This window comes from Nymphaea colorata, chromosome 2, assembly GCF_008831285.2.
Source record: "Nymphaea colorata isolate Beijing-Zhang1983 chromosome 2, ASM883128v2, whole genome shotgun sequence".
NCBI lineage: Eukaryota > Viridiplantae > Streptophyta > Magnoliopsida > Nymphaeales > Nymphaeaceae > Nymphaea > Nymphaea colorata.
Genome location: NC_045139.1, coordinates 17340095 through 17592424, shown reverse-complemented (window position 1 = coordinate 17592424; position 252330 = coordinate 17340095). Strand labels below are relative to the sequence as shown.

General features: G+C 38.6%; 24 protein-coding genes and 1 pseudogene across 39 annotated transcripts; 13 read left to right on the top strand and 12 right to left on the bottom strand.

The window, feature by feature from the left end:
- Positions 1 to 4478: 4478 nt before the first annotated feature.
- LOC116247473 (4-hydroxybenzoate polyprenyltransferase, mitochondrial-like) lies at positions 4479 to 7995 on the bottom strand. Its single transcript, XM_031619650.1, has 8 exons — positions 7826 to 7995; positions 6918 to 7053; positions 6467 to 6588; positions 6169 to 6238; positions 5935 to 6084; positions 4862 to 4997; positions 4683 to 4779; positions 4479 to 4548 (listed from the first exon to the last, which is right to left on the bottom strand). The coding sequence occupies exons 1-8, from the start codon at positions 7993 to 7995 to the stop codon at positions 4479 to 4481; spliced, it is 951 nt and encodes a 316-aa protein (XP_031475510.1).
- Positions 7996 to 10778: 2783 nt separating this feature from the next.
- LOC116248565 (4-hydroxybenzoate polyprenyltransferase, mitochondrial-like) lies at positions 10779 to 13850 on the bottom strand. Of its 2 annotated transcripts, none has more exons than XM_031621437.1 (8): positions 13588 to 13850; positions 13240 to 13375; positions 12786 to 12907; positions 12298 to 12367; positions 12064 to 12213; positions 11416 to 11551; positions 11239 to 11338; positions 10779 to 11103 (listed from the first exon to the last, which is right to left on the bottom strand). In XM_031621437.1, the coding sequence occupies exons 1-8, from the start codon at positions 13815 to 13817 to the stop codon at positions 11034 to 11036; spliced, it is 1014 nt and encodes a 337-aa protein (XP_031477297.1). In that variant the 5' UTR covers positions 13818 to 13850; the 3' UTR covers positions 10779 to 11033. The 2 variants fall into 2 exon arrangements, with proteins under 2 accessions (XP_031477297.1, XP_031477298.1); XM_031621438.1 differs by having other exon boundaries at positions 11239 to 11335.
- A 3747-nt stretch (positions 13851 to 17597) lies between these two features.
- LOC116248772 (suppressor of mec-8 and unc-52 protein homolog 2) lies at positions 17598 to 26733 on the bottom strand. The gene is made up of 12 exons (XM_031621737.2): positions 26576 to 26733; positions 26002 to 26067; positions 22811 to 22951; positions 22662 to 22711; positions 22054 to 22168; positions 21521 to 21569; positions 21326 to 21415; positions 20820 to 20888; positions 20605 to 20737; positions 19435 to 19787; positions 18561 to 18944; positions 17598 to 17994 (listed from the first exon to the last, which is right to left on the bottom strand). The coding sequence occupies exons 2-12, from the start codon at positions 26046 to 26048 to the stop codon at positions 17716 to 17718; spliced, it is 1710 nt and encodes a 569-aa protein (XP_031477597.1). The 5' UTR covers positions 26049 to 26067; positions 26576 to 26733; the 3' UTR covers positions 17598 to 17715.
- Positions 26734 to 27612: 879 nt separating this feature from the next.
- LOC116249121 (4-hydroxybenzoate polyprenyltransferase, mitochondrial) lies at positions 27613 to 32329 on the bottom strand. Its single transcript, XM_031622263.2, has 8 exons — positions 31705 to 32329; positions 31442 to 31577; positions 30495 to 30616; positions 29355 to 29424; positions 29082 to 29231; positions 28829 to 28964; positions 28603 to 28699; positions 27613 to 28164 (listed from the first exon to the last, which is right to left on the bottom strand). The coding sequence occupies exons 1-8, from the start codon at positions 32151 to 32153 to the stop codon at positions 28083 to 28085; spliced, it is 1242 nt and encodes a 413-aa protein (XP_031478123.1). The 5' UTR covers positions 32154 to 32329; the 3' UTR covers positions 27613 to 28082.
- A 5431-nt stretch (positions 32330 to 37760) lies between these two features.
- On the bottom strand, positions 37761 to 43759 carry LOC116247334 (uncharacterized). The gene is made up of 13 exons (XM_031619466.2): positions 43648 to 43759; positions 43129 to 43354; positions 42162 to 42880; positions 41962 to 42051; positions 41630 to 41872; positions 41301 to 41522; positions 39475 to 39589; positions 39229 to 39378; positions 38837 to 39072; positions 38667 to 38757; positions 38492 to 38544; positions 38221 to 38296; positions 37761 to 38083 (listed from the first exon to the last, which is right to left on the bottom strand). The coding sequence occupies exons 2-12, from the start codon at positions 43343 to 43345 to the stop codon at positions 38231 to 38233; spliced, it is 2202 nt and encodes a 733-aa protein (XP_031475326.1). The 5' UTR covers positions 43346 to 43354; positions 43648 to 43759; the 3' UTR covers positions 37761 to 38083; positions 38221 to 38230.
- Positions 43760 to 45296: 1537 nt separating this feature from the next.
- Positions 45297 to 53300, top strand: LOC116248834 (tRNA-dihydrouridine(47) synthase [NAD(P)(+)]-like). The gene is made up of 11 exons (XM_031621827.2): positions 45297 to 45706; positions 48181 to 48297; positions 48389 to 48625; positions 49163 to 49418; positions 49539 to 49804; positions 50433 to 50705; positions 51081 to 51362; positions 51539 to 51659; positions 52205 to 52374; positions 52695 to 52820; positions 52896 to 53300. Exons 1-10 carry the CDS (start codon positions 45443 to 45445, stop codon positions 52791 to 52793), a joined length of 2085 nt encoding a protein of 694 aa, XP_031477687.1. The 5' UTR covers positions 45297 to 45442; the 3' UTR covers positions 52794 to 52820; positions 52896 to 53300.
- Positions 53301 to 55317: 2017 nt separating this feature from the next.
- LOC116248671 (uncharacterized) lies at positions 55318 to 67548 on the top strand. 2 transcript variants are annotated; one of them, XM_031621596.2, is made up of 16 exons: positions 55318 to 55853; positions 57342 to 57403; positions 57468 to 57535; positions 58240 to 58361; positions 59561 to 59666; positions 59813 to 59864; positions 59952 to 60069; positions 60249 to 60279; positions 62081 to 62104; positions 62250 to 62374; positions 63724 to 63805; positions 64488 to 64610; positions 64737 to 64790; positions 64895 to 64964; positions 66305 to 66338; positions 66513 to 66873. In XM_031621596.2, exons 1-16 carry the CDS (start codon positions 55664 to 55666, stop codon positions 66554 to 66556), a joined length of 1305 nt encoding a protein of 434 aa, XP_031477456.1. In that variant the 5' UTR covers positions 55318 to 55663; the 3' UTR covers positions 66557 to 66873. The 2 variants fall into 2 exon arrangements, with proteins under 2 accessions (XP_031477456.1, XP_031477455.1); XM_031621595.2 differs by lacking the exon at positions 66513 to 66873 and adding an exon at positions 67062 to 67548 and having other exon boundaries at positions 55319 to 55853.
- Positions 67549 to 71829: 4281 nt separating this feature from the next.
- On the top strand, positions 71830 to 77126 carry LOC116247779 (protein IQ-DOMAIN 32-like). Of its 3 annotated transcripts, none has more exons than XM_031620091.2 (7): positions 71830 to 72059; positions 73802 to 73931; positions 74022 to 74137; positions 74228 to 74455; positions 74758 to 74838; positions 74933 to 76625; positions 76801 to 77126. In XM_031620091.2, exons 1-7 carry the CDS (start codon positions 71970 to 71972, stop codon positions 76818 to 76820), a joined length of 2358 nt encoding a protein of 785 aa, XP_031475951.1. In that variant the 5' UTR covers positions 71830 to 71969; the 3' UTR covers positions 76821 to 77126. The 3 variants fall into 3 exon arrangements, with proteins under 3 accessions (XP_031475951.1, XP_031475950.1, XP_031475953.1); XM_031620093.2 differs by having other exon boundaries at positions 71831 to 72059; positions 74061 to 74137; XM_031620090.2 differs by having other exon boundaries at positions 73802 to 74137.
- Positions 77127 to 77915: 789 nt separating this feature from the next.
- On the bottom strand, positions 77916 to 81878 carry LOC116247781 (pentatricopeptide repeat-containing protein At4g26680, mitochondrial). Its single transcript, XM_031620094.2, has one exon. It carries the CDS (start codon positions 81512 to 81514, stop codon positions 79643 to 79645), a length of 1872 nt encoding a protein of 623 aa, XP_031475954.1. The 5' UTR covers positions 81515 to 81878; the 3' UTR covers positions 77916 to 79642.
- Positions 81879 to 83706: 1828 nt separating this feature from the next.
- Positions 83707 to 88993, top strand: LOC116249306 (uncharacterized). Its single transcript, XM_031622539.2, has 6 exons — positions 83707 to 84046; positions 84156 to 84236; positions 84362 to 84446; positions 84733 to 84821; positions 88299 to 88410; positions 88663 to 88993. Exons 1-6 carry the CDS (start codon positions 84011 to 84013, stop codon positions 88860 to 88862), a joined length of 603 nt encoding a protein of 200 aa, XP_031478399.1. The 5' UTR covers positions 83707 to 84010; the 3' UTR covers positions 88863 to 88993.
- A 2918-nt stretch (positions 88994 to 91911) lies between these two features.
- Positions 91912 to 94217, top strand: LOC116248721 (zinc finger protein STOP1 homolog). Its single transcript, XM_031621671.2, has one exon. The coding sequence runs from the start codon at positions 92254 to 92256 to the stop codon at positions 93958 to 93960; it is 1707 nt and encodes a 568-aa protein (XP_031477531.1). The 5' UTR covers positions 91912 to 92253; the 3' UTR covers positions 93961 to 94217.
- An 8118-nt stretch (positions 94218 to 102335) lies between these two features.
- On the bottom strand, positions 102336 to 104244 carry LOC116249204 (GDP-mannose 4,6 dehydratase 1). The gene has a single exon (XM_031622408.2). The coding sequence runs from the start codon at positions 104115 to 104117 to the stop codon at positions 102996 to 102998; it is 1122 nt and encodes a 373-aa protein (XP_031478268.1). The 5' UTR covers positions 104118 to 104244; the 3' UTR covers positions 102336 to 102995.
- A 3057-nt stretch (positions 104245 to 107301) lies between these two features.
- On the bottom strand, positions 107302 to 111106 carry LOC116246671 (40S ribosomal protein S20-2-like). Its single transcript, XM_031618489.2, has 4 exons — positions 110969 to 111106; positions 109862 to 109994; positions 109661 to 109774; positions 107302 to 107699 (listed from the first exon to the last, which is right to left on the bottom strand). Exons 2-4 carry the CDS (start codon positions 109971 to 109973, stop codon positions 107557 to 107559), a joined length of 369 nt encoding a protein of 122 aa, XP_031474349.1. The 5' UTR covers positions 109974 to 109994; positions 110969 to 111106; the 3' UTR covers positions 107302 to 107556.
- A 3218-nt stretch (positions 111107 to 114324) lies between these two features.
- Positions 114325 to 130135, top strand: LOC116246722 (zinc finger CCCH domain-containing protein 6-like). Its single transcript, XM_031618551.2, has 4 exons — positions 114325 to 114951; positions 128451 to 128663; positions 128778 to 128902; positions 128995 to 130135. Exons 1-4 carry the CDS (start codon positions 114838 to 114840, stop codon positions 130022 to 130024), a joined length of 1482 nt encoding a protein of 493 aa, XP_031474411.1. The 5' UTR covers positions 114325 to 114837; the 3' UTR covers positions 130025 to 130135.
- Positions 130136 to 132220: 2085 nt separating this feature from the next.
- LOC116246634 (peptidyl-prolyl cis-trans isomerase Pin1) lies at positions 132221 to 136722 on the top strand. Its single transcript, XM_031618429.2, has 2 exons — positions 132221 to 132496; positions 136354 to 136722. The coding sequence occupies exons 1-2, from the start codon at positions 132265 to 132267 to the stop codon at positions 136476 to 136478; spliced, it is 357 nt and encodes a 118-aa protein (XP_031474289.1). The 5' UTR covers positions 132221 to 132264; the 3' UTR covers positions 136479 to 136722.
- A 937-nt stretch (positions 136723 to 137659) lies between these two features.
- Positions 137660 to 141468, bottom strand: LOC116246750 (uncharacterized). The gene is made up of 5 exons (XM_031618609.2): positions 141255 to 141468; positions 140715 to 140867; positions 139193 to 139250; positions 139048 to 139100; positions 137660 to 138131 (listed from the first exon to the last, which is right to left on the bottom strand). Exons 1-5 carry the CDS (start codon positions 141312 to 141314, stop codon positions 138051 to 138053), a joined length of 405 nt encoding a protein of 134 aa, XP_031474469.1. The 5' UTR covers positions 141315 to 141468; the 3' UTR covers positions 137660 to 138050.
- A 1426-nt stretch (positions 141469 to 142894) lies between these two features.
- LOC116246740 (probable diphthine methyl ester synthase) lies at positions 142895 to 147178 on the top strand. Of its 6 annotated transcripts, XR_007572586.1 has the most exons (5): positions 142895 to 143825; positions 144029 to 144153; positions 144914 to 145143; positions 146296 to 146653; positions 146758 to 147178. XR_007572586.1 is itself a non-coding variant. In XM_050076240.1 (4 exons), the coding sequence occupies exons 1-4, from the start codon at positions 143676 to 143678 to the stop codon at positions 146784 to 146786; spliced, it is 534 nt and encodes a 177-aa protein (XP_049932197.1). In that variant the 5' UTR covers positions 142895 to 143675; the 3' UTR covers positions 146787 to 147170. The 6 variants fall into 6 exon arrangements, 5 of the variants coding, with proteins under 5 accessions (XP_049932197.1, XP_049932198.1, XP_031474449.1 ...); XM_050076240.1 differs by lacking the exon at positions 146296 to 146653 and having other exon boundaries at positions 146758 to 147170; XM_050076241.1 differs by lacking the exon at positions 146758 to 147178 and having other exon boundaries at positions 146296 to 146751.
- A 1701-nt stretch (positions 147179 to 148879) lies between these two features.
- LOC116247472 (protein WUSCHEL-like) lies at positions 148880 to 150546 on the top strand (annotated as a pseudogene).
- A 12269-nt stretch (positions 150547 to 162815) lies between these two features.
- On the bottom strand, positions 162816 to 176973 carry LOC116247294 (uncharacterized). Of its 2 annotated transcripts, none has more exons than XM_050076239.1 (17): positions 176732 to 176973; positions 176501 to 176603; positions 175615 to 175660; positions 175365 to 175534; positions 175109 to 175226; positions 174855 to 174937; positions 174704 to 174763; positions 174083 to 174340; positions 172822 to 172918; positions 171834 to 171884; positions 171598 to 171678; positions 171154 to 171225; positions 169873 to 169935; positions 166041 to 166193; positions 164539 to 164596; positions 164377 to 164447; positions 162816 to 163304 (listed from the first exon to the last, which is right to left on the bottom strand). In XM_050076239.1, the coding sequence occupies exons 2-16, from the start codon at positions 176599 to 176601 to the stop codon at positions 164386 to 164388; spliced, it is 1473 nt and encodes a 490-aa protein (XP_049932196.1). In that variant the 5' UTR covers positions 176602 to 176603; positions 176732 to 176973; the 3' UTR covers positions 162816 to 163304; positions 164377 to 164385. The 2 variants fall into 2 exon arrangements, with proteins under 2 accessions (XP_049932196.1, XP_031475244.1); XM_031619384.2 differs by having other exon boundaries at positions 164395 to 164447; positions 176732 to 176972.
- A 15491-nt stretch (positions 176974 to 192464) lies between these two features.
- LOC116248377 (peptide methionine sulfoxide reductase A5) lies at positions 192465 to 195735 on the top strand. The gene is made up of 4 exons (XM_031621130.2): positions 192465 to 192797; positions 194173 to 194285; positions 194366 to 194510; positions 195388 to 195735. Exons 1-4 carry the CDS (start codon positions 192528 to 192530, stop codon positions 195580 to 195582), a joined length of 723 nt encoding a protein of 240 aa, XP_031476990.1. The 5' UTR covers positions 192465 to 192527; the 3' UTR covers positions 195583 to 195735.
- Positions 195736 to 202296: 6561 nt separating this feature from the next.
- Positions 202297 to 210021, bottom strand: LOC116249272 (auxin response factor 5). 4 transcript variants are annotated; one of them, XM_050076423.1, is made up of 15 exons: positions 209416 to 210021; positions 208682 to 208794; positions 208226 to 208324; positions 208083 to 208139; positions 207617 to 207769; positions 207443 to 207527; positions 206763 to 206853; positions 205963 to 206127; positions 205723 to 205845; positions 205225 to 205300; positions 204985 to 205123; positions 203116 to 204770; positions 202832 to 203022; positions 202573 to 202692; positions 202297 to 202472 (listed from the first exon to the last, which is right to left on the bottom strand). In XM_050076423.1, coding segments are annotated over exons 1-15 (3171 nt in total). In that variant the 5' UTR covers positions 209519 to 210021; the 3' UTR covers positions 202297 to 202471. The 4 variants fall into 4 exon arrangements, with proteins under 4 accessions (XP_049932380.1, XP_049932379.1, XP_031478353.1 ...); XM_050076422.1 differs by having other exon boundaries at positions 202297 to 202692; positions 209416 to 209696; positions 209793 to 210021; XM_031622493.2 differs by having other exon boundaries at positions 202297 to 202692; positions 209416 to 209696; positions 209825 to 210021.
- A 9215-nt stretch (positions 210022 to 219236) lies between these two features.
- Positions 219237 to 225961, bottom strand: LOC116246960 (probable ribosome-binding factor A, chloroplastic). 3 transcript variants are annotated; one of them, XM_031618883.2, is made up of 4 exons: positions 225482 to 225961; positions 225213 to 225386; positions 219847 to 219993; positions 219237 to 219620 (listed from the first exon to the last, which is right to left on the bottom strand). In XM_031618883.2, the coding sequence occupies exons 1-4, from the start codon at positions 225842 to 225844 to the stop codon at positions 219480 to 219482; spliced, it is 825 nt and encodes a 274-aa protein (XP_031474743.1). In that variant the 5' UTR covers positions 225845 to 225961; the 3' UTR covers positions 219237 to 219479. The 3 variants fall into 3 exon arrangements, 1 of the variants encoding a protein (XP_031474743.1); XR_004170770.2 differs by having other exon boundaries at positions 219481 to 219620; positions 219778 to 219993; positions 225482 to 225959; XR_004170771.2 differs by having other exon boundaries at positions 219483 to 219623; positions 219778 to 219993; positions 225482 to 225959.
- A 773-nt stretch (positions 225962 to 226734) lies between these two features.
- On the top strand, positions 226735 to 231359 carry LOC116246981 (uncharacterized). Its single transcript, XM_031618919.2, has 6 exons — positions 226735 to 227235; positions 227452 to 227606; positions 228966 to 229078; positions 229180 to 229262; positions 230704 to 230790; positions 230884 to 231359. Exons 1-6 carry the CDS (start codon positions 227126 to 227128, stop codon positions 231008 to 231010), a joined length of 675 nt encoding a protein of 224 aa, XP_031474779.1. The 5' UTR covers positions 226735 to 227125; the 3' UTR covers positions 231011 to 231359.
- A 10428-nt stretch (positions 231360 to 241787) lies between these two features.
- LOC116248426 (protein SMALL AUXIN UP-REGULATED RNA 12-like) lies at positions 241788 to 242799 on the top strand. The gene has a single exon (XM_031621208.2). It carries the CDS (start codon positions 241867 to 241869, stop codon positions 242344 to 242346), a length of 480 nt encoding a protein of 159 aa, XP_031477068.1. The 5' UTR covers positions 241788 to 241866; the 3' UTR covers positions 242347 to 242799.
- A 5771-nt stretch (positions 242800 to 248570) lies between these two features.
- Positions 248571 to 251636, top strand: LOC116247255 (uncharacterized). The gene has a single exon (XM_031619305.2). It carries the CDS (start codon positions 248746 to 248748, stop codon positions 251473 to 251475), a length of 2730 nt encoding a protein of 909 aa, XP_031475165.1. The 5' UTR covers positions 248571 to 248745; the 3' UTR covers positions 251476 to 251636.
- The last annotated feature ends 694 nt before the right edge of the window (positions 251637 to 252330 follow it).

Genomic DNA, 252330 nt, shown 5'->3' with positions numbered 1-252330 from the left:
ACAAATTCAGCATGCACATAAACGAAAGGCAAGTTAACAGAGGGGGAAATTATACCTTGGCTTCAAAATCCCGATCTAATACGTTATTGATGGCGCAGCCTAACCCTCTCGCCAAGAACGAAACCCAAGCCAGCGCCGACACCAGGCTCAGATCCGGAAGCTTACCAGGCGGCACAGCCAAAGCAATTCCCCTGCACCAAACTCACATCATAAACGCATCACCCTTCCCCATTTTGCCATAACATTCGGACAACAAAAATTACAAATCTATATATATATATATATATATATATATATAAAAATAAAGAGCTGGACCATACATTATAAATTCAAAATGTCCAAAATACCCTTTTTGTCGTATGGGTTAGAAATGCCCTACCAAAAGTATCCATCAAATTTAAACTGCATGTAGGAACACGGAAACCATTCTCCTTCTTTTTTACCATATGGCCGCCTTATTCTTTTCTATGGTGAGTTTTGCCCTAAATCACCCGGACTCGTTTATTTTATTGTTGCACTTGAGTCACATCAAGTGGGGTGTGCACTAGACGTGGGTGCGGCTTCGACTTACATCTAAGTCCAGTTAAAATGTCATATTACTAAAATACTTATATAATATAGGTTGTTATGATATTTTTCTATGCAATACAATTATTTAATTATGATATATATATTAATAACTAAATTGTAATAATAATATATACATGCTTATTTTGTTATCTATATAATAAATTAATAATAATAATAATAATAAAATACCCTCACCGCACTTAAATTTTTTAAGATGTGCCGCTCCGGCACCTTCATCCCGCACTAAGTGACATAGGTTTTGCCTCAAGATATGGAATTTTTGACCTCCTTAGAATTCAAAGTGTTAGGACGCCAGTTTTGGCGCCTTGACATAACTCATTTTGGAAAGACGCTCAATAGCCTTGCTTCCTTCCCCTCGTTTTCCATAGAAAACCTTTAATAATATCAATAAATTTACTATACCAACTCATTTTTGTTCTCTAAACAGAAACCCAGATTTGAAAAAGTGAAAGTATGCAGGGGCAGAGACAGGTTAGGGCCCGCAAGAGCCACCACCCCACCTAAAAAAAATAAAGAATTTGCATGTAAAATTTAAAAAAATCATTTGTCTTATCTAAAATTTTTGAAAAATGATATTCCTTGAGGTTTAAATTTAGAAACTTCAATTCGACCTTTTTCATGCAAAATTTCTGTCTCCATATCTGAAAGTATGGTTCTTTTGTTGTCACCCAAACACATAAGCAAGTCAAAAAACATGAATTTCACAAATCGCCATTTTTGAAGCCAGACGCAACCTTGAGTAAAATTCCTAACAAAGTTGTGGATAGATCTCAAGAAAAGTGCTAAAACATGTGGGGCAAATGCCCACACACACGTCTCATCGACTCTTGGCGGCAGCGGCGGAAGACTTGACACAGCTGAGGTGATCGAAGGCCGAAAAGGTGTCTTTGTTCCATGTTTTCAAAGTAAAGGAAATCCCAAGCTTTTGGTCGCCTTACGCTTTTGGACCTAAAAGATTAGCTTAAAATCTTGGGATCTAGGAGTCATTGGTTTCGAAGAAAAGGTCATTAACCATGGGAAAGATTGGAAGCAAAACGTTCATTCCTTGGATGTTTAAACTCAGTCCCTCTCCACTACAGTAGTAAGATGGGATGTTTGCGGTGAACAACTAAAGATGGTGATCAATTTCTTGGTGCGGTTCCAAGAAACAACGGCAGAACTAGAAGTGCATCAAGTTCTAAAGGCATTGGTAAAAAACAGAGTGATTTGAGGTTTATAAGTCCGCCCCAACACACTTTATGCAAACCTAGAAACTGCAGCTTGAACTGTAAAATTCCGTTACATATGTTTTCACCACTTTTTTTTTTTAATCTTCTTAACAAGAGAAGTACAAAAGAAATCAAAACACTACCAAAGATTACACCGTTATTAGTTTCTAATGTTACTCATATTACTATGTGAAGTGAGACATAACCCTTGCCAGCCTCCTCTTTAAGGGTGGGGGTCGGGATGGGCCTGGATACAATTTTTTTTTAAAAAAATATTTTTAATATAATTATATATATATATTATTTTAAAAAAATAAATCAGTTGCAAAAATGAGGTCCAAGCTTGAGCCAGACTTAAAATAGGGGCAGCCCAGTGTTGTATGCTGATACCATGAGAATAGTAATAGTGCCCTTTTATATATATGCTAGGCCTTTTGGATGGTGGACAGACTTCGAGTTTTTTTGACGTTGGCGGTTAAGAGAAAAAAGAAAGAGAAAAGATGTGACATTTTTATTAACCGGTGTCAATTCACAATTTTTCTCAATTTTTTCTATCAATTGTCAATAGAAAAAAAAAAGGTAAAACGATGATAAAGTTATTTACATATCTATTTTTTCTATATATATATATATATATATATCTTTGGCCCTTGTAGGCCCCACTAAATCCAATTCAGTTTGATAAGATATTTTTAATATTATTTTTATTAATTTATTATGATTAATTTTATTTATATATTATTTTATATTTAAAATATACAAATTTTAATTTTAACTGGGCCGGCCTGAGCGGCAGGTAGGAGCTGCGGCCCAGCCAGAGCCCAACTCCTAATTAAGCTGAACTCCTAATTAAGCTGAGCTGCAGGCTTAGAGTTGAGCTTCCTTCCTTACCACAGGGAGATGAGGAACTTAGCTTTTCCATTGGAATTCTAGAGACCTTATATTTGAAGCCTTGGGAGAGTGTGGATCAGCTTTGCCTTCAGACTAATATTCAGATATGAATCAGTTACGCTTTTTTTTTTTTTTTTTTTGGATGTTCACATATTCAGATATGATAACAATTCACCTAAATCCAAATTGAAATCCGATTTGGTGTCATTTTTAACTATGAATCTGTCCCGATTTCTTAATGAAACATTGTCATTTATAAAGCGGTTCGGTCGGGTATTAGATTTATATTGGATTTATTATCAGTGAAAACTGGCACGCACCAGCCCATTGACAATAGAATCGGTGGCAAATTAATTCAAAAACTCGTTTGGAGATGCAGGGGTGTACACATCTCTCATTTTCTGCTGCCTTTTTTATGTTTATGAAAAATATAATTAATGTTTGCTTTAAAAATTGTAGCAGTATATATAGCTGGGGCCATTGGATTGACCCCAGCTAGTTATAGAAACAACGCGGCGTCCAAATTGCCTTACTTGCAGAGCACCAGAGACAGCGGAAGCCTCAGCATTACCAGGATGGAAGAAGGACGTCGGCTCCCTTTCACGATGAAGAGGGCGGCCGGAATAAGCTTAAACCTGGGACAAATTCCGTCGCCCAGTTGGTTCATTCTTTGGAAAAAAAAAACAGAGACTGCCCTTAATCTTTTAAAACCATAAACAATCAACTTACTTTCATTCGTCCTTAACTCTCGGGCAACTAGAATCCCAGATCAATGATTCAAATCATCACCTACTGATTCATTCTGTGGAATCAACACAACAAATTACTTCTTAGTAACTTTTGAGCAGAGTTGTTCTTTAACTCTTTGGAATAGACATAAATGCTTGTCAAATTGAGGGGAATGATCGACTATTTTATCAATTTTTGGTGATATTTTTCATATGCAGTCACAGTGCTATTGCTTCATGAATATGTTCCAAAGTAGATGTAAATACATAAAACAAGCTATGTTCTAGTTTTAATTTAACATGAATATCTCATTTTCCACCCCTTGTCGCCGTTGCCACTTACTGCCAACAATTGAATAACTTCTTTCATGTATTTATAACTACTTTGGAACATATTCATGAAATATATTCAACTTTCAATCACCAGGAGCTACCTGCACCGTAGTCTCACTCTCACTTCGACTACCTCTATATTTGCTACTACCCTCTTCGCCGCCAACCACTTTACCACCATAGCACCGCCATCGTCACTGCTGCCATTGGCGCCACCAACACTTTCATAGTTATCATTCTATCTTCACCATTTGCCACACACAGTTTGACGTTAATTCCAGTATTGTTCAAAACCAGTTCAAGTGCCATAGGAGGGAAGCCAAGATTGAATATGTGAAACTCAGTTCTTTGGTTTTGTTTAGTGGCCCTACTTAAAACATACTGCCTGTCTTAACAACGAGAGACAACAGCACGCATTGCCCGCCATGTAAAAAAGGTGTTTTCATACAGGACATCATAACTGTTCATCATATACAGTCAACAGAAAGTATATTTTCTCAAGAAAAATTTGTTTCTTCTAATCGCTCTGGAGCATAGTTTTACTATCAAGCGGAGATGTTAAACATTGTATAATGCAAATACATGCTTATTCTATTAAACCCCACACTTGGGTCTCACTTCAACAGGCGGAAGACTTTCGGATGAACCCGAGAGAAGCGATCTTATTCCTCCACTTTTCCATCATAAATGTTGCACGAGGAGTCATGGGCACGGTCACGTATGCCTTTCACTGCATGAGTTTCGCGATCAAAATCCCGAGGAAGACGAGAGCTCCAAAGTACTTGTTTGATTGAAACCTGACACGGGTATTCAAGAAAACAAACAAGGAACATCTTATTTTCTTTCATTACCTGTTCTCTATTCTCTACAACTATAAAAGACACATTATCTGAACAATGATTAATAGATTATAGTTATCAGCAGTACTGACTTTTTTTCGCAGTCTTGAGGTCTTGATATGTCAAGGGTCCAAATCTGCCACAATAGTTGGGCAGCTGAAGCTGCCAAAAATGCATAGTATGGCCAACCTGCTCAAGAAGAAGGACGATTGTTTGATAAAAATAGGGAGAGAGAGAGAGAGAGAGAGAAAGAGAGAGAGGCATCGCGTACCAAAGCTAGCTGTGTATCCAGTGAGGAGGAAGAAAGTAAAGGAGGCAACTCCAAATCCACTTATCCAACTCTTTGTTGATTCTCCAAACCTTAAGGCTGTGGGCTTTACACCAGCTTTCACTTCGTCATTCTTATCCTGATACAATTGGACGGACAGACCACTGGCAGTTACCAAATCTCTCCAAATTATGATCAACCAAGAGAAAAGTACACGCTATCATTCCCCATTCCCCAACAGATGTAGTTACCATGGTCATCCATGTCCCCAGTAAAATCTTAAGGTAGTTTACAAATTTACTGGGCCCTCAAAAAAAAATGTTGGCTTGTCATCCCCAGGATGCATGTAAGTAAGTAAATGGTTCGAACACAGATCGAATCCATTGTTGAGGCGTACTGAGAGGTGAAAACTTGACCCATGTCTAGGAGCGAAGTCATGATTTTTTTTAGGGACGGGCCGACAGTCCAACCTCTGGATCTGGGGTAGGGCCAAATTGAATTCAACTCTAAAAAATATATTGCAAACTTAAAAAATTATATTTTTTTAATGTAATTTTTTTTTTTCATTTGCCAGGGTGGGGCCATGGCCTATGCCCCCCCCCCTCCCATGTCCCCCTGCCCTCAGAGTCCAAAGCTGCTTTGAGAGTCCAAAGCTGCTTTGAGACCTGGGAGATCACATAACCCGAGTACCCGTCAAGTTCAGGTCCAACTTTAAGAGGATACAAACCTGATTAATTCTCTCCTAATCTAACTCAGGCTCTACTAAGACCTAAAGTTGTATTGACAAAGCCGAATTCAACACGGATCGGTAGGATTCGGAACTCTTAATGGAATAAGTCAGGAAACTGCATGGCATTTCCAAGTTTAATTAGATAGTATGTAGATGCGGTTTTCTTCACTGGATCTACCTAAATGGATCCAATCTCAGGTTTATTATCATACGGCTGCAGTACTTTCAGTGATTTTTTTTCATTATCACACTCTTCCAACCGTTGTATCAAATTCATGTAACCTTCAAAAACATGTTGACTGGATTGCAGTGACAAAAAAAAAAAAAACAGAAAAATGTAATGTACCTGATGTGCATATATAGTGTCATATATGATAGTCCAAAATACGCCAGCAGTGTATAATGGGAAGATGTCAACAAGGCTTAAGCTCCCTTTAACCGCTGACCAACCCATTAAGACTCCACAGTTCATGGTCAAGCCCAGATATGCTTGAGGCTGCAATTATGTTTTCCATGATCAAGTAACTGTAATTGAGCAAAAGAAGTTATTCAAAGAAACTATATCAGAAGCAAAGCGTACCCAATATGTCATTCTCTTCATCAATGGGTAAGAGAAAACCAGTAACAGTGCTGCCATTCCAACACCCAAACTGTGGAAAAAGGGGAAGTTAATCCAGAGAATCAAACGCATATTTGCTGAAGAAAAGCATATGAGTCTTACAATAATCTTCCCAAAAGTTTTGTGAGGAGGGAAAAAATATATAATTTGTAGTTGAGGAGAGTTTTTGAAACACACACACACATATATATATATATATATATATATATATATATATATATATATATAGAGAGAGAGAGAGAGAGAGAGAGAGAGATACCAAAATGTGTTTGTTAGTGAGAGAGCACGAATGTAAAGTAAGAGTTGAAAGACAAGAAATAGAGCTGCCTCGAAAGGCGTGAGAAGTCCACTTGCGATTGGCCTTGATTTTGTCCGTTGTACCTGTTGTGCCATACGAGAAGGTTAAATTTGGGGATTTAAAATAGTTATTTGGAGAAACACGATAATAACCTTGAGACAGCAAATATCTTGCCCGTAAAATTAAATGACACAAGCTGTTACTAAGATGAAGAAAATGTAGTCAAATATCGGCAAAAGACCGCCCTTATATTATTTCATTTATTTACAAGGGACTACTTGTTTGTCGAGAAGTTACAAATGGATACATGAATTAATTCTCAAAGAAATATTTTCTCCGTTTTAATGTCTGGTAGTAACAAATTCAGCGTGCACATAAACGAAAGGCAAGTTAAGAGAAGGAGAAATTATACCTTGGAATCAAAATCCCGATCCAATATGTCATTGATGGTGCAGCCCAACCCTTTTGCGAAGAACGAAGCCCAAGCGAGCACCCACATCAGGCTCAGATCCGGAAGCTTACCAGGCGGCGCAGCCAAAGCAATTCCCCTGCACCAAACTCACATCAGAAACTCATAATCCTACCCCATTTTGCCATAACATGCGGACAAAAAAAATTACAAATGAAGATATACATATATATATATATATATAAACAAGGAGCTACCATAAACCAAACTTTGATAGGAATCATTTAGGCCACCGATTCCAAAGAGGTTAGACAATGAAGATTAACTAATTGTAAACGTAGAAGTTAAGCCATTTTTTGAAGTCTTTGAAGTACCCTTGAAAGGAAGAGAGAGAGAGAGAGAGAGAGAGAGAGAGAGAGAGAAAAGCATGAAACACGAGTTTCCTTAAACAAAACTCCTTCTCTCTTTTGAAGGGTTTTTTGGATTTTTGAAAGAACAACTTGACAATAGCAATGGAGAGAGAAAAGAGAGATCTTCAAAAACCAGTCTCTCTCCTTTTCTGTCAATCAAATCCCTACCAGGTTTCTATAATCGACAGATAAGAGGATTCCTAGCAAGCCTCACACATTAGAGCTTGGTGCCTACACACATATACAAATTGGTAAGTATTGGACCCTTAAGTGCTAAACCCATAAAGAATTATCTTGGACTGACATGAAAATAAAAAGAAAATTTTGTTAATTAATATTAGATGAGTAAAATGCTCGATCTCCTTTCACTCTCAACCATCGATCTCGGGACGTCCAAATTATGGGTTTAACACTTAAAATAAGAATCTGGTAGCTACCAATCTCTCACACACATACATACATACATACACACACACACGGGCGTGCAATCGAGCATAATACCACATTTGCGGCCAAGCCACAAGCCAAAATCTTACAGTCCTGTGGACACGAGCCAAGCGAGCATATGTTCGCAATGCTGCAGGAATGAAGTGATGGGGCCATGCGCCTGGCTTGGTGGGTTTGCTAGTTGCAAGGCTCTTCTGTTCAATCAAGAAGGACGCTGATGCCATGCTTGATCATAACATAACAGATACTGCAAGCAACATCTACTACAAGATGAGGCAAGGCAGAGAGTTTGAGTTGAGAGTCTTCGTGCATGGTGTTTTCTTTTATAGTGATATCTAAAACTATAAGGTTTCACTATACCCCCTTTAATTCTTTTCATATTTCCCTTATGCTGCTTGCATTGAAAGCGTTATCCTGTATGGGGCCGTTTGACTGAAGCAAGTCAAATGTTATGGCCCATAACAAGAGACATGCCTCATGATATGGATATTTTGGGTTATTTGGTTTGACATTTTCTCCACAACTTGGTTTTAGGCATACTGACAAAACTCATTTTCAAAGGGCCAAAAAAACCTTGCCCCCCCCCTCTCCACCCTGGTTTTTCATGGAAAACTTCATATTTTAATGATATCAATATATTTACTATATTAACTCATCATTTTTGTTATTTAAACAAAAACCAGGCTTTAAAAAATGAAAATAAGGTTCTTATCGTGTCACCCAAATGCATAAACTTGGTCCCTGAAGCTAGTAAAAAATCCTGAATTTTACAAAATTTCATTTCTTAAGGTGTCCTCCAAACGCATAGCCGGTTTGTGGATAGAGTTCAAGCCTTCAAGGTAGAGAAAAATGCTAAAACATGTGAAAAAAAATAGGCATCTTCGGCAAAAAGGCACATTCTAAAGTTTTTATTATTAATGCAAGGGCAGAGCCAGAAAACTCTAGGGCACTACTTGTGAAATTTTAAATTTTTAGAAAGCACCAATATGTAAACTTATAAAAAACTTACCACGAATTACCAATATGAAAATGAATATTTTTTCCACCTGATGCCCGTGCCTCCACACCCGTATTAACGTGAGATTCAAAGAATGGCTTTTCCTTTCTCATTGATTCATAGCGGCGGAAGACTCGACTCAGCTGAGATGATCGATGGTATACGACCTGACCATTGCGTCAGTTTGATGACGACGGCCGAAATGCTGTTTTTTCTTCCATGTTTTCAAAGGAAACGAAATCCCAAGCTTTTGGTCGCCTTACGCTTAGGGACCTAAAAGATTAGCACAACAGTTAATGGATTCAGTTGACAGTTCATAAGAATTTTTGCGATCTAGGACTCAGCTGCTTCGAAGAAAAAGTCTTCAACCATGGAAAAGATTAGAAGCTCAAAGGAGCAAAACTCACATTTCTTTGATGTTGAAAGTCAGTCCCTCTCGACTAACATACAGTAAGATGGGGATGGGGCGCTTGCAATTCTCATGCACCTACTCGGTGATCAGCAAAAGTTCCAAGAAACAAAAGATGGTCAGTGGCTGGTAAGCGTCATGGGCCCCCGCAATCCTTGTGCAAATTGGAGGAAAGCAATGCACTAGTAGATGTGCACTGCAAGCTCCAACCCCGACCCCAGTGCAGCCCTGGACCTCGGGGTGGAAAAGAAAGACTTGCTTTTGTTAGAGTCGTGAAGTTTTCTCCTGCACACTAAAAAATTGTGCAAAAAGACAGACACAATGTCAAAGTAATATATTTGGTCAAAGAAAATTGTAAAGAAAAGTGGCACAGGCGTTCGCATCTCTAGTGTAAATTGCATGACTATGTGCCCTTTACACCAGACATCAATGCAGTCCTTAACCACGTGATAGGAAAAAAAGACTTTTGCCTTGCTGACATTTCTTCCACACTCATAAACCATATATATATATATATATATATATATATTTGCGTTCATATCTATAAATTAGCTTTTGAATTGCACAAATTCTACGAATGTCATGACGGTAATCAAGTTCTTGGTGATATTCCAATAAACAACGGCTGAACTGAAGTGCATCAAGTTCTGGAGGCTTTGGTCAGAAACAGAGTGATTTGCGATTTCTCAAGTCGGCCCTAACACAATTTATGCAGATCCAATTTGACTAGAAAATGCAGCTTGAACTGTGAAATTCCATTACATAATTTCACTACTTTTTTTTTTACCTTCCTAACCAGAGAAGTGCAAAAAATTCAAAACATTACGGCAGGTTACTCCATTATTAGTTTCTAATATTACCTGCATTACTATGTGATTCCATTTCTCATTTGAATGAGTGGGAGAGATTAAGGATTAGACCATATAATGAGAGAACAGAACCACAGACGAAGTCCCATAATGTGGAATTAGATATTTTTCATTAGAGTTCCAAAGTATAGTTTTAGAATTTTGACAGGGGCTAAAATATAACTTTTTCATAGGCTAAATGAATTTTTTTAATTATATACAAATTTTTCTTTTTGGAAATTTGAGGAGAGGCCATGGCCCCTTCTGGCCCACCTTCCTTTTTTGCATGTGTTGTATACTGGTACAGGAGCAACACCATGAGAAAGCGCGTGAGGAGTAAGATGGTGCGGTTGAGACTTGATCTATAGTCCTGGTCTTAAGATCTTTTAGTAGCACGATTGGGTCATTTAATAGCAGTGTATAAACCATCATGTCCTAAAAAAAGAAAAAGGTTGAGATAGTTTTTTACATCTCTCTCTCTCTCTCTCTCCTTCTCTCTCTCTCTCTCTCTCTCTCTCTCTCTCTCTCTCTCTCTATATATATATATATATATATATATATATGAGCTTGATATCAGCTCATCGTGCCATAGGAGGGAAGCCAAGATCGAATACGTGAAACTCAGTTCTTTAGGCTTGTTTGTTGGCCATACTTTAAAAATATTGCCTGTCATCACAATGAGATGAGAGACAACAGCACATATTTCTCGTCCTGTACCCAAGGTGCATTCGTATAAGATACCATAAACCATTCATCATATATAGTCAACACAAAATATATTTTCCCAGGACGTACATCATATATATGGGATAGTAAAATATATTTTACTACCAACCAATGATAACATTGTACAGTGCAAGTACATGGTTATTCTACTAAATCACACACTTGGGTCTCACTTCAACAGTCAGAAGACTTTGGGATGAACCTGACAGAAGCGATCTTATTACTCCACTTTTCCATCTTAAATGTGGCACGAGGAGTCATGGCCACGGTCACATATGCCTTTCACTGCACGAGTTTTCCGGTCAAAATCCCGAAGAAGACGAGAGCTCCAAAGTATTTGTTTGATTCAAACCTGAAATGCGTATTCAAGAAAACAAACAAGAAACATCTTATTTTCTTTCACTACCCATTCTCTATTCTCTACAAACTATAGAAATCACATAATCTGCATAACGATTAAGACATTATAGTTATCAGTAGTACTGACTTTTTTTCGCATTCTTCAGGTCTTGATATGTCAAGGGTCCAAATCTGCCACACTAGTTGGGTAGCTGAAGCTGCCAAGAATGCATAGTATGGCCAACCTGCTTAAGAAGAACGATGATCGTTTGTTAAGAACAGAGAGAGAGAGAGAGAGAGAGAGAGAGAGAGAGGCATCACGTACCAAGGTTAGCCGTGTATCCAGTGAGGAGGAAGAAAGTAAAGGAGGCAACTCCAAATCCACTTATCCAACTCTTTGTTGATTCTCCAAACCTTAAGGCTGTGGACTTTACACCAGCTTTCACGTCGTCTTTCTTATCCTGATACAATTGGACTTGCAGTTATCAAATCTCCAAATTATGATCGGGTGTGTGAAAGGCTAATCCACCATCCGAGTGAGGCCGAAGCCTCCCCTTTCCCTTCCAAATTATTATTAACCATGGAAGAAAGTACTTAAGTTTTGCACTCACATGCCCACCAGAGATAGTTACCATGGTCATCCATGTCCCCAGTATAATCTTACTATAGTTTTGAAATTTACTGGGTGCTCTAAAAAAAGGTTGGCTTGTTATCCCCATGATGCATGTAAAACAGTAAATGGTTCGCACAGAAGATACAACCTGATTAGTTCTCTCCTAGTCTCATTTGGGCTCTACTAAGACCTACAGTTGTTAAGGTAGAACCGATTCCAACAGGGATCGGTTGGACTCTGAACTCTTAATCGATTCAGACAGTGAAACTGCTTGGTATTTCCAAGTTTGAATTCATGAAACCTTCAAAAGTATGTGGATTTATGATTGCAGTAACAAAGAAGTATAAAAATCTCATGTACCTGATGTGCATATATAGTGTCATATATAATGGTCCAGAATACACCAGAAGAGTATAATGGGAAGATATCAGCAAGAGTTAAGCTCCCTTTAACTGCTGACCAACCCAGTAAGACTCCACAGTTCATGGTCATGCCTAGGTATGCTTGAGGCTGCAATCAAGTTTGCCATGGTTAACAAACTGTAGTTGAGCAAAAGAAGCTACTGATAAAAGCTATATCAAAAGCAAAGCATACCCAATATGTCAATCTTTTCATCAATGGGTAAGAGAAAACCAGCAACAGCGTTGCAATTCCAACACCCAAACTGCCAAAAAACAGGGAGGTTATTCCAAAGAATCAAGCCGCATATTTGCTGAAGAAAAGCATATGAGCCTACAATAATCTTCCTAAATTTTTTGTGAGGTTGAAGAGATTTTTTTGAAACTTATATATACCATATGTTATAATGTGCTGAAGTTCCTCATTATCAATAGTTTTTGTCCACTTGAGTTGATCAAATTTCTCTTTCATAGTGATATATAAACATTTTCAGCATTTAAGAAGCCTTCATTTTTGGGTTTTGCACGTAATGAAAAGGTCTGATCTTGAAGCACAATAAGTTACATATACCTGAACTATCAGGTTTCCTATCAACAGCGTGATTTCGATGTGTGTATATATATATATATATATATATATAGAGAGAGAGAGAGAGAGAGAGTGAGAGAGAGAGAGAGAGATACCAAAATGTGTTTGTTAGTGAGAGAGCACCAATGTAAAGCAAGAGTTGAATGACAAGAAATAGAGTTGCCTCGAAGGGCGTGAGGAGTCCACATGCGATTGGCCTTGATTTTGTACGTTGTACCTGCGATGCCATACGAGAAGGTTAAATTCGGAGCTTTAAAATAGTTACTTTTTTGAGAAACACGATAATAACCTTGAGCCAGCAAATATCATGTCCGTTAAAATTAAATGTCACACAAGCTGTTACAAAGATGAAGAAAATGAACTCAAATATCGGACAAACTACCGCCTATTATTTCATTTATTCACAAGGGACGACTTGATTTTCGAGACGTTACAAATGGATACATGAATTAATTCTCAAGGAAATGTTTTCTCTTTTTTAATCTCTCATAGTAACAAATTCTGCATGAACATGAACGAGAGACAAGTCAAGCGAGGGGGAAATTATACCTTGGCATCAAAATCTCGATCCAATATGTCATTGATAGTGCAGCCCGCCCCTCTCGCGAAGAATGAAGCCCAAGCCAGCACCCACAGCAAGCTCAGATCCGGAAGCCTACCAGGCGTTGCAGCCAAAGCAATTCCCCTGCACCAAACTCACAGCATAAACGTATATCCCTAACCCCATTTGGTGATAATTCACACACACATACACACACTAAAGCACACACACATACACCCACACACACACACAAGCGCACACACACAGCATAAATGCATATCTCTAACCCCATTTGGTGATAATACACACACATACACACACACAAGCTCGCAAAATTGACATAAAAAGCATAATACCACATTTGGGGCCAAGCCACAAGCCAAGTTCCTACGGGCTTGTCGATACGAGCCAAGTATGCATATGGTCGCAATGTTGCGGGAACCAAGTGATCGAGCCACGTGCTTGAGCTCGCCAACTTGGTCCGAAACGTGGCGGCCGCCTTTGGTGGGCTAGTTGCAACTCTCTTCTCCCAAGAGCTAACAGAAGCTGCAGTCTGTTCAAGCAAGAGGGATGCTGCTGATGCCATGCTTGATTAGAACAGATGGTGCAACACCTACAAGAGGAGAGAGCAAGTTTGAGTTGGAGGGCTCCTGCATGGTGCTTCATTTATAAGCATGCCTAAGATATAAGGTTTCAGAATACCCCCTTTCAATTTTTTCATATTTCCGTTATGCTGCTTGGGTTGAAAGTCTTAGCTGGTAGCCCTTGGCTGAAGTAGGTTATATGTTATGGCTGATAATAAGGGACCATGTGTTTGAAATATAAACTAATCTTTGTTGTCTGAACAAAAACCAGATTTTAAAAAGCAAAAACATGGCTCTTGCCTTGCCGCCCTAATAAATAAGCTGGGTTCCCTTTTGATGAATTCACAGTTGAAGCTTTTAATTATTAATGTAAAGGCAGAGCTAGAAAATTCTGGATAAGTGTCACTAGTTATAAAATTTTGAAAGAGGCACCAAGATGTAAACGAAAAAAAAAAATATCCCGAAATATCAATATGAGTATAAGCAATATTTTGTTGGTCTTCATGGGCAGTTGCCCACACAATGCCCCACACTTGCCTTCGCCTTTCAATTAACGTGAGATTCAATTAATGTATTTCCCTCTCTCATTGACTCATGGATGGAGATGACTTTGACTCAGCTGAGATGAACGGTGCATCAGTTTGACGACGAAGGTAGAAGACTTGTTTTTCTTCCAATTCTAGAAAATTATAAAAAAAAAAATATTATGCTTGTCAAAGATATAATTAATGTTTCCTTTGAAAAAAATTGTAAAAGTATGTGAGTCAGTCGGTCTTTGTTGATCTTTCTCTTGGGCTCCGTCATTGGAGTGGCCCATGTAGTTAATGAGTTATAAAAACAATGGCGTCCAGTGAAGGGGGTGGGTGTGGGCCGGGCCGCCGTCGGGTCGGTCTGATTGGGCCCGGGCCTGGGCCAGGCCACCGTCGGGTCGGACCGGACCAAACCGTTTACCCCATTTAAATTTAAAAAATATTTTTTTTTAATTTTTTTGTTTTAATAATGTATATTTATTATTAATCAATATATTTATATTTAAAAATTATTTTATAATTAAAAAATTATTTTAAAACTTTAAATGGGCCGGACTGGGCTCATCGGCCGGACGGGCTGGCCCTTACGTCCAGTTTGTCTAAGTTGCAGGGACCGAACAAGCGTCACCATTACCAGGAGGAAGGGGGACATCGGGTCCCTTTCCCGATGAAGGCTCCGGCCGGACAAAGCTTAAATCTGGGTCAAATTCCGTCTCTCAATTGGTGTATTCATTTAAAAAAAAAACTGAAACTGTCCAAGCCTCAACCCAACCCCTTTTCTTCATAAGGCATGCTTTATGTGTTTTGAAGTGTCATCCTGCCGCTGCTTGAAACTGTCCTTAATCTTTTAAGACCATAAATGATCAGCTTACTTTCATTCGTCGCAAGCTCTTGGGTAGCTTTCGAGCAGAGTTTTTCTTCAACTCTTTAAAATCGACATGAATTCTTGCAACATTAAGAGGAAGGATCGACTATCGGACCCGAGGAGGACCTCCCCTTCCACCATCTTAACAATTTTTGGTGGCATTTTCCATACACCGTTTTAATGTCTTATGATTATGTTCAAAAGTACGTATAAATATATAAAAGAAGCTATTCTTGTTTTAATTTAATATGAATATTTCAGTCCACCTGTTGTTGCCGCTACCACCTTCCAAAATTTCATGCACAGTTAATGACAAAAGTATTTTTTCACAAAAAAAAAAAACAAATTTTTTGATACGATAAAAATGAAAATGAAAATAAAAAAATGAAATGATTAAAAAAAGACATACTTGTTTTTAAATTATAAAAGCAACCCCTTCTTTCACTGCATACTTGCGCGGCGCATTCGTAACAATGCAGCCACCATGTTTTTAACTTGCAACCACCAGGAGCTACCTGCACCATAGTCTCACCCTCACTGCGTCTACCTGCATGTTTGCTACTGCCCTCCTCGCCGCCACCACTTTACCACCATGGCTCCGCCACCATCAATCACTGCTGCCATTAGCGCCACCAATACCGCTATGGCGAGGCAACCACCGGTTCATCACCTTGGCTAGACTGCTCGCCCCACCACCTCCATTAAGGCGACCCTTACTGTTTCATGGCTGTCACTTCATCTTCGCCGTTTGCCACATATGGTTTGACGTTATTTCCAGTATTGTTCCAACAAGTTTTAGTGGGAAATTTGATAGTTCCTATTCGAATCTTGCTTTGTTGTGAATATACGCAATAAATGCAGTTTGAACCTTGAAGCACGAGTCCGAGTCGTTTGACGAATTGTATTCATCGGAAACATTTCTAGACAAAGAAAATTGACGAACTTTCGAACTCTTAGCGACGCGCGAAGGACTTTCACTGCCATGGTTGGAGAGAAGGCTTTCTTTATCGTTGCGGCCATTAATACTTCAAATAAGGCGGCGATTGAGACTGATGGACAGATGCAAGCCACTGTCTTGCCAAAGCTGCCCTGGAACCCAATTCTTCTTGCTTGACCCAATGGGAAGTAGAAGACTTGGGGAGTTCAGTTTCCTCTGTACAGATTGTTGGTGCCGGTCCTTTTGAGGCGAGCTACTTTGGCAGTGTCAACCCAGTTGGGGTTTGGGTTGAGTCTCAAATCAATTATATTATTGGAAAGAAAAAAACTTGCAAAAAAAGGAAATTGTATTGAATGGGCAGGTACAATCATTTTTTTTTTTTTGGGGGTCACTCAAATTCTGGACTTGTGTAACACCTAACTCCCTTGAAAATTCCACTTCCACGAGACAGGTAAGCGGTACTTTATCAATTTATTCTAAACTATAAACCGGGCCACCTACCGGGCCAGCCCGCTTTTAAATGGACCAGGTACCAAGCCCCTTCATGTTGATGGGGTTCCGGCCCGGCCCTTTTGTAAATGGCGTCCGGCGTTCTGCCAAAAAAAATATAAACATCAAAGCTGTATTCTGTAAACAGATTTGGCAAGCAATAACTTGCATCTCATGTCATGGGGTGATGCAGGTTTTCTCATTTCTGTAATTAAACCAACACAATAGTAGCATTACACCTAAGCTTCTACAACTATTAGAAGCAACAAAGTACAAAACCCTCAGATTGCTAGGGCTAGGACTACCAATTGAGAGAGAGAGAGAGATTTAGAAGCAGGTGACTCCCGGAATCCGGCATCGACAGTTCTAGAAAGGGTTGACGGGAACTAAGCAGTCTGAGACTGAGATCAATCTCCAGGGGCGACTGTTGATCCTGGCATCCGGCCACCGACGTCCGTCGTGCAATTGAGGAGCCGCAAATAATCAGAGGATTCAGAGCAGCTGTGAAGCGTGGAGCAATGGCATGGGCGATTGGGCTTCGAGTGTCAGGCGCGAGTCTAAAAACTGAGAGCCGGTTGACGGAAGGACCATCCGAGGGAGTCGGATCACTGGTAGACGGATCAGGCCTCCCAATTGGGTTTGAGTTGGACTTGTAAAGGTAAAATAAGCATCACGTAACGTTTCCCACATCCAACTGAGTTGGACTTTGAACCCTCCGATGGTTGAATGCGGTATTGGGATGCCTGAAGGCCACCTATTGTTGTCAAGTCCATCAACTTTGATCAGTTCGAGCTTTTCTTCAAATACTATTTTTTTTATTCCAAACTATTTTTCAGATAAATTAGGAAATAGGTCGATTAGATGCACGACTTTCAAAAATTGAATGGCAGATGACAGACCTGCTTCAGTTATTAAAATAACTGGCATCTTCAGATAAACAATGAAGAGGATGCGTGAGCAGTGAGCACAATAGAAATGCCATCTTCGCCTATAGACTGAAGGATCAAAGGTGGAATGCAGATTAAACAAGAATACGACTGTGATACACATAGTAACAGACAACCAGCTCCGTTTCCAATTCATATTCGAAGCTTTTTTGACGTTCGTACGTCATCATAATGCTGCTCCCCATCATCATAAGTCCCACCTTTTTCGGCCATCTTTTTTGCTAGTAGTTTGTTAATCTTGTGCAGCTCATTGGTCAGCTTTTGTTCTTTGTTCTGCTTTCTGGTCTTCCGACCATCCTGCATCTTCACCCCAAACTGGAAAGCCGCTTTAGGCATTGCCTCCTTTTGCTCGTTGTAAGTAGCCCACTCTTCCTCCGTCTCAAAATCCCAACGGTGAAGCCGTCCTTTGGCCTGCAACAGGGAAACCACAATGTGATTGGCACGCATGACAGAACCCATAAAAGGAGGAAAAATTTAAGCAGAAGCGAATACAGCTTGTAAAACAAAGCGAACTTTCAGAAGCAAGCAAGTCCATGTGCAAACTTGAGACTGGCCTGGTTCCCTCCCACTAAAAGAAAAACCATGTACAGAAGCAATAAGAAATTTAAGAGACAAAAAAGAAAACCTCGGATAATGCAACAGGGTAACAAAACTCCAAGTCTTCCAAAGGAGTCGACTACATAGGGAGAGCCGCCATTGCAGAAAAAGCAAAAGACATGCAATTTCTCATGATTTAGAGGCGCTACAAGGGTAGACCATGTTGGTTTCAATTATTGACAAGATACTAAGCAACTCGACCTTCACACCACAAAAATTAAGGAAATGGAACAAAACATGTGATCCCTCTGGTAAACTGAACCCTTGTGAAGAAGCACACACCAAATTCTTCTAAAAGAAATTGATAACGAGTGAAATATTCACGCCGTAAGTTTTTATAACAGCAAACAAGCACATGATAGTGACAGGAAGATCCTTACCCTTCCACCCATATCCATTTTAGTTAAATCAGCTTCATCATCACTGTCAACAATTTCATGGTTATACTCTTGATAACCAGGATAGCATTCTGAATAGCTTTCTGATATGAAATTTGGATCCTTCTCTCGAGCATCCTTTTCCCTTAGCTGCTGGAGCCTCCGGTCATCACGTTTAAAGACAGAACCTAGGCCACGATCTTTCTCCTCTTGTGTCATAAATTGAGGATCCTGATTTACAACTGCAGATGCCTGTGTATCATAGCTTGGCAACGGCTGCTGCACATAATGGTCTGGATAAGCCATCTGTTCTGCATACTGATAATCTTGCCACTCACCCTGGTAACCAGAAGCTAGTGCTGGCCCAGAGACAGCACCATAACCATTCTGCAATATGAGGCCAAATTAAGATTGTAAGTCCATGAGAGAGCAGATTTAGAAGCATCAACATATCTACCAACAAAAATGAAGAGAGAAAAAATCAATAATCTGATACAGCTAAAATTCATAGATACTGATACTTTAACTATAAATAGAAATCTTTTCTAAAGGAAAAGATACTGAATAAGAATATATAGCAAGGTTTCATGAAGATAGTGCAAGGTTGAAAATGAACAAACATGAGGTTCCAAAACATGAGCAGTCTGAAGTAGAATCCAAAGGCAACAAAATTACGTATACAAGCATGGAGCAGCTTAATTAAATGAGAAAGATTCAACCCCTAGAATGAGGCAAGTGGGTCAGTACAAAATTTTCTTACACTTTATATACTAACTAGAGCAACAGATTTGACAATTTGCTCAGGAATATATTCAGATTAATAAATCATAGACATAGAAGAACAATGACAAGTGAATTAGTCAGCCTTACTACTCACCATTTGTTGCCAATCTTGGATCGGCTCAGGCGGAACAGGACCATATTCGGGCTGAGAAAAGTAGGATGGCCTTTCCCGATTACGAGGTGACTCTTCCATGTCCTCAGAAATAGGGCTAGCACCAGTGTCTTTTCCAGGTATTGCATAATTGACACCATCCCCCACGAAAATATCATCCTCTTCAACTCTACTAACAACTATAGTTTGTATATCTCCAGAACTTGCATGGTTCTTACGTGGAGGTGGAGGTGGTGGCAACACTTCTCTTTCAGCTTTATGTGCTGAAACCCCATTTTCATGATGCAATGCATTCTCATTTTCTTCATCTTCATTGACAGCAGCACCAATTTTTGCTGGTTGAAATAAACATGTTACCGTAGAAAACATAAAACTTCATAATATTCCAAGGTTTTCATCTACCGAGAAAATCACAACAAAAAGGTGCTATTGTGCGTATTCTAACATCAGTTGATTTCCTCACCAAAAAGAAAAACATTTGGTAGATGTAAGAAATCCTCTGCACTTTTCAAGTAATCAAGAACGCAAGGTTTCATTGAACCAAGACGATATTCATTGTTGGCCCATATGGTACATTCCAAGAACATTATAAGACATCAACTAGGAGAATTCAACAAGTCATGCCAACTCAAGATGCAAAGTAGAAGAACTCACAAAAGATAGCATCCTATACTGCAAAAGTTCTACAACTGCAAGACGCGTGACACTGAGATCTTCTGGCAAAACTGTCACACAAGCATGACTAGAACGGTAATCTTCTGAAAAACTATGTCACACAAGCATGACTAAAGCGGCAGCGTAAGAACGTCAATATGGCTGGGGGCATGGCTTGGACATGACAGACTCATATTTTGATGAATATATGTTTTTGTTTGCTTAAAAAAAAAATTTGCTATATGTGTATGTGTGTGTCTGTAAAATGCTTTGCACCGGTGTCCACACCTGCATCTATAGCCACACCCAATTGACACAAGAAAAAAAAACCCTGCTTCTGATATGTGCCATCAGTCTATTGTCAAATTAAGAATTAACAGGAATTTCAGTAATGAACCTTAAATTACCTTCATACTCATTAAACCTTAACAAGGTGAAATGAAAAAGGAAAGGGAGCACAATATTTTAAAAGGAACAGTTTATTCAGCAGGACCAAACCTTTCAGTTCTGTTCTATCCTTCTCTTTTTTCTTTTTTTTCAGAACCTTTCCAGAAGATCCCAGACGAAGGTAAGACATTATCTTAGCAATACGCTCAAGTACAGAACCATCCACACTCACGGTAACCATTTCCTGCAATCATAAAGATCCATAAGCATGTTGTACCAACAAGCAAAGAGCAACTTTACCTGAGAGTAAAGCAAAAAATACAAACCTGTGGAACTGGACAGTCATCTTTGCTTCGATGCAATGTGGTAGGAATATCAGGAGAAAATTTATCCTCCTAATAAGAATCAGATAGTTCACAATGAGAACTATAAATAGATAGCTCAAGAAAAGTCAACTACTACCCAGAAGAAATTCTAAAAACACAAATCTTGGATGTCTATTTCAGGTTCTAGCAATTAAAAGCCAAAAGGGTAATAAAAAAAAGGCAAAAAGATATCAATAGTATAAATAGAAGAAGTTGACTGTGCCATGACAGAAAAAGCAAATTGGATAAGGAGAACAACACCTCCATGAAGACTAAAGAACAAGAAATAAGCTGATACAAAAGCAGGTTTGGAATCAATTTTCACAAAAAAAAAGGAACAATTCAACTTTTGAAAGAGAAAATGACATTAACCAAAATCAAAGGGCATCCTACAGCAAATAATTTCAAGCTAGCATAGCATTGTAAAAAGAGGGCAAGCTCAACATAATAAGAACCTCAAAACTTACAATGCTGAAGACAAATGACATCCGGCCAGGAAGGAACATTTCATTAGCCTTTATGGCACTTTGCGGTCTGACAATCCATTGATACACTGTCTGAAAGAAGAAAGACGGAAATGTGATTAATGCATTTTCACTAGCAATAGGTCCAAATTTTCCTGATGCAAAAGGCTAACATGCTTGGAGTCTAGAAAAGTGAACCTTTGTTGTAGCACTGCGGAACGACAATGGCTGATCTTCTTTAGAACCTCTGAAAATGACAAAAACCATATATTACTAGATGAAATGGAAAAACCAGCAAAGGAGATAAGAAAAAGGTAATAGTGAGACCTCTCTTTAAAAACAGGGATATGCACCATTGTCATCCAAAGACAACATTCTTATTGGACCAAGAATGGTGCTATCAACACATTAAATCCAATAGCACATGCAAGTGGATTTTGACCAAACAAAAGCTCAGACATAGATATGTTTGGTAGATTATGACATCAATATAAAGGCTCATTGACCATTTAATAAAAGGGTATTATCAAATTTCTCCTTTGATCAGAAAATGAACAGAAAGATTCAGCTCTATCAATAAACATCAACTAGAAACAACAAACTGAGAACTTTCATCACCTTAGTCTTTAAAGCATTCAAGATAATTAGAAAGTCAACTAGTCATACTTATTTGTCACAAGAATCATTCGAAACAGCAAGCTGGAACATCATTTTAGAGCATTTAAACATACCTAGACTTTCCATCTTCTTCACCTGCAACCTCAGGTTTCTTATCAATTTCACTCCTAATCTTGTGAAGTAATGCATAATCCAAGCCTTTAACCAAATGTGTGTGCTCCACATCCCCTGAGAAGTAATGATTCAGCAAATGTTAGGATAATTTACAATAAAATGGAAAATGGAAGCCAACAAGTACATTCTCAAACTGCTTATGTAGAAGGTTATGAAGACACCTTAGTACCCTACGTACCAGTGACACATAAATTTATCAAGAACCCATGCAAATGAAGTCTAAACAAGAAAAGCAAGACCTGAAGATGAAGATAATATTCTATGCTTTATCAAATATCACAAAGATGTTAAGACTTCAGTGACCAAATAACCATAATGAGGCCAGACATTTCAGTAAGCAAATACGCGCAATGGGTCCACGCTAGATAAACTAAAGATATTGGAACATTGGCTGCAAAAGAACACATTAAGCTTGGGATATGGTGACAGAAAACCACCAGTTGTCATTCTGAGTATTAAATTCTATCCACTACTGTTTATTTTAATTTTAGCACTGGAAATGCCAGCTTAAATAATCGTGAATTTAAAATAATGGAACAACACTTACCTCCAAGGTATTTACTGTTCTCAATTGATATCTTATGTGCATCAGCACTCCTGCAGACAACCATATTGTTGAGTAAACATCTGGAGAAGTTTCAGGGAGCATGATTGCAGTCAGTCCATAACAGACAGAAACAAGAGATAAATCTTCACCTAAGGTCAACTGTTCCTGGTGGTGCAACTGCATGAAAAGACCCAAGTTCAGTTGGTTCATAGTCTGGATTCTGGTCTTCTCTGCGCTCCTTTGCACGATCTCGGTATTTTGGTACTTCAGGTTCATCTTGCTTTTCTTCTCTGACCATTTCAAATACAAAAAAGGACAAAAAAAGAAAAGAGTTTGTTAGAAAAATAGGACAGTGATTCTGATAAACGAGAAAGTCCAGTAACACCATCACACAAGTTGAAGACTATGTCACACGGACTCTTCGAAAAAGGAGTAGCACCCATGTCGATGTGATGCGGGTACCGCTCCAACATGCATGCGAGCGTGGTCAACGTGCATTTGGGTTCTGCTGACCGCATCCTCACCATATTCCCTTCTAATTTTTTCCCTTTCTTTTTTTGTCTCTCTTTCTCTCTCTTTCTCACTCTGTCTCTCTATCCTTTTTTTTTGCTCTCCCTCTCTCTCTTTCTATCTTTCCCTCCCATTTTTCCCCTCATGTCTCTCTGCCTATTCAGTTGTTCTAAGTCATGCTTGCTCTCTCTCCCTCTCCTATCCTTTGAAAAGGACTACACCTGGTCAACCTTTTTAAAGGATGACAGGGCTACCAATATTAAAAAGAAGATTTTATTTTATTCAACATAAAATTATAAAAATTACCCATTGACCTTCTTATAAATTATGATTTTCAACCAGAAAGAAAATATATTATTATGCACACACACACACACACAGATATACATATATACACATACATATATATATATACACATAAATATATATATATATATATATATACTCTTGCTGCACCTACACCCAATTTTTTCTTTAAATAATCGCACCCACACGCATGTGATGTGACATAGGTTGAAGGCCATCAGAAAGTAAAGAACTTCACCGTACCATGCTTTAAGGCTCGTGTGAAACCAAACAATTGGTGATTATATCTAATCCATCAACTTTCTCTATGTATGAACATGAACAGCATGCAACTATATAACATAAAACAGCAAAAAATGGCTTACATTTCTCTTAATCCAAACCCCATTGTTAACAATAATCATGAGAGAGAGAGCCTCAAACACATGAGAAAACATCTTTTCATAGAAGAAGATTGTTAAGATGCCAGTGCCACTTCCTAAGTTAGAGGAGTCCGTCTTTTGTCTAGGTCACCTTTATAATTGTCAGTACATAATCTAAGATCCAGAAACTACCAATTTGAAGGTCGTCGAGGCCAAAAAGTAAGAAAAATTATATAAGTGAATGCATGTGGTACATGGTATTTCATAGAAACATCAAAGGAATCCACATATTAATCTATCCGTATGGAAAAGAAGAATTATCATCCATATCTGATAAAGGAGTTCCACAAATAAAGCCACGTCCAGAGAAAGGCCATTGTCCTAAAGATGAAGATGATAAGGACCTGAATTCAAATTTCAGTTTTCACTTTGGAAAAATAATTTGATAGTTAACAGCCAATGTTTGTGACAGTCAAGTCGACAGAACTACCTATAAATGTACAACCAGATCAAGGGAAGGGAAATAGTTTCACATCTTCGAAAGTTAGTTTAAATTTTTTGGATACAAATTATGCTGTTAAAAGCATTAGTGGAGCCGATGCAGTAGGTAAAGTATGCACCTAGGCACACGTAGGCTGGACAAGCCGACAAGGTGCTTCAAGGGTACCCAAAGAAAGGGGACAAAAATGTAGAAGCTAATAAAATGCAACGTTAAATGCTGTTATATATTGTCAAATATGTAAACACAGATGCAGTAACATAAGCCACATAAAAATTGTTAAAATAGTATAAAATAATTCAACTAAGTACACACGCAGTCACATACATACACATAAATATAACAGTCTAGGCAATCAGATACATCCACAGCCTAGGCAAGACTAGGAGCATTGAACCACCACCAAAGAATAAATCCAGTAAACTGCAATACTAATTGTTAGAATAAATAACTAACAAATCCACAGCATTTCCAAACGCAAAATCTACAGGGCTATAATCATCAACTTACAACAATAAAGCAATTAGAATGAACAATAACACAAACACGTTAAGCATTTCATAACATAATAACAAACATAATCAAAGTTTGAAAGATCAAATTTAATGAGGTTGAACAACTAAAATTTAACAGTTAAGTAGCACCCCCCCCCCCCCAAAAAAAAAAAAAACTTGGAAGTAAACACCAATGTTATAGATTGTGCCAAATCTTACCATTTCCTAAACGTTAACTACTAAATGTATATTTCTAATTTCTAAAAGTAAAATCATAAAACAAAAGCTAAAATTATTGAACTAATTTAAAAAAAAAGGAAACATAAATCCTCCATATAATCATAATTCATAAGTATTAAGAAGATAATATGCATACATAAATGTGAGAATTTAAAACTTAAAATACACAAAATATTCAAAGTATAATAGCATAAGAATTATAATCGTAACTATATATATAACTGTGCATATACACATACATGTACTTCTAATGAAAAATCACATGCAACAGGAAAAAAATTCAATAAACTACACAAAAGCAGAAGAAAAAAGTTATGCCTCAAAAGAAGAAAAAAGGAAAAACAAAAAAAAAGAGAAAAAGAGCGACAATTATGTCGCCAATGAGAAAAGCCTAGGCTATTGAACACCTAAGCAAACCTAGCATCCTAGATTATGTTCTAGGCGTTTTCAAATGGTAGGTCACATAAAACCAGCTAGCTTAGACGATCAGCGAAGCCTGATAGCCTAGGAGGGCCTTTGACAACATAGAACAAACACTACGCGAAACAGGATTTCCTTCTCCATTTCAGACTTGGAGATGGTTCTCAATGAATCAAGTCATCTGCAAACAAAAGCAGCTTCACAACTACTTTTCCTCGACCAAGCTGTGACTGAAGTAAACAGCAGCATGTGCACAAACATGCAATAGTTATAGGAAACTATTAGAACATTACATGAATGGAAGAACAAAAACAACCACTAACTAGCCATTAGCATATTCTTCCAGTCAACTTCCCATGACGTGCATAATGGAATACGTTAAGCATCCTAACGTTTGCATTGATAAAATGTCTGAAGAAGATATAGCACTCAACAAATTACTCGATGAACCAAAAAACAGCAGAGAATGGAGGGGGAAATAAGAAACCATGAGGGAACATGGGAATTACTTTCGACGGATGAGCTTCTCCTTATAATTCTTCTTTTTGGATGACATACCTCAACCAAAGTTTCGCCTGAAATAGGAAGAGCTTCGATCTTAGTAATAGATAATAACTAGAGAAGGAGAGAGGGGCGAAGTAATACATCATAACCCACTCGAAGTATAAATTTTAAGACATTTGAAAGGCCCAAACAACGTGACTTCCATGCCCTGGAAAACTCTCTCGCCGGATATACTTCTCCAATAACCAAAATCCACACTTTGTGGCCAAATAACTTTTTAAGAAAGAGTTCAATCTGAGGAAGATTATTAGTTCCAGTAGACCATTAAGCATCCAGAAGCAAGACAACCAAGAAAATCAGAAAAAAAGGGAAAGACCCCCCAAAACCCAAAACTCGCTCACCATATCACACCAACCGACCAAATTCTTGCAACACTAAAGAAGGAAACGAACAATTCCAAAACCCTAAAAAAAGCACCTTCACAGGAGGAAGAAATCGAGAACCAGAAATCAACACACCTTTACATCATCAAAACCTAGAAACTAAAGACATCGACCACGTGGCGAAACCGAAACTTACGATTTGGCTAGCGCTATGGAACTCCTCCCCAATGCTTCGCAGATATGAAAACAAGCGACAGAATTTGATAGTCGACTGAAACCTACGCGTGTGAGAGAGAGACGAAAGAGAAGTTCCGCATGTCAGATGGTAAATGATAAAACAGTTTATGGGGAATATTGATTTGGATCCATGATTCTAAGCATATTTCAAAATCTACCCCATATTTCTGTTATTTCTGATATGGCCGCAGTTATGTCGAGTTAGTCCTGTGTACGCTGTTCGATCGGATTTGAGCTTAAACCCGAAAAAACCGGCCCAGGTACCGGGGCTGAATCGATAACAAATAAAAATTATTTTATTTTATTAAGAAATATATAATATATTATTAAAATATATTTTATATTTAAAAAACATTTTTTTATTGTAACCAGACCGAGCCGGACCCAGCACAGGGCCAGGTTTCCTGAACTTGGCTTTTATCAGGCCAGTTCAAACCCGGCCAGGCTGGCCCGATGCCCAGGCCTATGCGGGAGCATTGTTAAATTGAACCTCATTTTCTCTAAAATAGGTCTGGCCTGTTATCAAGGGCCAGTTTTGTTGCTTGTCTATAAAAAGAGAAGGCTTTCACGCATAAAGACAAAACCTGAACGGGTCTCCTAATTATTGATAACAGTTTATACCTTATGTCATAATAGGGAAGGGCGTCTCCCACACCTTGACAAGCACCCCGAGAATTATTTACTGCTATAATATGATTTATTTACTGCTTAATCTAGTGAATCGAATCTCATATGCTTCTTCAACCATTTTCCCGAGCGCCATAATCGTCAAGAGAGGCACAAAAGGCAATTGAACATATCGAAGTAGAAACCAGATCATCTTGAGGACATCCATAAGTTGGATCAAAAACTTAAGACGAACTTAAAAGGAAAAAGCAACCCACCGCTATATTAATGTAATCATACCAAGCTATCATACATCTCTTTTAGTTTAAGGTGGATTTTTACAACCGGCAATTCGAGTTTATCAGGATATCTTTTTGTTGCACAGACCTCTCTCCAGGGAATGCTTTAGATTAAATATATTCGATACCAGGGAATGCATGTGCTGAATCATTAATGCAGTTATACAGATTTTGCAAGGTTTGTTACAATAGCTCAACAACCTTATGTTTCCATGATACATGAACAAGAGGAGATACATTTTATAGCCATCACAAGCTTTTCAAGAAAGATGATTGTTGCCAGCAAGTGGTCAATGCGAGGGATGACACATTTTCTGATTGTGGCAAGCACATTTGCTTTACTGGACGCTCAGAATCCATAGGAGGCATAGCATTAAATTGTCATCATCGTAGTAGTTTGTTATGACTATATTGCTCAACCGTCCTGCACGCTTTATGCATAATCAAAGATGCATTTGATAGCAAATATGTTGGGACTGCACCAACCATCTAGTGTCTATCTCATCTATATCCAATAACTTTATCATCCACTTTGCTTCAACTAGAAATATCCGCAACCAATTACAAAGACTCACACGATGCAAGCTTCCCAAAAAGAATGCCACCAAAAATCAAGGCTCCAAACCACTTGTTCGATATGAACCTGGCAAATAACACCAATGATCAGTGAAATGTAGTTTTGCCTTTTTTATCACAACAGCTCTTGAAAATAGAAAAATAAGGAACCTGTAACAACCTAAAACTTGTTTATATGCTGTTGTACTGCAAAACCTCCAACAGAAATGCACCATCTAGGCTCATATGTGCATATTCTGGAAGATATTGTTGCAGAAATACATGCATGCATAAGCAAAAGGTGTGTGTATATCACTGAAGGTACTGGTGAGGGTCTAGCCAATTGATGACTAAACACCATAGGTTTGTCTGGCTCATAAAGTTCAAGGAGATAGCATCATGCAATAATCTAGATTGGCCAAAGCAGCCACAAAGCCCAACATCTTGTAACACGATTGGATACTGGGAAAATTTGTACTTTCTTCATATCTGCAAATAGTTGAAGTAAGTACTATATGAGACTCACATTTTGTTGCAATCCAAACGTTTCGACAAGTCAACGGTCCAAATCTGCCAAACTAGTTGTCCAGCGCCAGCCGTCAGAAATGCATAGAATGGCCATCCTTCAGGAGTAAAACTCAACTCAACAGGGAAAAATGTAAGGTATCAACATATCAACCAAATGAACATTGAGAGAAAGCTCAGAAAAGTATGAAACCCAAGAATAAAAGAAAATTCTATCTTTGAAATACCAAGATGTGCATTGTATCCACTAAGGGCAAGACAACTAATAGAGGCAACTCCAAACCCCGAAATCCATTGCTTTGTTAGATCACCAAATCTCAAGGCTGTAGATTTTACACCAACTTTTAGATCATCATCTTTATCCTGATTTTTTAACACCCTCAAACGTCATAAACAAAGCAGAAAAAGCTAACGGACATGGGGAAAAAAGCACAAGCATAAAATTTACAGAGTCAGAGGCTCTAAAACACGAGGAAATACCTGATGAGCATATATAGTATCATATACTAGTGTCCAGCATACACCAGAAGCATACAGCGGCAAGACAACAGCAGGATCTAGGCTACCTTTAACAGCAGCCCAACCCAATAATGCTCCCCAGTTAAAGGTCAAGCCAAGATATGCTTGTGGCTAACATAGAGGATATATAAAATTATTAGAAGACTTACATGTGCGTTCACGTATGGACACACAAACACAGACACACACACGGAGAGAGAAAGAGAGAGAGAGAGAGAGAGAGATGTCAATTACCCAAAATGTCAGTCTCTTCATCAGTGGATAGGAGAAAACCAGCAACAAGGATGATGCACCTAAGATTTGACTAGAAAAAAAAGTGAAACCAATTAAAGAAAAAAACTATTTGTATCCAAAACTATTGCTTTTGCTTCAGAAAGTGACGAGGTCACAAGATAGTGCATATACTTCGGCTGAAAGCATACTCTAAAAAAATGTTGTAAGCACAAGATATGAACTGGAATAGATCACTAATATGTGCCTCATAATTTTCTAATTTTTCTTGAACAGGTCACAGAAAAGAGAGAGGGAAGGAGTGGGGCAGTGCAACCAATATTAATATTTTGCCTCAGTTAGTTCAGAGTAATTATCACTATATGAAGTAAATAGGAACAAGCTGAACTTTCTAAAGGAACAAATAACAGCACATTTTCATATACATCTGCAATATGTGTAGTCATCACCTTGAAGGGGAAAAAAAAAAAACTAGCATCATCCAATAACTCTAACTTTCAGTGGATAGCAATCCTTATAGGACATCCATGAAAAGAAAAAAGTGAAAATCTTAAGCCGTGCAGTATATGAGACTGAACTTGGCAATGAGTGACAGAAGTTTACAAAGAAACAAGCAAAATAAGTGATGCAAGGTCGGTGCATATTTTTGGCTAAACGTGCATTTGACTGGAAAGGCAGCAAAGCAGGTTGAAGCAAATGTGATTGTGTTCTAGTTTAAACAGGTATAAATTGAATGATGTTATATCACAAATGTAGACAATATTAGAGCTGACTAAGCCACCAAGGTGAAGTAATCAATGTACATAATAGCCAGTATATTCAGTAAAACAGATGACAAATACAATTCAGTAGGAAAAGAATCATAGAAAACATCTTGACGAAATAAAGGATAAAACTACACCCAATTAGACAATAAAAATGTGTCAACAGATATATAACATATAACTTGTCCATAAGAAAAGGCAAAAATGGGGACGAAGAAACATAAATGAGCTACAGGACATCAATCAGCAAAGTCTTCAGCTTCAAATAATCCATGAAAAGCATTGTCAAGAAGTACCAAGTCAAATGTAGTCTATTTTCTATAAAACCAACTGATCAAACTTACTACACTAACAGGCAACTTGATTTTAAAAAATCTACCTATAATTGTTAAGTTGTAGAAGAATTCCAAGACCCAATAACAACTGAGTTCCAAGAAAGCACAGTCCCTGAAAAGGAGTCAAAATTCCACTTGCGATTGGCCGTGATTTTGTACGTTCTACCTACATCATCAGCAGAGAAGATCAATAAGCACCATTCATAGTTCACAAGCACCAAAAAACAAAATTAAAACTAGCATGAATAGCTTATCAGCCCAAATAACCAAAGCACTTAAAAATGTTAAAGAAGATAAGTCATTTTGCTACTTAATCACTTCAAATACTGAGAAGCAGGAATGAAATGCAATGGGTCGAAAATTCCTAATATCCACAGCAAAATCAACTGGAGTTAAGGCTACTTTTCAAAATTACGCCAAAAATGTTTATCATGTACATAATTTGGATTATGTTCATGTTCTCCCTAGTCAAACTTGAGTCCTTTATACCATAATATACACACCCAACTAGCAAAAAAAAGGTAAATAAACCTAAGATATAGAAGCATGTTTTCTTCTTTTTTTTTCCCCTTCTGCGTAGAAGTATATAAACAGCCTCTCCTTTAGAACATAGAAATGCACGACCTTTTGTTATCCCAACGGTGATCTATTTGGCAGTGAGCAGTTGCGTCAATTTAAGGGGGGGCGGGTCATAAGAGCACAAAAGGTCTGTATGATGGGTAATTTAAGCTAAGAAGCATAAGGAAACAGTCAGAAGTAATGAACCAACAACTAGATAAGCAGAAGAAGATTTCAACAAAAAATCTAATGGTCCACAGCTCCAGCAAAGATAAATATAACAAATCATAAGGGAGTTCAAAACAATTGAGGTTCCTATACAATTTCACATGGATGAAACCAAATATGCTTACATATTAAAGTTGGATACATGCAGAATATCAATAAGAGCATAAAGAAAGAAAGAAAGAAAAAGAAGAGAAAACAAACATACCAACGTATCAATATCTCGATCAAGAAGATCATTGATGGTGCAACCAGCACCTCGTAAGAGAATAGCGCCACATCCAAATAGTGAAAGAAGCCTAAAATCGGGTAGACTCGCTGGCGGCGCCGCCAATGTGATGGACCTTCACTTAGGAAAGAAGAAGAAGCAGAAGAAAATTAAGACAAGAAATTGAGAAAAAAAACTACCTCGCCCTGAGAGAGAGACAGAGACAGAGACAGAGACAGAGAGAGACACAGAGAGAGCAATACCACATACAGGGCCAAGCCAATAACCAGGTTCCAATGGGTCTGTCAAGCCGGGCGAGGTGGGCGTATGGTCGAACCACCTGCGGCAGGTAGAGATCCACCCAAGACCTCTGACTCGCATCTCCCCTGCCCTTTCCTCTGCCCCCACCATCGTTGCAGCGGCCTCTTCCTTCCTCCGACGACGCCACGCCGGAGGAACCAGAGACAGTGGCGAAGGGCATCCTCTCGACGAAGTTCCCCCCTTCCCATTCTCTCGACCAGGAGGCCCCGAGTAAGAGTTTCGAGTGCCCAAACACGAAGCTGCGCCGGAGCTCGTTTATCGGTGATACCGGAGGAGAAGAGGGACGACCGATCGACGAGAAGGAAGAATCAAATGCGACAGCCGGAGAGAAGAGACGAGAGAAGGCGCGTCTGCGACCAACTCGAGAGAGCAACCAGAAGGCCGTCGCCATCTCTCAAAGACCCGAACTCCTCTCTCTCCGCGCCACTGTCTGCTGTAGTCCCAACCTTCCCTTCATCCCGGGAGAGGACCCGCACGCCGAAGTCTGCACCCGTTACGAAAATTTCCCGCTGGGTCGGGCTCCAGAGTGGATGCCGGTCCGACAGAGTCACAGTCTCGCAGAGGCGCATGTGGATCCAGAGAAAGATTGCCTCACCCTCGACCCGTTTTCTCACAAGATAAACTTTTATGTCGGAACCAGTCTTTTAGCCATAATGCCGATAAAGATCTCATAGTTTGTTATTTATTGCCTCATTCCCGACTTCTCCCTCTCGTGACAAGCTTGGACAGCCATACTTCTCAAGGTTCAGTCCTCTCAAATTTTGGCCGATCTTTTAAGTGTTTGATTTAGAAAACTGAATGCCATACTGTTCAAGCTTGCAATTGATATTGGCTGACGCACCTTTAACTTAGAGTGTTCATGAGGCAAAGAGATGAGGAACTTTGATTCAGTTTCAGTTGTTGCTTTTTCTTGTTGCTCAGAGTTCAACGCCATCATAACCTTCTTATTATTCGCGATTGCTTTTAGAAGAATGTTACAAACCGTCGAATTTCTCCAAGTTCACACAGGCCAATACACCCTTTCTTTTACTCCCGTAACGTGGTTAGCTTTGTTATAATTCTTGCTTAATATGTGATTTCTACATGTTGCTTAAAAAATTATGTAAACAAGACTAATTGAGTAAAACACAGATTTTTATTTTACTCAACTCTTGTGCGGCCCTACCCAAAAAAATGTCTAGATCTTAAGCCATTTGGGGTGCATTTGATGGGCTAGATTTTTTTTTTTTTTTGCAATGAATTATTGTTTGTATTGCATGAAAGGGTTGGCACAACCATTTGACATATAGTTAGGGGCATTAAGATCCTGTATTGGAAAAAACAAAGACACAGATGCACAAATTAAAGCACAGTAAAAACAATATGCCAAAGTGATGAGACAAAAGGTAAAATGAGAGATTTCACTCTGCCAAAAGATAAAACCCCCTCCACTCACCCCAATAACTAAACAATTGTCATGAAAAAAAAAAATCTTGCATCGGATTACCCGAAAAGATGCGAGAACCATTCTAAACTTAAACCTAAAATTTAAGTTCCCAGTTAAAAACCTTGGTAGTGAAAAAAAATTCCTCGTTCATTTATTTCAGTGGATCACGTTATCGGATATCATTTCTTATACAGATCTTGCGAGACCTGGGAAGATCGAGAACCAAACCCGCGCACAATATCTAGTCGACCGTAGTGCCTGTTCTACCAAGAGCCCCTTGCGGCGGGTAGTTCAATTCAAATCTAAATCTCATTAGTCGATTTGAGAGAATCGTACAGAATAGTTTTAAACAATTTCGAGCTAAGACTAAAAATTAGAGACAATTTCTCATTTTGTACATCCAACCCCAACCCAACTCCTCAGTCCCATTAAGCATTACTTATTTTGTCAATTATGATAATAATTACATCAAATCCTAGTCGAATCCGTTCAAAAATCTGTCCTCGAACCAGTCACAATGTTTCAACAAAGAAACTTATCAGCTTATTTGCAACATAGCCATTAATACAAACTTTGGATCATCTAAAATTTGTGCCGAGTTTCGGCCTCGCACTCATTTTCAAGGGCCAACTCATCAGCTTCTTTGCAAAATAACAATTATAATACAAAATTTCCACATTTTATCCGGATATCCTCGCATCTCCGTTGAATTTCGATATCAACTATATATTCAGGTGTGAAAGTCCATACTCAACAGGCAAGTGCAAACAAGCGGATTCTTAGCAGAGAGGGCAGCAATTAAAATGCACAACTTCAGTCTTCAATGCATGTGAAAAAGGGTGACCGTGACAGAGTCGACAACTACTGATATCCACTAATTTCTGATCAGTGCGACGCAACATGGTGTCAGAGACTGTTGGCAGTAACACAATATTGTACACAAGATCTTTGCCTTCGTGCATTCGTGCACACGTATACACACACTTTACCTGACTGTTTTCAAAGAAAAAACAGTGCACTACATATTCATCATCTCACCAGAACAGAAAGTGTTTACGGAGCCCTTCATTTGACGCCATGAACATTCCTTGAACTCCTCGTCATCTGCATGTCATTATTATAGAACTTCCCATACTGAGGGATCATAGTCAAATTGTTCAGGGTGGGCAATGCATAGAAGCATACAGCTCAGACAAAATCTAATCGAAAGAGCACAAACAGGGAAAGAACTGACCTGGCACAGATGGCTAATTCAAAATGTTGTTATCACCCAACAGTATTCGCAAACTAGAAATAGAAGTTAATGCAGAAGGAAAATATGAAGTACAAAATATAATGACTCTCTTTGAACGGCAGAAACATCCAGAGGAACAATTTTTTTAAGCAACAGCATCGCCCAAGAGTTTAAAAACATGGAAAAACCATAGCTCCAAATGAAATTATGCAAGACCAATGTTCCAACAGTTGGAAAAACAGTTGACTGGCTGAAATAGGTCGTATCAATGGTTATTTGTCCATATGCAGACATAACAAGTTCACACCAATAGAGATCAGTTAGTACAACTACAAAGTATTGGCATCTGTGGAAGGGGTGGGGGGATGTGCACATGCACATATACATCTCTACCTGTGTACACATGTGGATCCATGGTTCACAGAGAGAAAGAGAACCTACTAAGTCTCCATCATCAGTGCATTGGAACTGTTAAGCAAAAAACCCAAAAAATAAGGAACTTACTAATCATACCAGCACAAAAAACTGAACCAAGTACTTTGATGCCTTTAGCTGTTTTTTTTTTTTTCCCAAACGACAAAAATTTATCCTAGTCTCAAATATGGTGGAGCTATGACCTGTAAATGCACCAAAGCAAACTGCCAATGATTAAAACACACACACAGCAGAAATGTCTTACATTTAATCATCAACACAATGGATCCATACAGGCAAACAAGGTAACAAGTTCCAGACTTAAGCATAGTGTTTCTCAATGCACAGACAGCTACTTATCTCTCAAGTTGCCAAAGCATGACAAAACTATGTGGACACAGGCTTGCTGATTGGAAGCCCATACCATGGGAACCCCTGTCTGTGCAGTCAAGATTCAGACTGCCTCTTTTGTCAAAGAATGACATGATGATTTCTGATTAGAATGCCAAATGGGAACGGAGTAGACAAACTCATGCCGCAGACTGAGCTTTTGGAGATTGGGCTGAACGAGATGGAGGGGACATTAAGAGTTGTCGCTAATCATGGAGCTTGGAAATAAAGCCTTCGTGCAGTGCATCAGCGTAGTTGCAAGGTTCTTGCTACTTTTATCAATATTAAAAGTATAGGTAAACAGAGTTCAGATTGCAGCAGTTTCTGCAATTGACTTTCAATATGGCTTGCAGACCTGAAATGGAGTGGACAAGCTATCTGCTGGACTAATTGTACCAACTGTGGTCTCTCTACTTTATATACCCCAAAAGGGGGAATTTGTTGTTGCATTTTTTTGCATACAATCCACTTTATCAAACAAAAGGGTGGGGACCCTAATCTAAGCAACTATTCGGGGGAACATACATCGCCCAACAACATGCTTAGAGGATGTTTCCCAAGAGAACATGCATAATGGAGGAAAAAAAGAGAAATACATCATCAGCATGAGATCTAAAAACAACACCAAGAGAGCAAATTTCATCAACTTTTGTAAAAACAGAATGACTTGCAGCAGAATAAAAATAACCACCCCCAAATCAGACCTGGATGGAAGTAAATTATATGGTGAAAGGATCACCATTTCTACCAGACATCAACCTAACAGAGTATAAACCCACCTCAGTACTGCCAACATTTAGACGCAAGCTCCAGCAATGTGATAAAAGTTTAAAATGGTTTAGTAAACAAAAACCAACAAAATAAACATATAAAAGCCTTTAAAGATGAAAACATATTTCAAAAATACCACCTTTTAGGATCCACCTCTAAAAAGACAATAGTGTAAATATTATGATATTTTAAGAATACCACATCATCCAGGAATTTTCCAAGTTATACATACACATGCAACTGTGAACAAGCACAGACACAAAAGAAATAGATACCCAAAAAGGATAAAAAATTAAAAGAGCAAAAAGATAAAAAAATGGCATTACTTCATCCTAAAGGTGCCACAGTTGACAACAGGCACACACAGAGGCTCCATGCTTACTGTCTTTGCTTTCTGTGGAAGCACCATGCACAGCAGAACCGGCAGCATCTTAAAATCTAGTGAATCAAGAATTATACTTAAGGAGAATCAACATATATAACCTAACCATGTGAGAAATGATATCCATGCACTGCCATATGATGTCTCCAGGAAAGTTCCAACTGTGGATAGCATATAAAGAAAGTTCAACATAAGATGGACTTTTTCAAGTACCACAGCAGTCATTGGTCAATCTCACATATATTCCAACACAGGATCGACATTTCTTATGCAGCACTCAATCCCTCATAAAAGTTTCATCAGTATTAACAGTCCCAGTACAATGAAGTCAAACTACTATAATTTTATGGTAGGAACCTTAGTAATGTAGCATCAACCTACACCACCAGAAGACATAACCCAAGATTCTTCACACCACAAACAAAATCTCCCGAACTTATTAACAAACGGATAAAGAATCCAAAGGCAGTCAGAATCAGCAAAATCAACTTACAACTTACAAGGAAATCAAAAGTCAACAAAAGAGATTGCCACCAATATTACCTCACCAAAACAGTTTCTCACCAACAACACCTTCAAGACCAACAATAGTTTGACAAAACTTCAAGGCACTCTTTGCTTATCAAAAAGAATTACAAACAACAAAAGAGTATGCACCAAGAATTCCATTACATTTTTATCTAAAACCTGGACTAACTTCAGACCGACCATGCACTATTAGAAGGCTTCTGTTCATGAATCAAAAGCTAAACGTGCAACCAGTCAGGCCATCATAAATTTTTTTAAATGCACTTCCTTTTCAAGCCATCCTTGTGATAGATCATTGTCCCAATGGTCCCCAAAGAGATGAAATAGAGGCTCTCCATGGTTCTGGACCAAATAATTCAAGCCAGAATTGATTGTCAATCAGTTAGATTATAATAACTCAAGGCGTCACATTTGGAAACTTAAACTCAAGTTCCAAGGAACAGCATGTAGATGCAGATCAGTTAGATCTCCAAACAACAATGCCACTGGACATGATCAAACTATCTTGATAACTGAATTGGTCACATCGCCTTAGATTAAGTAAAGATAAAATAAATCACAGCAAAACCACCCAATCCCATGCTTGAGTTTGCTTGTCCAAGGTGAAATTCACATGCTAAGATATTCTTTATGGTCACAGATCCATCTCCAATCAAGAACACAAACCTATCTAATCCATCCATAGTCGAAGTACTTGATGAAAAAATCCACCGAATCACTCCATCATCTTTGTGAAAGAATTAGGAAAATAACCAAGAAACAGATTCCAAATCAACATGGCCAGTCACATCCACTTTATCTCCCAAATGTTTGCATGAATCAAATTTATACGGTGACCACCACATAGGCCAGATTCTCAAAACCGGTACAGACAATTCACATCTTATACTCATAACTGACCATCGTCTATACAAAATAAAAGTGTATGCCCAAAATCAAGTTTGCCTTTGAAGGTGCAGGCACATAAAATTGTTCAATGCCAATTACTCTCTAACAGTCTTCATCGGTTTCAGGCTTTCCACTCATACATAGTCTATAATAGACAAACTAAAGAACATACAAATGCTTCATATAAAGAAATCAGTTGAAAAGCTATGCCTGCAAGAGCAAATAAAAGAAGTGTGCTTCTTCAACAAGCAAGATCCCGGGGTCCCCCAATAGTAGCATGTGACATATCTGCAAAAATACTTCTCATCAAAAATCAAAAGTAATGTGAGACAATAATCTCAAAATGCAAAGGAGGATACTGGTCATAAGTAATTTCAATGGATTAAACAAGAGCAACAAGATGACAATCAAGTGGGTTGTGTTACCAATATGCTACTAATAGTAATAACCCCTTCCAGATGAGTGTCCGCCATAAAAAGATGAGTATCCACCACCACCAAGCTGCAATTGAAGAGGATGAAAAAGTATGCAATAGAAATATCATCAGGTTATATATTCTAACAGAAGAATATCCACCATACCGTAAGATGGCAACAAGAAGTGGAGAAAGATAGGGAGGGAGCAGAAGTAAATAGAGAAAAGGAACAGGAAAAGTAAAAAACAACATCGCAATCTAGCTAACAAGTTGGTACTTACATCTGAACCATAGTAATCACGTGAATACAGTCCCCTTCCAGCATCCAAAGGATCTAAAATAAATAAATGAATAAAATAAAATCACTACATATTACACATTAGCATGACATGTACATGAAATTGAAACATTACATATCCAAGTCACGGAATAGCTAATTCAAAAGACATTACAAACCTTGAAAATGTGAACCACTATACACCGGATCAGAATGATCATAACGAGAACGTAGCCTGCTTCCAGCATCTATATAACCTGGTTCACGCTCCTGAAATAAAGGGTCTTAAAATATCAAACTCTGCAAATGTATAATTCCACACATTTAAGCTCCATTCAAGTCTACCTACCATTAAAGAAAAAGGTCGCTTTGCACTGCGACCAGTATCGCCATAGTAATATGAATCATCACCATAATATCTACCACTATAGGGTTGTTCAAATTCCTGCTCTGATTGATACGGATACCTCCTAGAATGGAAAGACCTTCCATGGCCTCGTTCAAATGAACCACGCCTGCCATTGTCAAATTCAAACCTATGGCTAGATCCTTCATAAGCACCTCTGAAGGATCCCCTCCTACCTCCTATATGATAGACAAGCATGAAAACAAAAATCAGAAAGGAAAATAACTGCATCTCACTAGAAATTTTAACAATCTAACCTCCTTGTTTGATGAAAATCAATCCAAAACAGTAGCTAAAGCAAATAATATTCACAAAACTTATAAATTCATATAGACCTCGCCCGATGAAAGAATATCTTCCCCGTGAGTCAGCATTTACGCCAGCATGAGGAAACCTGCCACCTCCACGACCACGCGGATGAAATCCTCTGCCACGGTGAAATACACCCCTCTGGAAAGGATGCCTACCCATGCCAAAGCCTCTTCCTGTGTGATACACATTAATGAGATGCAGTATTGAATGTGAAAATTAACTAGCATGACTGCCGTGACAGCTGACAAGGGCTGACGTGCTAAACTTACGAAAGCGAGAGTATGTTCCAATGCCTGAATGACCAATCCTAAACCCACCACGCATGCCACCTTTAACAGCTTGAGTCTTCGGTAAAGGATTTGCAAGCCTAGCTTTTGTTTTCATCTATAAAAACATGATAAACAGCAGTCTTACAATTAACAAGTGTATATCACCAGCATTAGCAGCAGGGAACAGAATATGAATGCTTGGGCATCCTCTGAAGTGACTTTATTCAAGCTTTAACTTAAAAAACGAAATAAATTGGATAATAAAATAAAACTTATTTGAAAGGAATGCACACTCCAGCAATTAATAACTTCAGTTTAAGACAAACATTCTGCAAAACACATGAGGAACAAGCTTCCCTTTAATGTATTTATTTATATTTTTTAAAAAAATACACCACAGCATGCTTTATATGGGAAAAATAGCCATATATCTCAAGAAACCAAAGGTCAGCACCATTGAGGCAACGGCATGTTGAACAAGTGAACTAGCTAACATATATCTCAAGAAACCAAAGGTCAGCACCATTGAGGCAACGGCATGTTGAACAAGTGAACTAGCTAACTGTTGATCCAATCATAGATCAGTGGTACTTCAAATGCAGTTAATTTCATATATCCTATCTTTACTCGCAAACACCACATCTCCATCCATAAAAGACCATGATAGATGTTGGCCTGCTTTTTAAGTTTTACCAGTTGCCAATCAGCAACTAGCTTTTCAGAAATTGGACTAGCCTTCCGGGAAAAATCAAAGCATGACAACAAATTATTTAGAATTATTGTACAGCACAGAGGATTGGATCAGATCCTGCAGTAGGCTTACCATATGAGACTGACTCTAAACACCAGCACACTGCAAGTACAAGAAAGGATAGGACACGAGTTGGCCTAGTTTTTAACGGGCCACCCATTGACCCCTAACTTTTCAGTAACAAGCTAAAGCATAATACATAATTGATATTTTTTATGGCACAGGGCACAGGTTGGGTCCGAGACTCAGAACCACCAATGAGTTTAACCGAAATGAGGCTGACTATATCTTAATTAATTAAAACATAATTTTAATCAAATCTAAGTCACATGGATATTTTAATAAGGCCCCCGTACCCGTGTCACCGTACTGACACAGCAAAAAGGGTGCCTGGACACACCAAGGCACTTTTTGGGTCGAAACTGATCTAAACTGCTTACTTTTACAGTTTTATTTAATTTAGCTTACTTCTAACTCAATTTTGATTCTATTTTTGTGAGTCATTGGTCATTAACATGTACTATTTTTGTTTATATTACTTTTTTATTTAAAATGTTGCTTTCATTCTGAATTTTTTCTGGTATTTTGCATATATCTATATATATACCCTGCCATACCACTGTACCGATATTTTCTAAGGTTATCGTGCCCGTACCCACATCTCCGTACCCGAACCTGCCCCCGTTCCATCACGCATGTGACTTGGGTTCAAATTCGCTGATATAGAGTTCAGCTGCAACATCAGAAATCCGCATGCAACAATAGAGTGATATTGGAATATAGAATCAGCAGGATATAACATTATGGCTTACCATGTAAAAATATATTGCAGAAAATATATGTAGACTGTCAAGTCACTGTTGAAATAGAAATAGATAAACTAACCTATATCAAAAGCTACTTTGCCGAACAAGAAATTAAATAAATGGAGATACTACAAAATTACAAATATACATGGATAAAGTGTAAATGACGTCCCCTTTTTGTTTCACATAAACAGTTTCAATCAACATTGACCATCACATGAAGTTACAAACAAATGACTAAAGCATGTCACTAGGACAAAGTACAGTACCTTTATCTTTCCATCACTAAGTTCACTGTTGTTTAAACCATTAGCACAAGCTACTGCAGCTTCATGAGCAGTGAAGTTAACAAAACCAAAATCCTTCCGCTTGGCAGTTGGCATGTTACGAGCCAAAACCACACGTTCAATTTCTCCATAAGATTTCAATTGCTCCTTCACCCGATCTTCATCCCAATGTGGTGGTAATCCATCCACAAAGACAGACTTGACCTGTACAACAAGAAAACATAGAAACTTACAAGACCACATCAAATGCAAAGCTACGAAGAAGGGTTTCTAGTTTCTGAACTCCAATAAAAAAGGAAGCAGGAAAGAACCTGAGCCATTATTTCCTCATCTGGTTCTCGAATGGGTTCTGCAAAAGCAACTTTTGCGGTTCTTTCAGGATGTCCAAATATGACATCGGGTTTTTGCAAACGTTTGTATGCATGCATTGCATCCAGATGACAAGAGAACTCTAGGAAGGCAAACCCACGGCTTAAACCTTCATTTTGTGTATCTGCAACTAAAGTGATATTGTCAACCCCATCAACTCCATAGTCCCTGAGTTTCCGCTTAATCTGAAATAATGTCCTGATATCAGCTCACAAAGAGAATCATTCCTGAGAGAGACAGTGCATGCTAGATTTAGCAACAATCTTTCACTTACGGCCTCCTTAGTCCATGTATTGCAAATGTTTCCCAAGAAGAGTGTATCATTGTCCTCGCTTGGTGCAATTCCACATCGCTTTCCTTTGATCTGAAATTACAAGTATTTAAAAGATTACCATGACAATCCTAGAGACGAGAAAAAACACATAAATTTTAAAACATCAAAGAAGCAAAACCAGTGGGAAAATGTAAGCAGACCATAGGAAATTTTAATTCAGACAATGCACGATTTGCTTCCTCCTTGGTGGCAAATTGCACAAATGCAAAACCCTTGTTCTTGTTTGTAAGAAAGTCCTTGTGCAAACGAACTTCAACAATCTTTCCTATGCCCTCAAATGCCTTCTTTATATCCTCCTCCACAGCATCTCTATCCAAACCACCAACAAATATCTCCTGCTCTTTCTTTAGCTTCCTCTCCTTCACAATCTCAGTCATCTGAAGTTGCTGCTCTTCTTCCATTTCCTCTTGCTCTTCATCTGCTTCAGAACCTTCTTCCTCCTCATCACTGGGCTCCTCGAAATTTTCTTGTGCATCATAGTCCATCTCCTCGATGTCATCCTCCTCGTTCAACTCTGCATCTTCAGTCTCCTCTTCATCTACTGTGTTGTCCAGTTGTCTATCTCGCTTGAAATCACGTGCCTTGTTTTCTTTCGGTTCATCCTTGGGCACTGGTATGGCAATCTCTTTTTCTGTAGCAACAGCATCACCACGGTTCCCAGCCTCAGCAACTACTGATCCAACCAGCTTTGGTTTTGAAGCTGCAGCCTTAGCTCCGGTGCCAGATTTTGCTTTCCCAACTGCTTTCTTTTCGGGGGTCTTCGTAGAAGGAGTTTTCTTTGTATTCCCAGCTGGAGTTGTTTTGGTATCTCCAGCCACAGGAGTGGTGGCACGAGCAGGTCCACTTGTAGAATCATCGACTGGTAAACAAAGACCGATAATTTATATGCTAATGAATCGACCTCGAAAATACAATATCAAACAACCAGTCGAAACAGGTAAAGTAAACGAATGGTGGCAAGAACCGACTCATACACACGTCTGCTTTTCATAATTTTCCTAAATTCAATCAACGTCCAAAGTAATCCCACTATCCAAAAAACAGTGAGGCAGAGGTTAATGAGTAACAAGGCACAAGAACAATACTGAGACAGATAATAACTCAAACCTTTGGCTTCCTCTACAGCTTTCGGCGTCGCTTGTTTAGCAGCAGCATTGCTCCGCGTGACCTTGCCTCCAGATGCAGGGTTTGGCTTCGTCTCCACCGTCTTCGACGAAGGTTCAATCGCACCGCTGGTCGATGAAGCCTCGGCCTTCAGCGGCGCCTTCTCAGTATCCTTCTTCGCTGCCGTCTTCTTTGCCGAACCCGACTTCGGGGTCCTCATTTCCAACCCCTGCGACCTCAGCAACACCAATGCAACTTTAATCACAAACTACCCTCAAACCCATAATATACAGCAGCCGATAGAAATTATACTACACTTCATTAGTTAAATCCTACAAAAGCTAAACCCATCCTCTCCCGAAGCTCAACCGCATAATCGATCAGACAAAACAATATTTAACTCCAAATAAAACCCCTGACATTCATATACCAAAACAAAGTGTCGAGAGAAACCCATGAATGCACTAAACACTATCCCTGTAAATCCCAAGAAAAAGCGAGACGATGGAAACGATTGCTCGCCTTACTGAAAGGGAACCAAAACTCGAGACGATTTGTATGAAGAGAAATTAAGATGTTACAACCAAGGAAAGAGCGAAGGACGAAACGATCAAATATGAGGGAAGGAGCCAGAGCGATTGCTTACCTCGATGAAATTGAAGACAAGCACCGGATGCTTCTAAGAGAGAGGCTTCGGGGTTCCCTTTTCCGCCGTTCCGCCTCGTCTTTTTCGCTAAACGGAAAGGTAGGGTAGGCCGGAGCTTTCCCCAGAGAACGACTCTGCCGGGAGCAACCTTCACAAAACCAACATGGTTTCTTTTCGGCACCCTGTGCGTTTTATCTGATCCACCTCGCCGCCGAGCGCTCTTCCCTTTCTTGTTTCTTTTCGATATCAGGAAATCTTTCGGAAACACTCTCAAAACGTGACTATAATCTAAAACAAGCCCACATTCTCGTAATTACCAACGGATTCCCTACGCTCTTCGTGCTTAGTGAAAATTAAAAGTAAATTTATTTCTAAGAATGTTTATGTATTAAAATATAAAACCTATAGTATTTTGCCTTTTGGAACGATATTAAAATTATAATTAACTTTGTAAACATGTTCAGTAGTTGTTTGATATAGACCCATATGCTGATGTAAAATTTATATCATATGGCCTTCAAATATATGGAAATTGTAATGAACTTTGTAAACATGTTCCTTAGTGGTTTAAATCTCTATAACTTGATGTGAATCTAAAATGACATGCTTTGGTTGGTGTGGTAATAGAGCTATAGTAAAATTCATAGTTTATTCAACTAAAGATTTTATGTTTAACTTAAGTTTCATACTTAAAATTTTTATTTTACTTTTTTTGCATTGAAGAAATGTTATATTTAATATTTAAAATCAAAAGGTCGGACTTTAAGTCCACGGTTTTTATCGGTTTTCTTTGCATGGCATGCTATAGCATTCATGACAACAAATAGCCAACTAACTTTTACAATTTACTTTGGACATGAAATCCTTTGGAATGGCTCACCAATTGATTGAAGAGAATTTGATTGGTGTAGCTCGTCCTCATGCTATAATTAGTTAATGTGGTTAAAAACAACTCATTTTACAAAAATATATGTATATATATACTCTCAATTAAATTCAATGACACTCATCTAATATAAATTTTTTTATTATTTTTTAAATCTTCAAAAATTAAAAACTAATGAAATGGATTTATCCAAATGACGGGAGTTGTAAACCAATTTAAAGTAGTCAAATTTGAGCCATGACTCTATCTATCATGACAACAAGTTTGAGCAGACATTATACAACTCTAGTCAAGCTTGAGCCGATCAATATATGAGTCAAGCTTGAGCCGATCAATATATGAGTAGAGTCTAATAAAGCTGACCGAGCTCGAGCTCAACTCTCGTGGAAAGCGCGTTAATCCAACTAATGGTAATTAGCCAACATGCTTTTGACGTCCCATGAGTACATATTTTTATTAACTATTTATCTTTGTGATGTTCTTGTTCATTAATTCTTACTCACATAATACGAGAATTATCTATTATTACCAAGTCGACACAGCAGCAAAGGGCGTAACTTTGTATATGGAAACCAATTAAACGAATCGCATCTGTTGTTATAAAAACGCGAAATTGAGCAACCCCAAAATGACGAGAAGGGGCCGTTAGATAGCGCATTTTATCCGTTTAGGCTGGGGGCCCCTCCCGCCCAGTCTGCCGCCACTCCGCTGCTAGTGGTGGAGGACGAACTGCAGCGGTTGAGCAGAGGAAACCCTAGGAGAGGGAAGAAGCGAGGGGGGAGAAGATGGAGGTCGCCGGCGAGAGTTTGGTGGACGGAGAGAAACTTGATGCGATGCATTATCTGCCGGCCGTGCGGGAGGCTCCGACGCCGGAGGAATTGGTTGCGCGGGCCATCGCCCCCGTGAACAGGGAGTTCCTCTGCGCCGCGCCCCAGAGATCGGCTGCCCGCAGGGAGAAGCCAGACGAAGAAGTTCATGAGAAGAACGGAGTCCCTGTTGTCGCGAAGGAAAAGAAGTCGAAGCGGCAGCTCAAGAGGGAGCGTCAACTCGTAAGGCCGCCACCCCTTCACTTTTTCTCATTATCACATTAACGCCGCAAATCTGATCGATCGGTCATGGCGATTCGTCGGTTTGCATTTTTCTCGTGCACATTTCCTTTACGTTTTGTTCATATATCGGTCTTCTTTAATTAACGGAATCACGTGGTTTTGGTGGTTCAGTTGCTTATAACGTTCCATGTTGCTTTAAGAAATTATTGAAGAGAACTGGAAGGGAGGATAAATTGTCACATGAACCACGAGCATTGTATCATGTGAAGGTAACAGAAATTCGTATTGGCTATCTTAACTTTAGATAACAAATGAAAGGGACAAATTATTACAGGAGCAACTGATAATCACAAGAGATAAAGACCGGCATTATGCAAACTAACGAGCAAAAGAACGCTAGATGGAAAGCAAAACGAGGAGTCGACGAAGGAAGGAGATTGATGCTGCAAACGGGAAAGCAGATCCAATGCGAATAAATCCTAGCCAGTTTTTTTTTGTTTTAAATGATCTTTGTCCGTTTTCACTTGTGCATATCCATCACTTCCATTGCACTTTATTTTGCTTTACCTGTCACCACAAGTATCACCTTAGGCTTTTTTTATCCTACGAAGTGAGCGTTAAATAAATCATGAAGGTGGATTTATCCGAGTACCTCTTATAATTGTACTAGTTGCAAGTGTGGGTTGGAAATTTTCAAATGCCACATCAGTCTGCCGAGGTAGATGAGAGAGAGTGTGTGTTTGTGTGAGTGAGTGCACCTAGGCACAGGAATGTATTTCCAGAAGCTTCAGGAAGATGTGTGTGTGTGTGTATGTGTCTATACATGCATGCAGGAACGATGATCCAGAAGCATCAGGAAGGAGAGAATATGGCATTGGCACGCCTGACCTTTGTAACAGTCTCTTAACTTTCTATAAATTTGTCATCCTTGAGAAGGTAAAAAAATAGACTAGCCAAACGTAAATTGCATGGACCTAAATCCAACCAATCGGTCAACAACTATTTAGCCGACCCGTATGCCTAGTCAGTGGACTAGTCCCCCAACTAGGCTCTGGCAACTTTCGGGCCAGGGCCTAGGTGCTGAACCCCTGATTAGGCAGTTGACTAGTCATACAGAGTTACAGACTAGTCAGTGGTCTGTCAACCAAGATAGTCGGATATTAACTAGAGAAAAAATGGAGTGAATCGTGTTTTTAACATTGGTGGCTAATCTCACAGATAATTAAGTGATCTTCTGTATGCTTTAGCCTGTTTTAAGTACTTAGGAAGCTACAAATATCCACAGAAACACGCACGTGAGTGGTAAAAAAAAACCATGTTAGAAACCATCCTGTCCTGAAATAAGTTACAATAATGGGAACATTTAGTGCCACCAAGATCATTGTAATAAGTAGTTATGAAACATGGAAAATGGATTGGCTGCAGTGCTTTAACAAGTTAAACTGATCCTGGCCTTGCCAGTAGATAATTCAGCCCAAACATCTTCGTTTCCATTTTAATAATTATTCTGTACCTTCATGTGAATGAACTTTATTGCTACTTATACAAGAACTAAGATAGTCAGACCTAGTAGGTTAATCAGAGTTAATGGGATTGACATTGACCTTGGTCGGTCTTTAAAGTCCAAACAATGACTGGAATATGTCACTGAGAGAAATTACTGAAATTGCATGCAGACAACGCAGATTTCTTAAACTATGTTACATGCTAGAAATTTCATGGGTGATAATATAGCTTCCGCATAATGGGATTCCTGAGCTGTTCTGGAGCACATTTTGCGGTTGTTTAAATGACATCTTTGTCATCCCCATGAGTTAGTGGTGCTACATAAGTTCTAGAATGTCTTTTCTCAATTAAAAAGAAGAAAGTGGATTGTTCACACCTATCTTGTTAAATAAGTTTCATCTTTGTATTTTGTGGTCTCTCACTTAGCTATGTGCTTGTTTGACTTGGCTTCATATAGCTTTATGATATTCTTTTCTCTCCTCTCCTGTTCCTGCAGGATACTCATAAATTTTGACATGACTATATAGTATGTACTATGTACTTATTATTATTGGAAGTGACTATATGAATGCTAAAGAAAATCTGCTGTCATGCGTGTAACACACATCTTGTATGCTTTCTGAAAAGAATCAAGAACTTGACAAGAGCGTGAATCATCTTTCTTTTTATATGCTTTTCCATGTTACATTCTATTTAGTATTTATTTTGAGGACAAGGAATGACCACTCAAGCAAAAGTTTCAATTAGTTTCATCCATTTAACTTGCTTATCCTGCGCAAAGCAATTGAGCATAAACTGCTTGTTATATTATGTTTGTTGCTTCATGTCTTCTATTTTTCTCCCTCATGAAAATAGTGATTTAGATGGTAATCACAATTCTTCCTGTGTCGCTGCTGACAGATGCAATTTGGAAGTATACTTCTACCAATACTAGAACAACAAACATAAAAACGTGGTTGCTTTTTCAGGAACGGGAATCTGCCTTACACATTTGTTCCGAGGTGGCAAAAACTGGAAATTCTAAAGCATGCAAATATGAAGGCAACTGCCGTTTCAGTCATGACGTGGAAGCATATATGGCGCAGGTACATTGGCAATCATGTAATCTCTACATTTAGAATGAATTTTTTATTTCTTATCTTTTTTGTGTATGTCAGTGTTGCTTTTCATTTTCAGAAACCAAAAGATCTGGCTGGAGATTGTCCTTTCCTTGATTATGAAGAGCCATGTCCTTATGGAATCACTTGCAGATTTGCCGGTAGTCACAAAGATGTTTGTACAACAGAAAGTTTGGGTACACACCAAAGGATGTCTGAAAGAAATGGTTTGAACAAAGATGTGCAGAAGCTCTTGTGGAAGAATAAAGTCAGTTTTCCTAAAGCAGATCTTCAGCTTAAGATGCTTGGCCTTTCGGTACATATTAGTCTTGAACTGGGTTGTTTTCCTGCATCTTTTGCATTTTTAGGTAAACTAACTAATGTTAAGTGTCTGTGTTTTTGCTTGGATGACTGCAACTTTTTTATTTGTCTAATCACACTATCTTTGGCATTTACCATTTGTTTATACATTCATGATTCTGCTTTGGATAAACTGCATTGGTCAATTTTTTTCTGTCATTATCTACTTGTATACGATAATCATCTTCTGAGGAAGGACTCTAAAATTTGAGGGTAAGAAATGGTTAAAGCTTTTGCTTCTTAAGGAATTGAATTGTTGAATTGTGTGGTTTTGATGACTATTTTTCTCTTGCTGAAGCTGCAGCTATAAATGAGCATATGATTTTTTTTTTTCATTTTTATTTGGCCTTACCATCCGTTTTGTTCTCTTCGTAGAGCTTATCTATAGAGCATAGAGAAAATGCTTTATTGGCTGATTGTTCTATTTGGTTTCTTTCAAGTTAAATTATATTGGTTGCTGGACTTAATGGGTCTGTTATGTTCAAAATTTTAGGGTAAGGGTAACTCAAAAACTCGAGGGCTAGAGGAAAAAAAGGTGGATGATACTTCATCAATTTCAGATTGTACATATGTACTAAAAAATGATGAAAGCAGTGATAAAATCAGCAATTCTCTTAATGATGGAGTATCCGAACATGTGCTTGAGAAGGATTATTCAGACGAAATTATTGCAACAGATGAATGCAGACCATCGAAAATGTCTAAGATTCTATTGGATGAAGCTTATTCCGTCAACAATTTAGATAATGGTAATATCAAAGAGAACATACTATATGTCAGATTTTCTAGTTGTGCTGCTTCTGGATCTGTTTCGCATTTGTTCAATAAGTTTATGCACTATTAACAAATTCTCTATCATGGTTGTGCAGGGAGTGCTTCTATACAAAAAGACTCAGAAGACACTTCCACAAATGCTGAGAAATTGAATGTTTCTGGGGCTGATGATCTTCACTTGTTAGAAAATGATGCAGACCTTAAATCAAATCATCGAGAAAAGAAACTTATTGATTTTAGAGAGAAATTATATCTTGCTCCTCTGACAACTGTTGGGAATCTACCGTTCAGAAGGGTTTGTAAGGCCTTGGGAGCTGATATTACTTGTGGTGAAATGGCTATGTGCACAAACCTTTTGCAGGTTTATCCTTTCTTTGTTTGGCTGTCTGCTTCATCACTATTTGCTGATTTCATGCTCTGCGTAGATACATTTTGTCTCTTTTCTTGGACCCATAGAAAGGTTTCCTATGTCATTAATTTTTTAACATTGTTCATTGTAAAATGGCAATGATTGCCATGACATTGTTGAATGTTGTATGCAAACAGAGGTTTAGAACTACTGCAGAACTGTTCTATCTGATATCTTTAACCTTAAAGTTGCATTTCTCAAGACATTATCTCCTTTCTGGGTTGCACCTCCATGCATATCAATGTGCAAAGTATGATGAATTGAAGAAATGCCATTGAAGATCTTCTTTTGATAGCTATGCCATGTTGTATTTATGTAAATCAAATGAAAAGAGTCATAACAATGAAGTGCTAGCTGTCTCTTTGTGCTGCTTTGTTTTCGTAGCTGGTATTTCTGCATTCTTTTGCTGTATGATGATTTTTATATACATAAAGAGGGTTTCTTTTTTTTTTTCAGCATCTCTGTGCATGCCTTGGTGTTTCTGCCGTTAGTGATTCATGCTTCTACAGTTGCTAAGAACATTTCACTCGAGTTGTGGATTAACCACTGAATGATAGTTGAAAACAATTAAATATGACAGGGGCAAGCCTCTGAATGGGCATTAATGAGGCGGCATTCATCTGAGAACCTGTTCGGAGTACAGATTTGTGGTGCTTACCCAGATACTGTTGCAAGAACTGTTGAACTTATTGATCGTGAATGCTCTGTTGATTTCATTGACATAAATATGGGGTGTCCAATTGATATTGTGGTTAGTAAAGGAGCTGGATCTGTGCTTCTTACAAAGCCCATGAGGATGAAGAATATTATAGAAGCAGCCTCGAAGACACTGGATAAACCCATAACAATCAAGGTATGGTTCCTTTAGTTTTCAGTTTTGTCTTAATGTTTAAATAAGTTCAAAAGTCACTAGTGAGTAACAACATCAAAAGTGAGTAATTGTGTTTGTTTTACTAGCTGTGGGGAGACTTTTTCCTCTAAGGTATTGATCTTGGAGCCTAGGTGAAGCAACCACCATTGTGTTGTCATTGATGTGGGCTCATAAGAGTTCAGATAATCATGTTTTGTGCATTTAAACTTTTTAACAACCTTAGTTATCACATGGGGTGGTGTTTAGGTTGGACATAATAACTACCTACTTGTTCAGAGGTTTTTCTGTACTATTCTGCTGCTATGCTTATTTTCTCCAGTATCTATGAACATATTACTGATTTTTCTTGTTCTTTAGGTGCGAACAGGCTATTTTGAAGGGAGGAACCGAATTGATTCTTTGGTTGCAGACCTTAGTCGCTGGGGGGCCAGTGCAGTGACAATACATGGCAGGTCACGACAGCAACGGTACAGCAAACTTGCTGATTGGGATTATATCTATAAATGTGCAGAAAAAACATCAGACCATTTGCAGGTCCTAGGAAATGGGGACGTTTTCTCATACACTGATTGGAATAAGCACCTTTTGGATTGTCGAAAGCTTTCAGCTTGCATGATTGCACGAGGGGCACTAATTAAGGTTATTTCTTCACGCATGCTATGATTGCTATTTGTTGTACCCTTTAATTTCATAAAGAAACAAATAGTTTGAGTGTTATTTAATCAATGTATATTTTTTTCATGTGTATTGTGTAGTTGGTTGCATTAGGTTTCTTAGATCCTTATTTCTGATTAGCAAACTTTTATTGCATGTAGCCTTGGATATTCACAGAAATTAAAGAGCAGAGACATTGGGATATCAGTTCAGGTGAACGGTTTAATATTCTAAAAGATTTTGTACATTTTGGGCTTGAGCATTGGGGTTCCGATTCCAAAGGTATGCTTTAGTACTTTCCCTTTAATGTTCCTTTGTTTGAATTTGATGAACATGAAAACGACTACTTGTTTGATTTCCGTTAAGCTTTTACATGTCCTCGTTGGCTGGAAGATGGTGTGGCATATTTGGAATTCTATGTAGATACATCCGGAGTGATTGGTTATGGCACATGGTTGGCAGTGTGATTAACCTGGTCCAATGCCTGTGATATGAATCAAATCACTATCTTAGTTTATGTGCTTGTTTGCAATTTCTTTTCAAAGCCCTCCCTAGGCTGGCTAGAGTGCATCTTCAATGGTCCAGTAATAGTTGTGCAAACTTGAGAATGTAAAGAGATCTTATTATCTTGATTATGCTCCTCAGATCCAAATTGTCTAACTTGCATGATGCATGTAAGGCATGTAAATGCCGGAGAAACTTGATAGTGCTGTTTTAATAGCATTCTTTGATGTGCATTGTTCCATTACCTTGTCAAAAAGTATTCTTACTGACTGGGTGCAATTTGAATAGTTTGGTGATGTTCGACCTTTTTTATCTTTTGGCAGGTGTGGAGACAACCAGATATTTTTTGTTAGAGTGGCTTAGTTATACTTACAGATACATACCAGTTGCACTCTTGGATGTTGTACCTCAGAAACTAAATTGGCGGCCACCTAGCTATTTTGGGCGCGATGATCTTGAGACACTCTTGTCATCTGATTCTGCGGCAGATTGGGTAGAAATTCACTATTGGTTTTATTCTAGACTGTTGCTTTCATTTCTCGAATACCTCCTTATCTGTTGGTTGATTTGTGATTTGACTTGCACCCATGTATTTGCCACCACTTGATCTCAGCGGTTGTGTCAGCCTATCAACGTATAAAAGGCTTAATCAAGTAAATCTTGTTGACTGCTTGGTCAAAGTCAGTCAACTCACGAGCTTGATCTGTAGTAAATTGCTTTAGCAATACAAACTTTGAACTCCTAGTTTGGAGCATTAGTTTATGCATTTGATCCGTATTTCTGTGCCTGACTGTGCACCTTCTTTGGCTGCAGATTCGCATTTCGGAAATGCTTCTGGGGCCTGTACCTAGTGGCTTTAGTTTCACACCTAAACACAAATCAAATGCCTATGACAAAGCTGAAAATGGTTGATCACAACCTGTAGCAGATATTATGAATGTAAGCAACGCAACTTGTAGTAATTTCTTGTCCAAAGGTTTCATTCTAATGGCATTTCTGTTCATGTAAATTCAGCAATTTGGCAGAAGAGAACATTACAGGGCTGAGTATACATCCACAATTGTCTTGGAGTGTCAAGTAGGCATAGAAGCACCACATAGAGTCGGTTTCTCCTGTCATTTTTTTTTTTAAATGTTTACTTGGGGGAAACCGCCTTCAGCATGAAACCTCCAAGGCCAAACCCTTATGCCTCCAAGGTTCGGTTCCTCCTGTCAATTTAGTGTCTTCATAATGGATTACATTTCATTGCTTTCTTTTTGTGAACTGCCTGTACTTGCAGTATGTCTTATGCATTATAAAAGCACAGCCATAACACATTGTACAAGCAAGAATGTCAATCAGGGCATGAGGCGAAGATGTTTTTGTAGTTAACATTTCTAACATATTGATATTAGTGATATCTTACACTGAGTTATCTTATGTTCGAGTAGCTTCCTGTTTTTTATCTGTGCTTTGTGATGGGAGGCATTCACGCAACTGAAAATTTTCTTGTTATTTAGTGGGCATTAATATGTAAAAGAAATTCTTGGTTTTACAATGCAGCCTTTTGATTTGGTGGCTTGGAATGGGACCTATATTTTGTCACAGAAATCCAAGCGTTGGAATTGATGGTTCTTACATATCTATTCTTTTTTCTTTACACGTCTTTTTTTTACATTCGAATTTTTTTTGTCGGATTTGGATCTGGTGTTTGTATGGGAACATGCAGTTTGATCTGCATTTGAATTGTCTGAAGCCATATCCAATTAAAACCCAGTCTGAGATTTCGACCTGCTGCTTAAAATTCAGTTTGGTTGGGTTTTCAACAGATCAAAATGGTTTGCTAGGTTTGTAAACGATGTAGCGTTTGATTAGCAACATTCATACTCGGTAAGCAGGCCTGTGGTTACAAAATCCAAAGTTAAGACTTTAGAGCATAGTTAGGCCCAATCTTAGCCAAAACCCAAATTGCTAATTGTTGATCGGGTCAGAAATCAAAATGGAACGGATTCTAACTCAGAACTGGAATTTATCATAGGTGACGGCAAATGATAAAGAGGTTTCTCTGAAAACCCGTTGATAACGATGATCCTGGATCAAGCCCTCCTACTTTACTCCACGCGATTTTGCTTGGCCTTGTCCTTGTAGCGTCGTAGTTGAGCCGGGTCCAGGGCCATGTGGACTTGGATTCGGACCTATCTAAATCCATATGATTAGACCCAGATGGTTGCCGACCCGTTCTTTTGGATTCTTCCTCCTCAAGTTCCCTAAGTCAAGCACCTGAGGAAACGGGCGTTGACTCGTAGTGGTCCATATCCGTGGAGTCCGGGAAACTGACAGGGCACCAATCGTCGTCTTCGTGAAGCTGACCCCACCCTTAAGTGGGACCCACAAGACCAAACGGGGGGACGGTTAAAGAGCGCACCGTTACGGACCCAAAGCGAGGTGCGGCCCGCGTGGTTGGCGGGATCCGGCAACACGATTCAAACACCGACGACGGGTGGCCGTCGATGCAGAACCATCCCGCCTCCATCCAACGGCCCTTATGGCTTTGAATTCATGTGTCGCGTAGAGTTACAAAAATAACCTCGCGTCGTATTTTCTTGCGAATAGTACTGCTCGGCGCCACATGGCGAACTCTACGGTTGGTGCAAATGGATCGGATCTCTTCGGTTCTCAGATCTAAACCCGGGACTTTAGTTTCTAATGTTCGTCTTGAAATGGCATAGTGAACGGATACTTTAAAGTCTGTCACGGAGATGCCGGCGGAAGTTATGGATTTGGATTGGCTTGCACTTGAACCTTTATGTGGACCGAAACACTGAAGTAGATTGTCGTTATACCCTTTGGGGAGTCAAATAAAGTCTTCCAAACCTCTTCCCTTGCCCAGATCCGTCACCACAGCACAAAGTTGAAATAGAAGTCTGTCATGCCACAATGGGTCTATATTGGATCCGAATCCTGTTCATGTTTCGATTATGAATCAAGGCACCTGACACCATGTGGTCCGATGATTCAGCAGCTCGTTATGAGGTACAAGAATAAATAATTGAGCAGTTGCAATCTGACATGTATGCAGGATTTTATAACATTTAAAACAAGTGGTCGCTAAGCACCATAAATGTATTGATTTGAAAACACATACTTTTTCATACATCACATTTATGTGGCCAAACAAGATTAAAAGTACCAACTTAGAGACAATAAGATCTAGCTAACAAAGGAGTATTGACGAATAAGTTTTAACTGGATCTGGATCTGGATCCGGGGGAAAAGAAAGGAAGATCTGGTTACCTGGGAGAGTGCGGACCTGAAAATCCATGCAAGCCCGACCCTCGCGCGCAAAGGACGAGGGGCATTCCGGTCAAATCACTCGATTTTAATTTTTCGCCCTCTGAACCGCGGGAACACCAACTCCAATTGTTTTCTTTTTGAGGTGAGGTCGTTTGTGTTGCCCTAAAAAAAGAAAGAAACGAAAAGAAAAGAAAATTCAGGGGGAACTTAATTACGCCGCTCGCTCCAAAAAAGGTGAAGCAACGAAGGGGAAAAAATGAAGAAAAGGCGAATCCCTAAATCCGTTGCTTCCTCATTTACTATTCTCCCTTTTGTTGCCGATTTCCTTTCCCCCTTTATTTTGTCTTCGTTTTGGGGGAAAGGACCTGCCGCCCCTCGGAAATAGTGGGAGCAAGGGGAAGAAAAAGAGGGGAAGAGGGTTTTCGTTTTCTTCGACAGATTTTTAGGTCTAGGGTCTGATCACCGGCCGGCCGGCGGTTTTCCGGCGATAGCAGTCGGATAGGCTCGAAATGGCGGAGGAGGAGGCGAAGCAGCGGGAGGTGGAGGTGGTCAAGAGCGGGGAGCTCCTCTTCTGCGGGGGTACGAATTGGGACGCGATGGGCCGGAAGAAGGACGCCACCAGCTCCGCGAACCTGGTGTCGCCAACGAGGCTCAGGCCGTTGCTCGGGGTCAACATTTGCTTCGTTGCGTCCGGATGCGGTGAGTCTTCCCCGTTTTGAGTTGCTACCATCGCTGCCTTCATCTTCGTACTGCTGATAGAAGAACGTTGGACGAAATGTGGATGAGAGAGAGAGAGAGAGCTACACAGACATATGGTTATGTATATGTCTATTTATATTTATATAAATACACATTTATTTTGTTACATCTTAACCTATTTACATTTATAAAACAGATATATATTTATATTAATTAAATACACATTTATTTGGTTATATATTTATCTATTTACTTTTATAAACACACATATACCCCATTTCTCTGTGTATGTATGTGTAAACATAAATAGATAAGTATGTAAACAAATGAATAAAATAAATGTAAATCCACATATAAATTCAACAAAAAAAAGAAAAGCACCATACACTCATTGACCCTCCGCACCCCACCCACCAACAAACATACACACAGAGGCACGTCCACGACCATGCACTCGTGTCTTTATAAGGAAACGATTTCGTACGGTGTTGTTTTGGTTCATTGAAACATTTAGATGCCATTTAAGAGATGTTCTTTTCCATCTAATCCTTCTTGATGGGAAAACGCAGTCCAGAATTAAGCCTGATGTAGGCTGTGATTTTCCATTCTCCAGCACATGTAAACATGAAAAATGTTTCCAAAATACAATAGGTGCTTCTCCCCAATAGAGTACATTTCCACGTTTGAATCGAGCAGGTCTAAGCTTTACTAACGACTTGAAAATACATATATCGGCCTAGGGTACTGGACGGGACATCCAAGATAGCAGTGAACACGATACCTTATGGCTAATCTTATTAATTATAATACCTCATTAAATGCTTAGATGTTGTCAATTAAATAGTGACTAAAAAGGTTTCTGTTTCTGTCCCTGGTTTTAAGAATGCATGGTTTACATAGTCACATCTCATACTTGTACTGTATTATTTCATGTGAGCTTGCAGATGTACTCTATATAACTCAATTTTCAGAAAGATGTTATATATAACACCCTTTTTATTGGTCGATTTACTTCTATAGTGATCTAAAAATTCATGGAAATTATCACTGTAAAGCTTGATGTTGAAAAAGAATTCTTTTGGTTGAAACGCTTTAGGCCAACACACTAGTTTTAGTAAATGAATGGTGACGTATTTGGTCTAGAAGATTTACTTTTGCTTCTCAAATTTAGATTATCAGAGATTCAGAATGCTTTTCAAAATGTGGTTGACCCTTTTTCCAATCAGAGCAGAAAAATCACCCCTAAATTAACAATGTGCTTTGAATATCTGTAGTGGATATTGGTTGCTGGTTACGGTTTGAGTAGACTATGCCTTTGATCTGCATGTAGATTGTGAAACCAGTATCTCCCTTTCTCTATGCATCTACTTATCTATCTATGTCTCTGACGTGCCATCACTTGTTGGACTATTGATCATGTCACTTTGTGGTACCTAAACAATAAGTTGTCTGATTGTCTTCCTATGTTTTCTTGTTTTTGCTTTTCAGCTTCCTGTCACTGTGTTGCTTTGGATGTCCATGGACGTTGTTACACATGGGGCAGGAATGAGGTACATCCACTACTGTATTTTATTTATTGGTTTCTCTAGAATCCTTAAAGTCTTTGCTTTGCAGAAGGGACAGTTGGGGCATGGGGATCTCATTCAGCGTGATAGGCCCACTGTAGTATCTGAACTTTCTAAGTAAGTTATTTACACTCCTTCATGTGGTCTATCCTGCTGATGTATTGTCTAAAGTTTTTAAGTAATTTTTGGGTTGATATGGTAGACTGTTTTCCACCTTAAGGCAGTACTAGGAGGAAATTTTCTGAACTGATGGGATGTTGAGTTAGAAGGAAATTGGATCCTGTTACTGCAAATATGGCACATCTTTGCTTGGATATCAGTATTTCTCCATTTACTGTTCTCCTCTGCCTATCTCTTTCTTGATTGAATACTCTCTTTAGCATTTAATGAACAAATGGTTAGAAAGAGTAGTCAAGATGTTTCATGTTTGCAGTAGTCAGGACTTGGATATTCAGCAGGTTGGTGTTTGGTTTCTTTGATTGCATTATCCTAATAAAGTTATGTTTTTTCTAAAATTAGATTTCTTTTATATGTAATAACTAAGTTTGCGTAAATTATAGACCAGAGTCAGCAGACAAGCATGGTTTTTATGGTTTTTTTTTGTTTCTGATATTCAACATTCTGAATAGAAGTTGAAGAGTACAAATGTAGGATATCTTCATCGGTGTTGAAGTGGTTTCAAATTCATGTTGATGTATGCCTATGTGGGCACCTTTTGTCAATCTTAAATATTCCAGGCTGCTTTTATACTGAACTTAATTTAACTTCTTATTTTTCCACTAATACCTGAAGATAGTTTGATGAGATTGTTGTTGATGCAGATATAAAATTATTAAAGCTGGTGCTGGGAGGAACCATACTGTGGTGGTCACTGAACATGGCGATTCATTTTCTTTTGGTTGGAATAAGCATGGGCAATTAGGGTCAGGTTCCACAAAAAATGGTTAGTTAAATCCGAAATATTGCTCCCACTTATTGCATTTTTTCACCGATACACAAGATTACATCATTTACTGCAACAAGTTTTCCTTCCAGCCTTCCGTACATGTTATGGAGAACCATGAGAAGTGTTGTTTTATGTTATTATTTTGCTTGAAAATGAACCATTGGAAGTAAAATGTTGCATAATAATTGCGTCATCACTGTCGCATGATTGTTATGTAATGTGTTTTTTATCTGGAAAGCTGGAAAACACAACCTGGAACTTGCCTAATCACTGTCACATGTTCACTATGTAACTTGTTACTGTTATGTGTTCCTCCATTCCTATTCTTGCACTGCCCTTTTTTCTTTTCCATTTTTTTGTTTCAATCTTTGCCCTATTATTTTTATCTGGTTTTTACAAGACTAATCTTATGTATTTTAGTGTCTATCTGTGGTTGCTCATTTTTCTTTCCCAGTAAAATGTAATGAGACATAAAATGTAATGAGGCATGTCCTTTAGTTTAGAATGTCATTTTTAGCTACCCAGATCATCAATGTCTGTAAGATTTGGTTTTCCATATGTATTCTTCCTACTGATATCAACTTTCTTTCCTGTCCAGTGTGATATTTGGTTATACACCCTATGTGGTGGTCCTGTTTCCTCCTTTTCTCCCATTTCATGGCTATATATCTATATTTTTTCTACTTTCTTTATGTGTGTGCTTGTTGCTTCTTGGATTAGCATTTCCTTCTGTTTCTAACTTTATTTTGTTCTAATGCTATGCTGACATTATACCTTCTAAAATGTTCGTGAAGTAGTTTCTACTCTTAGATTCTGCATTTCAAACGTTCAACAGACTTTTTGTGGACATTATTTCGAATGTCCCATCCATTTTCCCCTTAAAATGATTGTTGTATTTTCTGTGTCTGAGGAATAGTACCATATAGAGCCTCTTCTTTTGCTTAATGATGTTATCATGCGTTTTTTTTATCTTTAATATTTGAAGAAGGTGATTTTGCTTATTTAAAGATCCTAATTCATATTTATGTAAATGAATGGTAAGGCTGGGAGTAGTGTTCATGTTTTCTGATTTCAATGGTTGTTCAGAGTTGAAATGATTATTCTTTTTATGAGATAATTGTCTATATACTCTTCTGTTTTTGGTTCATCTGTTTTGTTGTGAAATTGACACTTTTTATGTCTTGATTTATTCCCAGAAATTGAGACGTCTCCTGTTCGCTGTCTTGCTTCTCAAGTGACAAATGCTGTTTGTGGGGCTGACTTCACAGTGTGGCTTTCTTCAATTCAAGGATCAACCATACTGTATGGTTTGCTGATCTGACATCCTGACTTGCTAATTTGTTAGTGTATTATTTAGCTGCTGAATGATATTCATATGATGCAAAGTTCCAGATTCATTTCCAAATTGTTCCTCTTGTTTCTGACGTGGAATTCTTATTTATTTGTAGAACTGCTGGCCTTCCTCAGTATGGACAGCTTGGCCATGGGACTGACAATGAGGTGTGTGAAACATGTGCTTCAATTCTTGAATATGTCTTTCCATGACTTGACTGAATAGTCTGCAGCAAACGTCACACTTGTTTGCAGTACAATTTGAAGGATGCATCAGTTAGACTTGCTTATGAACCACAGCCTCGTCCACGAGCTATAGCTTCACTTGCTCAGAAAACCATTGTAAAAGTTGCATGTGGGACAAATCACACAGGTTGCTATTTAGCAATAAAATGTGGTCTTTTTGCTTGACCTTATCTATTTCGCGTATTTATTTTTGGTACACCATTGTTTCTAGTCCTGATGGTCAGTAGGGCATCTTTTTGTCCTTTTCTGTTTTTCCTTGGTGCCCTTTGCTAACTGTTGTGATGGTACTGCTTGGTGTCTATGCAGTTGCAGTTGATTCAAATGGCTGTGTTTACACGTAAGTACTTCTTGCCTGTATCTTTTCTTTTTCCATTTTATGGAATACAGTTTTGTGCAACTTCTTGGAAATTCTTGTGTTGACATTGATTTGTTGAAAATGTTTGTGGTGTCTGACATTCATGTGGCTTTGCCTGACTTATCATGGGTTAGGTTCTATTTGGATTCTATTATTGCTTGGTTGTCTTGCAACCTTTTTTTTTCTTGTTATTAGTTCTTCTTTTTTGGTGTAAAGATGGAGCTTATCTTCCCAAACTGCATTTCTTTGCTGAACACGTTTTTTCTTGTTTTTCTCAGCCATCACGTTAAGTTGTTAATTCTTGTTTTAATGGCTGTCTATGCTAGATAAACTAACAAAAAAAGCACCCAATTTGGGGATGTCAATCTTTCAAGTTTTTGTCATATATCCAACTGATTCAAACTCAATATGTTGGGCTAATGGGCTTGGTAAGCCAATTGCATATCTGACCGTGATTACTGAAATCACTTAAGACTAAGTACAAACTTTCACTATGTTATGTAGTTGCCACTGGGGAGTGCCTTTGTTGGCACTCATTTTTTGAAGAAATGAAGGGTGCATGTGCATAATCCCCCAAAAGATGCATCGGAAAAAGAACCCTGATTTTTCACCTTTTAAAAAGCAATAGATTTGCATAAAAAGGCTGGCAAGTCTAGTACTTGTTTTCTACTAAATAATCAACAATGCACACAGCTGATGGTATAAGTCCATAAAAAAGTCCATCTATTATTTTTTCAATGGCCTAAAATTTGGTCCAATAGAAGTAAATCCTATGAAATCCACTTTCCTATAAAAATGGATCCTATGCACATATTTGTATCTGTGTCTAATGCTGCATGGGTATGTGAGTGTGGATGCAACATTTTTAGTATCAAAAGTGAAAGAAGAATGAAACAGTTTCTAGGATTGGATGCAGCTTCCTTAAATAGGCCACATCATACATAATCCAAGTTTCCAGGTGGCAAGAACTGAAATTCATCAAGAATATTAATTGCTAAACTTGAAACCAGTTCCTAATCTTTGGAAATCCCAGTTACCCAGTTGTCATGTCATTTTACTTTAAATTGGTCTGGGATATCATTTCTGAAATTTTGCCCTTCGTTGGTTAAAACTTTAAAAGGTTCTCTTATTATATCAATTCTTCACTATTTTACATAATCTAGCATTTTAACCTCACTTCTTGAACTGTTCTCCATGTTGATTTCTAGTTGTTTTCTGCATCCTGGATCATTCAAGATGTTGAGATGACTGCTTCTAGGTTTTGATCCTGTACTAGTTTTGTTTTCTCTTTCCACTCTGGCAATTGTAGGTTCAACTATAAATTGGGAGCAGATTTTGGTTTTTATCCACTTGGATTTGAATCGGATTTGGTTAAGGACTATATTTGATTCCAATGACAGTGATCATGTGAAAAGGATGCTTCCTTAAATTTAAGTAGGAGGTGTAGCATCTTCAGTGTCCTTATACACAAAAAAATACTAGTATTGCTTATTATTTTATGTTGTAAATGTAATGTCTTGGCGTTAGTTCTTTTATGTACTTTGTGCAATGACTTCAAGTCAGGGTAATGCATAATTGGATTTGGGCGCATTTTAGACAGAGAAGGAGTTGAGATTTAAATATTTAATACTACCTGAATTCAAATTTGAAACAATTAATTGAATCTGGTTAAGCCAATTTTCGTAGATTTGGAACTGTCTTGAGTCAGACCTGTTTGCTATCACCAATTTAATGTTTTTCATTCCTCATCCGATTTTCTTAATGTGGTATTTTCCTGTCGCAGGTGGGGATTCGGTGGATATGGAAGGTATGTCTTAAATTGCGGTTTTTCAAAATTTTTCACCATTCATAAGTAGTAGTTTTTTCGTCTGGCAGTTTCGCCCTCAAACTTCTCTTGCTACTTTCCTCTTTGCTCGTTCATTTTTTCCCTTCAACTTTCTTCTTGTTTGCAGGTTGGGACACAGGGAGCCGAAGGATGAATGGATTCCTCGCCTTGTTGAAACTTTTCAAAGACAGAATGTACTACCTCCCAATGCTGTTGTTTCAGCTGGTGCTGCTAATTCTGCATGTACTGCTGGTATGCTTTTACAATGCATATTTTGCCAACATTTGAATCTGTAGCATGTTTCTCAGTTTGTTTCATATTCCATTTTATGTTTCAGTGTTTCTATTTTGCTCTTTATCTGTTGCTTGTATATTTTTGTTATGCTTTCCATGGGACAGACACTACTGATCTCATACAATTATTCATAATGTGCTACTTTGTGCTGAATTGCTGATTCATATGCCATGACATTTCAATTGAGTTGTTATGCTGATTTAGGTTGATTGACTATAAAGGTTTCTAGGTGCAAGCAATTTAATGGCACTATCGTGTTCCATGTGTTCAAATGTCTTTTGTTGTTCATGTTTGACGTGTTGCCAGAACTTGTCAAGTTGAACTTGATGTATAAGGTAAAGGATGATGACATATTTTTGTTAATATAGAGTGTTGAAATGCCTGGGTTTTCTGCATGGTTACTTCTGTCAAACAATATCTATTTTCTGTATATGCTATTTATTTGAGACCTTTTCTCATTTCAAGGTTGTTTCCCTTTTTTATTGAATCCATCAAATCTAGGGCAAAACAAGGTCGAACCTGGCCTGGCCTGGCTTTGTTGGTTCAGTACTCGATCCCAAGCAAATCCTTTATGCTTGTGATCTCCTTGCTTTTATGAAGTTGAACTGCAGTTGGCCTCAAAATGGTCTATGTGAAAGATACTAGTTTCTAATCGACTGAGAAATTTTACTGTTCAAAACTTCAAACTAAATGACGTAAGCATTGATTTGTGTAGCTGAATTCTGATCAACCTCTTAAAAATTAATTTTGCTCGTCACTGAAGTATAATTCATAATTTTGTGGACAGCTATTGTGTGTCGTTCATGAACCTTGCTAGAATGCATTTTATCTATCAAGGTAGTTATTTCTGTAACAAGTGCATTGATGGTTTCTTGTGCTAAGTCACACGTATGCAGTTGAATGGTGTCAAAGATACAAATTTTGGCTGGTTGAGTTATATTGACTATTGAGGGTTTGGGTTTGCTGAACCACTTACATATGTATGCACATTACTGTTGAAAGAACACTACCTATATTGCAGCCCATCTAAAGCGAATAGGAAAAGGAAAATAATAAGAATAGATTAGAAAGTCAACAAGTATGAGAAATGGCCTGCTATTGTTTTTCTTTATTTGCATGGGCACAACCTTCTATCCTGTAATGACCTAGAAACATTTATACTGGTTAGATAGCATCATGAAAGAAGTTTCTTTCTGTTCTATCATAAGGCGAGTGCAAAAAAAAAAAAAACTTATGCATTCCATCACATACTAGTCAAATTTTTTTTTTCTTGCCCCTGATATTTGCTGATAAATATGCACTTTTAGGTGGAGGGCAGTTGTACATGTGGGGCAAGCTGAAGGTTACTGGTGATGAGTGGATGTATCCCAAGCCTCTTATGGACCTGAGGTTATTTCAAACATTTTTTTTGCTATTTACTTTATATAGTTGTACATTTTATGTAGTTGTACAATTTAATGAAAGTTGTAGTTTTGGAGGTTATGCCTTTTGCATACTGTGCTGCTTAGCGGTTTATATTTTTTTCCTCATTGCCCTGCTTTCGTTGGAGTTATATGCTCAATTGCTGTGGACATTCACATTTCTGACTAAGAGAGGCTTATGCCTTTATAATAGGATCAAGCTTGCCTTTGGACTGGTGTTCTCAAGTGTGTCTAGAAAATAACGTGTTATTTCCTTATTCAAAAAGTACTCTCTCTTTCTCTATTTCACACACACACAGACACACACAGAGACGCACAAAGTCACATGTTCAAACGTATAAAATGTTTAAACTTTAAATGTCCATGGACTTTCATTGCTGCCAGCAGAGCCTATGTGGGGAGTTGGTGATCACATCTCATGCTTTCAGTGGCACAATGTCTGTTGAGATTTTGGTTTTTCAGAGGAATTGGTCATATTATAAAAATGAAGAAGTTGATGTCTATTGAATTGATCCTGTCACCTATGTGATGGTGATCAAAGTTTGCTGCTTGAATTTGTTTTGTCTTCATTTCTTCTCTTGCATTTCTTTTATGGAATTCTGTTTTCCATAGATTGTTTATAAAGCCTAATTCATCATCATTTTTTGCAGCGGCTGGAACATTCGCTGCATGGACTCGGGAAACCTGCACCACTTTTGTGGTGCTGATGAATCCTGCATAAGTTGGGGAAATGCCCAATCTGGGGAGCTGGGTTATGGACCAATGGGCCAAAAGTATGGGTTACTGCAAACTCACAATGCATTTCTGTTTTTTTTTTTTCTCTTCTTGAATTCTGCTGAAGCTTTTACATGAGCAGGATTTCCTGAATCTATTTGTAATCGTGTTATTTTTATCTATAGATCCTCTGCAAACCCCAAGAAGGTTGACATTTTAGAGGGAATGCATGTTATTGAGTAAGAATCACTGTTTAATTTCTTCTTTCACCCCTTGCTAGGGCAGCTTGTAGATCAATTTTTTACTACTACACTGTTTCACTCATTTTCGATTTTGGACACAGTGTTGCTTGTGGCATGGGTCATTCTTTGATTGTAGTAGATAGAGAAAATGTTGCAGATCGGTTGGATCAGGTAACTTACAGTTTTCATTTACTTATTTATTTTCTCTGTTATATTGGCCAGTTATGCTGATCATGATTCATGCGTTTTAGATTTTGTCTTCTCCTCCTTGGTCCCAGTTAGTCCTCTAGGTAACATCAAAGAGTTTGCCTTCTTCGTGGACCTCCTTCAACCTTTCATGTGATACATTTGAAAAGTGTTCAATTTCATGGCAAAATCAGAAAGATTATGGAATTTTTCCTTATGTACTTGTGACAGTTTTTGGTTGTCAACATTTTCACTACCTATACATGGACGGGTGAGTTCTGTCCTGTACTTCTATGAGTCATCTTGGTTGCTCTGGTCTTTTTTTTCATTATATATGTTTTTTTTACAAATCTAATCATACAGATGGATGCGGAATGTTGAGAACTATATGTGGTGAAAATCCAATTTGTAGATCAAATTCTGCGAGGATTTTAAGTTGATGGTCTTAGCTTTTTAGGCATGTAAAACCAGGCTAGTGATCCAATTTTACCTTTTGCTTTGTTCCTAGATATTATGATATTCTGCATCCATTTATGTGATTAGATTCTGAAGAGATGGTTAAAGGCACTGGAGTTCTCGTGGACTAAGAGCACTTGAGTACTGAAAGGGGTGATGGTGGATGTTATAACCTATGATGCATCTTGGTCGCTCAGGCCATTTTTTTCCTCTTGTAGTTATTTTTGCAAATCCAACCATACAGATGGATGTGGATTGTAAAAAATGACACATCTAGAAAATTCCGCATGCAGATCAAACTCTATATGGACTTAGATAATAGTTTTAGCTTTTTGGGCCTAGACATCCAATTTCATGTTTTTTTTCCCTAGATATGTTGACAACATCCATTCATGTAATTAGATTTTGAAAAAAATGGTTAACACTTAAAACCACGGAACTGCTGGATGTGTTAAGAGCACTGGAACACTGAAAGGGGTGCAGGCGAACATTGATCTAATAAGTGGCAGGGGCTCAGAGGTGCTTCTTAGAGGCTTACTCCCATGTTTGTGATGTGCATGAATGGAATATGGGGTTCGCAAGAAAATACTTATTTTAATTTTGTGTCAAATTCCCTTTTTACTGTGTCATGCATGCAGCAAATTACTAGTACTCTTCTAGTAGTGTTTCCTAATGAATATCTGGGGTGGTATCGGAAGTGTAAACTGCTGTCTTGAATAATAAATGATTTCTGATACTCGATTTAGAATTCCTTACAATTCTTTTGTGGAATTACCCAATAGATTGTGTTCTTGCTCCTGGTCCCGCTGGCATCTTGAATTTTAGCTAGGTTTTGTGTGTGACTAGTCCTTATGCTTCTGTTGTTGCAGCTGGAAATTTACGATGGTGAGACACCCAGCGAAGGTAAACTACTCTATTGCATCTGCTTTCATCAAAACTTTCTTGTAGATTGTCTCAAAATTGAAAATGTGATTTTATGCACAATACATTCAGCAATTGATTTGAAGTTCTAACTTCTTACACATGGAGAATGTTTCCATTGATTTTAACTGTCAAAAACTCTGTTTAAATATACAGGAGCCCTTGGACATTATAGTCTTTTCGTGGGCTTTTCTGTCTGAAGGCAGCTCGTCCTAAACCATGATTTATCTGGAGCTTGCTAATCAGTATCTCATTTTGGTTATGACAATTGTATTCCACGGGTAGAACCTGAGCCTTATTTCCATGGTTGACTGTGGGAGCTTCAGTTGGTGGTGAGCTCGGGCACCAAATATGGAAAATCAGTCAGTTCAGGTGGAAGTTGTCCATGCTTGGAGCTGGAGGACAGTCTTGATTTTATATGGAAATTACCAAAGCAATGTAATTATTGCTGGATGCCTGGAAATCTTTTGTATTGAACCATATGAGTACAGTAAAATAATAAAATATGTTGTCCTTATTTGCTTTTAACAAGAAAACCTATTCATGCAACCATGAGCGAATGCCTTTTTGTATAAGTGTCAGGAAATAACAATTGTAGTGTTGTGCTGCTCTCTTGAAGCGTGTTGTTTGCTTCCTGGAAATCAAATTAAGATTGAGCTGTTAGCTGACTTCTGTTGGAATGTTGATCTCTTGACTTTTGCGCAGCTGAAGCTGAAACAATTGCAAGCAAAGAACTGTCAACCAAAAAAACTGCTAAAAAGGCTCTTGCAAGCACTGCTGGCAAGTCCAAGAAACGGGAGAAGGCCAAAGATGATTCAGATGCTGAAGATGAGGAAAGTAATGATGGTGCCAGTGATGATGAGAATGGCTCAGTTGATGGCAAGGCAAAGAAGTCACGCCGGGGTAACACTTCAAGTCGAGGGCGTGGAAGGACTCCATCAAAGGCTTCAGTCGAGAAGAAAAGCTCTGGGCGAAGCCAGGGTCATGGTAGATCTGCCAAGAGAGGTAGGGCCAGAAAGTGATGGCCCTGTAAGCCGAATGTAGTTTTTTAATTACTTTGATCTTACTGCTAGCATTCTCTTTTTCTTCATCCTCTTTTTATTTTCTCATTTTGGTTATTTTTGCATCAAGATGCTACTGCATTTGGTCATTTATTGGAATTTATCTAATGTAATTTATTCCTTTGTCTTCACTCGATTTTTCATTTTGTGTTTGCATGTCTTCTTGTGTCTTATTTCACAGTATCTTGTACTTCAATTTGTCCCTACCATTTGTTCCTTGATTGGATTGTGGAAATGTAGCTGTTTTGGTGCTGTTGGTTCTCTTAATCCAGGTTAACCCTGGAACGTATTATGTAGTCTAACCTGTTGACTTCGAGTAATCTTTTAAATGTCTTCTAGACCTGTATTTCCTAGTTGAGTGCAGGGTTGGGCACTGCAAATATCTTGACTTGAGCCTTGGGTAATTGCTACATCAGCTTGCTTTATCTTAGATAATGAATTCCTTCCTCTAGATGGGTTTGCTCTTTGGTGGTCTCATGGCAGATGATGATTATTATGCCATTGGGTACAGGCTATAATCTTAATGGTGTGTTTGCTTATATCTCTTGCTGTGAAACTTTGCAAACCTGTGTTTTTCCTAGATTAGCAAATGGGTTCATGCCTGAATGCCTGTGTTAAACTTGCCTTTGCATAAAATTTTTATCTAGAGCAAATGTGAATATGTCAGCACAGATTATTGCAAGCTCACTTGTTCTCGTATAATTTATTTTTTCTTGATAGTCAAATGCATGAGATTTTGAAGAATGAGAAGTTCACAAATCTGGGTTAAGTGAAAATGCCCTACACAAGGAGTTGGGACCTGATATTGTGAATGAAATTTGAACTGGAATCAGTTGGATGTACTTTTCTTTTAAACTGGTTTAAATAAGCGAGCAGGTTACTGGAGGATTGGACTGGGCTAGATGTGAGTGCTAGCGCAGAAAATCAGGTCAGTTATGAAAAAGAATTAGCCTACATTGGAATGAACCATTTTCGTGGAATCATAATCTTTTCAGGTACCATCTGCACCATACATTTACTGGCAAAATGCGGGTGGAGCCTGCTGTACTGTATCATGGCGAGCTGTCAACATACGTGCTTTGGAAAGCTGTGGACAGCAGTCCACCACTTTGCCAAAACATGTGACTGTAGGTTTGGTTCTGCAGAGGGGCATCACCTGGACGGGTAGGTGACAACCTCTGCAACATCGCCTCTTTCTTTTTTTATTGGCCAGTTGGGATGAGTCCGACCTGCTAAATTATGTTGAGATTGAACTAGAATGTTACTTGAAGGTTTTGAACTCTACTGCTCGGTCAGACCTTAACTCTCGTTGTACGCCCTGAAGAGGGGCTCTTTTGCTGCTCAGAATTGCCCATCTTGCAATGGTGGTGTCAATTGTATTTACAAGTGCCATATTTGAGGTTGAAGCCAATGTTTGTGTCAAGTAACAAAAAGGCCTTGGGGAAGATGAAAGAGGTCTTCTTCATTGCTATGAAGAAACTGCTGTCATATAATCTGAAAGTTGCTTCTGCGATCGCATATCTTTGCTCTAAACTCATCCCATTCAAAGATACCTTTACAAGTGGCGGGGCCCTGCCAAGAACATTATTGATCTTCATTGAGGTGATCGTCTGCCCTTTGTAAAAATGGGTGGCCTGGATTGATGATGACTTTGAGTATGATTTGGGTTTGGTCGCAGCGTTAGCGACCAGAATTGGAAAGGTAAGTTTTCATACCCAAGGCCCATTGGGCTGCAATCTTGGGTGGGAGATGGGGAAAATTCAACTCATAGGAAGCCTGCACTGAGTAGCCCTAAGAAGGAGAGAGCGCGTGGTTGGGCCCTGACAAGTGCTCTTTCCTTTGCAGTCTTTTGCTGTAACTGGAAATCAGCTCGTTGTTTAAAATTTAAAAATACTTGAGGTTTGCCAGATGCGGATTGCTCATTATGCTAATCAATTTGGGTATGAGCATATGTAGCCCAATAAGGATTCTACTTCAAACTAGTGTATGGGCAAAAGAGGTTGCGTAAGATCAATAATTGTACTACTAAGGAAATAATTTAACAAAGGTTAGTTATATTGCTTTAATGCATCTGGTGTCCAGTTCCAGACGATGGGCATCGTACTACTTGCTAAGAAATGTGAGCTGTTTGAGTCCCAAATCCTTTTCCGTATACATGCGTGTCGGTGAAAGAGAGAGAAAGAGAGGGAGAGAGAGAGAGAGCTTGTGTTGTCTTTTCACCCTAGTAGAATGTGCAAGGAAAATGAAATATACTAATCCAAGAGAAGAGAGATGCAAACTCATGTCTAATCAAGATTCATACCCCTGCCCATGTGACAAGACATGTAGATGTTTGGTATAAAAGCAAGAGATATGTTGAGTCGAAACATGGAAATAAAGGGGTGAAAGTAAAAATAAATGATTCTTCATGGGCGGCGACAGCTTAGCAGCTTTTTTTGGGCATGCGTCTCATTGCACATGCTGCTATCTGCGGTGTTGGAGAGATGAACGGGGCGGAACCCACATGAGCAAGATATTCTCAAAAACTTACATTATTGAACGGCACTAAGGGAATTATACAATGGAGCCTACCCAAAAAAAAAGAAAAAGAAAAAAAGGACTTTGATTTTTGTTAGAGCTTGATGCGTTCTCTGATAATTAAAACTTTTTGAATTTTGAAGGGAAGAAGACTTCCAAAAGGGAGTATTTTTTTTTAAAGCCCCATGTGATGTGGGGCTAATAATTGATGTTTTGGTACGACTATGAAGGTAGGAAATTTATTGAACTGTTAAAACTACATGGTCTTACACTTTGCTTTGGTACTTCAAAAAACAAGAGGCATTTCAATTTTTAAATTTTTAGCCATTCGACAATACTCAACACACAACAACGTAGAATTCTCTTATATGTATATACTAGATGTTGCTGGGTTCTTAGAAACTAAAAATTGGTTGTTAGAAGTACTATAAATGGTACCAAAAGCATCATGAATATATCTCACCATGCACGTCTTATAATAACCATTGATAATACTCATATAACGACTATATTTAGTAATTATTTTTAATTTCTAGTTGTGTGGCACATCTAAAAAACACACATACGTACACATATACATATTAACCTGCTATCGGATGTTGTTGAATAACAAAACATTTAAATAACGTTTGTAAAGTACCATGCAACAGAAGTACTAACAATAATTTTTTTTAAGTAACGGTTCCCTTCGTTTCCTGGTAGATTTCAAATTTGCATTTATATACTTTGCATCAAAAAGCAATATTTTAAAAACGGGTGGAGTTACAATAAAGATTAAAAATCCAATGGCGGCTTCTGGATCCATTTTCAAATGAATTTGAATCTGAGCCGTTCACATGGATCTACGAGGCTTGGGACCCGCGAATGGGAGGCCCTGCTGTCCCGCAAGAGACACGAGATAGGGCGGGTGGGCCCACGAGATTGCGACCGCTGACAATGCGCCACGTAAGACCTTCTGGCCGAGGAAGCGTCCGAGGGATGTCGGCGATAGGCGGGCGCTTTGAGTTGGGATGTCTCTCCTTAAATTACGTTAATACCCTTCATCCGTTGAGAAAACAGTTTTCGTTTTTTTTTTCTAAAAAAAGAGGGAATCCCTTTGAAAAAAACAGTTTTATTTTTTACAAAAAAAAATTAAAAAGAGGGAATCCCAACTGAGTGGGAGGCCGAAGCCCCTTTCATCCTTTTTTTTTTTTTTTTGTTCAAAATCAAGATGTGGATGAAATTATGATTCTTCTCCCTACTTTTTAGGTTCAAAATCGTGTCCACATGTGGGTGAACTTAAGAATAGTGCTTTTGCAATATAGAAACATAATGTCCTATTTGCTCTCTCACCAGCGTATCCTTCCAATTAGTTACACTAGGTCTAATGTTTTAAAATATGTATTGTTTATATTAGATTTTTGGAAAATATGTGGACATTGCTTTTTCTATCTCGTTATTAGTCATTTATATTCGACATGCTTTTTAATTTCTAAATGAAATATTTTGTCATATATGCATGCGAATTAGGCTAATCTGCTAAATTATGAAAGATAAAATTATACTACTGCGGGGATGAAATGAGTCTGTTTGTATTGGTGAACATATCGTTAAGGAGAAACAATGGTAGAGTTACATATAAGTCAAAAGGCAAGTGCAAGCCTAATGTGGAAGATCTATTTATAAATTCATAAATAAATAAATAAATAAATAAATTGAATTATTAATTCAGCTATTTTCAGTTTAAAGTTTGGCTTGCCGCTGATAGTATTGCTGCCTTGAGCGATGATCTTTTGCATTAATATTGTGACGGTGACAAAAGAAGGCCGATTTTATAAAGCAACAGGAAACTGAGGGTGTTTTGGGCATTTCGCGAGGAAGTCGACAGGTCGCGTGGAGCCGAGGGGCGGTAAACCGATAGACGCCGGACGTCAGGGGAGGATTCAGTTCGGGTTGAACAGTTGATGCAGTTCCGAGTTCCTTCGGTTTCCCCGTTGCAGCGAGGGAGAGGGAGATAGAACGGAAGAGAAGAAGAAGAAGAAGAAGCGAGAGAGAAATGGGGAGGTCGAGTAGTTCGTCATGCTTGAGTTTCGTTGCGTGCGGGAAGGGATCTCCAGAAAACGATGAAGTGGAAGGGGTTGAGGAGGTGAGTTTCGCCCCGACTCACTACCCTTTTCATTGTTCGATTTTCTTGAATTGCATTCACCAAGCTTTTTTCACTTTTTCCTTCTTTCCCGGCTTATGTCTCGATTGGTAGCTCTTCTTATCAGCTGGTTTTGATGCTGCACATAGCTTGGATTTGGAGTCTGCCTGTCTGTGCTTGTTCCCTGTTGATTGAATAAGTGATTCACTGCCAACGTGACTTCTTCTTCTCCTTCTTCTTATGTGGGTCTCAGACTTTGGACGCACTCATTTGTCCACTAAAGTGGAACAAATTTAGATGCTGCATTATGAAGTACAAACTTTTCATGGCTTATTTCCAATTTTCCGACTAGTGCTTCTTGATATCCTTCACTCTGATTGAATCCAAGCATATAGAAGACAGATATTCCTTGACTTTTTCTGGATCCTCATTGTGGTGATACTCCACCCACAACCTTTTCATAAGAACAAATTCTTCAAATCCCTGTGGAAAACCGTAATAGTACAACCAATTCATGACTCAAAATAATAGTATATAATTTCCTTGTCTTCTTTTAGCAGGAAATGGTGAACAATTGGGCAAACATGAAGCACTTCCATCTGCTAGCACTTTTATGTGCAAAAAGTGCTAGCAACTGTACCAAGGCTAGTTCATGTTTAATATATTTCAGATTTATGTCAGTTATCTACAAGTAATGCAAAATTTGGTCATTGACATTCAAATATTTGTGCTAAGCTAAAAATTGCTTTGTGGAGACGTCCACTTTGCTAAGGATTGGTGGTCATGGATAGTAGTGGAGTTGTTACTGTTACACGATGATATTGAGAATTTGAGATCTTAAATTTTTGGTTTTGGACAGGTCTTTATTTGTATAATTTAGTTGATAGGTTTGAGGAGCTGATGGTAGTCATCTTAGCTATTTAGCTTCTGTATGTCACCACACTTAGCCCCCTAGCTGGTGTACTGGAAGGATGAACAAGCATTCGAAGTTTTGTTCCTGCAAGAAGGAATGTCTAATGCAATGCAACTTGACCAAGTGCCCAGAGTGCATGTATGGGTGTTGGCATGTCTTTTTATGCCACACCCTTCTGGTTCTACTAATAAAAGCTAAACGACATCGGTGTCACCTTCTATATTTGATACTGGGTTGATCTTCCAGTTCTGCATGTTGTTATGATGGTTCAGCCTTGAAATCTTCAGGGCTGGCTGATGAATGCAGCAGCTATTCTAGCAGTAGCTGAGAAGTTTCTGCTATTTTCTCTGAAGGTGTATTCAGAATGAAATATGACCACTGGTGCACCGGAAATTTGTTTTCTAAAGTATTATGAAATCAAATTATTAGAATTCAATACTCACTATTAGTAAATAAGTTGACAAAATTTCATAAATGATCAAAATATGGTTGGTAATATATGTATGTCAAGAACATGACTTGACCAAATGCTCCAGCACAAAGAAGCCATTTTTCAAGGGTTTTTGTGCACATGCACATTTTCACACAGACATATACATGCATACACAGGCCACACTATATGGATAGGCATTAATGATGCTGGTGTAGCATGAAAGGCATGGAACCACGACTTAACCAAATGTTACAGCATCAAGAAGCCACCTTTCATGGTTTCTTACCCTATTATACTCTTTGATTTTATTTCAAAAGGCTCCTGTATAAAAATCACAAGTTTCTTTATTTTATGTTTCTTGTTTTTTACTCATGTATCATGCATTGTTCCCTATTCCAGATGAAAGAACCTCAGGATAAGCGTAGATGGAGTTTCAGGAAGCGATCTCCAAGACATAGGGTGCTTACCAACACTGTTCCCTCAGATTTGCCACCATCTGCTGGCAACAAGGAGAGTCCAGAACCCAGCGGTAATGATTTTGCAGGACAAGCAAATATACCTGGCTTAGCAAAGATATCCATACCTCGGGAGACTGATGATATCTTCCCTTTGTCACCAGTTGCTTTAAGACCAATAGCTGCTTGCTCTGATTCTGCAGGAAATGTTAGCGACATTGCAAGCAGAGTACCAAAATCTGTAGTAATTGTTATACAGACCGCTGTCAGAGGATGCTTGGTATTTTCTAAGTGATACTATTTTTTTGGCAATACCTTATGGTTTTTTTACGTGAACTTCAGTGTGATAGCTTGTGACTGTTCCTTTCAGGCTAGAGGGGAATTGAACAAGCTCAAGAATGTTATTAAGCTGCAGGCTGCTGCCCGTGGCCATCTAGTACGCAGGCAAGCCGCAGGGGCCCTACGGTGTGTTCAGGCCATTATAAGAATGCAGGCTCTTGTACGGGGTCATCATGTGCGTTCATCTGTAGATGGTTTAGCTATTCAACAGAAATTAGATCAGATGCGCAGAACGGATGGCAGAAGGGTCAACAAGCTGGTAAGTTACCATACATTTGATGGTTATGATGGCTGGGAATGGGTTATACTGGGGAACTCCTTAGAGTGAGACTGATGTATCATGATCCTAGCAGCATGTTATCTTCTATGGCTACTCATATTTTTCAAGCTTGCTGTGTGTCAGTTGTCCAGGCCTATGTTGGTACAAATCTGTGAAAAATTATCACCATTGTTCAAATTCACTTTCTTATTTGGTAGTGGATTTACATGTTACATTTATCCAGTCTTACAGAGTTATGCTCTTTGTTTTTATTGTATCTTATTTTTCTCTGTTTGCTTCAGGAGAATCAAGAATATCGTGCGGAATCAAATAGCTTATGTAGGCCTGCTGATAAAGTGTTTGGAAGTGCTTTTGCACGTCAGGTAATGCAGCAAATGCATGCATTCTTGAGCTATGCCTTTTCCTTCCATGGTGAATTTTATCAAATTTGATTGAAAATTAATCTGCTTTTGGAAGATTTTGGAGTCAACATCAATGTCAAAACCTGTAATCTGTGATCCTACGGAACCAAGCTCAGGCTGGAGGTGGTTGGAGAGGTGGATGACATTATCTGCAAAGAGATATCCTGGATCACGGGACACACAGTTCATGCCAGATCATTGGGAAACAACTGAGAAGCTTGATTTTGTGGATGAAGTAGATGTAAGTGATGGAACTGCAATAAGCCATGGGTTGGAATCTTTGAAGGCCAAGGATGAGAAATCAGATGAAGGTTCCATGATCCACCTTGAGGGAGATGAAGATCTAATCACAATTGATGCAAGTGGTTTCACCTTTCACTCTTGCCACTCCGTTGAAGTCTCAGGTGAGTACACCAATACAAGAAGCAGTTCAGAGCATCCTAAAGCTGCAGCAAAAGGTTCTGATTTTAAAGCGACAAGTTCGGAGCATATAAGGACAGCCTTTCAGTCCATGTTGGATTCTCTGTCTAGCCAGCCTCAGTCAGCTCCACATCCTGCAGCTCCTGATCCTGTTTCATCTCCACCTATTATTGGGTCTATCCCGTCTCCACCTAAGACCGAAGTAGATGTGCCAATGCATTCCATGGAAGAATCAGTCCCTCAATATCAGCAAGCTGAGGGAAAGAAAGGCGTATTTGTAGCCAGGAAGTCCATGAATCCGGCATTTGCAGCTGTTCAGTCTAAATTTGAAGAGCTGAGCTCAATGTCAGCTTTGGGTAGGATGAGCACTTCAAATAACTATGGAGTTCCGGTAGGGCCAAGTTTGGGTGCTATCTCTCCCAGAAATTCGTGTGTCAAAACCATCGAGGTTAGCCAAGCAGATGACACAGCATCTTGCAACCAGAGATTTCAGAAGGGGACTTCAGAATGTGGTACTGAAATTTCTATATCTTCAACTCTGGATTCTCCTGATATATCTGAAGCTGAAGGGGGAGAACTGGGACATGTTGTTGGAGCTTTAGATAACAAATGCTCTGAAGAACATGGAACTGCTATGCATGAGTTGAGGAGCAATCACTCAGTTGCAGATTCTCTTACGACTTCTAAGTCACCCAGTGTGCTGGAGGAGGCCAAGGTTGTTGTCATGACTTCTGCTGGTTCACCCATGTCTCAAATGCAAAATGACTCTGCAGAAAGTGGGAATCCTGTTTTCCATAGTGAATTGGGCATGAGGACCATACGGCAGATGGGTGGTTTTTCTCAGGAAGGATCACCAACCAGTCGTGCAACAGTGCAGGAGTCCCAGGGAACACCATCGAGTCAGGTATCTTCAGGCACTCGCAAGAGCAGGGCAGATAGTAATAAGTCAATCAGCAAGAGAATCTCTTCTTCTGTAACCAAGGGATCACCTTGCAGTGAGAATCATAATCCAATGGAGCAAAACACTGTGGGCCCTAAAGCTCAGAGGCGCAGAAACTCACTTGGCTTAGTCAAACCTGGCCACATTGATGTTGAACAGAGGAGCAATTCTCTTCCTAACTACATGCAAGCCACAGAATCTGCTAGGGCGAAAGCCCTTGCAAGCCTCTCTCCCAAATCTAGTCCAGATGCTCTTGATAAGGATGGTTACCTGAATAAGAGACTCTCTCTTCCGATCAGTAATGGGAAGCAGGACTCCCCACGAATTCGACAATCCTTATCACAAGCACAAACTGGTGCAAAGGGAAGCAGTGGCCCTTCATCGAAAGGTATTAGTGCTAAACCTGAAATTGTTCAAACTTCAAAAGTTTTACAAAGTACACATCTCACTGGCATCCCTTGGGATTCCTCTGTAAAAAATATATATTTTGGCCTCGTTGAAGGTTTCTTATTCCTCTTTGACTGTAAACTAGTTTGATCCTTGTGTCTCTTCTCTTCTTCCAGAGAGAGAATGGCGAAGATGACGTTCATCACCATGAGTTTCAGGTTGCATCATGTAACTATTTTTTTATTGTGGTTCACGAGGATAGCTATGATCTGGTTATGTGTACAGAATGTTGGCAGCTGTATCTCTACTTGCTTTGTATTCATTGGTTCCTAATCCGTTCTTTTGTATCTCAATTATGTCATAAACCTTCTACCGTGTTTGGTTTAGGAGTTGCCTGTCATGCGTTGAGGACCATCAATATTTGTCGCTACCTGGCATTTTCCGTTATCAAGTTTTGAGTTTGTGAGAAATAAAAGCATAACTGACTTCTTTGTTTTTCTAATTCTGCATTTCTGTCTTTGCACCGGAGATTGTAACTGAAGCATTATTGTAGACCTGATATGTAATCCATCTTCTTATCACGCACATGCAGGCAAGGTTCCACATGCCTATACAGCTCTGTGTGTGTGTGTAATTTCAGTTTTGTCAAAGCAGGAACCAGGTTGAGCTCGTTCTTATCTTATGCACTGTGATTTGCTTCTGCAATGGGAATCTCGTGTTCTCTAATCCTTCACAGCAGACGTTTGTGTGCCATAGTTTGAATACGTTGAGAGGAGGTTGGTACAAGAGTTCATTCGGATATCGGAATAAGGTTGCAACGCGTTGTGTGCCATTTTTTTAACTGTCCCACATCTGAACTCATCCAATGCTTTCCTGATCCGATTCCTTTTACTTTACGTTGTTGATATTCGTTTCTACTTTTCTGTGAAGAGGCCCACTTCTGAATATCAGCCCATGTGGAGCTCCATTTAATCAATATATTAATAAAATAATTATAGAAATATGTTGTATTAGTTTTAAGTAATGAAACATGATAGTTAAATTGGCCGACATGAACCTAACCCATTGATGAGTTTTGAGTGAAAACATGTCATTAAGGTTTCAGAACTAGATGGAAACTGATAATCTTTTTTTACCATAAAAAATCGGCATGATCTACGTTATGGACACTTAACCCTCTTTATCCACGGCGATGTTTTATTTATATACTTTTAAGTCATATATGATATATATCTTAACTTAATTGTATGTAATTTTGATTTAGGAAAATCTATGCAAGAACAACCTCGTGTACACTAAAAGCATTGTGATCACAAATGCTACCTTTTTAATCAATGATCAGAATGAACAAAATATGGGTTACCGTGAATACAAGGATACAGTTCTAGAAAAAAATCAAATCTCTATATGAAAGCCTAGAAGCATTTGATGAAAGCGGCCTGGGCGTGGCAATCCCGCCCTTGGGGGTGCAGAAATGGCATACACGGCCCTTGGGGGTGCAGAAATGGCATACACGGCCATCCATGGAGCTGCATTCCCACTCACCTGGTCCTGCTCCTCTTCTCGGGAATGATCTCCAGAATGAGGAGGATAAGGGAAATGACCTTCTCAGGACAGTAGTGCCCATCTTGGGGAAGGACACATCCAATACGGGCAGAGCCTGGAAAGCCAGAGCCCCGGTCTCTGAATCCATGGATGCATCCTCATCAGAAGATGCGAGCTCTAGTGTAAAAATGTATCCAAATGGGAAAGCACGTTGATCCAGCTCAGATCTCGCCTGTTGATTGGTGAGTTGCTACAGCTGCTACTAGGCATGAAGAGGAACCGAGTGTCATCCGATCCGCGAGTTTTCTTCATTTTAGTTTTAGTATTGGGTACTTCACTCATATTCTAAGAGACGAAAGGCCAATTAATAATGTGAATTTATGGGCATCTATATCAGATACCTGCTCGAGTTCACATTCTTACTCGAATTTGGCTGCCAGAGTCCTGTCCACATTCATTTCTTTGAGCCCGATCATCTAAAGAGGCATTTGGACCTGTATTATGTGTGCCTTGAGGGTCGATCTATCCGATTGTCCACTTTCGTCGGGAGTCTGGGGACCGGGAATGGCTAGAACTTCTACATAGCAGAACTAGTACAAAAACCCATTGGTTAAGTGCAGGTCCCAACGTATCCAGGTCTAGTGAAGTTATGACCCCTTCTGGACTAGTTCTAAGAAAACTTCATGACTGCACTTTTCTGGCAGCAGCCAGCAGCAGTAAAACTTTTTTATAACTGTAAACTGCACAAGTTTCAAGAACAGATATGCTTTCTCGTCTCGTGTTGTACATCCAGCGACATGCTTTAGATTTGAGCAAGTTCGAGCAGATCTTTCCCTTTGACAGCTGTAAACTGCGCAGGTTCCAAAGAAAAGACCCAGAATTGGTAAAATTCTTCAATTTTTTCTGAAGTCAGATGGTACATCTATTACATCGGTTTGTACAAAGAGAAACGCCCAGAAGACTTGAACATGTCTGACCCTTTGATAATGGAGAGTAGAACGGGCGGCTTTAGGAAGTACGGAGAAGTACCCGTGATCAGATTCAAGATCAGGGTGTTAAACCTCGAAATTTTGACCACAGCCTCACACTGAATTCACATGCTATGGTCCTGCCAAAGACAAAAGATTGAAGGCTGATATTGAATTTCCACTGTTTGGTCCAATTATTCCAATTCCACTTAAGCAATGAATCGCTTTCCATTTTCACAGCCACCAATGCTTATCAGATACACAGCCATAGCCGAGGATCATCTGTATTTGAATCAGGACATGATAAGACAGATATAAGTCTATATCACCAGTTGCTCACCAACCTCAGTCTCTCACGCATTGCATCTCTGTTTCAGTCAGCGAACTGAATAAATTTCTTCAACATTTGCTGCACGACTTAAACTATCATGCTTTTTACATCTGAGATAGAACAGTAAACGGATCCTTGTGAGTTAGACAGTAAACTAAACAGATTTCTTCTACATTAGTTGCTCATAAGATTCAATCTGTCGTTCTTTATGCAGCTGTTAAAGTCCGTAATCTTAATAACTTTTTTCATATCAAAACCATGTGGGGTCAAACGCCTTTCATCGACCTTCTTGCACACTTCCATGGCCACCTGACATTCTCCATTCCTGCAGAGCCCCTGAACAAGGTCAACCATCGTATCTGCATCAGGAGGCAAAGATCTTTCAATCATCTCCATCAGCATCTTAACGGCACCACTGTAATCTTTGTCCTCACAAAAAGCAGAGATGAGAGTACTGAATGTTTCCATGTTTGGATGACATCCTCTTCTCAGCATGGTCCTGTAGGCACCGTATGCACGTTCGGAATTTCCCCTCTTGCAATGACCAATAATCATGGCAGAAAATGTTGAGGCATCAGGAACAAGGTTCTCCTCCTCTAGCCTCTTCAACAAGTATAATGCTTTCTTAGTCTTTCCATCTCTGCAGAGTCCCATTAAAAGTGCATTGTATGTCAAGATATCAACAACAGTTCCATTCTTCACCATCTCCTCATGAAGCCGAGCTCCCATCTCACAGTTCCCAGACTGACTATACCCACTTATCAGAGTGTTATATGTAACAGTGTTTGGAGCTACATTCATGACCTTCATCTCATTAAAGAGTCGGCATGCATCCTGCAGCATTCCATTTTTGCAGAAGCCATTTATCAGTGTGTTGTAAGTCACGATGTTTGGCTCGACACCTTTTTCGCACATCGAGTTCTTAAGTCTCATTGCTGCAGCAAGAAGCTGATTCTTACAATACCCATCAATCAGCGTATTGAAAGAAGCATCATTAGGCCTGCAACCCAGAATCTCCATGTCCTTGAAGACCTCCACAGCCTTCTCTATCCTACCAGATTTACACAGAGCACAGATAACCATGTTCAAAGTATAAACATTCGGCGAGATCCTACGCCTGCGAAGCTCTCCGTAGAATGACAGAACTATATCTGATCGATTCAAAGCGAGTAACGAGCTCATGTACGCGTTAGCAGAGCGGATGCAAGGAAGGAACCCATAATCCTTCATCCTGCAAAAAGTTTCAGTGGCACACCTGAACTTATTCAAGTGAGCGTAAGTCTTGAACAGGCAATCGAAGGAGTCCCTCGACGAATCACACATCCGATATGTACAGATAAGCGCATCAAAGAGATCCGAAGGGGAATTTGGCAATTTAGGAAGAATTGTTTTCTTAAGAACTCTCTCTGCGAGCCTAAATTTCTTGGCTTTAGTGAGTATATGGATGATGATTGCATAGGAATCCAGCGTTTGTGCGTTGGGTTTCTGGAGAGCCACCCAATCAAAAAACTCATAAGAGAGGAGGTGATCTTTCTGAGTCCTCAACAGGACATGATTGACTCTGAAAGGGTTCAATCCAGGAACCATTTCATTGAGTTTTGCCCAGTCTGTGTGGACAAGATGACTGTAAGCTACATTGACGAAGTCTAAATCCTGACCCTTTGGTTCTTGGAATGAACGATGGGGAATAGGGATAGTATTCAGCTTCCTTCTTCCATAATCATGAGACTTGCAAGGAGGGTCTTCATCTACCATGCGGGATAAAAAAAGCCCAGTTGGGGTTTTCGAATTAAGGTTTCCTTTAGAATGGGTTTCGGCCAAAATTGATGAAAGTAAACCAGCTGGGGGTTTAGAGTCAGGGCTTTGCTTGACATTGGAATCGGTTGGTTCTTCGAGGACGAGAAGAGGGGAGGTGAAGCCAAGAAGTTCTTTGATGTGTACATCTGTTGAATAAAGCAGAAATTTCTGTGGTGTTCTGCGGAAGAGATCGAAATGGCGAGGCGAAGAACAGAGACTAACCTGGTGTAGACGTCGGAATGCCTGCATGGTTGGTGGACTTCACTATTTGGAATACAGTATTCCGAACCCTTTTCGTGTAGGTTTTCTAACGGTTGCATAGCCTCAAGCCAACATAATTCACCAGCAACTTCCTCCAAACCTCCAGAGTTGCAGACGAATATGCTCACCCGGAGACTGTTGGATTTTCATCCCAGTGATGGTGCTGATGCGGCAATAAGTTTGATCATCTTGTTTAACAAAAATGGGTTTCATCCTGAACTTGAAGGCTCCGGAGGTCGGGCGCTGCCATTGCAGCGGTACATGTTCGTTTTGAGCAGGGTGGCGCTAGAAATTCCCAAGAATTTACCCCTAGTTAGGGATGAGCACGAGGGGCATTTCCAGGTTAATAAGAGGGCCGAAGCCTCATCTTTCTTCCATCATTTATGATACTATCCCTACTTTTTGTGTAGCCGGATGATACTGTGCTATTCTTTTCTTTGTATATTGGTATTCCTTTTTACGATATAGCTAGTTGATGTCTTTTGAATTCGAGACAGCCGCTTGCACCAACCATCCGGATGATGATAAAAAATAGAATTTGAAACAGAAACTGCCTAGAAACCCTTTGCAAAACCCCTAAGATGAAAAGGAAATGATTTATTTTCAAAAAACGAGCACGATAGATGTTTTTCTACTAAAGAACTAAATTTATTGTTGTGATCCACATGGATGAAATGTTGGTTGGTGCATTCGTTATATCAATTTGTGGAGATACATTTGACTTCAGTTTGATATTTGAGGAGCCAGAATCTCCAAGTTCCACAAAGTTGTTTTATTGGTCTATTGTTGAGCTAGATTTATTGTCATTGTTGGAGTCATGACAAATCGGACTAGATCTTTCTCCAACTATAAGTTTCATTGCACGTCTTTCTTCCAAAATACGTCTACAGTACTTTTTTTTACTAAAACTCTTCTTGGAGTTGAACAGTTAATTGGTTCAACCACTAATACATGGAATAAAAAATTAATTAAGATGAGTTTTTTTTTTTATTTTCACATATATGTTACTATGTATATGATTATAGATAAAATCTCAACATCAATATTAGTTTTTATAGTTTTCATTCATCTCACGCTTAGTGGTAGAAATTTTGGAAAGAGAAGAATCTCTTTTCCGAATTAGCAAACATTTTCCTCACACAAAAAAAAAACGTAGAACCAAAATTGATATTTTTGTGCTTATTACAAATCTTCCCTCTCAGATTGAAAGCAATTATTCATATTGATGGAGGTAAAGCAACGAGCTCTTATGTAGCAAAAACAATAAGGAAAATGAAGTTCATTTTTGCTCGCTATAAGATTTCCCTTATTTGATTATCGCAAACGCTACCAATTTCATAAATCATCACAAGTTCAATGGTCACAAGGAATTGAAATCCTCATCCTATAAAATGAAACATTGATGTATTAGAATGAAGACATAATATTTTTACAACATTTATTTTAAAAACACAACGTTCTCTTTATTTATAAAGAAGGCAATCTCACCATCCAAATGAGTCCACTCGGTACTGCACTCTCCACCGATTGCCGGACGGCCGGCGGCCCCCTCGCGGAAACATCCTTCGCTTTTCTCTAGAGAAAACCGTAGCAAAGACTCTCTCATCACTTACTGCGATCACTTTCCTGCCAAAAACTCCCTGAGGATATTGGTTGAACTTGGTAAAGCCAAAGAAGTTAAAATCTCAAAATCATATCCTATGCATTGGTAATTCTATTTTAATTCACCACCTTGCGTTGAATATGCAGCTTTCCAACTAAATTGAAGTTGAAATTTCGGTCACATTGTAAACATTCGAACTAGAATACATCTAAAAGTGGGATTTTGAGGTGGCTGGATTCAGACTTTACTTCAAAACTCTCTTTCAAATCTGATTAAAGTCTTACGGCACTACAACCTTTGTCCCAAAAAAAAATTATAAAATCCCATAAACATAACAAAAATAAAAGACGTAAAAAATGAAATGATTTTGAGCTCCTTCTCGCTTTCCCTTTGTCCTTGAAATCTAGAGCGGAGCACCGATTGACTATCACGCATTCAGAGTGTTCAAGAAAGTAACTGAATACCTCACCAAGTCAGTGGCAGAGACACATGGTGACTGCCCTGATAAAGGAGCATCTTAAACATAATCCTTATATATAAATGCTCCAAGTATTTCTAAAGGAATGCCTTTCCAGCCTTTTTTTTTTTTTGCTCGGCTAGCCAATCCACAGCTACACTGTACCAACAAAAATGACGCAATTTAAAATAGATTCAGGAATTTAAACGCAACCTCCTAGGGTTTTATTTCTATTGACGAGAAAGCTGGATTTCGTCTCGCTTTTAGAAATATCGGACTATAAAATATTTCAGATTGAAACAGTTGTAGGCAGCTTCCAGCGTTGCTCGAAGGAATGAAAAGAATTGGAGGTAGCGATGCTCGCATAGAAGCGGCAGCAATAGCAACGATTTGATCTTCCTAAGGAATTTCAGCCGGCGAGCAGATGGGCACCTCAGATTCCAAATTTTTGCGTAGTCAAGTACCTCTCTCTTTCCCTCCCTCTCTGTGGATTTCCTTTAACGAAGTTGTATAGTTGTCTCTTGATTAATTTCTCTGATTCCTTTTTTGCAACGTTCTGTGCCAAACAGGCGGTTGACGAGATAACCACCGTCTCAGAGAGGGTAGAAGCAATCGACCCCCTATTAGAGAGACTGAGGTCCCTGAAAATTGTAAGTTATTCTTTTCTAGCAGGAGTTATTGTCCATCTTACTTTTTCTTCCTGTTTTGGTGATGATTTTGATAAAATTGGGATAAATTTTGATTATCTTTTTGTTGGCTTTCTTGTCTTGGATAGACCACGCCGATTCTCAAAACCCCACCGACGGAGAGTAGCCTGACGGACATTCTTGTAAGAAAGCCTTCTTCATCTTCCAATCCAGGTTTTCTTCCTACCATCTTCTTTTCAGAGTTTTGGATTTGAAATCTGTTAGAACTCTCTGTGGCGTAAGCGCAATTACGACTGCTTACGCTCTAGGCCTTCACTGCAGTTAGGAACGAGTTTCTTAATTGATTGTTAGCTAGTGGTTGTTGATATCTGTGTGGGACAGATTAATAAAACAAAATGGGATTCAGTTCAATTGATGGGGCTATCTTGAACTTATTTACCACCAAGCTCAAAGATATATGGTTGCAAGAATGATGATTTTGTTCTCCAATTCTTTTCAGGTGCTCTGGATCCCAAAGCTCTGCTGGAGCTTTTCACAGTTTACTATAATTGGCAAGAAGACAAAGCTAAAAAAATTAGTGAAAAACAGGTGCTTTCTATATATCATTCAATCTCTGGAAATTATGTTTCTTTAAAAAAATTCATTGCTTAACAATTTTTTCATGTGCTATCTAAGGAATCTGTGACAATAGAATAACAATTGCACTGATGCTTTAATGCTATCGGAAGGGCAATTACAATATTTATGCCAATAAAACATTTTTTGAACTTGGTTGCTGCTTGGTTGTAAATGTGAACGCTTCTGATGCCTCTAACTACATGATTCTCATGGAAGCAGGTAAAAAGGTGTGGGTGAATTGGAAATATTAACTAACTAGAATTTGCAAACAAGCATACATATAACTAAATCATGGACATATTGCACTGAAAAGGCACTTTTCTCCTTTTGTTAAATCAAATTAGTAGTTGGGAGATTGACCCTTTGAACTTTTTTGACTTTGTTGCTTTAATCCTGCACTTATAGCTCGCAAGCTTGTGACTTGGGCTTGAATTCCCTTGCCCATTTGTCAGCCGGTTGATTTAGCAACTCAGACATATTTAGGCCCTGAATGTTTTGGTGTTGTCACAAAAGAAGGCACCGAAATATCAGACTGGAGTTTGTAAAATGGCTAAATCAGCAGCTTTGATCCAAACTTTAGGGGACGGGCCCCACCTTTTTACCTGAAAATATGGAATGTGGAAAAGAAAGCAAACCTTGTCATTACAGGAGAACACGAAGCCTATGTTCAGGTCCCAGTCTGAGTAAAGTTTCCAACTTAGGCTCTCCCCGTCAGAGATGTTATGAAGAAAGGTGCAGTCACCTCACTTGGCAGATTTGGCTTGTCAAACTTAAAAGATATATATAGCAGTGAAGGAGACTGAACATTATTGAAAGCGCTAGGGTCTCTCCTAAAATCTTGTGATCAGTTCCTCCTAAATCATGCAAATGTCTGGGCTCAATTCAGTCTAGAGTACTTAAATATGCACAATCCACCATGGGTAGTTGATGAGGACCAATCTCAGACAAGAGGTTTGAACATAGGAGGAAAGACATTTAGAGACGCAGCATTCATGGCTTTGGAAGAATTGAATGCTTATGTTTGACATGTGCACCTGAATTGAAGAATGGATTCTTTAGCACTCTAAAATGTTGTAGTAAATTGTGTTATGATTTTTCTTCTGGCAAGAGAAAGGATTAGAAAACATGTGAACTCCCTGAGTATAGATGTAGTTCTGGCATAGGGATACGCCTAAAGATACGGTAACAAGATTTTATTGAGTCCCTAAGGGGGCGTTTGGTCAGTCTACAACTTTGATGCTTGAATCAAAGTTCAACCTAAAACTGGAATTGGAATTTTCATTCCAATTTCATCCAATTCCAATTTTTATGTGTGTTTGATAACCTGGAATCTTGATTCCAGAACTGAAATACCATGTTTGATTTAAAAACCCCAGAAAAAGACGACACCCATTCAACAAAAATTGATAGAAAATGAAAGAAAATCACCAACCTGCAAAACAAAGAGGCCAGTGTGAAAAATACAGGGATTGATGAACACGGCGCAGAATTGCTCACACCAGAAGAGCGCATCAGTTTTGTCCAAAGACCAATTGTCAGAATCCAGCATCACAACTCGGTCACATTCAACCAAACTCCAAGCACAGAGCTTGTTCAGAGTGAGCATGAATCACTTGTCGAAATTAGCTTGATTCCTCTAAGGATTTTCGACGTTAACCATGCTTCCCACCCTCACGCCATCCTCATTCTCCCTGCATTTCCAGCCAAAACTAAGATCTTGGCTCCGCCATAACAGAATGAGAAGAAAGGGGAAAGGGATGATTAGGGTTGAAGCTTAGATGGCAGAGATTTCTGAGGCACATCCTTAAAGGTGATGACCACAAGATCGGCATCGATTTTCAGGCAGGTGGGGGAGTGGAGCTGGACACGCAGATGTAGAACTCATAGTCCCTTGGAGTGCCCATGTACATCATGCTGGCGTAGGTGTTCTTGTGCTTCTCTGGCGCCAGAGCTGTGAACTCCGGCAGGTGGATGGCCAGTCCGACAAGGACATGGTGGTGTAGGCGTTAGGCATGGAGACGTAGAGAGCTGCAATGGTGCTACCTGCTAGATGAAGGAGAAGCGAGCAACTTCACGGGGAGAGGATTTTTTTCGTGCAAGGAAGAAGATGGGTGTGAGGGGAGAAGGCTTGGTATTCAGTGTTTGATCATATAATTCCTATTTCTTCAAAAAATGGAATTTTGATTCTGACATTCCAATGATTCCTGGTAATCGAATGCCCCCTAATGTAATTTCTATTGTTAGGGGACAACTGGTGCCAGAATGCATTATCCCTGTGATATAGAGAGCAGTGGTGGTCCTCTGGGTGTGAGGGGACAACTGGTGCCAGAATGCATTATCCGTGGAAACCCTCAACCAGAACCCTCACAGGAGCAGTGGTGGTCCTCTGGGATCCCAGGAGTACATGCAGATTCAGGCACCTATAAAGCTTGAATGATGACTGCTAATTTGACAGCCACAGCCTGCTCCAGTAAGCCAAACCCTCTGGATCTTCCTCACACAGACTTTTGATGGAATGCATTGCTGAAAAGGCAATAAACATGCTTCCTGAAGGATGGCAAGGTATAGTCTCACAGAGTCATAATACTGATGGAGACATCCTTCTTGTTTATAATTGTGACTGGGAGAAACCTAAAAGGATTAATCGCATTCTGTTTCCATGCAACAGCTCACTGAAATGATTAAATGGTTAATAGGGAGTTTATTGCCTTTCTAGTTGGAACTGCATGAACCTTTGAAGCTGGAGAAGTAGGTATGAAGCCACAAAGCTTAGATATGACCAAAACTGTTGCTGGTAATTTCCAAATCAAAGGTAAAGATTAATAATAAAATTTGTCCTTTTTTATTAAATTTTTGTGGCACTCTGATGGTTCAGATACGAGTGGATTCCATAACTTAGATATCACAAATTGACAAAGGTGAGTTGGGTGCGATAACACCATCATGGTTCCATTTCTCTCAGTGAAGGATGTGGAATTGTTTCAGTATATGAAATGATTTTTCGTCTTCAGGTGATGAGTGCAGTGTTCTAAATCTTCAGGATATGAATTTCTAGAACCTAGTTTCTTTAGAACCCTGAAGATTAGCAGCCTGTTTAACTGACACTCAAACTATGTTAAAGTCCTAATTTTAACCTAAAATAATTTTTGAAAATTATTTTGATGTTAAGGGTAGGTTTCCAACATAGTTTTAGCATCATCGAAGAGGCAATAGGACTTTGTGGGAGAGGAGTAAGTGTAGGGGAATATCATGAGAAAGACCTTTCAACAGGAATGGATTTTGCTTCTTTATCTGCCTTGCGTGATAGGCGTCGAATGAATCTCTGGGTTGATATTGTAAGAGGATGCTTGCTCTTTTCTTGTTCTGGGATGTTCATTAACTTTTTGGTTTGCACCTGCAAGAACATGTAGCTATTTTCTGTTTCTCAAATGCTTTTCATCATGGCAGGAAGAGTTGGAAAGCAAAATTGAGATTGCAGATGCATTGGCCATCAAACTCTTACAGAGGTTCAATTATTCATTATCAGCTATGAGGACAACTGCACAACACTTATCAAATGGTATGGGCCCTTGCATTATGCCCTTTTATTGTTTTTGAGACTAGGGGGTTGGCATGGCCATAGAACTCATGGCTCAGGCTTGAGTGATTTTGGTGCTTGAAACCAAAAAGTAGTTTATCAATGCTGTCATGCGCGACACTTGAAGCTAGTCCTGGTTCTTTGTTCAACCCTAGCTCGTGGTTGATGAAAATTTTTGGTTTTCAATTTTTTTTTTTTTTTTGGTCCTTATTTGGGCTACAAACTTTCCTGTAGTGCACCAGTTGCAAGTAGAGGTTGGTGAGCTGAAAGGAAGGCTAACTGAAGTGTTAAGCAACTGTGATGCTTTGTGTAAGCGTATTAATGTAGAAGGGCCTGAGTCACTGAGATCAACTCTGAAGCCTTTCTCTACTGGTAGAAAGCAGATTGATTGTCACTTTTCTTCAGAAATGGTTCCAGAAGGTTCTTCCAAATGAGTTATATTGTACAAAGTGTGTTACTGATGAGCTTATGAATCTCACTTTTGTGGGTATTTTTGAAAAATGTGATTGATTTTCACAGGAAAGTTACATGAGAAAACAAATCATTCATGGGCTATGAGAATTTATATCGTAAAGTACATAACAACCTTGGAAACTTTTGGATGTAGATTAAAAAACAAACTTGACACAAACACACGGGCACACATAAATATATGACATAGGCATCTGTTCCAAACAAATGATTCTCATGGGAGTCATCACATTTTGGTGACTTTCTACTAGTAGCTACAAGATGATTTCTATCGAAGTGATGGAAAAATATTGGGGTAATTTTTTTTGCCAATTTGTGAATTAGGCTTTCCTTATAAATTGGTTTCCATATGTAGCTTTCACGTTTGTGTGAAAGTTTGTTTACCAGGTGTAGCTGATGCTATGAAACATTACGGCCTACCCGATGGGTAAGTTTTTGTTTGGCTAGAAAAGTTTTTCCTCAAACTGAAGGTTGAGCAAGCTGAATCCGGCCAACCGTTCGGCTTGACTTGCAGCTGGTGTACGTTTGTTATTTGAACAATAATTCTTTAGTACCCAACTTGGCATTTACAGGTTTGAAACAGTTTTGCTTAGCATATAAATGAGTTGGTTCCAGCTTGCTTTTCGGTAGGTTTAGATTTCATTACCTTTTTCAAGATTCTGTTTTCTTTAACAAGCTAAGCCAAGCCTTTGCATGTTCTTTTGATTAAAATAAACTGCACTTTATGGATTTATCAGGGTCAATGTACCGAAGATTGGTGTTTTAACTTTTTAAAACCAGAATTTGACATTGCACTAACTATTTTTGGTGAGCATTTTTTAGAACAGAAAAGTGCATCTCTTGTTACTTAAACATAATTCAGAAATGTTTTAGACTGTAATCTGTATCGCCCCTGTATCGGGCGATACAACGCATAATTCTTTTATTAAAAATAAAACTTTTTTTAAGGCTTAATTTTTGTTTTTTTTTTTAATTTTCGATTTATAGTTTTGCTTTGATTATGTTGGTAGTTCAGAGCATGACTCCAATACTGGTCCGGCTCATGTATCAGTTCTGAGTTTTCTCGCAGCATTGTTATCACAGTCTTCCCACTCACAAAAGTCATTCTTTTTCATGCTTCTTGATTTTGAGTTGTCCAAATGAGAATTAATCAAGTATCCTGTTTCTTATGCGAATTAAAAAAAAAAATTAATGTTTTTTTTTTGGGTACCTGTTGGTTGTTATTGTTTAATTTTTCTAATTTCTTTGATGAAAAAGCGCATAAAAACCCTCTGTAGGGAATGATTAGTTTTATATATATACCGGCCAACACGGGCCGGTTTGATACACTGTCATTGTAAATTATGCTTAACCCAATCAGATATTTACAGCTGGTTTCGACAGATAGCCAACCCGAGCTTTACCGGTCGCGATCTGGTCTTACCAAGACGAGTGTGAGCTGGCTTGATAGCGCCAATTTATTTCTCCCAAACGAATATATTATGGATTAATTTCCCTTTTTCTCAAACACGAAAAATTCAATATCGTTGACCTTATACATTTAATACAAAATTAAATAGTGGGTTTAACTGAATTTTTCAACTGGAGTTTTATGTACAAAATTGGAACCTTGGGTTTGATTTCTGATTGATATATGAAAAATGGGTAAGACCCATCAAGAATTATTGAGACCTTTTTCATCAAGAATTATTGAGACCTTTTTTTTTCTACCTTGACAATTGAAATAACAAGAAAAAGTTACGAATTTTTTAATGTTTATTTAAGGAAAACTGTCTCAAGGTCAGGTCGTACCTTTATGCTTCATCGAATCAAGGTAGACATATGGTAAAAAGTATCACGATTGCCCCCTTTTGCAAACAGCAAGAGGAGTAATGCATGGTTGTGTGACAACAACCACATGATATGAACTTTGAACTTGTTGAATGTGAATGATTGTGTTATGAACTTTGAACTTGTTGAATGTGAATGATTGTGTTATGACCTTTAAGGCAATATGAATTTCTACTTGGGTGATTAAATTTTCATTTTTCCTTTTCTCCTAATCGTCCATGCAAATTGAATCGAAAGTTAGGTTATTTTTAATGCGTCCAACAGCTGCATATTCCGAGCATAAATCAAGCCATCCTCAGTGCATGGTTGCCTCATTTGGCTAGGGTCTGAGCTCAGCGCCATGGCCCGTGGCATGTAAAATAACGAGTGGTCAAGAATATTTCAATTGAAAGCGGTTCGTCCAAACTTTTGTGTTGTTATTTTATTATTATTATCACAGCTGTTGGGTCTCGATCAGCGTCTCTTTTTAGATAAACATAAATAGAATAGGAGTTTAATAAACCCATTATCCCATAGAGGCCCAAAGTCTTTTCTACCTTCATTTCTTTCGCATTTTGCAACTGTGTCGACACTTATAAAGAACTAAAATGTTGTGATTCATTATTTACGATATGATATAAGAGCTAGCAATGCGTTTACCTACATCGTTTTTTTTTTTTTTTTTTTTAAACGAATTTTTGAAAATAAAAATGTAAAACATAAATATATGTGCGAGCTATCGAACAAAAGGGAAGGGTGATGTGCATGGCGAGTTCCAACCCCCCTCACAAAACGCCATGTAAAGGATGAGAAGCAACTTTCCTTTGTTTTTTTTTTTTAATTTTACTTTGCTTTTAGAGGTGGGACTCGCTGAGTTATGTCTCTTCCTTGTTTGCGAAAAAGTATTTCTTGTCTTTTCCAGCAGCCGAATTAGTCAGGAGGACTGACAGCTCGTCTGCTCCGAATTCCGGTTCGAGGCACTCGGTTGATTCCGGTTCTGTTACCGATTCGGTTCCCGTCTCTGCGTGGCGATGCGGTCTAGGCGACGCTTCGTCGACGACGGCAGGCGACAATCTCACGCGTTTTGTTTTGGGTGCTTTCGCGCGTGTGGTCGTTGCAGATCCCACGTGAGAAAGAAGCAGAGTCAAACTGCTCTCTTCTGATGACGTTGTTGACGACGCCATCTTCCTATTTTTTTTAGTTTTTTCTCTCAAAATCTGGATAAAGTGGGAAAAAATCATAAATCTATTAGTAGCAAAAGTTTGTGAACACCATCTTCGGATCGACCTGAGCCCTTTCCCTTCTTTTTCCTCCCCTATCTTGTGCAATTATGGCTCAATTATAGAGTTCTGGAATCTTGAATTTCATCCCTTTCCCCTAAGAATTCATCCTTTTCTTCCGATCTCCCTTTTGCATTTCGATGCTTGCTTTTTAGGGCTCTTCGTTGTATTCGCCTTCTCCTCCGTGTTCTTCTCTAAAGGGGACTTGGAGGATCTACCGTGGTTGTAGGTAGTGATTCGAGGATTGGGGGTTCGAGATTTAGGGATGGATAGTCAAGGCAATTTCTCCGAGCGCGAGGTTCCTTCGGATCCGGATGATGGGTATTCGAAATTTAGGATATTGGGGCAAGATGGTTTACCGGTGTTTGGGAATTTCCAAAGCAGTTATGGCTTCCAGAAGGCTCAGGATATAGCCTTGTCTAACCTTAGGTTCCAGTTAGGGTTAGGGTTGGACGATTGCTCTTTGGGTGGTGGGGTTGATCCGAAAGCAGTTTCGTTGCTGCCTTATGCTGATGGCAACCCCAGGGCCTTGCTCAATAATCTGGTTTTTCTTGAGCAGAAGGTTCATGATCTTCAAGGTGTGGTGAGTTCCATGATCGAAGAGAATTGTGGGATGGATAGGTCCTTGACGAGGCAGCAGATGATTAGGGCTGATATTGCCTCGATCATAGCTCAATTGCTGTCGGCGGCTGGACGGTTGATTCCGGCGGGACAGCAGCTCGGTCAGGGCGTTGTGGGATCTGGATTCGGGGACGAGTCTTTGTTTGCTCAAGTAGCTGGGGTTAGTGGGATTGACGTGATGGGCAATTTGCAGCAGATGGATGACGTCTTGGAGGCCGATGGTGATATCAAATTGGGGAATATGTCGATCGATTTTAGTCGATTTCAGGACGAAGATTTTCCCGGCAACATACTGGGAACGCCATCGGAGATTGGACTTCCTGCAGCGATATCTACAGCCCAGGGTGACGTGAAGATGGCATTTGATGATGAAGTTAAGCAGCCGGGTTCCAACCAATCTGAGTCGTCAATGCCTCGTGTCAATGAATCTGAGAATGTTTCAGGTGGAGATTTGGAATTGCATGGAGCAATTAAAGATGAGGATGAGGATGGGGAGGAAGAGAACCTTGCACCTGGTACATATGAGCTGCTGGAGTTGGAAAAAGATGAGATTCTTGCTCCACATACCCACTTCTGCACAATATGTGGCAAGGGATTCAAGCGAGACGCTAATCTCCGGATGCATATGCGCGGGCATGGCGATGAATATAAAACTCCAGAAGCCCTGGCAAAGCCGAACAAGGATTCAAAACTGGACAGCGGTCACTTAAAGAGGTACTCATGTCCTTTTGAAGGATGTAAGAGAAACCAAAAGCACAAAAAGTTCCAGCCACTGAAGACCATCCTTTGTGTGAAGAATCACTACAAGAGAAGCCACTGCGATAAGAGCTACACCTGCAGTAGGTGCAATGTGAAGAAATTTTCTGTGATTGCAGATCTAAAAACGCATGAGAAGCACTGTGGGCAGGATAAGTGGCAGTGCTCATGTGGAACAACTTTCTCTAGGAAGGACAAGTTGTTCGGTCATGTTGCTCTGTTCCAAGGCCACACGCCTGCCCTTCCTCTGCATGAAACTAAAGGATCTTCACATTCAGATGAAGGCGGGAAGCCAGAAAAAGTGAAGAATAGTGGGAAAGCAGTAAATAACCTGCCTCCAAGTGCTGCTGGAACTGAGCAAGGAGTGGCTGCTCCAGTATATACTACTGGAAATGTAAATGGCAACTCAAGGTATGAAAGGGGTGGCCTGATTGGAAATAATGCGGCTCCTACCATCATTGGCTTTAGTGGGGACACAAATAAGAACAACTGTCTTGGTAGATCAAGTATGGCAGAAAGGTTTCCTCAGTCAGTGTCTGATCCAACGGGAGGATCATTTCCCTTACAAACCATGTTATCAAGCAACTTCTTCTAGCCAAACGGGGAACCTGAACCCCGGTGGATTGTAAGCACAGTCCTATGGACGCTTTTAGCTTATCTCCTGGAATCTGTCAGATTATGTTCTTATTAGTCTCCAATTATGAAGCAGCAAGTATATTAAATATTTTCGTGGGATCCTACTGTATCTTAGTGCTTCTGTAAAATCAAGTACTATTTCCGTTGTATTAGTATATGACCTTCCAATAATGTAGCCTTCTTGCTCTTCCATTTGATCAAGTGTGTCTTTTCTTATGATTCAGAAATCTGATTGTGGATTGCTAGCTATTGTCCAATGCGTTGGCATGTAACCTTTTCACGTCCTCCTACCGAATGCCCAGCTTTTGCTGTATTTGTCACGCATTGCAGAGTTATTCTATTTCTGTAAAAAGCTGCAGATAAAGATCCCATAGGCAATCTTCTGTGAATTAGTAGTCTAAAGCATTAAAAATGTGTATGATTAACTTTTTTTAAAGTAATCTAACTCAACCTCGTAAAACGTTAAGCTAAATGAGCTCAGTTCATGTTCAACCCTGAAAATAATCAAATTCAACTCGAAGCTTATTCACTGAATCTCAACCCAACTTCTTTCCAGCAAAATTGCATTGTCTGAAAACTAAACATGGTAGACCATGAGCTCAGACATCTTCATTTGCACATGAAACACGTAGCGTGCACTGACTTTCAACCTACGAAGTAGGCCAAGCTCCAACAATATTCTGTTAGCGAAGTTATTCTTATGAGCTTGGACTGAGCTCTTCGGAAGCCAGCCTTTAGCTGAATCACCAGTTGGTCGACTCACCTCCATGCGCAAGCCGTAATCTGCAAGGTTGCATAGAGCATCTACAGAAGTTTGTCTCTAAATTTTTGTTTTAGGACATCTCGTATCTGGCGCACAACAATATGTTTCTGTCTATGGTCTACATCTACATGCATTTAAGAACAGTATTTCTGGATACCATCCACAAGAAATAAATATAAATGTACCAAAACAAGGATCTATGGAGCATGCATTTTTTTTCTTCATGTTTTGGCTTGCATTTCTGTTTCACCAGTCACTCGTTCGAGTGAGAAAGATATTATTTTCTCGAGCCATGGTTGTTTATATATACAAGCAGTACAAGAAAGTAATTGAAGGATGCAATTGACTGGAGTTCATTTTAGAGCACCTCAGGTTTGAGAATCACGTGGCATGGAAGCTTGATGTGATTTCGACTCCACATCTTGATCTTGGCATGTCCAAGTAATGTTCCTGAGGGAGGACCCTCAGGAGTCGGTTGATGGCAGAAATGCTGGTGCTCCCTCAAACACCAGTGTCTCTTCTGGTACATGACCAATCAAACAGAGGACGACAATAACACAAAGTGTTCTCCAGGGAAACCATTCTGCTGGAAAGGAATACTTTGTTTCAAAAACAATTCGGAAGGGGATGTTCAGTTCAGCAATCAAACGACCTCTCAAAGTCTAGTTTCAGTGCTTCCATGTTATGAGGTCCATGGATCTTGAAAGCTATGTACGTGGCCAAACTCCCCACCATGACAAACTGGTGCACGAATTAAACTGGGATCAATCCGCGACCAAGCATTAGCTGATCCTGCAGTTAGATAGTCTGAAGTCCGAGAAGAGAGAAAGGTCATTAGGGACTGTTGGGCAATGAGAACCGTTTGAAATTGTTTTATGAATATGCCTCAAAAATTGAAACAGATATCATGATACACTTGTTAAACGGTTTCATGAATAAACTGTTCTCTTTGCCAAATGGGCCCATAGGTATTGAAATGCCATAATCTAAGATCCAAAGCTGTCTATCCCTTCCCCTTCTCTTGCTGGTTAGTGGAGGAGTTGCAGAGTTCTTAGGGGCTTTTGTGAATTCAAGTAGAGGATCCATGAACTCTCATCTGTGAAAGGTGAAATGTAGCATGCAAACCATTGGATCCGAACTCCCTGCAGCACATTCAAGCACCCTTGGCGACAGTGGTTTTTGAGTCCTTAGAACAAAACTTGTTTACTGAACTAATGGACCATCTATGGAACTGGCCCGCAGTTCTTCACGGAAGAGACGACCTAAGGTGGGGCCAGAAAGTTTGTGTTAATATAAAAAATGTTAACTTTAATGAGCATCAATATGTAATAAATCAACCTATGTGTAAGAGTTAATATGCAATAGAATAAATTATGTGGGTCTGCATTGGCAACTGCCAACACAAGCCTACACCTAGCTCTACTAGTGAAAGGGACTACTAGCTAATACTAAGATAATAGAAGATAATTATCTTTTCTGTACACTTTTCTGGTTCCTTGCTGCTGCTTTGGTCATATAGATATTCCTTCAATATGTGTCACCAAAAAGATCTTGGACGACCATCCAAAGCACCAAAGCAGGATAAGCAGGATCTTTTAAAGAATTGATTCCTATTCAATTCAGCACAGTTACAAGTTGGGCTATGGCAGCAAAGAAAGCTCCATCCTAGCTACTTCAATTATGAACAAACGAAATGAACAAAATCCACTACTGCTACCTTTTTACTTGAATTTATTTAATTGAACTTCTAGGGCCGGGAAAGCAGCCATGAAACTGAAATCAAAGGTTACATGATACGATTCGGAAGCACCTCTCAGACCATGTAAAAGAAAATCCGGAACCCAAGAGGAAAGCCTTCACCGTAAACGAAAGTAACTTTCTTGGCAAACTGCCCCTTAAACAAGAGTCACAGTCCCTTGTAAACCTGGACTTTGCATGTGCTTCCTCTTCACTTCCCTTGCTACTCAAGTTCGTGCTCCCCACATGCCCCCGTCTCCTGCTTCCTTCTCCACTCCTTCACCTTCACCTTCACCTTCTCTGTCGCTCTATTAGTAGCATTGGCCTATGTTTCCTCTGCTACTTAAGCCATGAGCTTCATGTAGACAAGGAGAACCAGCTGTAAAAAATGGGTATTCTGGGGGATGGCGAAAGAGTGGGGCCTTCGGCTTCTTGTTGTGTTGGGTGGTAGTATGAAATACTCCTCTTACTCACCAAAAAAAACATGAAAAGGCACATAGTGCAACCAGGAAGAATTGATTTTTAGCACCGAATGTGAATCTTGTCCTACTGAACACAATTGATCTGTTGGTTAAATTCTGCAATTCTATGCTCCACTAAATGAAATTTTGTGTAGGCTGGACGAGTCAGGTGAGCTACAGTCGATGTTCGGTTTGTGACCTGATCAGTTCATTCAACAATGCAAATAAAAGGATGAAAGGGAATATGACGTTCATCTTAAGAGTCGTCCAAACGTCCAAGATCGCCAGACTCTGGCAGCGTGACCAGCCTTCGTTGCTCCTAGTTATGTGTTCGGGCCCGCCCCAACACTCGAGTTGAGTGTTTGGGGGTCAACAACTATCTAGATCTCTCTCCAATTTGAAATTGGAACCCTAAAAAGAAATACCATAAAAACATTAGGAAAAACAGTACCAAAAGAAAGTTCAAGTAACAAAATAACGGACCTAAACTTGACCTCAGGTCTTCAACTTCAACACTTCAGGTTCATCCTTTTACCATTTTATTACGAAATCACTTGAAAACTGCACTATTTTGAAAATCTCAGTTCTTCGGGCTTGAGGGCAAGATATTAGCATAGAACCTACACCAGAACAGATCTGGGTCGGTCAAGATCCGAGGCAATCAATCACAACAACTTTAAAGAGGTTTGCACGTTCTGCACGTCCCGTTCTTTGATGACCAGAAGGTTGCTTTTGCATCCTGCACGAAGCCAGCTGTATAAGAAATTAGTCTCCAATAGAACAGTATTCTAAAGATCGAACCGTTAAAAAGCTATGTCTCACGGGTACTTCAAAATTTGTTGCATTGTGTTATGTTTGTGCAATTATATGAACACACATGTAGGCCTCTAATTGGTTGAATCCTTCACTGACCTGGAAATACTTGTAGCCTTGGACCTAGTCAAGCGGCCTTTTCTTTGAATTTTGAGTTCATGGCATCCCATCAATTGGTAGAAAATGACACGAAACCACTGTGTTCAATTTGTTACTAAATCACTGAACGGGTCCAACTTGTCAACTCTTCTTGGCCTAATTTTGTTTCGACTGCTGAAAAAGAAGAGGCTTATAAGCGAATGTTTGTCAGTGTTGCAATAATTCAGTAAGTGCTGTTGCCCCTGTTGGAAGGCAATTGTTCTGTCATTCCAACCACAGTTTTTTCTTTTTTTAGTCTCAGTCAGTATCTAACCTTGGTGCGCCAATGGAATGAGTATAAACAAGCAAGAATGCAGAGTGGGTTATATGTTCGGGCGCTGAACATGTTTCGTGGCCAAAATGACCAAATTGCCCCTTTCAAAAAGGGAAAAACATCTCTTTTAGAAGGATAAAAATGAAATTTGTGTTTTTCTTTGAATACCAACATATCTTACGCCATGTTTAGTTGGAAGGAAATTGAGGAAGGAAAAGAAAAGAAAAAGGAAGGGAAAGGAATAGAATGTTCAATCTCTCTCTTTTTTTTTCTTTTCTTCTCAATCCTTTCAATTTTGGAGAGATTGGATTTACACTACATTATCATTTTCTTTCTCTCCCATTGCACTCTCATTTCCTTTCTCTCCTCTCGTAGCTAAACAAACTTTTTCTATTTTCCTTTTTTCTAATTAGTCAACCAAACAAAAGAGGAATTGTTCAATCCATCCCTTCCCCTTCAACCAAAAGAACGTTAAAGGAGACCGATCAAACACACACACATGCTGATTATCTGTACACCTCTTTGCTAAGTTTTTGTGCATATTAATATATAAATGACTAAAATACCCCCAATTAAGTAAAAACGAAACCTTTTTATTATATATATATATATATATATAAAGTTAAGAGTTTAAAAAAGTACAGTCCTTTATAAAAAAAACTTTAAAACACCGCAATCCCTTTCTTTTTTTTCTTCCAAGCATGTCTGTTGCATGCACCACCTGTGCGCTCTGTAGTCGCTTGCACGATTGTTTTCCTTAGAAGCTGCCATCTTTTTTTTAATCCAAACGCCAGAGAAAATTAAACGGGAGACAAGGTGGTATTTGTTTAACCTTCCATACCCACAGACCATGACCTTTCAATCTTTGATCAAGTTTTGATCTTACCATTTTGTTGCTGGATCATTTTCTCTTGATGTTGTCTTTGTAAGCCATTGGCGGTGGGGGTTTACCGTCAAGGGAACGGCAAAACTTTCTCTCACTTGTTTAGCTTGTCTGTCGTAATCAGTGCAGTCATGGCTGATCTTTTAATCAATATTATAAATATTGAAGCATCTGAGTCAAGTTTAGTAGTTTAGATTGGAAGGGGACAAATACAAACAACTCTCATTCACTTCACTCATTTCAGGAAATCAATCTGAATTCAAGTCCATTTGCAGTGTCAGTAGTCAGATAGATATACCCTTCAAAATATGATTCACTTGTTCAACCGGGGAAAGCCTAAACTGAGTTTGAATCAATTTATAATGTACAACCTGATAGAACCAAAATTCAAATCCAAATCTTTGATGGGCCTGCCGATTGTCCTAAATGTACATCAAATCCGGTTAACTGCATTCATATCTGGAAAACCTAGTCTAAGTTCTAAGTCCATTTAAACACGTTTCCAATGTACGACCTGATAGAGAGATCCAAATCCAAATCTTTGATGGGTGACCAAACGGTTTGAGAAAAACCAACTTCAAGTTGGCATTGACTGTTCCCAATCTCAGATAAACTGCTTCTGGAATGGAAGATATGATGGTATTGATTGAACACTTTTACCTGCGACCATGTTTTGACCTTGTTGTTGAGTAGCTAACAGTAAGTACAGTAAGTTAACCAGCAAGGCTAAATTTCTCTCCTCAAAAATGGTTTGTTTGAGATGTCAAAAGCTAAAGATAACCCATCATATAGCTATGCTTTATGGGTGCTCTATTGGTCTTGTGAAGCTGCCAAGTTTAGCTTGTTTTGCACCACACGTTACGCGTTTCAAACTTGAATACCGTAGTTACCAAGATGCATATCATGGAGAAGAAGATGCAATGCAGTATGAAACAAGACAGACACACACCCCTGAAATCACTACAAGAGCAAAGCAGAATACAAGCCAAAATGATGAGAGGGAGGGAGGGAGCACAGCAACAAGGAATCGAGTATGTTGCAGTAACAGCTTGCTGGGGGATAGGCCCCCGACCTTTATTAATCACAAATATGATGTACAAAAGAAAGGAAAAATTGGTATTACACAAAATTACCAATCTTCACAGTATGATTCACCAAGAGTTGACTCAACTCTTCTAAGACTAAACAACCAAACCATAATCAACAATCAAAGTGCAGAAAAACATCGTTAGAAGTATCCATATGATCCTGTACAAAAAGCCCAACATCCACTATAGTGTCTCCACTCTTCACTCGCATATGATCAAGAACATGCTGCAGAACAGTATTGCTTTCATGCCACTCTCTCTTCCCTTCCAACTATTGCCTAATCCTCCGAACGAAGGCAACGTTTGTGGAGGACACATGAAAATATCACCCATAGTCCCTATGAAAATTCAAGGAATTTCAGCTCCACTCACGTTGGATAGTCATCCACCTCTTGAACTAAAAAATAATGTTCCTTTGGGGTGTTCTATCAAATCCAAAGTTTGAGTTGATCCACCTCCATACGTCCTTGGTGATCCTGCACTCAATGATAAGGTGTCTATTAGTCTCCTGCGCTTTTCTGCAAAAAAAGACGCATGTTAGCTAGAAAAATCCCATGTTTCTGGAGTCTATCCAGCGTCGGGAGCTGCCCATGACAAGCCAGGTATGAATACCAGCAGCCCTTCTTCAGAGCTTGAAGAATCCAAATATTTGAACGCCAGCTCTCCTTCTCATGCTCTCTTCTGCATCTGGCCCAGATATCTCACGCCTTGAGGACCTCCTGTCCATCTGCACTCCAGATAATACATAAAAGAAGCGGTGAAATGAAATATATTTCAAACTTAATTATGTTTTCGTTTTGAGAATTTTTCTGTAAGATTTTCATGAAAGAAACTGGGTTCTCACAAATGAGTAGTTCTCCCAAACTTCCTCTTATTAAGGAATGCATAACTTTCGACCTCAAACATTCTTTTGAAAGAAAGCAAGTTTCGCCTTAAATAATCGCTTCGGCAACCATGCTTAAGAAAACCTTTCAACAGGAATAATCGTGCCCCCAGATTTGAAATTAACATAGTATCATGACCATTTATTTAGAAACAAGGTGTATTTTTTAAACTTATATTTTATACTATGATTTGACTTAGTAAACTGGAAATGTTCACAGTTCGACGGTGGATTCGTCACTCCTAAATCTCAAATGACAGTTTTTTCCTTTTACTGGCCGAGATTGTCGGCACCATTTGTGTTTCTTACTCAACTACTCAATGACATTTCTTCTCCTTTTCTAAGAAAACAACTTATGATACATGCATACCAGATCTCGTACACATTTTTTTTCTGTTGTCTTTTCAATGTGGGCTCCCTGTTCTTCAAGGTGAAGCAGGAGGCTCAATTACAGGAACCAAGGACCATGCAACAGATAGGTCAACCATCTTGAGTGGGTTCATTTTAACGCAATTGGAGAATGAGAATTTTGCTGGGTGAATTGATAGCCATAGCATTGATCGTAACAAGCTGAGGAGACTTCTGTTGAAGATCGATTAGACTCTTGCTGTTTGAAACGCGGTTAATGGAAGAGAAAATTCTGAATTCTATGGTAGTCATGTTAGTAAAACAAAGCGCAAGAGTTATGAACCAAAAGTTAAACTGGACGCTTACAGATCAGATTTTCACATGACACAGAACATAAGTGGAAGGTACCAGTTTCTGTTTGCGAAAGTTGAGCACGAAGCGCCGTGAGTTTTACAGTAAGCTCAAGTCGAAGAAATACAAACGTAAAAAATGGTAGCCTCCTTTCTTTAATGACATGGACAAAATAAGGCGGATAAAGATCAAAGGGAGAGAGAGACTTGAAGATCAAAAAAGGAAGCAAAACGTAAAGTAGCAGGGGACCAACGCGCTTACAACTCGACAATGTGAGATATTTTGCATCTTCTATTTAGTAAAAAGCAAGTGTCACTCTGATAACCAACCGAGAATTGGAGACTATAAACAATTTATGGATTTAATGTAATAACAAAGAATTGATTGACGAAGAACAGATCGGAACTTCACATTTTAAATTAAAAGAAGATCGTGACCAAGTATCATCTGTATGTCTGATAAGAGTTGATTTTCAAGCTTTTCCTGGAAGAGATAAGTCAATTTGGGAAACCCACATCTTGAAATACACAAACCACATGCTTGATGCAAACAACGTAGAGAATGCAGCTATGTAGAGAAATCAGCAAGAACAACCTGAACCAAGAAAAAAATTCGAATTTTATTTCCAACTATATTTTTAACAAAAGGATTCTGTAACACAAACCCATTTCCCCTGAAACTGCAATTCCTTCTGCCCAATCATCCCCAAGACAGAATCCTCGATACAGTAAATAAAAATTATATAACTTCACTAGAAGCAACCTATCCTCGATTCAGTAATTTAAAATTATAAAACTTCACTAGAAGATATCTATGACAAATGAAAGTTCCACCACCGACGCTTTACCAACAAGAGCAGAAAGAAGAAAGAAAGAAGAAAACAACAGGTCCAACCCAGTTCAGATTAGACCAGGAAGAATACAATTCAAGAGAAAAGATAATGTAGAGAAAATCGGAAAGCCCAACATCAGATCCGGTCAGCAACGTACCAGATGACTTCAAGATTCCCTGAGATCTAAATAATTACCATTGTTTTTCTCGTGCAACTATCCATCACCAACCAAAACGAAAACCGAAAAAAGTACGTCTGTCAATAAGATCCAACAACAACTAGACCAACTTGTTCTCTTCCTCGATTACGAATTGTCAACAGAAGATAACGTAATGCCCCCAAATCGCGTCCGAAATGCAGAGAGCAAGGAACGCCTACATGCAAGCATTCAGGCCAAGAGAATTGGGGGCGGCAGTGGCGAGATCACGGCTGCTGCTGGGCGTCAATGTATCCAGCATCAACGAGGACCCTCTCCCTCTTGGCAAGCTCCCAATCTTCGTCTACCATCTTCTTCACGAGCTCAACGAATCCAACTTTGGGCTTCCACCCAAGTTCTCGTCGGGCCTTGCTGGCGTCGCCCTTGAGGTTGTCGACCTCCGCAGGGCGGAAGTACCTCTGGTCGATCTCCACATGGTCGCGCCAATTGAGCCCGACGTAGCCAAACGCGACCTCCAGGAATTCCTCGACGGTGTGCGACTCTTCCGTGGCGACCACGTAGTCGTCGGGTCGTTCCTGCTGAAGCATGAGCCACATGGCCTCGACGTAATCGCCGGCGAAGCCCCAGTCGCGGGAGGCCTTGAGGTTGCCGAGGAACACACGCTTCTGGAGACCTTCCTTGATCCGGCCGACGGCGCGCGTGATCTTCCTGGTGACGAAGTTCTCGCCACGGCGGGGGCTCTCGTGGTTGAAGAGGATGCCGTTGACGGCGAAAAGACCGTAGGCCTCCCGGTAGTTGACGGTGTACCAATGGGCGGCGACCTTGGAGGCAGCATAAGGCGAGCGGGGGTGGAAAGGGGTGGTCTCCGATTGTGGAGGAGGAGTAGAACCGAACATTTCGGAGGATCCAGCCTGGTAGTAGCGGACGGAGCGGCCGGTGGCGACGATGTGGGCGCGGACAGCCTCCAGGAGGCGGAGGGCGCCGGTGGCGACGACATCGGCGGTGTAGTCAGGGTTCTCGAAGGAGACGGCGACGTGGGACTGGGCGGCGAGGTTGTACACCTCGTCAGGGCGGATTGTGTCTACCCAGCGGCGGAGGGAGGAGGCGTCGGTGAGGTCGGCGTAGTGAAGGCGCATGCGGGCTTTGTCGGCGTTGTGGGGGTCGATGTAGATGTGGTTGAGGCGCTGCGTATTGTAGTTGGAGCAGCGGCGAATGAGGCCGTGCACCTCGTAGCCCTTGCTCAGCAGCAGCTCCGTCAGGTAGGAGCCGTCCTGGCCGGTGATCCCCGTTATCATGGCCACCTGACCGGACCATTTGCTGGAATCGGAATCCTCCGCGGCCGCTGGCGTTGATGGGGCGGAGGCCTTGCTCGTCCCGTTAGACGCCATCTCTCTCTCACTCCGGCAGATGGGATCTGGCAAATGGGGAGCTTTCTGCTCAAATTACAAGTTGCTTTGCTACGAGATCTGGTAAACGAGGTCTTGCCCTATTTATACCCGCGACTCTCTCTCTAAAAATGGGGATCCACGCTTTCCTCCTTATGAATTATAATCTCTCTCTCTCTCTCCCTCGCTTAGAATCGACTCCTCAGTTGCATTTTTAAATAAACTATAATCTCTCTTACACTTAGACTCCACAATAGGAAACCATAATATATATATATATATATATATATAATTTGTAAAGATTAAATCTGACAACTTATTGCTAGGCCCATGCTGACAACTTCTCTCTCTTACATTAAATTTTGAAGAAGAAATTAAACAAAGAGTAGACTAAGTAAGAAACAAGAATGGAAGTTACGATTTTTTAGATATCGTAAAGGACCCTTAAAGTTACTTGGGGTCCTGGGGAGGCAAAAATATTTAAATTATGCCCCCCGAGTCAGCCTCTCCGGGATAGTTTATGATGTTCTAAGATTTCTTAGTAAAATTTTCTGGATAGATGGATGCAAATATTCGAAGGACAGGAACAAAACAATCATGAATCTATGTTTTAATTAAATTTAGAAGTAAACAAGCTAAGGTTTCATTACTTTTGAAAATCTTACGAAATCCAAATTTTCATTTTCAGTTTCTAAGTTTGTAAATTTAAATGTTTTACATTCATCTAGGCACTTAGATCTGTAAAAGCAACAACAGAGGAAGTAAAATTAAAGCAAGACATGATTTACTACTATGGCCACACACGCACACAAAATGTACATAACTTAGTCAAGACTCTCAGTAGCATTTTGATCCAAAAAAAGCTTAAGTAAAGTTTAAACATTAATATTAAATTTGATCTAGTAGAAGCAATTAACGTGGCTGACTTTATAACAATAGACCTTCCAACTTTGCTTTCATATAAAAATTCATCTTTCTGAATTCTCAACTTTGACGTTTTCATGACCATCAACAAAGTAAGCGCTAAATTGCAGCTTATTAAATTAAGTACTGCAATTTCTCTGGAATAATTGATTAATCTTCAACGACAGTGATCGAGAAGGTGCTAGCAAACTTTTCTGTTCCCGTTTCATGGAGATGCAATCACTCAGCAGGTGATGTGATATGCATTTCTGTAAGAGATGACAAGCAAGTCATAATGTTAAAAAGAGATTTTATCTCCTTCCTTCTTGGTGACGAACGTTCACCAGTATGAACATCGACCAGAAATGAGAACGGACAGGAATATAAGGTCGATCTTAGAACATGATGTAGAGCTTCCTTCTGTTCAAGTTGACTGAACCGCGGAATCTACATTCGTCTGGTCTGGTTCAATTCTGCTTCTGTTCGAACAGAAGGAATCTTAACCAGGAGTTACTTACCAATCGTCCTGACCCCGACTGCTTCCTGGCCCAGTAACTCGAATATCTGTGAATCATAGCGAGCGTAGGCTTTCTGATGTTAATCAAGAACGCGGTGGAGATTCATGGCAGAGATACTGCAGGAACTTCATCAAGTTCTGATTTCTAGTCTTTTCATTCTTTCGATCTTCTCCACTCGAGATTCTGGCTCCTTGTTTTTCTTACAAAATGCTGTATTCAAACAGATGGGCTTCTAAATATCAAAGAATCAAAGCAACGGTTCAAAGACTCAGTGAAACTAGGATTTCCAGAACTTGTACACGTTTCTATTACATGAAACTGGAGATCCTGAAGTTTCCGATTCTCTGCAGTCATTCACTTATTACACAGTTCCTCTCGTTTTTTACTGTTCCATGGCACTCCCTTTTTTCTCTTTCTGTGGATCCAATTATCTCACATGTTGGAACCATCAAACAGGTGCTTATCATGATTTACCAACTTCAATTGAACTATGAGATTCATTCTTTAAGGTAATTATAACCAAGTGCTTATCATTTGATTCATCCGACATGCATTAGAAGATAAAAGATTATCTCCATGAGCTTCATTTATTTAGTTCTGATGTTCAAAAAGAAGAGATTTGGCATATACATGAGGGATTAGATGAGGCTTTATCACTGATTTACGAGGACTGAAATGCGCCTATATTGTGCATGAGGAATACAATGTTCTTTGGTTGTCAACAGGGAGGAAGCTGCACCGAACTCACTCGCCCTTCCAACAACGAAGCCTCTTCTCCACCGCTCCATGCTTTTCTGAAGGACCCCGTGATGTTATCACCGTCAACATCACCGGTGCCGGACCAGTTCGCAATTACCCTTCAATGCCTCACCGCCGTTGGTCACCGTAGCTATAAGCTCCCTCCCTCTCACCTTCCCTCACTGTGTGGCCAAAGGTTTCTATGATATTTTTAAAAATATATATATTAAGAGTCTTAAATCAAGGTGAGCATCAAACCAAATACTCAACAAGCATGAAACTGGCGGTCAGGCCAGACCTGATAACTAAGCGGGTTAGGCTTAGGCTGCCAACAAGAGCTTCGAGCCTGGCCAATCCAAGTTTGTCCAGCCTCGGTCAGCCCGACGCTTGGCCCTAGTGAAATTGTTGGCAAAAAAATGCCGTTTAATATTTGTCATAGAAAATATAATTGTGATATAGTGCACGACATACACTATCCCAAAAATCTTGTTGATCAAATATTGTCACAGGCAACATATGTGTTACAATATATTGTTGTAATATATATATATATATATATATATATATATAAGAAATGTTAATACCTTAGTAGGAATGTTTATATTGTCACAGGAAATGTATGTGATCACTAGAAAATTGAAATGTGTTATACATATAAACAATATATGCTTTTCGTGGCAATCCTGCCAGATTATATATTTCGATTAATCGATAAACTTATATCACAATTAACAATATGTAACATATGTTTTCTGTCACCATTAATCGCCAACTTTCCAGCAATAACATATTATATAAAACATTCATCAACCCAAAATTAGAGTGAATTTTTGAAAATAATCAAGCATCCAAGAAGAAGTAAATTCACCCCAGTAATGAATCTGAGCGAGAGAGAAGCCTGATGTGGCATGGTGCTGAGAAGAAAAAAGGAAAGAAAAAGGTTAGGGTTTTAAATTATTTTTGTTTTAACTATTTAACTGCCCCAGCCTGGGCGCCCAGTCTGAATGTTTCACAGAAGAAAACCGAAATAATCTAAAAGCTCCATATTTCCAGACATTGATACAAAGTTCATGAAGCATTTCAGTCTTTCAACATTCTAAAGCATCAACTGATATCCAAACAAAGGCTAAGAACAATATTACTTGCCATGAATGTTTTTAAACACAAATAAAGAGAGAGAGGATCCAATTCCTACAAAAGGAAGCTCACCCCCACATGGGAGAGAAACAAAATTGGAAGAAGAAGAAGAAGCAGACTAGCAACTCTCTCTTCAAAGATCGGCTTCAAACATCAGCAATTGTCACCTCAACCTCTACACCAGGCTCAATGGTGATGGATGTGATTTGTTTTACAACCTCGGATGAACTAACAAGATCGATAACTCTTTTGTGGACTCGCAGCTCAAACCGATCCCAAGTGTTTGTCCCTGATCACAGATCAAGCATATGTAACTGTTACCATGTGACTTATTGCAGTAGTAATAATACAGAATAAATCACAGGAAAGAAAATGATTATGTGAGTATTTTAGTACCTAAACAAAAGTGAAAATCCGATGTCAAAGAGAAAAAAAAAATGGAGAAAAGGAAAAGATAACGAAAAGAGCTGCCAGCCCAGAGGTGGAGTGCCAATACACAGAACTTGTAAAAGTGCACAGCGATCTGCACAGGCACATCAAAGCAGATGGGAGGCAGTACCTATTGAGGGAACACAAATAGGTCGTATGCCATGATGCCATCAACAAAATGGGGACAACGGGTAACTGAAAATTCCACTTAGAAGGGAACAGGGGAGACTTCAAAATAAGCAACACAACCTCATGAATTAGGACCGAAGGTGTTTTTGATGGTTAAATTTTTCTCTTGTTTGATTACTTAGCACTTGCATCCACGGAGACATCCAATAAAATTGGAAAGATGCTGTTAACCAACAAAGACAGATAGGCCCAGGTACCATAACCAACTCCCTCGAAAAGGGCAATCAGGCAAAACTATGAGAAGAAGCATCACAAGGATATCTTAAATTCTGGACAACAATTGAACTGCTTGACGCTCTTCCCACTATTTCTGCCATACCAGTTGAAGGTGACAGATGCATGAACTTATCAAGGAAAAATGCACATTTGAGGAAGGAGTTAGATGTCCAAGGCAGATTTGATGTAGCTGTTCAGTACAACTGGCTAAGTCTTCATCAAATCCCAGACACATAATATTGTCTAACATACAATAGTGACTCTCTTGAGAAAGTCTTACCAAATATTGGTGAAGTATATTGTGCCCAAAACTCTCTCTCTCTTTCCATGTATGCACACACACACACGTAGCAATATCTGGCTTCTGTACAACAACCTGGCTCAAAATAGACCTGAGTACCTAGGATCAAGGATACCCCCTTGGTTCCTTGTCCTTGGGCAGTACCCAAACTTCTCACTTTAAATACTCCCTATAAGTTATGAACTCACAAGGCCAAGTAGACATGACGCACAAGCTACCCAAAGCGCCCTCATGGTCAGGCGGGTTGCCCTATTTGAACCATATAAAGAAAAGAAGAAAATGATCCGGTTGTTAAGACGGTCAGGCCCCCACCCAGCATTGTCAGATCAGATGTACCCATGTATAAAGAATTCATGATAAAGAAGAGCAGGGACACCCTCGTTTGTCATGGCAAGAGTGTGCCATGCAACCTCTCTTTGCTCACACAGGAGAATGGTTAAGACATAAACAGAAAACACAATGTGCGATCTACTTAAGATAGACCACGTGGACTTAAGGAGGCTCACGTAATGGAAGTCCGCAAGCCAATGTTAACAAGAAAAGTTGGACAAAGAAAGAAAGTGAGAAGTGCTGGAGTTTGGAGGCAACACAGATAATAGGCTCAAAATAGAAACCTATCCAGAGCTAAAATGCCATTCCACTAATCACAAGATAAACTTAGGCAGGGTGCAGTATTAACAGAAAAGAGATGCTAGGGCCATTTCAAGTTCAACAAACTAAATGAAAAATAACAGACACTAGCAATCAGGTCATACTTGAATTTTACTTTTATCAACATGTTGATCTTTACTAGGTACAAGTGTCTCCAGATTTTCTTTCAGAGAAAGATGTACCTCCATGCATGTTATGGTCACTGTCCACAATCATCCAACTTAGAATAAAATTTTAAATACAACTGAAATAAACTAGGATCTTGTTCCTCGTCTAACTCTCAATAGATGCAAGCAAACTAGACCCTATCCAATATAGTGTTTTTTTTTTCACCTGAACTTTACCCTGTTAAGAAAATCTGTAGCAGCACAATTTTATTTATATCATGCAAACCTTTATATGTACATCATAACAATCAAAATTTACAGATTTAGCCGCACATTCAGAAATGGTGGATAAACTACCTTCTCCACATGGGGACTTTCGGGTAGTGATATGCAGAACCTTTGTTGGCATCCTAACAGGTCCCTTGACTTTCAGCCTTTTGTCCTTTGCACCACGGACAAGGTCAGCACAAACTGCAAATAGACAAGGTGTTTCGTGGATTTAAACACCTTAGAGTTCAAAGCTTAAATAATATGATGAAATAAATGACAAATTTATACCCTTCTCCAGATTCTTCACACTCTTGGATGAGAGAGTGATACGAATGCGATGGACCTGCTCCTGTGGTTCTTCAAAACCAGGCTTCATAGGTTTCATCATTCCTAAAGCCATCGTACTTTTTCTTTCTTCTCACTGCAATAGGCAAGGAACACTGTGTAACTCGTCCAAGAAGAGGGGGGGAATAATGAACCAATGCAGCAATAGCTACAGAAGTGAGCAACTCAAAAATATGACGATAAGCAAGTATCGCTTAGTTATGATGCTACACCCATGCATGCATGACGAAAATAAGCCAGAAGAAAATTCTCTAACAAGCACAAATACAACATATGTAAAAGGTTAACATAAAGTTTTTGTATCACGAGAGACAGAAAGAGAAACCCAAAGAGGAGTTTTTTTAAAAAAAACCACAACAGGCATGTTTGAGGGACCATTATAAAGTCTCAAGCCCGTTAAATGCAAAACTGTGAAGGGCATGCTTACACATAATTTCTTGCATTGCCATCAACAGAAGCCTCTGGGACAACACAAGCATACTGCCATGTATTAGCACCACCCTCCTAAAAAAATCCACCAAGGTAGTTTTTTTTCCTAACGGGCTTTCTTTCTATGATAGAGAATAATCAGAAATACATTGTAAACATTTCAGGTTCCAACGGCTTCTTCCATGCTGCGGAAATGGTGGAAACACGACGTTGTAAGACCATAAGGCATATTCAATGAAGCAACAGATCTTAAACAGAAAATCCTCCGTAAACTGGAAAATCTTGATCAACCCCCCTTATCTCTTTGTCTAGTTCAAGCGATTGACTTGGGAACTGCTCAAAAGTACCCCCATTAACATTCTCTCTCTCTCTCTCTCTCCCTCTCTGGTAAGGTTTGAAGAGACTAAAGATACAAATGAAACCCGTGTCAAACATGGGCAAACTGAAAAACCTAATATAGAATACTTTTACATAATAAATTCTGTAAACTCTTCAGATAGATCATCAGACTAACCAAGCTCATTCACGGGAACGCAAAATTCAATAACATATGAATCTGAATATTCACAACAGAAACCGGAAATTAGCAACGCAGTCTCGTCGAGCATAAGAACGATCTACCTTAAAGACTGGTCGGATTGTCCTGGAAAGCAGGAAAGATAGAGAAGCTCCCTTGACGCCTCCCGCTCTCTTTCTTTCGGGAGAAACCCTAACCCCTGGGGCGGACGGCAACATAAGCGAGACAGTGGTGAAGAACGCATCTGGATCGGGTTTGCACTAACCGAACCCACGACCTCACAACATTTATTTATTATTAAAACCTTTAATAATAAGTAACATGTTATGGGTGCCATATCAGTTTGCTGACTACCGATCAAGGGGCACTGTTGCAAATCGACTCTTAACCTTGTTTTTCTGTCTTTTTTACCTACAAAATAATTGTAAAATGATTTATTTTAAAAATAAAAATATCAACCTTGGATAGTATTGGCTCAATTGATAAAACTCGATGCAGAGCGTTGTTAATAACACTTGGTTGGATGTTTAATTGAAATTACAAACTTATAATAATAATAGGTGGTTTGGTAACAGTAGAGATATGTTACCATCTAATTGAGGCATATCTATTAAATATTATATCATAGTGACACTGGATGTATCGTAATTTTGGGATCCGAGAGAGATAAAAGAGAGAAATTTGCTTGGACACAAAAAGAATCGGCTGTCTAATTAAATCTTACTGTATTTTTAACGTGAATCTTGTATGCCGATATTTGGCTCCATCCCAATTTTTTTTTAATACTCTTTTAAATACGAATGTATCATGCAAAGATGCAAGTTAGACAACCATTTTTATCTTTTACGATAAAAAAACTCAGTGGACATTTCACATTGAAACGATAATTAGTTGGAAAGTTGTTTGAATTGTTGATCATATCAACTGTGATTCCCGCTAGGCGAACTGTTTTTTTCATTTCTATATTCATTAAATACTCGTTGTTGAGTATTTGCTGACAAAAATAAATTGAAAATTTTACTTGAGTTGTCTTAGTATCATGTTTAGATGCGTGTGTATGTCATTTTTCTACAATATAATATCTATAAATGTGGGCTGCCATTGGCAGTGTTTGTTATAATGTGAGGCTCATCTTTATATGCTTGGAAGCTTAGGTAGAGAAACACCTCTTTAGTGACATAAGATGACTTAAAAACACATCAGATTATGAGAATGAAAATATACGGTGGTGAAAAAATTGATATCATAAACCAGCAGTTACATAGCAGAATCCCAATCATGCAGGATGTTTTCACAGCCGCACCAAGTGTGCAAAATGCATGCAAATAAAAGTGACGTAATTGGCTAGGATGGAGGCAGGTCTTTAGTTTGATTTTTATAGGCACTATGTTCAAGCATCTCGAGATGATAAGGAGCAACATCTAAGTTAAGGGTAAGCTGTTGTCACTACTGACATCGACACAGCTCAGTACCCTAACCCTGTTTCGGGTAGTAGTTGTTTTAGCTCACCCATAGATAAATAAACGTGTATTTGTACGTATCAGGTCTTTTATGGTGATTAAAACCAAGTTTCATCAATGAAATTATAAACTTTTGATCAAATTTTGGCATGAATCCTAGTCAATCCCAAGTTGCAATATCTACCTGAATTTGATCCACGGCTCGGTGAAATGTAACGTTCCAACCATGGACGAACATCTAGGCCTTGTTTCACGACCATGTTAAAATCTTTCTACCAGTTTTTTAGAACATACGTTATTCACACTTTAAGCTTAACGGTGTCAGGTTGTTGTTCGATTCCATGCATGTTATGTTTATGGGTCAGTGGGATAAGGTGTCACGCTAAGTTGAAGGTACATAACCACATATAAATATTTTAGGGAAATTGAAATCAGCTGCCTACCGAATGTTAGTGGATCATTGAATATTTAAACCCACCGCTAAAAAAAACTGTAAACTATTGCTAATGCTCTTGTAACACGGTGCCTTTAGCGACATATTTTAAATATAATATCATTCAATAATATTCGGCAGCCAATTGATATATATATATATATATATAATTTATTCTTGGTCGCCGCTTGTTTTTTCTTTCCTTTATTTTTTATGCGAAGACGTCCACATTTATCTTTTTAAAATTTAATTTGGTCGGACATGTTACGTGCGTTTTCCACCCGTTCTAGAATGCTATCTTCGGCTTTGCACTATAAAGTGAAGTACATATCACTCAAACGGTGTTCATGCATCAACGATACATAGAATTTGGTATCGGATCGAGGTTCAAACATTGGTTTTAATAGGGGTTTTGTGCTAAGTTTTGGTAGCGAATTGGGACCGGGTCGAGGTCCCACTATTATGCCCCGGCTTGCCCATCAGGCATCATCCAACAACAGAGCTAGAATGTTATTGCTAAATATAAACAAGTAAAAAGTAATGAAGCATCAATATAACAGAGTGTTAGTATTTCTATTGCTAAATACCCTCCTACAATATCAGGTCCAACCATACATATTGAGAGTTTGGTATATCTATAAAACTTTCAAAGCTATCATCTGCCCACCCAAATTTTGTAAAGAAAAGCCAAAACTATTATTGTTTTAAAGAGGATAAGAGAAGTATTTCATCTTACTATCATCTGATTGAAAGCCGAAACTATTGTTATTTGTTAGTTTTAAAGCTATAACTCAAACGAGCTCATGTGCTCCATATTTTTTTTAGCTGCTTTACATTTCATCAACATGCAAAGATAAAAAAAATGATCATAGACCTTTACATAATTTAGTTGGAGAGTTAAAAATATTTGGCTTGGAGGTAATATCGTATACTTGCACGGCAGGTAATTGAAATATTAAAATTTAAAGGCACCAATATACAATAACAGATAAAACTAAATTATGTGGGTTTGAGTAGGGCATCTGCCCACGTGAGCCCAGCCGCCGCTTCACATATACAATAATACATAGGCCGCCGTCGAATTATAAATTCTTAAATATGCATTTTATTTTTGATTCACACTGTTTTATGTCTCATTTTACACAAAGCTAATTGCATAAATAAACGTATTACACGGACCTAAAAAACAAAAGAAAAATAAAGTTCGATCATCGACGTTAATTTAAAAAACCTTTAAAAATTTACATATATATGAGTTGCATTATTTTGTCGAAATTATACAAATTTCAAGTTCGTCTAAATTTTTGAAACAATGGTTCGAGTTCGTTCGAATCAAAATTAAAAGCCGAGGGAAACGATGGGTTGAGACCCGGAAAAGGAGGGAGGAAGGAGGAGAGAAAGAGCCAAGGAAAAGGTGCGGCAGAGAAGGAGGTGGGTCCCACACCAATCGACCACCCCCCCGTTCGTTGGCCCCACGCCACCCACGACGACGACCACTCCGAGGGCGCGGTTGCGGCCGTTCGCCATTATCTTCACAAAAAATTTTGTCGCCCCGAAAAATATTGAATAAAAGAAAGAGGGAAATGGAAAACCCTAATTTCTAGCTGCTCAGCACCATCACCTCCCCTCCGTTCTCTCTCCACATTTACTCTGAAACGCAGCACACAAATTAAGAAGAAGACGAAGGAGACGAAGAAGAAGAAATGAAAAGAAGGGAAAAATTATCAGGAAAAAGGGAAAAAAATCCGTTGTTCGAGACGTAGGGTTTCCTTAATCGACGCGATCCGATTGCTGCTTCCTTGTTCGTCGATCTTGATCCCTCTAAGTGGCGACGATGCGATCTATTATCTCCTTCTTCTATTCGTCTCTCGTTCTCTTCACTTCCTGGCGTTTAATCCGAAAGTTTCGTCCAGAGTAGGCCGCGATTGCGTTTCTTCGCCGCCGATCGTCTCGTTTCGCGCTTTTTCTTTCCCTTTTTTCCTTCGTTGCTGTCTTCGGTGTCCGTAGTTATTCCCCTTGTCTTTAAATTTCCCCGTCTCTTCAATCATTTCTGGTTTGGGTTAATCTGAATCGGTGGGAGATGGCGCTAGCGAGCCGGGAATTGCAGCAGCAGAGGTTCCCGGCGAACCCTCCATGCGTTAGGCCTCACAAGTCGAAGCGGGTCACATGGGCGCCGGAAGGCAGCCTGTGTCAGGTATACACATGTTCTTCTGCTTCTTGCTTTCGTGGATCTTGAAAATCTAGGGGTTTCTTTTTGAATCGCGCTTTTCGATTGTTTTTCATTTTCTCCCCTTCTCTGTCGCGGGACGGATTCAATGCGTTGGGACCTTCTATTTCTTCCGGTCCTGCTTTCATTGGCTCGTTTTTTGCGGCATCTGTCTTTGAGAGTTGTTTTGATTTGGGGTTGTCATTCGTCCTTTGTGATACTTTGCTCCGCCAGTGTTGATTGATTCGTTGCTCCATTCAGATTGCCTTTTTCCTTTCTGGTGGTTGGCCGTGTGGGGCTGATGACCGTAGTTTTTATTTATTATTATTTTCATTTTTTAGTTCAAGATTTTAAATAATAATTTGATCGATTGCGCATTTTGATCTATTAACATCCTATGGGAAAGGTGATAAGTTGGAAAATGATCCTGTAGTCGGGAGTGAGATTTGCTTATTTATCTCCATTTTTCTGCTGGTGCATTTAAACACTCAATATCTCGATTTTTGGGATTCACTCGCTTGTCTCCTTTTTTTTACGAAGAACTCTTGCTTGCGGAACGCCCAATATCTCATTTTTCTGGATAAGTGGTTTATTAGTATTACCTACGTTCTAATGGTACAATAAGCTTGGAATATGTGGTACATTGTTCGTCATAAGATTTAAAATGTTATAAATGAATGCATTACAGCCTAATTGGTTGCGCATGCATTCTATCTCAAAGATCATCCTTATAAACCATTTCCAGGATATAAAAAATCATTTTTTTGTGCAAACAAATTCCTCATGTTAGGCATAATCAAATGCCGGTCATGGGTTCTTATTTTCTACTATTTGTTTTCTTTTTGTTTCTCCCTGCATTATCCTTTTGCAGGTTAGACTGCACAGGTGACATGGGTGGAATCACTTTTCTTGTCGATGCAGAGGGTGTTACAGTTTGCAATCTTTGTAAATTTTATCCTCATAATTCATGCATTCCAAGTTAAAGACTTTGTAAGGGACTAATTTATGGCTGTCCTCTGATTGAGAAAGCTATTTTGAAAGAATAACAAATTTGTATAATTCATGATTGCTTTATGCAAATCTGTGTAATAATATGTCGTTAAAGATTGAGAGAAGATGTGGATATTTGTGTAATTTGTATGAGTACTTAAACTACCATTTCTTTATGTGCCAAACTTCCTTGCTGTTTTAAGTGAATTATACGGTGCATGCTAAGGATGGCTAGGTGTGACGTCCTTCTTACAGAAAAGAAAAAGGCAATGTTTGGCTCATTGATGGAAAAACTGTGATGTCTAATGTACTGTAAGCAAGTCTTGGAGATTGAATCAATGAAAAGTTCATCTAAAAAGCATTACGTGTTGGAATGAAAGGTTTTAAGTGAAAGATGGAGATGATAAGTCAGTATACACTGAGGACTAATTTTATGGTTGAGGTTGATAATATTTAATTCAACATGTTAAACAAGTATCTGCCTTCAGGGTTGCAAATCTTCAACCTAAGTCATAATGTAGATGTAGGTCATGGATCATGTGTCATTCAAGAATGATTGTTGAAGTAGATGGGTGGTGCGTGAAATGACTAGCATAGACTTATATACATTAACTGGCAATCTAAGGCATTAACATGTAAAAGGTGATTGTTGTTCTCATCTAATCTAAATTACATAAGGTTTAATTACATGAGCTTATATTCACAAAGAGGTACTCTTCCTTATGTTAGAATCTACTACCTGAATTCATAAGAGAAAAGAATCACTGGTTCATGGAGTATGGAAGATAATAGCTTTAGTGCATTGTTAGAGGTAGTTCTGTTTAATAACAATCACATTTTTTAGCTGGTAGAGTCATACCCCATAAAAAAAACTAGGGGTGAAAAGCTTCATGTTGCAGCAACCTATGATATTGCCTAAATTTGGAAAGATTCTGGCTATATGTGCCAAAGAAATGTATACATGCTTATGTACATTGTGAATGAGTTGCTGAGTGCATGATAGCATGTGTGGCTAGACATTCAGAAATCAGAACCCTTGTCCTCGTAAGTGAAACATGAATGTCTTGATCAATGGAACAATATGAAATAGTAAGTGAGTTTAAATTGAATGTCACTAGTGAAAATTTTGATGAGATACAAGCAGGACAAACAAGGTAATGATGAACTTTATAAATTCTGTTAAAGCCAGGAGTTGCACCATTGACTGTGTCCCATAACCAATGTGACGTAGGCTACTATCTAAGAATAAGATGTAATTGTCTTGATCAATGGAACAATATGAAATAGTAAGTGAGTTTAAATTGAATGTCACTAGTGAAAATTTTGATGAGATACAAGCAGGACAAACAAGGTAATGATGAACTTTATAGAATTCTGTTAAGGCCAGGAGTTGCAGCATTGACTGTGTCCCATAACCAATGTGAGTAGGCAACTATCTAAGAATAACATGTAAAAACCTTTTGGTCGTATGCTCATGCAGTCATTGTGGCTGGCATTTGTGTTAAGGGTTAATCCTACATAGTCATTTTACCATGACCAAGGAAAGAGTGGGCGATGTCAAGCTATGCCTGGATTTGGGTGTCTATGCAAATGTGTGTGGTGGGTGCTTGATAATGCTCTAGGATTGGGCTGCCGCAGGAACAGACGGCAGTCATGGGGTTTCTGCCTCTAGACATCGGCCATGGTTTGGCAGGTGATGAAATATCTCAGCCACATATGGAGGAAGAATTTTTGATTGAATTATAGGGCAGAGCTCCAAATTTCAGTGGAATTACTTGGACCAATTTCAAGACATGGGTAGAGCATATCCGAGATTGAGATGGGCATGGAAAGATGGCCACAAGCTCAAGAAAATGGCTGATATTGGCTGCAAACAGGGTTCTTAGGGCTAACAATGGTAAGAAGGGCTTGAGAAGGGAGTTGGGAAGCTGAAGATTTGCTTTTGGAAACTCCTATGATGGATCTTAGCTTAGTGCGCAACTGTTGGTCCAAGTAGTAGCATCACATCTGCTGGTCGGGCTATACACGAGCCGAGTCGAGCTCGAACTTGAGCTCGGTCAGCTTGACTCGACTCGACTCATATATTGTGCGATTGGTTAGCAAGCATAAAGCCATTTTGTTATATCCCCAAGTATACAGTAACACCTCTCTCTCTATCTTGTAATATTTATGAGAAAAACAAGTAGTACGAAAAGACACTAATCTCATGATATTTTAAAAACATCGACAAAACGAAATCTGGCATCTTTTTTGCAATTTTCACATTTTTCTCTTGAGATTCTGTTTTTTTTTAGTTTTTTCAATTTTTTTAAAAATTGCTTAGATTTTCACGATATTTTCTTGAGAAAAACAACTGGACCGAAAAATACCCGAGAAAAACCTAGCCCTTATTTTCTCGAGAATGATATTTGTGACAATTGTCTATATAAGTGATGTTCTTCCAGAATCAGCTTTCTATGACATTTTTTGCGCATGTTTTGACACCAAATTTATGCTGTATCCCGCAACATGTCGGGTACTTTTCCAAAATCAGTCTTCTATAGCATTTGTACCTTTGTTTGACCAAATTTTTTGTTAGTGTCCTGCAACATTGCATTTAATAGTTAGTATATCGTGTCAATATACTATACAAGTATGATTATTTGACAAAAAGATATAGTTCCTCCATCTGTAACATGGCCCCAGTAATCATAATCTTAGCCATCACAGACAAGATAATCCATATGTAGACTTCTAGTAGATGGATATTTTCTGTAGTGCAGATAATCCATATCTAGGATTCTAGCAGTTACGCTGTAGTCGTTGTTCATTAACTTTTATAGTTACTTTGATACCTTTTATTATTTTTTCTGTGAAGCTATGTTAAGAAGGATTCTGCCTGTTTAATAACTATATTTCATAAATGTGGGCCTAACTTAAAATATTCAGTTTTCCTGGTTAGCAAGCTTCTTTTTTATTGTCCTTGATTTCCTAATGATACACATCTAAAATATAAGAACCCAGGATCATTGGAGTTCCTTTTTGTGGTTTCATATTTCTGATTCTCCATCAATCTGCTAATTCTGAAAGTATCCCCCCTCTGCCCCCCCGGCACCTCCACGCTGTTCTTGATGGCTTCAAATGAGTCATCAGGCAGAACATGCTCTAAAGCAGGATCATGTATCTACTGTTATTTGGCCACCTTTTTTTATATTTCTCTGGATAGAGCTATGTTGTCAAGGTGCCCCAGGCAGTGCCTAGGTGGGACTAGGTGTGCGAAGGCAAAAAAGGCGCCCCAGGCAGTGCCTAGGTGGGACTAGTTGCATCCGATTTTGCTTATGTTCTACTTTTGGGAGAATATTCCGTATGTTCTGTCCTGCAATATTGTTATTTCGTTTATATGAAGTTCTTACTGTACTCGACCCTTTTGAAACCATTTAGTTTTTTATGATATCTTCTATTTCTCCAAGTTCCTTCATTCCGTTCTCATTACCTCCTCCGATTGGGCTGTTCTATTTTCTCTAATACGTGCTTAAACCGTCCAACTAACTGGTCCCATGTGTATGTACATGTGTCTATGTGTCTTTTCATTTAGGTTACCGTTCCAGCAACATTGTCAGCTTCTTGAATGTAGTTAACTCTGACACTGTAACTATATGCGATGCAAGTTAGAAGTAGGAACTACTTATCAACTGTGGAAATAATTATACGATTGATGCATCTTTTGTGAAATGCATGTATTAGTTTACATTTGCCTTCCAGTGCTTTGTGAATTTTTCATTAATAGCATGAAGTATGAACCGTGAATGCAACCTTAACAAGATGCATACTGCATAAAATGTGTGTATATAGTTTAGCATTCGTCTTACAGTGCTTTGGAGAACTTCAAGGCCCTTCTTAGTGTACCCTTCATCTAATCAGTCTTAATATGTTTTTACGTTTCAATTTCCTTGGCAGTGCAGTTGGACTGTTAAAGATTGGAGCTTGTTGATTTGGCCTTTCATGATGTTTATGTGTGTATTTTCAATGCACTAATCTTGTTTTTCTTTTATTGTTGATTTCTTGTCTCTTGCATAGGAACATATTAATCTTAGAATGTACTGAGAATGCCTAGTTTCATGGTCGATGTGCTGTATGTGAGTTTTCTTTCCCTTGTATTCTTAGTGTAACAGCTTATTAAACAAATTATGCTACATGTAACATAGAATGAGCGACCCAATATAATTCTCGGGCATGGCGCTGAGAGTTGATTCTGATATAAGTTCAGTTGTGCTAACATCATGGGGAACAAATGCATGGTTATAGACTTATAGTGTTAACACTTGTCTGTGTGTTACGTCCCGTGTAAAAGAAGTCTCACTGTTCTCTCATCCTTTCACACATCTCCTTTTCTTTTTCACATGATATTTACAGCAAGGCAATACTGTTGTGGCCTTGTGGGTTGATTGCAGGTCTTCATGTTTTTGTACACCTGTCCCATTATTTTCGATAAGGTTTTGGTGCATCACCAAATTGCAGGGAGAGACGTAGTTAACGCAAAATGCTGGACCACCATAGATGTTTGTATGAGGGTAGTACGGTGTAAAAGCTACATCTCCATGAATAACCTCATTGATTTTCAGTGACCTGATAAATCTTTTAAAAAGAATTATTGGTTTAATAAAGTGATCAATTAAGTTTAAACTGGAAATTGTGCTTAAGGTTACCCCATGATAAAGTTATTGATACAGAATATCCAAATCTCTCAAATATGATAATGAGCAGCTTCACATTGAAGCATTTGAAAGGGAAGTTAATACTGTTTGGTCATGGAAATTTTGGTTGCAGACAGGAAGTTATAAGTTTGAGAACAACTCAAGGCAGTTTACTATTTTCTAGAAAAAAAATGAAAAAAAAAGCAAACGCAAAAACAAATTAGTTATTTATAATTTTTGTATAAAGAAATGAAAATATTGCAACTCTGTCCTCAGCATGGAAAATTGATAATTAAATCCCATAATTTTTCCATCATTTTAATGTATGCTACTCAGTTTGAAATAGCCCTTCTTTCAACATGGCTGTGTTGCATAATTTTACTAATAGTTGTATTAAAGGGTAGAATGAAACCATTATCATTTTCTGTTTTCAGTAGCAAGACTCTTTAACTTTAGTTTTAAATGCACTTTGAAACATCTTTATTTGATTCAGCAATTTTTGCTGGAGTTCTTTATGATTGAGGAGACTACAATTGGATATGAACATATTGAATGATTACATGTCATGTTAAAATGACAATAATCATGTCAGTTTCAAAGAAATATATTGTGAGAAAATGTATAGAACATGGTTTCTGAACAAGCCTTCAATCTTGAACCTCACACACAGATTGATAAGATGAGCCACAAAAATGAATTCTTAAAGATACGAAAATGCCACCTGAATACACATAAGAAGCAAATAGGTCATCCAAAGAGGTGGGAAAGGTCATACCTAAATAACAAAAGAGTAGTCCTAAGTTCTAAATAAAATACAAAAGGGATGTAAGTTCATTGTGCGCAGGAAAGGAAAGGAGAGGTCAAGTAACTGTTTTGGTGCCCAGAGACTAGTGGGGCTAGCTGTTGGAGCACTTCGAACAGCTGGAAACCCTATTGCAAAAATTCCCTTTCAGACGGAACAATTTATGACGAGAAAATAGTTATAGAAGAATAATAAATGCACTCATGCATATGTACATCCACCACAAGTATTTTGAAGCTCCTCCTGAAATATTTGGTGTCACGTGTCATTCCGGGAAGCTTGCAATGGAAGCCCACAGACCAAAATATCTGACAAGGACTTAAGATTGTTCATGATTTCACCTAATCAACTTGTTTGACTCAACAAATTGTGCAAATTATGCAATTTTTCTTCAAATAATTATGCAACTAAAATTTATATGACGACAAACAAGTGTTGTTCTATGGAAATTGTTTTTCTTAGGTTGGTTGACGTTTGATGCAGGTGAATCTTATTCAATGTAGGTCCACTTAGACAAGTTATCTCTATTTTGAGTGGGGAAATTTCCTCTCTTAATATGAATTCAGTAAAAGAGAAACGGAATTGGTATGGAAATTCCAACTGTGTTTGATTGGGAGGATGTATGGTCCTTGAACATGTTTGTTCATTTCAAAGCAAACCCCAAGGAGGAAATGGGGCTGCATAGAGTTCATAAACATCATACCTTGTGAAGTCAAATCTCATGCTAAATCACTACAAATTTAATTAATAGTATGCAAGGGTGATGACTAATAAGATAAGGCTTCAGGTTATGAAGTCGTACAAATGTTTATGCTGATCAAGGTTAAATAAATGCTCATTCTTCTGTCAACAAAAAGAAAGGGAAGAAATGAACATAGTCAATTGTGGCCTGTATTTGGAATAAAGTCAGCATCTAATCAGAATAAAACTTTAGCAAACCATTTTTTTGTACAAACTATTAGTAAAGAATGAAACACATAAAAGGAATTAAACATATTATGTTAGTTCAAACTTCAAGGAGGCAAAAACTTTTTTAATATCTTGCCCGAGTTGTAAGTAGTTATGAACAAATTGTTTCATAAACAGAAATTTTTACCTAGTAATCGAGTTCATCAAATATTTAAGGCTGGACAAGATTGGTTCGAGCATTCAACAGAACAGTCCACAGGCTGACAACAAACAGGTTAAACATTCATCTGCAGATCACAGTTCACAAGCCAACTCCAATGCTTGCCTCGATCACATTGAACACAAGGACTTTCTAAGATACCTAATTGACATTGTAGGTTTGGTATATGTTAGAAAATGATATTAGGGGAAAAGTCTCCCAAGGAGCCCTTGGGAATATGAACAAGAAAGAGCCACAAAGTTTAACTGTTTGCAGATTCAACCAAACTCATTAAGGAGGCACATAAGCCATGCAGGGAGGGACAAAGAAATACACTCCAAATAAAAAATTTAAAGAATTTTACTCATCCTAACATGCAACCACAAAACATATTTGCCATTGGTTAAGTATCATAATCATAGTGCATGGTATGATATTTTAGACACAGATAAAAGTGATCCTTTAAAAAATTATTGCGATAATATGGGAAAAACAGAAGAAAACAAAAAATGTTAAAATATATTTCTGTATTTTCCAAATATTGCCAAAAAATACTTATCGTAATATTTTCCATTTCCAAGAGATACATTTTTCTTAAATGTATTTTAAACATTTGGTTTCCAGTTTTATGTTATTTCTTTTAATACTTTGGAGCACTTGAATCTATATCAATATTGTTGCAAGAAAATTAGTAGAAAACTCATAAGTTTTATAATCTTTAATAATTCACACACACACACACACATACATGCATCTATATATATATATATATATATATATATATATATATATATATAGGTTTTCCAAGATTTTCCTGAGAAAACATAATAAATACTCGAGGAAAACATTGCTGCTGAAAACATGTTGAAATTCCAAGATTTTCTTGAAGGAAACATAATAATACTTGAGGAAAACATCACTACTAAAAGCCCGAGAAAGATATTTGTGACAATGGTTGCCATACATATTGTAAGTATGACATTTCATAAGCAATACTACTTTTCGTTTTTGGGTTGTTACTGTACTATATTGCATGTAACTGACAATGCATTCCCATACCTTAATTTACAACATTAGGAAGGGTTCTTGTACTAACTGAAAGTGTAAATTTATAGCTGGTATTATTCACCAACATTATAGCCTTAATGGTCTTTATGGAGGGTACATTTTACCCTTTTAAAATTGAAGTTTTATGACGACCAAGTTTTCAAGATTTCAACAACTAATGCACACACTAAATTTTTATTTGTTTTGTATCTACTTAAGTATCTAAAGCAATTTAAGTTGTTAATAGTATTTTCTTTCCAATGAAAATGTGCATGTTGTTTGAAGCATATATTTGATATATGGTTACGTTATAATTTTGTATTCTCTCATGAAATGTCTTTTCTTTTCCCATTTTTAGTTGATCCTTTCTCTTGTTTTGTAATTTTTGATTTTTTTTGTTATTTTTTGACATTAAAAAATTGTTTTTTAGACATTAAGTTAATATTTCTTCGACTTGACCTACACCGGTTATGTTACAGATATTTCACATCGACATTGATATCCATAGCATGAAACGTGCACACACACACACAATTACACATATTGTGATTAAAAGGTACGCTTCAAGTTTTTTATGCCTCTATCTGCTTGCCTTGAAACCATTTAGTCAAGTGATCAAATAGCCAAAATGACAATTTAAATTTTAAACGTAATCTGCATAAGTTATTTCACGCTTAGAAAACCTTTGAAACACATTATTTGAAGGTGTAAAAGAAAGTTCAAGAGCCTAAAATCAATGTCTCACAGTGCACTAGATTGGATGGGTCAAAAAAAGTATGATTTTATTTCCAAAAGACAAAAGCAATAGCATGAGAAGCTATCTTCATACACATTGAAGCGATATTATGCAAGACCCTGTTATTTGATGGATAAAATATGCATCATGGTTGTTATATTCTTTTGGAAGTGTCATGATAATACAAAATGTCATATTATCATGCTTTGGATAATGTTTTTTGGAAATATAGTTATGATCCTTTTGCGCATCATGTATTGAGACATTGCAATCCATTGATTTTTATTTTTACACAGTCAATTTTCCTTCTTTTACATTGAAATGATATGGTCCAAGACCTTTTATGTGTTAAATAAAATATGTTGATCACATCATTTAAATTGTTTCCGGAATGGTGTTGCACAAGTTGTGTGCCCCAAGTTAAAGAACAACAATTTCACTTAATCTGATGATAGGTAGGTTTTATCAAATTTTCTTATTAGGAATTTAGTGGATGGTTTTTTTTTAGAAACATCAATATGATCTTGTAACTCTATATTTTGATGCATCATGAGTCATTAACTTTTGATACCCTTAATTTTCTTTATAATGTTCTAACGCCCCCCCCCCCCCCCCCCACTCACACATACACACACACACATATATATATATTATGATGGGTTCAATGACCTTATTTTGGGACTGGTTTTTCCATCCATTGTTTTTTTTTTCTCACTCTCTCACGTACCTTTTCTCTCACCCCTTTCGGTTTTCATTTTTATTTTTCGCAACCACCATCTCCACCCAATCCTATGGAGTAAAAGGGACTTAAAATTCCAGTCCCACTTGGGTTTGCTTTCTCTCCATAACCACGTATATATACCAGTCTAGTTCTCTCCTGATTAAGTATTCAACAGTGGGCATTTGATGAGGATAGGGATGAAGAGGGTTGTTCAGAGTGTTGGGATTGTTTTTTTTAGGGTATACTTTCCCTATATAAATGTGTGATGTGTGTACATGTGTGTCTCTGTGTGTGTTGTGCTTATGTGCATGTGTTCCAGTAGAAGAAAGCATGTTGCATCAACACCCAATGGATGGCTCAGGATGTTTCATCTTTATTTGATCATGTCAGATGGGTGGAAAACATCCTTTTGGTTCTTATAACTATTCCGAGTTCATTCTGTGTATGGTCAATGAACATAAACAATTATATAAAACTTTGACTTGCATATACATATACAAAGTCGTTGACATGTGCCTACAGAGATTTACTGCAATTCTATCTTTTTTTTCATAAAAGGTAACCATACCGCATGTGATCTATACAATTGAGCTTCCTGGAATCAACAATTGTATTGCTTGATGTTAATGTATATGAATTTTCCTGAAGATGTAAAATTTAAAGACCCAAAATTCCATAAATATTTCAGCATAAGAAATCGTATTCTTCACAAAAATGCATTTGTTGCATGTATATTGTTGGCAAATGTATCGTGACAGGCACAACAATGAAGTTGAGTGCCGTTGCAGTTAGTATATGCACATAGTGTCACACACACATACACAGACAGTCAAAGGCGAAATGTATGATTGACATCATTTGCTATCTTATGGTGAATGTTTTGACTTCCAAATGAATGTTAGCATCCAAAACATGTGAAACTTTTATGGCTTGTGATTCTGTTTGAATTTAAAATATTTAATGAGATTGATTTTGGTGGAGGCACTCGACGTGTTCAAAACGAACCAAACATTTTGTTCTTTTCAAGGAGGTTTTTCCCCCTATTTTCTTGTCTCATATGTCCAGAGATGGAGCTGGCATTTTTTATGTTATCATCTTCTTATATTGTTTAGCCTGAGAACGTATAGAGCTGTAGGCTAGGAACTGGTATGTATAACCTTCCTTGTGAAAACGAAAACAAGCATCAGCTTGACGAGTAATAAAATATCTTGAAAGAAGGTGACAAGATTATGGAGTAAGGATGGTCGATGGAGAACCTTGCACATGCATGTAGATACGAAACACAAACAATCATGTAACAGAGTTTGTAATTAAAATAGCAACTCCACAGAGTGAGTTGGATACAGATGTTTGAACAACGTTTTCATGTTATTTATGTCAAGAAAAACTAAGCAAATCTAAGTGACGAAGTTTGAAATGCATATGATTAGTGGGAACTTTTTATGATTATTCTCTTAACAATACCTAAACAGGTTATGTTTGTATCTTGTTCATGAAGGTAAATTTCTTCAATGACTTGGATTGTCATGCTCCCACATGTTAAGCCTGTGGCGACCAAGAACTTGTGGAGCTTGTTCAATTGTCTACCAAATTATATTAGTATTTTTTCAATGAGAAATTATATCATTTATTTTATGATTATTTTGTCTTATCAATGCTTAACAAACTTGTTAAGCTTGAATCGAGCCATAATCTGTTTAAGAAGTTCCACAAGCCAATCCCAGTTTTCATGAACCTAAGCATGACCTGCTTTTAAGTTTTTTTGTGTCCAAGTTCCTCTCAGTGTCGTTCATTGTCAGTTTGGTTTTTCTCTTTCCATGTCTTTATCTTGACTCTTGCCGCAACTCTTTTAACTTCACTGCAGCCTTTCTTCATGTTGTTAATTTCTGCAGTCGCATATAGAGTATTCCATTTTCTTACTGTTCTTCCCTTAGGGGGCATTTAATAGCAGATTTGAGATCCGAAGTGATTTGAAATTATTGAGAATCTCAGATCCACAGATTTAAGGTCGGCCTTCTCCCATCTGACCTTAAAGCTGAGGTTTTGGCCATAAACTGAGGATCTCAAATCATCCTTTGCACGTAATGGTAAAATATGGTGTTTGTTTACACTGTGGGTCTCAAATAATAGGGATCTTGATCCAAGGCTATCAAACACACCCTTGGTGCTTTGACCTCGAAATTACGATTTGAAGCACATGATTTCTTTAATGATGGCTCATTTATTCTTGATTTCTTGCATAGTGCATGACTTGCTACTGGCTGCTCCATGTCAGTTGTACTACTGATACCCTCCTGAAAATGTTTAGTCCTGTTCTATTTTGAACTTTAAATGTAAAATGCTACTCCGAAGTAGCAAAACAAACTTTCTTTGTCCAGAAATAGTAATGCTTCTGATTTGATTATTCCCTTCTATTGTTCCTTTATGCAAAGTATTTCTAGAAGCATCAAATTTATTTTTGGTGAAAACAAAGGGCCTAGAATCAGGAAAAGTCTTCAGCCTCACCAGTCACCAGTTTATGTAATAAATGAACTGATGGAGTGACAAGTTGGAGAGAAGTCATATATGAGGGAAATATAAATATTAATTTTGGGTTTTCCTCTATTGCATGGTATAGTGACAGAGGTGGCTATAATCAGGTAGATTTTCTACGACTTGCTGCTACATTTGTGGTGTAAGGTTATTTGTTTGGTTCATCACAGTAGTACTTGCCAACTGTTTGTTGGTTTAATTGGAGATGTTGATATAATTCAGCAACCCGTCTCGTACAATAACAATCTTCAGAAGATATACAAGGACCATTATATTTTTTTATGTATCTGAAATAATATGACATAAAAGGCACTATGGACGAATCAATATCTTGTTTGATTTTGTAAGGGTAAATATGCCATAGGGTACATAATCAGTTTAGCTGCAGTATATTAATAAATGAGGTGGATATTGGCTGAAACTAGGAGCCGATTTACATGCACCATTTCAGGTAGTTCAAAGTCATTCAGTGTCAGAGAGGCATGCATGCAGTTATCTATTTTTGGACTCTTTTCTCTTTAGTTTTGGTGTTACACACACATATTTTGAAATGGTGCTAAGTTAGTGGGATCTAGAACAAAAAGAGTTGAAAGGTCCTTGAGACTCTTGGTGCAAAGTTAGTCGACTGGTTTTCTCTTGTGATCTTCCAAGTAGTGCAGTTTGCTTGATGCATAGCATCATTGTCTTTTGGAACGTTGCTTTATGAAATTCCATTTAGTTCTCTTTGGATGTTGCTTTATGAAATTCCATTTAGTTCTCTTTGGGTTCTTAGTTTGTCTTTTTGCTTTTATAGTTTATTTTTTTCCATAATTCTGTTGGTGCGTTTATGTTTCATCTATTCTAGGGTGTTGAGTACTAGGGTTTTGTTCTTTCTGCAGATAAGATTATTTCTTTCAGAAGATGCTCCACAACAATCTGGTTTGTTAGCTTCTCAGGAACTTCTCCAAGCAAAGACATCATCATCATGGCACTTGGCTGTGTCAGCATTGGATGACACTGCTCCACCTGGGTTTGAAGGCCCACGCTCTGCATGGCAATTAAAGAAAGATCTTTCTAAGATCCATGTTATCAAATGGCAATGCCCACCTAAAGTATGTAGGAACATTGTCGTGAACTTTCTAGTAAAATTTCTCATTTTTTGCATTAGATCGTTTAATTCTTTTCCTTTGCCCTTTCCAATTCTTATCTGCTACAAATATGTGCAGTTTGTCATTAGTCCTGCCTGGCACGTAGTTGCTGGAGAAGAAAGCAAGGAGATTGAGGTTCAAAATCAGAGACAATTAAGGGTGCTTGAAGCTGTTTATCCTCGTCCATCATCGATTCCTCCAAGGTGATATTATCTGCACTTGACTCTATAATAAAAGATTTGTTGATAATCATGTCTCACAACACTCAAGCTTTTTCAATAATTGGCCCATGTAGCCCCTCCGTTGCACCAGAGGCGCAGGAGGATTTCAATGATCGGTTGACTCCTTTGATTCCATTGACCCCAGTGGAGGAGGATGAAACGACAGAAGTCGATTCTGCTACTCCAACAAGTTTCCTTGATCCAAGCTTGAGTGTTGGTTTGCCAACTGTAGCACAGGCACCATCTTCATCACTGGCTGATTTGAGATCTGTAGGAGAGCGATCCTTACCATGCAAACCCAGTTCTGCGAACATGAATGCGCCTGCCACTTCAACAGTGACAAGTGCAGGTGCCCCTGCCGTCGAACCTGATGTTGCGGTCGCAGCATCTGCGGCATCTGCAGCTTTTACTGCTATAATGAAAAGCAATGAAGAAGGAAGCTTGATTGATCAGGATCTGCTGATCAAAATCCTTAGCAATCCAGCATTACTTGAGAAATTGGTTACTCAGTATGGTGTCACTAGTCCCATGATCGCTGGTTTGGCTCCTGCAGCCAAGTCAATGACGCCTTCAGTGAGCAAGCCTCAATTGACATCGACAGCGCAGCTGGCACCACCTTCTCTAGTCAACAGACCTGATGTTACCAGACCTTTGGCCAGTCAACCAACAGAGCACCATTATCCTAAATTGAACCCGATGCCAACCATGCCAAACCTTCGGCAACCAAGTCCCGTAGTGCCAGTGAATCAGGTGAGATTGAATCCCTCGGTGCCTCCGGTGAAGGATGTCAACTACTACAAGAGTTTGATTCAGCAGCATGGGAATGACAAACCTAGTGCTCTGGAACCAGATCCAGCGGCCTATGTGAAACACCATAACCAGCCTCTTGTTCCAGGGAACCCTGATGTGATGCAGAAACCAAGGGATGGGAGGATGAAAATTGGAAAACCTTGTGTCTACCACAACAGTCCTAAAGGCTGCTGGCACGGTTCAAATTGTGTTTATCTCCATGACGACGCTCCTCGCAGGCAAATCCGAGAGATGCCGGAGGCGCCAAATGCAAAAAGAGTGAAAATGGATAGAGAAATTACCGGAAGAAGCTAAACTTGGTTTTGGATGTACTGTTTTCAAGGTGGTGTTGTATCTCCAGCTGGTAACGGCTGCCTTTATTTCTCCTGTGAATACCACACTGCTGTTCGGTTTTCCTTTCTCAAAGCTTTTGCCAAAGCTCATCGTTTCTTAAAAACAATATTCATCGCGAAAATTTTGGGGACATACCAAAGCCCCTAAATTCGTTGGAATATGTTCCCTTGGATTATTCTAGTCGACATTAACATCTTTCTATATTCTATTAATCAAAGTACCTTCCTCTTTGAAACTTAGCTCACGAAGGACTTTGAATTAGGACCATTCAATTTTTTCATTTTACAAGCGAGGACTTTTCCGAATGTTAACTCCTACAGCAAGCCTGTTATATATTTTTCCTCATCACCGTCGTGGGTCTTTTTTAAGATATTTTCATAGTAGAGATGAATGATTATGGAATATAATTTTCTTCTTGAGGTTTTATCTGCACAAATTGGGGGTACTCCATATGTATATATACCTTATGGACAGATGATTATTTTATATTTTGTATCAATAAAAACTATAGCAAAAAAGTGTGTTTTGTCTTAAAAACCTTAGCCACTCAATTGGTTTTACAAATGCATTGCGGTTGTTTTTAGCGATAGAAAATGAAAAAGTAACCATTAGTCCTGACTAATTATATATATATATATATATTAAGAAAAAGGATTTCTTTGATATCAATTTTTCCGTAACAGCATTTACGAGTGTTCCATACACGATGGTTTAGCCAGTAAACTTTTATTGTTCACCTGAAAGTCGTTATTTAAGCTAATTTTGTTAAGTAGACACCTTTCGTTCCAATAAAATAACATAAATGCATTAAGAAAATGGGAATTGACTTGATGGATTTGTAGTATTTCTAAATAACATAACCTTCCTTTCAGTTACATAAAGAATTACTTCAACTACGATCACTTGAAAATAAATTATTTACATGCCATAGGGCCGCTTTCCCCATCTACGTCTCAATCGAATCTGCAATTCCATGAGCGAATACATGAACCATGTCTTTACGTGATTCCTGTTCGACTAGATGCCAACCTAGTGACGTTAAGGTTGAGTTTGATCCTGCTTGGATCTCAAATCTAAAAGAATTTCAAATCCATGGAAGCTACCCCAAATGTGGATTCAAATCCGCACTTTAATGTAAAAAGTGGGGTGAAATCGGATTGGAGGGGTTCGGACTTGAAAACAGCGGATTTCAGATCCATGGTGTTCTGTTCTGAGATCACCTTATATCCGTGATAATTAAACACAACCTGAGTGTCTACGACTTGTTCTAGACGTGGTAACTTAGAAAGGTTTGACGCAAATAGCTCCGCGAGCATATGGTAAGAGACTAATTGCTGGTGTTTTTTTCTTGATGTAGGTGTCGATCTCCTATTTAAAGATACTAGCCTCGAGGTTTTATGCCTACAAAGTCTCTTGGCTTGAGCTCTCTTTTTTCACATCACCAACCACATGTTCTTAGTCCATATAATTTACCAAATCAAGTTCTCAGGAGAAAAAGGAAATGATATTAGTCTTGGTGATGGATGAGTTGGGCAAGGAAGGATGCATGCCATATCCATATCCAACTTCTTTGTATCACAAAATCTGGATTTGATTTGACAATGAAAAAATTTGGTGGGGCTTCTTAAAACTGGGGAGATGTGAGAGGATAATGGTAAAACGAAAGAAGAGTGGATCGAAGGGGCTTTGACGCCCTTTCACTGGTTATTAAAATGCTCGATTTGGTCGTAGAAATGAGAACGGGGTTTAAGATCTAAATGAGAAGAACAAGTTTTTCTAAGAAGTTATTTCACCGGGTATGGACCTGGTCTGATCCACTTTATTATATAAGATCCAGGATGGTCCTTTATCATAGTTCGGGTGATAAGATCCAAATGAGAAGATCAAGTTTTTATAGGAAGTTATTGTGCCGGGTAGGGATGTGGTCCTATCCATTTTATTACATAAGATCCGAGATGGTCTTTTATTGCAGTTCGGGTAAACAGACTTAAGACTCAGACCCGAACCATGGATTCCGGAGTTACATATTGCCGGGCGAAGGAAGGGTCAATTCCGTACTTGCTCCATTTCTTGTGTACATTTTCGTAAATTAATATCTCTGGCTGCGAATTCACGCCACCTTTCCGCGGCCTATAAATAAATATGGAGCTCCTCCTCCCAGTTTTTCTTTACCGGGAAAAAAGAGAACGGAGGAAGAAGTGATGATGGCGGAGAAGGTCAGAGCGTCGCACCTGCTGATAAAGCACCAGGGGTCGAGGAGGCCGGCTTCATGGAAGGATCCGGACGGCCGGAGGATCAAGAGCACCACCAAGGAGCAGGCCATCGCGCAACTGAAGACCATGCGGGAGGAGATCCTCAGCGGCCGCGCCCAGTTCGAGGACCTCGCTTCCCGCTACTCCGATTGCAGCTCCGCCAAGCGCGGCGGCGACCTAGGTGAGAATTAGGTTATCCTTGTTCCTCAGTACCTAAGGAGACCGCCATGTTCTTTTCTCTTTATTCCTTAACCATTGTGTGGTTCTCTTTGTCTCGAGGGTTTGTCTCTCTCTTGTTACTTTGGCGATTGATACGAGTCCTTTAGGTTTAGTCTATTTTTCTTTTTGGTGAATTAATGGGTTTAAGTAATCATTCTCGTTGATTGTGTCGTATGGGATTTCTAGTTCTCCCGCCGTGAAGTCATGGTCATGTGTGATATCTTGTTGAGAACTTTGATCTGCATATTGCGTCACGTGACCCGAAAAGAGGGCTATTGTCCGGTATACGTCTTAAGAAGGAAGGGTTTATGAGTTGGGTTGCTTTTTTTTTTTTTGTGGTGTGAAAGATGGACGAGTGAATAGTAGGACGACTTGGGCTTTTACAGGTTTTCTTTTCTTGATCGTTTGTTTGTAAGGTCACTTTTGGGTACGATAAAAAGAAGAAGGAGGAAGAAACTGCCTTGGGGATTGGAAGTGGAGACCAATTGAATGACTACAATTTCTTCTTTTCTCTAAATTGATGTCGTGGCCAAACCCTAGACGCCTTTTTGGCCACGAAGGGAGCATTCATGAAGTGCAAGCAAGAAACGAATCCATGCCTGGTTTACCTTTTTTCTTTGTATTCTGCGGCTAAAAGTAGCACTGAGAAGTACCACTTACACGCCATGGTTATCCCTTTTTTCTTATGAGGTGTTCATGGAGAAGATTTTCTCAAATTGGATAGTAACGGCGAAAAACTCCATTGTTGACTCTTGAGGGGACCAAGTTAACTTCTATACTCAAGCCAGTCAAACACAGATTTTGTATTTCCGATTTTCCCAAGTTTGAGGTGTTCCTGACCATATTAGGTGCAGGAACAAATGGAATAATATTTTGGTTGGATCAGCGTCATTGCAAACTTGAGCGTGGAGGCATATTCTGTGCCTCTAAGTTTACCATTCTTCTGTTATCCTTCAATTCTGTTAAACGGCCCATTCTATTTGGATGTCCTATTGCTTGGTGTATGTATGACTAGCGACTCTTTTGAGGTCCAACCAACCAAAATTAGTGTCTGTAAGTTCTGAAGAACCATACATTTGTGGACATGTTGAATATTAATTAATGCCATAGACTTTCTTTATTCTGGCATGAAATGATTTATTATTAACATGGCACTACTTACTTATGAACGTATGTATGACTAGTGACTCTTTTGAGGTCCAACCAACCAAAATTAGTGTCTGCAAGTTCTGAAGAACCATACATTTGTGGACATGTTGAATATTAATTAATGCCATAGACTTTCTTTATTCTGGCATGAAATGATTTATTATTAACATGGCACTACTTATTATGAAAGTGGTGAATTTGCTGAAGCCTGTCGATGATATTTAGTGCAAAGTTCCTTCTTTTAGTTCAGGATTCTGGCTTTTCATCACCATGAAAGATTTCTTATCTTTAGTGAGGTTCGTGCATTAGAATTGTTGGTTAACAAGGCAGTATATTATTCATTATGTCTCATGCTGGTAATTCAAATGAGTACAATCTAAACCCGTTGACGAATCACCAAACATTGATTCATTTTCGTGTAGAGGCAAAAAACTGGCGAGGAACATGAATTCTTCTGAGAATGTAAATACATGAAACAATAGAAAAATAAAGTAAAAAAGTATTAGTATTGTAAAATATAATAAAATTGAAAAAAATATGCCATATAAGATATATAATGCTTCAGGTTCTTAGCTTCTTGAAAATACTGAAAATTGTAATAACACTAAACATATGATACTGGTTTCGTAATGTCTTCCACCATTCTGTGACATCGAATATGGTGCTTGATTTATTGTTTAACATAAAAAAGGTTGAGAAGACTGGAGCAACATAATCGGAATGGTTTCATTCTATACCTTGTAGTGGTTGCGAAAACAGTATCTTGGGTTCATATATCTTTGAGTAGTTTATAACTTATAAGAGGTTTAGTGCCAGATCAGGATCGTAATGTCCCACTAGTTGGTTATGTAACGTTCTTACAATCTAGTCCTTGTAGAGTTATTCATGCCACGTTTTTGCAATCTAGTCCTTATTGAATTATTCATGCCAGATCGTTTATCAGCATATTATAATGCTTTCTGATATGTATAAGCAGTCAATGGATGGTTGGGAGTATGAATTTGAATTTAGATCCCATGTTCTCACAGTACTTCAGGTTGAGCTTGGTTAGTTCAAATGCTTTTTTCATGGTTTCACATTGTGAGATGCCTAACAGGTTAAACCGATAAAGTTTTATGTTGCTTAGAAGTGACAGGTGAAATCAATATGATACATCCCCAAATCTAGTTTTACGATTGTAGACCTAGATACGGCTCTATGTCGTACATTGTGGTACAATATAATGTGTATCTTAGGTTATAACTTTAATGGAATTTAAAATGCACCGCATTTTTGTTTCTCTCTTTTGGAGTTCAAGGTCTCACATATTACCTGAAGGTTGGTTTCGAGGAATGTCAGGAGCTGCCTTGTGCATTTGAAGCAAAAAGAGTAAAATTTTGGTGCTGATTTTGTACCTAAATGATGGTTTGTGGAGTCTAAAGGCAGAAATCTGTAGGATTTCTGATTCTAGATTGCATCTGGGTTAGACTGCATGTTTATTGGGTAGCTTGGAGTTTGCGCTAAAACTTATTTTCTGGCATAAGCATTCGTTCTGTTGAGAGACACCTGGTTCAATATATTCCGATATTTGAGGTGGATTTTTATTGATTGGATTACAGGTCATTAAGACCAGATCAGACCTGATTACAAGTCTTGTAAGAGTGAGAGAATAGTCGCATATTTCTGCACTAAGGAGCAAAAGACTTAGGATTAGTGATGAATCATTTAATGTCAATAAAGATGAAGAGGCTTGAAATTTTAGGTTGATTAGCTTTGGGAAGGGCGCTTGGACTTACTATTAGGCTTAATATGATATTATAAGCCTTTCTCCCGTTGACTGTTCTATGCAAATTTAGAGCATCTTATTTGACTGGTCCTTCGTTTGTTTGTGCAACCATAGAAGAATTACAAGATGGGCAGATTCAGAAAGTTCACTGGTGCTTCTTCTCTTCTGGAGTCTAGGTTTTAGCGTCTCTTCACATATTGGTGTTGGATGTTAGCTGTAGCAAGTACTTTTGGACATTGCATGTGATCATACCCCAGCTCTTAGTGGATGTACATTCTTTTGCGTGCTCCTTTATTGAAGGCTTGATTCTCGTTGCGAGCAGTATTATCAATATTGCCTGGGAATTGGCTCGAGTCTGCCTATTCGAACCAAATCAATATGGTGTTACCGATTTGAAACACCACTGACTGAATGATGCAAGGTGTTATTTTTGTTGTTGTTTGCATTTTATTTTTTTCCCAAAAATATGCCTTTTGATTTTTAAAAGATTAACATAACATTTCAAAGATTACTAATTTTGACTCCGGTTTGATTCATCTGATTCACCGAATCTTCCTGCCTATCTAATTGATTCAGAAACCAATTTTTCTGATACTGGTTAGACGTCTTTTTGATGGTATCGGCGGCCTGCATTCTCTTAGCTAAACTTGAAAGGAAAAGAACTCTTATAACTTTTCCGAGCTTGAATGCCATATTTCATTTTTTGTAAGGTGTCCCGACATAAAATGTATCTATCTCACTTATGTGTACGGTGGGGCACTTCATATAATTGGGATAAAAATTGTTTCTGCCAGCTCAAAATACTTATAGGTTCTGGGTATTTTATACTCCATTTACTGGAAATTTCTGGAATAATTCTTGTTTATTCGGGGAATCAGTGTTAAAGGCGGCATGTTTGCCTGCAGGTTCTTTTGGTAGAGGACAGATGCAGAAGCCATTTGAGGAAGCTACGTTTGCACTTCAGGTCGGCGAGATCAGCGACATTGTGGATACCGACAGTGGTGTTCACATCATATTGAGAACCAGCTGAGGTGTCGGAAATGTAGCTGCGTTGCATCCTTGTGAAACAGTCGCTGCAGGCACTCTCCGTGTGGGGATATCCCCACTTAGCAGTGGACTATTATTTTGGTTTCGTTGATCGACTGACTTGTGCTCACCTTCTTTTGAAAACATAAGATGGATTATTTCATAAAGCTATTGAAAAATCTGTAGTGCTGTTACTTTGATATTGGCTGGATAAAGGAAAAGTAAGGTTCCTTGAACCCTCTTGAGAAGTTTACTGTCTTGTTCTCAAACTATGGTTTGCAGTTCACGATGGATATTTAGCGTAGACAACGAGCCTGTAGTGGCAGAAACTAGCCATCATTCCTTGTCATTGTTCAAAAATTTCGATGGTAGTTACGCCATTCGATTAGTAATCTATGATGCAAACTTATTTTCAAGGCCAGTTGAAAGGTTACAAAGACAGTTGAATTGCATCATTCTACCACCCTAAAATGGACCGATAGATGGTTCTTGCATTCTAGAATATACGTCAAGGGCCCTGGCCCGTGGGCAATAAAGGATGCCCGTTGCCCTCTCTTCTTCTCTTGTAAAAATAGGGCGTACTTCGCGGGTCATGATGCCAACAGAAGGGGCAAGAGATGAACATAAATTTCAAAATTTGGAACTAAAAATCTTTTCAATATGAATGCCAGGATTTTTAAAATTTAACATTAAGGCAAATCCCGGTGCATACCATGTTTTAATTCTAAATCACTCGAATTTATGAATTTCCTGATACGGGCCGTACTCTTTTGCTGTTAATTGTCATGTATAGGAAACTACCTTCAAAAGTTCCCCTAGACCCAGGTAAAAGGAAAGAGTGCCCTGTAAATAAATGAAAGCGATAGCCTTCGTCTCATTTCATGGGCCAGCACTTGTGAGCCTGCAAAGACAAGACAGAGAACTGCAACGATCTAATTTCTCAAATTGATTGGCTTGAACATATGGTGCCCCTGTTAAACGTTGATAGCTCCTCCATCAGGAAGATCCAAAAAGTGGAAGGATGATTTTGTAATTAGAGTCAATTGTCCCGGATGAAAGTTTCAAAGAAGAAAAAAAATTAATGGAAACAAAATAACCGGAAATTGCGAGTCCTAGCCATTTGTTTAAGTTCTGAAATATATAAGAGATGGACAGAAACGCAAATGAAATTTCACCAGAAATCAATCTCATAAATACTGTTTTTAACCATCAATTCCCAGAAATTAGTGTTTGTACAAGTATACCGTGGCTCTTCAGCCATCATCTTTGTCTTGAGAATCTTGGTTTCTTGCTCCTACTCTTCCCTCGGGGTAAAGCAGCTATGTGAATTACCATTAATTTCTGAAACCAAACGTCGGGCTTATGTTGAAACACTTCCTCTTCAGAATGTCTTGCAGGCACTACTGAAGAACTGATGTCGCCTGATGCATCCATATTGAATATGAAAAACTGAACTTGAACGGGTAAAAATGAAGCGGTACAACAGAGACCACGGTTACCCTTTCATGGATCCGTCTTCTGAGGTACTTGAGTTTGTCAAAACAATCACAAGGATAAGCAAAGACTCATCCACAGGTCATTTCATTATTTCATAGAAAGCTGATGGATGAAACAAATGGCACAGTTTCTCAACAGCTGAATCAGTTCGTTCTTCATCCTGCAAGAATTCATGTTTGCATACCTTATACATTGTACAGGTTTAGAAGCCAAATGAGTCAGTAGCATGAGAGTCCCTCTTGAAGTCCCAACAGGTATAAGGTGAACGAACAACGAAGTGCCCAAATATGTGCATGTTCTATTATCAATAAAACGTTCAGAGAAGTGAACTGATTATGCTCAATAAAAACGTCATAATCCACAAAAGACTTTACCTATCTGAGTAGGTAAGTATCCAAGTTGAAGATGCGCAAGATAATACCAAGGGCAGATGGCCTTTGCTAACAAAACGCTGAAGTATTAAGAAACTTTCCTTGTAATATCATGAACGAATAGTCAGAACAGAATGTGCTAACACCTCTTATGCCAGCAACAACTGTCCAAAAGACTTGGTGGTTTTGCAAATTTGCTCACAACTAAAGAAAAGAAAATAAAAGATTGCTATTGTAAGCATTCTTAAGGACTTTCTATGTGGTTTCAACTTTCAATGACCTATGCAACAAACGAGTGCACCTCTACATGCATCAATGGTCTTAGCTGTAAACTTGTATGTGAAGTGTCTTTGGGAACTTTTACTCCCTTGAATTAATAACCTAAAATGGATGTCTCCCTTGTACCTCACTTGTCAGCGTACCATTTGTGATTAGTTTGAATATCTCCAAATCAGGGTTATCCATTTGACAGTTCTCTCTCCCTCAGGTTGATTGTCATATGCATGCTAAAACGTTGAACTCCATGCTATACTGCTCCTATGAAAATGTGCCTACTATCTTCATCTAATGGACATTTTAGCTACTCTAAGAAAGAGAATGTTCTATTCCAATCCCTTGAATAACCATTTTATTGCGAAGCCAAAGTTGGAAATGGGAAGCTGCTTTGGATTGAAAAAGACAAATAACCTTGCAAATTCACTGTACCTTCCCGTTGAAAGTAATTATGCATTGCCCAGTCCTTGACGTACGATAGCACCCTGTCAAACAGAAAAGAGATTTCCTTGCACAATGAACATTGATGACAAGCTTCACACATTCCTTCCTGTGAAAATTTAGGATGAGAATTTACCTATGCAAACATCTGGAAATTCACTGCATATTTTTGACAAAGGTTGTGCAATTTCTATCTACAAAATGTTAGAAATTGAAGTTAATAGATCTAACAGGCATATTTGAGTGAACCAAGCTGGATGAATGTTATTATATCCTCCATAAATAATGTACCATTAAACAAGCCCAATTGCCAAATAATTACATAATCGAACATATAGAAATCACTAAAACCAAAACATCAACAGACAAGAAAGATGATTTCATATGAAACAGTTGATGCCAAGTCACAACTAGGTATTTACCAAATCACACCAATTCAGAGCACTGATAGCAGAAACTAGCAGTGTTACATTTGCAACTATTTCAAGGAAAGAAACCACTTGCTTAAATGAAAAAAAAAATGAACTTGAACATTTTTCAAAGTTTTAAACATCTAAACAATCCGGAAAGAAATTCTCATGAGCCATCACCCAGTCAAAGGCTTGTATTAAAGAAGGAAAATGTGCACCTCCCTTTTCTGAAATACATAAGCAGGCAGCATTTGCCTCGGGTATCACCTTTCAAGCCACCATTTGACTAATTTATATGGGCCAAAGGTACTGCTACATTTGCAAGTAAACAGGGTAATCATACGACTCCACCATCCTCAAACCTATCTTCAGTAACTTTTGAAGAAGATCTTTATCAAACAATGTAAAAACTAAGATAAGCCCCTTATTACAACATAGGCACATCTACAAGTAGGTCATGAATTGGAGGTGAGGGGAAAAGCGGAGACAATAAATGAATAAATAATGCATGCAATACACTTCGTAGCGTAGTTATTCGCCAATTATACAAAAGTCAAACTGTCAAACCCCAAAAAGTATCCTTGTCGCTCACCTGAATGGTTGTGAGAACCCTAAAAAGTACCCTTATACATGTTCTATGGTGATTTGCTTGCAGCAAGTTTAACAATTTACTGAAATAATTACCCAATAAAAGACAGCAGAAATGAAAGGCACGTGCATTCCCATCCACAAGCTCAGGCAACATTAAACAAATTTAGCAAAGGTGTATGAAGCAGCAACATGCAGATCAAAAACATACATTTGTATAAAATATATAAAACTTGGTGCACGAATTCAGTACGTTCAATTATGTGTCAGCACTAAAGTTCTTATTCCTCAAAAAGTTGCTGTAAAGGAAGTAGCAAGAAATGAGAAGCACATCTTCAGCAAATTTATTTTAAGACAGAAACCTCGACTACTTGATACAGGACACAAATTATTGAAAACTGCAATATCCAACGATAGTGGCTTTAAAATTTAAAAGTAATAATAGACCATCAACCCTAGAAGAAAATAAAACCTAACACTGTCGGAGAAACTTCCAATAGAAAATAAAGCTTCCTATACAAGGTATTTAAGTGTCTAACACAACAGTCCTCCACATCTCTTATGCATACATGAAAACATGCATAAACATAAAAATAGAATTCCAGTACCAAACAAATCAGAAACTGTTCAAGAACCATTGAAGCAAGTTCAGAGCTATACATCAGAAAGTGTAGTTTGCAATTGCTTCGTGACAAATGGTGCCATTGGCACCAGAATCTTGTTTGTGTTGGACAGTTCAAGCAAACAGCTCCACTGTTTTTCCAGCTCATCATCATTTGTAGCAGAGAGAATTATCACATTTTGACATTTAATCTGCATAAACTTGCTAGTGATTAGAAATCACTACACTGGAAGATACATGGCAGAAGAAAACGTTATCATCAGGATGTCTACGGAACATTAAAAATCAGTCCGATATCCCACAAAGGTACAAGGGAAACCATTAGCTTTTCCAAACAAAAGGGAAAAAAGGAAAGAAATCAGCCAGTCATTTGGCACTGCCACATAAACAAATAAAGGAACAAGGAAATAACAAAAGAAAACTAGGGTTTTCATTAAACAATCTTCACCAAAACCCAAAATGAATCACACATCCCACTTAAATAGCCTAAAATGGATCTGGATTCAAAACAAAACTCTGCAAATAAGAGTCAAGACAGACATAAAATGGACCCTCCACAAGATCTGTTCCCGACATACCAGCCCTGTGTCATTCTCCTTGAGCTGAAGAAACGACGAAGGTGGACGACTCATGTTCATCTGGTCCAACACTGATGCATTTGATCAAAATCGTGCTGCCAAAAGATCTGGGTGATAGCATATGAATTTGGATTTTGTGCTTAAGGGAATACAGACACATAAAATGGACCCTCTACAATCCAAAGCTGAAACTCACCATGCGCCCCTGATCCCAATCTCGTTACGGATATTTAAAATATGTAAAGGCACACACACATGTATATATATATTTATTTATTATGTTTCATTTACAAAATAGGACGCTTTTTGGGAAAAGGAAAACGGACGAGAGAGTTTCATGCATTTCGTTAGGAATTTGGATTTAAGTCCTTTAAAAATGAACAACATGAGTTTTAAGGTTTTGGTATTTTATGAGGCGGAGGTTTCAATGCATAATGGTAAGATAAAATACTCCTCCTCTAAACCAAATAAATAATTGAAGTTGAACGTTGCCCCAATAAGCACTAAATAAATAATTGAACTTGAACGTTGCCCCAATAAGCACTATTACTAAGGTAGATCATAGTGTGAATCAACTAATTTTTTATTGAATGTTGTAACCAATTCAAAAGGGTCGAACAATTGGTCAAATTTTTGTAAGGTTGGTCCGAATCGATGTTCAACAACTGATTGAGCTGAATAATTGACCCTTAACAAATCTCAGCTCCACAACAAACAACCTAGCTTTAAGGAGGGCAGAGCCAAGGTAGGACTCGCATGAGCCATGGCCCCACCTCAGATTTTTTTTTTAAATTTTACATGTAAATTTTAAAAAATTTCACTTGCTCCATGTAAAAAGTTTGCAAATTGATATTTTGATCCTAGTCAACATTTAGGAACTTTAATTCGACACTTCTCAAAAAAAATTTCTCGCTCTGCCTTTGACATAAAAGGAAGTTTCGCTAGTACCATAAACCTAGGGAATGGTATGTTAATGGTAAATTACTCTTTCGTTAGTCAAACTATATATATATATATATATATATATATATATATATATATATATATATATATATATATATATATATATTTATTTATTAAGGACCATACTATAGCAATGCTTTTATCCCTCATATTTCTGATACGTGGATCTAAAGCCGGCCCTTGTCTTATTCCAATGAGGTCAAAAACTTTGGGAACGTACACATGTATAAGTTTTACATGTTATGGGTCATCATACACTCGGCCACGTTTATTTCTCTTGGATTTAAGATCTGTGGATCTGAAGTCCGATCTTCCCCATATCGAATCTCAAATCCATAGTTTTTTTTACAAATGGTGGATCTGATATCAACCTCTTATCAAATAATGTACCAAGGTTTTAAAAATCAAATCTAAAAGCTAAAGGAGGAAATTCAGACACCATGATTTGTCTTTTTTTTTGTTCTACTGTATTTGGGCATTGATCATGCAAATTTCATGTTTTTTTTTCTGTTGAAGAGTTTGTGTATTAATTTTTTATTTTATTGATTTTTTATCAATATAGAACACATTTTGTAGTCGATTTAATTTCCAAAGGGCTGTGGATTCCGATTCGGTTTGCCGATTTGCTCAAAACGTTAAGCGTTTTTAACGTAAAAAAGATCTGAAGCAGCTGGACGGAGGGGTTTAGGGTTTTCTCCTCTCTCTCCCGCCATCGTAAAAAACAAAGGTGGTGGCGGCCCGTGTCGAGTCGGTGACTCTCTCTCTCTCTCTCTCTCTCCAAATCCATTCTTGTGTTTCCTTGTATGGTGTGTCTCATCCTTCGCGTGGAGTTGTGAAATAAAGGAATCAAACCTAACTGTTCTTGTTTCTCCAGCAGGATCTACTCATATTGGGGATTAGTAATAGCTGCTTGTTGGTCTCGAAATTTATGTCCTATTCTTTGTCAATTTTTATTTCTTGGTTCCCGAGTGATGCATTTGCTCATCCGTTTGCTAGCATATTTGGATTATAGCCCCTTGAGTACTTTGCACAATGTGTGTTTGTGCGGACAATGTGCTAGGATAGTAGCCTTATGGAATGATAGTAGATAAAAACTAGAGTGGGTATCGTTGCGTTTGCAGGAAAAAAGGAATGGGAAAGAGAAGCTTGTACTAAGTTGAACTAGACTTGATTTTTAGCTTGCAAATGCATGAGATAGAGCTTGATGTCTAACTGAATCGAAGAACAAACTTGAAAGCTGCAAGTTTTCCACTTTTCAAGAAAAATGAATTGGACACCTTTAAAATGTCATGACCCTTGACATGAAACATGGAGCATCTGTAGAGAGCCATTTGCTTTGATATGTCTTGATCTAGTCAATTCTTATTTGATGTTTCTAACTTCATAGTGATGCTCAAGAACAAATTTTCGCTTGCACTTGACATCAGAAGTAGGATAATTTAACTCTTGCAGATAGGAATGCTGTACATAATTGGGCTGGGTTTGGGCGATGAGAACGATATAACGTCGAAGGGTCTTGAAGCTATCAAGAGATGTGACAAAGTCTATATGGAGGCCTACACTTCTTTGCTCTCCTTCGGTCTCTCCCCATCTGGCCTCTCTTCCTTGGTATCACTAATTTGCTTGTTTCTTCTTGTGTTCTGCTCCTCTTATAATTGATACTTGAAAAATGCAGGATCGTTGAATTGCTTCATTGGATCAAATCCATCTTTCTTCAGTATTTGTGGTTTCATCTTTTTTTTTCTTCTTGACTTCTTATAACCGCGGGAATTTGGAGGCTTTATCGAGCTTTTCTCATGCTGTTTCTGTAGGAAGAACTATATGGAAAGCAAGTTATCCTGGCAGATACAGAGATGGTCGAAGAGGGAGCAGATGCTATACTACTTGAAGCCTCTAAACTGCATGTGGCTTTCCTGGTTGTCGGGGATCCTTTTGGGTATGCCTTATTTCTTTCAGAAATGTTTTGAGGTTATAGTAACGGGTCCTCGTGTTTCTGGTTGTTGACTTTTTCCCTAGTTATCAAGTTATGTCTTTTGTCTTTGCTTTGTGGGTGTGTGTGTGTATGTGCATTCTGATTTCTGACTTCTATGTACCATAGCGTGTTAATGAATAAACTGTTGGATAGTGGCTATCAGCCCTACCCGATCACGTTCATAACATAGAAGGGGTCCACTCACAGTTCTCAAACAAATTGTTTTTGGAACATATTTTCAAAACTAAACTTTTATTAAAAAGTTTAGGTTAAGGGTGTAGTAAGCATTCAAAGTTCCGTTGCAGAGTTATTCTTGTGGGAAACTACTTGAGAAGCTTTCTGTTCTGAATATCTTGGTTGAAGCACACTTCCATAGTTGGTGTTCAAGTGCATGGGGTTAGATCTCTTTAACAGCTAGCTGATTGGGGAGTTATAGGATCAGGGAATTTTCCATTAGTTTTTTGTGTCATACTAGATAAGAAGGCATATATAAAAACCTTTTCTTTTGTATTTCAATATCATAATTATTTGTTCTTCAAAATTGAGGTGAGTTGAATAAATAGCTGCAGTTGGTTGTTTTTCTCACATGCAGTGCAGTAGCTATTTTGAGCCTTATTCTGCATCAGTTTGATAATGTCTATAGTTGTCGGGGAGTAAAGTGGCTATATGCTACAGTTGTTGCATATCCTTATGTGCCTACTAAAACACTGAATATTATGAGCAGAGCTACAACTCATGCTGATCTGGTTCTTCGGGCAAAAAAAATAGGTGTAGAAGTTCAGGTGGTTCACAATGCTTCAGTTGTAAATGCTGTTGGAGTTTGTGGCTTGCAACTTTATCGCTATGGTGAGACTGTATCGATCCCATTCTTCACAAAGACATGGAGGCCCGACAGCTTTTACGCAAAGATTAAGAGAAACCGATCACTGGGTTTGCATACTCTTTGTCTGTTAGGTGTGCTTCTTTTTACTGTATTTGTGGAACGTTTTTTAATTGATTCTTTGGGGAAGGTCGATAAAAAATATAGTCATCATACTAAGTACTGAAAGGATGCTTTGAAATTTTGAATTCAGCGTTTTCTTTGTGGGGTGAATAACTTTGGCAATGGGGCCAATGAGTTTCTGGGGCGGCCTAGCTTTGATACCTTGGACAAACTGGAGTTGGAGAAGAATCATTTGTCCTTTTTCATTTTTTTTTTGGGTTAAAAATTAAAACCATGATCATAAAGTTTGTAAGTAACCAGCAGAAAGTTTCTTAAATAATTGCTTGCAAAAAGTTTCTTGTTTCTACTTGACCTTATTTTTGTTTATTTTTCTTGTATATTTTGTTAATATATATAAGCGTGCACACACACACGTGCCACAGCGTTTCCTGCCTGGTGACAATCTAATGTGATGAGCTACATTAATACTTTATTAGCAAATAAACCATAATCAATATGTAACAAGGAAAATAAAGGGCATATATATTCAGTTGGCTAAAAATGCATCATCCAAATTAATATCCGTTGATTTAGATAGGTGAGGTTGTTCATCCAAATTAATGCTAAGATGTGAGAGTTTACGTATCTCAGAAATACCCTTTGCATGCTTTAATTACCTGTACCGATAATGATGTTACAATAGCTGAATTGATAAAAAAAAAGTACGCCAATATTCGCAATCTCATGCTTAAATGGATTTAAAGAACAAAAAAATCGAAGTGGTTAAGATGGCCCAAGTTTTAGTTTTCTTTGTGAAATTGTTAACTAAATCATGGACTGTGCTTGGGCTGATCAGAAACTCATATAACACTGCCTTTTGTTATCAAGACGTCTGCAGCATCAGCTTACCTTTTAACGAGGATGCTCCAGCCAGAGATGTTATCCTTTATTTCAGGATATGATTCACACTCACTTGTCTGGGGTAAGCTTGGGTTAGAATTCTTTATATATATATATATATATATATATATATACAACTTGAATGCAGCGGCAACTTATCCAGATATTATATATGGTATGTAAAGTTGGGCGTCTGGAATTTTTCCATCAGAGTTTGGGCTATCGCACAGCTTCAATCAATATACATAGCTAAAGGGAAGTCTTCTGCATCTAAATGTATACAGGTAGGACTTAGGAGGTGGTGACTGCTCAGAGGCTGTCGCAGTTTCTGATCAGTTATTTATCCCATTATTGTGGGATAACCAGGGATATTGCGAACAGTAGGAGGTAGCGGTCTCTTCATGCCTGCTCAGCAGTACGTCATCATCGCTTAGTTCAGCAACATACTGTGAACACCTCTCTCTCTCTCTCTCTCTCTAGCTAACTTTCAGAGAGAGAGAGAGAGAGAGAGAGAGAGAGAGAGAGAGAGAACAATTACATTGTTCAGATGATGGTGAACTGAACACGAATCGAACAAGATCACAGTGGCACACGCGGGAGACACTAAAGAAAGGAGAAGCGAGAGAGGTGGTGGAGAATCGGGTCTGTCATATCCAGATCCAATTTATCCAGCAGCTTTCTATTCTTCTGGCTTCTCCATGCTCTGCTTCCTCCATACATTGAATGCCCTTTCATGGTGATTGCAGATGGATGCAGCAACTGCCCAAGTGTTTGAAATGGTGAAAGCAGGAGAAGAGAGCACACTTAACCAAGAAGAGTTCAACAAGCTGATTATAGAGATACTCACCCATTTGATGCTCAAATTAGAAGGAAACCCAGTGACTGTGTCCTCAAACGCTGTGGTAAATGAACCTATTACCTCAACACTTGTCATCACAGTGAAATCAGCCGGGTGTCGAACGCGAGCGGGCGCGATGGCCACACATGGCAGGCAGTGACGACAGCAAGAAGATGCTCAGTTATATATGAATTATTGGTTGTATTGCATTATATATTATGAACGGTTGTGGTGCATTATTAAGCTTGTAATGGAAGAAGAACCCCTAGAAATAGACCTTTTGTTTCTTTTTGCAAAAGAACGTCTAAAAAAGCTTTTGGTCGGTTCCTAACTTGGGGTTCCCTCTTTCTAGAAACAAGATGCGGCCTGTCCATGAACTCTCAAAAGCATAATTGAATTACTGACAAAGATATGCATCGATTTTGCTTTTCTCTAAGCTTTTCTTGCACATTATTGTGCTTTCTTGATCATTGTTTGAAAGAATTGGGTGTTGTTTACAAGAGGTAGAAGTCAATTGGATCAAGATGCCTAAGCATAAGAGAATCTGAGTATAAAGTGTTCATTTAGATTCTTACCATCTTCAAATCCAACTCTTCCCATGACAGCTTACCATGCAAAGCAAACATCGCAGGCCCCTAATTGTAGTGTAGCCAGGGATTTTGGGTTGAGAGGCACTACTTCAAAAATTCTCAAACAATTTTAAGAGCACCAGTACATACAAACTAGCAAATCATTTAAAGCATCAATATGAAAATAAAGGATCCTTGTCGGCCTGTCTGCCCATACTTACTTACTTCTATATATATATATATATATATATATCCGGTACAATGTCTAGATTAGACGGAGACTGAAGTGAACCGTCCAATGTTATACGTACGAGAAACTATATCATGTGCCGATAATTAAGAAGATATATTAAACTTATTAATTTCTAAAACATACTTCTGATTGTTAAAAAGGCAGGGGATGGACGGACGGGACCATCTAACAAGGAGAAGGAGCAAAGTGGAGAGGGAGATCCGGGGCGCACTCGATTTGGATCCGCTCTTAATCATTGCTACAATGCTATTCCCTTCACCAAGTTGGAAAAACGGAACCCGTCCCGCCGTACACGACCCGGAACCAACCGCACTTCGCTCCGCCTGCTTTCGCTCCTTCCGACGCACCCTACAACATCAACCTTCCTCCCTCTGCCATCAATAAATAACGTATAACGATGGAGCCCCATGATTTCCGTTCCGACATTCCTCCCTTCTCTCTCTCTCTCTCTCTCTCTCTCTTATATACATATATATATATATATATATATATATATATATATATATATATATACTTACTTGATTGCGTATTTTACAAAAAATTAATCTAAAAAAATTATGATTTCTTGAGTTTGGCATCACCAAAGAGGCTTTGATACATGTTGTGTGCTTCAAAACTCAATACATGATCACCATACTCGAAACACATCATTCTTTTAACATTACTTATCAGCTGATATAAATAACTCATCTTTTGAAATAATTTCACAAAAAGATAAAATACTTTTTTGTCTTTAATTAAGTCTGCTATTGTATTTTTGTTTGCCAAGGGAACTTGCCTACGCAAGAGACTTGTCTTTACAGGGCTAGTAGAATTTAATAAACATGTTTAATAAAATTAATATTAAGTAACAAACATCAGTTGATAAGTGTCAGCTTTTAAACTGATAAGTGTCGGCTTTTAATGTATATCGAAAATGTAAAGAATAAATGCATTTTATTTATATGAAAAGAAGAAAGCATATTTTAATGCTTTCTAATTATATACAAAAAAAAAAGCATCAAATGTTTATAATTTACTCAAACACCAAATTTTGAAGAGATGGAACTCTAAAAATGCTCTAACCATTAATACCATACATAATGCACATCAAACATCATATTTTACGCAAACACCAATTTCTCCTTCTTCCCTTAACAATCACTAGTATCATCTATATAAGACATGACTCAGACCATGCACTTCCCTACTGTTTCTAATTCCTGTAGATGGAATCTCAGAGCACCAGGTGGATACCAACAGCGGAGCAGATACGCGTTCTGAGAGAGCTTTATTACAACAATGGGGTGAGGTCCCCCAGTGCGGAGCAGATACAGAAGATATCGGCCAGGCTGAGGCAGTATGGCAAGATAGAAGGGAAGAACGTGTTCTACGTGTTCTATTGGTTCAAGAACCACAAGGCGAGGGAGAAGAAGAAGAAGAGGCTGAGCACCGACGCGGTCGTGCAGCAGAGGTGCGCTGCCGTCGGGTGGAGCTCCTGCCCCAACGATTTCTCTCCTAAGTTCACCTCCTCCTCCACTTCCTTCCTCCATACCAGTGCTCCAGGTGCACCCATCAACTACCTTCTCCCTCTCTCTAGATCTCTCTTCCTCTGTGTTGTCTGATTGTTTCTTCTTTCTTGAAACAGGAATTTCTCCATGTGGCGCAAGCATAGTCTGTGTGGGGCAGATGACTGGTGTTAACTCTGCCCTGGTGGAAAGAGGTAGCTTTCGGGTAAGAGAAAACGGCGGTCAACCAGTCTTTGTTTTCACTTCTCTTTTCGTATCTTGTTAGCCGCCTATTTACAGAGAGAGAGAGAGAGAGAGAACAGTTTCTTCCCCTTGATTTTTTCAGAACACCATGATGCCCTCTCTTCTGGCATGTAGATTATTCCTTATCGTATCTTTTCAGTCATACCATATACAGTGGCGGAGTCAAAGCAGTTCAACCTCTGGATTTGGGTAGGACCAAACTAAATTTAAATCTAAAAATACATAAAGTAATTAAAAAATAATTTTTTTTTCCATGTAAGTTGCCTAGGCGGCCCCCCCTCCCTCAGCCCCTGACCATATACCATCACAGCCAGAATATCCTCTCATACTGCCTCTTCCTTTAGATTTTAACTACATTTACACAAACAGACACAACCAGAGTTGATGAGAATGAAATTTAGAACATTTTATAATGAAATCTTCTGTGGGTCGGGAATGTTTGCTGCCTATCTCATTGGCACCAAACGTGTTCTGTGGGTCACACTCTAGAGAGAATGAATGAAGCACAGGTACTGATGAAAGAACACTGTGTGGCAGCTTCCACATCTTTGACTTAATGGCCCCACGATGTTATCTTCTGGCTTTTAATTCTTTTACTGGTCAAATCTAAAAAGATACCAGGACCATAACTTGTTCCTTACCAACATAATGTATGAGCAAATAAACAAAATAAATAAGAATCTTTGGTTGGTAGGTTGAATCTTCATGTCTATGCTCTTCATGTCTATGCTCTGTATTGCTTGTTAGATCCCAACAATGGCGGAATATGAATCTGTTTAAATGCTGAAGATCTTGAAGTTGTTGAATGATAAATGCTGTTCTTGTGCGGCAGGACCGGTACTGGGAGGGTGGCTTCTGTTCAGGGTCGACTGGGGGGATGACCGAGACGAGTGCGGAGTCCTACTGTTGTTTGGGCCAACATGATTCGGACGAGACGCATGGGGCGGACGGGGACATCGAAACTCTTCAGCTCTTCCCCCTGCGTGGAGGGGGAAAACTCGGAAATCGGTTCTGACAAGCCGGAAGCCGACGAGTTCTATCCGAGCTGGTACTTCGGCGACGCCGGCGGCGAACAAGGAGCGTCCCTCGAGCTCACCCTCGGCTCGAATCAAACCCCAAAATAAGTTTAATACCATACGTTAAAGTATCAAAATATCATCTGTTTTGAACATGTCGGTACATTGTAACAACCTACGATCAATCTTTTGAATACATATAATGGATCAAGAACATGTTGTTCTTGGGAGACTTTCCCTATCTCTCTGTAGGATTACATAAATAGGGCAGGTGAATGTCCACTTAGAAGCGCACGTGAACCGCATAATCTCTCATTGTTAATTTTGCTTTAATAATAAGTCTACCATTTAGACGCCCAAAAACTGACATCATAATCAGCCTCTTATTTAAGATAACGATCGCGTTCCTGATTTTGACAAGAGTGATTCATACTGTTGTGAATCAGCAAGATGTTCTTTTGAGATCTTGCTGACTTGTTGGTTTTCAACAAAACCATTGTTAAATTTCAAAGAGAGAGAGAGAGAGGGAGAGAGAGAGAGGTGTTCACAGCTCACGTTAATGGTGCTGAACTAAGCGATGGTGACGTACTGCTGAGCAGGCATGAAGAGACCGCTACCTCCTACTGTTCGCAATATCCCTGCTTATCCCACAATAATGGGATAAATAACTGATCAGAAACTGCGACAGCCTCTGAGCAGTCACCACCTCCTAAGTCCTACCTGTATACATTTAGATGCAGAAGACTTCCCTTTAGCTATGTATATTGATTGAAGCTGTGCGATAGCCCAAACTCTGATGGAAAAATTCCAGACGCCCAACTTTACATACCATATATAATATCTGGATAAGTTGCCGCTGCATTCAAGTTGTATATATATATATATATATATATATATATAAAGAATTCTAACCCAAGCTTACCCCAGACAAGTGAGTGTGAATCATATCCTGAAATAAAGGATAACATCTCTGGCTGGAGCATCCTCGTTAAAAGGTAAGCTGATGCTGCAGACGTCTTGATAACAAAAGGCAGTGTTATATGAGTTTCTGATCAGCCCAAGCGCAGTCCATGATTTAGTTAACAATTTCACAAAGAAAACTAAAACTTGGGCCATCTTAACCACTTCGATTTTTTTGTTCTTTAAATCCATTTAAGCATGAGATTGCGAATATTGGCGTACTTTTTTTTTATCAATTCAGCTATTGTAACATCATTATCGGTACAGGTAATTAAAGCATGCAAAGGGTATTTCTGAGATACGTAAACTCTCACATCTTAGCATTAATTTGGATGAACAACCTCACCTATCTAAATCAACGGATATTAATTTGGATGATGCATTTTTAGCCAACTGAATATATATGCCCTTTATTTTCCTTGTTACATATTGATTATGGTTTATTTGCTAATAAAGTATTAATGTAGCTCATCACATTAGATTGTCACCAGGCAGGAAACGCTGTGGCACGTGTGTGTGTGCACGCTTATATATATTAACAAAATATACAAGAAAAATAAACAAAAATAAGGTCAAGTAGAAACAAGAAACTTTTTGCAAGCAATTATTTAAGAAACTTTCTGCTGGTTACTTACAAACTTTATGATCATGGTTTTAATTTTTAACCCAAAAAAAAAAAATGAAAAAGGACAAATGATTCTTCTCCAACTCCAGTTTGTCCAAGGTATCAAAGCTAGGCCGCCCCAGAAACTCATTGGCCCCATTGCCAAAGTTATTCACCCCACAAAGAAAACGCTGAATTCAAAATTTCAAAGCATCCTTTCAGTACTTAGTATGATGACTATATTTTTTATCGACCTTCCCCAAGAATCAATTAAAAAACGTTCCACAAATACAGTAAAAAGAAGCACACCTAACAGACAAAGAGTATGCAATCCCAGTGATCGGTTTCTCTTAATCTTTTCGTAAAAGCTGTCGGGCCTCCATGTCTTTGTGAAGAATGGGATCGATACAGTCTCACCATAGCGATAAAGTTGCAAGCCACAAACTCCAACAGCATTTACAACTGAAGCATTGTGAACCACCTGAACTTCTACACCTATTTTTTTTGCCCGAAGAACCAGATCAGCATGAGTTGTAGCTCTGCTCATAATATTCAGTGTTTTAGTAGGCACATAAGGATATGCAACAACTGTAGCATATAGCCACTTTACTCCCCGACAACTATAGACATTATCAAACTGATGCAGAATAAGGCTCAAAATAGCTACTGCACTGCATGTGAGAAAAACAACCAACTGCAGCTATTTATTCAACTCACCTCAATTTTGAAGAACAAATAATTATGATATTGAAATACAAAAGAAAAGGTTTTTATATATGCCTTCTTATCTAGTATGACACAAAAAACTAATGGAAAATTCCCTGATCCTATAACTCCCCAATCAGCTAGCTGTTAAAGAGATCTAACCCCATGCACTTGAACACCAACTATGGAAGTGTGCTTCAACCAAGATATTCAGAACAGAAAGCTTCTCAAGTAGTTTCCCACAAGAATAACTCTGCAACGGAACTTTGAATGCTTACTACACCCTTAACCTAAACTTTTTAATAAAAGTTTAGTTTTGAAAATATGTTCCAAAAACAATTTGTTTGAGAACTGTGAGTGGACCCCCTCACAGTTATGAACGTGATCGGGTAGGGCTGATAGCCACTATCCAACAGTTTATTCATTAACACGCTATGGTACATAGAAGTCAGAAATCACAATGCACATACACACACACCCACAAAGCAAAGACAAAAGACATAACTTGATAACTAGAGAAAAAGTCAACAACCAGTAACCTCAAAACATTTCTTAAAGAAATAAGGCATACCCAAAAGGATCCCCGACAACCAGGAAAGCCACATGCAGTTTAGAGGCTTCAAGTAGTATAGCATCTGCTCCCTCTTCGACCCAAGTACTTTACGCCCCTTGCATCAAAGTTTTGGTGGTAATATATGAAAATATTAACATCAAAACAAGTAAAGTTTGTTAGGTTGGGGTGGGCAACTGCCCACACTAGCCACCATGTGGCTCTGCCACTGCTTTGTTGCTTTAAGTGTTTGTCTTCTTCCTTTAGTATTTATTTTAAACATTCTACCTTTTGGCAGATGCAGAAACTTGTGATCCCTTTTGTTCATCAAATGGTGGGTTGTATAAGTGGGTTTAATGTCTTTTCATTAAACGTACATGGTTTTTCACCATGGAAGGCCACCATGAGCGTTGGTTTCACAATGAATAAAACGAGCTTAAAAAGTTGAAGTTCCTATAATATTGACAACGATAAACATGAGAAACTACTGATTTTTGTGAAAAGATTTTCTTTTCCTTTATCATTAATTTTGATTGATCTTGCTACGATTCTTTCCTTGAATCTCTCTAGAACGGTTGTCTTTTAACTTTATCGTTAACATCTTAACATCTTCTCTCAAACTGGACGATTGATCTAAAAGTTCAAGTTTGCTACAGAACTTTGTAAAAGGTGATCATGTCAATTCTTTGGCAGCGACTCAGAAAACCCAAGTTTGATTCCTCAAGATTTTCTTCACAGGATCGAGTTTTCGCTTTGGTGAAGAAGGCAACGCTGTATTTGGTCGTCTAGAGGCCACCTATGGGCTTCATTTTTCTTCGTCAAGCATCTTGCTCTGATATCAAGTTAAAAAATAAAGAAGAAGCAAAACAAATAAAAACCAACAATGAAAAGATTCTTTTCATTAAACGTGCATGGTTTTTCACCATGGTAGGCCACCATGAGCCTTGGTTACACAATGCATAGAACGAGTTTAAATAGTTGAAGTTTCTACAATCTTGGCAACGATAAACATAGGAAACTAAATCTGATTTTTGTGGGAAGATTTTTTTTTCCTTCATCATTAATTTTGATTGGTCTTGCTGCGATTCTTTCCTTGAATTTCTCTAGAATGGTTGTCTTTCAACCTTACCGTTAACACTATAATATTGGCAACGATAAACATGGAACTAAATCTATTTTTTGTGGAAATATTTTCTTTTTTCTTTATCATTAATTTTGAATGATCTTGCTGGGATTCTTTCCTTGAATCTCTTTAAAACGACTGTCTTTTAACCTTATCGTTAACAAAACGAGACAATGGTTGCATAGGAGCAAGCACAACAACACATAAGGAACTTGCTAAGGGATGCATGCAGGAGGCAGAAGAAGGAGCTGCTCTCGGCTCAGCAGCAGCGTAACAGACCGCCTTCTCTTGTTCCTTCATGAATATGGCTCCCAACATTGTGAGGTTTTCCTAGTACATGTATGACTATGAAGATGAGGTCGGTGTCTTGGAGCATGAGTCCATGGACCAAGTCTACTCTCTCATTGTCGAGCCATCCAGTTTGCTATTTCTCACTCTATCAACCATGTGCCCATTAAACGAATCTTACTTATGATGCTATGTATCATCATGTAATAAATTGGGCACAATAATACATTAAATTTAGTTCTCTCTCTCTCTCTCACACACACACACAAACACACACACAAACATATGTATGCATGCTGTAGTGTGTTTAATTACATTGGCTTGCTTCTAATCTCCACTTTACGATAGCTAGAACTGTTTGACTTAGTGTGAATGGTGCTCTTATTTGGTAACTTGAACCAAAAACTATTTCAGTAAACTTACAAATCTTGCACAAAATGGGTCTTGGGCAGTATCAATATGAAAAGGAATATATATATATATATATATATATATATATATATATATATATATATATATATATAAAAGGACTCGTCACTATTTTTCCTCAAACTTTATTAATTTTTATGTTTTACATTGTGGAAATCAACATAAAAATGAGTTTTATAAGCTTAAAAAATGATATTGACTATTGAGATCATATTTCTGCGTTGTAACACCATTTTAGGTAGAGTTCCATTGTTTTGGGGACAAAGATTCACTTCTACATTTGCATGAAAAAGGTATGGAATGTTAAAAGCAGGTGTGACAAATTTCAGTACACTTTTTTTAATCCATCTTTTATAAGAGATCTTTTGGATCTCAAAAGCAATAAATTCCAAAAATCATAATAAATAACAATTTAACATTAATTTCATACTTAAGCACATTTGAAAGTGATTATACGAGCCGATGCATATGAACGACACAAGACGGTGTTTCAGTTTCCGATACGTATGAGCTCCACCGACTCGGTGAAAATCGGTTGAAGTAGGCAAGATCCGAGGGGTAGATCAAGTCTGACGAATAGCGTTTCCTGGGTGAAACTTCAACCCCAAAGCTCTATCTCCTTGATTCCCTCTGTTCACTCAATAGCTGCAGGCAGCCCGGACCATCGACGGCCACCCACAGTGCCCGTGATAGGTGACATCTCCCTCTCGCCTTCTCTGGTTTCTCTCCTTGACTTACTCCCTCTTGATCTCTCGCCCCCTCAATTGTTTTCTCCTTGCCCACCACCTACAGCCCAAATGCACCAACGACCTCCTATTCCGACTATTTTTCCCTAATTAAACATGACCTCAAACAAATGGACCCATGTAAAACGAAAACAGAGAAGTGGTAGTTATGAGTAGCTTTAATATGTGAAATATCTCTTTGCCATAATTTGCTTTTCAGCCCATTGAATAGACATGAGAGGGCCACAAGAAATTGAGCAAAAACCATGTGTTTTCATTTTATTTCTGTGTTGTGTAAAGTATACGACCAATTTTTATCAGATCAAGTCAATTTTCATGTTCACCTATGGTTTTTATCTTTTGTGCTTGTGATTTTGTAGCTATCTATTCTTTTGCTTTGTCCAGATGTCCAACCTAGCCTGTTTTCTAGTTGAATGAAAATTGGGTAGTCTTAATTTTCCTTTATCCAGTTCCCTAGATATTTTATCTTTGAGTAGCAAAGTTGATAGCGTGGAGTTGGGTAGGTTTTCTTTTGCAAATTCTCACCGGATTTGTGTCATTCTTTTTCCGTTCTGCCAACAGTTTCCAGAATGATCAAACTAGGTTGTGCACATATTTTTTGTAGTTTAACCATAAAATCATAAACTACTATTCAAGTCTTTATTCATTTTCATTGGCATTTTTTCTCTGTTGAAAATCTCTTCATTAGTTTTATCATTATTGAGCAAGCAACTTGTTCAAATAGTTTTCATTTTCTATGCCATATACATAGAATTGTTGAGATCTTTTGATGTTAACAAGCGATGTTCTAATATTTGTAAGCTAATCTACTCCTATTTTTTATGGCCAATAGTTGTGGCAGGACTTTGATTTTTATCGCATTGATTTGTAGTATTTTTCTCTTTTCTAGCTATTTGACAAGCTTTTTCTCGATAATCATAAAAAAAGTGAATCAATTAGCTCCAGAGCCAAATCGTCCTTCCTAGAATGGTGAATGAAATCTTCATCTATCATGACATTGAAACGACTGAAATTCTTAAATCTCTCATTTTATAAATATATTGACATTGAGTTGTGAAGATAGGTGACTTATGTAATGATTTATGGTGCAACATGCTACTTAATGGATCAAATGAGCAGTTGCACAAAAGATTGGTCTTTGGTCCCAGATAGTTATTGAAAACATCTTAGCTTCTAGAAGGTAATCAAATCAATAGCTAATCATGATTTTTGAATTTTCAAAGTTTTGAAACGTAAGTTCAACTATCTGCAATTCGTGATTCCGTGGATTTATACTTGGTTATCATGTTCCCTTGATGATGGCTAAAAGCTACTTATTTCGTTCCTTCGAAGGGAACTACTGATTATTCTTTTGTTCTCTGCATATGATAAGACCTAAGAGTGATATGCAAAGATAGCGCATACTTGAGGGTTTAGAATATCCTTGGAGCTTTCAGCATGTCACATCCAGTTAAAGAAGGATATGAAAGAATTTGAGTGGCTAGACTTGCTTCTATTATGTGTTCTACTCTTGACATGCATGAAAATTGTTTCATTATTGAGTTGATGGACTTTTCATTTGTTTTCAGGTTAAGCTAATGGATGCTATCTATGGTCTTTTTATCATCAATAAATCTGGTGTACTAATCTTTTACATGGTAGTTATTTGTTTCCTAAGTCACCAGACTCTTCTATTTTACTACCACACCCGAGTCGCATTGAGTCGGGTGCGCACCGGACATGGGTGCAACTCCGACTCACACCCGAGCCCAGTTAGAATGTTATATTACTAAATTACTAATGTAATATATATTTTTCTGATATTTTCCTATGCAATACAATTATTCAAGTATGTTATCTATATTAATAACTAAATTGTAATAATAATATATACATGCTTATTCTTTTATATATATAATAAATTAATAATAATAATAATAATAAAATACCCTACCCGCACCACCGCACCTAAATTTTTTGGGATGTGACATTCCGGCACACGCACCCCGCACTCTGGTGACGTAGAAGTCTGTTTCTCATTCTTATTTCATAGAGAATTGTTTTCCATGATTTGGATAGTTGATTTTTGTAGGAAATCAGCACTGTACTTGTTATGTGTGTGCGGAAAGAGACATTTGGTTTCTAAATCTACAGTTTTTGTTTTTTACATAATCCTTGATCCACTCATCCAGGATTATGGATCAGCAGGAAGCATGGACACAAATGATATCTTGCGTATAACAAGTCTCTGGCATTCAATGCATGCCATTTCCCAACAGTTGTCTCCAACAGTGGGTTGTACATGAATTGAACTTCTTGAAGGAAATATTTTTTATCTTCATTGTTTCTAGTCATTAACAAGTACACATTAGGTCTTATACGTTTCTTTTGGAATTGGATTCAAGATTATGTCTATCATCATAATTCTGGTTGCTTATGAATGTTGTTCTGTATTAACATAAAAGCCATAATTTTTTGCACATTTTCCTTGGTGTACAATGTCACACTCCATGAAGAGATATGTTGGTACAAACAAATTCGTGCATGTGGTAAAAGATTTTTTTTGTTTCATAGATAATTCTACATACCACTGTAGAATCAATTTTTCTTTGGTTGTCATGATGAGTTGTAGGGTCCTAGGCACAGATGTATGCTTAATGCAGACATAAATGAGTAACTTATGAACTAAATATATCAGTTTACATAAAAAAAAAATTGTGTATGAATATTGCTTCATGTTTAAAAGTCTGTAATATGTAGGTATGTTATGGGATCTAAGGTACAATGTGAAAGCTTTTCAAAAAAGTGATAACATAAAAATTCATTTAGCAAAACATTCGCCATGATAGTACAATATTCACAAAAGAAACTCATAAGGATGTAAGCTTGATTTCTCTATCTGATCCCATGGATATGTTACAGTGCAACACATTCATAAGTAGTTAAAATAGTGTGCATCAAGTGGTTTTATATTCAAATATCTGATTTCTAAGTCACAGTTCTAATATATATTTGCTAACTAGACTTTAGCTTTGAAAAGATTTGCTTATGCAACACACTCAAATAAGATTTTTTTTTATTTACTATAAAAACTGATATGCATCATATTTCTAACCACCTTGGGGATTGGAAGTCACCTATCAAGCAAACAAATGCATAGTACACACACAAGAGAACGGTACACTCACACAGTGCCAATTGCAAATAAAAGTTTCTAAAAATATTGACGATCTAATGTGCACTTTTATGTCTAACATTGCATCAACTGAAAACATGTGAGAGACAAAATTAGTGAAGGACTCAAACTTCAAGTAGTTTGGGATCTATATCCCAGAATACTCAATGTCATTGTGGACACAATGCGCAAAGAAACTTTTAGCTGAAGTACATGTTATATTACTTGACCTATGTCCCATAATCCAGAGTACCCAATATTTTATGAATTTGATGCATAAGCATGCTCTTGATAGTCTACATGACAGATAGGTGAAATTGTCAATACAAAACAATATGGTTGCAGATTATTTTATTCAGAATAAAGAAAAGCAATAAATTTAGATGGCAACATTTCATTGTGAAAAAGAGTGGTTATGTTAACTTCATGCAGTTTTAGAATGTCTTGACCCTAAGAATTGAATGGAGTTCTTTTTCCCTCATTTTCATTTCTTCCTTCCAAAATAACAATCAAAGATTGCTGGGTGACAGTAAGTCTAAGTTTTTAAATGACCCATCAAACCCCACTTGGGCTTTTGCCATGTAATAAATTAGAAAAGAAACAAGTGAAAGTAAGGGCGCTTTAGATAAGGGAGGTCTGCAGGGCTTTTCATTTTAAGTGAGTTATGAAGCTGCCAGCCTGTTGGTTGTCTAAAATTATGGAACTGAATTTAATAAAAGAAGTGGCAATTTGAGTTTCAAATTGTTTCAAGACTTGCAGAGAGATTGAATGTAAGGTTGAACACTTAATTTGGAACATCATTTTGCAAATTGTGGCACATAGTATGGATAACCACTGCCGGTGCATTGTATGGGTGTAAACTATAAAGCAATTTTAAAAAACTTGGATATATATATATATATATATATATATAAACAAGCAAGAAGATTTTAAACAAACTAAATGACACATTCGCCGGAGAAAGTTGCTGCCTCACTAATGAAGGTTGCAATACACCAGAAATCGAAGGCTGCTTGGATGCTAGAAATAGAAGGCAGCAGGAGAAGAGCCTTCAACTTCAGTCAAAGGGTCTTTGCTGTGTTTAAATTGGAAAAAAAAAAACCTAATTTTTGGACCCAAGATTTGACAACTTTGGCTCAGGTGTGTTGTCCTCAACCAACATGATGAGAGCTGCACTTGAGGCATGTCCAAAGCTGCATCTGTACCCATACCCATATCTGGTCGTGTTGACATTTATACTTCGTCCTTTCACTAGTGTTTGTGTTACATAGTTTGCAACTTTTTCCATCAAATATATTGCACCAGAACTGTCTTTCTGGAGCCTTATGAACATGATCATTATAAAAAAGGTTCCCAGGCTTGTGCCTAATCTAACTTATGCACCCAGGATTTGTAATTGCCGAGCGTTCGAAAGCACCTCGGCCATTGCTTCGCGAGCCTAGGCTCACCTAGGCACCCAACAACATAGATAATTTGAGTATAAAGTCAAACACTTATTTTGAAACATTATGTTTGAAACTTTGAAACTCTTCCCATCAAACTTATATTGCACCGAACTCCTTCTAGAGTCTTATATGCATGATCTATGATTTTATGTTATACAAAATCTGCCTAGGCTTGCCTAGGGCCCTAGGCTTATCTAATTGTCTACACTAGTTGTTCTTAAGCAACCCGCCATTAAAAAATGCCTAGGCCATTGCCTGTAGCACTAGTCTTAGCAATGCACTCAACAGCATAGGGTTTGTTTTCTTCATCAACCGAGATTTTTTGAAACAACAGAGGCTTATTTTTCTTCTTTTGCTGTTACAAACTAAAATAATTTATTCTTCTATGTATGTGTGTGACTGTGTTTTGTGCAGCATGTGTCTGTGTGTCATGAAGAAAGACTGAACAAATTTGTGTGGAATTTTGAAGTTCTAGTTTATATTTTTAGCCAGGTATTAGAACCAGAGGTAGAGATTTACCAGCTGTGTTTTAGGAGACTAATATATTTCATACTTTGATAACAATATGTTTTAAGTTAGGCTTTTTTTTTTGCTTAAAAAAAATTAATATTTGATGTTGAATTTTATAGTATCTTTTTTTTTTCATTTTTGTACAGGTTAATGCACCTAGTCCCACCTGGACTCACCTAGGCTTTAGCCCCAGACCATGACATAGGCTGCTTCTGGTGCTTTTACCAACGTAACCTGTCAATGACTCTTAGAAATATGATGTTCAACATGAGCAAACAATTTTTTAATTAACAATTAGTGTACTGGATATTATTATGAAACTTTTCATGATATGAGCATATATCCAATTGCAATCTTCATATGAACATGTTTCGTTTTCAAAAGTTGATGACAGCTTGTAAATAAGCCACTGGCAGTAGTTGATTTGAATGAGCTCTTTCGCTGCTTGTAACACAATAAATTACCTCATATGTGTGAAAATCTACCAACAAATATTTTCTGATGGTCTCAAGATCTAACAGGCAAGGAGGAGGAAATTTCGGGAGTGATTATTATCTAATTTGTTGGAGTGGATTAATTCTGAAAAGCAAGTGACATTGTAATGATAGTGTTGGGAAGAGTTCAGAATTGCGGAAGCACATGTTCATGTCTTTTATTTCAATACAGTTTACACTGGTAATCTTTCACTTCAAAGAGCAGTTGTGTAGGAATAGCGGGAGAGGTGGGGTTTCTAAGTATGGTTGCTTATATGTGGAATAAGTTCTGAAGGATGAGAATTATATGAGTGAAGAAAGGAACAGCTTAGATGAACAAGATGTATGAGAGTTCATTCAAGTTATTTAACTGATCATTGCAATACCGAATCATGTTAGCCCTGAGCTAAGCACTAGACGGATTGATAAGAAAGAAATATCTCATTTTAACGGAATGGTGTTTCATCTCTCCAATGGAGTAAACTTCATGTCTTATATGTTTTGGTCGAAATCTGGTTTAACTTGACATACTAAAATTAATTATGATACTGGTGGTTTTATTTGTGTTGTCAGGTTTTATTTCTGAGAATACCCCTTGTATCTATTGCTGGCAAATTCTGTAATTACTAATTAGTTTGTGTCACTGTTACAAGAATATTTATTCTTTTGACTATTGGTGCTTTCAAGTGCAGGAACATAATTTTTTGTGGTATGCAAGCCTGGTATGCAGAACATGGATGCCCTTTTGAAGTTTATATATGAATTATACACTGATTATGTTTTGAAAAATCCATTCTATGAGAGGGAAATGCCAATCCAGTGTGAGGGCGTACTTCGCGGATCATGATGCCAGCAGAAGAGAGAAGAGATGAACATAAATTTCAAAATTTGGAATTAAAAATCTTTTCATTAAGAATGCCAGGATTTTTCAAAATTAACATGAAAGCAAATCCCGGTGCATACCGTGTTCCTGATACGGGCCGTACTCTTTTACTGTAAATTGTCATATATAGGAAACTACGTTCAAAAGTTGCCCTTGACCCAGATAAAAGGAAAGAGTCCTCTGTAAATAAATGAGAGCAATAGCCTTCGTCTTATTTCATGGGCCAGCACTTGTGAGCCTGCAAAAGACAAGATAGAGAACTGCAGCAATCTATTTTCTCAAATTGATTGGCTTGAACATATGGTGCTCCTGTTAAACGTTGATAGCTCCTCCATGAGGAAGATCCAAAAAGTGGAAGGATGATTTTGTAATTAGAGTCAATTGTCCCGGATGAATGTTTCAAAGAAGAAAAAACATTAATGGAAACAAAATAACCGCAAATTGCGAGTCCTAGCCATTTGTTTAAGTTCTGAAATAGATAAGAGATAGACAGCAACGCAAATGAAATTTCACCAGAAATCAATTTCATAAATACTGTTTTTAACCATCAATTCCCAGAAATTAGTGTTTATACAAGTATACCGTGGCTCTTCAGCCATCATCTTTGTCTTGAGAATCTTGGTTTCTTGCTCTTACTCTTCCCTCGAGGTAAAGCAGCTATATGAATTACCATTAATTTCTGAAACCAAATGTTCGGGCTTATGTTGAAACACTTCCTCTTCAGAATGTCTTGCAGGCACTACTGAAGAACTGATGTCGCCTGATGCGTCCATATTGAATATGAAAAACTGAACTTGAAGGGGTAAAAATGTAGTGGACTAGTAGTACAACAGAGACCACGGTTACCCTTCCATGGATCCGTCTTCTGAGGTACTTGAGTTCGTCAAAACAATCACAAGGATAAGCAAAGTCTCAACCACAGGTAATTTCATAGAAAACTGATGGATGAAACAAATGGCACAGTTTCTCAACAGCTGAATCAATTCGTTCTTCATCCTGCAAGAATTCATGTTTGCATACCTTATACATTGTACAAGTTTATAAACCAAATGAACCAATAGCATGAGAGTCCCTCATGAAGTCCCAACAGGTATAAGGCGAACGAACAACGAAGAGCCCAAATATGTGAACGTTCTAATATCAATAAAACGTTCAGAGAAGTGAACTGATTATGCTCAATAAAAACGTCATAATCCACAAAAGACTTTACCTATCTGAGTACGTAAGTATCCAAGTTGAAGATGCACAAAATAACACCAATGGCACATGGCCTTTGCTAACAAAACGCTGAAGTTTTAAAAAACTTTCCTTGTAGATGAGGTAAAACGTTAAGTGAACTGATTATGCTCAATAAAAACGTCATAATCCACAAAAGACTTCACCTATCTGAGTAGGTAAGTATCCAAGTTGAAGATGCACAAAATAACACCAATGGCACATGGCCTTTGCTAACAAAACGCTGAAGTTTTAAAAAACTTTCCTTGTAGATGAGGGGAATATCATGAACGAATAGTCAGAACAGAATGTGGAACACCTCTTATGTCAGCAATAACTGTCCAAAAGACTTGATGGTTTTGCAGCTTTGCTAACAATTAAAGAAAAGAAAAGAAAAGATTGCTATTGTAAGCATTCCTAAGGACTTTCTTTGTGGTTTCAATGACCTCCGCGATAAACAAGTACACCTCTACATGCATCAATGGTCTTAGCTGTAAAATTGTAAGTGAAGTGTCTTTGGGAACTTTTACTCCCCCGAATTAATAACTTAAAATGGATGACGCCCTTGTACCTCACTTGTCAGCGTACCATTTGGGATTAGTTTGAATATCTGCAAATCAGGGTTATCCATTTGACAGTCCTTTCTCCCTCAGTTTGATTGCCATATGCATCCTAAAACGTTCAACTCCATGCTATACTGCTACTATGAAACTGTGCCTACTATCTTCATCTAATGGACATTTTAGCTACTCTAAGAAAGAGAATGTTCTGTTCCAATCCCTTAAATAACCATTTTATTTCCAAACCAAAATTGGAAATAGGAAGCTGCTTTGGATTGAAAAAGACAAATAACCTTGCAAATTCACTGTACCTTCCCGTTGAAAGTAATTATGCATTGCCCAGTCCTTGATGTACGATAGCACCCTGTCAAACAGAAAGAGATTTCCTTGCACAATGAACATTGATGACAAGCTTCACACATTCCTTCCTGTGAAAACTTAGGATGAGAATTTACCTATGCAAACATCTGGAAATTCACTGCATATTTTTGACAAAGGTTGTGCAATTTCTATCTGCAAAATGTTAGAAATTGAAGTTAATAGATGTAAGAGGCATATTTGAGTGAACCATGCTGGATGAATGTTATTATATCCTCCTTACATAATGTACCATTAAACAAAACCAATTGCCAACTAATTACACAATGGAACATATAGCAATCACTAAAACCAAAACATAAACAGACAAGAAAGATGATTTCATATGAAACAGTTGATGCCAAGTCATAATTAGGTATTTACCAAATCACACCAATTCAGAGCACTGATAGCAGAAACAAGTAGTGCTACATTTGCAACTATTTCAAGAAAAGAAACCACTTGCTTAAATGAAAAAAAGATGAACTTGAACATTTTTCAAAGTTTTAAACATTTAAACAATCCGGAAAGAAATTCTCATGAGCCATCACCCAGTCAAAGACTTGTATTAAAGAAGGAAAATGTGCACCTCTCTTTTCTGAAATACATAAGCAGGCAGCATTTGCCTCGGGTATCACTTTTCAAGCCACCATTTGACTAATTCTATGGGCAAAAGGTAGTGCTACATTTGCAAGTAAACAGGGCAATCATACGACTCCACCATCCTCAAACCTATCTTCAGTATCTTTTGAAGAAAATCTTTATCAAACAATGTAAAAACTAAGATAAGCCCCTTATTACAACATAGGCACATCTACAAGTAGGTAATGAATTGGAGGTGACGGGAAACACGGATACAATAAAGAATGCATGCAATACACTTCGTAGCATAGTTATTCGCCAATTATACGGAAGTCAAACCCCAAAAAGTATCATTGTTGCTCACCTGAACGGTTGTGTGAACCCTAAAAAGTAACCTTATACATGTTCTATGGTGATTTGCTTGCAGCAACTTTAACAATTTACTGAAATAATTACTCAATAAAAGACAGGAGAAATGAAAGATACATGCATTCCCATCCACAAGCTCAGGCAACATTAAACGAATTTAGCAAAGGTGTATGAAGCAGCAACATGCAGATCCAAAACATACATTTGTATAAAATATATAAAACTTGATGCATGAATTCAGTACGTTCAATTATCTGTCAGGACTAAAATTCTTATTCCTCAAAAAGTTGCTGTAAAGGAAGTAGCAAGAAACGAGAAGCACAGCTTCAGCAAATTTATTTTAAGACAGAGACCTCGACTACTTGATACAGGACACAAATTATTGAAAACTGCAATAGCCAATGATAGTGGCTTTAAAATTCAATAGTAATAATAGACCATCAACCCTAGAAGAAAATAACCTAACACTGTCGGAGAAACTTCCAATAGAAAATAAAGCTTCCTATACAAGGTATTTAAGTGTCTAACACAACAGTCCTCCACATCTCTTATGCATACATGAAAACATGCATAAACATAAAAATAGAATTCCAGTACCAAACAAATCAGAAACTGTTCAAGAACCATTGAAGCAAGTTCAGAGCTATACATCAGAAAGTGTAGTTTGCAATTGCTTCGTGACAAATGGTGCCATTGGCACCAGAATCTTGTTTGTGTTGGACAGTTCAAGCAAACAGCTCCACTGTTTTTCCAGCTCATCATCATTTGTAGCAGAGAGAATTATCACATTTTGACATTTAATCTGCATAAACTTGCTAGTGATTAGAAATCACTACACTGGAAGATACATGGCAGAAGAAAACGTTATCATCAAGATGTCTAAGGAACATCAGTCCGATATCCCACGAAGGTACAAGGGAAACCATCAGCTTTTCCAAACAAAAGGGAAAAAAGAGAGAAATCAGCCAATGACCAGAGTCATTTGGCACTGCTACTGCATGTGTTGTGTGCACACAAGCAGAGAGACTTAAGGTCAGAGAAGGCTGAATGCCAAATCCAGGAAAAAAAAAAGGAAAGAATGGACTCATTTTGTGGATTATTGGTAAAAGAATGGTTTTTATTTTCATAGAACATTTGGAAGACCATGATGCTGTGCCTTCTTCAGTTGCTTGTGATAAACTCTTGCTGGTAATTTGTCAATCTCCAACTCTATCTTTTGGCAGAATAAGTCACAATTCATGAGCTAGTATTTAAGGCTAAGCCAGTCTCCAGTCAAGGTCCAAGTGAAAAAATATTTTACCGTCCCTGAATTTTTTTTATGAAAAGACATGGTGCAGAGTGGATGGCTGGATTTTTAACAAAAAAATGCTTAATGGAAAAAATATTGTTTTGTAAACTTAATGCCAGCCAAGATCCCTCAGGCCTGTGTTGGTTGTGACGCTAATCAGTCCCTTGGCCCATTATTGTTTATTTATTTCAGATCAGATTCATTGGGGAAACAAAAATCAAAGAAGGAAGACAACACCTTTGTGCAGCTGCACCTAGGCAGCCAATCAGGTTTTTTCACCTGGTGGATGGCCTAAGTAGACAATCTCATTGACACAGTGATGTGAGGGTTAGCTCTAATCCCTGCAGCAAACTACAAACTAAACGGCGAACAAGAAAACAAAAGCAACGTAAACAAATAAAGGAATAAGGAAATAACAAAAGAAAACTAGGGTTTTCATTAAACAATCTTCACCAAAACCCAAAACGAATCACACATCCCACATAAATAGCCTAAAATGGATCTGGATCCAAAACAATACTCTACAAGAAAATCAAAGATCCATAATCCATAATAAGACAGACACATAAAATGGACCCTCTACAAGATATGTTCCCGACATATCAGCCCTGTGTCATTCTCCCTGGGCTGAAGAAAAGCAGTCCCCGACAAAGGTAGACTACTGATGTTCATCTGGTCCAACACTAATGCGTTTGATCAACATCGTGCGGCCAAAAGATCTGGGTGATAGCATATGAATTTGGATTTTGTGCTTAAGGGGAGAATAGGAAGAGGCTCTTTGGATTAAAGTCTTAGGTTTCTAGCTGGGAATTGGGATTAGTAGAGAACATTTTGGGTGAAGACAAGGTTTTGGTTCAAGGAAATGATTTTGGATATGATATAGGTTTAAATATATAGTCTAGGTCTAAACGGTTTGAGGAACTAGGGTAGAAGTGGTCCAAATAAGGAATTTGGATGAAATGATTTTGAATCCAAAAGCCTTTTAGAGTTTCAGGTCGAGCTTTGGAACCCTAGGTCCCAAATGATGTGGATCTTGGTTTGAGTGGGTGGTCCCAACCCTAGCTTCATAACCCCCAGAATCGGGCTCCTGAGACCTGTATCAAGCCCTACTATGAAGGAAAGCCAGCTCCTTATAGGAACCCGTTCAAGACCAAACTGGTTCCTATCAACAGACCAAATCGGGCCTGAGACAGCGGTCGTGCGATGCCCTAAGGCATTCCCCGATGCTATGGCAGGGTAGTATCCCTACCAGCCACCACCCACAGGTGTACCAGTTCATGGGATGCCTTCTGCCGAGGGGGAAAATCTCTGCCCGACATTGATAATGCCGGAAAGCAGGGCAGTCATTGGATTTGAATTTCCAAAGGCCCTCTCTATTGGTTCTTCCATTTGGTCAGCAAAGAAAGACCCACTGGCTATGGCCGAATAGAAACAGTGCCACCCAGTGGAATCGCTTCTAACAGCTCGGCGCTGCTGCTCAATAGCCCAAAGCGCAGGCATGGGTCACATCATCTGCTCCTCAGTCTATTATGCACTTCATCAGCCCACTGCAACATCTCTACTATCGGCAAGGATGAGGTCGCCGTGTTCGGCTATCAATGCTGGAGGATTTGGAGAATTTGATCCACCATTACACAAATATTCCAGTTTGCCCAGTAGTTTGTTGCATTTGCCGTCCCTAAATTGACAACGTCCAATGACTGGGTCACTAGAAATATGCTCCCATAAAATATAGTCTCCGTAGTCCCTTTTAGGGTTTCCATATTTTCTTTCCCCATATTTTCCCTTTCATGTTCCACCCCCATCTACGATCAACTGTTTTTTATTCTTTCTTTGCTGGCCTTCTTCAGTTGCAACCGATAGATTCTGGTTTTGCCTTGAATTTTCTCATCCTGTGTCAATCGACTGCTCATTCATTTCCAACATACGATCATCAATCTCAACTAATGTCATCGTCAACATAGCCAATATTAGATCCAGTTGTACTTGGCTTTCATGATTTGCCTATTCAATCCATGCATACCTTTCTACCACACGTGCTTGCTGATCATGTATACCTTCCATGGACTCGAGTAGATGAAGCATGAGATATCTAAGACTCTTCGAAAGTTTCTTTTGCTTTCTGATGGTCGGATCGTTCTTCGTGTCTTCGGCATTACCAAGAATCAAGGAAAAACCTTGGGTTTTGATACCACTTTGATGCAGTGATTATAGGGTTAGCACTTAGCTCTAATCCTCGTGGCAAACTACAAACTAAACGCCGAATGAAAAAACAAAAGCAACATAAACAAAGAAAGGAATAAGGAAATAACAAAAGAAGAGTAGGGTATTCATTAAAAAATCTTCAATAAACCCCAAATGAATCACACATTCCACTTAAATAGCCTAAAAATGGATCTGGATCCAAAAAAACTCTATCACAAAATAAAAGGTCCATAATGCATAATAAAGGAGACACATAAAATGGACCCTCTACAAGATCAATTCCCAACGTATCAGCCCTGCGTCACTCATCCAAGGACAACTTTTCCATGTGTGTGTGTTTGTATTTGTATGCAGGCATACTAAGACTGCTATATCACAAAACTATTGGCAACTAAAAAATGGTACTATAATAAAGCCAATATGTGTACCAAAGGATAGCCAATTGGAGAGACTGCTATTGAACTATAGATGTACTGTGTAAGCCTTGCCCCGACACTACCTTAGCACCCGCCTCATTTAGTTGCTAGGTGATTGCTTAGAGCAGCATTCAGAAAAATGGTAATTACAGAAAATAATTTTTTCAAGTGTTATCAAACTTGGCTCATGGTATAGGAGAATTTTGCAAATAACTTAATGCTCATATATGATATATCTTCCATTTTAACATTTATTATAACTGGATTTTTATGCATATGTAAGTCAAGAGGCCAAGGCTAGCACTTGGGAATCATGTAATACCTTGGCTACATGGATGTTCCATCTACAAAAGTTCGATAAAGACAAATCATGTTACCACTAAGTCTCAGTTGCACCAAATGAGACCAGGCATCACACATTGGAAAACCTACCTACATCAGGATACATGTTCTTAACAGTCATGTATGAATTTCTGCATGATCAATATATAAATCCAGTAACTCCAAAACAAAAATAAAATGGTCATTTTAATTGAAGACTGAAAATAACATGTAGGAAGGAAAATACATACCAGAGGCACTGCCAACATGTCATGATGTAGTAATTCCGTAATTCCTTCTGGCAGTAAAGCCATCTGTTGAAAGAACAAGTATATGTCACAATCATAAAGACTTATAATATAATAACACATGAAAAGTAGAAAAGCATGGAAAAAGATAGAGAATGAACTTCAGGGAAGTACTAGGAAACTAAAGTAAAATCATCCAACCAGTCATTTTCCAGCTTTATACTAGAGGAGACAAATAAAGCAAGCACCTTTCAAGATGTGTAAGGAGCACCTTTCTGATTTTATGTAGTAACTTCAATGGCTCGTTTGGACAAAAAGGGGCACTAGTTTGCCAAAAACCTAGCTTCTTAACTATTCGATGACAAAAACATGCTTTCCATATTTTTGGTTAAAAAGAAAAAAGAAATCCCACCAGTTTCTCAACCTTAAACTGGGTTATATGGCAACAAAACTGCCACCAAACCCAGTTTTTGTCCAATAAATACTACATAACAATCACAAATTTCAGTAATTTGTTCTCATATGCTGAATCAGTTCTGTACAAAAATAAGTAATTCCTAAAATTAATGGAGGGACAAATTCAGGAAACACATAAACAAAAGATTGTGAAACTAGCCATTTTATTTTTTCAATTAAGTATTTACCAACTGAGCAAGTCACATATTAATATACAAAAATCAGAAAAAGAAATGGTTCTTACTCAATATTTTCCTCTACAAGTAATAAAATTTATCAAATATCATAAATTTCCATCCTCAATTATTGTTAGACATCAAGCAAAAGAAGAAGAGAAGAACAGAAGAAATGAAGCCAAAATGTAGAAACAAAATGATTTTATGGCTTTTGATCATCTTGAATTATGGATATAGAAAATTTCCTTTTTACAGCTTAAACTTCATTGGTCGTTAAAATTTAGCTGCACAAACTAGAAGGCAGAAATGAGCTGTAAAAAGTGGCTAGAACCACAGAAAAGAAGTGTGGGGCGGAGGGGATATCTCAACTTTCTTAGGAGAAGACAGGTTCAGTGTCACAAGGAGGGACACAACATCTACTGACTGCAACGAGGTTGGGTACATCTGGGGTCCAGGGTGGGCACTGCCTACCTTGGATCTGACTGCAGTTTTGATGCTTGGCAGATAAGGGTGTGCACTTGCCCACCATGGGCACAATGTAGCCGCACACCTGCTCTGACCAATCATTTTAATTACACTTTCCAAGTTAACATTATGAAGAAGATACTACTGTGATCTACAATTTATTTGCAATTGCAAAGTCACCGTTTACCTCATTTTTCTCTCCAGAGGATTTGTCACCAATCAGATGCCTAAGGTACTCCTCAAATTCTTCATCAGGTGCCTGAAATTTTAAGCTACTGAATATATGTAAAGAAGCTATTCTATCAGAAAGCAGCAATTATACAAAAGGAAATAACATACAAACATCCTACATACTAAACCAAAAGGAAAATTTATCGAAAAGGAGACTGAGTTTTAACCTCTAGGAAAGTGCCAACAAGGCTTTTGACAGAATTCACTTCACAAACAATTAGTAGGTGTAGCAAAAAACAGTAGCATAACAGCTTCTTTTCTAGAGGAAAAAGGAAACAGATTCACTTTAGACCAGAACCCCTTTAGCTTAAGTTGAAGTAAAGACCCAATAAATCCCAGACAAGAAGACATAACAAGCATTACAGGGGCAGGAATACGAAAAATATCTATACACACACACCAGACGAACTCCAAAAGCTTTCGCAACTCCAGCCAAGGAAACATCACAATGCAGTGGCCCAACAGCTCCATATATAAAGACCTGCAAAAGTACAACATCATTATACGATCTCCCTCTCTCTCTCTCCCCTTCCAAGTATTTATCTCCTTCATATGACAAATGTATGTATGGAAGTTTCAAAATGATTCAGATGACGCACAGAACAGGTTGACTACAATTGAACATATGACCCATACCATGTCATTAGTGGATTTCCGCAGTTCAACTTCTTCAGCAACAGCATCGACCTATACCATGAAAACCAAAATCAAATAAAAGTTTTTGTCAACCTTATAATCTTTCTATACAACTTCAAAAAAGCTACAGAATAAGACCGAAAAGAAAGTTCTAATTCAATACAACTTAAACAGGCTATATTAAAAACTTAAACCAAACTTCCTCATCAGCGGTACACAAGAACTAGGTGCATGTTCCTCTCCATGAGTGGCATAAGTTTGCTCAAGGTAATGACAATACAAGTAGGTCTGGGAAATGAAACAAGCCACAGCTTGGCTCATACTCAGCTTGCAAAGAGCTCATTCAAGCTCAAAATACAAGCTTGGTAGGGCAAGCACAAAAAGTAGGTGCCAAGTGTGGTTTGCCTCTTAGTAAATATATTTTAGATATAAACAAACATTCTCAACCATTTAGTTTCCAAATAAATAGGTTGAAACTTCAAGCCCATCTGTTTCTAACTTTGAGAGTATGGTTTTCCATAAGCAAGTTGATTTGGGCTTGAATAAGCTCAGTTTTTGAACTTAATCATTTTCAGTCTTCAAGCTACACACGTACACAGCAATTCTTGAATTCTTGTTTCTTATCTCTACTGGTAAGATACGTTTTCTTTCATCAAATTTGAAATATATATACGCATATATGCGTGTGTGTGTTGTCTGTGCAGAAAAGAACAAAGTCCAGCGTCCTCTTTTAGCTCAATTTCTTTGTAAGTATTAAAGTAGCTAACAAGCCAACCTTTTAATTTTGCACATGTCAAGTTCAGTTCTTTTGCTCACTTACTAGCCCTATATACAAGCAAGGTTGCTTGTGGCCAATGCTTTTGACAGCCTTTGAAAAGCACCAACCTGGTATGAGCCTAAGCAGCCTGAACAACTTGGCATTGGAAGACTTTTAAAATAAGCATTTGTCTTGCAATTTCACAGTCTGCAGTAATTTAGTACATCTTACATCATTTGGAACAGCTGCAGCATGTGTGACTCCCCAGCCTATGGAATGAAGTTTTCGACATAAAACAGATGCAAGCTTATTCTCAACAGCCCCAAACCTGAAACAAAAAACAGAATCACATACTGCACAAAAGATAATGGATATTGGACAATAACCAAATTAGAAGCAACAAAACTTGGAAAAGAAGAAGACCAATAAGTTACTAAATGTGCAGTGCTACAATGACCACCTAAATTCCAGAAGTCAAGACTCTGGATGAAAAGTCTGAACAGTCAAGCTGGATTATCAGGACAGTGAGCAATTAAGAAAGGAAGCAAAGAAAAGGTGCAATGCATGCCTGTCATTCTTAACAAACAAAGAAGGAGAGAGAAGGGAGGAACAGAGAGAGAGAGAGAGAGAGATGACATATGAGCAAGTTGGACACAGGTTGTTCAATACCTTAATAAGGCCAACAAGAACTAGTCTGTTTGACTTCCAAGTTGATCCGCAATTCGTATGGAAATAAAATATAGAAACATGGATATTTTTATACCAAAAAAAAATGCACATATATATTTATAAGCCAAGGATTAGTTGGCTGACCAATGACTAGACTAACTAATTCACTAGTTTGACCAATTACTTGTTGGTTTGCAACACAAGTTGGTCAACAAATGACTGAACTGATTGGACTAATCGGCCAACAGGTTGGGATTTCGACCTAAGCATATGAGGTCAGCACACTATTAAAGCTGGTGACACCAGATTTATCAACACACCTTTGACAAGGAAAACTAAAATGTTGTCATCGGTTGGAACACTAAACTCAATAGGAAAAGATAAAAGTAAAACAACTATTAACTATGTTATTATGTTCAATAGACAGTTTGTGGCATTAAAAAGCTACACTGAATGAACTTCATGCAATATTATCAGATCCAAGTTATAGCTTGTCATACTAATATGCACATTAGGTGGCAATATACAAGGACCAGCAGAAGTGCCATAAGAAGCAGGAAAAAGTTGCCACCTGCAAACTGCACTTTAGAAGTGCAAAATACGATAATTTTAAAACTGGAAGGAAAACACTATTTATGTAGGGAAAACATGCTTCCTTCATTCTTTTATAGCAAAGCTCATTTTGGCCCTTGCATCTCCTGGCTTCCCTGTATATGAGAAGCTCATTTCCAAAAAGGGAATCACGTTTCTTCTTCTTCTTGTTCTTTAAAAATGCAGAATCAACTTAAATCCAACAATGTAATATTAGAGGCGAAGTCCATACAAGATCTCATCACCAATGGCAACAAGTGATGCTGTCAGCAAACTCTTTGAACCGGTGCCGACTTTGTTCATCCCATTGCTCATAACATGTATTTTTTCATAGGTGGGATGAGCTATCTTTTTAACTCTTCCAGCTCTTTCAAGTCTTCCATCTGCAAGCAAATATGCTGGCCTGAAGCTATCTTTGGAGCTAGATGAATCGCTAACAGACAATAACGAATTAGGAACAGTGTCATAAATGCTCCCTATGGATGTGTACCTGCATAAAAGTCAGCATAAGACAAAAGATGATCTTCAGCAACTATTAAGGCTCAGCTGAGCTATGCTACCTACAAACAAAAAACAGAAGTTACACATAAAGTTAAAAGTGCTAGGTAAACTCTAAGGCTGCCTAACTTTGCAATGTTCTGCAAATAAAGAATCACCAACCATCATTAATATGATGAAGTAAGAAAAGGCATACGCAACCATCCAATATTTGGGTCATAAGGGAAGCCAGATAGTTCATAAGTTCATACTGCATAGCTTATTGCTGAAAAGTGAAAAATATTTGAAGAATCAAACAAGCCTTTTGCATTAGAAGAAAAATGCATTTAAATTTTCACCATGATGAATGCATTACCCCTTGTCATAAAGACTGCAGTATGGAACTTTACATGTCAAAAGAAAGGCCCAAACATCCCTGTCAAGGAGCAAATTACAAATGAACATTAGCAATGGAAATGTCCATAGTACAGAATGACATGATAATTTTTGCCGAACGCAGAGATAACCTGTATGACCAGTCCAGAATAGGATTAACTCTCATAAAAGGTGGCCATCCACATGAGCTTGGTGAGAACTGCTCCTGACCAATCTACACGTAACGTACAAATGATCAATGTCTTCTGCTAGGTCACACTGTATATTTCCATTTTATAGATGTGAATCCTCCATTAATAACACATTCAATACAGCAAATACTTTAATTAAAGCAAATGAATGCCGGCATCTAGCATTGAAGAAACACCGAGCTGCTGTTATATACCGCATTAGGGTCGCCAATACGTGTGCCTAGGAAGATAGCTTTAACTGGCTTTTCCTTCAAAAGTCCCACCAATCCAGCCTTGAAATCAAGCCGAATAATTTCCAATTGCAAGCTATAACTGTACCGAGAAAACAGGTACTATAAGCACAACAAAGCACTATATCAAAACCTAAAGGCATTTGATGCTATAGAAAATGACCAATACATTTGCCGAATTGGCTACAAGAACAAAAAAATACAGTGATACTCTACTAACGTGGAGGCAGTTTCATAAGTAAATGCATTGATTTCTGGGAATGCACAGGGACTTTCAAAATATATAGTCCGTAAAGGACACTTGGATTTGCCTCCTTCTACAATTCCTTTAGAACGATTGTTCTGTTCCTCATGCAAGGCATAACCAGCTCTTAGCAGATGCAATAAGACCTGCAAAGCAGACAAGTTACTGGATCTCAAATTGTGGCTAAATTATGGCATAAACTGTTAGGCTTGAAAGAAATAGTTACCGTTGAGTCTTTCCCTCCATTAAAGCTAAAGGCGACCTCATCAAACCTGTTTACAAAGCCATCCGGTCATCAATGAGTTGCACACATTTCTTTGAAGTTATACACAGGGATGAAGATTGAAGAGTATCAAATGCAACTATAAATCCACGAGCAGCCTTCTTTGATTTTCAGATAGATTTTCAGTTTTTACCACCGGTGCAAGGTATAACTTCAAAAGCACATTGTATACTGCTTAATTTATCTTTCGAATAGACTTACATAACGTTTTAGAATTTCTTCGCATGTTGTCTCGCTGCACGCACCACTTTTCATGTACTGGCTCTTTGAATTTTTAAAGGGACTCACAAAGCGGCTCTCTTCCGATGATATTGGACTAGCCGTCTCATTCAGTTATAAAATGAGTGGCCAAGTTTCCACTTGTAGTTACATGGTTCCGAGCATAATCCATGGTACTAGTAGAAGTACCGATATGACAAGGAACTCAAGACTCTCACAATGAAAGCACAAAATATTTACGCATAATTGACAAGATTAATGAGCAACCTAATGTAAGTTTAGGGCCGAATTAAAATGAGTTGTGAGCGAGACGGTCAAAAAGTATAGATTCCCAATTCTAAGCTACCTAACCAAGACTAGTAACGGAGCCTTTAAAAAGTTTGAAAACAATTTTTCCAATTCAGAAGCTCGTTTACTCCATCTATGTCTCCACTGTTTCAACTTCGATCCTTCCAGTCATCCTATTGCACGTGATCAACACAAACTCATGCATAAAACTCCTAAAAGGAATGCTACCAAATTAAGTGCAAGAACGTTAAAATTTCCATTGTTGGATACAGGCCGAAAAAGGACGGGAAATTTGCTAAAATGGAAAACGAAATCCACTTACGAATACAATGCAAAAGCCCTCTGAATCACGTAGACTGCATTCTTATACTTAGCCTGCAACCTCCGATCCTTGCTCTTTTTTATCGCCTCATCAATTTCCATTTCTGTATCACAAACGGAACAAAAGCAAAAAAATAAATTAACGTAATCAGTAATTGTCGCGCGCAAGGGGATCATAAACTCTAAATTCATCACAAAAAAACAACAGTCTCAAGGAATTTTCTCGGCATACCAAAAATTCAGACAAGAGAAGTTCGATCGAGCGCTTGTGAACACGAAGAGCGATAAACCAACCGTCTGGACCGGTTACGAAAGGAGATGCCCGCCTTCGAGTGCTTTCCCGAAACTGCCGGAACCCTACAGGAGGAACCCTCCTCACGGCCGGAGTTCGACGTCGGGGGACGATCGGAAGCCGGCCGTTCAGAGGAGGCAGTTCGTGAACTCAAGACTTCCGAGCTCTGCGGTACTACGTCCGCCTTATTGGGAGGATAATCGCCCAAAGGATCACCACGATATTCCCCAATATTACAGAAACACCCTCAGCGATTAAATTTTAGCCACAATATATTACACAAATTACTAACCACCATTCTTCCTTAGCAAATTTACTGGAAAAAGCATCTATCGTGCCAAATTACCAATTGATGTTTCAGAAAGTTATATATATATATATATATATATATATATATATATATATATATATATATATATATAGAGAGAGAGAGAGAGAGAGAGCTTCCATAGTTGCTACAGGAGTACTCGAAAAATGAAACTTTTTATGCATCTTAAAGTTTATGCAAAAAGACTATTTCTAGTTTTGTTTTAGGCTCCTAACACCAGACCGTGTGTTGTGAGCTGAAAATAACAAAATTACCCTTCACAGTACAACCAAAAATTCCCTCTATGAGGGCAAAAGTGAACTTCAAAAATAACTATTCTCAAAAAGTTTTTACCACGTCTGCTTGGTATTTTACTTGTGACGGTAAAATGTCATAACAAATAACTTGTTGTGAGAAATAATCGCCTCATTTGATAAAGCACGAATACATGTATCGTAATTGAAATTTAAGGAATCGATTCCTAAGAAATAATTATTTCTAGACATCAAAACTCTAGTGTCGTGGTGAATCCAATTCCACCCATTTCCCATAGGGGAAGCATAAGCATGACAAAGTAAGATTCTTACTTTCATAAGTCTTTGGTTTAGTATGAAGCTTTTACCACATCAGCCAAAGCAAATCACCTAGAAACTCATTATTCTAAAATCAAATGTAATTAAATAACTCTCTTTGATTTAAAAAAAAAAAAACGTTTGAAAACATTGCAACTAAATGCAAGCCCCAAGTGGTCGGTACTAGTTTTAAGGTTTTATACCTCTCAACCTAGCGAGTTTTTCTTTGAATAGCAATCCAAAAAAAAAAAAAACATAATTTAATAACAATTTTTTAGTATTGCAAAAAAAAGGAAACAATGTTTTAGGCAACAAGTGATTACCAAATTATTTGTAGATCATTGTAGAATAAAGCAAACATCTATAAGAATTTTTGTTTATTTTGTCAAAAAGAAAAAAAACGGAAGATGCCAAAATGAACCTCAATCAAAAACAAAAGGAGCAGGTTGCCAAACCCATTAAATGAACACAGTGGCTAGACTTTTCATTTCAGATGGCAGCACACAGAAAACCCAGCTAGAAGACGACCATATTGGTATTTTGCATTAAGAGGTCCGTCTTAAGTAAATTTTGTTATTTAAATAACGTATGAGCTCTGTGTGAACCGACCGAACGCCTCACCACAAAAGCAATCGACGCGTTTCGGTGGCTCCGAACGCACTTACATTTGCTTAATACCGAAGCTTATCTTTTTACAAGCTTTTTAACATGAATACAAGTATCTCTTCATTTTGATAAATCGAACGACTCGTGTCAAGTTTTAAGCGAACCTTCTTAGACCACATGATCAAAAGAACAACTTCTTTATGAAATGAATTATATTACTTGCTATTATATACTTTGGATTATGGTTCAATAACAAAAAATTAAGTTGTTAAGTTACTTTAAGAACCGCCATTTATCAGGAAATAAAAGGCCAAGCCTTTTCTTCGTGTATCAGTTTTCTACGTAAGAAGAGGATTCCAACAGTGCCACTCATAGCCAAGTTTCTATGTTCTTTCTCGTGAAGGAGACATTTACTTTTCCTTTTAAAATTGAAAGACAGAGAAAGAGCATGGTGACAATATAATGGCCTGGTCTGCACACTCGACGCATGACAACAGAAGAAACGAAGTCAATAAAGCCTTCCACATTGTTGCCTTCGTGGAACATTAAGGGCCACCTATTTCTCATGGGGCATTTGAAACCTCTCCACTTGGGTGTTTGAGTTAAATGATTGGAAATCTTATCCCTTCCGGAGTAAATCGTGTGGACCATGCTTCCAATGTCATATTTATAAGTTATTAACTGCTTCAATAAAACCGCATACTTTCTTATCTATATATCTATAGGACCGTTTGGCAATGAGAACAGTAACATAGTAACATATTGTTTGATGAATATGGAAGCTCCTTGGTGTTAGATCCATTAAAAATTGCATTAGCAATTGGTTGAGTTCACATGAAGAATTGATTAAAGAAGAATGAGGAAAAGAAGATCAGTAGGTAGGCGAGGATTTTCTGTGAGAGAATTGTGTACCATTCAAAAGTGTCATAGTCAGGAGACTTGGTAGAGTAGGTAGGCGAGAAGTCGCAGTTGATGACAAGGAGGTCATGAGTTCGAATCAACCACATGTTTCGAGCCGTCCTGCATGTGAAGGGCAACTTTCACAACCAAGTTCCAATAGCGGAGCTACAATGCGGCTGGTGTTCTTTCAAAATTCTACTTCATTGAGGCTAAACTCAGGTCCAGTTTCGTCCGATGCTCATACATGAAGACTCGGGTCGGTGACTCAAAATGCCCTTCAGCAAAAAATTCATGGCTCTGCGGTTTGACGCGCAAATGCAATTTGACCCCGACAACGGCCAACTTCTTATAGAAACAAGATCTGCTTCTAGAGCTCGCGACAAGGGTTCAATTTCTATGTGGACTTTGAAAAGGTTTCCCGGACCTTTTTTTCCTTGTAGGGCACATCTGGTGAATTGAATTGGTGGTTATAGAAGTTTCGTCTTCCTTGCAAGTTAATACTACTTCTAAGAACAATGCATATATAAATAAATCTGGTACAAGTGGAAAGGAAATTGAAGAATTCAATCCATTCCATACCGAATATTCGTATTGGAGGTTCAAGATATTCCATATGCCGTTTAGTGAAAAGTTTGCCCAAGCAAGCAACGTTTCAGTGTGGAACACTAAGGCCCTAAAGCAGCAAAGCTGACTCTGCTTGGTCCCAGACTGTCCTCGCTCGAACTTGGTCATTAACTTGCACGAATTTAAATGGTTCAAACAAGTTGGGTTGGCATAGTGGTTTGGCTCGACCAACTCAATCAAGAACTGTGCGAGTCAGCCAAGTTTTAATAATTCGCATTACTTTAAGAAATTATGATATGATGATTAAAGATTATCTGATTGCCACACATATATATAGCTAATTTGTCATATAAAATATGTTAGAATTTGTCTACACATTATTAGAATCATCTTATCTAATTAAATATGGCCATACGTTTGAAGGTTATGAGTCACAAATTAGGTGCATCACTATTATCAATAAAATAAAAAGTTTTACCCATCCAATTAGTGACGAAAGTATGTATGGGCTTGTGTGGACAAATGTCCTATAGACTAGTTTGTCCACGTAGTTTAGTTTATTATATATCGGTGCTTATTAAATCTAAGATTTCTTTTATAAATGTTCCTCAGCCATGCGTCTCTGACTGTGGCACCGCATAGGTCTATCTTTTGATTTTTGGCAGGACATCCTGTTCTTGGCGTCTAAGAACAAGAAGAGGAACAAAGTACCGCATTTGTTCACTGTAGAATGGCATCAAAGAGGTAAACAATGATCCTGTTAGTTCTCATTTCTAAGTTTTAGTGGTGTTATTTAAGCTATGAAAGAAAGACATTGATATAAATTGAAGCATAATAGAGCGTCACCCTCAAGCATTGAAAACAGTCCTTAAAGAAAAGTTTTTGTTGGGGTTGTGGCAATGTACTTGAAGTAGTACGTGTTTGATACATGTGCGTGCAGTTGTCCAGATCAGTCGAATCTTTATCACCCAAAAATTTGGGGTTCGGATCGGATATCAAAAAAGTTACAAGACGTGAAATCCTTAGTTTCTCTCCACTCGTTTGAGATAATGTGGGTCACGATTGATCGCAACGCGGTTCATTCCACGTTTGGCTCTCTCTAACTAAAGAGCAAGAGAGAGAGAGAGAGAGAGATTTGACGTCCGTCCAAATCATTCATAAACATAACCATCCAAATCCTGAGATAATTTTTCAAGATATTTTTTTTCCATTTCCGGACAAAGGGTTTTCTCCATTAGTAAGTCCGTGAGTTTTGACAAAAGGACGCCCTTTTGCCGTGAAGCCAAACGAGGGAAAAGGTTGATCAGACGTATAACTAGTTCGAAAACTCCAGTAATTTTTTGTAAGGTTGGTCAGACATATATCTACCTCAATTATTCTAAACTTAAACTTCTTTTATTTTTTATTTTTTGTTCATGTGATGAAGTGTTCATTCTTAAATACAAATAATTTCAGGCTTTGAATACAGAACTCTGTGTGGCCTTTTCCTTGGTCTTGTTGGTGCTTCAAGTTGACTTACATACCCAATTTTCGGTGGGTGCCATTAATGAATCTCTCTTTTTTTTATTCATTTCTAGTCAGCTCAGAGTTTATGAAGCATACCGACTAATGAAATCAAAATTATCTTTTTCAAAAATGAAATCAAGTCATCAAACACAACATTTTGATTTTAAAATTATTGATCAATTCTGGAATCAAAATTCAACCCTAGGGGATCGGATTTTATTTGTTCGTCTTCAACCTTACACTTCTTCTTCGTAAAAATATTATTCACATAGGATGCTTCTGAATGCAGATCTTAACTGAAGTTAGCGAGTAAGGAAACTTAAGAGGTTGCATGATCCCCTAGAAACCGAGTATTTTCTTTTTTTATTTACCTTGTTTGTAGAGCTTAGACAAGTTTTCTACGAATCGAAGTTCTGGAGATACATGTGCTAGTTGGCTGGTAAATCTTTGAGTTAATGAACGAAACAAGGCATATGGGAGACCAAATTTAATGTGAGCAAATTTATTTAAGTATTTTAAACTTGTAGCTTTCCATCATAAATTGTTCAAGTTATAAATATAGCGTAGTCAGACTAAGGATGTCAATGCATGGATCCGGATATCTAACCAAAATGTTTAAAAAAAAAAAGACAGACCTGAAAAAAATGTTTAACATCCAACTAAGAAATTAGATCGAACTTAGATTTAAAAAATGATATCCCATCAGTCTCACATTCAGATTCATCTTCAGTTTTAAATAAATATTCAATAAAGTTCAAATCCACATTCAGTTTTAAATAAAGAAAGAGCGTAGCCCTTCCTGCATTTTAGAGCTTGCTTCGGGATCAATACGGTCTGGGTAGGGGTGAACACGAGAGAGTCGAGCCTGAGTTCAATCAGCTCAACTAATGAGACCTCGAGCTCGAGAATAGCTCGACGGAAGCAGCTCGAGCTCGACTCGATTAAGGCTCGACAAACTCGTTTGAATAGAATTGATATTCATTGTTATGTGACTCAATTAAGGCTCAACAAACTCGTTTGAATAGAATTGATATGAGCTCGAGCTCGAGTTCGAGCTTGATTAAAGCTCGACAAACACATAAACTTGTTTGAATATATCAACTTGCTTAAAGCCTGTCAAACTCGACTAAGGCTCAAGCTCGACTTGGCAATTACGTGTTGAGCTCAAACTCAACTCAATCATTCGAACGAGTTGACTCATGAACTCGAGTTCAAATCGTTAAGCAAATGACTCGGCCCGAACTCGTTCACCAGCCGAGCTCAAGTACCTCAACTAGATGTCCAACCCTAGGTGTATCATCAATATGGTGTACAAAAGTAACTCTCAAAGCGAAGCAGTGGTCACTGAAATGGACTCAGTGAATCAGTAACCCTACATGTGCACTGCATGCTCCACCGAGTTATACTATACATTGGGGCTCAATGAATTCCATTCTTATTTCTTTTATTTTAAGACTTATCTTTTTTGCTAGAAAAGTTGCATTCAAGCCTTGTCTTCTAAACTTATTTTAATTCACAAGAATAACAGTGTTTAAAAACTTGGCACTCCGCTCAAGCAGCATATTAAAGTTCAGAAATGATAAAAATGCAATTCCAATGTGAAAATATGAAAAATATATTGTCTAAAAAAAGAAAAAAAAAACAAACAAATTCTTCTGGGCAAAAACATCTTGTTCCATTTTTAGAATGAAAAAAAATACCCATGGTCTTACACGGTCCATCACTTTTGGTAAAATTTTCCGTAAAAAAGAAAGGTGTTTGATATTGTCAAACAACAAAGAAAGTTAAATGTTTATGCCCGAACAAATACTTGTTCGGGCAGCTCAAAAAAATCAAAAAATGCCCTTCAACAGAAAAAAAAAAAAAAGGAGAAAAAGAAGTTTTTAAAGAAACAAAATACCCCATGAGAGGTCAAATATACAAAAAAAAAAACTTCCCTGAACGAAATTTTTGTCTTTTTTCATGTGCTTTTAATTTCGTTCACATAAATTAGTACAAGTAATGCTCGGGTGCATGATCCCCTAGAAACCGAGCATTTTCCTTTTCACTTACCTTGTTTTTAGAGCTTAGACAAGTTTTCTACAAGTCGAAGTTCTAGAGATACATGTGCTGGTTGGCTAGTAACTCTTCGAGTTAATGAACGAAACAAGGCATACGGTTGACCAAATTTAATGTGAGCAAATTTATTTAAGTAGTTCAAACTTGTCGCTTTCCATCATAAATTGTTCAAGTGATAAATATAGCGAAGTCAGACTAAGGATGTCAATGCATGGATCCGGATATCTAACCAAAATGTTTAAAAAAAAAAGATAGACCTGGAAAAAAAGTTTAACATCCAACTAATATATTAGATCGAACTTAGATTTTAAAAATGACATCCCATCGGTTTCAACTTCAGTTTTAAATAAATATTTGATAAAGTTCAATTTCACATTCAGTTTTAAATAAAGAAAGAGTGTAGCCCTTCCTGCATTATAGAGCTTGCTTCGGGATTAATATGTTACACCTAGGGGTGAACACGAGAGAGCCGAGCCCGAGTTCAGTTAGCTCGACCAATGAAACCTTGAGTTCGAGAATAGCTCGACGGATGTAGATTGAGCTCGACTCGATTAAGGCTCGACAAACTCGTTTGAATAGAATTGATAGTCAACGTTACGTGACTCGATTAAGTCTCGACAAACTCGTTTGAATAGAATAGATATGAACTCGAGCTCGACTTGATTAAAGCTCGACAAGCTCGTAAACTCGAATATATCAACTTTATTAAGGTCTGACAAACTCGATTAAGGCTCAAGCTCGACTCGGCATTTACGTGTTGAGCCCGAACTCAACTCAATTATTTGAATGAGTCGACTAATGAACTCGAGCTCGACTCATTAAGCAAATGACTCGGTGCGAACTCGTTCACGAGCCGAGCTCAAGTAGCTCAACTAGTTGTTCAACCCTAGGTGTAAGATCAATATGGTGTAGAAAAGTAATTGTCAAAGCGAAGCAGTGGCCATGGAAATGGACTCAGTGAGTCAGTGGCCCTTCATGTGCACTGCATGCTCTACTGAGTTACACTATACCCTTGGGGCTCAATGAATTCCATTCTTATTTCTTTTATTTTAAGACTTTTTTTTGCTAGAAATGTTGCATTCAAGCCTTGTCTTCTAGACTTATTTTAATTCACGAGAATAACAGTGTTTAAAAACTTGGCACTCCCCTCAAGCAACATATTAAAGTTCAGAAATGATAAAAATGCAATTCCAATGTGAGAATATGAAAAATGTACTGTCTAAAAAAAGAAAAAAAAAACAAACAAATTCTTCTAGACAAAAACATCTTGTTCCATTTTTAGAATGAAAAAAAACTACCCATGGTCTTACATGGTCTATCACTTTTGGTAAAATTTTGCGTAAAGGAGAAAGGTGTTTGATATTGTCAAACAACAGAGAAAGTTATATGTTTATGCCCGAACAAAAATTACTTGTTCAGGCAGCTCAAAAAAATCAAAATGCCCTTCAATAGACAAAAAAAAACGGAGAAAAATGAGTTTTTAAAGAAACCAAAACACCCCATGAGAGGTCAAACAGACAAAAAAAAGACCTTCCCTGAATGAAATTTTTGTCTTTTTTCATGTGCTTTTAATTTCGTTTGCATAAATTAGTACAAGTAATGCTCGGGTGCATGATCCCATAGAAACCGAGCATTTTCCTTTTCACTTACCTTGTTTTTAGAGCTTAGACAAGTTTTCTACGAGTCGAAGTTCTAGAGATACATCTACTGGTTGGCTGGTAACTCTTCGAGTTAATGAACGAAACAAGGCATATGGTTGACAAAATTTAATGTGAGCAAATTAACTTAAGTTGTTCAAACTTGTCGCTTTCCATCATAAATTGTTCAAGTGATAAATATAGCGAAGTCAGACTAAGGATTTCAATGCATGGATCCAGATATCTGACCAAAATGATTTAAAAAAGAAGGCAGACCTGGAAAAAAAGTTTAACATCCAACTAATATATTAGATCGAACTTAGATTTAAAAAATGACATCCCATCGGTTTCAACTTCAGTTTTAAATAAATATTTGATAAAGTTAAATTTCACATTCAGCTTTAAATAAAGAAAGAGTGTAGCCCTTGCTGCATTTTGGAGCTTGCTTCGGATTCAATATGGTGTGGGTCGGGGTGAACACGAGAGAGCCGAGCCCGAGTTCAGTTAGCTCGACTAATGAAACCTTGAGTTCGAGAATAGCTCGACGGAAGCAGCTTGAGCTCGACTCGATTGAGGCTCAACAAACTCGTTTGAATAGAATTGATAGTCATCATCTCGTTTGAATAGGATAGATATGAACTCGACTCGATTAAAGCTCGACAAACTCGTAAACTCTTTTGAATATATTGACTTGATTAAGGTCTGACAAACTCGATTAAGGCTCAAGCTCGACTCGGCAATTATGTGTTGAGCCCGACTCGTTAAGCAAATGACTCGGCCCGAACTCGTTCACGAGCAGAGCTCAAGTAGCTCAACTAGTTGTTCAACCCTAGGTGTAAGATCAATATGGTGTAGAAAAGTAATTCTCAAAGCGACGCAGTGGCCATGGAAATGGACTCAATGAGTCAGTGGCCCTTCATGTGCACTGCATGCTCTACTGAGTTACACTATACCCGTGGGGCTCAATGAATTCCGTTATTATTTCTTTTATTTTAAGACTCTTTTTTTTTTTTGCTAGAAAAGTTGCATTCAAGCCTTGTCTTCTAGATCTACTTTAATTCACAAGAATAACAGTGTTTAAAAACTTGGCACTCCCCTCAAGCAGCATATTAAAGTTCAGAAATGATAAAAATGCAATTCCAATGTGACAATATGAAAGATGTACTGTCTAAAAAAAGAAAAAAACTAACAAACAAATTCTTCTAGGCAAAAACACCTTGTTCCATTTTTAGAATGAAAAAAAATACCCATGATCTTACATGGTCCATCACTTTTGGTAAAATTTTCCTTAAAAGAGAAAGGTGTTTGATATTGACAAAGAACAAAGAAAGTTATATGTTTATGCCCGAACAAAAAATACTTGTTCGGGCAGCTCAAAAAGATCAAAATGCCCTTCAATAGACAAAAAAGAACGAAGAAAAAGAAGTTTTTAAAGAAACCAAAATATCCCATGAGAGGTTAAACAGACAAAAAAAACCTTACCTGAATGAAATTTTTCTCTTTTTTCATGTGCTTTTAATTTCGTTCGCATAAATTAGTACAAGTAATGCTCGGGTGCATGATCCGCTAGAAACCAAGCATTTTCCTTTTCACTTACCTTGTTTTTAGACCTTAAACAAGTTTTCTACGAGTCGAAGTTCTAGAGATACATGTGCTGGTTGGCTGGTAACTCTTCGAGTTAATGAACGAAACAAGGCATATGGTTGACCAAATTTAATGTGAGCAAATTTATTTAAGTAGTTCAAACTTGTCGCTTTCCATCATAAATTGTTTAAGTGATAAAAATAGCGAAGTCAGACTAAGGATGTCAATGCATGGATCCGGATATCTAACCAAAATGTTTGAAAAAAAAAAGGCAGGCCTGGAAAAAAAGTTTAACATCCAACTAATATATTAGATCGAACTTAGATTTAAAAAATGACATCCCATCGGTTTCAACTTTAGTTTTAAATAAATATTTGATAAAGTTCAATTTCACATTGAGTTTTAAATAAAGAAAGAGTGTAGCCCTTCCTGCATTTTAGAGCTTGCTTCGGGATCAATATGGTGCAGGTTGGGGTGAACACGAGAGAGTCGAGCCCGAGTTCAGTTCGCTCAACTAATGAAACCTTGAGATCGAGAATAGCTCGACGGAAGCAGCTTGAGCTCGACTCGATTAAGGCTCGACAAACTCGTTTGAATAGAATTGATAGTCATCGTTACGCGACTCGATTAAGTCTGGACAAACTCGTTTGAATATATTAGATATGAACTCGAGCTCGACTCGATTACAGCTCGACAAACTAGTAAACTCGTTTGAATATATCGACTTGATTAAGGTCTGACAAACTCTATTAAGGCTCAAGCTCGACTCGGCAATTACGTGTTGAACCCGAACTCAACTCAATTATTTGAACGAGTCGACTCATGAACTCGAGCTCGACTCGTTAAGCAAATGACTTGGCTCGAGCTCGTTCTCGAGCCGAGCTCAAGTAGCTCAACTAGTTGTTCAACCCTAGCTTTAAGATCAACATGGTGTGGAAAAGTAATTCTGAAAGCGAAGCAGTGGTTATGGAAATGGACTCAGTGAGTCAGTGGCCCTTCATGTGCACTGCATGCTCTATTGAGTTACACTATACCCTTGGGGCTCAATGAATTCTGTTCTTATTTCGTTTATTTTAAGCCTCTTTTTTTTTTGCGAGAAAAGTATAATTCAAGCCTTGTCTTCTAGACTTACTTTAATTCACGAAAATAACAGTGTTTAAAAACTTGGCACTCCCCTCAAGCAGCATATTAAAGTTCAGAAATGATAAAAATGCAATTCCAATGTGAGAATATGAAAAATGTACTGTTTGAAAAAAGAAAAAAAAAACAAACAAATTCTTCTAGGCAAAAACACCTTGTTCACAAACAAATTCTTCTAGGCAAAAACACCTTGTTCCATTTTTAGAAAGAAAAAAAATACCCATGATCTTACAAGGTCTATGTCTTTTGGTAAAATTTTTCATTAAAGAGAAAGGTGTTTGATATTGTCAAACAACAAAGAAAGTTATATGTTTGTGCCCGAACAAAAAATACTTGTTCGGGCAGGTCAAAAAAATCAAAATGCCGTTTAACAGACAAAAAAAACCAAAGAAAACGAAGTTTTTAAAGAAATCAAAATACCCCTATGAGAGGTCAAACAGACAAAAAAAAAACCTTCCCTGAATGAAATTTTTGTCTTTTTTCATGTGCTTTTAATTTCGTTCGCATAAATTAGTACAAGTAATGCTCGGGTGCATGATCCCCTAGAAACCGAGCATTTTCCTTTTCACTTACCTTGTTTTTAGAGCTTAGACAAGTTTTCTACTAGTCGAAGTTCTAGAGATACATGTGCTAGTTGGCTGGTAAGTCTTCGAGTTAATGAACGAAACAAGACATATGGTTGACCAAATTTAATGTGTGCAAATTTATTTAAGTAGTTCAAACTTGTCGCTTTCCATCATAAATTGTTCAAGTGATAAATGTAGCGTAGTAGTCAGACTAAGGATGTCAATGCATGGATCACCAAAATGTTTATAAAAAAGACAGACCTAGAAAAAAAGTTTAACATCCACCTAATATATTAGATCGAACTTAGATTTAAAAAATGACATCTCACCATATTCATCTTCAGTTTTAAATAAATATTCGATAAAGTTCAAATTCACATTCAGTTTTAAATAAAGAAAAAACCTTGACATTCCTGCATTTTAGAGCTTCCTTCGGGACTAATATGGTGTAGGTTGGGGTTGGGCTGCACACGAGCCGAGTCGAGCCCGAGCTTGCCCAGCTCGAGCTCGAACTCGAACTCGAGTCGAGTTCCCTAACACGAGCTAACACGAGCTCGAGCTCGACTCGACTATACATAGTCGAGCTCGAGCTCGACTCGTTTAACTCGTTTATTCCTCCGTCGATGCTGCTGAAGAGCACGGTTATCATCAGCGGCGGCCTCTGGACGAAGCCCATCTTCCTGTCGGAGGACCCGCCATACCAGAAGCTGACCTCATCTATGGTGGAGCCATCCTCTTCGACGGCTGCTTGATCCCAATCAGGTCATCGGAGGCCGAGAGCTCCAGAAGAGCGGAGCAGGCGATAACCTTGCTGCCGCCAACACAGAACCCTGCGTCCTCCATCCCACAACACAACGCATGTTGCTTCAAGCCCTCTGGTCCTCCGCACATACACGACCCTCTTACCCTGCACAAGAAATCTAATCAACCAAACCATCAAAAAAAGACACTCAAACTCCTTTTCCCCTCTTCTTCTTCCCCAAACAAGAAGGGTGTAAGAAGGAGGTAAACAGGCAAAAAGACTTGCGGCTTTCTTCAACAGAGAAACAGAATCGTAAAGGGTGAAGGAGGAAGATGGTGGGTGGTGCTCTGGCGAAATTATAAAAGGAGCTTCGTGCACCTAATCCACAGTGGACTGGAAGGAAACAAAACAATAAAAATGAAAAATTGATGACCGCCATCTCCTGCTTACCCAGACAACCAATCCATTGAGCAAAAAATCAAGAAACTTTACTTTCTAGACAACCTAAATAACGCGAGACCACCATGAGAAGAAATTATAATTTCACGATTTGTACCAAATTTTAAAAGACACACATAGACTGCTTACCAACCGAAGAGTTGACTCTATGATCAAAAGCGAGAACGGGAAGTTCTCTCTCCTCTTCTGTATCTGCCTGTCAGAACCGTGCTCACACTGGCCTCCTTTCTCCCCTTCTTCTACCTCAAGAGCGGAGGGAAGCAGGGAGGAACGGCCACTTCCTCCCTCGCTCTCTGCCTCCATTCTTCCTCCTCCCTGGTATTTTTCCTCCTCCCACCTTCCCTTCTTTCTCTGCCGCCCTTCCTCCTCCCTCCTTCCCTTTTTCCTCCTCCAAGAAGAAAGAGAGGGAAAGAGGGGACGCCATCACCCGTAGCAGCTACGTCTCATGCCAGAGGAAGAAAGAAGGGGAAAGAGGATAACCCTAATATTTTCTCCATTCTGCCTCTTCTTCTTCTTTTCCTTCTTCTTCATTTTTTGTTTTTTGCGTCATCCATGGCTACGTCCAGAAAACATGCCCTTGAAGAAAAAGAAGGAGAAGAAGAAAGTGAAAATAAATAGAAAAAAACCAAATAACTTATCATTGATTTTCCAGATGGACAGACTCACAGGTGGCTAGAAACCGCCGGATGCCGCCGAACGCTGCCACAGGCCGGTGATGGTGGTCAAGGAACTTCATGGTTGGAGAAATAATGGAGAGCACAAAGACGGAGAAGAGAATGAGAAGTCAAAGAGACCGAGAGAGGGAGGGTCGGAGTCGGAGAGAGGGAGAACGGAAAAAGGAAACCTAAACTGAAAAAGAGTTATGAGTTTCCCGCCCGAGAAGTGCTGAACCGGTTTTTTTAAAACCGGTTTTTTTAAAACCGGTATTTTAACTAATCGAGCCGAGTCGAGCTTTAACGAGTCCACTTCAGTGAAACTCAAACTCGGCTCGATTAGTTAAACGAGTCGACTCGTGAACTCGAGCTTGACTCGTTTAACTAATGAAGCAACTCGAACTCGCTTACGAGTCGAGCATAAACGAGTCGAGCTCGAGTAGCTCGACTCGTTGTGGACCCCTAGGTAGGGGTGAACACGAGAGTGTCGAGCCCGAGTTCAGTCAGCTCGACTTGAGCTTGACTCAACTCGAGCTTGAGAATAGCTCGTCGGAAGCAGCTCGAGCTCGACTCGATTAAGGCTCGACAGTCATTTGAATAGAATTGATATTCATCGTTATATGACTCGATTAAGGTTCGACAAACTCGTTTGAGTAGAATTGATATGAGCACACGGTCGACTCGATTAAACCTCGACAAACTCGTAAACGCGTTTGAATATATCGACTTGATTAAGACCTGACAAACTCTATTAAGACTCAAGCTCAACTCGACAATTATGTGTTGAGCTCGATCTCAACTCAATTATTTGAACAAGTCGACTCATGAAATCGAACTCGACTCGTTAAGCAAATGACTCGGCTCGAACTCGTTCATGAGCCGAGCTCAAATAGCTCAACTAGTTGTTCAACCCTAGGTGTAAGATCAATATGATGTAGAAAAGTAACTCTCAAAGCGAAGCAGTGGCCATGGAAATGGACTCAGTGAGTTAGTGGCCCTTCATGTACACTGAGTGACACTATACCCTTGGGGCTCAATGAATTCTGTTCTTATTTCTTTTTATTTTAAGACTTTTTTTTTGCTAAAAAAGTTGCATTCAAGCCCTGTCTTCTAGACTTATTTTAATTCATGAGAATAACAGTGTTTAAAAACTTGGCACTCCCCTCAAGCAGTATATTAAAGTTCAGAAATGATAAAAATGCAATTCCAATGTGAGAATATGAAAAATGTACTGTCTAAAAAAAGAAAAAAAACAAACAAATTCTTCTGGGCAGAAACATCTTGTTCCATTTTTAAAATGAAAAAAAATACCCATGGTCTTACAAGGTTGACTTTTAGTAAAATTTTTCATTAAAGAGAAAGGTGTTTGATATTATAAAACGACAAAGAAAGTATATGTTTGTGCCCGAACAAAAAATACTTGTTCGGGCAGCTCAAAAAAATCAAAATGCCCTTTAATAGACTGTAAAAAAAACAAAGAAAAGAAGTTTTTTAAGAAATCAAAATACCCCTATGAGAGGTCAAACAGACGAAAAAAAAAACCTTCCTTGAATGAGATTTTTGACTTTTCCATGTGCTTTTAATTTTGTTCACAGAAATTAGTACAAGTAATGCTCGGGTGCATGATTTCCTAGAAACCAAGCATTTTCCTTTTTACTTACCTTGTTTTTAAAGCTTATACAAGTTTTCTACTAGTCGAAGTTTTAGAGATACATGTGCTAGTTGGTTGGTAAGTCTTCCAGTTAATGAACGAAACAAGGCATATGGGAGACCAAATTTAATGTGAGCAAATTTATTTAAGTAGTTCGAACTTATCGCTTTCCATCATAAATTGTTCAAGTGATAAACATAGCGTAGTCGACTGGATGTCAATGCATGGATCCCGATATCTAACCAAAATGTTTAAAAAAAAAAAACGGACCTGGAAAAAAAGTTTAACATCCAACTAAGAAATTAGATCCAACTTAGATTTTAAAAATGATATCCCATCCGTCTCACATTCAGATTCATCTTCAGTTTTAAGTAAATATTTTATGAAGTTCTTATATATATATATATATATATATAACCAAAATGTTTAAAAAAAAAAACGGACCTGGAAAATGATATCCCATCGGTCTTACATTCAGATTCATCTTCAGTTTTAAGTAAATATTTTATGAAGTTCTTTTATATATATATATATACCCAGTTTATATAAGTTGGAACTGATTAAAGCCAAAAGCTTATTTTTTTAAACAGCGAAATTAGGAGTACCTGAATCGGTTGCAGAGGCATCCCATTCGAGATGGTTCAATCTCCAAGACGTATCGTAAATCCGAGTCGCCAGCGGCGGAGAGAAAACCCCGCCGTTTCCCACGACTTTGCCGTCCCATTTTACAACGTTCCTTTTTTATTGTCCGAATTCGATTTCCCGGCGCACGGATTTCTAACTCCTGCATCATGAGGCTCCTGGCCGCCCTCCTCGTTCTCTGCCTTCTTCTGGACGGCACTCTCTGCGTCCGAGTTCCGGTCAACATTCCCCCTAGCGTAAGCGTCGGAGATCGGAATCCCAGCCTCAGGACGGCGGTCTTCGCCCTCGGGAGCTTCTGGAGAGCCGAGGCCGTCTTCGGATGCCTGCAGGGCGTCGAGCGCACCACCGCCGGTTACGCCGGAGGGACGAAGGCCCGACCGGAGTTCCGGAGCTTGGGAGATCACGCGGAGGCGGTTCAGGTTCGATCTGGATTTCCGCTTGCCGTCCACCACGTGTTAAATTTGGGTTTCTTTTCCTTTCTGGGTTGGTGATGGGGACGCTTGGATCTGGCAAAGATTTAGGAGTTCCTACGGCAGTCTTTGATCTGTTTCAAGGTTTTCTTTGTTGATTGAAGACATTATCTTATTATTAGCCTCATTTGCTTGAATTGGGGTCACTTCGTTTTTCTCGTTCCTGTTTCTGTGTATTGTGGTGGAAGAGAGGAGCAGGGAAAATGACCAACCGAAATTCGTCCCTATTGGATAATACTCCATTTTCTGATCCTGGATTTCGTTCGGGAGTGGCATAGAAGACATAGAAATATATCACTTCCTGCAGAATTCATTATATCATTCTTTATCATGAGCTGAATAGGATAAGAATCCGGTTGCTGGGTACCTATTGAGAATTTGTTATTCTAAGCTGCTTTATTGTTGAAAAGTTTTCTGGAGACTTGTGGGGGAATAGAAAACCGGAGATCTCTGGCCACTAGAGAGTAATGAAAATTTCACCTGCGGACATCTCATCTTCCTATTCTTCCATTTTACTGGGACTTTCAGTTTATAGCTTTAACCAAAAGAACAGTAGGATTAAACATACCAGTTGACGAGTACTTTGGTATATGAATTGCCAAACATTCTTCTGTATGCTCTTTACCTCGCTTATCCTACATTTGGGATTTGGCAGATTTGCATATTCTGTGACGCTATCAGAGTAACTTGGCTTTCTAATACCAAATCGATTGATGGTAGCCTTATTCATCTGTATTTTCCTTTCTATTCGGAATTAGGGTTTTAAACTAGATGTTAGTTGGTTATGTAAATATGTAGGTTTACTTCCACTCCAGAAATGTTCACTCCATTTTTTATGTCAATTCCATTATATTTGTAGTAACAGTTCAAAAAGCCTATATGTCGGTTGACCCAATAAAAAGGATTCTCTTATCTAACAAAAATGTGCTTATGAGGATGGTAGGACAGAACTTGTAATAAAATTTTAACGATGTTACATGTGCTGGAAACATGTTAGCTTCATGGGGTTTCTACTAGCTGCTGTGAAGGGGGCATCTTACCCTTCATATGTTCGAGGCGAGTAAAGCATTTAAGTATATATTTGTTTCTTAAATTTGACCATCTTATCATGTTGCTAGGTAACTATACATAATTTGTATTTTGGTATTTGGATCTCCATGGAAACAAGAATATGCGTCCAATTGTTATTTTTTGCTGTTTTGTTGTCTTAGAAATTTCATGCTTGCTTTTCTCATTCTATAATATATGGCGTAAATGTGTGTTCTGCTAATGCTTGTTTCTGTTTTTCCGTTTTCCTTGTTTCTCTGTTCCCCACCATGTACAGGTTGAGTATGATCCTAAGACAATCAGCTTTAAACAGCTTTTGGATATATTTTGGTCCAGTCATGATTCCCGGCAGGTTTTTGGCCAAGGCCCTGATGTAGGCAATCAGTACAGGTACCATGTGAGGAAATCATCCCAACAGTTACTTGCTGCTGTACATTATTTATACGCTCATTATGTTTAGCCCAATGCAGGTCTATAATTTTTACTAACGGAACTGAGGAGGCAAGGTTGGCTTCTGTGAGCAAAGAAAAGGAGCAGGCTAAATCAAAAAGCAGTTTGGTAACTACAATTATTATGCAGTTGGTGGAGTTTTATCCTGCAGAATTTGAACATCAGGTATATTTTTGTTTGATTATTCTACTGCTAGCATGTTTGAGATTTATATACCCATTGCTCCCTCCGTCTTACTGTTAGGGTTTACGGGCATCTGCACTTTGTTGTAGAATTATAACAAACGAGCCAACATTTGCACTTGACATTTGATTCAAGGACTTGTTTTAGTTGAAGGGATTGTTTGTTAGTTTTTTAGTTTGTTGAGGCATATTTCATACTTAATTGGTGTATAGGAAGACCTCGGTGTTATTCTCCTGTACCCATCAACGATTTTGCCCCTTATAAGTTTTGTAACTGTAGACTAAATCCAGAAACATCTATAAGAACTAAGAAGTCTACCATCTGAAATATTGAATATTCATGACTTATTAAGCGGTACCATGTACTGGAACTATTAGCGTCAATTTTCAATTTACGATCCTTCAAATTTAATTCTAATACTTTTGTTTAAAAATGTAATCTTTTGTAGGATTATGACTTTCGGATCCTTACATTTGCTAAATCTTTTTACTTCGGATTAGTAGAACGTGGATCAACTAAACCATCTCATGCTGCGTGTTAGCAAGGCACGCCCAGGAGTATCTAGGCTTTTGCTAGGATAAGCATCGCCTCCTGTGGTGACAGAACTCGCAGATCCCGAATGCCTAAATTGTTCAAAAATGTTTTTTTCGTGCAACTGAACCACCGGAACTTACGGCTTATATGCAATTGTCTTGTACAAAATCATCTTCAAATACAAATGCAGAATTTCAAGTCATGTCTACAACGTTATATTTCTATTCTTCTATTTGCTAAAAGCGACGAAGCATTTGCTTGTCTATACATTGCGAAAAGATTGAACGATCCTCACGATGGTGCTGTTTGTGGAACAAATGTGCAGAAGTTTGAGCTCCGGCGGAATCCCTTCCTGCTCCAGCTGGTAGGTGGTATGACGGAGGAGATCGCAGCATCAAACTTCGGCGCAAAGTTGAACGGCTACGCTGCCGAGCTCTGCCCCCCTGACATCCAGAGAAGGATGGATGCGAAGATTGAGAATATCGTTAGCAAGGGCTGGCCCGCTTTGAGAGAGTTCTAACAAGCCTTTGTTCCGGGATAACAGCACGAGCAGCGGCCAAAGCTCTCAGCATCTGCTTGATGGAGGCGTCTGAACTTTTCAGTGAAGTATATGAACAGAATGTCCTTCCAGGCCATCCGATTTTTGTTCTACAATCAAGTAAATCATATATCATAGTATTGTTCCTCTCCCCTTCTCTCTCTCTTTCTATCTCTCTCTCTGTGTGCTATGCTCCGACGTTCTCTAGAATTTTCTCTCCACTTCTGCCATTGTCCGCTACGCTGCCAATTCGATTACCGTCCGCCCCTCCTCTCGCTGGAAGTCTCAATGAACCACTTGGCGCAATCCACTTGCAAAGGGAGAGATTTTCCAGATTAGTATTGTTAAAACTGGAAGCTTACCGGCCCCTACCTCATTAAGGGCGTGTTTGGGTGACACTTGAATGGCTTGGGTAGAATGTTGTGCCTTCAAAATGCTAATCAATGCATGTTTGGATGACCATCAAAATTGAATTTTGACAAAACAGTGTTTTCGATAAAAAAGTGAACAACCTAACTTCTCTCGAGTTTTTACAAAAAAAGTCGTCTTATGTGCGTCAACCATCCAAGTACGCAAACTAAGGTTCAAAAACATATAAAGCAAGCTTTAAGAAAAAAATTGATGCTCACAAAACAACTTTCTTTTATTAGGGGTGTCATCCAAGCGCTACCTGAAATACACCGATATGGATCCAATTCTGCGCTTTTCTTTTATCAATCGATAAAAACCTGGTAATGCCGTATCACTCCATATCAGGCATTACAGCCTCTGATTCGCCAACGTTGCCAGGGTTTATCTCCAAATATTTTTCAAACCTTAGAGGAACTTCCAATAAGCAAGCAGCAAGGTCAAATTTTGTGCCCCATCCCAAATTATTTGACTGAACACCGCAACCTGACTCCGCAATCCGCAGTTAGTAAACGCTGAGAAATAAGAAGCCTTATCTCGAATGGAGAAACTTTTTGGTGCGGTTATCGAAATCCATGGGTATGCGATGGCCCCATTTGGTGCTAACAGAAACATTTTCTAGAAAAACAGAAAAAGAATCGTTTCAGGAGTCAGTTCAAACGGCAGAAACCACGTTCATACAGCCAGCACCTTTGGTGGATCGCGGGCTTATCGTGACCGAGCTTGTAAGACTCCAAAGAACAAAGAAACCCCAGAGTTATCCAACTCTTGAGATTTCTCACCTTGTAAATCTTTTTTTAAGTTCAACCCATCAACAAGGTAGATCGAGCGGTTGTCACCACAGAGCAAAAATTATTCATTAATCAGAAAAGGGAACAGACCACACATCGTGTGCTCACGTTTCAATCTGGTGCATGACGTTCACTAGTAAGTACATTTTTGCTTTAAAATAGAGAAAAAAAAAAGGTACTACACACTTCAAACTTCCCTCTTAAGATTCCCCCATGAAGTGCACAGCTTCAACACTCATGTTTATGTTTCCTTTAATGACCCTTCTTCTCTGCCTTATGCGACTTCGCTGCCTTCGCCTGGAAACTAAAACTGTTAGAAGGTCCTTCCTTTTTTCACAACAATATTCACCAAAAACTAAAGACATACGAAAAAATGAAATATTGCAGCTCATACATTATGCTATTGTTAGAAGAAAGCCCTTCTATACACTACCCGCACAGCAGAAACAGCCCTAGGAACGTACAACCCGGTCAAATAAAGAAGAACGAGTTTGAGCCTAAGTTGAGTTCCCATTTGACTACCTTAGAACCTCGAGAGCTTTTCCTTTCTAAGAAATTGCTGACATGCTTGCGTGTGCTTTAATTATCCGAAATTACTAATTTTTCTTTCACTGGGGCCGATAAATGAGAAGTTCCAGAAGTAAGACTGAACCATTTTTCACAGAGAAAAAAAGGCCTTGTCTAAAACTTGACATACATTGCTGCTAGTAGGTCACAATCCCACAAATTTTCCTTAGATGCATAATTAGCTCTTCCAACAAAGCTGCAGAAGTAAATATGCTTACCAGTTGCAACTTAGATATGAATTAATAGATTTTTAAAATTTATAAACGCCTCAGCTTGAGGAAACTAGGTAGTCGAGAGCATTTACTTGTGACTAGGTGACCAAGCCCCCAAGCGAAGCCAAAAAATAGTTCTAGTGGGAAACAAGAAGAATTAAGGAAAACTCAATTGCCCACGCCCTACTCAGACATTAACATTGCACCTAAGGACCCTAAGTGGCGCCAAGAGCAAGCATCTACATGCACCACTTCCTCCTCTGCCCTCTCTCTCTCTCTCTCTCTCTCTCTCTCTCTCTCTAAGAATCACCACAAATCGGCCAATAAAATTAGGTATTACTTTTCATATATTGCTACATCAGAAGTACTTTTTAAAGTTATAATCAGCTGGTGACGCCTTTAAAAGGACATTTTACGTGACAATGTGACTTCTTTAAAAGCACACAAACGCAAAACATAACCCGAGTCGAGAGACATCATTGCCTGCCCGAGCCCCCAGGATACTTGCTTTGACTTACGCAGGGGGTTGGTGCCCATGGGGTTTGGAGCTTCAAGGCTTCAACTACCCCCTAGAAATTGTGGTACACGCCCTCTTGGGCCACTGTGTCCAATCTCATCTGATGAGAGTGGTTCTAATATTTCCTGGGCCAGTAATATGCACAACTAAAGCATTGCGTATAGGACAAGAAGAGCAAGCGTTTTTCATAAGCCAAGGAAGGCAGTAACTACAACTAATCAGTTCGCCTTAAAGATCATAGACAGAAACAAGGACAGTGAAGATCAGATCAAGATCCACATGAAAGATATCGGAGGTTAAATTCCTTCCTGCAGTAGAATATCCCAGGCTTGGCGGCTATTAACAGAATTAATTAGATGCCATCGATGGTTGGGGGACTAATAGAGAAAATAAGACACACGACTGACAATATTGGATGCATTGTCAACATCCACTTTTCCAAAATCTAGAGGCTACATCATGGCTGAAATGAGCTACAAATTTGTAGATAAAAAAGCTTCAGCTATGTGGATCGAATCAAAATACTAACTTGCAAAGGACCAAGTTTGTTTCCCAAGATGCTTGAACAACCTCGATAATTTCTCCAATTTATTCTCTAGAACAATCTAGATTTATGCTTGGCAAAAGCAATATAAGCCAAACCAATGTGATTGGCTAAACAATAGGCCAAACCAAGTGAAGGCAGGCAGTTAGCATAATCACTAGAACCGAAGTATAATGAAAAGCAGTTCATAAAATAAGATCTGATGTTGTTCCGACAATGCATAACATTCAACATGCAAAACAAAGCAAATCTAGCTTTCATAAGTTTTAATTATCCCCAAACACAATATTGTATTATTGTCCAAAAGATACAGAGCGAGTTGGCTCCTCAAATTGCGTAGACAGGTTTTTACTCCAGTGCAGTTCTGACCAATAAAAGGAATCACCTTATGATGAAATGAAATTTGGACATTAAGAAGGCATTTGACAGGCATAATATGTGTGCTTAGAATATATGTCCCTGCAACAAATTTTTAAGAAAACCATGTTCTTGTTTTAGGAAACATGATGTGATTACATCTTATTAGATATAGATAACATCATCAATAATCACATCACTATTGTTAGAACAAAAACAGTCTTATTAGAACATGTGTTCTAAGAACATGTGCTCCAAGAATACAATGTCATTCTTACGAAACGCTTTATAAGGGTTTAGCTTAGCAATGCAACAAAAATCGCCTTATGCTGACATCAAGATTGGAGAGTAAGGCCAAACAAGTTAAATAGTTTGAGGCTTTGAGCGTGTGTTTGGGTGACATACTTAAATGCCATTTTGCAGGCAAAATGACATGAAAGCCTTAAATGCTAACTTTGGAGCAAAACGTTGTTCATATTTTAAGCTTATCGTCTGCGACTGTCATACATATATTTTCCAATGCACTCGTGACAAACCCGACCCAACTTCCACGTAATACTCTACCTCTATGTTTTTGGCATGTGTAAGGGAGGAACCAACACGTCACTCTCTTATGCTAAGCTTCCAGCAGGGGAGTATTATGGGAACAGAAATATCAGAAAGTTATTAAGCTCGAAAAAGCAAACAATTCCGCACAGAGACGCAATGAAATATGTACCTATACCTATACCCTTCAACTAAATAGACGCTCAAATCGGAGACGAATATACATCGAAACCCAATATTAGGGCCATTGAACACTCAATGCCTAAATTGTCAAGTACGGGGCTTAAGCAAGCCCATAGAATCATCAACAGTTAAACAGGCCTGCTGTGAAGAAGGACAATACATAAATCGCGCGGAAAAAAGCACGAATAAGGCCCAACATTTTCAGCTAACGGCATAACCCCTCCACCGTTTGAGAACAACGAAGGAAATAGCCAAAATCAGAAACGCATACCTTGAGATACGACAGCTTCATACTGCCGTAAACGATGCCGAAGGTGAGGGCTGAAGCACGAGCGACCTGGTATCCAAACAAAGGGCAAAAACAAAAACATCAGAAACCGCTCCGATAGATCTGAATCCTGATCGATCGACCATTCAATCAATGACCGCCTGAAATAGGAACTTCTCGTTGCCTAACTTAACTAGACCATGATACAACTAATTCTAAATGCTCAATTTCGGCTACCCCATGGAACCGACCGCCCGAAAGCGTCAAAACAGAATAAAAGGCATAGAAGAGAAGGCGCATCTTACCAAAGCGAGGGTGCTGGTGCCGGAATATGGGCCAGGAACCGCCATGGAAATCGCACAATGTTCTTTCTCTCCGGAAGGAGAAGAAGAAACCCTAACTCCCAGAGCTTCTGCTGCTAGCGAGAGAGAGAGAGAGAGAGAGAGAGAAGAGCCCGTCGTTGCGCAGTGGAGGACTCTTTTACGACTTAACGAAATGGATCGGATCGCGTTGAAAAAATAAATTCAAATCCAACCAAACTCGGTTCCAAGTCCCGAGAAAGTTAACAGGCGTAACTCCATTGTAAGTCCAAAATGTAAAAACACATTAAATTTAAACCAGGTATTTACTTAAAATACGTTAAAATGGGGAAATACATAGTTTGCCCCCAAAAAAGAAAACCCTAATAAAGATGTATCTGAAAATTATTTAAAAATTGGACAGAATTATAATTTACTCTATGTTGTCCTCGCTTATAAATTTAATCTAGAAAACTCGAAAAGAAATGAAGATCAGATCTAAACTAGCAATACATCCAAGTGAACTGGTTTTGTCTCGGCAAGAAAAACAAATGCTTATCATGCAATAGCCTTTTTTTTTCTGGTTTTTTTTCTAATTTCACGGATTAATTCTTGGTGACTCATAAGGTCATCCCTCAAATTTTGCTATTTAAAGATAAATTTATCTATATGTGTTACGTTTACCCATGGTTAGCAACTACCAACGAGACAATTTCATGTTATAAAGGCTTCCTATATGAAAGGGATCGAAACGGGTTTAAATGGTCGAGTAGCTCAAACTCGACTCGAATAAGTTCAACTTGAATGGTACCACCAGCTTAGATTGAGCAAATATATTGTGCTCATCTATTAAACTTGTCATTCTCGAGTTACAATATTCAAACTTTGGTTAGATTCGACGAGGCTTTTGAAGTGATACACAAATAGTTTTCTCTTGTGCACCTTTTTAAGGTCATTGGTGTAATGGACTTGAATGAGTTCAGCTCATGTCATACTCATTTCAACAAGGTTTAAGGAGTCGAAGATGAGATCAGGAGGTGTTTGATTGCCTTACACTTTAGATCCGCCGATTTGATATGGCATGCTTTTGTTAATGTGCCATAAGATTCACACTGAAGTCCACACTCGAAGTCATAGTTTTACCATTTGCATTGAGAAAAGGTCTGACTCTTATGATATCAGATACATGACTCTGAAATCATGAGGAGCTTACAGTGAACAGGTTGTATTACTTCTGTCTCTACTTTCATTCTTCTCTGTTTTCAGTCTTAGTGGACAACCTGTTTTATATTTGACAAGTAACTCATTCTGCCAAATGAACTAGAGTTTGTTCTCCTAGACCTTTCATTATACCATCATCAGAAATCACCAATCACCATAAGGCCAGGTGACAACCAGTTCGGAGAACTATACTTGCAAAACTGATTTTAAATGGTTAAACTGCAGACCAATTTGCCTTCAAGAAAGATACTAGAAGGGTAAAATGAATCTGCTTCGACTTTTTATAATTTTTTAACGAATTCATGAAAACACTTCCAATAATGCATTTGCCAACAAACAACCCCTAAATGACTAATTTGGTCAGTATCTGGCTCTGATTTTTCTTATTATATTCCTAATCCTTCACAATAAAATAAATCCATCAGGGCTTCCAATACAAACGCGTCCATGGGATTCGAATTTTTTTGTCGCACCAATCTATTTAAGCAAGACACTTGATTCATTTTATGTGAAGAAAAGCTGTTTCTACCAGCGTATTAAAATGTTACTTCCAACAAGGGGATTTCTCTTTTGTACATATTTAAAGGAATAATCCATGGCAGCCAAAACTGATTGTGATTTACATCTAATTCTAGAAAACTTAGGCAACACTTCATTAGAAAAGAGCATAACGCTACATGAGAAAGAAATGAAGTTTAAGCCAATTGACACATTTCACAGCCAAGCTCAGTATGGCATTCAATTCGAGTCGAGCTCAAACATGTTCACCTTGGTCACGCCCCCTTCACACAAATTATAGTTTTTAATGCCGAAACGCAGCCGAACATGCCAATAATATCCAGTACAAGATCAAGCTTCTCTTCTTGGGCTAGCTTAAAGCCGTGTTCATAGGTCCAATATTACATAGTAGTGAGATTCCTCAAGCAGTCAAACTATATGGTACACAGATGCCTCGGATTCTTACAGATCAACAAGACATTTAACAAATTAATTTCTGAGAAAAACACCAAAAAAAAAAAAAGAGAACATGGAACATAGAAATGAGAACAGAACATTTACCATTCACTGGACTGCAAATGATTAGCAACAGAACCAAGTAGCTGCATGCCCTCCTGGCTCATCTGTTGTACCTCGGAAGGGGATAAAATCTTGATGCAACGAACGCATCTAATGAATTCCCTGTTAAATATAGATTTGAGTGAAAAACATCACCCCAAAAGATAAAAATACATCTTCCAACTCCAGAGCAGATGACAAGCTTTATTCATGTGTCTATGTATGTGTGTGTGTGTGGGGGTAGAGGAAGAGAGAGACGTACTCCCATGGATCATCACCAACAAGAAGCACATCGTTTTCATAGTCTGTATAGACTAGTTTCCAGTCAGCTTCTCTAGGATCATTCAGTTTCCCCTCAAGACCAAACATGCATGCAATTGCGTACTTCAGCTCATCATAATCTTTAAACCTTGTGACATCAATAGATCGACCAACAGATCCTAGCTTTTGGACCTACAGATACATAATTATCTCAGGATATCATTTTCTCATGCATCAAACAGTTCACTGAATTGCATACTATTGTGTTTTTAACAGTGGCCATACCTTGGTATATGTTCGAAAAGGTGGAGAACCTTGCTGTAATGAGCTTGTATGGAAGCACGTTTCTCTGGCAGCCGCACCACATGAAGGCAGCCTTCCAAAGGACTCAGGTACCTCTTGGGCAGAGAAGGTCTGTGATTCGGATGGTCCCATGGATGTAACCTGGGACTGAAGATCCTGGCTAGAACTATAGTCACCCACGAGACATTCAGAAGGATTATAAAGGCAACCACCCTTCAGGGTGCTGAAGCGTTCCATGACTAAGCCTGAAACATATGGATCCATTAAAGTACTTGCGTTGCTGACTTCCAAGTGATTATTGCCATATATATTACTCTCCTCAGTAACATCTTTCGAACTGTAGCACTTTGAGATGTTTTGCAGATTGAGGGTATCTTGCGGGCCACCAAGATCTATTTTCTTGCAGGAAAAGGTCCCTGAAGTACTACAAATATTTTTTAGGTACGACTGATGGGCAAGCCCATATAATTCTTGGGCAGGGACCTGGAAAGGTTGGGTTGCATCAATATTGAAATTAAAGATGCATGGTGACTGCAATTTGACGTCAGAATCACGCCTTCCTGAATGAACTCCTGCAATGGCATTGGCATTTACACACGTGTCTGAGCTGTCTAATTCAGACAAAATTGACGTCTCAGGTTCTACCATCGGAATAGGCACCCTCAACATGCCACTGAGAGTCTGAAAAAGACTTGGATGAAGCATCAGTTCTTCAACATCCTGGAATTGAGATGTATGTTGCATTGGGAGTTGAAGCATCTGGCAGAGATTATCAGCGTCTGAATGTTGGCGTTCCGGTTGTAACGGCTGAAGTACCTTCACTTCAGTTTGAGGAGAAACAATTTGCATATGTTGCGATGATCCCTGCAGCAAGCATGATTGACTCAAAGATTGCAACTGGCTAGGCAGTCTCTCTAAGAGCTCCTCATCTTGGCAGCTTGTTGATAGGTTGGACTGGTTCGGCAGCTCTTGCTGTAAAACCCTTGGATTTTCTAAAGAATCGTTCTGACACTGTGCTGCAAGCGGATCAACATGAAGAGGTCTTGTGGATTGTACCCCTTTCGATGTCTTGCTGCATGAAGGATTATCCATGCACTCTTCTGGATTTTGTTTATTGCACTTGTCCTCCACTTTTTGGCTCTTGTTTTCTGTCACTGACAGTTGATCCGGAGCATTTAGGTGATGCAATGTAGCTTCAGCACCTTGTTCTAGTGTCTCCACCTGCACCAATGAAATTAGAGCCGAGTCTACAAGTTGAGGCCTCTCAACGCAATTTGATGAACTGTGGTTCTGGACTTGGACAGAATGCTGTTGCAGAAGTTGGTTGTGCTTTTCTATTGAAGCAGTTTGTGATTCTTCATTCTGCAGCTGTATTCCATTTAAGCACGACTGAGAAAATTGAAAGGGAGGCAAATTCCCTTTGTAAATTTCCTCTGCAAGACCCTGCAAGTCAGAAGCAGCCATTTGTCCACCACATCCCCCTAGTGCCCCGAGAGCATGCATCCCAGGTCTATGGAGTGCTCTCATAATCTGTTCTGCAGTACCATCAGAAACAAAGGAGCTTTGGAAGGTGCTATTGCCATTCCCAGGCATCTCCAAATTCAACCTTTTAAAAGTCTCTCTGTCAGTCTCTTCTCCTTCAAAATGAAAAAAGGAGAACCCAGTTAAAGAGCAATAATGATGCCAAGGAAACTTCTCCCAGGTTTTCAACAACTAGCAATGTAAGTCAAAAACCTGAATGTCAGCATACACTGATTCACGGTTTTTCAAAAATATATTTCATGCAGAGTAAACAAGAACGTAAGGCACTGTGTTAACGTTCCTGGTGAAAGTAGAATCACAACCACCCACCTCCATAACCAAATTGATACTGTCGCTTGAGAGTTGAAAATGCAGAAGGACAAATAAGGAAAGGATTTTCTGCAGTGTCAATTTCCCAGATACTGACCCTGCTTTGTCTTTCACTGCAACAAGGTTCATCCCATTCGACCTGATTCCAAATATAGGCATCGCTTGAGCATCAGAAAAGAAGAAATAATGATCAAATTGGCCATGCACCATCATTGACATGGGACCAGAAGACTACTTTACCCGGAGTGTTCGCCATTTTGAATCTGGCCATCTCACTGGATCAATATCACTAATCCCAACTACAGTGCCCATATATCTGAAAACATATAAGTTTTTGATATGGAGAAAGTACTTTAGTAAAGGAAGCAGAAAGAGGAGAGAAAAATATGACTGCTGTCGCATCAGATTGAAGATAAAACTCAAAGAGTTATAGCCACAGGTATTATGTGGAAATATAGATTGTAACTTTTAAGCTACGTTCTTGCTTCATGCAAATCGTGTACACTTAACAGAAAGGTGGGGCCACCATTTTATGCACCTTAAATATCCTAAAACTGTAATTATTTTGTTTATCGAAATAGGAAAGAAGAAGACACAAAGAAAATGGTTTGTTCCATGCATGATCTAAGTTTACTTAGACTAAAATACCACAGAGTACCCTGATATTACTACTTTATGCAACTAAACAAGCAGTGCCACTTCAAAAGCATAAATAAAATGGCATTGGTGAAAAGATACCTGCGTTTACCTGACTCCTCCATTTCAAACATCATTCCAAATCTCATTCCAATAGAAACTTGAATGCCATATACAGCCTTCTGATATTTGACCAGCGGAACAACAAACTCAGAAGGACAGGCCCTACACAAGTAATAAGAATCTTAAGGGTAATATACTTTTCAATGTTTTCATGCATGCTTTTGCAAAAAAAAAAACGTGTTGAACAGAGCAAAATCAAAATATGGGATGAAATTTTGCCTGGGATTATAGAATACAGTGAAAGGGCTGTGGTTGGCAGCAGCATGTGCTGCAGCAGCAAGGACACCTATGTGCATACTGTCTGCAGAAAGAACTGAAGATGGCAAAGTTGTTTGCTGACGATTTGCACGTCTTACACCAATAAGCAGCTGAGATTTCTCATCCCTAATTACAGAATCATCAGCAGCAACAGAACAAAATACCATTATAGACATGACAATGTGCAAATTGATGACAACAGACTTATACTTCATACAGTTACAATAAATCCTTAAGATGATCATAACAACTGCCTATGTCATCAAAGAAGGCCAACAAAAGAACAGATATCAGTTACTTTAATCCACAATACTAAGAATATGAAACAAGATAACCAATAAGAGCTTGGAGGATGAGTTCTACATGAATGCATCTGTAAGAATAAAACCAACCTGCATGACAAAAAAAACAAGTGGTTTACTTTCAAGGATTTCCATCCTAATTCAGAACTTGAGCTTTCTGGTTCACAGCAAAGCAAAAGCACAAAATCCTGAAATCAAATTACTAAGAATGATGATTTCAAGCATACACACCAATGGAATTGATCAAGCAGACATCAAAGAAAATTGAGAGTTTAATATCTATAGTAAGGGGACCCTTGGTCAAAGCATGTTACGTAATTGATGTCTTAACCAGACAAATGCAGAATGCTATCTATGTCAGCATTTCCATATACCAAAAAATCAAAGTAATTTTTGCCACATACAAACGCCAATTACACTTTTCAGACGAGCTTACAACTGAATGCAGCAGAGTATTACCTGATAAAAAGTACTGAATCGCCAGCTTTAAGTCTTTTTGCGCTTATGAATAAACTCCATCCAGTTGTTAGAAGGTGTCTTTTTGGCTGACCTGTGTATCAATGAAAAGAAAAAAAAAATCACACAATGCTCTTGAAGATACAAGTATATAACCACAATAAATAGCATCTACATCCCTGATAACCAGACTACTGAACCCGATTCAAGTAGACCGCAATCCCTTTCTGGTCAAGAGAATTAAAAAAAAAACAACTACTCTCAATCCAGACTAATAATGAAACTAGACCAAGGATTTGTAATGAAACAGAACAAATGGACAACGTCACAACAGGAACTAAGACTGCTAAGTATTTCACACTATATTGTCTTATAATAACTATCTGAGGAGAACCTTGATGCTAGAAAGAATCTGTAGATTACTTCAAATTTTCTGGGTGACAAAAAAGTGAAACCTCTGGAATAAAAAATCACAACACAATCTGCAAACTGTCATGACTTGATTGAAAAAGGCAGATTAATTGGTTGCGGCTGTGATGGCACTTCATCCAAAAAGAAGAAACAAGAAGAGGCACTGCATATTGGAAAAGTTCTAGCTTCAATCAGGAGAGACAATGATTGTAGAAGGACATTTGTTCATGAAAACTGAACAGAACGAATATCACCATCTGATCTGAACCAACCTCTATAAATATGGCGGAATGTCCAAGTGTTATCATGCAAGTCCCTGACTATAAGCTCCTGAGTTGGAGGCTGCATTGAGAAATCCTGAAATACATCACAGAATTAAAAAACCAAAAGATTTTGCCTGTTACAAAATTTAATTTCTAGACAAAAATCTAGTGTCAGAAGCTTACAAGAGGAGGAAATAGGTTTTCAGCAGCACGACGAGGTACTGAGAAACCCCCATGGGTACTTGTGTCACTTGCAGTCAATGTCTTGCAGAAGTAATCACTAGGCTGTTTACTATGCTTTGATTCTGATTGTGGAGAAGAGAAGACATCCATCTCCTGATAACAAAATTAATTTCATCTATAATAAGCTAATTCCAAGGAAGAAACAGCCTATGCAGAAATGCTGAAAAGCACAAAATTCAACTTTGAAACAACCAAAAAAAGTTCTTCCTATGAACTCAAATTCATAGGAAATAAGAATGGATGTCCAGCCACCATATCTCCTGCTAACAATGATCAATATATAGAATCAAGAAAGACATGCACTGAAATTTCTGATTGAGCAGCCAAGTTGAAGAATTTTTTCAAAGGTGAGAAATACATATACAGCAAAAGAAAAAAAAAAGAGTAGATTTTGCAGAGGGCTTACATTTTTCACAGGTTGAAGAGTCATCTGTGCAAAAATCTCATCAGTATCTTTATCTGCCTGAAATAAAACAAAAAAGGAAAAGTTATCAGTCTAAACGGCCTTCCATGAATGAGAAATTAGAAAAGCTTGAGTTGCCCAAATACATGGAGTGTGACACTGTGAACTTGGCACAACAGTTGAGAAGGCAAGCTTGCGTAGTTTGGGATATGCGAGTTGGCAACCTGTCTCGTAGAAAAGGCCACCTATCAAAAGAAAATAAATAAATCAGCAACTCAATATACTCAGAGGCTGCATAAATTACGAAGAAGTTCAAGACTGAAGCAAGTGTGGCTAGCAACTACCCATATCACATATTATAGGAGAAAAATATTTCACATTTTCATTAAATATATAGAATCCCTTGCGACATGTCTGACCAGAAACTCAAAGTAACACTCAGAGCAATGCATACCGGTTAAGGATGAAATTTCACAAGAAAGTAGTCAGAAGGTAGTCAACGTTTAGCAATTTCAGCGTAGATAGAAGGAAAACGATGGCTTAGCTTGGCAACCATGGAAGAGTTTTAGAACATAAAGATCATTGAAAACACACTCTCTTACCTGTTCGGTGTGTCCCTGAGGGAAATAATAGGCCAAGCTGCCTATTTGGGGCAAGGAAACAAGGGGGCCAGCACAGGCATGCCATAGCTCTGAGTTTATGATTTTCCGAGCGCCTGCATTCCAAGTTAAACAAGAAATACGACATGAAATTAAAAAAAAAAAAAATCTCTTCCTGCCTAACACCGACATGAAAGCAACATACGAAAGAAGCCACTTTAGCCTTTCATAAATAATATGCTTTGTCGTCTTCCTCCCCCTATCTAAACAGGGTCCATCATGAATTCCAGATAATACAGCACTTCCATACAACGTCAAGGTTGCCTATGTGCTCCTATTACTATGTATTTACATTCTTAAACGAGAGAAGCCAAACACTATCTACAGTTCCCAATGTTCTTCTTCTTCCTCCTGGTATAACACTTGGTCCATAATGCATTCCATAGCATTTCCAACTCCTAGGTAACGTGAAGGATGGTTATTTTCAAAAGGTATTACATATTATCGTAGTTCCGAGAGCATCTATAGATAAGCCAAAATTTTCTAGTCAATACAAATGATCTTCTATATCCATTTCGTGTTTCGAAGCTGAAACTGTTGTCAATACCATATTCCATAATAATACGAAGCCTCTTTATCTTCTATAGTAACTATCATGAACCACCTAGTCCGCCTAGACACATGCCTATGTCAAAGAAGACTTGAAAAGAAAAATGGAAAACCGAAAGAAAACTAACCTGGCTGACCCTGCAATTCTCCCTGACCCTTCATCTCCTCTACCACACTCGCCAAACTCTGCAACTTATTGCTTTTGAGTCTCTCACAGACAGCAGACAACATCTCAGATGCTCTTCTCTCCTCCAAGCGGGTTCATTTCTCCAACTTAGTAAACAAAGCGGGAACACCCATGTCTCGACCACTGCTTAAAGCTCATAACTGGTTTTCAGTCCCGTCCTAGAGCCCATACTCCCCACTGATAGCGAATCAACCCATGAGGGAGAGAAAAAAAGAATGACACCTGCAATGCAGAGAGCCAGAACCCAAGAAAATTCTTCTTCTCGTTCACAATAATTCATATGATGAAAAAGAAAGTTGGTCCTTTGAGCAGTATTACACAGTAAACGAAGCATGAGTTGTCCATCGCACCTTCCTCAGAGAATCAGTCCTTCTCTCTCTCTCTCTCTCTCTCTCTCTCTCTCTCTCTCTCGCTGAGCTAGAAACCGACTCTTCGACGCCCGGTGATGATATCTTCCCCCCAAAACATCAGTCTCTTTTCTTTTGTTCAAAAACCCGAAAGTAAGAAGGGCAGAAATGGCGGTTCTACGGATACTGTACCACCACCAACCTTTTGTTCTCTTTCCCTCTGTCTGCTTTTCTTTTTTCCCCTGTGCCTGAGAACGCCAATATCACACGGAAAACAGGCGCTTGCAGAGTGAGAAAGTGACAATAGAAGGTGGCAGAGTCAGGATGAGAGCATCCTTGAATAAGCTAACCATGGTAAATATCATCAAGCAAAAGAAAGAAAACCACTCAGAATAATACTTAAAACAACAGGCACTATTCTAAATTAAGCACACGCAGGTATAACATACATCTACATATACATATAAAGAGAGAGACTGTGTTTGTTAGTGCATACCCAGAACAAGTGAATGGGTGTCGGAGAAATTTCTCTTATGCATGGGATTCATGTTCTTTAATTTTCTCATAAGCGACAGCTTTCTTGAACAGTGAATCAAATTAAGATTGCATGTTAATATCCAGCATCTTGGAAATGGTGAAGCCTTACACGTCTTGTCCTCTGCAGCTCAGAACAATTTATTTTACTCTCATGGATGTAAGAGCGATGCTTTTGTCCAATTCAGTCTGCCAACCAGAATTACACGGATCGTCGAAGAAATAGAAGTTTTATTCAACGTTTACAGAAAAAAGAAAAAGGAGACCTGTAATTACAGTATCCGTATCATTCAAATGGTTGGAGAGAGAGGTGGCGTGTCAAGGTGCAATGTCACTGAGATAAATTCCTTTCGAAACCCAGAAAAGACAGTAAAGGGAAACATTTGATAAGATAGTCATTTAAAGCTAGTAAATAAGAATAGACAAAAATGAAGAATATTTTGAGTGCGATAGTAATTAATGCTGGTGCTGCTTCTCTATATCCTCTCATGCAAATGCATGGCTCTCTCTCTCTTTATATATATACATATATATATATATATATATATAGATAACTGAATCACTCTTCAACGACAAGCTTGTACAAGCCTGTTATTTTCCAATTCCGTGCAAACATGTGAGGGAGCTCACCTACTTGGCTCGAGTCTCGGTGCGATGAGTGCAAGCAAGAAAGGGGCACGTTGAACGAAGCATGGGTAGGTCGCATTTCTAAACAAGGGGTTTTAAAAAATGTACTTAAAATTGAATGGTGTTCATTCTGATTCATACTTCTTTTTACTTTTTCAAGGATCCAGACTAAGGACAGTTCATTGCTGGGATTAAGATTTGCCAAATAAAAATACAAAACAAATTTTGAGTCCCAACATTACAATATATAATGTTGATGCAAACGGTAACAAGTGAAATGTGATATGATATTATTCATGTACAAAAGGACCACTTATGATTTAACTTGTTGCATCTCTTCGACAATTTAAAATTTCAAAACTGAGGTTTCTTCATGAATCTTTGTTGGGGCAAGTTTTATAAAGCGGAAGCTTGCAAAAAGCCGTAGTGTACTAGGCAATAAGATGGTCCCTCAATTCATCCTATTTCATAGGATCGGGGATGTGATATGGTTCCGAAGTGTACTAGGCAATAAGATGGTCCCTCAATTCATCATATTTCATAGGATCGGGGATGTGATATGGTTCCGAAGGATGAACCGGATATAGACAGTTCTAATAAGATCTCATTCTTAAACAAAAACCCATTTTGTGATTTATTCCATCTATTCCATGACCGGAACAAAGGGAGATACACGTTGCACCACGATTTTGAATCAGAAGAAAGATTTCAAGAAATGGCAGATCTATTCACTCTATCAATAACCGAGCCTGATCCGGTGTATCATAAGGGATTTGCCTTTTCTATTGATTCCTACGGGTTGGATCAAAAAAAATTCTTGAATGAGGTATTCAACTCCAGGGATGAATCGAAAAAGAACTCTTTATTGGTTCTACCTCATATTCAACTACTACTTTTAAATCGTAAAAAGATGCACTTTCAACTCAAGGGGTCAGTGGCCTCTGTTAGAAACGGTGAAATGAACCACTCACTATATGGTATCGACTAGTGAACCTTAATAAGAATTTTTTAGCTCTACAAATAATTTGTCAGTCATTCATTTCTTTCATGGCTCCCCTATTATTAGCACCAGTGGTGCATAGATGCACCTAGGCGTTCAAACAATGTTTGTGTTAATTAACTCTTTTTCCCTTCGCATGCTTGGGGTTTGTGCAATTTTTTTTGTTGTGAAAGCCCAACGACATTAAATTTTTTAAAGAAAACTTAAGTAGCGGTCCATGACACAGTAGAAAAAATTTGTCCCGCGAAAACTAGTTTTCCAAAAATTTGTTTTTAATCGGTTCTGAAAATGTAGATTATGTGTTTGGATAATAAGAATATCAAAACACTTTTTCTTTTTTTTAATGACCTGGGGGGTGTCGAGTCATTCAATCTCCTTCAAGAACAGGTTTTCCGAAAATTGAGTTTTAGCAAAACTCGTTTTTTGTGTCATTCAAATGTGCATGGAATGAGATTTTAAAAGCAAAGTTAATTTTTACCTCAAAAAATCGGTTTTTGGGCGTCATCCAAATGCTGCCTTAGTTTTCGATTTAATTATAGTGAATTTTATTCAATTACACGAATAGCTAGAATACGAGATGCAAATGTGTCTTCGTGTCATAAAGACCACTTAATCAGTTGATCTTCCATGTCCATGTGAATTATACTGCACATAATATAACTAGTATTTTTAAGCACAAAACTCTCAAATAAAACAGTTTGTGGGGCAGAACTCTTTATTTTTCTATACATGTTTTACAATTACTTATTTATTTTTATACGTTGTGGCCTACAAACTCATTAACTAAAAATTTGTAGCTTCCACGCTTTCTCCATCTCAAGACTTCGTTTGATATCCTTAGAAACGTAGGGTTTCATAAATGTATTCTTTTTCATAAGAACATACAAACACGAAGAACATAATGTTCCTATTGTTAAATGTCCTCTCAAATCTTTGGTGTGATTATATATATATATTGCACATGTAACTGCAGCCCCTTTCAAAACCGGTCTTGACGACATAAAATATATTTTGGTAAAAAGAAAACACTATATTATATGGCCATAGCCTCCTTATTTCTTTATCTTAAAGGTTCAAGAGCATCGCATTATAATTATAAAAATTGAGCTGATGACTAAACGATTCTATTCGACCAATTAAACTAAACCCATTAAAAAGCCTTTTTTTAATTTAAAGGAAATAAAAAACATGAGAACTGCAAAGGCCGAGCCTGCACTAATCGCCGTCCACGATCTAAGCATTTTTGGACGCCTCTAATTTCACCTTAAGTAGCTTATATGGGCACGTTCTCCATGGCATTGCTCTTCAGTGTCCCCCCCCTTGAACGGGACTCAAAGCAGAGATTCAGAAGAAGACAAAAGCAACAGGGGCAATTTCGGTATTCAGGGCTCATCCTGTGCGCACCAAAACGACTCTTCACTCAAAACCAAAGGTGCAGAGAGAGACGCATCATGCAACTCATCCTAGAATCAAGCCCCTGTTTCTTTTCTCGCCTAGATCTTCGAACTCTGACGTGGCGGGAAACGAATGAAAGGGCTTGTGTCACCCGTGCTCACCCTTGTTTTCGGCCCGATGAACGGCCTGTGATGACGTCTTTGTGGACTGACGGGTCGGGTCCGTACCGTACCGGCCTGGATCATTGCCAAAGCGACCCAGCATGATGACGACGCATGCGCATGCACTCTGACTGACGCCCCCCAACTCCATCGATTCTGATGAAAAATAATATTTTTTTTCATAAAATTCAAACATGTTGTAATAATAAATCTTAACATAAGATAACAAATTACCGTGGAAAATAAAAAAAAAAGGCCTAATTTTAAGGGCAATAATTTCCCTATCAAATATATTATATATATTTTTTGATAAATAAAGAAAAAATTTATAATTTCCTGGAGCCAGAGCAGAAGGAATTTTTTTCTCATGAGGGGAGGGGCTGGGATGTGGGTCCCACCGGTCAGCCAGTGCACGCGGACGATGTGGAGAATGATGCCCCCTCTCTGTCCGTCGTTGGGGGAGGAACGAATGATGCTTCTCTCTCTCTCTCTCTCTCTCTAAAAAGTGAGATGACAAGGGAAAGGAATTTTGGTCTCCGGACAAGTGAACGGACTTCCTTTTTGTCATTCAAATTTAGCCAGCAAGCAATCGGATCGGGTACGAAATGAAGTAGGTCCGAATTTGATCCAGATTTGACCCGTGGTTCGGATCGGGTACGAAATGAAGTCGGTCCGAATTTGATCCAGATTTGACCCGTCGTTCCGATTCTAAATACTTTTTGTACATTGAACGTGGTTTTAGATAAATGAGGTAAGACTCCTTTAAATAATAGATAGAGTTGAGTTCCAATTCAACACATAACTATCGAGTCGAACTCGAGCCTTAATTAAGTCGATATATTCAAACGAGTTTATGGGTTAGTAAAGCCTCATTCGAGTCACTCACTCGAGAGCTATTTTTCGAGACTCGAATCGAGCTCGAGGATTCATTAGTTAAGCCAAATTGAAACTAACTGAAATGAGGTTCGACTAGACTCGTGTTTGCCTCTATTTATCAAACTCACTCCACTGATGTTCACCTCCATGTATATGAGATTATCTTGGACTTTTGAGTTTGTCGTATCGCAATTGTCGTTAGCAAACCCGGCAACTTTCTCGAGACTCATGAATGTCAATTATAATAACAACTACTTTTGTATATATAGTTGGAGACGGCAGATCGTGGGGCAAATCTATTTTGTAAGCCACAATTGTTTGGTTGAAAATGTTAAGTGGCCGTATAGTTGCTATGTTTGTAAAGATAAATAACATACTTTCAATACAAAAGTTATTTTATACAATCAAATATAACTTAATAACGACTTACTTTTTTTAAGTATTTAATTAGAGAAAATGGCTTTCACTATAAAACTTGTAATAAGATCATGCTGTTTATAAGGTTTTGACTAACATATACAAAGAGCAAATGCATGACAGCGAAATTTAATTGAAATGTTTTTACGTTTAACGAACAGACTTGTCCTTTTTTTCCCACGCAAAAAGAGCCGAAATGAAACTGAACAGAAAACGAAGGAACAGTTTCTTTATTTTATTGACAACAAAAGAAACGAGAGGTCCTAATTGTCATTACGGTAATACCCGAAGGGCAGTGTCGAGATTTTGCATCTGTCGGGATAATGGGGCACAACGTCTTCGCCCATATATTCTTCTCCATCCATCTCGTGAATCGCCGAAGCTTCGAACAAATAAATAAAATTTAATTTTATATTTCTTTTTATTGAAAATAGTAATCTCATCGAACTGCTGTCTCTTTTGCTTTTTGGCAAATCGTGCCAAAGCTAGTTCCACGGTGTCCACCATATTCTTTTTATCAAATTTTCACAAATTTTTTTGTTTTATTTTTTCTGTAAAATTTGCCGTGTAAAATCGCAATCTTTGCGACCAAAATTTTATGTTAGAAATTGATATAATTTTTTTTCTAAACTTTGTAAATACCATTTTATAAAGGTTCAACAACGTGTTCTCTAACCTCGTTTTCTATGTCTAATTTATGTTAACTTTTATAACTTTATGCGTCTAAAACACATTAACATAAATAGTCTTTGTGGAAAAATATAAAAAACAATCAGATGAACCTGTAAGAAAAAAAAATTGTAGAAAAATATCACAATAGGTTAACAACCAAAATTAATCTCATGTTATATATGGATTTTAAAAATATAAGATCCATGTTCATTTTAGAAAGTAAGGATCTCACAAGAAAAGAGACATTCCAAGGTGTCGCAGGTCATTCACTTTCTTCCCTAGATCTGTGAATTTACGCCAAAATAGGATTCCGAGATGTTCGAAAATAAGTGCAATGTTCTCGACTTGTGACATCACTTGAAAGTTGAAGTTAGAAGCTTTTTTGCCCTGCGGTCACGTGACAGGAAGCATTGGGATTTAGAAACCCTTTTGGGAAATTGATTGGACACACAGCTGAATAAATCTTCAATATGTCAGTAAAATTGATTCGTTGAAATATTTTTTCAATATATTAAATTACAAGGTCACTGAGTTTTTTTCTTTACGAAAAAAAAAAAGATCACGCACAAAAAGAGCAAGACTATACGTTTGAGGATGGGCCTGGATCGTCATAAGTTCAAATAGGTACCCGGGTCCAGATTTGAATGCGATTGATGAACCTAGAGCAAACATGGTAAACTAGTTTGTGTTTACAAGAAAAAGACTGGAAACGAGCTCTTCATATGTGCTAAGCTCATGCTGATCAAGAAATTGAGTTGAATGAGCCGAGTTCGAGCCGGGTTGCTCGCCAACTTGCTCCAACTGATGAAGAAATCGAGTTGAATGAGCCGAGTTCGAGCGCAGGTTGCTCGCCAACTTGCTCCAATTCAGAAAACAGTTTGTTTCCCGTTTCCTTTTGCATGTGAATCAAACAGCCCAAAGTAGGTCGGGAGTTCGACGTCGAGCTTCTTAGCTCTTTACAAGCTAGACCGAGAAGTGGCTCAATGTGACTTGTTCCTAGGGGCAACATGGTGCCAGAAAGCTGCAACCCAGCTTTCCTTGGACCTTAGCCATTTCAGCTTCATTTTAAGACGGAGGCTGTCCATTGTATCATACAGAAAGATGCCCAAGCTCCCTCCACAGGCGTTTAGACGAAACAAACTTCTAGGAAAATAAGAAACACACCAAGCAACCTATATAGCGAATGGTGATGTGCAATATATATACGGTAGTGTGCAGCAATTTATTTTCCAATAGTTTACTCCAAGGGATGGATTGTTTTTCGTGAAGGAAAAGGTGCTTGGTTTGCTGTTTGCGAGAAGTATAACTGGGGGTCGGGAGAACAAGATCTGAAAACTAAGGATAAATGTCAAGGACAAATCACAGCAGACTTTGCAGGAACAAAGGTTTACGTAAGAGAGAGACCTATGCCTGTCAATGTCCAAGATTTTGAGTTTTACTATGTAAATGATAGATATATATAAACAAGCAATCTCACGAATCCGTGAACGGATCGCGTTTTTCTGAACATCCAATCAGCCTTTCAAAGTCTGGTGATAGATTCTGATGGTTTTAGAAAAACCTGCTTGGTCTTTGATACCCCTTAACCATGTCAACAGACCTTTTGAACGAAAAAGGAAATTGTCCATTGGGCCTTTCCACCAGAATTTGCACAAATCCCCATCATTGCACTATGGAGTTGAACCAATATACAGGTCTAGCGCTCGTCTCTCATAATTACGATCTGCATAAGTTCACATCATTGCAGGTCACAGAAGAGCCAATACACAGGTCCCTAATAATAACACATTCCACAAAGGTCAGAACAGTTTCTAAAGATTGTATCGCAATAGAGAGAGATGGAATCGAAAGAATTATTCTCAAATCTTTACTGTAGCAACAACAAATATAATGGCATGATGATGTATGACTAGAAGCAGACAATGTGCTGCACATGAAACAGTTGGAATCCAAGGAATAGACCACACACATATATATAAGGAGAGAAGCAAGTACTGCTCCAGTTTCTTCCACATCCACCAACGTATTCAGACAAAAGCATTACAGCGTCAGCCATGGCAGCACCAAAGACAAGCTGCCCACAGACAGAGATGGGAAGTAGACGCGACATAGATTCACTGGGAATGACGTGAGATTTATGCAAAAGTAGAATAAACAGACAAGGTTGTAATTGCCTGATATGCATACAGAGAGAAGTAAGACATTACCATATTAAAGCAAATGCTTAGCCATATGTGTGCTTTATTCACAACGAATCTAGTACAACCAATGACAGATTTAAGCAACATAAGATGAGAAATAGGCAAATGTTGGTTGCGCCTCAACAAATGTTTGACTGCCTCGTGAAGTGTTGAAGCGAGTCTTTTCATGCCTCCTTTTACAGTTTCATATCGTGCTGTGTCTATACAACACACCTGCTGAGTGAAATGTCTGTCATATACCACCCAGGCTTGTTAGATTGTCGTCTGTATCAGCAGCCCCATGTAGATGGAGAGGCATGACGATGATGACAGCACGCATATAAACAACAGAACTTACTGCTTAAAAGAATAGCAAAAACTCGTCATCTAATAAAAGATTACACAAAATGCATCCTGTGGCCCTCGTTTCAGACCCTATACAACCTTCCATAAAATGACAAAGTACCTGACAGCAAATTTCAACAATGGAGATTAGCCTGCCGGTGGGAGCAAGTTCTAATCAATTTCAATCTGCATATGCTGCCATTGGACCTACGATTATACAAGCACGGTTCATAGAATCCATCGGACAATGGAATATGCCCATTGGTCAGCCTAAATATCCTCCTATTCCTTGTGAGAGCTTGAAAACGACAATATCAAGCAACAACAATAATAAAAAAAACTTGAGTTACACATGTCGAAAACGCTTCAATTGACCAGATTACCTGATACTAGACTATTGCCATCAACTGTTCACTGGGAACTTTCAAAGGTATATGAAATTTTATATAAATAAACATATTTTATGTGTGACTGTGCATCAATTAAAACTTAACAAGCTACGATTTTTTACTAATGATTCAACGAAAAGGAAAAAAGTTTGTTTGTTGCCTCATCCCAGCCCACGAGCCACACCCACATCAGTTTGGGTGCAGCAACCATTCTGAAGATTCCGTCTTACTGAGGCGTGTGAATACTCAATATGCTTTACTGAAATTTATCAAATCCTGCAATCTTTCAAGCAACCATAGACGTGTTTGCTATGGTGTTGTATAACACTTATATGTCCAATGCAATCAAGTAATCTAAGATTCAATTCTTACAAAATCAATTTACAGATCACATCGGTGTGACAAAATTTTTGACAAATTAATATTTGTATTTTTTTCTCCATAGAGATGTTCTACATTATTTATGTATGTATGTATGTATGTATGTTTTTATGTATGTATGCGACAGCATAACTGACCCTTAAACACCTCTAATCACTTTAGCTATTATAAGGTCAGATGCCACAAGCTATATGTGTCTATACTTCTAAATTTTTGTTGGCAGTATACATAAAAACAAATTATGTTCAACTGTTAAATTAAAAGAGAAATTTGCCAAATAGGATGAGATAATTCCCCCTTGATTTCTCCCAATCTATATCTGCATTACAAATTCAATATCCAGAAATATGTGGAAGACGACTAAAGGTTGTAGATCTTATTTATTTCAACTTGTGTTAAGTGATAAAAGATGCATTGCAGGTTTAATGTGGGAACCAATTAGGATAAAATGAAAGCATGGAAAACTTACTGGCGAGCCGTAAGAAAAAATCTGGTTACAAGCACAAGAAGAAATACTTTCTGAACAAGCATAAGGAAAAATTTCTAGCAAGAAGCAAACACTGGCGACACATGCAGCAATCCTTCATGCATACATGTTTTTGTTGATACATAGGACAGATGAAAAAAGAATGAAAAAAGTACAGAAGGATCTGCAGACACCCTTAGACGACAATAAGTTCATCAGGCTACTCCAGTTACATGGTGATCGTGCCAAAGGTAGATTGCTTGTCCAGGATCAAGTTTTTTGTCATCGAACAACTTTTCCTTCACCAACACGATAAGTAATGATTCCCATCGGTGGCAGTAATGGGCTTCCATGCACTGCTAAAAAGCAAAAAACTTGCAGCTATAAGGATCAGGATGAAACTAGACAAAGTCATAAAACACACCCTTATCAAGCAAAGAGAAAAGATCATAAAACAATTAGACATTTGCAGTAAAGAATTATATGTAGGTCTCGCCAGGTATAAGTAATAACCTTTACTCGGGGCCCACAGTTATATATAAACAAAGATAGCAGCTAAAAGAAGTGCATCAGCTACTTCACATATATAATTCCATCATCTGTGTCATCTTCATCCCAATATTTGTCATCCAGTTCATCTTGTGAAGTTACTCTCTCAGCATTATCCTCCTCTGCAGACGGCATATTCTTTTCCCTTTCCTCCTTTAACCTATCCAGGATTGCAATTACCTGAGGAGAAAAATATGCACTTGTAAGCATAGCTGCAAGAGACATCAAAGCCTGTTTCCTATCCTGAACTCAATTAATTTGAAGGCATGAGAGTAGTTTTTCAAGAAAAAGAATGATCAAAGTAGGAAAGGTATTAAATGGGACATTTCAACAAAAGATTAGCTGGATAAGAGACATTGTTTTGGCTTGAAATGGATTATGTTAATCAATGTGACAACGAATATTAAGCAACCAGATAAGACTTTTTAAGCAATATCAACAATCCAAAAAATAAGTGAGGATAGTTTATTCTACAACCACATGGCTCATAGTTTCTAAGTCAATGATCGAGACAACTTTTTTAGATTAAAATAGTTCCCCATTTAAGAACATGACATCTTTAACAAAGTCAAATGATAAAAATTCAAGAATCCTTCATGTGGCTTTTCTATATATTCATTATTGTAATGTGTGTTCTGCTTGTTACAAATAATCAAACAATTTGAAATTGTAAATATTGATAATCATGTGTGGTTTGTAAACATGTACAGTTTAAGCATGGTTCTAATGTGCTTGTCTTGATGATTGGTGATATTAGAAGTTAAATAGGTCTTCCAATTGTGCTAACACTTAATTAATAGCCTTTAGGCCCTTTACAGTTGAAATACTGAGTAAAGTTGGTGCCTTGTCTGTTAGGCAATCAGAATCCAAGTTAGGAGCTTGCCAATTATATGTTAGACCCCCTCAGAAGACACTAGTTGATGTCATAATCCAAAAGGAGACACCCTACAAGGTAGAGTCTACCACAGACATCTCCATCAGCTTTCTGGCGTTGGTGGAATTTGGAAATGCAGAAGCTTGTCCAACTTAGTTGGCCCCTTCTTCTCCTCTTCATGGTAAGCAAGTATGACCCACCTATCCATCCACCAAGATAAAGCTTACGGTCGGCTGCAATTAAGGCAGATCTATGCTAGTTTCAGTACAAACCCATGGAAATGTGGCATAATGGCAGCTTGTGGAAGCTAGACCTCTAGATGAGTACCCAAAAACAACTGATAACTCTCCATCCTCCTCTCTCCTTTTCCCGATTCAGAAAAAGGAGAAAATCTGCCATATAAATGGTTTTCACTACTGGAAAACTCAATTAACAATTATTCCTCCCATTTGGCGTGAACAGGGACTTGGTGCAAGAAAAACCACAAATTGGACCAACTGGTCAAGCGTTCCGATCTCCGACTCATCGAATGGAAAACTTAAACACAATAGCAGAAACATCTTAACTTTAAAATCATATGCAAATAACAATTAACCAACATGATTGATGAAGCCAGTATTTAAGTACCTAATGAAAGAAAAAGGTGAAATACGACAGAATTTACAAATTTTTTTGTTACAGATGATAGAATATCAAACATCATAAAGTTAACAATGAACTAGTATAAATTCAATAATGTCAATGTAATCCGACTCCTCTACATGAGAATAAGAAGAAAGTTTGAATGACCATGTGACATTATTATGAAACATGAAATATGAAACTGATGAAATTTAACTCAATAAATATACATATTCGCTATATTTAAATTCCATAGCATTAATAATTTAACTGAGAAATTAAAATGTAAAATTAGCCCATTGGGATACGCTGCATGGACAGTGACACAAGTATTGATGTTGGACACTTAATTTGAGTGCTGGATATGGGAAAAAAGGGCTAAATAATTGGACATTGATATGTATAATATATGTTTTTCTCAGTTACCATTTATTGAGGTCACTGAACAAAATAATAAATACATATGTAATTATATAATGCACTTGAATACCAGCTGAGACTGAAAGAAAGGGAAGAGTGTGTCCACTCTTTTCTCTTCCACTTATTGTCAAACCTCTAAACAACAAGGAGACAAGAAGTTGCAGCTTGACCCCTACCTTCCTCTTCTTCTTCTTCTTTTTTTTTCTTTCCCTTTTCTGGCCCGATCTCTCTCTCGCTCTGACACACCTGGATTCATCACCATAACTGGTGGCAGGGCCGGTGCTTATCCTTCTCTAATGTTCCCTTGCCACTAACCCTCCTTACACCTATGCATTTCTCTGCTGTTTTATCATGTTATTTTTTATTTATGTTTTTTTGTTAGTTTATCATTTATTTTACCTTTTCCCAATTTTTAGGTTTTTTGTTTTCTAAAAAAAATTGCTGAATTTTTCCCAAGATTTTCAATTTTTCAGCTTCACCGAAACACCCAACAAAAACATTGTCATTTAAATTTTTGAAACCCGTTAACAATATTTGTAACTACGGTTTGTAGTTTAAGGTCAAGCCAGTGACATTCGCCTAACATCCAACTCATGGGAAGGGGTATGGGCGAGGGAGACCCAGGGAGGGCACAGGCACAAGCATGGGTCAAAGGCAATGGAGAAGGCGGGCACATTAGTCAATGATGAGGGAGATGGGCACTGCAGTGACATGGATCTCCACAACCAGGAAATGGGGCTTTGCAACCACCGTCTTGGAACCTCCTTTCTCTCTACATCTGACTGACTGGCGATGACAACTATGGTGTTAGAGACAACGGCCCTTGAAGACTACAATGGAGATGGAGATGGCAACAAAGTAGAGGTGATGGTAGCTCTTGCTACACGTGTGGGTGGACCAATCTCTCTCTCTCTCTCTCTCTCTCTCTCTGATGAGCAAGGCAGAGTTCGGTCAGTCAAAGGGACATATTCGAGCCTGATGAGCAGACAATGGCAGCTGCCAGCATGGCTAAAAGAAGAGGCTGTTGTGAAGGAATACACTGTGGCCAGGGATTATCAGAGCCTCAAGGATGCGATTTATCACTGACCAAAACCATTGGTAGATTTTCATTATTTGGTTGTCTGGAGGGACATGAATGGCTCTCTGATTACAATGTGAGGGGTCATCAGCAATGAATGCCAAGGTCCATCGACAATGAACACCAAGGGTCAGAGAGAGAGAGAGAGAGGGACATAGAGGTCCTTGCCTAACCAGATATTCATCCAATTGAATCAAGGGATCCTTTATATACATACACACACACACACACATTTTACTTGGTTACCGTTTATTGAAGTCATTAAAAGAAAACAAAGAATACATATATATACGAATTTGTATATGTAACTACACACGTACTTAAATATGAGATGAGACTAGCAGAAAGAGGACAGTATGTTTACTCTTCTTTTTTGCATTTATTGGCTAAACATCAAGGAGGCAAAAAGAAGCAGCAGCTTAATCACAACCTTCTCATTTTCTTTTTTCTGAATTTGATAGGAAAAGGGAGAAACTTTTCTGCTAAATGGAGAAAAGGCACAAACAGTAAAAAGTGTGTAAGGACTAAGGAGTGTTGGGCATTGACACTTACTCCATGCTTAGAGAAGTGCCCACGTAACATAGTCATAGAGGACACTGTTTGATCGGATTATTCTTACAGAGGTCTCTTTGATCTCAATTCTTGCTACTATCTTCTAGCTAGTATCCTCTAGTGAGACTACTATCTTGTGTACCAATAAGACCATTTTTCAAGAACTTGGTCCAAAATCGATCCAAATGCTTGATGTGGTGGAACCCCCAGCCATATAACCAGCTTCAATTTGCATCCAAAAAGGAAACAGAAACTGCAACAACTGGTAGTGTAGGATGCATGTATAAAATTATAAGTCCACACAACCTCAGATATAAGACTATCCTTGAGCCACTTCCGCATATACAAGGGGTATTACACATTCCACGACCCCAGACGTATCCAAAATTTTCGTAGTTGCCCGACTAATGACGTTACTCAACACTGTACAAGCAAGAGGGACCTCAAATAAGGGCTGTAGTGTTGTATGTTTGGACACACGAGACAAATTACATGAACCTATTTTTGGAGTGTTCAACCTTATGACTACCTTCTCAAACTTGCCAAACCTGATTGGCATCTCAGCTAACAGAGTATATTCCCCTTGATCAGATAAATGTGCAAAGGTTGGACAATCACATGGAGATCATGACAGACATGCTGAGAAATAAAATAAACTTGAAGATTGCAAAGAGGATTTTCTGATAGTTGAGAAGGTTTACCGATTTAGTGATAACTCAGAAAAATTGAATGACCATACTCAAGTATGGATTCTTAATTTCCTTGCCATTTTTACCTGTTCCTATTACTCCTCTTACACTTTCTTTTTCTATTTGGGCCTGTGATTTAATTTTCTCACTTCTTTACATCGATCATAAGTAACATGGCTGCCTCTTAAATATTGTAACCATCATCACTATATTAGCAGCTGAGATATCCTTGAAATTACCTTCTCATATGTTATAAGGTGGTTGCCTCCTACTGCATACTCAATGCAGCTTAACACGTACACAGCACAAAGCATTCAACTATGCATACATTTGTACGTATCCAATAGCAAGGAAACTTCGATAAAATTGCAGATTATGTGAATGTGACGAATGCAAACTTTCTGCCAATGCATAAAAAGAGATTACCAATGGAGCAAATTTTTGTGAATGCCTCGTTTAAGGTGGACCAAGTAAAAACCTTTCGCCTAAATACTGGGAGACCACGCTCAAGCACTCTTCATGAAATTATACTTGTACAAGAGGGATGAAGGTACCACTGAGTTCAACGCACTTGTATACACAAAAGTTGGCGAGAAGTGGTCTTACCACTGACAACAGCATTCATTTATTGTAATCACATTTATATCTTTGAGATGGACAGAACATAAAGGCTAAAACTGTTATTGCTTATTGAAGGGATGTGATGGTATCTGATTCATATATAACCTATCGGACTTCCAAGTATCTCAAGCTACTGCTTAAACTGACGGATTTGCAGCTAAAGTTTCTGGATGCAACAGTATGTGATTCGCATGAAAAAGCCTCCATTGGCAGCACAGTCAAGGACAGCACTAGCAGCGTATACTACCGAAGTCGCGAGAAAATCCAAATAAGCCACGAGACATCCAAAAGTGTGTCTTGAATCAATTGAACGAATCTCAAAGAGAACGATAAGGACCATTTTGCATGGCCCTCCTAAAGCAAATATAAGTGTCTTATTCACCCGGAACAGAGCAAGAAAATGCAAGATAAATCCAAAATCAGTGTGAACCAGTGAAAAAGGTGGTATAAAGAACAATCTAAAATCAGAAACAGCAAAGCGAGAAGAAGACGTGCAACATAGAACACAAGGAATTCGTAATCAACAACGTAGAATCAACGTTACCCTGCTTCCTCTTTCCATGGACTCGTCCTCAATGAACCGAATCTCGGGCGTGACGCGCAGCTTCATCCGCCTGCCGAGCTCGCTGCGCACATACTTTGCCTTAGATTTCAGTCCCGCAATTGCCACCTCCCTCCCCCTCTCATCGCCGAAAACCGAAACGTACACCTTCACGACCTGCCGGCCGAAATTTGATTTGAAAGCATGATTGGCAAAGGGGGTTTTACTGGGGAAGAAGAGGGGAGGATGGAGAGAGTGGTTTGCGGCGCTACCTGAAGGTCGCCGGAAACCTCGACATCGCTGATGGTGGTGAGAGACGAGAGATAACGGTCGGCGCCGAGAGCGGATTCGGGGAGGACGGCGTACTGGAGAACTTTATCAGTAAGGAGCATCTGAGAAAGCTCACGCTGGATCTGCTTGGCCACCATCTTCACCCTCCTGGGCTTCGCCATGCACACGATAGCTGCTGGGCCCAGCGTTGCGTAAGAGCGTGCCCGCCTGATACCAGCGGCGTCGTGCCGTAAAGGGGTGGATAACAAGGAGAAAGAGGACGAAGAAGTGGAAGAGGAAGGTGGTGGGCCTCTTGGATGGTGTGGTCGCGGGATAGAAACCGTATGTTGTAGCAGGGTGGCCATTCTCTCCCTCTCTGGCTCTCTCTGGTGGAGAAGGCGAGGGAAAACCTCTCTCCAGAGTGGATATACCGGGGAAGAGGAAGACACTCCCTCTCCCACTTCCTAAGTTTGACTGTAGTAAAGATTTCTCCTATAATTTTGTTGATGTAAAGGCAATGTTAAGAGTAGAGAGGCCGACTCGAGAATCCAAACATTTACAGATGCAACGATTATTGGTTCTTTATATATGAGCATAATTTGTTGAGATATAATCGATAACTCAATATGAGTCCCATTAATTCCAGTTGGTGATAAATGTTGGATCTAAACTGCAGGGTAATTTCTCTTGCCAATCTTGTTGTATATGACTGTGATGCACTTTCATATCCAAATGTAGAAGTCTATAGACAAGGTTTGTACAGTTTAGTTCTAAACTAACTCACGACATTACTTTGATTAAGCAGCACCTAACTAATTGAATATGTCTAAAGCACAAATAAATAAATAAAACATTTTAATATAAATTTCTAGCAGTTGATTACTAAATTCTTATAAAATTTTAGCCATACACTCAATTTCCTTTTTGTATGAATTTGTAATGTTTTGCTAACATACATCACAGTTATTTTACATAGGAAACTAAAAAATATAAAAAGTAGTTATGACTGGTTAATTAATGAAAAATGGTGAGTGGTTATATTCCTATTATAGAGTGTTCATTTATATGAAATAAATCCAACGCAACACTTGTATAGTGTATACACTTACTTGAAATAATGAGCATGTTACAAGAATCAGCTTCCTAATCACTCCTACTTATATTGAAAGAAGCACTTTTTTTCCCCTTTAAAAAAGAAAGGGATACGACGATATTTATAAAGGAGCTTCCGATATTTAGCAAGTTGAAGCTTTAAGGGAGGAGCGAAGAGCGATAGAGGAAGCAAAGGAAACGCGCCGCCGCCGCCTCCTCTCTGTTCCGCCGAGAGCAGGCGCCAAAAATTTCGAAGCGGCGCGGAGAAAAACCCTCACAAAAACCCGCCGACTTTTCGTAGGAGGGCGTTCCCTGCCCCTTCTGACCAGTCTTCTCTCGAAGTAGTTCTCTCTCAGAGAAGCTGCAGTTCGAAACGGTAGTCTTCAGGCTTTGCCGCTGCCGTTTGGCAGTCTCATCCTACAGCAGCAGTGTGTTCACTTGAAAGACGTGCAGTCTTAGGGTTCTGACTTTTGATAACATAGGGTTTTGACTTCCGCGATTCGGGGCAGGGAGAGGCAAAGAGGGAGCTTCTTTGGGAATTTGAAGCGGTCTCGATGAAGGCTTTCAGGGTTGCGGAGGCGAATCTATGTGTTTATTTGCATCCTTCCGCATCCAAAAACATCATGCAAGCAGTCCGTCAGCAACTAAGCTCCCTGATCTTAAAGTAATCTCTCTATCTCTCGCTCCATAGCTTGTTGCTTTCATCATCAAATGCATGTCTTTGACAATGCTGAATGTTCCGTGTCCCGGTTAATCCTTCTTTTGTGACCCGTTTTCCTGAAGTGGCATGCTTTTGTTGACTATCTCATTATGGATCCAAGCCTGCAATTTCATATGTGAAGTTGTTTGTTTGAGCTCATTCATTTGGGGTCTGTTTCAGATACGATGATCGGTTTGATGGAGTGGTACTCGCGCACTATGACACGAAGATCCAAAATAAGACAGCAAGATTGATGAGCTCATTGACACCTTATTTTGGTGTTCGATTGAGAACTAAGCTACTACTTTTTTCTCCAAAACCTGGGATGCTTCTAGGTAAGCTATCACGTGCAACTCATTGATGAGGTCGGGTTTAACCCAGTGAGCAATAGTGTGTTTATGAATCATATTTTCTTACGATGCCCGCCGGGAAAATTTCGAATACGTTCCAATGAAGCTTAATGATGAGTTATTTTGCTCTTTAGATACTATGGAGCAAGAGATCAGTGACCTAATTTAAATTAAGACAATCAATGCTTGAACTTTTTGATTTTTGAATTTTATTACCACACCGTTATGTGTGTGGTATAACCTTTTAGTTGAAGCGCCGTGGCTTCTATGGGCATAGGCAGCTGATATTCTGTACAATCATTTACCAATGGTACAATTACCATTGAACATGCTAGGCTGGATGGCGATCTGATGGTGGTACCTGTTGATGAGGTAGTAGTTAAATTGTTGGTCTTGCGATTTTGTACTATGCAGAATTGCTACATGATTTAGTTTCTTTGAAAATGAAGGTTTCACTTTGCGTGACTAAAGTATTTGTTTAATCTTGGGACCATAGGTTCTTTAAGAAGGGATGCATACCTTCGTGGGATCCGTCTTGCAAATGGTTGCAGAAGTAGTTTACCATTTTATGAAGAATTTACTTATGTGATCCTGTTTTGGCTTTTGGTTCTCGCTTCCAATTATTATAAGAAAACCTATTTGGATGTGGCTGTTTATCTTGAAACTTGAAAGACTGACGGTGCTTATTGAATATAGAGAAAAAATCAGCTGGCGGAATGGCAGTTTGACAGATAGTCCATTGACATCTTTACCCCAGCATTATCTATATTTTTAGAATTTGTCATGTGTCAGTTCTCTGTAAAGCTGCTCACCGGGTTTCTTCTCCATGTTCAGTTTTTCTGTATCCTGCATATTTAGGATATTCTTGGTAACTGTTTCATTCAACAAAAAGAAAATCAACAAAAGCAGATCTGGCAATGCATGTGATGTGTTCACTGCTTTTCAAACAGTGTCTCTGAATTTATGGTTTAGGTTGATGGTCATGATTGTAATGGAAGATAGGTATCTTAGAGCTTTACACGCTATGTTCTATTGCTACTTGACCAGCACACTTTAATTTTCGTATGTTCCTTGTATTGGTATTGCGTCCTTATTTCTCATGAAATTCAACAACGGCTCTGGTTGATCTACATTTGTAGTCATGCCTGTCCATTTTTACCAGAAGATGCAGATATAGTACTTTTATATTTTCCTAACTACTAAATCCATAGGACCTTGAGTTCTTTTTGTTCATCCATATTAGAGATCTGTACATTCGTTATGTACATAAGTTTATCTCTCTCTCTCTCTCTCTCTCTCTCTCTCTCTCTCTCTCTCTCTCTGATTTGTGATCTCATATTGCAGCAGGAAAGGTGACAACAATAGGATTGGATTTTGTTCGTGTTATCGTGCTTGGTATCTCAGTTGCAACCATTTCATTTGATGACATCCGTGAAGAATTCAGTTACCTAGAAAATGTATGCTTAGTGATTATTTTGGGTTTAATTTTGTCTTTAATATTCCAAGGACAGAATATTTATACATTAAATTTAATAAAGATAGTTGTTCCTTTTGTTAGGGTGATGAGAGAATGCTTCGTAGTACACTTCATCGGCGGCATGTAATTCAAATTGGTACTATTCTGCATTTTGTAGCAAAAAGGTACATATTTAAGTTTATGTGCTAGTAGCAATTAGCTTTCATTTACTGGTATGACAATTAAGAATAAGGGTGATAGTCATTGGGTCCAAGTCATGTGTTAGGTCTACGGGTCAGCTACACTTGCAAAGACTTGTAACTTGCATTTATAAATGTGGGCAGGTGTTTAGAGGTTTTATGGCATACTTGGGAATCTGTTTTTGCTTTGGGAGGGAGAACCTTAATTGAGTGTGTTGAGTTTTCTCTTGTAAGTGGAACCTTGATAGCCGGTGGCTATCAAAGGAGAGAGAAATTAAAGTAAAAGTATGAGTACAGTAGAACTAGACAGGGCTTTTTTATTTCTTATGGCCTGAAGCTAGATGAATGTTTCAAAATACAGACAGGATGATATTAGCCTAATGAATAAAAGTTTCTCCCATGATGGAACATACTACAATATTCTCAGTCTGATACCAAAAGCAGCAGTAAACTAGAACTAGTTGTAGAAAAGTTGTGCTACAGTAATGCAGTCATGCAAGGTTCAGTGTAGTGTACACTTTTTCATACTTGTAGATTTATTGGTTTCAGGCTTTCAGCCCTGCCCACAATGTTGCTGAACATATAAAAAGGATCAAATATGGAATCCATTGGGATTTGTTTATTTGTTGAATTAGATCCATCATTAACTAGCTAATCTTGTACTTATAAAACTAAACATTCCGAAAATCTGATGGGCAACTTTTGCATTGCCAATAATGTGTTCCTTGAAGATAGAATTGTTGAAATGCTATGATGCTAATAATGGGATGTTGTTACCAGTAATGTTCATGATATGACACCCAAGTAATGCAGAAAAGAAAAGTTGTTAAATTATTGCATTTCCATGTTTGTACCGGATATTAGCTTCCCAACTGATGGTTATGATGCAATAATTGGTTAAAATAAATCCTTTAATAAGTTTTTGGCATTTCATTTTTGGGATTCTAATCTCTAAGGTTGCAGTTTTGGTTAGTAAGAGTACCTTGCTTGATTATTGAGCAACTCAGTCTCTTTAGGCACATCTTGACAAGCAATCATGTTTCTATGATATCCTTTTACAGATATACTAACTTGTCAAGAAAGTGGTACATTATAGTGAGATTATGACATAATTGGTTATTCTGGTTTAGTTAATAATTGTGGCATGTAGTTTTTCTTAGAAGCATCTGCTGTGAGGAAATAAAGAATGGGTTTGTTTGAAGACCATTGGGACTAACTACTAAGGTTCAAAATCACTATCATCATCATCAGTATTATGTCAATAAATGTGTGGTTAGTGCACATATTTTACCTTTAGTGTATAAAATAGGTAAGGTAACGGTGCCAAAATTGGCATGGCAAAACACAGAAGTTTTGACATGTTAAGAAATACATGTAATTGTAATATATATCTATAGACTATTGAGCAATTTGTAATGCTGAACAGTGTTGAGGAAACAACTGGTGATATAATGGGGTCTCTGATGCCGCATGATACTGGAAGTGTTCAATGGTTGTACTCACACAAAGCAAGGTATATGTTTCATGCTAGGTTCGATGACTGAAGTTTTCATAAATTTCTGATGGTCTATCATTCTTGGCCGTTAATCTTCATACGGAATTTCAGGAAACGTGACAAATTGAGCTCGAAATTGGAGTCACAAGAACAAGATCTGCAAATGAAGAATAGCACCACCCCTAGAAAAACACACAAATCCAAGAGGAGACGCATGCATGAGGATTTGAGGCCATGAAATATGCATGAGATGGGGCAAAGATGTGTACTGTCATTCCTTTGCAAACATAATCCGGTGCTGGTTACCCATTTTGCAGTGCCAACGAAATGATTTTGTTCATTGTGCAATTTACACTGGACTGTTATTTTTACGAATTTTGCTTCTGATATCTTTGTGCAGCTCAGGCAGTTGCCCTTGCTGGCACATTAGTTGTTGTGGAGTTTCCTCGTGTATTATTTATTTGTTAATTTTAAGGCAGAAGGGGATCTGCCCTTGTTTATAGTGTCGCTGGCGCCATACCATGAAGAAAGTGGATTAGTTTTGTATAATCAGATTATTGTTAGCTAGAAAATTAAATATTTGTCTCCGTTGTGTTTGATAGAGTTTTCCACGTTACTGTAATCTTCAATTCAGGAGGAAGAGGGATTGCAGGAGGTTAGGCCTGGACATGAAAGGGGAGTAGTTCAAGGGGTGCAGTCCTTATTTTTGTCAACCTTGTGCTGCTGAGCTTCCCCATGGTGTGGTCATTCTAATGTTTGGTGGGCTTTTTGTTGGCGTTGGCCTCGGGCTCTCCTTCGTTTCGAAAATATTGAAATTTACTTCACATGTGTCTGACAATTTCATCGAAGACTTATTGCTTCAAACGTTACTGAGAAAAACATGGATCTTTTAACTAATCTACAATTTAGGTTAGTTTCAATGCCAAACTTTCATTTGGATACAGTTTGTTTGTTTGTTTTTTTTTTTTTTAATGCTTGGATTTCTTGGGCATAAAACCGGGAAGTGCATATCCTTATGCTTTTAAGGTTTTGGCTTGTTTAGGAGCATAAGTGGATTTATTGTACATCTTTTTCAACTTTGGTGTCACGCACTTTGATAGTGACAATGAGATTTGAACTTTGATCAGATGGAACCTGTTTGCACTCTTTTGATCAGAATGGGACGAGTTGTTTATGGATCTACTTGTGTTCAGGTTTGGACAGATTTCATTTTTTAGCGAACCTGGCTTTTCAGCTAATAGTGAAGATATTTGCCAACAAGGGTGTCGCTCGTCTTAAGTGGATCCTGGTCCTTCAATAAGGTTGTCGTCTCAGATTTGGATCTGATTCAACATTTTGCGAAACTTAACGGGGTTTTAGATGATTGGATTTGGATTTCACTTTTTGGAATCTTGAACCAACTTGCATAAGGTGCACAATTGTTATGTAATCAAGTTGAATATTTAATGGATGATGATTGAGATCAGGCTCAAATGAAGACTTAATTGTGAAACTGCATAACAAATCTGGACTCAAGGAGTGATGAAGTCTGATTTTCTTTACCAGGTCTGGTTAAATGGTTTTGAATCCCGATGCGCCGGCATCCCTGCCTTTGTCCAATGTTGAAGTGTATGCCCCAAAGGGACCATAGGCCATACTTCAATTGTTGTAGCAGTTGGAGATCTTCTGCAGTGCAGAAGTCAGACCTCCTTAGATACTAAATGGGAATGAAAAAACTCTTTCTTTTAAGGGGCCTCACTTAGGGAGATACCTTCCGAGTACAGGAATGCTTTGGGGCTTGGGTGAACTATTGGTTATTCCCTCTCAAAAATCGATAAACACTTTTTGTTTACAAAAACAAACACTGGAAACAATAAAATTGCACATATTTCAAGATGACAAACCTTTGACTCCTGCTTCTTTTATTTGACAGTTAGCATCTCAAGCAAAAAAGTTGAAAGAAATAACATCAGGTAATTGATAATCATGAAGCCTTGCTTCCAGGGTTGCATCCAAAAGATAGGTTTAGTGATGTAGTGATGTCAACAAATCTGATTCAGGATGTTCCATCTCATATATCTGGTTTATCATATGTTCACATCTTTGAATTCGATGTGAATATAATTAAGAAAAATCTATACTGTATCCCAGTACCATTTTTAAATTTACAACCCGAATCCTATTTGAATCCTGAGTTAGAAAATGACTACTTTGAAGATCCAATTGGAGGATTTGAAAATCATTAGAAAGATGGTATAGAAACCTAAGTAGGCCAACCTATGCCGAACAATAAGTGGTCTCAACAATGGAAGTTAAAGAGAAAAGGACAGAGGAACAACCTAGATGCTTACAGGCATCTGAAGAATGGGCAGCAGCTCGAACCCTTAATATTCTGTAAGTTCTCGATCTCATCAATCCTTCAGTACAGAACCACCAAGCCTTGGAAGGGGTCTTAATCAAAATAAATCTCAAGTTCAGCACCAACCCAGAAACTCTGGCACAAATGGTGAATTCAGTAGTAATGGCCAATCTAAATCCAACTTTTAGATATGTAACTAATCTGAACCATATTATAAGATGTTCAGAGTGAACTTTCAAAATGAATAGATATCAGATATATGATGTTTGTTTGAAGCTGAATCCAAATTCAAACCCGATCGGATTCTTACTTAAAACTGAATTTTAGTTCGAATTTGATCGAGTGTCAACCGTTGAATCCAATTCCGATACGATTTCTAAATCTTAAAATTTTTCCAATATCCAAATTTTGTTAAACATGTCGATTGGGTGTCAATCCAATGCATTGACATCTCTTGTTGATATTTTTCTCACACTTTGGAGTGAAAATTTTTTTCTCATACTTTCTTAGTACCTATATTATGAAGAATAATTGATGATTCAAGTCTTTAGCTTGCCAGCTCTTGCATGTAACCCATAAAACAATATTTATCTCACATCAAACTTGTTTGCACTCGACTCATTAGATTTATAGAAGATACGCAGCTGTCACCTAAACTCTTTTCGTTCGGCCCCTTCACTGTCAGTACTTAGTCCTGTCTTTACATAAAGCTAAGAGATTCCCATGCTTTTGTTTTTATTTAGATAAAGCCTAAGTTGATGATAGGACAACTTCAGAAACGGGTACTGTCCGGTGCTAATTATTTTCCAGAAAAGCTTTATCCCGAAATCGTAAAACCAAGTAGTGCATTCCATTATGCATTCCGTGCGCCAGCTTTCTCTATTTTGTTGCTTAGCAAGGCATCCGGTTGTTTTTTCTTAACAAGAAGTTGATCATTAATGTCTGATATCATCTTAGATGCCAAGCATGTGCTTGTTGTTATTATTTCATGGGAAAGTTTTTTGGGTGGCCCATACGCCCTTGTTGATTGTTGTTAAACCTACCACCCATTTAGAGTGGTGATGCAAACGATTCGGATCCCAAAGCCCAAATTCGATCGGATTCAGAGGGAAATAAGATATATAATATAATGACAGAGCTCTCATACCGGACCGGACCCATTAACAACTCAGAGTTTTATGATGCCAGATGTTACGAATTTATTATCACATATGATATTTTCTTGTTATAATTAATGTGGTTTTGCTTTTTTTCTTTATTTCCATGTTTAAATATCTTCTTTATGTTAAATATATCTCAAAAGATTTATTTCTCCCCCACATCTTTTCAAATTATCACCAAAAAAGGTTAAAATAAATCGGGATTTTTCAGATAGTGGATTTATGATTATGATTATTTGTTTACATGTTCCAAGATATAGTTGAGAGGGTGTGTTTGATAGATTTGGGTATCAAATCAGAGGCTGATTTGAAATGGGTTTCATGTGGAATTCACAAAGTGAACAAAATCTTGGATTAAAAAATGAGGACTTGAGATCTTTAATATGTAGATCAAACTTCATGTTGAGGTTGAACAGAAAGTGTCTGACCTCAAATCCTCGGACTTTAAATCCTCATTATGATATCAAATCCGAGCCAATCAAAATCCCCTTTCCTTTTTCTTCTTTTTTTTTTGGCAAACAATTAACTTCTTTGGTAAAAACTAAAACAAAATCCAGAAAAAAGTGACCTGTGATAATTAAGCACATACCACTCAAGGATTTTTGAAAGAAAAAATGTTCATTTATTTTTAATCCATAATGCTGCTTCGTATTCATATCCATGTGATGTATAGATTATATGTATATTTCCAATTAACGTTGCAGTTAGGATCGGTTTTAAATAACCAAACAATCAAGAGCATCCCTTTAATGTAGGAATCTGGAGGTCACCAGCACCAATTATGAGCATCTACCAGAAATGGTCAGAAAAATATAAAAAGAAGAAGAAGAGAATCAATCCAAAAACATGGGTTCGGGTATGAACCCTACCTACCCACGATCCAATGATTGTTTTTGGATATTTTATTCTCATTTTTTAATTTCTGCTTGCTTTCGGTGGTATTTAATTTCTAATTAGTGTAAACGTGGCAGTTAATCACGCTACCCTTTCTTCTTTCCCTTTTATTAAAACCATGGTGCTCAATAAAAAAAATGATCCAGGGGGCGGAATCGTAAATATCCGATCCATCTGGATTCCCACTTGCTTCTCAAAAAGGCACCAACCTTTGCCAGCTTCACATGATCGGACGCACTCCAAATGTGCTAAGCAAACAAGGCTTATTATTGTGACTAATTACTGAAAATGTCCCTCATTGTGCAGTTTGGATCGGTGAATAGCATGATCCAGATCCAAATATGTTAGCTGGTCCATTTTGTTTAGGAGCATTTCATTATACCGCTCAATAAAAAGCAGAAACTTCTATCCTTCTCCCTATCATCCATGGCGACTCATTTTTTGAAGCTTTTCGGGTGAATGTGAAGCCATAAGGGGCATAACGTGGCTGGTCGGACTGATAGAGTGCTGTGCACTGTTGCTTAGGTCCCGACACAACCTTAGACTTTGAAAACCCGCGACAATGGAGGGGGAGTTTTGCCCACACGAGCATTCCCCTATGATGTGTTAAAGACAAAGTTTTAATGGAAAATTATTTTCTCTCGTGTTTGATTCTTGGACACCCATAAAATTAGGTCTCAATTGTCACATTCCTAAGGGAATCACTCACATTGTCCAAGATTCAAAAAGAAATTTGAGAACCAGGCTTGGGAAGTCCACCTAGAAGATCTTGTCACCGGCCTAAACGTTGAAATTCACTGTGGTAAAAGTCAGACGATTGAATCAAATGGCCAGATCTAATAATTCAGATGGGTTGGTAATAAAAATTCTCATAAATATGATCATATATTTTTTAAATAACAAAATACAAAAAGTACGGCAAATGGCACATGAATCGCCCATCTGCCAACATCATACTAAAGCTCAGAAAAAAAATCTAAACTCTTACTGATAAATTCAAACTTTATGCTAGTAATCCAGATTTGGCTTCGAAAAGTGAGTTGAAATCCAAATCCAATCAAACAGAGTCCGATCAAGTCCAACTTGAAAATGGCTGACAGAACTCGCGTATAAACCCTTTGCATGATTGCATCTCTTCATTTATAAATCTTATGATTTTTCGTTTTATACTCGAAACATCAAAGTTTCTTCCGTTCAAAAAATAATTCAATTTTTTTGGGGTTCATCCTTTTAAAACCTTGGGAAAAATAATCCGATTGAAAAAATTTTCGTTGGTCCGATGCCAGAAGCAATAACATGCCCCTCCGGTTGAAAAATACCAGCAAGAAAAGGGAAGAAAAAGTAATCAAGGGAAAAAGTTTTCTCAGGGAAAAGATTTTCCCGTGATTCTGGTGACGACAACACGACTGGACTCGGTGAATCTTCTCGCAACCGAAGGTCAACAGACTCGGCATTAAAATTTCTTATCCCTAAAAGGAAAAGATTGGAATCTTCGTTATCTAAATATTTATTTCCATTGAACGTGGACCGCACATATTTATTTATATTTATTATTTTTAGAATTCAAAATATATTTTTTGAACGGCCAGGATTGAATGGTTGAAACAAGAGGCAAAACAAACAAACAGGAATATGTTTTTGGAGTCTTCCTTTTTGTGCGTTGTAGTACCACAAAACCGTCCGGAGAGGTTGAATTTTAATTTCGCTTATTTTATTATTATTTTTTGGGAAATGGCAGGATTCCCCACTTGCTCAATTATTTATTGGCTTAAAAAGAAAATTCCAAACAAACACGAGGGGGCCCTCCCCCACCACTCATTCCAAGGAGAGATTTCTTTTCTCTATTTTCCCTTTTCTAGGTAAAACTTTTCCCGTTTCCCATTTGTAAAATTTTTCCAGTTTTAGCGTTTCCAATAAACCTCATTAATTAGTCCCTAATTTGAAGTTGAAAATACTATGTGAGAGCATTTAAGGCATACATTGGATGGCACCCTCGAAAACATTGTATTATGTGTATGATACATGTGTTTGGTTGGTAACGAGACACTTCCATTTTGAGATGTTTAGTTCCTTACTGAGAGATCTTCAAATACTTGCAAAGTGGGTCGTTAAAGTGGTTGATTGTCCTGTTTTTCAACTCTTTTGGAGTTAAATAAGAAACACATAGGAGACGAGTTGGGATCCATCAAACCAGAGGCTCGAACCCAGCATAGGAATGAGTCAGGTCGTTCCAAACAACGAGGCCAGACTTGTTATTCATGCCCTTTGGGGTTTTAAGAGACTTAAGTTTCGACTGTCGTCTAAACATACTTTAAATGCCATTCTAGAGGTTATCACCCAAAACATGTTTAAACGAATAATTTTGATATTTACAAAGTAGAGTTCATTTATTTATGTATTTATATACTTTTGTTAGAGAAAAAGGTGGGGTATGTGAGATCCTGGGGAGGGGAGGGGTGGACCAGGCTGGAAGTTATTGGCCTTACTATTAGCATAATTGAGTCCACCATGATATCTAGAGCAAAAGGAACTGTCATCTCCTCCTTCCATACCAGAGCAGCTCATCGTACATATATATGAAGAGGATGAAGCCTACCACATTCTCTATTTCTCCCTTTCTTTCTAGCGCACCCCCCACTCTACATCTTCAATCATTTCTTACCACATCTTCTCCAATACTTTAGTCTTATATCCTCAACCTATTGCCCAAGTTCACGTGATCTCTCTCTCTCTCTATCTATCTATATATATATATATATATATATATATATATATATATATATATATATATATATATATATATATATATATACATACACACAAGGCACATGCTCCCTCTCTCTGGGGTTTTAATATGTTGCATGAGTAGATATAGGAACATATATTTATTTGCTGATAGGAGGTAAGCTATGGCAGTTTATGCTTAGTGATGCGTTTGTGGGATTAAACTTTTGAGATTCATCAGTCTGGCCAGTTGAAGTTTTAATGTGTTTTTGAGAGGTTTATGAAGTTGTGATCGTGTAGCTAAATAAAGATTTTCATTACAATGTCAAAGTTGAAAAAGTTTATCATACGGTCGAATTTCGTTCCTTCATCACCTCCAACATCAAGCAGTAGAGGGACTTAATTTTGTGTGCAGGTTGACATTAATCTTTGATTTTTTTTCCCTTTTTTTGTAGTATGGTATCTGTATTCTTGAGTGTTGAGTCAGCCTTTGGATCTACCGTATATGTAGATCTTTTGGTGTTATCCTTTCCTTTTGTATAAATAATTTTATTCAATAAAGGTAGGGGGCCGCATCCCCAGCAAGCTGCTATTGCAAAAGGGCTGGAGTTCATGGTATCAGACTTTTTTCACCTATACATGTCGTCCAGAGGGACTTGTCCAAGGATAAAGGATAATTTCACCATTGTTTGAATGTGTGTGCTGGGTTGGAGGCACCGTTCGGTATGCAGTGGAAAAAGTTGGGGGGATTCAAACATGCCCATAGGATGTGATGAGCAGTGGACACATTGAATGCCTCAAAAGCCTATAACAAGAGTCCGCAGGACCTGGCTAGACAACTAGTTTATTAATTCTAAGGTTGACGCGGAAGGGCAAAAATGGAAATGATTTTTCCAAAATAATCGAAATATTATTCAGACCTTCTGGGTGCTAAATTATATAGTCGGCAAACTCTTTGATCCGAGTCACTCGAATTGGTTAGGATTGTTCATTTACTAGGTCATGAGTCCGGGCTTGCTGAGTCAATTGTGATCTTCAACTACTTACATTTTTTTTTGTCATATATTGCTGAATACTTAAGTTTGTTGTTTTTTGAATGGTAAAATGTCACAAACTTTACTAAATATATATAAATAAATACTCATATTGCATGTTATTCAGTTTTAGTTGATGAAAAAGTCAAACATAAAATCCCGATAGACTCTATCTTCTTTGTCTATTTATAGATAAAATGTACTCTAAAAATTTATCATTTAATCTAGTCGAGTTACCGAGTCAACTCTCTGATCCGATAAACCAGCCTTAAGCTGATCCGAGTCACGGGTTTGCCGATTATGGTGAATTAATGGGAATCCACATTCAAAAGAAGTGAAATCTTTACATTTTTCGTCTAAAGACTTGCTTTTAATTTACGTGAAATCCATTGTTTAAACAAATGTAGCCCTAAGGTTATAACGCATGTGGCTCGTCAAATATTTGCAGTAAACAACTACAACTTCTACGATCTTCAAGGAATTATACGCCACTCATTTCCAGAAGTTGATGAATTTTCTCTTAAAATTCTTACATGACGCACTTTTCTTTTAAGGGGTAACAAAAAAATGTACTCAAGTTTGAATGTATAAATTTCATGGCATGAAATAATTGAACGAGAGTAATTTAAATGAGTCTGCTTTTGTTGCACCACTAATGCTGCTGTGATATATATATATATATATATCAAGAGCAGTGGTCTTCACGGGATACTATTGGGAGTTGAGAAGGTTTACTACTTCCTTAAATGCGGAAGGAAAGCGATAATTGAATAAAGATGGAAAGTACAGAGAGCACATGGCCTCGTCATCAGAATAAATGAATCCCACCAGTCTTCTTCGTCCTACAAAGTCTTCCCTTTATTTTTATTCCATAAACAAACACACTAAAACTCCACGCTTATTTGTCATAAGCTATAGGCATCCCAACTACCGGCCCTTCTCATATATATATATATATATATATATATATATATATATATATATATATGATTTTGAAAATAATTGTGTTAGGGTCGACTAAGCTTGATCAAGGATTGAATTAAATGAAATCTTTCTGTAAACCAATTATATCTGTTCATTTGTTGGGCAAAATAATATCAATCATCATTAACATGCAGAAGTCGAATCTTCGTTTTCGGTTACAACTTCTACCTCCTCATACGTATTGGGTAGTCGGTATCTAATATACCAACTGTATTTCTGAAATTATGCAAATAATTAAAGATATTTTCTTGGAAGACATTCAATACATTGCAAGTTTTTTTCTTCGATAAGCATAAGGCTAATCCCACTGTCTGAAAGTGAAGGCCAAAGTCTCATCCATTTCCCTCATCTCCTTAGGGTCCAGAGCGGCTTTGTGGCGTATCGGAATATGCATTATGTGCTATTTGTATATTGGTGCTCATCTTTTTGCTGCACAAAGGGTAGATGCCACTGGAAAATGAAACATAAACTGCCCACCTACCAGCTCCCATTTCAACCATTGCACCAACCCGCTTGGGGATACATTGTAAGTTTTTGATCTTTTACTTCATAAGAAAAAAAAAATCTTGTGTGAAGAATGCACTGGTCCATGGCCAAAGCTGGGGTTAGAGAGGTTTACCTTGTTTCATGGCTTCAATTTGAGATGTGGATCCTAATCTTAGGTTAAAAAGGGCCACAGTAGAAGGTGGATGGATTCTGGCAACTGAGCAAATCCACTAATAAAAAGAGTTTTGCCGGTCTGTAGTAGTAAAAATTACATTCAGAGTAAAACAAGCCAAAACATGCCTAATTTGAGTCCCACTGCGCCACAAATGCCAATTTAGCACAAAACCCGAGCCTCTCCAGCTTCCTTTTACCTCTGGATCAAGGGTTGTATCGGGGCTTAGGTGTGAGGGCAGAATACAGTTTATCTTAGTGTCGTGCCCGACCGTAAATGCAAATTAGTAACTTTTTTTTACCAGATTGGTGGTAGCAAATGTTGCCCTAACTTGTAAAATGGAACATGTTGATTATAACAATCTAACAACCTCTTGAGTTTGTCGAGCCTTTTAAAACTAATACTTTGTTATACTTTCAAGCAAATTTACTCTACATTGGGGGGTTTTAGGCCGCCAATAGCGACTAGGAAAATTTTTCCAATGGACTTTTCAAGTTCAAGGTCAATGTTTGATAAGTCAATTTCCAACTTATATTTATTTGTCAGTTGGGGAAGCCTGTAGGAAATTGCAGAAATTATTTTCATCAATAACAACATTCTTCACCTAGATTTTGTAGCAGGTAAAATAATCAAGTTGAGTCGACCAGAGCCGAGCCGAACATAGAGCTTGTGTTGTAGCAGCCAGTTTTATTGGCCCCACAAGAAGCTACTTATTTCTTAAAAGAATTTTTAACCTTTTCCTAGTTTGATTGAATTTCTATATAACATTTGGTATGCGTTTTTTGCTTGACCCCATTTAGCATTAAAACATGTTTAATTAGATTGTTTTCATGTACAACGCTCAAGATTTGATGGCTAAATCTTTTGCCTTTAAGAGTTCAAAGCTGTCATGTGCCCAATGTTGCAATATAATTAAAATTTAAAAATTTGCCGTTAAATGGCTTTAGCGACAATTTATGTTTTCTTTAGTGACTGTTCTGATTGAAGGCCGGGCTGAACCAAGCCGAGCGGCAAAGTGCTGGGTCCGTTTAAAAACTTGAAGGGGAGGGGTATTTTCGTCTAAATAAATTTCCGCGAGTCCACCCCCCAACGTACACGCATGTTTGAAGGACGGACGGACGGAAGTCTATGGAGTGGCAGGCGCGTAAATGGAGGCATATGTAGTGGCAAAAGGTTTTGACATATCTTTATAAAGGGCCTTCCCTATATCCCAACCTGTCGCCCCGCCGCTTCAACCCACACGGCCTCTTCTCCTTTTCCGTACTACCAAACGTCCTCTCGTTTTCCCGGCGACCGGAGAAAATGTCCGGTGCGTGCAATGCCAACAAGATCCGGCACATTGTGCGGATCCGGCAGATGCTGCGGCAGTGGCGGAAGAAAGCGGCCGCCGCGGCGCGTATCTCCCGCGCTTTTGGCGGCGGGGTGCCTGCGGACGTTCCCGCTGGCCATCTGGCCGTGTACGTTGGCAAGAGCCGCCGGAGGTTCGTTGTCCGGGCGAGCTACCTCAACTCGCCAGCCTTTCGTGCGCTTTTGACCCAGGCAGAGGAGGAGTACGGCTATGACCACGCCGGCCCGATCGCCATCCCCTGCGACGAGATCCTCTTCGAGGAGATCCTGCGCCTCATCGGCGACGGCGACGCTTCCGTCGGGTCCCGGAGCTCCCGCCGCCGTCCCTCCGCCATCTCCGCCACCGACGAGCTGCAGCGACGGTGCTACGACGGGAAGTTCTGGGCGGAGTCGCGGCCGCTGCTCAACGGCGTCGCCGAGAGATCCGTCGTGTAGTGGAAGCGACCCGGATCCGGGTCTGTTTCAGCCCTAGCTGTCCGATTACGGGAAGAGACCAGGCTTTCTCGAGAATGACGGGTATGTCCCTTCGATTTTCCCGCTCCTGATCTCTCCCTTCCGGGTGCTCTCGGGCTTCGTTCCCTCAACCAAAAGGGCAAGTGTAGGCACAAAGAATGGTCGCTGGGGGTGTTTTCGTCCACAAAGAAACAACCACTCAGTCAGGGTACTTCAGTAATCTTGGTTTGCGGCAACGGATTGGTGATTGTGTTGATGGTCATGCGTAATTCACATGACGGATTCGACCTCCCTTCCCGTTCATTGCTGTTTTTTTTTTTCATTTCTTTTTCGTTTTTTCATGTACATAATTCATGGAGGACAATTTTTCCTATCCTCTTGCGACGAATTTGCCATTAATCAATGGTCTTAACTGACCAAAAAGCTTCTCGATCATCGTCATCTACAGGGACTTCATGCAATTTCCTCGTCTAACGATAAGACCGTGATGTTTCTATCGGTTAAATATCGAGTTGGTTCGGTTATTTTCTCCAAAACGGATGACGTCGAAGAAGACATTGCACGCCCACGCATACTACACCTTCGCGTTAAAAAGATCACGCTAAATTGATGAAGTTTGTAAAGTTGGTGAAGCAAGTCGCTATTGGTGCGGCTTGTGTCTGTCGTCTGCAGTTCAAATCCTTATGCCGCCGCCCTTTTTCCGTTGGTTGTTCTGCAGGGGACCATGGTTCAATTCTTGTAAAGATAACCCCCTGCCCAAGCCGGAAAAACAGCATGAGATGCTGTTTTGCTACTACTCCCAAAGTGGTTTCAGATCGGATTTTTTCTCCGAGATCGTCGGAAAAAAGTCGAGAAATTAAATGGGCTATGCAGATCGACGCAGAGCTTTTTGAATCTAAACTAAAGTTTAAGCAATAGAAGCTTGAAAGAGACACATCGAAACCACCTTCTCTTTTGAATTTTATGACTCCAAGGCTGAACCTGGTTTGGGCCCCGCCCACCAGAGTGAAAAAAATCGACCCACACCGGTAAAGTTCACATGGTAAAATCAAAAGGGAGGGTACAAAAACCAGCGATTCCGAAATCTGAAGCCTGCACATGCAGGAGCCTGATCGAGATTCCTTCACGTGGACTGCCGCTCAAAATCAAAACTTCTTTACGGCCCGTCACATGCATGGGGGGCAGTTTAGACATTTTGTACGCTCTGTTGGTAGCTCCACTTGCTATTTATTTTTTTTAATGGATCTGAAAAAGAACTTAGGAAGGGCCCCTCACCACCTTCTTGGTGGAGCCATGAGTGGAGTCCCTACAATAGAGCCAGCTTGATGTTTTTTTCCGGCGAGCGGTTTCGGTTTTCGATTTTCAACTTGCATAAAGATATATTGAGCTAAAACTAAAACGGGCTGTGTTCCAGCCGGCTGATTACTATGTGGAACATGTTATTGTCAATACTAAATAGAGTAAAAGTTAAATCTATTAAGCAGACTGGGTTGAGAGTTCGACTTAGTTTATTCAAAAATCAACTTGGAAGATCGAAGTCTTTTTTTTTTTTTAATGGAATTTTACCAGGTTAAACGGTAACTGTTCCTTGACCCACGTAATGAGTTTTGGAGAACATTCCCTTCTTTATTTGAGGAAAAGAAAATCTTCGGTATTATAGATGGTAGTAACCTAGCTAGTGGTATTATAAATCCTGGGTTTCATATTTCTCATTCATTCTTGTTCCAGTATACCTACAATTATTCGAGCATTATTCTTCTGCCAGCAAATTAGTAGGTTGGTTCTGGACCTTCCAAGGCACACCTGCCGAAGGTTGGGCCCTCAACCAGTCACCCGCTTTATTCGGCGGTTGTGTTAAGATCTTCGGAGATGTTAGAGGAAGTGAAAGCAGTTCTGAACCCTGAGGATAAGAGGCAGGAAGGAAAGTTTAGTTTCTGGCATGAATTGGTCAAGGTGGGATGAGTTTGAGCTTGTTTGATGGGAAGGGAGATACAGAACGGACGCACCCTTTTGTGCTGCACGTTCCGTGTGTTCCGTGGTAAGTGTGTTACAGGGGAGCCGAGCCGAATATAGGAGTGTTACATTTTGGTGGGCATCACCATGTTCTTCTGGTATCTGTTGTTTGAGTGCGCTCGGGGAACACCACATCCCAGTGCCGACCTCCACGTCCTGAGAATGGCAAAGGAACAAACTCAAATGAGCCCCGCAACGCGGCCGTAGGTGGTGGCATTCGTGTTTTCTATCAAACGACAGACAGCAGAAGCACACGAGTTTGGTGTGAATGAACAGTGCCTGCTCTGCCTCTCTATAGAATGCATGAAAGAGAACACCTTGTGCTGGAACCATTCTGCCAGAAAAATTGGCCCATTTATTAGTATTCATATCTAGAGGGGGCATCTATATGTATATAAAAGTAAATATTTAAAGATGCCCGTCTAAAAATCAAGAAAATTTAAGAGGCTGGTGTGGGCAACTGCCCCACCAGATTACATGTGGCTCTGCCACTGGTTCTGTTCCACCATGCAAAGGACCTCTCAATCCAGCTTAACCTATTCGCAAATTTAAGCTGAACAAAGGCTTGACTTACGTGGGCAAGATTCAAGTGCTCACAAACACATGTAGGATTAAATTTTACACATGCTACCTGCCAACAACTTGTCCTTTTATCAAATCTGAAAAATTGGAAACTGGATTTCATTTGGTTACCTGACTACTCTCTATTTAGAATCCTTTTGACATCAACTTCCTTGTGCTGCAAAAAAAAGAAAAAATGTCACTAATGTTCGAGTTGAAGCGCGGTGAGGGCAACATCCCGATGCACCAAAAACAGGCAAATATCCTACAAGCATAAAAAGTTGGGTGGAAGCTTCCGCTTTGTTTGAGATGGTAGGACGAGATATTCCTCCTCTTCACCCAAACAACTAGATTTCATTCATCCTCAAAGTGCTAAGTCTGAACAAGGTCAAGTCTACTTGTTTGGTTCCTTTACCAGAAGTACACAAGGAGGTCTGCCTAACCCAAGATTTTACATCACAAAAGGTTAGGTTCTTGCAGCCTTTGATTTATACATTAAAAAAAGGTGGCTCCAGATGGAACTCACACTACAACTATAAAATTTTCTTCTTCTACTGATCTCTATGGAATGACTACTTGATTCACAGGTGACCTCAGAGAAAAAATCTCTTCCAAAATAAGGAAGCATGTTTGCCATAGGTTTGGCATTCTCCATAGTTGAAGGAAGCGAAGAGTTTGATGCTTGAGGTGCATATATTTCCTAACCCTATCCCCTCCTAATACTAAAGGAAGGGACAAGAAAGAACAGGAGTTGGGTCAATGTTTGAGATCAATATGGAAAGCCTGGATGGGATCAGTCGTGCTAGTTCGAGGCAATTGAACTGAAAGAGATACTAAGTTAGACGCCTGCATAAGCCTCAACAATGGAAAGATTTGGTGTGGTAAGAAAGGAATAGCATAGAAGGTCTAAACCCATGTTAAGAGTGGATTAGGTTCCACCGATTCGATTCGAATAGGCCGATTCAGGCCGAATTCCGTGCAGATTCTTGTTTAGAACCATGACGGATAATTTGACATCAAGTCGCCATACAACGTAGATCTTTCTTCTTCGTGGAAAGATCACATGTCCTCATGATACTTGAAAAAAATAGTTGATCGGCAAATTATTTGTTCTTTGAATCCCTTGATGCCTTTCTATTGTGAGACACTAGTAGATTGCATTAATTTTAAAGATGTATGTCACATTCATCTAATTAGATAACTTGACAGTGCAGCTGGTTATATGCACAGGCTTGTGTATTGTGCGCATGCCCAAGCGATCACGGAGACACATGTCGTGTACTGGAGGCTATGCATGGTGCACCCCGAGACACATGTTGTGTACTGGAGGCTATGCATGGTGCACCCCGATACACATAACCACCTCTCACTAAGCAGAATGTAAAAGAACAAAAGTATCATAAGCCTGAAATGGTCCATGCCCCTTTAGAAGAAGTGGGTCAGTTCCAAACCATGTTTCACCCTTGATCCAACCCTTATTGAGTACAAGATGTGTTACCAAACTAAGGGGATTGGAGGGGGGAATTTCTGGAAAATGAAAAGCTAAAGGTAACAAAACATAACTATTTGATTTCATACACATCATCCATATAAATAGAGGAAGTGGTGGACCTTGGATCTGGATCCATATAAAAAGGGAGTTGGATCTTTATGGATCCAACTATACATATTTGAATTTTGGATACAAACTAGCGTCCTAAAAAGGTGTGTTTTAGGAGATCATCAGTTCTTTAGTAGCATGGATTTTACATGTTCAAAATCATTGATTGAAGTAATCCTATGGATCTGAGATCTGCGGTAAAACAAACACAACCTTATTGGGTTTAAACATGGAATTGAAATCCCAAGCACTTGTATTACATGCATCGCTTGCCTAGCCCATGATTAAATTGGGCATTAACAAAGTGCTTAGAGTTCACAAGCCTCCCATCTTAGAGTTTTACACTATCTAGAGGTGATCATGAAGTGTCATTTTTATCTTCCACCTTGAGAGTGGTCTTTGATTATTAAAAGTTGTTTTGGCTCTTTTCAAGATTGAATTACTTTATTTCGGCATTTCAAGTAAAAAAAAAAAAAAGCCAAATTTACTCTCAAGCTTTTTGAGGTTGCATTTGATTACGGCAGACCTAAGATCCATGGTGATATGAGATCATAATGGATTCTAGATGTGCGGTTTTGAGGTCCGATCTCCCTCCATCGGATCTCAATTTCATGCTTTTTATGACGTAATATGGATTTGAGAACCACACCGGGGAGAGTGGTGTTAAAACTGTAGATTTAGTTATCACTGATCTCGGATCCCCTAGGTGCTGAGATCCGTGGGAAATCAAATGCAACCTGAGAGTTGTTGGTTGCTCTAGATCTTAAATATAAGCTAATCATATATCCCAATAGGCTTTTGAGAGGGAAAGAGAGAGAGATCTTTCCTTTAAATATGGAAGCTTTGATTATATGTATTTAGTAAAATAAATGGCTTAGCAATTAGAATATGATTAATACAGAACATCTGTGTATTAATCAGATCCAGAAACTTCTCGAGTGTCCCAGCTTGTTGAATCGAAGCTTGATTCTATATGACATATAAGTACCAACACATGCAACATTACAGTTAGAATCGGAGTCTGCTCCAAATCAGACACATGTAGAATCCATGAACATCAGATGATAAGCGTTGGATGCTATTCAATAATTTTCCTTCTAAACTTGAATCCAAATCAGACCTCGTTTCAGTAATACCCTGTCCAGAACATCAGCATTGGATCAAGGATCTGGTTTCTGTCCATGTCGGTCTCGGTTCAGACTTGGTTTCCAACTGAGATTTCAATTTCTTAAACTGAATCTGACAGGAAACGGTCTTAAATTCAACTAGATAGACAGATTTGGATTGGTAATCTTGCTATATATTCCACTGACAGTTTAAACTCTTACATAAAAGCTTCGCACGGAATCCCAATGTAATTAGTAACCGTTGTTTAACCAAACCTGACTAGTTGGACCTGACCCGAATATTTGGCTCGCATCCCGAGCTTGAAAATTCGGATCTCAATAAGGTAAAAAATTACCAAAAAAGAAGAGAAGAGAAATAAAAAAGGTACTAACCATTCGGTTTTTGGCTGCAGAGTTGTTGCTTCCAAGACAATTTACGGGTCAAAGTGAAGGGAAGTACTGTTCGGATCCTAATCCATATCTTAGTATGATCCAACAGGGTGGAACTAGACATGGATCTGAAATATACTTGGATGATATACCCACTAAAGAGAAACTTCACAAGCAAAATCACAATGGATCGGATCTTAGGCCGAAGGAGCAAGCATTGGAATGACCTGATTTGGCAAATCGAATCAGATATTTGATATGGATCCCTCATACCTGTGGATTTTGGACCAATTATGAGATAAAACCTTAGAGTGGGACGGGTTCTAGTCCGAATTCGGATCTTTCCGATGCATGTATTGGAGTGACCTAGTTGGACCTAAATGCTTACTCATGTATGGTATCATATGGAGGATCCAAATCCAGAAAGTGGCTTTTTCCTGAATCCGGTATTGGATATTTTGTCGTATCGGATCCGTTTCCGTGGCTAATTCAAAATCTTCCCTCTCCGCTGAACTCAAAAAGGAGAAAGAAGAAATTAACATGAAGGCCGTACGGGGAGACCAAGGCAGATCCTCAGTTCATGGGGTTCATTCTCTCACTCTCTGAGAAGAAGTTGGAAGAAGGAAGAGGAGGAGGGGGTGCTGCCGTGCTGGTGGTGGAAGAGAGATAAAAGAAGAAGGCTGAAGCGGAGAGAGAGAGATTGAGGGAGCCATGAACAAGGTGCCAAAGCAGAGCAGAGGCTCACCTCAAACTCTGCCAGCCGCGAAGCCAACCAGGAGGAGGAAGCCCCTATCGGATCGCAACTCCTCTTCATCGACGTCCTCCGACGCGCCGCTGCCACCAAGAGGCTGCTTCCGCTTCCTCCTTTCCAATTCCAACTCCAGGAGCACGCCCCGCAAGTCCCCGAAGCCCAATGAGCAGTCTTCGGCTTCATCGTCTCGCCCCCGCTGCCGATCTCGGGCTCCGCCTCTTGGAAATGGTGGCAAGGATCAATCTTCCCAGGAGATCGCCAAGAACGGGGGAACCTGTACAAGGCCTCCCGACAACGGTACGCATCCCTGCCCCTCGAGTTCTTCGAACGGAAATTATACCATTTCGACGCCTGGTAGAGTGAATGAGCAGGGCGCTCCACCTGTTCAGGCGTCCATCTCACCTGAGATACACTGTGGATCTGAGGTTGTCAAGGATGGTTCGGCTTGCTTTGCAGCCGGGCACCTCGTCTCCAAGGTCAAGGATAGAAGGAAATGTAGGCCCAGAGGAATCCTCACTGTTGGGGAGAATGTGAAGCTGGGGGTGGAAATGGATTGCAAGGTTAATGCTTCTGCAATCGTTCCAATACCCGCAGAGGCGTCAGTCCGATGGCTGGCATCCCCTGGCGATGCAAAAGGAAGCTCCCAAAATGGGTCATCTACTTCTCCAAGATGTTCCCCTCGGGATGGAATTGAGGTAGGAAAGGATGGTAGGTTCAGGAAATTAGGATGGGAAATGAGTGGCCAGACTGGTGTTGACCGTTGTTGTGATGCTAAAGCAGATGCTGGAAATGGGTCGTTTGCTTCCCCTTGGAATGACACAGGAACAGTGATTCAGTACAAATGTGGCAGCTTATTTGATCAGAATAAAGCTGCCGACTGTCACAAATATGGTTGCGAAGATGAAGAAAGTACTAAAAATGGGTTACATGACTCTCCCGGGGTTGAAGTTAAGGTGGAGTTTGAGAATAAAGGTGGTCCGAGAGAGGCTACAAACAGTTGCATCACAGGTAGCTATTCTGAAGATTCCCAAAAAAAATCTTTTGCTTTTGATAGGGATGAATTAATATTAGGGGAAACGATGTGGTTTAGAGACAAAGATTGTAGCGACAGTCTTGAATTAGGGCACGGGACTGGTGGTGGTGATGATCATAATTGTTGTAGATCTGGAGAAAGCCCCAAAAATGGATCTTTTGTCTTTTCTGGATTGGTCTGTTTTCCAAGTGATGAAGTTGAGCTCGGCTTCCAGTATAACTGGGTTAGGTCTCCATCTAATTTTAGTGCTGAAGATGGAACCTTGGAATGGGAATTGAGATCGAAAAATAGTTTTAGATCTGATAAATATGAGGTTGCGGTTACTCATTCAGAGAATAAACCCACTCAATCACTATTAGAAGCTGAGATTAGTGATCCGACGTTTGGGCATGAAGTTATTACTAATCATCCAGAGGTTAATCGCAGACAGTCATTGTCAGAAGTCGAGACTAGTCCTCATTCTGTTGGATACGAGGACACAGCTCCAGATATTAAAGCGCTTCGGTCATTATCAGAAGTTCCATGCAGCTCTGGCACTGAATCAGCATCTGCCCGTTGTGATCTTCACTCTACATCAAAAGCCTTATCCTCGTCCTCAGAATCCAATTATAGAAAGCGTCATCAAAACCATCCAGATAAACAAACTTGTTGCATTGAATTCCAGGAGAACCGCCATGAAGAAGCATCTCCAATATCAGAGGAGACATCATTTTGTGAATGTAACAGGCTTCTTGGTTGTGCAGATATATCAGAATCAACTGCTACTCACAAATACGGTGTTACAGTTGGTCGTGGCAATATGCTTGATGTTGATGAAAGCAGAGAAGCGTCGCTAGTCCCACGAGAGAATCCATCTTCTGAATCCAAGAGGCTTCTTTCCAAGCTTAGATCAGAATCAGATGGTAAAGTTGGTCATCAAGATTGCAGTCCCACGGGGAACAAGTTCAGTAAGCTTGACCTTAGAAAGTGCAAAGAAGGATCATTGGTCATACAAGAAGCACCATCTTCTGAAGATAAGGAGCCTTTTTCTTGCCTGAATATTTCTGAGATTTCACCAGTGAGTTCTCCGTTTTCAGACGGATCTTTATGGAAACAGAATGCAATGTGCACACCTTCTACAGATTCAGATGTTGGTTCTTTTGAGCCCAATTCAATGGACGAAGTTCTTCGGACTTTGCGGGAGACTCATGACAGATCTGATTTTTTACCATTGCCAGGATTTGATTTTCGGTTCTATTGTCCTGCAACGCCTTATCATTCGGCTAATGGTGCTCGCATGTGGGATCCATCAACTGATTTGGATGCTATCCGCTTGGAGGAATTGCATGAACGAGGAAATGAATTGCTGAGCCCCACCTTTGATAATATTTCACATATGAGAATCTCATGGAGAGAAGGTCTTGTTAGCAGAATGTTTGAAATGGATGCGCCTGATATCAGTGACTGGAAGCTCGAAGCAGAAGACAAGACACATTCTGAATTTGATTTTGATCATGATCCGAATTTGGGCAGCCCAGTGTTGGATGATGAGAAACTTCTTGAACTTGGAAGTGGATTTGGGTCTTTTGAATTGTTGAATGAACCACAAGATAGAGGAACTAAGGACTTAGACTGGAAACTGTGCTATAGAAACTCATTATTCGAAGAAACTGCATAGTTTTCCCTTGTCTTGTAGCCTAAGAGAGAAAAACACAGTGAGTTCTCAGTGGGTACTGGGCAGGCAGGGCAATTGACCTGTGGAACCTCCACCTGTTCTCTGTACTTGTAAGTTGTAACAATTTGAACATGACTGAAATAGAGAGTAGCTCCTTTTATCCATGTTTTAAATACTAATCATGCAAATGAAACCATGAAATGCAAAAAAAATCACTACCTATGAGATATGTTAAACCTTCACAAAGAATGTGTATATGCTTGTCTTTGTTATGAAACTAGGCCTGGACGTGTGCCTGGTTGCATAAGTTCGCTCTTCGTAAGAGACCTATCATATGCAAAATGCGGAGGTCATGGCCTTAGCATCCAACAATTTAGGTGATTTTCTTTGACAGTTTTTCTCCTCTTCTCTCCCATCAACATCATCTTCTTCTTTTCTTTTTGTTCCTTATTTGTTGTTGCATGAGGCGGTTATCTTTTTGTTCTTCTTCTTCTTGTTCTGGTTTTATGCAAATTCCTTCGCATGTTTCTGATGTTGAAAGCGATTGCATTATATATATATGTGCTGAGAGATAGAGAGACCTACAATTATCGCTACACATATTTTGTATTCTATTATAATTTTAAAATTTTAAAAATTGTATATGATTAGTTTCTTAATTACCTTGCATACATACGTATCAATTTTCTGAACTTTTTTGTATTAAAAGTGTAATAAACGACCGTTTTACTGTGGATAATGTTAACAAATTGGAAGCTGTGATTATCAGATTTAGCAGCTAGTGTATAGGAAATTAGAAGATTTTGCTCTATAACATTAAAAAGCAGGGATGTTATATTACAAACTTGATTTTCTTAT

Coding starts and splice junctions, on each gene's coding strand:
- LOC116247255 (XM_031619305.2), top strand. CDS start 248,746: ATGAACAAGGTGCCAAAGCAGAGCAGAGGCTCACCTCAAACTCTGCCA.
- LOC116246750 (XM_031618609.2), bottom strand. CDS start 141,314: ATGAACATGAGTCGTCCACCTTCGTCGTTTCTTCAGCTCAAGGAGAAT. Junction 140,868..141,254: donor AGGAGAATGACACAGGGCTG/GTATGTCGGGAA, acceptor AAGTTTATGCAG/ATTAAATGTCAAAATGTGAT. Junction 139,251..140,714: donor TGCAAACTACACTTTCTGAT/GTATAGCTCTGA, acceptor AACATTTTGTAG/ATAGAAATTGCACAACCTTT.
- LOC116248426 (XM_031621208.2), top strand. CDS start 241,867: ATGTCCGGTGCGTGCAATGCCAACAAGATCCGGCACATTGTGCGGATC.
- LOC116246634 (XM_031618429.2), top strand. CDS start 132,265: ATGATGGCGGAGAAGGTCAGAGCGTCGCACCTGCTGATAAAGCACCAG. Junction 132,497..136,353: donor CAAGCGCGGCGGCGACCTAG/GTGAGAATTAGG, acceptor GTTTGCCTGCAG/GTTCTTTTGGTAGAGGACAG.
- LOC116247294 (XM_031619384.2), bottom strand. CDS start 176,601: ATGGAAATTGATGAGGCGATAAAAAAGAGCAAGGATCGGAGGTTGCAG. Junction 175,661..176,500: donor AGGGCTTTTGCATTGTATTC/GTAAGTGGATTT, acceptor CTTTGTAAACAG/GTTTGATGAGGTCGCCTTTA. Junction 175,227..175,364: donor ACTTATGAAACTGCCTCCAC/GTTAGTAGAGTA, acceptor TTCTCGGTACAG/TTATAGCTTGCAATTGGAAA.
- LOC116247779 (XM_031620090.2), top strand. CDS start 71,970: ATGGGGAGGTCGAGTAGTTCGTCATGCTTGAGTTTCGTTGCGTGCGGG. Junction 74,138..74,227: donor CCGCTGTCAGAGGATGCTTG/GTATTTTCTAAG, acceptor TGTTCCTTTCAG/GCTAGAGGGGAATTGAACAA. Junction 74,839..74,932: donor GAAGTGCTTTTGCACGTCAG/GTAATGCAGCAA, acceptor TGCTTTTGGAAG/ATTTTGGAGTCAACATCAAT.
- LOC116247473 (XM_031619650.1), bottom strand. CDS start 7,995: ATGGCATCAGCGTCCTTCTTGATTGAACAGAAGAGCCTTGCAACTAGC. Junction 7,054..7,825: donor GTGGCTTGGCCGCAAATGTG/GTATTATGCTCG, acceptor AGTTTGGTGCAG/GGGAATTGCTTTGGCTGCGC. Junction 4,998..5,934: donor ACACTATATATGCACATCAG/GTACATTACATT, acceptor CAATTGTATCAG/GATAAGAATGACGAAGTGAA.
- LOC116246960 (XM_031618883.2), bottom strand. CDS start 225,844: ATGGCCACCCTGCTACAACATACGGTTTCTATCCCGCGACCACACCAT. Junction 225,387..225,481: donor AGGTTTCCGGCGACCTTCAG/GTAGCGCCGCAA, acceptor TTCGGCCGGCAG/GTCGTGAAGGTGTACGTTTC. Junction 219,994..225,212: donor CCATGGAAAGAGGAAGCAGG/GTAACGTTGATT, acceptor TTTTCTCCTCAG/GTAATTGCAATCCTGGATAG.
- LOC116248721 (XM_031621671.2), top strand. CDS start 92,254: ATGGATAGTCAAGGCAATTTCTCCGAGCGCGAGGTTCCTTCGGATCCG.
- LOC116246981 (XM_031618919.2), top strand. CDS start 227,126: ATGAAGGCTTTCAGGGTTGCGGAGGCGAATCTATGTGTTTATTTGCAT. Junction 227,236..227,451: donor CTAAGCTCCCTGATCTTAAA/GTAATCTCTCTA, acceptor GGTCTGTTTCAG/ATACGATGATCGGTTTGATG. Junction 229,263..230,703: donor CTGCATTTTGTAGCAAAAAG/GTACATATTTAA, acceptor AATGCTGAACAG/TGTTGAGGAAACAACTGGTG.
- LOC116248377 (XM_031621130.2), top strand. CDS start 192,528: ATGAGGCTCCTGGCCGCCCTCCTCGTTCTCTGCCTTCTTCTGGACGGC. Junction 192,798..194,172: donor ATCACGCGGAGGCGGTTCAG/GTTCGATCTGGA, acceptor CACCATGTACAG/GTTGAGTATGATCCTAAGAC. Junction 194,286..194,365: donor GATGTAGGCAATCAGTACAG/GTACCATGTGAG, acceptor AGCCCAATGCAG/GTCTATAATTTTTACTAACG.
- LOC116249121 (XM_031622263.2), bottom strand. CDS start 32,153: ATGGCGACGGCCTTCTGGTTGCTCTCTCGAGTTGGTCGCAGACGCGCC. Junction 30,617..31,441: donor ATCGAGATATTGATACGTTG/GTATGTTTGTTT, acceptor CTGATGATGTAG/GTAGAACGTACAAAATCACG. Junction 28,700..28,828: donor TGGATACAATGCACATCTTG/GTATTTCAAAGA, acceptor TTACTCCTGAAG/GATGGCCATTCTATGCATTT.
- LOC116246671 (XM_031618489.2), bottom strand. CDS start 109,973: ATGGCTTTAGGAATGATGAAACCTATGAAGCCTGGTTTTGAAGAACCA. Junction 109,775..109,861: donor TGTGAAGAATCTGGAGAAGG/GTATAAATTTGT, acceptor GTCTATTTGCAG/TTTGTGCTGACCTTGTCCGT. Junction 107,700..109,660: donor AAAGTCCCCATGTGGAGAAG/GTAGTTTATCCA, acceptor ATCTGTGATCAG/GGACAAACACTTGGGATCGG.
- LOC116247334 (XM_031619466.2), bottom strand. CDS start 43,345: ATGAGGACCCCGAAGTCGGGTTCGGCAAAGAAGACGGCAGCGAAGAAG. Junction 42,052..42,161: donor CTGAATTAAAATTTCCTATG/GTCTGCTTACAT, acceptor TTGTAATTTCAG/ATCAAAGGAAAGCGATGTGG. Junction 39,379..39,474: donor TGGAACATACTCTCGCTTTC/GTAAGTTTAGCA, acceptor TGTATCACACAG/GAAGAGGCTTTGGCATGGGT.
- LOC116249272 (XM_050076421.1), bottom strand. CDS start 209,518: ATGTTGTCTGCTGTCTGTGAGAGACTCAAAAGCAATAAGTTGCAGAGT. Junction 205,301..205,722: donor GAGGAGTCAGGTAAACGCAG/GTATCTTTTCAC, acceptor ATATGTTTTCAG/ATATATGGGCACTGTAGTTG. Junction 203,023..203,115: donor CTTTTCGAACATATACCAAG/GTATGGCCACTG, acceptor ATGTATCTGTAG/GTCCAAAAGCTAGGATCTGT.
- LOC116246740 (XM_031618589.2), top strand. CDS start 143,676: ATGCTGTACATAATTGGGCTGGGTTTGGGCGATGAGAACGATATAACG. Junction 143,826..144,028: donor CATCTGGCCTCTCTTCCTTG/GTATCACTAATT, acceptor CTGTTTCTGTAG/GAAGAACTATATGGAAAGCA. Junction 144,154..144,913: donor GTTGTCGGGGATCCTTTTGG/GTATGCCTTATT, acceptor TATTATGAGCAG/AGCTACAACTCATGCTGATC.
- LOC116249204 (XM_031622408.2), bottom strand. CDS start 104,117: ATGGCGTCTAACGGGACGAGCAAGGCCTCCGCCCCATCAACGCCAGCG.
- LOC116247781 (XM_031620094.2), bottom strand. CDS start 81,514: ATGCAGGCATTCCGACGTCTACACCAGGTTAGTCTCTGTTCTTCGCCT.
- LOC116246722 (XM_031618551.2), top strand. CDS start 114,838: ATGGCGCTAGCGAGCCGGGAATTGCAGCAGCAGAGGTTCCCGGCGAAC. Junction 114,952..128,450: donor CGGAAGGCAGCCTGTGTCAG/GTATACACATGT, acceptor TTCTTTCTGCAG/ATAAGATTATTTCTTTCAGA. Junction 128,664..128,777: donor AATGGCAATGCCCACCTAAA/GTATGTAGGAAC, acceptor AAATATGTGCAG/TTTGTCATTAGTCCTGCCTG.
- LOC116249306 (XM_031622539.2), top strand. CDS start 84,011: ATGGGCACCTCAGATTCCAAATTTTTGCGTAGTCAA. Junction 84,237..84,361: donor GACTGAGGTCCCTGAAAATT/GTAAGTTATTCT, acceptor TGTCTTGGATAG/ACCACGCCGATTCTCAAAAC. Junction 88,411..88,662: donor TGCACAACACTTATCAAATG/GTATGGGCCCTT, acceptor ACTTTCCTGTAG/TGCACCAGTTGCAAGTAGAG.
- LOC116248565 (XM_031621437.1), bottom strand. CDS start 13,817: ATGGCATCAGCAGCATCCCTCTTGCTTGAACAGACTGCAGCTTCTGTT. Junction 12,214..12,297: donor TGAAAAGATTGACATATTGG/GTATGCTTTGCT, acceptor ACTTGATTGCAG/CCTCAAGCATACCTAGGCAT. Junction 11,552..12,063: donor ACACTATATATGCACATCAG/GTACATGAGATT, acceptor CAATTGTATCAG/GATAAGAAAGACGACGTGAA.
- LOC116248772 (XM_031621737.2), bottom strand. CDS start 26,048: ATGTCATCCAAAAAGAAGAATTATAAGGAGAAGCTCATCCGTCGAAA. Junction 21,570..22,053: donor GAAGAAGATGGAAAGTCTAG/GTATGTTTAAAT, acceptor TGTCATTTTCAG/AGGTTCTAAAGAAGATCAGC. Junction 21,416..21,520: donor TCCGCAGTGCTACAACAAAG/GTTCACTTTTCT, acceptor TTCTTCTTTCAG/ACAGTGTATCAATGGATTGT.
- LOC116248671 (XM_031621595.2), top strand. CDS start 55,664: ATGGCGGAGGAGGAGGCGAAGCAGCGGGAGGTGGAGGTGGTCAAGAGC. Junction 55,854..57,341: donor CTTCGTTGCGTCCGGATGCG/GTGAGTCTTCCC, acceptor TTTGCTTTTCAG/CTTCCTGTCACTGTGTTGCT. Junction 60,280..62,080: donor TCAAATGGCTGTGTTTACAC/GTAAGTACTTCT, acceptor TTCCTGTCGCAG/GTGGGGATTCGGTGGATATG.
- LOC116248834 (XM_031621827.2), top strand. CDS start 45,443: ATGGAGGTCGCCGGCGAGAGTTTGGTGGACGGAGAGAAACTTGATGCG. Junction 45,707..48,180: donor TCAAGAGGGAGCGTCAACTC/GTAAGGCCGCCA, acceptor TTGCTTTTTCAG/GAACGGGAATCTGCCTTACA. Junction 49,805..50,432: donor TGTGCACAAACCTTTTGCAG/GTTTATCCTTTC, acceptor TAAATATGACAG/GGGCAAGCCTCTGAATGGGC.